Below are 288,358 nucleotides of genomic sequence, written 5' to 3'. Positions count from 1 at the left end.
TCTTTCACTAGTATCAGAGACGCAGTAGTCTTTTAGTTCAACAAGGAAGTTTGAGCACATGAATTTATCGCTACTTTGATCTAAAACAGGTGCCCCTGAACTGGTCACCTTTCTTGTAAATAAAGTTTTATTGTAACATAGTCACAGCATCACTTTTGCATAATGATAAGAGAATCTAATGATTCTCTTGCTGTTGTTTCTGATTTTTTTTCCTCTGAGTTTCATTTTGGATAGTTTCTATTAGTTCACTATTTTCTTGTTCATTGCTTAATGTGCCATTGGTCTCTGTCTTGACTTTTAAAAATTCATACCTAGTTTTCAGATTTTTTTCATTTTTGTAAGTTAGTGTTGGTTTTTTTTTTGTATCTTTCATATCTCTAGTTCACTTTTTCATCTGTCATTTCTGGGTCATTTTAGATCAATTGTTCTTTTTTCCTCATTATGAGTCATATTTTCTTGCTTCTTTGTATGCTTGGTAATTTTTAATTGCATGTCAGTTGTGAATTTGATACTGTCGTGAATTATATCTTATTGTATGATAGATATTTTGGTCTCCCTATAAATATTCATGGACTTTCTTTCAGGATGCTGTTAAATTATCTGAGGCTAGGGTAAGTGCCTTCCAAGAAATTTGTAAGAATCTGTATCTGGTGCCAAATACCCAGGACCAGAAAGAGTGGTTGTTTCTACTAGTCAGACTGGAAAATTCATAATTCATGGAGGAGTAGATAGCAGCACAGAGCACAATGCTAATTTTCCCCCACCATTTAGGCAAGACCCTCTTATGTACTATCCTGGACCCTCAGTGAGCTATGTGTTTTTCTAGCCTGACTGGTGAAAAGAAGCACTATCTCTGTGTTTGCCTGGGACTTTGCTACATTTAGTCTTTTCCTGGTAGTTTGATCCACATGCATCTGCTTCTCAGTCCTCTGCTGAACACTTGTGCATACACCTGCAGCTCTGGAGTGCTCTTTCTGTACACCTTTCAACTCGCTGGTGGTCTGTCTTGCAAACTCTTGCTGTTGTCTTCCCTGGACTCTGGACTCTGCTCCTCTGCTTCCTGGTTGCTCCCACCCTGTGACTTGGGCTAGAAGGAGAGCAAGCTGGGAAAGCATGGTCTTACTCCATTGACTTGGCAGCACTGTCATTTCTTGCCTTATGACTATCGTTTCTTAAATTTCATCTTTGCTGTTTTTAGTCAGGAAAGTAAATCCAGACACGGGTACTACCTCACAGATGGAAGCAGAATCATAGGTCTGGAGGATGATGACGAGGTTATGTGGGAAGAGCTTGGAAGTCATGCTGAGGAGCTAGAAATTGCTCAGACCTGGGCTTCCTACCTGGTAAACCAAATGTTGACAGTCACCTCTGGCCACAGCAAACTTGTCTCTCCCCCTGAGTGCCAGGCTGATACTGTTGTTATCTATGCACCATTGTCAGGGTTCCCGGGACCCCCAGCCTTGAGCACGGTCAAGATGGTGCCTGGCGCTGAGCCAAAAGTGGCCAGCTATACAGTAAACAACCAGCGAATTCCAATAATTGGCTAGTTAACGATGTGATTAGAGCATGCCCCCCTCGTGTACCTATTCTATGCCTGCAGCTGTCCGCGCGTGTACCTCGTGTGCTCTCCCCTGATTGGTTGAAGTGTATATAAGCTTGGTGGGTGGGGGAGTAAGGCGAGGAAGCTGGGAGTAAGAAGAAGCTGAGAGAAGAAGAAGCTGAGAGTAGGAGAAGAAGCGAGGAAGAAGAGTGCGAGCGAGGACGTGAGCCGAGCGGGAGAAGCGGAGCGGCCGAAGCAGGTGTGAGCCGAGCGGGAGGAGCGGAGCGACCGGAGCAGGCGAGAGTTAAGCAGAGGGAAAGAGAGCGAGAGAAAGAAAAGAGAGAAGGGGATAGAAAAGAGGGAAAGAAAGGAAGACTGTGCACAATAAACTTCCAAAGCTTCAGACGTTTGTCGTGTCTCTCTCTGCGGCCAGAGGGAACGCAATACACCATGAAGTTTAAAGTTTAGGTAAAAACTGTTCTTAGATATTGCATTGCCAAAGATGGAAACACAAGTGTCAGGAGCAGAGCACCTCTGGACTGAGGTGGAACAGGAATTTCATGGGAAAAAAGAAATGGAGTTAGAAAGAAAGGACGAAAGGTTTGTAAAATATCCAAGAGATCTTTTTCAGACTACTGGACAGATGATCCAGAAAGTAAAAACCTTAGGAATTTTTCATTGTTTAATTCTTTTAAAGAAGAGTCCCAACTACAGAATGTTTTGCTTTTGAAGTGTATAGAACCATCCCTCAATGAAGAGCTGATTTTATTTTGTCCATGAAGAAAACCAGCCAAAAATGGTTCATCAAACTAGACAAAAACCTGTGAATGAGCATCTCTAAGGAATTCTGCAACCTGCTAGCCCTTGGAGAACTAAATTCCCTTTTGAATATGAAAATCTTTAACAGTCATGCAAAGATCTGGCAAATTCATTATCACCTCTAATAGCTTCTAATTAAACTGTTTCAGTAAAGCTGTGGAATTGAAAAAAAATCACCCATGCACATTGACACCTGTTAAGTGTTTTCATATGTCATGCAGATACTGAAACGGTGCTCACCTGCTGTATGGCAAGCTGCCCCCTCTCCAGGGCAGGCACTAGTCACTCCCTCCTGGCAGGAGCCGCCCAGACAAGAGTCTGCTTGGGACCTAGGCAGCACCCCATTTCTGATGATACCCCAACAGGATATTAGAAAGTTTTTGATGCGTTTGTCAAAGTGTGTATATCAAAGAAACTCCTCTATTGTTCATCTTCTCTCTAGATTTTGGTGTTTCTGAGAATATGGGGCAGATAATTAGACATAATTTTTAAAATATCATTATATTCACCCAGTGCCTTGTAACTTAAAAGTTCATGTGATTATTTATGTTTTATCAGTAAGGTTCTGACTATGAAGCTTCTCACAACATGCTCAGTCCTGATGCAAAGATGAGGCCGTAGATCTCCCCCAGCTCAGAACCCAGGGGAGGGTAAAGTACTCCTGCAGAGGATGAGCTAAACTGGTCTACTTCCTTTGATTCTCTTACTCCTAGGCTTCTCGGGGGGGCAGGATGGGTGTTCTTGACATTTTCATTTTTTACTGGACAGCTTTGCTTTACAGTCTTGCCACAGCTCCAGTCTTTGGCCACCGTCATGGAGGTTACATGTAACCCGATATTGGATCTCGTTCTGCTTATTTGGGCTCTTCCCCTGGTTCTCTTTCCTCTCCAGCAAGCACATTTCAACACTCCCCATGATTATGAGGAGGAGAAACTACAACAGCCAGGCCCATTTCATGAGGAAGGCAGGACCTGGCATTTCTCACTGAGGGGACTTGAAAGCATGTCTATAATCATGTGCCTCACATGCTCTAAAGCTGTTGCCATCCAGACCAAAGAGCGGCATCAAATCTCTGACCCTAAGAAACCAGTCATTCACTATCATGAGGGAAGACTGCAGCCTGCTTTGCTAGCACCTCCAAGGTGCAAAGGCAATGAAAACAGTCAGGTGGGCCCTCCTGGGAGGCCTGGCCTGAGCCTCTGTGGCCCGAGAAAGGAGGACACTCTCATTCCTTTGGGGAAATTCCCTGCATCTAGAGAGGAACATCAAATATAAGGGATGCTATTTTTGTAAGATGAATTAGTCCTGGGGCAAAGCTGAAGTTTGCTGTTCTCCCTGGTTGTGTTTTCTTTTTCTTTTTTTTTTTTTTCTGGATGAAATTCAGGGGGAAATGAAGCAGAAATTCTTGGCCCTCAGGAATTGAACTCAGCATGAATCCTATCATAACCCAGATGGGGCTCAAAATAACATTTATTGAACCCTTTCATTATTCTCTGTTTAGTGCCAGTGTTTTCACATATCTTTGCTCGTACGTGTGTGTGTGTGTGTGTGTGTGTGTATGTATAGATGTGTGTATATCATTGTGCATGTGTGTCTTATCATTGTGTCTTATAACTTAAAACACAAGCCCATGTGATTCATTGTCAGTCAGTAAAAATTCTTGAGTTCCTGTGAGGCTCCTGACACTCTGCTTAGTCCTGGGATACAAAGGTGAAGTCATGTAAGTGTATGTGTGTGGAGATGTACCATGCCTACATGTATATGGTAGGAAAAACAGGAAGAGTGTAGATAATCATACACACACACATGCACACCTGCTTATCCACAGAGAGTGCATTCTAAGACCCTGAAACCATAGACAGCACTTAACCTCAACAAATATATATATAAATATATACATACTTATATTCCCATACATACAGACATATGATAGAGTTTAATTTATAAATTAGTCACAGAAAGAGATTATCCACAATAGTGCATAATAAAATAGAATGATTATAACAATATACCATTATAAAATTTATTTCGAGCTTGTGAATTGCTTGTTTCTGGGATTTTCCATGTATTGTTTTTGGACCATGGTTTACTGTGGGTAACTGAAATATGGAAAGCAAGAGGGTGGGAAGGGGGCAGTTGTATTGTTTATGTTCACCATGAGACAGAGCATCATAACAAACAGCATTAGGGGATCTCCTCTGGTGTGACGTTTTATGTTTTACAGAAGAGAAAAATAAAATGACTATATAATTATAACAACTGTATGGGGGTCTCTGAGTAGCATGCTTTGCTCTAAGGAGTTTCTCATACACTAACTCATTTCATCCTAAAAATCATACAAAGGAGCATAAAAACAAAACTCTGCAGTCGGTACTATTAAAATCATCCCCAATGTAAAACTGAGAAAATACAGACAGAGAGAGATTTAAAATGCTGTGAGCTGTTTGTGAGAGAACACGTCAGCTTGCCAATACTCTACAAAAATGTAAAATGCCTGTATTGTAGACCAGCGATTCTATTTCTGGGGACTTCTGCTGTAGAAATGGCTACATCTGCACATAACCAGAAAGCTAATTGCAGCATTCACTGTGCAGCAAACATGAACTTCCCCTTAGGGCTCGCTGGCAGTGAGCAAGGCCTCTTCCTCTGTCCTCTCCCCGTCTCTGACACTCTGCAGCCCTGGGAAACCCTGCTTCTTCCAGGCAGACCTTGACATTTTTCTCTTCCTCTTCCTGTATTTCCTTCTGTCTCTGTTCAGACATCACCTTCTCAGCCTCTATCTCACACTGTACTGTGCAAACCTAACTGTACTCTCTGTCCTCGCAGTCCTTACTTCCATCGGAGCGTCTGTGTGTCACTTGTTTCCGTGTCCATCATCGTCCACCTGCACAGACATGTGAGCTTCTGGAGGGGGCAGGGACGACGTTGCTAGGTTGGCTCTGCGGCGCCTGGACCAGTGCCCGCGCTCACTGGAACCCAGCATTTCTGGAGTGAGCAAATGAATGTCGGCAGGCAGAGAAAGAGAGGAAACGATGTCTGAGATAGGTTGCTAAATCAACAGAAGGGCAAACTGTGTGTGCAATTGAAATACTTTTTGAATATTATTTCATCATCCAATACATATCAGTATGACTATAAATACTTTCGCAACCACGTAGAAGACAATTAGAAACATACACACAATATTAGCTGTCATGTATTTGTGACTTTTGATATCTTCTTTATTTTTCTGAACTAAAATAAATAATAACCTTGTATCTTTTATGCAATCTTCAAATGCAAAAAGACATGTATAGAAAAAATTCAGTTTCTAATCCACGTCAAATATGAGTCACTATAGCATGTGACTATTCCTGATATAATTGAGAAGACTACAAATATATTCCCTCTCTCTCTCTCTTGCACACACACACGCACAAACACACCATACAAAATATCAGTGATGTTATCTGTAATAACTAAAAACTATAAACAACCCAAATACCTGTTAACAGGGGAATGGATAATCAACTGTAGAATATTCAGACAGTGGATACCAATAAAAGAGAAGCTACTAAGACCTGCAACAACATGGTGAATCAACAAGACATGTAGAGTGGAAGTGGACAGATGAGAAAGAATAACTCCCAAGTTATGCCTCTTGTATAAATTTGAAAACAAACGAGGTTAATCGGGGATGATGGGAATCAGAACAGTGATTACTTCCAGAAGAAGTATGTGGACAGGGGCAAGCAGGAACCTTCTGGAGCAGGAGGCTCTACATACTGACCAGGTGGTAGTTATGATGCTGTTAGGGTTTGGTAAAAAGTACTAAGCTGCACAATTAGGATTATGCATTTATTGCTGGTGAAGTATGCCATAATAAATTACTGTGTGCATTCATAAAAACTGCTGCAGAAAAAAAATTCAGTCTTCTTGATTTCCTCCTTTCAGAATCCTCTGAATAAAATAGTCAGAAATTTCAATTGCTCTTTCGCCTTGAAGTTCTTCTTCTGCATTCCGACAGCACTCCCTTTACACTGCACTGCTGTTCTTTTCGTTCATGAAGAACGACTGGTTTGTAATGACCCATGAGCAAATTCCTTCACACACATAAAACTTGCAGAAAGCCTCTGGAATTACAGAAGTTTGAACAGGAGTGTATTTTGGTCTAATGTATGCAATTCAATATAACACAATGCCTTATGTCTAGGGAATATATTAGCAAAAATAACTTTTTATTACAAAGCACCAGGCCTTCAAGAAATTCTTTATTGACTACTAAAATGGTAGCAAAATACAGAATATTTTGTTGTTGCTGCTGCACTTTTCAGAAACCACACACCTTATACTGAATGAATCTATAATTGTTGGGCAATTTCTTTTTCCAGCTGAACAGCACTTTTGAGACTATGTTTTTCTGAGAGGTCATGAAAAGAAAATTGGAAATATTACATATCTGCTGACATGACATAGAAGGGTCTTTTCATTTTGCATTTTCTTTTTTTCTCTGAATGAAAGCAAAAAGATGCTTTAAAGACAAAAATGCTTCCTCTGGGTTCTTCCTTCTGGATAAAAACCATTTATCCCATAAAATGAGGTTCCATGTCTTAAAAATAAAAACTGAAGTCACAGGTAGTTGTTGTATTATTTCGTGAACGTGTAGAATCCTTGTTCCTTGTATAAATCAAATGTGTGTCATGAGTAGCTGTGTTCTTTTACGTTCTCTCAACACACTATTCCTTCTCTTAAAGGAAACTGCTTCCTCCTTTTCCTCTCTTTCACCTCAAATAGCAGCATTTACTCTGAATATTTCCACTGAGTTTTTGGCCTACGTGTGGCCTACACTTTGTTCATGTGGTGTTTCTCAGTTTCAGGCAGAAGTGCATCATCATGCCACCATATCTGTGGGTTTAATGCTGGAGCTATTGTCAAATAATGGGCCAGCCCATGACCTTGCCCCTAAAGCCATCTCTTTTCATTCTCCATGTTTGGGAGCTTGGATTTGCTTGGACACAATGAATTAAGTGAAGGTCTGGTGAAGGTCAAAGTCTGGACACAAAAGCAGCTGTTCCATCTCGACTAGTTCCCAAGATGCCTTTCTTCATTTCAGGGAGGAACTCAGTTCCATTTAATGCACACCATGGCCCCACAACAACCCCATAGCCTGGGAGTCTTCCCAAAGTACCCATTAGTCCACATGATTTGGGGAATCCTGTTCCTTCTTCTCCTTTTCCAAATCACCCATATAGTGGGTGTCCTTGCTCTCTTCAATGCTTGTTTTCTCAAATAACCATTTATAAAAGTCTTTGCTTTCTGATGTTGATTTTTTATGATTCTATAATTATTTTATGAATAGATGTCTTGATCTATACAATCTATTTTAGTAAAATACTGAGAGGGGAGGAGTAAGCTTTTTACAAAAGAAATTAGGAAAAAAATGACAGAATATCCCAGAGGAAGGTAAAAAGCGATCAAGAAAAGCAATCTGATACAGCATATAAATCTCTAGAAAGGGATAAGTAAAACTGAGAATTGAGAGCATAAACATATGTGCAAATTATGTAGGAGTGAATTTGAATTTGCAGAGTAAGTCGATGTCATCTAGCAAAATAAAAACCACCAATATCAATTAAAAAAGAGGTACAAAGAATGTATTACCTTAAGTAAAAGAAATCATGTGCAAATCCCTTGCCATTCTCCTCTTAACTGTTAAATAGAAGAAAACTTCTGAAGTTTATGCCAATGTCCTAAATGGCATAAGGTAGCCTTTCAATTCACTTTATTTTGTTTCATATTTTTGTTGGTGTATTATAATTGTACATAACTGTGGGATTTGTTGTTACATTCTTGTGTATGTACACACTCTAACTACATAATTTGGCCAATTTCACGCCCCAGAACCTCCCTCCCAATTAATCTTAGAAACAAATCATAGACTTTTTAATCAAAATTTAAAAAACATACCACTATTTGATATCTATATAGATATCAAATTAAAAAAAAATAGCAAATGAAATACAAACATTTTTTCCTGAGAGTACTACACCATTATCAAGACTCCAGAATGGTTCAGGGTCAGGAAATCCATGTTAATAATTCATCATAACAGAAAAGATCAAAGCAAAAATGACAGACAATTAATACAGAAGCCCCATTGGTATGACTAGTCCACATTAAAGAGGATTAGAAGAAAGCCATTTTACATAGGAAAAACTACTTCTCAAGAACAAACAGTACATTAAATCAGGACCTGCTCAAAGTTACTTTTGTTAAAGTTGAGATTGAGGGAGGTGTTGGTGAATACACTGTTTGAGACATTGTAGCTAATACAAGGAGTAGATAAGAGACTAAACTGATCTTTATTTGGAGACTGTGTAATTGAAGACTTAGAAATGAAATAAAGAAGGAAGGAAGGAAGGAAGAAAGGAGGAAAGAGGCAAGAACCAATGCTCTAGGAAAATGAAATTAAATACAAGAATTAATAAAATGAGTGAATAAAGTTCCTGAATTCAACATATCTATATATTATTATAATGCAATAATATTATATATCATATATACGTGTATTATATTCATATAAATAAATGATTCTGACCTATACTAATAATATTCAGCTAAAAAATTTTTAAGTTCAAATGGCAATAGACAAACACATAAACACATAAGAATAAATTTAAAACGAAAACTACAAAAAGTACATAAAAACACTAAGCATTTTTAATTAGACATATAATTAATTCTGAAGCTATTTGTTCCTACATAGGAATAACTAACAGTATAGAAATGTTAATTGCTTCAAATATTAATGAGCATATATAATTCTAATTAGAATGCTGAACTTGAAAATGATGATTTTAAAAATAATACATAAAAAATATTTTAGAATGACATAAAAATTTGAAAAATTAAAAAACAAGAAAAACTGTAGTAGTGAGGGAAGCTACACATTCCAATTTCCTGGATATCAGCCCTTTCTATGAAGTCATGCAATTAAAGTCATTTATTTGGATAGCACTCAAGAAGTGATTGAATCCTTCAAAGGGAAGTAAAAAGTCCAGAAATTGGTGAAACTCCATATTTAATAAATGACACAAAAGAAAATATCCTAATGAAGGAAATTCAGGCTCATGGCATATGCCGATAATTCCAGCAGCTCAGGAGGCTGAGACAGGAGGATCACAAGTTCAAAGTCAGTCTCAGCAACTTAGTGAGACTCTAAGCAATTTAGTGTCACTCTGCCTCAAAATAAAAACATAAAAATGTCTGGGGATGTGTTACCATTGTAAAGTACCCCTAGGTTCAATTTATAAGACAAAACGTTTCAGAATCCATCCAAATTGGATTATAATGAATTTATTATATTTTAAAAAATCTAAAACTATTCATTGTAGACTGGAAATAATACTTGAAATATGTACGGTAGATACTGGGTTGGTATTCTCATCTGCAAATGACCAATTAGACCAGTAAGAAGGGCACATGTGGTCTCACAGAAACCCAGAGAAGATTTCTAAAGGGTAATTTTCAGAAGAGTTGATCAATATATGAAGAGCTCCCCCACCCTCTCAGTCACGGTTAGAGACATGTAGCCCAGGGCCTTGGTCATTTTTACTGTTGTAAGCCAGAACTGGCGAGGCTGTGAAGGAAGGGGCTGGGCTGCCCTCCATGTTTAGCCTGCACTGAATTGGATCCAAGCAAAAAGTAGACCTGAGAGAGTCTTCCTTTTAAACTAATCTGTTCTTACAGGCTGAGTTTCCTGCTCTGTGTGATGAAATAGAAGACGCCACCAGATGTCCAAACATCTGTTTGTTTCTTGTGTCTCTAAAAAAAAAAAAAAAAAAAAAAAAAAGCAAATAAATAATGATACTGGGTTCACAAGCATCTGAGACCTGGCCAGAATCAGGGTGACATCCATCAAGTCAGTCAGTGGTGTGGGCCGAGACACAAACTGAGGCAGGACTCAGAAGCAGAGTGTTGGGTCCTGACTCTCCTGAAGACTTCACTGTGTAGATACGGAAGTCCTTCTGGAAGGAGCACCAACGTCTGCTGTCAGAAGAACCAGAGCTGGTGACTCATGTCAGCTCTCTAAATGGGAAGTGATGATTTCTGTCCCACAGCAGTGTTTGAAATTCAAGTGGTGCCAATGTATTGAAGTAAAATACATCGGTCATGCATTTAGATATCAACGATTTCTGAATTATGTCTTTTAACACATAATCTAAGATGACTTAATTCTAAGGACTTTATGTAGAGTAACTTGTTTAATTTCTTACAGAAAGATTCTATGAGGTAGTAACTTTTATTACCTCTATTCTACAAACAAGGAAACTGAGGCACAGGGACATTAAATAACCTTTAAAAGGTCACATAGCCAACGAAGGCCAACGGTGGGATTTGGTGTTAGATTTGGTCTCTTAAACAGTATGCTGTATCGTTTCACTCATTAGACTTGCAAAGATAGGTATTTTAACTTATCTTTCCCCAAAATATATAAACTGCAAACTGCACCATCAGATTGAAGGCACTGGCTTCTGGCCTGCTCTGCCTATGCTTGCACGAGTGCCTTCTCCGTCACACTGCACTGAGAGGGCTCCATGGTACTGCTCCCTTAGACAGACAGGAACAGGAGGCTCCTGCAATTCCATCAAACAGCAGCAAGACTGCAGGAAGCAGGCAGTGAGAGCAGGAGGTACTTGTGTGTCAGTGGGGTTCTAAGTCAGCCCTCCACTTCACAGAAACAGGAGGTCGTTTCCAGAAATTTGATTTGCAAAGACTTCTGCAGCAACACATCATTTCAGAGCAGGAAGCAAAACTAGAGATACTCTGAAAAACTCGGGAAGCTAAAAAACAACTCTGATCATTGATGCTTTTTCCTTCCCGTCTCCCTCCTCCATTTGGCAAAGTTTCCACTCATTTGTCCTTTCCTCCCAAGGATGAGTAAGATCAGAAGGAAGATCAAGTTCAAATTGGCCAATTACACCCACTCGTCAGTAACGGAAACTCCAGGATGAAGGGCTGGTGGGCGCGGACTCCAAGACAACTGGAGGGATTAGCTGAGAATTTCAATTACTCTCACACTTCCGCTCTCCATTAGCATGAATAATTGAGAACCCGGAGGCTGGGGAACTGCAGGACTTACAAAGTGTACAAAGTGCTGGAGCTGATGGCACCTAAGGGTGGTCTTGCCCAATCTCTGCTATTTATAGATGCGAAAACTTAGGACATAAGGTAACAGCTTGCTAGTGGCAGATCTGTCAGTTCCCATATGCTCAGCTCCTGTGCCTTTCTTTTGGCTACAAGACAACAACAAACAATAATCCCATGCTTTTGTTTGTGTTTTTAAGAAAAAAGATTTATTTGGGCTCACAGTTTTGGAAATTCCAGTCTGTGCTTGATTGACCCAACTGCTCAAGGTCCATCACACAGAGGGACCTCATGGTGAAGCAAGGGCTCGCCAGTGGCCAGGAAGCAGAAAGAGCAAGGGATCTGAGCCCACACTCCCTTCCCAGGTATTCCATCGAAGACCTGCAGACCTCTCAGAAGGCTCCACCTCCAAAGTTACACCGACTTCCAGCCGCGCCACTGGAAGACCCTGCCTTTAACATGTAGACCTTTTGGGTACATTCAACTTCCAACTGCAGCAGTGGTAGACGCCAGACTAGAAATATGTCTTTGATATTCTATGAGAAATTCATGCCTTGGAATCTGCTTGCTAGGTGACTGTGTGTGCTAAGCAGATCTCCATCCACCAGTCACACGGAGGCCCTCAGAGCTTGAGTTACCAACTAAAGAAGGCATTGATAAACAGTTATGATTTCTAAATTATATGGCTTATTTCCTTGGTTCTTCATATTTGACTCCTCAGTAATCTTGTGTTAATAAGAGTACAAGTTTAATCTGTAATATTTCCAACACAGTGCTCCTTTCAGAAGGAGAAGGGTGTGAGAGAAAATTCCTAGGCATCAGAAGACTTAGAAATAATTACAGCTTAATGCTGCAGTGCTGTGTGACCTGAGACAAACATCCTAACTTCTCTAGGCTTCAGTTTCCTCACCTAGAGGAAAGGGATTTCCCCTTTCTTCTAGGGCGATTATCCCTGCCCTGACTATAGCACAGGGTTTTAGAGAGGGTCAGAGGATTTAAAAATTATATTCATGGTAATAACTAGGAAGTTTTTCTCCATCCCAGGCAGAGTCCTAAATATTCAACATGCTCATTTCCAAAACCATCAGAGAGCTTTTGTGACTCAGGTAATCTTGAAGACTTGGAAACTAAGGCCCAGAAAGGTTAAATAATTTATTCAAGATTATATGGGAAGTATTTTGTTTATAAAGTAGATTGTAATAAGGGAGAGAAACTCCCTCCTCTGTTGCTAAGGCAAACTGCCTTCACTACTGCAAGCTCAATGCTTGTTCTGGATTCTGACTGACTTGCAGAGAAGACAGCGTTTTAAGAAACTGTTGAAGATAAGATTTCTCCAGATGAGTGAGGAAAGACCATGGGAAATCGCTGAGGTTCTGCTGAAGTTTTAGACATTAGTCTGAGGAAACAGCTAGATCTGGAAGAATTTGGGGAAGTGGAATCATACTTGAGGAACAACTGAGGAAAGATCAGCCACTCTCTGAGTCTCAATGCATGGACACAGGGAGGGGGTATAGGCAAGTGAGATACTGCCTTTGAAAGCCTTGAACAACATTAGGATTCTTTGTGTGATTCTTTGGTTGACTTCAAGCACAATTTCAAATGAGTATTTGGAGATGGAGAAAAGGAAACTGGAATGGGTTTTTTTTCTTTGTCTAAACAAATATTCTTCAATAAGAGATGATTCACATGTCATAGAATGTCAAAACTGGGAAAGACTTTAGAAAATGAAGCTCTAGGACCTGAGGTGTTGCTCAGTGGTAAAGCACTTGCCTGGTATGTGCTAGGATCTGGGTTTGATCCAGCACAAGGGGAAAAAGCAAGAAAAATAGAGTAAATTCAAATAAAATAAAATAAAATAAAATGAAGCTTCATCATCAATTGTAGTTCTGAGATGGGATTTGAAATACTTCTCACTTTAACTAGACTTAAACCCAGAGCCCAGAAGCACTTTGTGAAAAGAACCCAGATTTGTAACAGGATTTACAATTCCTCACTTCTGGTCCTTATGCTAACTCATTTGGCGTTCATCTCGGGAGCATGCCCTGAGTGCCAGTTGATGGTAGGCACCGTGCCAGACGTGCAGACTAAAAGGTAAGCAGACTCTCTGCTTTCAAAGGGGCCGCCATCTAGTGCAGACTGACGTGAAAACAGGCCTTGCAGCCTCGTGCAGTGTGGTCCTCGGGGTATTCTATGGGGTGGAGGGTGGAAAGCTTCTCTTGCAAACCAAATCTTTCATGCAGCCTGTTTCTGTAGACACGGTGTCACTGGGACACAGCCATGCCTGTTTGCTTACATATTGTTTTTGACTGTTTTCAGGCTACAATGACAGAACCGAGTCCTTGTGACAGGGTATGACCCACATAGCTCTTCACAGGAAGAGTTTACAACCCCTGCTGTGTAGGACCGAGTATTTTTGCAGAATCAAGAAGGCAGGAAGGCTGTCCACAGCAGCAGCTCTCAAATCTGGCTGCACAGTAGAATCACCTAAGGAGTTTTACTTTTGTGGGGGGATTGCTTGTTTATTTGTACAGTACTGAAGATTGACCCCAGCACTTTGTACAAGTTCAGTAAGCACTCTACCACTGAGTTATGTCCCCAGAACTTATTTTAATTGTATTTTGAAACATGATCTGGCTATGTTACCCAGGCTGGCCTCGAACTTGAGATCTTCCTTTCTCAGCTTCCTGAGTAGCTGGGGTTAAAGGTGTGTGCCTGGCTACCCATGGAGTTTTGAAAACACCCAATGCTTGCCCTCCATTCCCACCTCCCTATTCCTAGAGATTATAATTCACTGCATTGATGGAAAGAGCAGGCATCTCCCAAGCGATGGGACCTACGGGTGCCAACATGCACACAGAGAAAAGAGACAGCTACAGAGATAGGAGTACCGAGTGGGACCTGGAAGAATATTAGCAGGTGCCAGGCACAGAGAAAGGGGAAGAGGATATTCTACATGTGCAAAAATCCAGAACAGAGAGGGTACAGCCTGTCTGAGAACTTCAGTTAGATCTATAATACAAGTGGAGTTGGAAGAGAAAGCTGGGATAGAATCATGACAGTCTGTTATAAACCCTGTTAAAAACGTCTCCCTCCCAGGAAGCAGTGTGGAAGATGTACAATTGAAGGCTTCTAAGCAGGGACGGCCACATGGTCAAATTTTCACTAGAATACTTACTGTTGGGGAGATAGACTGTGTGAGCTGAGAGGGGCAGGGGAGAGGCATGTGATCTTCAAGGAGCTGAAGGCAGAAGATGGAAGTCCCATCTCAGACCCCATTACAACCCTTTGCCATGTACCAGAGCCAAGAGTTGGCACCTGTGCAGTGGCACTCTTCCTAACAGTGATGTGCACCTGCCACCCGTCAGCAACTTGTCTCCTCCACTTTCCTTTGCCTCTTGAGAACGGTTTGAACAAGTCTCCCTTCTCTGCTCCATTAACTGCTTGAGGAGCAGCTCACGTTCCAGCCAGCGTGTTTCTTCTTTCTGCCTGCATCCAGGAGAACATTTTTGCATGGAGGAGGTGCCAGATCATAATGTTTAAACTGTGAACCTCTTTTGAGGGGAACAAAGTAACTAACACAACAGGCGTGGGCTCACCAGCAGCAGAACTAGTGGCAGTACCAATATGACCCCACTCAGGTATCAAAGGCATTACCACGTGTCCCAGGGAGCTGCTATCCTAGGGAATATTCGGGTCAGAACACCTCTGCCACTTTCCTGCTGCAGGACCTCTGCTTCCACGGCAAGAAGGCCTCCTGCGGGGATGGGGAGTCTATAGTGGACAGTGCTGGGCAGAGTGGGATCAGGCCAACTGGTGCTTCGTGAGGCTGACCATTCTCTGGGAACAAAAGGAACGATTCTCAGAAAGCTCACTTCATTCTTAACGCTGAAGCCAGAATTAAGGACAGGTAGTTAAAGTAGACATAGGGGATCTGGTCAAATGGAGGAAATGGAGGCCCTGAGAGCCATCTGCCTCTGGAAGTTGGAGACTGCCCCTGGGAGAATGGAATGTCAAGGATCTCTGGAGCCCATTGATTACCAAATTTACCTGCCTTTATCAAGGACTGCAAGGAAGGAGCTGCTAATTAATGCCCCCGGGCCCTTACCTGCCTGAATCACCTTGGCCCTCCCCCTGCCCATGGCTTCTCACTTAACGCAAAACCAGGCCTAGTCACTAGGCAGGAAGGAGAGTTAAGGGGGAGAGAACTGGAGAACAAAAGAGACTTTAACCTATAAAAGATGTAGGGTGCACTCACTTCTTGGGACTTTAGAACATCAGTCATGGCCCTCTTCTTCCTGCCGGGAGAAGTCTGTATTATTACCTTTAAATAAAACCTGCTTAATCTGCTTGCCTTGGCGTGCTTCTCTAGTGTTCAATCTTCAACATTAGAAGAAGCAGAACTCGTCACCAGTAAATGTCGGTATCAACGCCTTCCTCTTTCTCTGTTAGCTCTTACTGTCCTGTTCTGTCGTTCACTTTTGTTTCTTAACAGGAGCCAAGCCAAATGCTTTCTTGCCATGTTGAGGATTTTATAACCCTTCTATTGGCAATGAATCCAATGGAGAGCTTTTGAAGAAATAATTTTACTTATCTCTACGGTCTCTAACCTCCCTGTGTGAAAGAAGACTGATTTATGCTATTTTTAGTGAAGGCAGGTAGATGTCCTCTTTTCGTTCACGGGAGGGAGGTCTTAAAGCATGGGGAACCTGGGCTGGTTCTAGGGGCCCGGGCAGTCTTCTCCCTCCCGCCAGTGCACACAGCCACTGCTTAATTGAGAGTGATTCAGAAGGGGGGATAATGCAGAGTTCATGCTGTTCGGAGCATCACACTGCTTGGAGACATATGTAGTCACAGAAGGCTCAACAGATCACAGTAGCTCAAGGCACTGGAAGATGAAAGGGCCAGCCAGCATCGCTGATGGGGGCCCCAGAGACGGGCTGCTGCCTCACACACCCGGCAGCCTTCACTGCCGCAACCCTTCTTTATCTTTCTTGCATTTTTTAAAATCTCTATTTCTTTAGTAGAACTGATGATTTTAGGGCAGGAGAAGCACTGGGAGACAGGAACATGTGTTGATTCGAGCCTCACAGAGGTCCTCAAGGTTTTATAGCCATGCAGCGTGAAGCTAACAGAGCCTATACTTCTCCTTTATTTTAATATGCAATAAAATCATAAAAACAAAGTGCTCCTCTGAACCTGAGGCAGCCTGTGGCTTAATGGAAAGCATTAACTCCCCGCCTCCATCGCCAGGCACAAGGGCTGAATCTGGCCCTTCTGTAGCTCTGGGCATTGGACTGCTTTCTGCATCCCAATGGGTAATAATCCCTAACTTTTTGGATCATTGAAAGAGTAAATAACACACCAAAGATTAAATGCCAGTGTGGTCAGTGTACAGATGGTTACTAAAATGTCCACCTCAACCCTAACCTTCATTTAGAGTCGCTCAACCTCAGGGAAGTCACTGAAACACATTGAATCTCAACTTCAAAACAAGGCTGGCGACATGCGCACAAGATGTTCAGAGAGTTTAAGATAAAAAGAAGGAATTTGAGTCATTGAGTTAACGCACTTTGTCAGTCAGTATAATTTATGTCAACAAGTCACAGGAAAGTGACCTTGCAGGCTATGTGCTAGGTACTGTGTTAGGAACTTCAAAATCTATGGTCTCTAACTACTATACCTATCCTGTGCAGGATGTGAGATCTTTTCAAATGGACTGAGCAGAACTGGGTCAACAGCACATGGCAGCTAACATTTATTTGTGCTTGACCAAATGCCAGTGCCTATTCTAAGCGCTTTGGACATTTTACTTCATTGAACTTTTATATCAGACCTAATGCAGTTAAAACAGTTATCTTTGTATTACAGATGAAGAAACTGAGGCACAAGGAGTAGATCACTTGTCCAAGATCACATGACTAATAAGCCATAAAATAAGATTTGAGTAAAGGTAATCTGGGTCTAAAACCTAAATCTTAACCATAGTATTACATGGCAAAGTAATGACTTGGTTATAAGCATGTATTCTTTGAGTTCATAACTACTATCCTCATTTGAAATTATTAACTCATGAAAATATTTCATGAGACACAATGTCACTTCTGTTTACTGCATTGTTTCCAAAAGCAATGAATATTTTATTTATTCAAATAAGTACTGTTAAGGAAAATACTGTAAGCATTAGCAGAGATGACTAATCCACCACCATTCATAGATATGACTCTGAAACTAAACCTGTAACCAGCATTTGTATACTTATGCATCTATTTAAATATACATATGTTCTCCTAAATATGGGCTGCTATTTAATATTTCCTCTTTGCAGGCTGAAGCTATTAGGAGACTGACAGGTCCAATATCCAGTAGAAATTAGGGTATGATATTAAATCAATCCTGCCATGGTCTTGCGTTCACAATCTCCAAAGGTCTCTTCAACTCTAAAAAGTCAGGTGGTTGGAGATTTCCTCTTCCTAATCCTCTCTTGCTGTATTCCAGGGCACATTCTCTTCATGAGTCCCTGACAGTACAAATTTAACCCTGTCTTTGTATTCTCACCCTGCATAATGGCCAACAGAGTGACAGCTGCTTAGGAACCAGCACAGTAGAAATAAAACAAGACAAGAAATGGCAACGAGTAAAAACGAAAGGTGAGATGTAGCTTCGGGGTGTGTATGCACGTGTGTACACATGTGCATAACTTTACAGATACATACTTTATATGTACGTGTGATTTCTATGCAAATGCATAGACACATGCAATTTAGAATTAGGGTTACTTGCCAAATGGCATAAAAATGTACTTGTTGGTCACAAATGTGTAGTCATTTTTATGTGTAGTATTATGTGACCACAGTGAACTCCCCGTTTGTTGCAACCGCATTCACTTTTGCCCATTTTCTCCATCACATCTAAGTTGTCCACAAAGTAGAAAGCCCAGAGGATCATCTTGGCCTGTTTGCTGACAGGCAGACCTACAAAAGAAAACAAGCATTTCCCCAGTTTGACAGAAGCCTCTTTCCTCAGCGGCAGTGAATAGGGCGGCCGGCACTGTCTAATTGAGAAATCGCGTGTCAGCAAAGGATTACATAAAGCCAGTGGGACATATTTTATTCTGCTTTTCACTTTTTGCTACCTTTCTCCCTTTTCCTAGAACAGATTTTCCTCTGGCTTTGAAAGATGCTAATGGAGTGTTATTAGTCCAGGAAGAAAATTGCTCTGGAGAATCATAATGACTTCACTGCTGGGGTGACATCAAACCAGACCGTTTAAGAATAATGGGGTTTTAGTTCCTGTAGAGAGAGTTGGATTTGGGAGATAAATAGCAAGTGAAAGTCCCATGACATGTAAGACAGAGGAGGAGGACCAGAGCTGGCACTTCTTTGGTTGCTGAACTCCTGTGTGGGGCCACCCTCAACCTCTCCTGACATCTCAGTTCAAAGATGGAAATTAAATATTGAAGACTGGCTCCAGCTCTTTCCTCGGGCTACTTTTTCACTGGCTTTAGGAGCAAAAGATTCCTCAGCAAAGGAAAAAAAATAACACTCCTCTGTCAATCCACAGCTCTCATCCTTGTATTTACAACCAATTTTTCTATAAATCTTTAAGAACTGACACATACGTGTCTGGCTGGGCTTGATGCTGTAATAAAAGACAAATAAAAAGAAAGGAAGTTGGAGAAGGGTCGTTTGATGTCCAAAATGTGATTATTTATATACCCTTGGTAAACTGCTTGGAATTCCTAGGACTCTTTTCCTCCACCCTGTCAAACAGCCGGAGAGCAGTACCTGCAGTGTTGGTAGATAATGAGGGGTGTGTGTTGGTGCACAGTGATCATTTAGCCACACAAATTCTAAAATGGACAGGAGCCTTTGGCCAAGATTGCTGCCAATGCAGAAAGGAGCAAGATAAAGCCTTCAGATCCACCAGTGAGGTCTTGGAGAAAAGAAGAGAGCAAGACTGAGAGAATGAACAAATGACTTTGCAGTGAAACACATGTGACATTTTGGTTTATTTGCATTGCTATAATAAAATGTCTGAGACTGGGTAACTTATAAACACAGGACATGTATTTCTCCCTATTCAAAGCCCTGGAAAGTCCTATATGAAGGCTCCAGAGGAGTCTATGTCTGACGAAGGCAGGTTCTCAATAGATGGTGCCATGCAGGTATCCTCACACCGGCAGAAGAGCGGAATAGCAGAAGGGGGAGAGGCTACTTCCCCCCAGCCCTTTAGAAGGCATTCGCCCATTCACGAGGGCAGATCCCTCCTGACGCAGTCACTCCTCCAAGGCACCACTTCTCAATATCTTCTCATTGGGAATTGAATACATTTCAACCCAACATGGTTTTGGATTTTCAGTCCACAGAACCTGGATTTGAATTCACACACTACCTTTTCTGAAAGTATGGCTTGGAGTGTGGACTGGCTTCTTTACCGTGAGCCTGGTTGCTCCACAGACCATCATCCTTGGAATCCCTGACTGGTGATGTGCTAGCCATGTGATCTTGGTCCAGTTACAAAACATCTCTGCAGTGTCATTTTTAAACGTATGATCCTCAGAGAATTTGTTGGAGGATTAGAGAGGATAGTGTTTAATGTAGTGTCTGTCACATACTGATAAATATACAACCCAAGCACACAATTTTTTTTAGCAAATGAATATTATTCAATCTTTTAACCACATTCAACACCTCCCGTATATACACACATGAAGGTATGTAGGTTCAGAATTCAATACTGTATTTGTTGGCTTCCAAATTCAAGTTCTCATCATTTATAAATGTTCAATTTGCCCCCAGCCCCATAGTTTGCAAATATCTGAACATTTTTAATCAATTTGGTTATCTGTAAATTGGCATAATAAGAGCATAATTTCTCTTCCTTGAAGAGTGTTTGATAAACCTTTCTAATTTCATCTTCTCCATTTTTCTAAACCTTTATTACCTTCTCCTTACTGATAATAGAGTTCATCTTAAAATGACAAAAAGAATAATAATAAAATATTGAAAACATATAAAAAATTCTACAAAAATCCCCCACATGTTCTCATCACTCAAATTTACCATATTAAATTATTCCAAAACCATCAATTGTGGACCAAGCATTTGCCGACTGATGATACGGCCAGGAACCAAGGTCCCCTGTCCTTGTGGAATTTGCATTTGACTTACAAATATTAATTTAGCCAGATTTTCTTTGGGCATTTTCAAATAAATGATCTGTTACAGGTATAGCTTGGATTGTGTCTCAGAATTCCTTATTCTTCCTGCTGAGGTGGCTGTGTGTCCCTTGCTGATTTATCTCCAGTGACAGTGTGGAGTCAAGTCCAGTCCTAGGTCATTGAACTTGGTAACATTCATCCTTTCCTGTTGATTTTGGAAAACATGTCAACTGAGTCAGGGGTGCTCTAAATGAAGTTCTTAAGATTTTTGGGAACTATCTCAGGTATCCTGAGGTGCCTGACTGGGTTACTCCACTGGACAACTTAAGCATGAAAGAGAACTCATATGAGACATCTGACCCGCTAAAATATTCCACAGATGGTATATATCGCTATTGTATTGTTCTTAAGTGTTAGCTCAAATTAAATGGACCATACCTGTTTTCAGAGCCTCAGCTACTTGCTGTACACCAAGGTCACATTGAGACTGACTCTGGGAGGGCTCATAAGCAGTTCCTGACTTGAGGCCACAGCAGAGACTCTGACTCCTGCCTGCATCTGGTCTTGAGTCGACACATGTCTAACGTCCTGCCGGAGGTGTCAGATGATGTAATCCAGAAATGCTAATGAACCTCCGGGCTGAATTCTCTGAGAGCCAAACTTTACCAGAGTTGGAAAGTAGGAGAAGGGGACTGGCAGGTTCATTCCCATTCAGTCCCTGCTCCCCGTGCATCTGAGACCCAGGCCTCCTGCCCGCCTGTCCAATCGAGGGCACTGACTGTGTTTCTTCTTGCAGTAGCTCAGCTGGTCTTTGTTTCCCCTTCTTCTCTTTCTGGCTTTCTCTTATCTTCATTCTGGACACCCCGTGGTCACACCTACTACGTGAAGAGTCAGCATGAGAATCACCTAGGAAACATAAGCTAATGATTCTTTCTCTTCTTCATCCCCATTGTGCAAAACGCCTCCGAAATGGAAGAGTGATGATCTCAACGATGCCCAGATAAAATGACTAAGTTTTCCAAAGCTCCTCGCAGGCCTGGCGTGCTTCCATCACGCCAATGTGTAGAAAGCACAGTTAGTGTTCCCCCATTTGAGAGATGAGTAAACTGAGTCTTCAAAAGAGAATGACAAGGGAAGTCTGATAGAGAGGGACAAAAATAGCCTCCTCAGCCATAAAGAATGATAAAATTATGGCATTTGCAGGCAAATGGATGAAACTGGAGAATATCATGCTAAGTGAGATAAGCCAATCTCAAAAAACCAAAGGAAGAATGATATCGCTAATAAGTGGATGATGACACATAATGGGGGGTGGGAAGGGTTAGAATGGAGGAAGGAAGGACTGTATAGATGGGGGGAGGGGTGGGAGGGGAGGGGGGGAAGAGAAAAAATGGCAGAATGAATCAAACAACATTACCCTATATTACCCTATGTAAATTTATGATTACACAAATGGTATGCCTTTACGCCATGTACAGACAGAGAAACAACATGTATCCCATTTGTTTACAATAAAAAAAAAAATATATATATATATATATATATAAAAAAATAGCCTCCTCTTTCTGGCTTGTGCTTTCTGTAGAAGAAAGAATGTGTGACAAATGGGACTAGGAAAGGGAAGGACCCAAAACCTTTTGTTTTCACCATTGTAATATTTTTCTCTCTCTCACTAATGTGCTATTTCTGTCTCTGATCGTCTTCAGTGAACATCAGTAGGCACTGTCCCTCTCACTCTATCCCTCCTTCCCAACTGTGCACTGAAAGAGTCACTCTGCTGAAATAGGTCCTGCGTTTTCACAGTCCCCGTCCTGAATCTACTCTTCGATTGACGTGGAATGTATTTTCTCTTCTCCCTGTTCACTGCCATTACAGCTCACCATTCAGAATCTTTTTCATTCTCCATAGTTGATGCTGAACAATATCACCTCTAGAAGAGTTTCCTGCTGCCTTTTATTCAGTAAGAATTGATTGCTTCTTCCACTGATAGTTCTATAGAAAATTGCCATCACCTTTAATTAGCACTCATTTCTTTCTGTTCCACTTTATTCAAATCTGTACCTGCTGCAGCACCCAGGGCCGTGTCTAGCATCAGTAAGTGCCCATGCATTTACTCAGCAAATGCGACCGAATGTGATGTACCAGGCGTTGCTCCAAAAAGCAGAATCCACCCTCCCACGGGACTTTCACGAGCTAGTGGAGGCTGGTAGTCAAATAGTAAATAAGAAAATACGTGAATAAGTTAATTTGGGGCATGGATGAGAATTAAGGAAATATAAGAGAGTTTTGTGGTAGAAAGTGACTGATATGAGGAGAAAGAAGCTACCTCAAATCAGGAGGAATTCCTCATCCAGGGGCACAATGTCCAGGTGGACCTGGAAAGACAGGCAGCCAGCATGTGCAGGCATCTGAAAGAGCAGGAGAGGCAGAGGGAAGGGGAGCAGAGAAGGCCAGACGCAGCAGTCACCTCTGTGGTTTTGAGCCAGGCAGCCAGGGTGGTTCTGGCGCAGAGCGTGAGGGGAAATGGTATCAGGGAAATAATTGTTGGATGACATTTAATGGATAGTGATTTTTTGATTATGATCTTGGAGAGTTTCCTGGAGACCAAGAAAGAGCATGGAGAAATTTCAAATCGAGTCTGAAAAAAAGAAAGGACTTTAGAGTTGATTAGAGGACCCTGATCAGGATTTTCCCCATGTTGCCCACAAAGTTACTGTAAGGTATTTTTGGTATAACTCATTTTCTCTCCATTAGTCTCTGCCACTCACAGTCAACTAGTGTTGACTGAACTTCTGTCACAGACGTCATACTTCATCTGGCTTCACCTGCATGACTGCCTGAGATGTGTCTTCTCAAGCCGCATTGGTCAGGAAGGAGTTCCACCCTGTGGAACTGGTCCACTCCAAGACCTCATGCAGCAAAGCTCCTTGCTCCTCCTGCTCCTTCCTCTTGGAAGTGTGGGGAGGGCACTTCTGGGCTCCCACACCATCCATCCCACAGGAGAGAAGCAAGCACTGGGGAAGAGTGTTTGCTGGTGGCAGCCTCACTGTGGAAATGGTCCCACAGGTGAGGCCTTACCAAGAGCTAGGAAACTTCAAGGTGTGCCTTTGTCCGTGTGTGCTGCTTTAACAAAACACCTGGTACTGGAGAACTTGTAAACAACAGAAATGTATTTTTGACAGTTCTAGAGGCAGGGATCTAGGCAGGGCTAAGTTCAGCATCAGGGAGGGCCTGGTGTCTGCTTCTGAAATTTTGATTGAGCTCTGTTTCCTCCGAGGCAGGAAGAATGGAAAGGCAAAAAACAAACAAAAGTCCTAGGTAGTTCCCTCCAGCCGTTTATTCCTAACTAATAATCTTACTCAGGAGAGCTCAGCCCTCAGGACCTAATCACCACCGAACAGACCCATCTTTTAGCACATTGCCCATTAAGATTCCGTTTATGACTTGGAGGGACATGGAACAGATGCTCATCCGCTGGTGATGTATGTCCTGATAAACCCCTGAAAGTTGAAAATATGGTGTCAAAAATGCATGCAATAACTCTAACTTGCCGTGAGTCAGCATAATCTACCTTAAATATGCTCAGAAGAACACTAACATTTACCTACACTTTGGTAAAACCATCTAACACAAAACTTACCGTATAACCGAGTGAATATCTCATGTAACTTACTGAATGATACTAAAAGAGAAAAACAGAGGGTTGAATAGGTACCAGAGATACAGATGAGCATTTCACAGCCATGAAAGCAAGTGAAAATACAAAACATGATATCCAAAAACAGCTAGCAGCACAGTGCACGATAGAGCATCCGGCATGTACCCTGATGATCACTTGACTGGCTGCATGTGATCCCAGCCTGGCAAGAGACCATCATACACCTCACAATAAATACCATACCAGCAAGTCACTGGTACAAGAAAATACCAAAATTCATTTGTGTATCATTTCCACATAATTGTAAAACAGAAAAATCGTAAGTTGAACCATCATAGGACAGGGACTATCTGTGTGCATGTGTAAATAAATATGTGTGTATGTATGAATATGCATACTTTCAGGATATATTCATACATATTTAAGAGTTATAGTCAGTATCTATACTTGTCCTATTTACAAAGGGATTAGCATGCATTGAGAGATTTCTTAAAGAATGTTCTCCAAAACAGGAAAAATGAAACTTAAAATGTTAAAATGTTAAAAATGTTAAAATGTTGCTATGTTTACTTGTTGGGTTTTGGGGTGATTTTTATTTTTTCTTTCCTTTTTCAGTTATGTGTAATTTACTATATTGTTTTAGTTTTGTACAGCAAATATGTATAACACTTATAATAAGAAACACTTATAATAAGCTATTACATTAAAAGTTTAAGACTGAGGGTTCTCAGAAACTTCCCTGCCATGAGTCACCCCTGTTCTGTGCTACTGGCAGCTAAAGAGTCGTCACTAATTACTCTAAGAGTTGGGCTGCCATTTTGTCATTTTCTTTCCAGTTAGGAAAAAAATAAAAGGGTGCAGATTATTATCCACCCCTTCACTTCTCCTTATAAAATCATGAAGGTTTTCCATTCCCATTATTTGTTTTTCTTCACACAAATCATTGCCATTATATCATATTCTAACTCTTTGAGCATCAGCCTCTCTGCTGAAAGGCAAACTCCATGATAGTAGGATTCACCTTTTTCCTTTGCTATGACATTCTCTATGGCTAGAGACACTTCTGGCACACAACAGGGGCTCAGAAAATATTTTTGAATGGAAGAATGGAAGAAAGGGGAAATAAATGTTGCATCACTACTAAGTGTATGCTAGGTGGTCTGATATGTAGTTATGTGCCGTCTAACAATATTTTGCTCAGTGAAGAGTTGAGTAGACAATGGTGGTCCCAGTAGATAGTACTGGAGCTGAAGTGCTACGACCAAGTGAAGTCAGCACCATCATGATGTCATAGCACATTACTAGGCTATTGTGATGAAGTTGGTTGTAAACTCTACAGTGTCTCTCTTCTCTAAAGAGCACCACAAATAATTATGCACAGTGCATGATATTTATACTCTGACTTTCATGCAATGATAATTAATGACTATGTTATGGGACTATTTAGTTACTTTACTATACTTTTTATTGTTATTTTGGAGCTTACTCCTACTTTTAAAAAACAAAAAGTTTTCTGTGAAACCACACGCTGAGTTATATCAGCAGCAAACAGCTTCATGTGTCTTGTTTCTACTGCATGAAAGGCCCATGTGGAGTGATTGACCATCTAGACTTATGTTCTCATGAGCAAAACTGTCTAGCCATACATTTATCAGAACCTGTCCCCATAATTAAGCAACACACGATTGTACTACAAATTCGATCATTCCAATTACTCTATGAGAGAAGGTTTATCCACAATTTACAGACGAAGAAATTGAGGGTCAGAAAGCATAATTTGCATACCTGAGGCACAGTATCAAACTCTGTAATACTTCTGTCTGAGCAGGCCTGTATTTTGTTCTCTGTCCCTAAACCTTGTAATTATTAACCATGTCCACCACCTCAGACTCTTACACCTGACCCCTCACTTGTTTTAGCCATTCTCCCTCTCACGTGGATTGGAGTCCTGACCTAGACCTATTTCTTCAACTTTGACCCTGCCACCTGGCAACCTTGCAACCCAACCTCCCTGATACATTTTTCTCACAAAGTGCTCACCTCCTTCCTTCCACCCTCTTATCACATGACACCTCTTTTTGGTTCCCTGAGTCTACCCAATTTCTGTACCCTCCTGTCAATGTTGAAGACATCCATTCCATACCAACCCAGATCTGAAACCATTGTGCAATTCAAAGCAACAACTAAGGAGGGAAGTCTCACACATGTATGTATGTATGCATGAGATCACCATTTGATAACACATTAGTTTGCCAAATTGGGAGTTTAGCACTAAGGTCTTTTCTTTGCATGGGTTTTGTGAATGGTGCAGTGCTCATTCTTGCTTGAAAAAACATCACAGTGAATCATTTTCAACATCTAATTCCCATTTCTTTAGAATGGATTGATATACAAAATTGCAAGTCAATCTGTGGGCAGATCATGTTGATTTCCATTATCTCCTTCAACTGGTAAGTTAACCTGCTCACCCCACATTTCACAGGAATATTTTAGATCATTCTTTTTAACAAGTTTTTCATCTAAATTTTTAAAGAAACAGCAACTTTCTTTTTATATTCTCATGTCACTGGTTGAGATAATATTTTGTTAAACTATGTCATTAACTTAAGAAGTACAGTTGTCATAACACTTTAGGGAACACTCACAACTTTGAGAAGCACACAACTAGAGTGGTTGGAGCAAAGGAAAATGGTGCTTAGATGATCTCCTAATTTCTCTGAGCAATCACTGTATCATAGGTGTTGCACACTGTGCTTTGCAAAGCAGTCAGAACCAGGATTTAGAAGTTTCTCTGACACTGGGTTTTGCTTGCTTCCTTGTAAGTTCTCTAATTCCTGTTGATGAGCATTCTCCCCACTACCCCATGTGGCTACTCCTCTATTAAAACATCTCTTGTCAGGATCATTTCTGGGGTGGGGGTAATTCCTTTCAGATAAACCCAGATACCACATCACCGCAGTCTCGCTAGACTCTGACTGAATTTCTAATCTAGTCACGGAAGTTCTTTTCATTTTCCTCCCCGAATCCCATCTGAAATGCACAAAGGATGTTGTTGCACACAGACTCCATCAGAGTTGGGGACGCTGAACCTGGAGGAGAAAAAGCACATTTCATCCAAATAAAAGCCTAGCTCATTCTCCCGACCTCATCCAATCAGACAATTATAGCACCAGGCCAGAATTTTCTCCCACATTTTGTACATAAAACATAATTCTGCCACCAGCTGCTCACCAACATTTTGTTGTCTCCTCGACAGACAAAAAAATGACAAAACAGATCAGCAGAGGGTGATCTGCCAACAGAGCCAATGGGATGAAACCCCCTCCCACGCCCCTCATTAGGAAGCTGCTTTCTGGGTCTGAAATAAACCCTCTGGAATCATTGCCTCCCGCATCTGCGCTCCCGCATGGGCGAGGGAGAGGTTCTCTGAACACACAGGTGCTGAGCATCAGAGACAAAGGGAGGACTGTCACCAGTGGCAAAGAGCAGAGGAGCCGCTCGGGCTGAAATGGTGGAGGTTTCATGCCTGTCGCACTCAGTATTGGGAGTGCGTAGGTGGCTGCATTAGGAGAGTGTGGTGGTGTGATGGTGATCCCGTGGCCCGGGGACTTGCGATTCGTCACATCAGCCCGTACTTTTTTTTGACATTATTTGTTTTCTTTCTTTCCATTCATATCACCCTTTCTTCCCCTGACCCCTCCTAATTCTCTTTAAGAACCTGCTGCATTTAAATGTCCTAAGGGGGAAAGGAGAGCTAAGGGGAGGGATCCAAACCCATAGTAGCTGCTTCGGTCCTTCCCTAGGGGAAGGGACATCTGAGTAGAGACCTGACCCCTGAACTTCCCTTCCCTTGGCAGAGGCTGGTGCAGAGGGAAGGGAAGGGAAAGTGGAATGTCAGAGGGCCATGCTGTGAAGGAAAATATAGGGCAAGATGATGGCCCATCACAATGGCCCACATTCAGGAATTTGTATAAGCAAAGCACAGTGGAGGGCTACATAAGCGATATTGATTTATATTAATAGAAACAAAAATATCAACCAGAGGAAAACAATCAAAAGAAACCCAGAGGAATTGAGATTTTAGGAAACACCGCACTAAAGGGACAGTACCTGGAGTGGGGAAGCCAAGTGCCTTTAACTAATCGCCCTGGTGCTACTACAACAGTTCAACAAAACTGGCTGCTTACCTACGGCCATCGTTTAAATGTGTACCACAAAAATTCATGTTTGAAACTTAATCCTCAAATATATATGTTAATGATAGTTGGTGGGGGGGCTTTTGCGAGATAATTAGGGTTAGATGAAGTCATGAATGGGGTCTCCATTATGGCGTTACTGGCTTTATAAAAAAAGGAAGAAATGCCAGGTGTGGTGGCACATGCCTGCAATCCCAGTGACTCAGGAGTCTGAGGCAGAAGAATCACAACTCGAGGCCAGCCTCAGCAACCTAGCTGAGACCCTGTCCTGAGACAAAAAAAATTTAAAAACAAATGACAAAAGTGTTGGGATGTAACTCCGTGGTCATGCAGATCCTATCCCAAGTAGAGAAGGAAGAGAAAGAGGAAAAGAAAAAGAAAAAGAAAGACTGAGCAAGACTGGGACACCCATCAATCTTGTTGAGTAATAATATGAAGTAGGGATGACAAAGAAAAGGGATTGAAGATTAAACTGTGTGGATCCTGTCACCATGGGGACTGTTAGATCATGGTCTGGCATACCTCATTTAACAAGGATTCAGGAACAAAGTTGACTAGAAAAGCGTTTATATCACCACCCTCACTAGCTTCCTTGGAAGTGCCAGAATGATTGAATTGTACCATCTTGCCATGTGTGACACAGAGATCAAGATTTCGTTTGAATATTTGAGGACTGGACTCTTCAGCAGACACTGATAGCATTCACTAGTCCTCACAGCAGGTGCCGGCAGCCCCGGTTGACAGACAAGGAAGCCAAGACTTAAGAGAACTATGCTATGCGTTCAAGATCTCATAATTAAAAGCAAAGCTGTAAAGAAGTTAGCCATTTCTTTGTTTACCATTTCAATATTGGCTAAGAATATTTTTAAATATTTTCAAACCTTTTTTTACGTTCTTTACATTATATGAGTGTTGTTATACCACTAAACTAAATTCATTTTACAACTGAAAAAAAAAAAAAGATGGGCTAAGTGTGTCTTAAAACATTGCTAACTGCTAGTTTAGGCCATAATTTCAAACTATTTTTTTTGAGTGCCAAATTCTGCATACAGGTTTGAGAAAAGGGATACCTATTTTTCTATTCTGGTGGTTTGGGGTCCCTGTTGTACAAATAAGAGTATTTTAAGAGAAGTTATTTTTTGTTTGTTTGTTTTAAGGGATCAAGTAAAATGAACACTACTCTTAGAGGCTGGAAAAAACAAACAGGAGTCACCATGTAGCTGACCGTCTGAGAAGGAAGTCAAGACATCAGTGGGACACTCAGATCAGAGATGTGAGCTCTTCTGAGCTGTCATCAGTCTCCTATGGCTAGAGAGGCTATATGCTTACTTGCACAATTAGAGATATTTATAAGAAAGCAAAAATTTTCCACGACCTTGTTTTAAGGAGCAATGAGGAGCATTAGGGTCTTTATGACCTTATTCCATTATCCAAAAATGCTCTCAGGAAAGAAAGGATCCACACAGCTCAGATGGGCAGTGACAGGCTCAAGGAGCAAAGAAATAGTCAAACTTGGGAATGTTATCTCAGTGTGTGTCTGAGTGGTGGCCCTAGGGCTCAAGGGAGGAGCATACATGGCTTTCTGATATGACTATCAACCCTCTTTCCCCAGGTTTTTCATGAGTTAAAATGTATAGCAAAATTTATAACAATATGTCATCCTAAGCAGTGGCATGAGAATTTCCCTGGAAAACTACTGTGCTCCCCACTACAACTGCCAACTCTGCCCAGGTGCGTGGATCTTGAAGGAAATGTCCTTATTTAGAAAATGAGTTGGAGGTTGACCGTTTAGATGTGAATATTCATACTCAAGATTAGAACTGAAAGGAGCCTTTAGAACAAAAGAGAGCCGAATGGTAACACATAAGAAAAAGGAAAGGACTTGAAATATTGCTGGATTCCTGGAGGACAGAGGTACAGAAGGAGTCAGGCAGAGCAGGTGGGACTGGGATTCAGGGTTGGTAGACACACTCATCTCTGGCAATTCCTGGTGGTGGAGGCTCTGAGAGGATGCCCAGAGAGAGGCAGCCCTAAGTGTCCACTGTGATGCTGGCTTGTAAATCCCTCTCTATGGAAAGGTTTGCACTGCAGCTGGCTGCTCGCACAAAGGCCTTGTAAGAGTTACTTTAGTTGTTTTTGTTGCTCAATCCAGAAGATCTTCATCTCCCACCTAACAAAATGAACATGGAGCACAAAATGCCATTACAAGCAGGTGAAAAGACACAGGCAAGAAAGTCATTAGGAGGAGTGTAAGTTCAGAAGTGAACAGGAGCTTGAGAAATCAGCACACTGAGAATTCACAGGCATGGTGTTGATGGGGGCACTGGACTTTCTACATGCCCTGAAGTGAGGGCTTGAGGTCAAACCTGTGTTAGTTCCTAAGAGGCTGGATCACTACCTGATATTAGGATCACAAATATTTCACAGGAGATCTTACCATTTGACAGATAATTTTCCAAACATAAAATATATGTAATATTTTTTTAAATCCTAGGGGGAAAAAAGGGCATCAAAATAAACTGTAGCACACTAACAAGATGGAGAGCCATTAAACCTATAAGAGGAATCCTCTCTTCATTCCTTTACATTGCTCTTCTCAGCTCTGGCTGCTATAACAGAACATCAGAGACTAGGGAGATCAGAACACAAACAACCATTTCTCAAAGGTCTGGAAGCTGATGGTCTAAAATCAGGGTGTCAGCATGGTCAGGTTTGGGTGAGGACCCTCTTCCTGTTCATCTTCTCATATACTTAATTTTTAGTTTGTACATACAAGGAAAGAGGAGCATCATTTATCTTCCTCTTTTTATAGCAATGGTAATTTTTTAATATTGACAAAGCCTTATTTTTTTTAATTTAAAAGGTGTTTTATTGGTGCATTAAAATTTTACATAACATTGGTGTTCATTGTGTCATATTTGTGCATATGCATAACATAATTTCATGAGTCTCATTCCCCAATACCTTCTTTTTCCCTCCCTCCTCCCTCCTCTGATACACTTGCTCTGCTCTGCTCTACTTATCTCCTTTCTATTATTAGTATGATTATTTTATTATTTTTTATTTTTATTATTTTAATTAGTACATTTTATATAATATATAAATATATATATATGTGAGATGAAGTTCTGGGGAATGAAATCTATCAAATTATGCCCAGGTATAAAGATAGCACAGTGAACCTGTTCCTCTTTTTGAAAGCCATTAATCCCATCCTGGGGGACCTACCCTTGTGCCCTCATCTAAACTTAATTTCCTCGCCGAGGTTCCACCTCCAAATGCCATCATATTGGAGGTTAGGGTTTCTGCATATGGGTTTTGGTGTAGACACAGCATTCAGTCCGTACTGTTACCATAACTCATGACCCTCCTTGGAGATTGACCAGCAATGACAGGAGTTCATACTCAGTCTTGAATGGACAGTCCATATGGGCCCCTTGCCTTGCTGCACCAGGACATCTGTAACCTTGGCAAGAGCAAGCCACCTCTGCCAGGTGGGGAGGGCCCTGGACTAAGTGAACATGCAGATGCTGAGATGATCAGAGTTTATTGAGATCTTACTATATAGACTATATACGTGCATACTCAATAAAAATAATTTCTTTAAGCAGAGAGCTTAGGAAGGAGTTTTCTCTTATGGTTGCTTTATATTAGTCTTTCTATAATGATTACTAATTTCTGCATTTAAAAAAATATAATCATTATTTTTTGGTAGTTTTGGATTCCGAGGTATTACTGGGTGATGGACAGACACTGGAAAACTGGGAACAGTGTAAGTGGTCCAGCGATGCTGTGTAGGTGTCTGTGCTGCCTGTATGTCACCACGGACATTTGTTAAATGGAACCAAGTATCCAAACATTTCTTAAAACCCTATTATTCCAAGAAAAATAAATCAGGTGCCAGAAAATCACAGTTACATTTCCATTTCTGCAAAGAGAAAAGAAATGTTGAAATAGTCTGGCTGGGTGTACCAAAGAGAGTCCCATGAATGAATTATGAACCATTCCCCCCGGACACATACACCATGACGCCCTGGAATTTACAGACATCAGCAGTACTTATGAGTTATGTGGTCACTTTAACTCTCAGAAATAAATAGTTTCATTTCAATGTCTATATTGTCACACTCTCTCCTTCATATAGCTCACCAGCTTAACAATAAATTTGACAGTCAATGCATTCTAAGATTTTATGGATTTTCAACATTTACTTTGAACACAATTGTATCATTTTCTTCTTTCTCCCTCTTTCCCTTCTTTCCTTCCTTTCTCCTTCACTTTTCTTTTACATCTTCCAATAGAGTCAGAGAAAGTATCAAACTGCATGAAATGGGAACTAATATCAAAATAAACAAGTAACACTTCTTCAACCCATCCACTCATCTACACATCCAATCACCCATTCGGTTATTCATCCATTGCAAAAATGCATTTGACTATGATTTGCTTGTGATAAAACCTCCTCCATTTACTTATAATACAACCCAAAGCACTTTAAGTACACTACCTAAAACTATCACTCATATATCCATGTAATATATTGGGAGGAAAATCTGTACCACAGAATGTTGGAGAGATTAAAACTGAAATACTGAGTACTTCTGCTAAATACTTTTTATTATCCAGTTGGGGGCAGAGTTTTAGAAAACTCTAGTTTGGATGCCAAAATGCAAAATTTCTAGGGTGCTTCCATTGAATATTTGAGTCATATATTGGACGCCTGTGGGGACTTGGTAGTTGTCAAGTAATTTCAGAAGAGAACACTCGAAGCTTCAGAAAGGTCAGCAGTAAAACACCCTTATAGTTTATTTAGTTATACTGAACATACTCTGTACCTCCTCCTTATTTCAGAAGTTACACTGAATCATTTCAACAATCTACAAATCGTCCCACTCAAAGAGAGGTAAACCAGGTTTTTGACCTATGACTGGTGGATTCAATCCTTCACTCATTTGTGACTGGGTATTTGGAACTACTCAGGAATCCCACAAAATGTATTTATACTTGGGTTTTCCTTCAGATTGCACCCAACATTGTCAGATTATAAGTGACTTTAAAGGTGTCTCTATCTTGAAATGCTCTTAGGAGAAAGTTCTGCTTCCTGTTACCCAAAGAAAGTGAATCTCATCCACTGTTTTAGAATTTGGAGTACCCTTCTTTTTACCCCCTGGGTTCTGCTGTCATAATATTGTTGATTGACTGATTCCCACATTGCAAGGTAAATAAATACCAACTCTACTCTTGAATACTTGAGCCCAAGAGAATCCATTTATGGACTTTGTGATCAGTATTGGATTTCCATGAAAACCATCAGAAAAATTCTGAGACTGTGCTGGACCTTGAACTTTCCAATGGTGTGGTGATTCATTGATAAGCTGCCAAACCTGGAAATCCCATTCCCTTTGCCTGGACCCTCATGGAAAATTGTCTTGGTGGCTGCTCTGCATCCACAATAGGAGAAAAGAGTCCTCAGGCCATTGTTCACCCTTACTTTCCATTGCCTTTATTAGCAAAAGGAACCTTGTCTGTCAAGGTTACAAGTGGTTTTGTATTTGAGCCAAAAGATTAATTTTTTATATTTCTTTTAATTTCTTCTTATTAATTATACATTACAGTAGAATGTATTTTGACATATTATACATATATGGAAAATTCTTCTGGTTGTACATGATGTATTGGTCATGTAATCATATATGCTCATAGGAAAGTAATGTCCAATTCATTCTACTATCTTTCCTATTCCTATCCCCCCTCCCTTCCCTTCATTCTCCTTTGTCTAATCCAAAGTACTTCTATTCTTCCCTACTCAACCCTTATTGTGAGTTAGCATCTTCATATTAGAGAGAACATTCAGCCTTTGGTTCTGGGGAATTGGCTTATTTCACTTAGCATGAGAGTCTCCATTTCCATCCATTTACCAGTAAATGCCATAATTTCATTTATCTTTATGACTGAGTAGTATTTCATTGTGTACATATACCACATTTTCTTTATCCATTCATCTGTTGTAGGGCACTTAGTCTGGTTCCATAGCTTAGCTAATGTGAATCGAGCTGCCGTAAACTTTGATGTGGCTGCATCACTGTAGTATGCTGATTTTAAGTCCTTTGGATATAAACTGAGGAGTGGGATAGCTGGGTCAAATGGTGGTTCCATTCCAAGTTTTCTGAGGTATCTCCATACTGCCTTCCAGAGTGGTTACACCAATTTGCAGTTCCACCAGCAATGTATGAGTGTACCTTTTCCACCACATCCTTGTCAATATTTATTGTTACTTGCATTCTTGATAATTACCATTCTGATTGAAGTAAGATGAAATCTCAGTACAGTTTTAATTTTCATTTCTCTTACTTCTAGAGATATTGACACTTTTTCATATATTTTTTGACCAATTGTATTTTTTCTGTGAAAGGCCTATTCAGTTCCTTTGCCCATTTGTTAATTGGGTTTTTTTTTTTTTTTGGTGTTATGTTTTTTGAGCTCTTTATATACGCTGGAGATTAATCCTCTATCTGAGGTGCAGGTGGCAAGATTTCTCCTAGTCTGTAGGCTCTCTCTTCACATTCTTGATTGTTTCCTTTGCTGCAAAGAAGGTTTTCGTTTGATTCCATCCCATTTGTTGATATTTGTTATAGTTCCTAATCTGCTATCTTCCAGTCACTGCATTACGGCCTTGGACATATGACTGTGTCCTTACAGAAAGCTTATTCTGATGAACAGTAAGGCAAATGGACAAGCACCAGTTAGAAGCACATATTTACTGAGGTCTTCATACGTGTCCACTACTGTTTCCAAGCGTGTTATGTATGGTATCTCGTTTTGTCTTCATAATAACCCCATGGAGTATCTGCCATTATCATCTAATTTTACAACTGATGAAAACAAAACACAGAGAAGTTTGATAACCTTCCCCAGTTTTCCCAGCTAGGCGAATAGCCTGAGCAGTCTGTGCCTTAGTCTGCTCTGGCACCATAACAAAGCTCCATGCACTTGTGCTTAAATAATAGACATTTAGTTTTCACTGTTGTGGAGGCAGGAAGTCCGAGTGCAGGGTGCCAGCAAGGTCAGTTTCTTGGGAAGGACCCTCTCCTGGGCTCTCCTGAGCTGTCTTCTTTCTGTGTCCTCACAGGTGGAGAGAGTAAGATCTGCTCTCTGCCCCTCATGAGGCCCCCATCTTCATGAATCTTTTAAACTTATTTACTTCTCCAAATTCCCTTCCTTCACAAACCATCACATTGGAAGTCAGGACTACAATGTATGAACTTGGGGAAGAGCAAAGATTCAATGCATTAACATTCCTGCCTTCAGAATGAATACTCTTAATAACTATAATTTCACTAAAAACACAAGACAGAAGAACCCAACTGCTATGTATAACTCTAATGTATTAATTAAAAAACCATAAAAAGAAAGAAAAATAAGTAAATAAAACCATATACAACTCTTCCCTAAAAAAAAAAGAATAAAAAGAAATTTTTAAAAAGCATGCATGAGTATTGTTCTTCAAAAAAGGGTAAAAACTCACAAGTTTATATGTTCAGTCTGACTTAAAAAATTATTAGAGTTACTTTATATTAGGTAGAGAGGAGTGAAGGAGAGGAAGGGGTATGGGGAAAGGAATGATAATAGAGTGAAGCAGACATTATTACCTCGTGTACATGTATGACTGAATGACTGATGTGATCCTGCAATATGTATAATCAGAAAAATGAGAGATTATACTCTATTTATGTATGATCTATGAAAATGTATAAATCATCTATACTGTCATGTACAACTAATTAGAACAAATAAAATAAAAAAAAATTTTTAAAGTTTAGGAAAATATGGAAAAAGATATTAAAAAACAGAAGTCCAATTATTAGTAGAGTCAAGTTCTCATTTTCTTTTTTTTTTTTTTTTTGGTCTATAGTCAAGATTTCCTATAATGTTATATTATGTCCAATATATAAAAACAAATTTCATTATAATAATTTTATACTGTCTTGCACAGAGAGGTTCACATACAATACAAATTAATAATTATTGAGTGAATAAGTGGATGAAGAGCACACTGTACTGCCATGGGCCTTTTGTGCATTGATCATATGCTCTGATCCCCTTTGTATCCTTGGAAGTAGGAGGACTTGTAGCAGCCGCATCTGGTAAACCAGATGGCTGCTGCAGCCAGGAGTTTTGACTCAATTGAAGTCACATTCTGGAGATGGGAACAAACCACACACTCCTGGGGTCCTGATGTGTCAAGTGATAAAAGCTTTTTTCCTGTTTATTTATGCTCAAGGAGTCAGTGAAAGAGAGACCACAAGAGAAAAAAAGAGAGAACTATGAAGGGTTTGTCCCAATTATCACAGAAGAATTTGACACTCAAAGTCAGGTCTGAGATTTCCCAGGAACCGAGGGCTGAGAGTACTCAGGTGAGGCTGGAGGAGGGCACTCAGAAGAGACCCCAGGAAACCCTGCAGCAGCTCACCTCTCACTGTTACAGAGCTGGGGTTCTCTGAGAACCTGAGTCATCGCGAAGACTGGCCCCTCAAACCCGATTCTTGCACCAAGTCAGAAAATTTCAGCCATGTCGCTCAGAGAATGAGTTTGTTAAAGGGATAGGAAAAGGGAAAGGGGTTCTCTCAATGAGAGGATGGGTCCTTTCTGAGGGGAGAGGGACAATGTGCCCCTCCAGCACTCCAGTTTTATTGGGAATTCCAGAGAAATTTCCGAAGAGTTTTGCCCAGATCCATCTCTTGATTTTTGACTGACAGCGAGGTGACATCAGACATTCAAGCATTCATTGTCATGACAATTCTAGGTCCCTGTGTCCCATGCTGACTGGTTATAATTAGATTCTTAACCATACAGTTTTATATATTTTATTGTTAGGAGTAACTATCCTTATCTCCCTGAATTTCAGGATCTGGTCACCACAGTCTTTTGGATTTCTCCCATTGACATCATCTTGGGTCTGCATTTCTCATGCAGATAACTCGTAGTTTGCTGAGGAATGTGACATATCCTGTCTCCTTAGTCCAGGCAGGGCTGCAGGTAAATTTCTCCTTGGAAAAGAAAGCATGAGGGGGTCAGTACAGTGGGAATTATTCTCTTGACCTCATGTTCTCACTATCTCATCTGTCTGTCCTATCACACCACCATGAGGGGTGGACATGAGGTTCATGCCCATTTTGAGATTATAGCATCTGGAACTGGAGAACAGATTTGACTGTCCCAAGTTGAACAGGAAGGAAGGGGAGAAGAAGGAATTCATTATGAACTTAGTGTTGTGTTCCCAAAATCACATGCAGAAGTCCAGACTCCCAGTCTGGTGCTATTAGGAGAGGGCCTTTGGAAGGCAACTATGTTCAGATGAGGATGTGATTGATACACTTATAAGAAGAGTGCTCTCTCTGCTTCTGTCTCTCCCTCTCCCACCTCTTGGCCAAGAGGTCCCATGAGCACAAACTGAGAAGGTGGCCATCCACAACCCAAGAAGAGGCCTCCTCTACTTCTTCCACCGGCACCTTGATCTTAGACTTGCCAGCCTCCAGATCTTTGAGGAACACATGACTTTGTTAAGTCACAGGCTGCAGTTACAGCAGCCCAAGCTGACTAAGGCACACCTACCTTTGAACCCAGTTCTTGTTTTTTTTCCCTCTGTCCTTGCTGCACAGAAATGTTCTCCAGAAAGCAAGTCCCAGCACCTGAATTTTTAGACCAAGTCCAACACAAATTGGAAGAAGAAGAACTGAGCCAGAGACTTTGTCTCTGGATGCCAAAGGTTGTTGGATGGTCTCTATAATAATGTCCTCTTCATCAGAAAATATATGTGAGAATTAAATAGGATGATGTCTTGGGGCAAACAAAATAAAAGGTTTGAAAACAATCCTTCTCTTTTAAGGCATTAGAGAGGACTTCTGACCTAATTTATCCTCATTCAGTATCAAAATTTAATCTGAGCCTAAGGGGAGTAGATACGTAGCCCGTAGGGTTTGAATGCACTATGAATTTTCATGGCTTTCATGGCAGAAATGTTGGCCTGTTTGCTTTGTGGTGCTGCCCCAGGCCCTACTGGGAGAGCTGCATTATATTGAGTGTCTTAAAATCCAGAAAACTCCATCACAGTTGGCTCCTGAAGGTCAGATAAGGGATGGTGATTCTACAATGCATTTGTTGATATACCATTTCTTTGTCTTTCCTGGCCATGGGGACACAAGTGGTCACAGTATTCAGACTTTTCTCTTTGTTTTTGAAAAACCATTTTTACCTGTGACATTTCGCAGGGATTAAAAAGGATGTGTGACAGCGTGCAAAGAGCTCAGACAGATGGGGGTTCAAAACCTTGCCTTGCTCTATGTCCTTGGGTGACAGAATTCAGTATCTTTGAATTTGTTCCTCTCACTGTTAAACAGGGTGAGTAAAATATCTCTCATAAGGATCAAATAGAAAAGAAAGAGTTTGAGCGTGGCATCTGGCATTTTAACTACCTGCAGCAGTAGATACGGTTCTAATTAAATGCACATGCTGATATTCTGTTTCCTATGACAACTTGCTCCCACAAGCTGCTTGTTGCAATCATGACTCTGGCCCATGAAGTCCATTTCCACCTCTTGATCAGTATGTTACTGACAGTGGCTGGAAATTTGACAGCCTCGATTTTTTTGCTTCCCAGACGATAAGTTCAGAACTACTAGTCTATTTTGCAATATCTCATCAATACCAAACATCTCTGAAAAATCTTCCCCATAGTTCTGTGATCAGCAAGGAGTGGTCTGCTTCATTGCAATGATTCATACCTGCAGTGCCTGAGCTGGATGCTTGGGAAGGCAGTTCATCAAAAAAAAAAAAAAAAAATCATCATCTATAGTGTGATTCCTGAGCAAGGAAGTCACTTAACACCCACAGCTTAGAGGACCTGAGTTTCAGAGTCAGACTGTGTATGGGGGTTCTCCCTCCTACTTTTTAAATGGGCCCTTATTACACAAGCAGAAGGTCTATTAATCCAGGACTCAGAGCCTGCTACTATAAATTCACCATAAAATCCTGTTGACATTGGTTGACTCTCAAGGACATAAAACTGTCGGTGGCCATGTTTTCATTACAAAGGACAATTGCTCTGTGCCTGTCAGTGTATACACACCATAGCCATCATGTGGGAAGGAGCTCCTACTCACAGGTGTGCAGGAAGAGCAGTTAACTATCTTCACACAGTGGGCTGAGGGTTTGAAATGACCCAAGCAATAATCCAAACCATATGCATTGTTGGAACACATGCATGTAATCTGGACTTTGCTCTCCTGTACCATGACATGTGACAATGGATTGATATTTTACTTACTGAACTCCTCCACTAGCCACTTGAAGGCTGGAGCTAAGTCTATCACTTGCTTTAATATTAAAAATCTAGAGAAGCACCTTCCGCATAAATGATTCTCCTTAAATATATCAACCTCAGTCCCTGACACAAGAACTGACCTCAGTACCTGAGACCATTAAGACTGAGTGCACCTGTAGGCCTCCACCACCTTCTGTCTGTGGGAAACTTACCTGCAGATACTTTACATGGAAGCCACAAGCCTTCTCTCTGTGCCCAGACATATCATCAAACTTTGCTGAACCAGATGTCAATTTTTAAAAATGAGTCATTACCAACTCGCTTGGTCTTTTGACAAGACTCCCAAATATTCTCTGTCTGTCTGAATCCACTCCCTCAGGTGGTCAAATGTGTTCTGCTATAATTTTTTTTTTGTTGTTATTCTTGTTACCAGGAATTGAACCCAGGGTGCTCAACAACTGAGCCACATTTTCAGCCCTTTCTATTTTTATTTAGAGATTGGGTCTCCCTGAGTTGCTGAGGGCCTTGCTAAGTTGCCAAGTCTGGCTTTGACTGGAGATCCTCCTGCCTCAGTCTCCTAAGGTGCTGGGATTACAGGCGTGCACCACTGCACCCAGCTCCTATAATTTCTTAAGATCAAAGACTTCATCATCTTTTCATGAAAGTCAGGACACACGAGTATTTGTGACTTGCACAGTGGCCTCCGTGTACATGTCTGCATCCTGCCTACACTTACACTATAAGGTAGGAAAAGGAAGCATCTCTTCTTTCTCCATAGAGACCAGAAACAGGAGGAAGATGAGCAGAAAGCAAGTCAGAGATTTGCAGAGTGAAAAAGTCTTAAACTTCAAAGCTAGAAACAGTGAAATGTGTCTGTGAGTCGAAATTCCTCTTTTCTCAAGGCAAGAGCCACACTGAGAGCTGGACTGTCCCCATTGCTATTTTCTGCATCTCTTTGCAAAGCCCCTCCCCTTCTTGTTCGATCCAACTCTTGACCTGCATCCCCACTTCTATAGAGCCAGACTCTCTCAAAACTTTCCAGTATCTTCTTATGGCTGGGTTTAGCAGCATTAACTGTCAATCCTCAGTGATTTTGATTTTCATGGAAGACATCAAAAGATTCATGTCAAACCCCAAATGTCAGAGAATGTCATCTTTCATGGTGAGGTGATTGGAAATGGAAGAAGCTTAAAGGTGGAACGAAGGTGTTAGATGTCAGAGGCATGGTTAGGCTTCCCTGGCTAGCCAAAGAGAAGTACCCACTTTTCTCTCTTGTAAAAAGATCCTTGCCTTTACAGTTAAATTGACTACATTGATCAGTTCTTATGGCATTTACAGAATTGCCCATGCTGAGTTAAACATTTTGAGCATACATCTTCAGTATATGCATGCATTTTACATTTTTAAAACTGGTATTTGTGCTAAAATACTAATATGTTTTGTGTTATAAAAGTGGACACTAAAAGGATATCATAAAGATGATATAAATAATATGTTCTAGTGCCTTAGTAATTGTGATGGCATTATAGCTACCATATAAAACTTGAACTTACATATTTTGTCTATTCTTTAATACTAAAATGGGATTATAATTTTGCAGTCACTATGTAAGTTTATTTCATTAGGATTAGTATATGTTGCATGGGATATTGATAACCAATGAACACACAGAATTTTTTACATGTAATAATCCAGCATGGTGCGATAATTAATGATCATGTGTGAATCTATTACTAATCTTGCATTTTACATTTAATGTCTTCTACTGATGGGAGTGAATGGAATCTACATTTCAAATACCTTTCTAGACAATTTCAGGGTTTTGGTTGGTTGGTTGGTTTTTGTCTCACTGTCAGAACTGTTTGGATTGACGTTATTTTTATCCATGATTGTGGCTAAAGAAGACCTTGGAGCAGAACTGTCATTACTGTCATTTTCCTGTTCACTTGAGCCTTTGTTATTGGCATTATCTTCAGTTAGTTGTTTCTCTGTGGAGACCCTGCTAAACCACTTGTTTACTCTCCAAGCATTAGCATAGTTGATGTGAGATCACACAACCCATAAATATAATTAACCAGGAACACACAAACCATCGTGCCGTGCAAGGCATGTGGCAGAGACTGGGGCTGCCCCTCCAAGATCTGTGCCCTCCAACAAAAATGAGAAGTTTTATCTGAGTGGAAAGATTACATGCCTTGGCCTCCCTTGCAGCTAATTCAATCATTTGACTAGATTCTGCATAATGAGATGCGAGCAAATTGATAGCTACGACGTAAATAGAAGTGTGCCCTCCCCAACACCCTTTCTTCGTGTTCCGCAAAGGCTAAAGCTGCCGCCATCCTTGTTCACAATAGGGAAGCCTCGTGCTCAGAATAGCTGAGCAGCACTATTGTGAGTTCACTGAGGTTTCACCCGCGGCAAAGAAAAATAATCAGGTTTGCATTTTAGCACTAGCTGGAGAGGAAGCATGTGAGGGATAGAGTCTCCAAGCAGAGAAACAAGGGAATGGAGCAACGTGATCTCATGAGGGATCAGGAGAGCCAGGGCTGGCTGTCATCAGATGGCTCAGCTTGACCCCCACCTTGACCCTTTGTTCCTGGAGTGAACCTGGATGGCTCACTTAATCTAAATAAATTCCAATTTGGCATCTGCAAATAAACATAAGAGTGTGTGCCTGGCAGGTTATTGTGAAAATGAGGTAAAAAAAGGTATAGGGGGCAGGTTCACAATATTGTTCCTATGACAATTTGTTCTCTGAGTTGTATAGAGAAAACAAAAATTAAAAAAAAAATTGCTTAGTCTTTAACACGAACACTCAAATACTTGGTAGTAGGAAAAATGGCAACAGAAGTTGATTTTAATTCGCTTTGATTTTAGTTCGCTGTGATTTAAAGGGTTTGAGCTCATCCTCTGTTGCTACCGTAACAAACTGCCACAAGCTGAGTGGCTTGTAACCACGCAAACTTGTCCTCTTGCAGCCCAAAGGTCAGGCGTCCATTGCGGGTCTCACTCCACTGGTGCAGGACCATGTTGTTTCCGGAAGCTCTGAAGGAGATCTGCTTCCTGCACTCAGGTGGTGGCAGACTTCCGGGCCTCACAATTGTAGGACTGGCATCCCCGTGCCCCTGTTGGTGGTGTGCTAGGGCCATCACTGATTTCCAGAGTTGGCGACTCCGGGCTTACTCCTTCCCTCTTTGCTTCTTTCCTCCATTTTCAAAACCAACAACAGTGGATCCAATCCTGTTGATCTCCCTGATCCTCTTTCCACTGTCAAGTGTTCTCTGACCACAGGTTGCAAGTTCCTCACCACGTAAAGACTCATGAGATTAGACTGAGCCCACCCAGATAACCCAGGATGATCCCAGGCTCATCTCCCCCCACAGCAGAACCTTCCCAGCACTAAGATAACATGCTCACAGGCTCCAGGGACAAAGGTGGACACACACTCATGGTTCCTTACAAAATAAGGAGTCTTAGATGTCTTTTACCTACTTCCGGCTTCTCTCTCGGCAAAAGCAGTGTTCTGTGTGGAGTGTGGAAACAGTGGTTTGGGTGCTGAGGCTTGCAGCTGACAAGACTTTCCTCTCTGCCACCTCTTGTTGGGATTCCTTTATACTCTATCACTGATTTCTTTGAAAGGAAGAAACCTGACTTACTATAATGGCTCCTGTCTAATCCCTGGCTCTGGGAGTTCTTCAGACCTTGTTTGGGGTGCTACTCTTCTTGCTTGCGGGTTCTTCTGCATGTTAACCAGCCAAACCCCTCGACCACTACCATTCCTCTCTAGCCTGTATCATTAGAAACGTCCATAACTTCCACACTGCATAGGAGTCAAACAGATTCTGGGGAGCTGAACTCAGGTCTTGTCCCTTGCCTGGCTACCTCCCATCCACACGTGTATCCTTGTGTGTCTCCCCCTGTTTTCAGCAGTAGGAGTGCAGGCAGCCTCCTGGGCTCAAGGAAACAAGAAAGAACATTTTTTCTTCCCAAAATGTTTATCAAGAGCTGGTGATGGCACATGCCTGTAATTCTGTGGTTCAGGAAGTTGAGGCAGGAGGATTGCAAGCTCAAGACCAGCCTCAGCAACTTAGTAAGGCCCTAAACAACTTAGCTTAGCTTATTTTATTAATAAAAAAATAAAAAACTACTGGGGAGGTAGTTCAGTAGTTAAGTGCCCCTGGGTTCAATCCCTGGTGCCAGATCATTAAAAAAATCCAACAATAACAATGACGACAAGCAGTGCCATGTAGCTAATCCACCTTCAGAGCTTGAGAACCCAAAAGTGAAAGAGTATCTCCTACCTCTCTCTTAATAACCCCCAATGTCCAGTGAGATTTTCTTCCCCAAGCTTATGAAAGTTATTATTCACAATTCCCCTTGTGAAAATGATATAGGGGAGGAAGTGACCTCAATCACTTCTGGACTGTAGCAGGAAATACCCCTTCTCTCCTCTTACTGTGATTCTTGAGACCTCATGGGAATGTTGAAGCCATGAGAAGGAAACGTCTGGTTCACTGAGTTTCTGCAGACAAGACTGGAGCCTGGGAAGCCTCCAGATATTGAGACTGATATCAAACTTAAAGGGAGACATTTGGAGTTGTTGTTACTGTAGCAGGCCATTACACATCCTGACTATTGCTCATCTGTTTTTCTTTCACTTTTCTCAGAGCCAGAGTGGGTTTGAACCTTTCAGTAGTTCACTCTCTCCCAGAGATGTTCTATGGTATGAGGATTGAACATGTGCAGTCTCAACTGTGTGAGGATATTATACTCTCTTCTGCTCTTAGTTTCCTAAGTGGAAGTGGAAATGTTAGACTTTCTGTCAAGTGATTGTTACAGGAGTACAGAAAGTATATATGCAAAGTTCTTAAGAGTAGTGCTTGGTATATGAAAGACATTAACTCAACGTATGACTATATTCTTAATATCTATGTCATTAATTCAGTCCTCCAAACCTAACTTTCAAGTTTATTGTCCTGCTAAAGAGGTCAAGTCTCAGCTATCTCCTGTGCACAGAACATAAAAATTTAGAACCTGAGAGAATAAGGAAATTAAAATGCATTAGTTTGGGTATTTTTTAAATATTATCACTGTTACTTATATAAAGGTGTCTGGCATATAGATGTGGTAAATAAGTAAGTGCTATTATTAATTTGATTTTAGGTCCTGTCTGCTGTGAGTCTCAAGCTCCTCAGGTTTGGTGAGGAATGGCTGAGATATTGGCTAGAGCTGCAGCCCTAGGGATAAACATCTCTGGGAATGCTGCCAGTGAACCCTGAGGTAACTCAGATATTTCAGGAAATCTCTGTGATCCGCTGCCTGGAAGGAGGCTCTCCAGAAATGTCCCTCTCCTCTCAGTTCCCTTCCCACTACACAGAGCCAGGAACAGACTGGGGTGAGGCTAACATGATGCTCATCTAAGGCAAAAAAGTTAAGAGAATGCCAAAAAGACTCAGCAGACAACATAAATATTTAGTATATACTAAAGTGAAAGTTACACAAAAGCTTCCATGATGAACAAAATATCAAAAACTTCAATAAAGACTTGACAATACAGCAGCCTGAGGGAAGAGGAAAAAGCAATACTAACCTTGTCTTTATTTAATTTGCTCAAATTGACTTCATTGTGAATGGCTGGACTTGATTTTGATCTTTTCAAATATTGCATTAAAATATTATTTATATTGATGACTGAGATTTTGGTTGTCCCCTTGCATTTTGCACCCAAGACAAGTGCCTCACTCTTCTGCCTCTAGCCCTGGGTCTTCCACTGAATTCTCTTTCCACCATGGATATGTGGGCTTGTGTCTCTGAATAATCATGTTGAGTTCCAAACAAGACTCATAAGAAACCTGTTCCAGTCCTCCAACCCTGTGACTGGAGAGAAAAGTAGACAGGAAAGGAGAGACCACAGTCTTTCTCTGTCTCACCCTTACCTTGCCACACTCCAGGTGAGTTCTCAGTACAATGGTTCACTTCCTTCTGAGAGCTCTCAGGCACTTCTGCCAGCAGGGTGCCTCTATCAAAGAAAAAGAAGAAAATACACCTCATCTTGCATTTGGAGAAGTGCACTAAAAACATAACAGTCATGACTGATCTCTCCCCACATCCACTGTTGTGAACTGAATTGTGCAGCCTCATAAGCTGTGACCAAGATATAAATTAACTACTGGAGCCACCAGGAAGTTAGGTTCAGGGCTAGAGTCTTTGAGCTCTGCTGGAGTACTGGTTCTGCTTCTCAGGTCCAGTATGGGGAACCTGGAAAATGGGGAGAAAAGCTGAGCAAGGGGTGATTCCAGGCACCCTGGTTATTGAAATTACAGTGAGCAAGCCAGCCTTAAATACTGAGTAAGGCTGAAGCTACTCACACTGAGCAGATTGCCCCAGGATGCCTCTGAGAGGGGACACAGTGGACCCTCAGCTGGTTTGCTTATAGCCATGGGCCCAGGGGCACAGATCAGAATTAGTCATCCTCCTGGACCCAGAGAGAAAGGCAGAGAATGAAGGGGACTTAAGGGAGATCTTAGAGGAGTAAACTCCAAGTTGCTCTGGATCATCGTGTTGCACACATGTCCATGTTTGTTTATTCAGCACACACCTGCTGAGAGCCTTTCTTCCCCAGACCCTGAGCAAAGTACTGGACGGGTGATGCTCAACAAAGACCCACAAAAGCCTGGCCCCCAGTGCAGGTCTGGGGACGCAGCTCCGCTTGTCCTCTCCTGTGTCTTCTGGGCTAACCTCTTATGATGCAGTTTTGGATAGAGGGCACATTTAAATAGCAAGCATCACCTTTAATCTCTTTCAATATTCTTTTTTTGAGGAATGGTTGACCGTCTCACGTAATGCGTAGTATTTCCACACTGAAATACTTAGTTAATGAAGGTTTTGTCACATATGTACAGCAAATGTTGAGCAAATGGTTCATTTTCCAAGTTCAAAAGAGACAGGTTAGCACAGTCTGGTTTTGTAAAAAGTGTTAGCTCTGGGGACAGATATCCTTGGCCTTGATCTCTAGGTTTAACCTTCCTTCTCTCCATTCCATCTTCCTTCCTCCCTTCAATATAGGCTTATCAGCACCCTATTACAGGCCTGGTGCTGTCCTAGGCACTGGAGATAAAGCAGAAAACAATGGAGATGAGCATTCCTGCTTTCACGATCTAGTATTCCGATTCAAGGAGTCAGAAAACAAACACACTGTGTGCACAGTATGTGTCAATCAGAAGGCAGCAGAGACACATGACAACCTTACACAGGGGTGCTATGACTTTCTCGGTCTACAAATGAGGAAATATACAGTCCTCACACCTTATGACGTGGACGGGGCATTTTTTTTCCCTTAGAATGCCAAGGTGGCCCAAGAATGCCTGACAGAGAAGGTGACACTTCAGCAAGATCCTGATGAATGCCAGAGACAACCACAGAGCTGCTGGGGTAGAAGCAGAGCCACGTTAGGAAGAAGTAAGTAGAGGGGATTGAGCAGATAGGGTTCCAGAAAGCGCCAAAGGTCACTGTAGTTAAAGTTGTGACAACTGGAAAGAGCTGTAGATGCTGGGTTAGAGCATTAACAGGGGTGCTGCCCAGCGGAGAGTTGCTCAGTGGGCTTAAGTTATTCTTGTTTTGAAAAAGAAAAAGAAAGAGAAGAAAAGGAAAGGAAAGAAAAGAAATAACATCAACACCGTTTCATTATTCGCAGTATACTTCTGGTAGGTGATATGAGTTCATCTATTACATTTTTTGTTAATCACATTTTTAAATCCTTCACCCTGAAGTTTTGGGGGCCATTACACCTGGACACGTTATCAGGAATGGCAGCCTCATGCCCACTGGCCTCAAATACCAGAAGCAGGCAAGTCACACCCTGGTGCTCACTTGGTGTATTGCCACCCTGCCGCAGGACCACAGGTAAATCCTTGAGTCCCCAGGTAACTCAATTTCCATTTTTGACCATTTAGTTGACTAATCCGGAGGTAGAAAGAAAAGTGGTTTTTATTTGACCCAATACTGCCAAAAGACTGTAGGCATATCTATTTTATGACTAAATAAGAGTAAGGGAAACGTAAAAATTGATTTCTTATAGAATGCTGGTTTTCTTTCTTTTTTTTTTTTTAGAGTGGTGCTTTTTAAAATTTTTCTTTACTTTTACAGACTGCATTTTGATTCATTGTACACAAATGCGGTACATCTTTTTGTTTCGATGATTGGTCACAATGTAGATTCACACCATTCTCGTAATCATACATGTATATGGGGCAATGATGTCTCTCTTATTCCACCATCTTTTATACTCCCCCTTGGAATGGACCCACTTTTGACCCAGTTATCCCACTCCTCGGTTTATAGAATGCTGTTTTGAGGTCTGAATTTCAAAATGTGTTGTGTGCGTGTGTGCGCGCGCATGTGTTTGTGTGTGTGTGTGTGTGCGTGTGTGCGTGTGTGTGCGTGTGTGTTTGTGTGTGCACGTGTGTTTGAGTGTGCACATGTGCACATGTGCATGCTCATTTTGTGGCCTCATACATTTCTTTCAGTTTTAATAGAAACATGAATATGTATACATGTGAATCTGTAGCATACATAGATATCATGTGAATATAATCTTAGAATCTTAAACTAAGGGTGGATTTAAAACCCTCTAGTCCAATATTATTTGAGCAACATTTGCCTTCTCTTTTCAGTCTCTGGACTGAGAGGCATAAGACTCTGTCCCTCCCAATAAATCCGTTCCAACTCTGATCATTCACTCCTTTTAAAAACCGTTGAAACCTTTTGCCTTGCCATGTAAATGCACTGGTATTAATTTTGCATTTTGGGCCTTCACAGAGCAAACGTCTTTTCATATGATGATCTATCAGGTCTTTAAAAAAGTCTATTGTACTTTTTACTGTCTTCCTCAGTCTAGTCTAAATATTTCAAGTTTATGCAATCTAAATCTTGCCAAGAACAATCAATTAATGCCCATTAAGTGAAAGAGAAAATTTAATAGGGTCTGTTTAGTCACTCTGTGTCTTGTGACTGTGACTATTAAACCTAACAAGAACAACTTAGAGGAAGAAAAGTTAATTTGGGCTCATGGTTTCAGAGGTTCAGTCCATGGTCAACTGACTCCAAGTTCTGGGTCTCAGGGGACTCTGAACATCATGGTAGAAGGGCATGGCAGAGGAAAGCAGCTTAAGACTGGCAACCAGGAAGCAGAGACTGCTCCACTCACCAGGGTCAAAATATAAACCCAAAGGCATGCCCCCAGTGACCCACCTCCTCCCAAAATACTCTATCTGCCTACAGATACCAGTCAGTTAATCCATGCAAGTAGTCAACCCACTGATTAAGTTACAACTTTTACAATCTAGCCATTTTACCTCTTGACATTGTCTCGCACATGAGCTTTTAGGGAGACACCACATATCCAAACCATAACAGGACTTTTAAAATTATATAATAAGCATATTGCCCCTAGTCCAGAGAAAAGGGTTAAATTTCCACAGAAAGCTGCTCTTACTATGCTTTCACAATCCAACCTTCATACTAATGAGATGTCATTAATGATTTAAAAATATGTCTTTTGGACTATTTCTTTCATTAATTACAGTAATTAAATTAAATGTACTCATTAATGTCATTGAGACTGAGAATATTTGTATGGACCTTTGCATGAGTTTAGGATAAATGGAGGTAAGGGGCAACATCAATCCCCAACTCCCTAAATTGAGTGATAATTTATCTTGCAAATGATATGGCATCCAATATGTCAGCAAGTTAATTTAGGTCAGGTCTGTGATTCAGTCTTAGGTCGGGAAACTTCAGTTTGGAGGGGACAGAGGCAAACCAGAGCCCACTCAGAGAGAACCAGCTGGGAGATCAGAGGTCTCCGTGCAGAAGGTCTTTCATTATGGTTCATGTTGAGTCCTGTTTGTCTGGCATATTGTCCAAGACATAGGGTATGTAGTAGTAAAATCCATTGGATGGAAAGTACTCAAAGTCTCTATTTGGGAAAACTAAAATTGGTTGAGAGAATTATCTTTGGGAAGAGAAAACTGAGAGAGAACATGGTGATGACCTTCATATGTCCAAAGTGTTATCCTTTAGGTAGGGGTTATTTTCAGTTAAAATTTACTCAGGAAATACTTTAACAAGGGTTTTAAGATGACAAACTCATGTGACAAACACATACTGTTATGGCTTAGATATAAGGTGTCCCCCAAAAGTTAATGTGTGAGACAGTATAAGCACAATGAGAGGTAAAGTGCTCTGGTTTGCCTCTGCCCTCTCCAAACTGAAGTTTCCAAACCTAAGACTGAATCACAGACCTGGTCCTGAGCTGCTTTCTTTTGTCACACCTTTCTGCCTTGAAGTTCTGCTTCACCTTGGGCCCACAGCAACAGAGTTAACCATTCATGGACTGAGACCTCTGAAACTGTGAGTGCCAAATACATTTTCCCTCCTCTAAAATTGTTCCTGTCAGGTCTTTTGGTTGAAGCATGAAAAAAAAAATTGAATAAAACATTCACAAACATACCACAAACATGAATTAATATGAACATATGTCATACATCATATTCTTATTTATGTGAAAGCATAAAACAGGACACTCCATTTGATCTCAACTAGTGCATCCAAGACTAACAAGTGGGAGCTAGAGAAGATGAAGTGTTGACTTTTACAGTGAAGTCCTGACTTCATGAAAAGAACTTTATCTTTTCTTTTTACATCTCCTGTTTGCTCAGAATGCTCTTCACAGTCACCCCTTTTCAGGCATCAGCCTGTGGGAATCAACTTGTCTAAGAAGCTGGTACATCTTCTTCAAGGCTCAATTTAATGGTCCCCTCTTCCATGCAGCCTTCCTGGATCTTCCCAGAAGAATCCTGACAAAGACCCACTATACAGTATACACCTGTATATACCTGATTCCTTCAAATACACCATCTTATGCCACAGTCGCAACTCTGTCTTCTTTACCAGACACCAAGTCTGGGACACAGCCTTACTTTTGGAGACTGTTAAGAAGATGGGTAAACACAGTGCTCAGTAATTTAACTATGGTCAGAAGCAATACTTGAATGAATAATTGTTTGAATGAGATGGCGGTGGTATGCTAAAGGAGGATGTGGGGATGGGGCAGTGTTACTAGCAAAAATTACCAGGCTTCCTATGACTGAATCTCAGAAATCACACTTGGCCATGTTCACCTGCTGCAGGTTTTCTATTGATCAAAATCTACTCAGAGGTCAACCAGATACTAGGGAAGAAATGCACAAGCATCTGACTACAGGAAGCACAAATCACTGGCAGCTGTCTTTGGGAACTAGTTGCCAGGGTTTCCTCATCTGTATCTGAGCACATTGTTCCAGAAGATTTGACATTATTTTCCTAACTCCCAAAAGTGTCATGTTTAAATTATTTTGAAGATTAATAGACTTTCCCCACTATTTCTATCTTGATTTTGGTCTTACATATGTGGTCTGGAATTTTTTTTGTGTGTTTTTTTGGGGGTACCAGGGATTGAATTCAGGGGCATTCTACCACTCAGCCACATCCCCAGCCCTATTTTATATTTTATTTAGAGACAGGGTATCACTGAGTTGCTTAGTGCCTCGCTTTTGATGAGGCTGGCTTTGAACTCCCAATCCTCCTACCTTAGCCTCCTGAGCCAATGGGATTACAATATTCCTCTAGTATTTTTTTTTCTAATGTATCTTCCATAAGATTTGGAGAAAGAGCCAACCATTATCTAAATATGACCAAACAACAGGAACATGGCCAGCTCCAGCTACAATGGAGGCTGGTAATTCATCTGAATAGCCCTCTGCCCTAAATCTTCAGGGTATATACAAAACTTGCTTTTTTATGAAATGGGAGCACTCCATTCTATAAATCAACTTTAATGAAATACACACTTGTTTTCTTTGGGTTCTAATTTTGAAGAGGGCTTAGATCCTGGACCAGGAGGAAGACAGATTGGATCTGCCAGCAATACAAGGTCAGTGGGGCATCCATTCCAGTTGAGCTACCTCCTGGGGCTTGATGAGCTGGAGGATTTTGATGTTTCTCTTATCTTTCATGTTGCCTGATTAGGCCATGGGCTCTAGTTTGAATGACTGGTGGTTTTGTGAAGTCACAAATATTTTGGGACAGGATATCTTTGGGCACATAAAGAAATCCATGGTGTTTCCTAAATGATGGTCCTATAACCTAATTTACCTAATCCTTAAGATACGTTGTGTGACGTACACTTTTAATGTCGACTTAAGGGAATGGGTTGCTTGACTTCAGAAAGGTTGCATTATTGATATTTAGTAGCTCATTGTCACACTTACACCCAATGCAAATATTCATCTTTTCCATTTCTCTGGACGATCCTAGCTGTCTCTTTCAGCAGATCTTTTATGAAGCTTATATGTAAGAAGTCTTAGATGGTTCCACAAAGCATGTAGGACAACGAGGAAGAAAAAGTCGATGATTGACCTTAGGTTCAAGCACAGCACAGGAGTGATGGAACGGCAGGCCCTGGAGAGCTTATGCCCAGTGTGGAGGGGTGTGGGCATGCCCTGCACAGTCAAGTGCTGCTCCACCAGAAATTCTGTTTCTTCTTGGAGTGAAAGAGAAGCTGAGCCTCCCAATTTTAAAGTAAATGCTTCCAATGTTTGAATCAATATTAGGAAAAACACCTCCCGAGTGAAACATGACACTTTTGTAAGCCACACTTGTGCCATAGGCCACCAGCTTTTCACTTCGGTGGAAAAGTGTCTCACTTTTTTAATCTACTGCTGTTATCACCTCAGTTACCGTAGTGGAGATACTTCGGCAAAATATGTTTAATGCTTTGTCTTAAGTGGAGTCAGAATCTTAATTTCTGTTTCGGTTAGCATTTGCTGCATAACAAACCACCAGATATGGATGGCTTCATAGAACGACCAATTATTTTCTTACACTTCTGTGGGATGGCAGTTTAGGCATGCACCAGGGTCTAAATATGTTCCCTCAAAATTAGTGAATAGAAACCTGATGGTCAATGTGATAGCACTAAGAGACAGGAGGTGATTAAGCAATGGGGGTAGCGCCCTCATGAACATGGTTAGAGTCCTCATGAAAGGGCTCCAGTGAACGGCTTCACCACTGTATATTCATGTGCCATGTGAGGAAGTATTCCTCCCCTCTGGACAAAGAGTGTTCAGGGGGCATCTTGGAATCAGAGACCAGGGCTCTTATCAGACACTCAGTCTGCTGAGACATTGATCTGGAACTTCCCAACTTTCAAAATTCCAAGAAAATAAGTTTCTGGTCTTAATAAAATACTCAGTGTCAGGTATTTTATTTTAGCAGCATAAATGGGCTGAGATCACATAGTCTGACAGGAACAGTTTAAAGTCTGTGGTATTTTATGGAGTTGTTCGTGAAGTGTCTTCAGATGGCAGGTTTCCTGAAAGCTGGTTCTTCCTGGGTGCCCCACTCACATGACTGGGGCCACCAGCTGAGGAATTTCCATGTACCCTCTCCACTGCAATGAGACTTCTTTATATTGTGACTGAGTTTCTAAAAGGTAAGTCTCATACGCAAACAATTCTCTGTGGTCATAGTTACAGTTTTTTCATGGTACAAAGCAAGTTATAGGGTCGCACAGGAGCTCATTGCATGATCAGACTGTGAAGGTGAGTCAACGTGATCCATTGGAAATTATTAAAGAACCAATCCACTAAAGTGGCTAACAGGAATTTTTTTTAAAGAAAGCATATCACTGCAATTTAAATATAGTTTTTAAGGGATCAGGAGAGAATTTCTCCCTACGTAGAAAGATACATAACTTCAAGTGTCAGTTCTCTCACTTCCTGAGATGACCCAAATGTGACGGACAGAAAGCACTACTTGGTCTATGTGTTTCTCTTCTCCAAACAGTCTATCAACACTTGGCTTCCTACTTCAAGTTGTTGTATGACACCAAGCTTTGTTATGACTCTGGTGTCAGTGTTGCTTTTCATTTAATCTGGACATTGTCTTTTGTGCAAGGAAATAAGACCTCCAACTCATTTTACATAGGTCACTGAACAGCCATCAGGTGGTAATGACTTGGTATTGACCTCATCAAGGAGGATGTGAACTGGTGAACTGTGGGTGAAGGGCTCTCTATTTCATTAATCTAGGGGCATTTCTTTCCTCTTGCAGAATGCTTGAGGTCTAAAGAGTGTTTGTCACCTCCCATGAGTTACATTTTTATTCTTCTTAAGCAAAAAAAAAAAAAAAGAAAGAAAAAAAAAAGACTTTAAATGCTCCTTCTTTCTACTATATTGAAAAAACCTAGAGCTGAGATGACAAAGGAAAATGTTAGCCCAGGAGCAGTTAGGAGAGTTCAGGACAATAAGTGTCACATCCTATGTCTGACCATTTGTTCAACACTTGCTGATATGACCAAGTTGGGTGCTGATGATATACAGATGGGGACACGTGGTTGGCATCCTGAGCTGTGGGATTTGCACAAACACAAAGAGGCAATTTGTAGAGTGATGGTTAACTGGGAATCTGGGTCCTGGCTTCTGGTTTAATTAATTTTACTTTTTGAGAACACCTGTGTCTCTACCTGCAAAAGGGCACTTAATGAGTCACTGCCATACTTTTCTCCTATGTTCTAATTTGATGTTCATGATAGTCCTACAATAATGGAAATCTTATTTTTGCCTTGTAGATAAATAACTTGAGACTCCAGAATATTAAAATCTACAGAATAGCACTCAGCTAATAAGTAGCATTGCTAGATTCGAAGCTAGATTTGTTCCACCCTCCTGCCTGTCTATTGCTCATCATGCCATGTCTCTTTGCCCTCGACTGCAGAGCTTGCCAAGACATGACTATGTCTGACACAGTCTCTTTGATCCTGCAATTTGTGTGAGGGTCTCCTTCCCTATGCTAGCTCTGCTCTGTGATCATCCGTCCCCACTGTAAGTGACAGGATGAGAGATTTCTCATTTCATCTTAGTACCCAGTATAGTTGTAATAGGCTAGGCAATGCTGTGTAACATTAATACCCAAAACTTCACTGTCTTAACATGATAAAGTTGATCACATCATAGGAGCCATGTGTGTTGGAGATAGCTTCTCATTCAGTGCATTGTAAAAGCTCTGTCATCTTGTACCTGTCCCAAGCAGAATCCTTGGTTTTCTCAGTTAGAGGAAGAGAACATTATGTAAATACTTTGCTAGATCTCTGCTTAAAAGTGATGCAGGTCATTTCTGTTTTCACATTCTAACCTAGTGCAGAAATTAACATATTCAGGGTTTATGAAGGGAAAAGAAACCAATCCAGATGACTACCATTTATGACAACACACCAAAAATCAAAAGCATAATAAGAGCTAGGCATGGAGACACACATCTGTAATCCCAGGAACTCAGGAGACTGAGGTAGGAGGATTACAAGTTGAGACCAGTTGTTTTAGTCAGCTTTTTCTCTACTGTGACTAAAAGATCTGACCAGGACAACTGTAGAGGAGGAAAAGCTTATTTAAATTCTCATGGTTTCAGAGGTATGAATCCATAGATACCAGGCTTCATTCATTGGGGTGGAAGGTAAGGCAGAATATCATGGTGGAAGTGTGTGGCAGAGGGAAGCAGCTCACATGAAGATCAGGAAGTAGAGAGAGAGAGAGAGAGAGAGAGAGAGAGAGAGAGAGAGAGAGAGAAAGAGAGACTCCACTGACCAGGTACAAATATATACCTAAAGCCATGCTCCAATTCCCACCTCCTGCAGCCACACCCACCACTTCAGATACTACTCACTTAATCCCTATCAGGGGACTAATTAACTGATTGGGTTCAGACTCTTAGAACCAATCATTTCTCCTCTAAATCTTTTGGCATTGTCTTACACATGAGCTTTCTGGGGACACCACACCTAAACCATAACACCAGCCTCAGCAATTTAGCAAGAACTTGTCTTAAAATTAAAAATTATAAAAAGGGCTAAGCTCAGTGGTAAAGAGCCCTTGTGTTCAGAAATCTCTGATATCAAAGGAACAAAATCAAGAAAAAATAACTTTCTATTGCTATTTTTCTTTAAAGCTAAAACCATGGTATTTGATTGGATAGAGTTCTAATTTATTTGTTCATTTAAGACCCATTCTTTAAGAGAACTGAGCACTCAGTTGGGAACATTAAGCAACCTACTGTCTTTCTAATCTTAATTTCCCTCTTCTCTCAGGACGTAAGTCTTGGAAACACTGTTTCTGTGTATCCTTCTGGTCCAGTCAGACCTGCTTCTGCTCGCCATGCTTTCGGGTGGTGGGTGTGGTCTGATTGGCCCCTGGTCTGGAGTCCCAGTGTGGCATGTTGAGATGTGGAATCTTAAGAGTTGGAGCCTAATAGAAGGTGTAGGTCATGGGGTGCTGCCCGCAGAAGGGATGAACACTGGTCTCAAGAAGTTCTCATGAGTTGGGTTGTTATAAAGCAAGTCCTTCTCAGTGCGCACTCTCCCTCTTTCTCATTATCTATCTTGCTGTGTCTAGCCTGCTTGCTCACATCCCTGATGCCACCAATCATGCTGCGGTGTAGCCAGAAGACCCTCACCAAAGTCGATGCCCTTACACATTCTTAGACCTCTAAACTGAGAATTAAATAAAGCTCTTTTCTGTATAAAGCACTGAGCATTTCTGTTGTTAAAGCAACAGAAAACCGATTCGAGTACATGTCCTATTTGTCAGACTTGATTATTGGAAACACCACATATTCTTTGCACTCCACCTGCCAGCTGAAGACCTGAGACCTTGTGCTCCCTCTCAGTATCGCAAGAGGGTTTCCAGTTACTAGAAGCTTCCTTTTTGGTTGAAGATGACAGGTGATAAAGCTTACTTTTTTTTTAATGGAATTCATCAACCTTTGTAGTCAAGTAGTTGAAAGGCAGATGTGGCCTCCAGTGTGGCCACAGAAAGGGATTTGGGGGAAATATTCACTTATACATTGCTGATAGGACAGCAAATTGGTGTAACCACTCTGGAAAGCAGTACGGAGACCCCTCAGAAAACTTGCAATGAAACCACCATTTGACCCAGCTATCCCACTCTTCAGTTTATACCCAAAGGACTTAAAATCAGCATACTATAGTGATACAGCCACATCAAGGTTTATAGCAGCTTGATTCATAAAACCAAGCTATGGAACAAATTTAGGTGCCCTTCAACAGATGAAAGGATAAAGAAAATGTGATATATATACATGATGGAGTATTACTCAGCCATAAAGAAGAGTGAGATGATGTCAATTATCAGGAAACAGATGGAACTGGAGACTATCGTGCTAAGTGAAATAAGTCAGTCCCCCAAAACCAAAGGTCAAATGTTCCCTCTGATATGTGGATACTAACCCACAACAAGAGAGGGTAGGGAGGAACAGAAATTCATTGAATTAGACAAAGGGGAATGAAGGGAAGGGAGCCGGGGATGGGAATGGGAAAGACAATAGAATGAATCCAACATGACGTTCCTATGTTCACATATGAACACACGACCTGTGAAACTCCACATCAAGTACAACCACAAGAATGGGATCCTACTTAGAATAAGTTATACGCCATGTATGTATGAAATGTCAAAATACACTCTACTATCATGTTTATCTAAAAAGAACAAATAAAAATAAACAAATAAATAAACAAATAAATAAAATTTAAAAAAAAGGATTTTGATGTTGTAATTCTGCACTTGCCGCTTCCTCTCTGTTCCTTGGCTTCATTCCCTCTGTACTGATGGGCTCTTCTTTTGAGAGTGCAAAGCGACTGTCAGAAGCAGTAAGAGTCGTGTGCTCCCAAGCTCAGCCGCAGGGGGTTTGAACTGTAAAACTTCTCCTTAGGTTGCTTCTGTGAAGATCTTGAAATCGCTTCTCTTAAGGTGACATGCACTGTGCTCCCAGAAAGGACTGCCCATGCCCACATTCTCATTCTTCCTCTGGAGTAGAGGCTGCAAGACCCGATTCTTTATTCCCCGGACACATTGTCTATACAAAATCAGCACACAACCTTTGTTTTAACTTTTGTCTGTTATCTCTATTTGTGATTCCATGGGCTGAAAAAGCAAAAAGCAACATTTTTCTAGACTATCACAGCCAGGATTCCAAATGCAAATTACATAGAAGCTATTTTTCTGCCTCTCTAGGCTATTGTCTGACTCCCCCCATCCCTCAGTGTCCTTAGTTTCAGTACCTTGCCTTGGAACCATCCAGAATTTGAGATAAGGGACCATGGTCACGCTCCAGAATCTGCCGTCCCTTGCCCCACTTTCTGGATGTAGGAAGGTACCTGTAATGAGGGTTAGGTGGGGACTGGGTTTCAGGTCCTATTTTGCAGCTAGGGTAATATATACCATACTTTCAGTTCCTGTAGGTAAAGTTCTACCTGGAGTCAATATATACTCTGCTTACACACAAGTAGCAGCAAACAAATAAACCAAAAAGTGCCGATGCCAAAGAAGGACAGGTAGCCCAGCATGAGCACATAGGCTGAGTAATACAAATTCAAGTTCAAACCCAGGTCCACCATTAAGTCATACGAATGTAGACAGGTTACTGACATTTTAACTACTTTAATTTCCTTTTCTGAAAAATGAGTACAGTGCTATGTAGTTGGTAAGTCTTAGAAGAGATCAAATAAAAACTGTGTGTTTTACACCCACACACATCCTCTGTCCATGGAAAAGAAAAAGCCCGTTTGCCTCCTCTTGCCTGGCTTGCGTGGCGTGGTACACCTGTCCACACGCGGGCAGTTGTTACAGGTGCCCGTCTTTGACAACACGGCAGGACTTTCTCTTGGTGTTTTCTGTTTCCATGGCCTACTTGATTTTGCTTCTTTCCATTCTTAGCCTCAGCTTGCTGCGTTACGAGGTCTAGAGCCTCATTTTGTTGGTGGTGTTCTTGCAAATGCTTTATGAAATCGGAAATACCTTTCTCCTGTGTGGCATATTCAGAAACATAGTCACCAAGCGGTGTTCAACACATAATCTGGGTACTTTCATAATTTGGAGCTATTGCTGTCCTTCAGGGAATGGTGTGCTATTTTCAAAGTGGGTTCTTCTCAAAGAGAGAAACCTGCATAGCCCTGCGATTTCAGAGCATCAACCCGCTGTTTATGAGAATAATTCTTAACTGATCAGTTTATCTCAGTCTTTGGCTTTGGATGGGGTAATCCTCACTTTGGAGTCTATACATCTGGAAATTTCTTGCCATTTCAATTTATTTGAACTCATTTAAACAACTGTAGAAATAAAAACTCTTTTGTATAAATTTAATTGCAATTACTCTGCCTCCTTCACATCTTCTGGCTATAATTTGAAGTCTTTCCCAAATGTGGCATGTTTAAAAGGTGATAATTCACTTGGCAGCTGGAAAGACTGAGATCATTAAAGGGTAACATAATTAACATCATTTTTAATGCAACTTAGCTCTTCTCTGTGTTTTGAGATCATGAGCAGTGATCTCCAATGTTTTGCAACATCCCTTTCTTGCTGTATAGCAGAGAATTCAATCTATTTATCCACTTCGTCAATAGTTACTGAGCATCTGCTACTTTCCAGGCTCCGGGCTAAATCTTGGGAACAAAAATATAGTAAGTCTCACTTCACTCTTCTCTTTTCGTAACCAGGTTAGATGTTAAAAAGAGGGAGGAAGAACAAAAGGAGGAGAAAGACGAGTTATGCAGTTGGAAAAAGAAGAAAAGGAAGACAAGATAGCAAAAGAATAAGAGAGAAATCAACAGTGTTTGGAGAGGCAGAGGAGGAAAATAAAAATCAAATAAAAGAAGCGTAAGCAGAAAGAAGACATAAAATAAGGAAATGGGTTAGCATTGGAATTTATTCTCATATGCACGCCTGCAGTTTTCTCTACTTTTAGAATTCAAGTAACTTGGTAATAAGTTCTCTCTCCAGTTCCACTGGTGTCAGCAAAAAATTTTAATCTTGTTACTTTAAGGTTATCTGTCGCTTCCTGTTTAAATCATAGACTCTCGTCAGGTTAATTTAGACTCTTCATGATTTTTTCTACTTTCTTCCTCCTTCCCTTTCTTCCAGAGGATTAACTAGGATACTTATATGACCATATGGATGCAGTAACTAGTCCAAAAATGAATTCTGGACATTTTCTGGTTTTGCTGGTGATGAAAAGTGGTCTCTCCTCTTCTAATAATAGCCTTCCACATTGAAGTCCCCAACGATAGACAGAAAAATGGCCCCTCAAAGATTTTCATGTCCTACTCCCAAGAACTTGTTACCATAATATACTATACAGCATAATGGAATTAGGATGCAGATGGAATCAAGGCCTCTAATCAGTTGACCTTGGGACAGGGAGGTCTTTGTGGGTTATCTGGGTGAGACTAACATAATTGCAATAGCCCTTAAAAGTGGGAGAAGGAGGCAGAGCTGAGGGTCTGAGTGAGGTCTGATTAAGGGGAACAGCAAGAGTGATGCTGTCTTGCTGGCTTTGAAGATGGCAGAAGGTGCCCACCCACCAAGGAACGTCAGGGTGAAACTGGAAAGAACAAGAAAGCAGATACGCCCTTGAGAATGGGGTGCCATTCTGTCAATACCCGGATTTTAGCCAGAAGGCCACTGTCACCTCCATATCCACTCAATGGGGAACAGGGAATCTTGGGTCTTGAGAACATATGAGATAAACCATGGAAAACTGGGTGAGGAACCTTAACCTTGTTCTGTTCAAACAACCCATGGCACCCTTTCGACACTCCTGAAATTACTCTATAAAGCTCCAGGACCAGTGTTCTCCTGAGTATTCCACAAGGAAAGAGGGCAGAATCCTACTCTCCTTTCAGACTCTGTCTCCAAGTAAGACTTCCTGAAGTCTGTGCCCCACCCTGGACAAGGTTCAGAGTCCAGGCATGTGGGGCTCCTCGTGGGAAGTTGGGCTCTGAGACTCTAAATTTCCCACCCAGGCCCACAAGCCACGTCTATCCTTCCTGTGGAAAGGGAACTTACAGGAGGTCTTAGCTTCCATCCTTCCTATTCTGTGGCTTATGGAGAGACCCTCTGATCTTAATCAGCCAACTGTAGTCCTTGCAGCTTCAAATGAAGCTTTTGAATTTGAGAAAACTTAGTTCTCTCTAAAGAGTGTGGCTCTCACAAGCCTGCCTAGTGTTGGCTCCTGAGTGCATCGTGAGAGCCTATTTTTAAAAGCACACACAGTGTAAGTTGCCCTTTGTCTCCTCTTGGTTTCCCACCTCCCCTGGAGACAGAGCCACCTCACCTTCCATGGATGTGGGCTGAGGAACAATGAGGTTACTGAGACTAAAAGTCACAACCAGATTTTAAAACTTCTTCCTTCTATAGAGGAACAGCACAGGAAGGAAGAGGGAGAGCCACAGGTGAGGGTGAGGGAACAAAGGAAGAGAGGAAAGGGGAGGAGGCAGCCACACCTCTGCTCCTTTGGAAACCCTTGCTCATTGTCGATCTCCTGCAGCCTCCTTGCGGAACAGCACAGCTTTCCTCCAAGAGTGACAGAGTCCTAGCCCACCTCCAGACATCTCTATTTCCTCAAAACAGCCCTCCTGCCCCTACTGATTTTGTACTGTCTCCTCTCTTTTCTGGAAGATTCTCCTTCCCTTTTCACAGAGCTACTTGTTCCTTCTGACTCAGTTCTCTTCTTCCGTTGCCAGGGAAGACCTTTTGGTCTCTGACCATCCGGCCAGCTGGACCAGTAGCCCACCTGTGCTTTGGGCATCCTGTGCTTCAGGTGATCGCAGAGCCTTTCACTCGTTCTTTTGTTTCTACGAGCAGTTAATTAATTGCCTTTCTGAGACTTGAGGTTTCTGTCCACACAATGGGATCACGCTCAAGGTAAAATCCAGTCCTTGTGAGTAGGTCTGCAGTGATGAATGCTGCCACCTTTGTCTTCTCTGCTCATTTTGATACTGAGCAAGCATAAGCATTCCACAGATAAGAACCAGTGTCACCCTGCCACAAACGGGCTCCACACTCTCAGATCAAGCACCCTAGGAAAATGAACAAACCACAACCAGATGTCCAAGTGCCCCCGGGTGGTAGTACTCCAGGGTTCGTAGCGGCGTGAGTAACCAAGCCCTTTGGTTTCTGCTGCTGGATAGAACTGCGCAATACCATTCTTTCCTTCTGCTGTTGAGCTGGAATGAGTTCATGGTATTTCAGCAAGTGTGCATGTGCACACATACTCTCTCTCCAGTGTTCATTCCTGCTTCTGTATAAACACGCTCATATATCTCATGAATGTGCATTGATTCTCCAGCATTCTCTTACCTTTTGTTTGTTCTCTTGATAAGTTGCACAAAGAAATCTGCACATCTTTCTTTGTGCCTGTTTTCTAAAACCTTCCCTTTATCTCCTCTCCTTTTGTCTCCATCTCTTTTTGTTCTGAGTTTCTTTCTCCTTTGACCTGACTGGCTTTCGTGTTTGAGACTTGCTGTGAAGAGTAAGAGACATAGATGGTAATTCCATGCCGCAGGTGTAAATGATTGGAGGCAGACATTTTGAGACCTGCTGTCGTGAGGTCTGGACATTATCCTAGAGCTCCAGGTGTTGTGTAAATGGGAGTTACAGGAGGAAATTTCTGAGATTTGAGTTTTACAAAACCATTTGGACAGCTGGCAGGGTCATGAACTGGACTAGGGATGTTATTGAAACTGAGGAGACCAAGACAGAAATAAGAATGATAGAGACCTATCTCAAGTAGGGACAGTGGCTACAGAAAGGAGAGGCCAATTTGTGATTGAGGTGGAGGATACAGCAGGGATAATAATTTCTGCTCCACCACGGTGGCAAAACGAAACAAAGTAGGTGTATGTGGTATAGAAGTATAAATGTGAGAAACTCTTGTAAGTGCAAGTGTTTCTGGAACTTGAGTAACTGGTTTCCCAGGATAATGGGCAGCAAGGCTGAAAATCAGGCATGTGTATTCGACCAACCTATTAATGGGAAAGGAAAAGGACAGACTGTGAACTGAAGTTCACTGTGGCTGTGAAGAGATTTACTTTTCTTTCTCTTATGTCTGATCAAAGCTATTTATTTTTCTGAAGACGAAAAGTATTCCATAAGTGTGTTGCAGAGAATTGGTTCCCTGAGAGTTCCAGAACATTCTTGGACAAAGATTTTTACAATTAAATTTGAACAATAAGCCAGATGTGGTGTCTGATGCCTGTAACCCAGTGACTCAGGAGGCTGAGGCAGGTGGATCACAAGTTCAAAGCCAACCTCAGCAACTTAGTGAGGCCCTAAGCAACTTAGCAAAATCCTATCTCTAAATAAGATATAAAAAATGGCTGGGGATGCGACTCAGTTGTTATGCATAACTGGGTACAATTTTAAAATATATATATATATATATGCACACACACATGTGTACATATATGTATACATATATGTATATATATGTAGGCACACACATATGTGCACAATAATTTCAGGTGGTAGAGGAGCAAGGACACAGAAGAAGTTTCAGTCTTGTTATTGTTAATGACAGGTCATGGAAAGAATGGTTGACATGGCAATTCCCATCAGGCTAATAGGTGAAGTACCCTTTAACTCCAGATGAAATGGGTATTTTACTTCCTGAATAATAATGTATGAACTTCCCAATGCACTCTGCCTGGGGGATCACTTGTTTTGCACATGTCAAGAAGGGACTTTAGTGTCACAGTCAGTATCTGGGATAGGAAACATTTGGAGATTTCTACGTCCCAAACCTCCCTGTTTTGCACAGGTCTATGTAACAAAAATGATGGGTGCAAATTTAACAATAGATACTGAGTCATGCTTGTGTAATAAAGTTAGTAAGACTGTGCACTTTGAAGATGGAATTATGACATTGTAGACAAGGACAGCAAGAATTCTGATTATAGCATAACTTAGAAACTGTCCAAAGAAAACATGAAGACCTCAGGACAAATAACTCCCCCCAAGACACAAGACCAATGCCCTCCATACCCAGGTGAATATGAGTGAGGAGTTAACTGGAGCACTTCTGTTGTAGTCAGACATGTGCAGTGTAACTAGTGTACAACACGTGTGTATGTTATTTGAGAAAGGTGGACTTAAGGGAACCCTGACCTTCCTACCAACACATTGTCAATATCGACTTAAATAGTTGTGTCTTCGGTGGAATGTTAGGGCATGCACCTAAGCTGTATTAGATTATAGCCTTCTTGCTCTGGCTAGCGAGAGCCGATTGTACACATCTCTGACCAACTTCTTATTAGGTGAAGTCACATTGGTAGATTGAAATTGGCCATGGATGGAGTGTTTCACCTCTGACTTCTGCAAATACTACAAATCAGGACTTGTGTGTGTTCCAGTTTCTAACACTGGTCATCGATGCCAACTGACACTTCTCAAAATAAGTGTTAGTCTGAGTCCCTTTCATCTTGCATAAAGTCTGATGTGATATGTGCCTATCAGACAGAGGAGAGGAAAAGATTCTTGAAAGAACAAAGGAAAATTCTTCAGGAGAGTTTTAAGGAGCAAAATCTGATTTCAGAGGCATGTGTAAGAGAGGTATCACTGTGAAGAGAAGGTAAGAAGTCTTTCAGGGAGAAAGGAGACAGGCCAGTGAAGAATATAGAGAATTAGGAGAGCTGAGGATGACTTAGACACAGACAGGAAACTCATCAGGAGATGAGTACACAGGGTTCAATGACAGAGTGATCTAAAATGCATCACTGATAATCCCCAGCGTTAGTTGGTGTCTTGAATCAACAGAAGTAAACAGGCGGTAGACAATTGTTTCACTATGATGCTGTCAGACATGAGTCTGTTATTTTTCCAATCACTCCTCATAGTAAATTCAGAGTAAGTTATTTTTTTGAGAAAACTAGAAAAAGGCCAATTTAGAAGCCTTATATTTCAGCTTTAGTAACAACAAAGCAACCTCATGTGCTCAAGTCTTGGGAGTTATAAAGATCTAGTGAACAGTTTTCTTTATTTTCCACATTTTCCGGTGACCAACTCTGAGGTCCATGCCCAGAAACTAGCAACTGACCAGTTGCTGTTGCCGTGGAAACTTGGACTTTCCATTCTGTGTTTCATTCAAGAAGAACTATGGGTGCCATGTGCCAGCTTTTGCCGTGCTGTTTAAGAAATGGATACCCAGCACATTCCCCCAAGATATTATGGGTGATGGAATTTTCTAGACATGCTGAGGAGAAAAAAACATTCCCATTCAACACTGGTTGGACTTCTCATTCAACCCTCTTTCTACACAACAAAGTGAGTGAGTATCGGGTATTGACACGAGGTCCTCTGTGCTACCACCCCTCACACCCACAAGGGTGGTGCTGTCCTTTTCATCCGGAAGTGGGTGCGATGATATCAGTTGCCCAGTGATTAATATATGGCCTCTGGAGTCACAATTACCTGAGTACCACCTCCACATTCAAGTTGGGAAACAGCAGAAATTGTATGACCTCACTGAGCCTGAATCTCTTCACTTATAAAATGGGGGATAACAAGATCTACTCCACGGTGTCATTGTGAGCACTAGATGAGATCAGCGAGCAGAGTGCTTAATCCAGGGCATGTGATGAACACACCATGTATTCTAATTATTGGTCTTGTGGCTGCAATAGGATGGTACTGATGATGGTGATGGATCATGATTCTTGTATTTTAATGTAACCTTTGCATAATGATGTTTTAGCAGGTAAAACATTTTGACATTGGGCAAGCAATATATATATATATATATATATATACACTCACACACACACACACACATTTTATATATCTATATATATATACACACACACACAATTTTTAAGGTCACAAGAGATAACATCCTTTCAATGTATTTCATCTGATATTTGACAGTCTTGACACCAAGCCATTAATATCTCTCTGAGGAAATACTACAGTTTGATGAATAACTTATGATTTTTACCCACGTCCTCTCTGTCATGGGACCCAGGTGAAGTTTTATGGGAGGGGATGGCACAGAGGGTCACAATAAAATCTAACAAGTGTCTCCTGAGAATTGAAGATTAATTGCTTTGACCACCAAAGCAGTTGACCACCATGACAATGAAACATTAAGACTTAGCAATTCATGATTAAAAGCCAGGAGAGCCATAAAAATCAGTGTCTGTGAATGTTCACTTAGCTGGGTAATATGGATCTCCCCAAGGATTCTGGAGTTCAGTCGTTTGTCACCTTCCTCTCATGCACTGCAGAATGTGACCACCAGAAAGAACATGCAAAGCTCCAATGGTTCCAAAGACACCATCTGTGGTGACAACCTCCTGGTTTGGGGTTGCTGTTTACTACTAGTTAATGGGCTTCCTTGTTGCTGCCTTTGGTCATCTTCAATCCATTCTCCACACAGGGCCCAGAGTGGTCTTTCAAAAATGTGACTGGAGCTTGTTACTCACTTACTGGAAGCCATGCAGTCAACTTCCATGGTGCTTTGAAGTAAATCCAAAGCAATTATGTTGGTCTTCAAGGCCCAGCGTGATCTGTCTGCTCCCCTCTCCACCCTGGTCTCAGACCTCCTGCCCTTATCTCTGCCCTCCAGACATTGACCCTTCTCTCAGAGCCTCCCACACGACTCTCTTTCTGCCTTGGAAAGACACAGTCTTTGTTCTCCCTGCTCCCCAGTCCTGGATTGCTTTGCTCTTCTCTTTGTGTGTCTGGCTCCTGCTCCTTCTTCAGATCTCAGCTTAAATGTCACTCCCTTATTGAGCCTTAGTTGACTGTCCCTCTGAGCATTCTGCATCCCTATTTCCTTGCTTCACTGCAACACACACATTTTATAAAGACTTAAAAATGATCTGTTTACTTGGGTATTGCCAGTTTGATGGCCGTATGAGAAAGGGACCTGGTTCATTTTGCTTGCCACTCTATGCCCACAGTATTCCAGCATCTGGCATTTATTAGGTAATGCATAAATTAAAAATCATTAGTATTAATATTTATAGTGGAAATGTATCCAGAACTTCCAATGGGCCAGGTCCTGAACTGAGCACTGTACATGGATTCTCTCCTTTATTCCTCACACCAACCCTACAAAGACTGCTAATATCAGGCCGATGTATAGACAGGGAGACTGAAGCAGAGCATTTAATCTGAGGTCACCGGCTAGTGAAGGAAGAACAGCACTCATACTCAGGCAGTCTAGGGTCTTGCTCTTCACCTTGTGACCACATGAAGAGGTGAAGTGTTCTTTGAAACATCTCATTGGATGACTCTTGCAAGGTCTCTGAGACTGTTCAAGGAACAGCAAGCCTCAGTCTAAGATGATATCTCTGCTTCTGCACACATCACCCCGAATTTACTTCAAGTGGAGCATTTGTGACACTGTGATGGAATGGAGTGGTTGCTGTGTGCACTACACACCTCGAGTTTCTTTTGGTGATAGTACAGCAGATGCTCAGGTGGACAGTCTCTTTCACTTACTTTCTCCTCTGTTCTTCCTCACAACAAACAGTTAATTAGCACATACTTGATTCCAATGGTGCTGTATATACCAGGAATATCAAATGAACAAGAAAGACAAATGCTTAGCTTTATGGAGCTTCCAGTTCTTTGGGAATGGAAGCAGACACTAACCATTCAAATCCTTTAGGAAATATAAAATGATTTTAGGTAGTGAAAAATTTCATTTAAAAACAAAATAAGGGAATGGAATAGAGAGGGGTCAGAGGAGATGGATCTACAATAGACGGTGTGGTCAGGGATGGCCTTCTGTGGAAGTGATATCTGAGCCAGGACCCAGAGCTAAGAGCATCTGATGTGCTAGGCACAGCACACAGGGTAGAGGAGCCAAGCTAAGAATGATCTAGATCTGTGCCAAGGACAGAAGACAGGTAGACTTGGCCCAAACTCGCTGCTATGACTAAATGATCTGAACAGCACAATTACAGAGGAGAGAGGTTTATTTGAGGGCTCACGGTTTCAGAGGTCTTAGTCCACAAAAAGCCGGCTCCATTCCTTGGGGTTGGAGGTGAGGCAGAACATCATGGCAGAAGAGTGTGGCGGAGGGGAACAGCTCACAACATAAGGAAGCAGAGAGAGAGAGAAACTCCACTCTCTAGATACAAAATATATACCCCATAGCCACACCCCAACTACCACCTCCTCCAGTCATACCCTACCACTTCAATTAATCCCTTCTGGGATTAATTCACTGATTGCCTACCTCACACTCCAGCATTCTTCCTCGGTCACAAGGTCATGTGATTGTGAACCTGTACCACTAGGGCTGGTAGTACATCACATGCTGGGTCTCTCAGGAAAAAAATTCCTTTAAGTCAGTCAAGGAAAAACTTCAGTGGCTCTAGTACTGAAAACTGTCAGGCCCACAGAGACTCAGGTGATGAGCAGACCCCAGTTGATGGGCAGGGGTTTGGATCACATGATCCAGAAGTTAATGGGAGTCAGTGTACTGCAAGGATGATGTTGACCTACTAGAGACAGAGGACAGAAGGAAGTGAGCAGATAAATCATTCATAATTCCTTTTGTGACAAACTCTAAGACAGGCTTTGTCTTCCATAGGAGGTAACCTGGAGCCTGAACAAGAAGTGGGATTTGAGGTAGCACTGTGGTCAGCATGGTTTTGAATTGTCCTTCTCTTTTGCTACATCATATCCCAGGTCTTCCTTGCTCTCGCTTCCCTGGGACAGCACACTCAAAGCATCACCACAACGGTTCTGCCTCCGATGCTGTTTTCTGAGGAGTTGCAACCAAGATGAAATGTCAGAGCACATCAAATGAGAGGAGGCAGGAGATGAAGCTCAACAGGCGGGGGTTGGATTTTGGAGGCTGCCATAAGCCAGAGCTAGGGGTTTGGACTTTATTCTAACAGAAGTCCTTGGCAAGTGGGTAGTGTGATCTTATTTACAAATTTTTAAAAGGCCCCTTTAGTTACTCTATGGGAAATAATCTGTCACTAGCTGAGTCCCTGTTATGCATGAGGTAATGGTTATGTGTTTGTTGATAGATTTCATGAATGCATGTTCCCTATAACAGGTTTCATTTCCCAGTTAGTTGGGGTCAAACTATTTATTTCATGAATGGGCCCACCCACTAATAAATGTTTATGGCAGACTCAACAGCAAACACACTTTTTTATTTCACCTACTGGCTTTTCCTTTCGTCCTATAAACTTCCTTCTCTCTGATCCCCTCCCCATAGGCATCGGTTTTTATTGAGTTTGGGTTAAGAGCTTGCACTGTTAACTATGATTTAAGAGGTGATTTAGTAAGACTTAGCATTTCTGAAATTATTCTGTGGCTGAATAGAAAAGAGGAATGTTCCTTTTGTCAAAGTAATTAAACTGACTCTTTTGCAGGAGTCTCTTGCATTATCTCTACTCACAAGCACCGTGAGGTAGAATCGTGGCCACTTCCATGGAAGAGCTAAGAATTTAAGCCTTTCACACAAGACTTCAGGTCTTTTCCCCCATTGTGCATGCTGGAAATTGTTGATCTCAAAAAGGGTGTTATTAATCTTCTCTGAGAGCAGAGTTCGGCCTTGGGTTGGTGAGGGCAGTGCGGGGAGATTGACAAGTAGAAGGCAGGGTACTGTTCCTACCAGATGAAGCCTTCCCTGTTCTTAGTGAAGTCTCTTACACATTTTCACAGCTAAAGCAGAAAGAATGAATGATTTTGTCCATTTCATAGTATTATGTTCCTTAGCCTTACTCCTGAAGTTTTGCATAATTTTGATATATTGTACCCTATCTTTTTCTACACCCAAAATGCCCATCTATCTCTCTCTAATACTGGGAAATGAATTAGGTCAAACAAAGATAGTCCACTGCTAAGAACTGCAGCTAACGTGCTTCTTAATCTAAAGTCAAAACACGACAATTCTGAGTAGATTCCAAAAGTCAGCCACTGAAGAGACAAAGGCAAATTCCAAGACCAAAGGATTAAAAAGAGGAATGTGAATTCTAGAGAGAATTAACAGGCAGAATCTGAGGATGAAATCAATCCAAATTAGAGCAGGCAGAGTCGATGTGCAGTGAGTCAGCAAGACTATCTCAGACATCTTTGTGTCAGTCCCTGGACTCATGGTGTGTGCATGTGTTGACCCTAAGTCAACTGAAGGGTTAATCTGGGTACAGAAATCCTTCCATCACTCTTGTACCTATTGTTCCATCTCAACAAGGTTATTCCCTTTTTAAAAATCCCTACCATTGCATGCAACTTCTGTCTCTTTCTATCTCTATCCTCCTCTGAGCATAACCAGGGATCTTCCTGACAGTTCCAATATTTTCTCATCAGCATATACTTTTGTGTTAATCAACTTTGCATTGCTGGTGACCAAAATACCTGACAACTTTGAGGAGAAAAAGTTCATGTGGGGCTCACAGTTTTAGAGGTTTCAGTCCATGGTTGACCAACTCCTTTGACCTGCATCAAAGATGAGGCAGAACATCATGGCAGAAGGTCATGGTGGAGGAAAGGCGGAAGGCTGCTCTGCTCATGACAGTCATGATGCCAAGGGAGGGAGAGAGAGGGGGAAGAGGTCAAGAACTAGATGAACGCTTCCAGGGCACAGCACCAGTGACCTACTTCCTCCAGCTAAGTTCCATCTCCTGTAGTCCATTCAGTTATCAATAGATTAATTCACCAATTGAATTTATCTGTGCCCTGCTTCTGAACCTTGCATCATTACATACTGGGCTTTCAAAATATGATCCACTCAGGGGACATTTTGGATCCAAACCATAACAACTTTTCACTGAATATGCATTGAATTTTGTTGTATGAAATGAGATATAATATGTACATATGCATGTATTTGTATCTCATTCCTTCATCACAACAATTTAAATACTTTAAACTAAATATATTTTCTTTCTCCAAAATTTTTATCCCTGTACTCTACTCTCCTGACTTCGTTGGGATGAGGTTATGTTGATGACCACCCAAAATATATGACTGAACCTGAAAGTGGACTACTATTTTCAAGTTTTGTGGAATACACTCATCTAGCACCCCTTTCCACATTCAGTTGTTTAGGAGAATAAAAGAACTTATACAGTGTCAATCAATTAATATGCTCCTGGAGAGACCTGCAATTCAGCATGTGCAAATGCAAGTCTTTGCCTAGTCAAGCCCAATCTGACATTAGCGTCTTCTTCAGCTCTGTCATTCACCTCAATACCCAAAGGAGACCCTCCATGAATCAAGAAGTCTCTTTAATGCATCCTATTTGAAAAATAAGTGTGGGATATTTAAAAGGTGACAAGATGTATATAAGGGCTGAGATTAAGTCTTGGCTAGAACAGAGACCAGCATGCACAGGATTGTACCAGTTTATTGATGCTGCTCTTCCTCAGAGAAGTCTGCCTGTGCCTCTCTTCCACTCTCCCATATCACATCCTTGCCATTCTATTAGCAGCACCAAAATCAGAACCACGCTGGCAAGAAAACCTGGTGCTGTAGTTTTCAGTCTCTGTCATGATGGTACAAGAGAGAGTATAGAAGGAGAGGGTCAAGAGTGGTTCTGAGTTGTGAGCAGGAAATAGGGCATTGCTACAACACCATAACAGCACCATAATGCAGGCTTAAACTTTCTGGAGAATGACTTCCATCCTAATGGGCTAGAGAGACAAAGAAATTGAAGTAGCCCTAACTAAATCATCATACTCTCGTTAGCCAAATGTTTGCCATGAAAACTAGCAGAATTTTTAAGTAAATTTCACCACCCAACAAGGAATGAAAGCAAAACCTGCCTATGTGTGTGTGTGTGTGTTTGTGTGTGTGTGTGTGTGTGTGCAAATGAAAACAGCAGTGATCACAAATCCTGGCAGTAGAATCAAATTGCACAGCAGTAATACCTCAAGTTTTCTTCAAGATTCTTCTTCAAGCATCTCATTTAGTGGGTTTGCTTTATAAACCTGTTGTGTAGTTATTTCTACCACCTTCCCTTTATTATTAAGTGAAAATATCTGCAAAACTAATGGACGAGGAAGAAATCTGAAAAAATACACAACATGAGCGCTTTCAAAGAAATCACAGATGACATGAATGAAATAACTGTTGTTGTCAGTGAACATCATCCTGAAATAAACAGAGGCACCCTGTTAAAAATGCAATTTTAAGTTCGATATCATGTTATCATTAGCTGTATCACTATAAGCAAAGGCACAAAAATAGAAGATTACATTTAGTTTTTTTATTCTTTTCATTGGATATTGATTTGCAGGCATCTGCTGCCTGAATCACAAACTAAGGGACGAAAACACTTGTCAGGATATAGAAAAGCCTGAGGCATTTACTATTTTGCTTATTCTTCCCCAATGCTTCTCCCTCCACTTCAACATCATAGAGCAGTCATCATGTCCGCAGGCTCCACCTACCTCCTCTCAACCCTTTAGTCAATAGAATTTTAAATTGACAAGATCTATAATTGCATTTGTTGTTTTTATTCTGATAAGTGTTGGTTTCTTTCATCACATATCTACAACACCTTCACTGTCTGCTTTCTTTGTAGCCTGTGCTGATTGCCGTCAGGGAGAGTCCTGGCTGTAACTGATACGTACAGTACAAACCTTCACCACTCCTGGGTTCCTAAATGGATGGACGGACATCAGCAACATCAGCCAAGATTCTTCTCCCAATTTGACACAAATAAAACATAGGTTCATCTATCCCAAACTTTCCACCCAACAAAACTTTAGGAACACATAAAACTTGGATAATAAAAAGTGTTTTCAATGAAAAAAATGCTTATTGCCTATTTAGAGGGGGAATTATACATTTCAAAGAGTGGGACCAAACTACCTGAACTGAAGCCTGAAGGATCAATGGAGTTACAGAAGCAAAGAGGGAGGATGCTAGGCAAGAAAAGCACCATCCCCCAGGTAAATCAGCAGGGGCTAAGACTACAAGCAAGAGAAAATGTTTTGTGTTCTGAGCTCTGAGAAAGGATAAACACAGCTAGTCTGCAGAGTAGGAGAGGGAGAGTGATCAGAGGAGAGCACGGCAGGGGAGATGCATCAGAGCACCTTCTAGGCTATGCTGGAGGATTTGGGCCAAGACACACTCGGATAGATTTAAGTGGGAGAGCACTGTGGTCATATTGAAGTCTAGGAAGATGATTTTATGTGCTTTGTGGAGATTTAGATGGAAGGATATAATTGGCTAGGTGGGACGAATTGCTAGTAGCATTGCAGTAGCTTTTCCAAACCTTAATTTTTCTTAATATGAAAACCACACTACTTTTCTAAGATTGCCTCGTGATCAAAATCTTTCCATCTTTGTGCCATGCCAAGTTAAATGTTGTTTATTTTCATCCATTTTGTTTGTTTGTTTGTTTGTTTGTTTTTGAGGTGCTGGGAATCGAACCCAGGGCCTTGTGCTTGCAAGGCAAGCACTCTAACTACTGAGCTATCTCCCCAGCCCTCATCCATGTTTTATCAATGAGCTAAATCACTGACATGTCACCATACATACATATATGTATATGCATATATATATATGTATTCTTTGGTATAAACATAGATATTCTTTTCCTAGAGTTCTTTGTTTACCTGGCCTAAAATTATCCATGCTAACAACAGCCAATATATTGAGGAGTTACTATGTGCAAAGTATTACACTAAGTACTTCAAATGAAGTTTTTCATTTCATCCTCATAAAGCCCTTTGTATTTTTATGACTCCCTTTGTATCTTTCTATCAGGCTAAAACATAGAGAACGTATAGCACTTACTCAAGGATATGAGTCTAGTTTTTCAAGAAGCAGGACCTCAACCCATATTGCTGAACTCTATTCACCAATTGGCACAAGACAGTTCTGTGTTTCTATATGTCAAAAAATATGAGAATATTAGAAGAACAAGGGGGAAGAAACTATCAGAAGGAACACAGACTAGAGAAGAGATTCGGAAGACTGTCATGGGTTGCCCTAGTTTCTCCAACAATGACTCAGTTTTATTTTCTTCATGGTGCATCTTCACTATTCCCCTGATAATCCACCATTAACAGAAGAAGAAACTAAGGTCCAGAGAGCTGATTTAATTTGTTCAACATTGTTCAACCAGTCTGGGATAGTAGTGACTTTCAAGCTCACAAATACAACTCAAAAGCCAGGATTTCTCCTACTTTGTTTATTCATAGGTGGAGAAGTTCTTGTTTCAGGTCTTTATAACTGCTAAAACTCAGGGCCAGTGCACAGGTGGATCTCCAACTTCATGATCTTGCAGTCTTTCCACATTCACACAAGTTCCCCTTTCTGTTCTTCTGTTTGCTCATGTCCCTTCCCCTTGGTCTCTGCAGCAACCACGACTCTTGGCGACATTGGTAGTGGAAAGAATTCAAAGTCTTTGATAATCAATCCACATTATTCTATTTGGGGGCTGAATCATCCTCTGTGGAGGTAAATTGAAAATGTTTGGAAAGGACATTATTTTCATCAAACAACCAAGTAAATTCAAAGAAGAAAATTGCTGAGGTCTCCAAGAGAATACAGACTAAACAAGAATTTACTTTACACCTAGGCCAAGATGCGATGGTAATTTTCTAAGTATCCTGATGGGGTAGGGTTTTATGAAAAGCCCAAAGGACTTTTCATCAGATTGTCATGTTCCTTACCCTTGAATTTCTTTCTCTTATATTGTAGAAGAAATTAAGATCCTAAATTATGAGGAAAAAAATAAAAATAAAAGGACTATGTCTAATACTCTCTAACTCTGCATTTTTTTCATTCATTTATTATTTAACTTTCAGCCACTAATTTGTGCATCATTAGGTGGAGTTGTGGGTAATAACTATCGTTCTTAATATCTTAAGGGAGCCTGATATGACTTCTTAATTCCCTGTATCCCATATAGAATGATCTTTTATTGAGTATTTTAAGATCATATTATATTTAAAACAACTAGTAGTATTCTGGCACATATCTGTCATGTTTTTATATCCATACATTTAGAAGAAATATTCATACTAAATGAAACAGAATGAAAGGGTCATTATCAATAATCCAAGCTAATATTTTTTGAGTGTGTGCAAAAGACCAAGTGTTGGTATTCAAGACACTATTAGTTATTAAATGCCAAGTGCAGAATGCTGTATTTTTGTAGAAAATACAGAATATTTACACTTTCTCAATGCTTACAACAGAGATGATGCAGTGACAAATCTACCTTATGATATAAAGAGACATCAAGCTCAAAAGAATTTGTATGCAAATTAGCTTATTGAACATATTATCAAAATAAAAATAGCAATTATAAGAACTATTAATTTGTGTTTTCTTTGTCTAAAGCAATGACATGGTAACTGCACATGTATAATCACTAATCTCTTACTTATGCTATAAGGTCAATATTAAACTCACTTAGAATATAGTGACTCAAACTTCAGAAAAGTCAGGTCAGTTGCTTAATATCACTCATTAAGCAGGATGGCCCCAGATCTCTGTGACTTTAAAATTAACATTCTTTCAACACACTAGTGCTACTATAATAATGGATAGTTTTTCAGCCCAGTTGATAACTTCCCCCTCCCTGCAACTTATCTAGTGAGACTTTCTTATTTGATAGAGGAATAAAATGGAATACAGATGCTCCTTGACTTACAATAGAGTTACACATTGATAAACCCATCATTCCTTGAAAATATCATGAGTCAAAAAATGCCTTCAATATACCTTGCCTATTGAGCAGCCTCCTTTATCAACTGAGCAGCATCTGCTATTTCTGCTTGTGTTGGTCTGGCTGACTGGGAGCTGCAGTCAGTGAGTGGGGTTTGCACCACTTATCACCAGCCAGGGAAAAGATCAGAATTCAAAACTAACTATCTATTAAATAATTTCACTTTGTTCTATCATGAAGTTCAAAAATTCTAAGTCAAATCATTGCAAGTCAGGGTCTCTCTGTACTTAGAAAGGGAAAGAAGGTCTCATGGTTACTAATGGTAGTGCTCAAATTAGAATTTAATTGTCTAGACTTCCAGACGAGGACTCTTCCTTGCACACCTGCCTCTCTCCTATGACCTAAATAAATCCTATGATTTATATAACTTCCTGCAACTCTAACCTGTGGCTACTCTAATGTTTCCTTCAGTGGTTTACTTTTCTCCTTCTAAGAATCCTAAGAGTAAGGAGAGGAGACAGAAAGATTCTCATGCTGGTGAAGCAGAATTGGATAGAAAGTCCAAAGATTAAAGTTCTGTCTCCAGCCCTTCTGCCACCCAAACAACCCTGGACAGACCCCAGCCCCGCAGAGCAATTCATATCTTCCCCAGGAGGCAGGAAGGGAGATCATGCTTACCTACTAAGTAAGAAAGTGCTTTGCTAACCCTGAAGCTCTTACAGAACTGTAATGCTCCACATGCTCAGGAAACTGAAGATGGGATGTGGACACCCTAGGTGAGCTTACTGCACAAACCTCTGTTTTTATTCATAGGGTTTCCTTTAAGCTCCACAGGGCTTCCGAGCCCAGGAGCAGGTGCAGCTTGGGAGGATGGGTTGTTACAGTTCCTTCCTGGAATGGACAGAAGGGAAGGATGGATGTGCCAGCTTCCCATGCTTCAAAAGAAAATCAAAATATGGGACACATTCTGAAAGATTCCTCAGAGGATCCCTATGGAGATTTGCTCAGCTGCTTACATCAGAGACTAGCTCAACACACAGGTTTTACTTTTACTCTCTGTCTCTCTTCTCCTGTCCCATGCTTGTGATGGTTAATATCACATGTCAACTTGACTCAGTCATCTTGGGTTCAAATCTTTGGTTAAACTTGCTCTGGGCTGTGAGGATATTTCTAGAGCACAATAATAATTGAAATGAAAGACTGAATAAAGCAGATTCTCCTTTCCCATGTGAGGAAGTCTACTGAGGGACTAAATAGAATAGGAAGCTGAGTAAGAGTTCTCTCTCCGTGAGTCTGACACTGCACTTTAAACTGGAACTCCTATTTTGGCTCTCCTGGGTCTCAGCTCCTCTTCAGACTTGGGCTAGAGCTATGCCATCTGCTCTCCTGGGTCTCTGGCTTGAAGACTTCAGGTCTTGAACTTGTCAGCCTCCATAATCACATAAACTGAGCTGAGAACTAAGGCGTATGCATTGTCCTTAAAGCCATTTCTGAACAACTTTGATTCCTTTCACTTCAGTAGAAGTGTATAGAACTTCTCCCGTGCGCCAGGGATTACAGTGGGGATAGTGGAACATGACAGGCTCCTGCCTTTGAATGCTTTGCAGACTAGAGAGGGGACAGATGCAGAAACAGTTGGAAAGCAGTGCTGTGAGGATAATGGGGAAGGCAAACCTCCCTGCACCCTAGCCTCACCCCTCGGTCTCTTAGCAGCATCCATGTCTGACTGAAGCTCCACTGATTGAATTACTGATCACGTCTCTTCCTCACAGTCCCCCTGCCCTAGACGTGGCATGGATTCCCAGCCAAGATGTCTCCCCTAATGATATTTCTGGGTTTGTGCACTGACGCAATGACAGCTGTGAAGAATGCTCCATCCTAGAAAGGTCAGGGAACAGTGTAATCCACAGCCTAGCAGCCACATTGCACAAAGCCCATTGCTGAAACACAGATTTTAACCTTTCCAGTTTCGCTAAGGCAGGCTTCTGTTCCTGCACCCTGCCTGGGGCTGGCAGTGAAGGGGAGGAGGGGAGGTGGCCATTGTCATAGGAAAGCCCTGTACAGACTTCATATTCCTCTCTGCCAATCTCTGCAAATGCTGCACTGGATATTTTGGTTCTAGGTGTTTTGGAGAACAAGTAAGTGTCTGCTAAAAAGTGGTCAAGGGCAGCTCACATTATGGTCAATGCAAGAAGGGGAATCATGGATATGCCAACCAAGTCCCTACTTCATGCTATGGGACAAATGAAAAAAAAAATGACTTTTGACTTCTCTTAGGAGGCAAATCTCTTTTCTTTTAGTCCACAAAGAACGATTAAGTGTCAGCTCTGAGATGGACACTTTAACGGGCACTGAGGATCTGAAGGCAGTTAGGTCAAATCCATTATTCTGGGTCCTCCATGGTCTAGTGTGGAAATCAGAGGCCATCTGAGCTATCGTGCAGCATGGCCATTCTTGATGAGCAGTTTCTCAGAAATCAGTGGGTGGAATCGTGTAACTAAGGAGGCGTAGGGTCAGAAATGACCATCTTTGATTCCAGCTCTAACAGTTACTGTATTCATATCACGGACACATGACTTCATCTCTGAGCTTTCTATTCCTCACCTGAAGATGAAACAACAGTGTTTCTACACAGTATGTTTGTGTTTGTGGGGACAATTGGGAGGGGTGGGGTAGCCAACAGGGCATGTGTAGACACCACTGTTTCCCAACTCTGCCCTCCCTGCCTGTAGCATCCAGAGCCTCTCTCTGACCCACCTGTGCCTCACCATCACATCCCTGACTGTTATGGATTAGACATGAGGTGTCCCCCAAAAGCTCATGTGCAAGGCAGTACAAAAAACTCAGAAGTGAAAGAATTGGGTTATGAGAGTCTTAACATAATTAGTGCATTCATTTCCTTGAATGCATTAAATGGTGGGCACTGTAGGCAGGTAGGGTATGACTGAAGAAGGTGGGTAATTGTGGTATATATTTTGTCCCTGGTGAATGAAGCTCAGTCTCCTGGTTTCTTACTGCCATGTTCTGAGTTGCTTTCCTCCACCATGCCCTTCCACCTTGATGTTCTGACTCAATGTGGGCACAGAGCAATGGAATTGGCCTTCTATAGACTGAGACCTCTGAAACCATGAACCCCAAACAAACTCTTCCTTCACTACATTGTTCTTGTCAGGTATTTTGGTCACAGTGGAGTAAAAGCTGACTAAAACAGTGGCATTCTAGTTTTTTCTGGCCAAAAATAAAAATGCCTGGGGAAGTGGGGGATGTGGTTCAGTGGCTAAGTGCCCCTGGGTTCGATCCCTACTGTCAAAAAAAAAATAAGTCATAGTTTTGAATCAATACTTATGGATTGGGTGTCCCCCAGGGCTCATGCAATAAAAGCTTGGTCTGCAGCGTGGTAGTGTTGGAAGGTGGAAGAACCTGCAAAAGGCAGAGCCTGATGGGAGGTCCTTGGATGTTTGAAAGCGCTGCCCTCCAAAGGGATTCAAATAGTTTTTGTGCAATCACTTGGTGTCTGATGTCTTGGTTGTTATGAAAGGAACAAGACAGGCCCTTCCCTCTCTGTCTACTTCCTGGTTAAAGATGTGACCTCTTGCTTCTACACAGACTCCTGCAATGATGTAAGCCATCTACCATCCTTACCAGAACACCAGAGGCCAAAGCAGTGAGGCTGCCTGACTTTGAACTTTGAACTTCCAAAACTGTGAGCTATTGCTTTTCTTCCTAAAGAAGGAAAGTCTGCCTCTTGTATTTTGTTATAGTAATAAAAAACTGACTAATACACATGGCATAAAATGATGAAGAGCCCCTATTTCAGTGTGAGAAAAGACATTCACAGAGGCTTCCAGAAGGGGAGCTAAACAGTTCAGACAACTTTGGCTGCAAGAAATGAAAAACTTAACTCTAACTGATTTAACGACCAGAGGATGGGTACACAGTATCTCAAATTTGGGGTAGGTTGATTCAGTAAGCTGCCAGAGATGAGAGTGGCCCAGACTCTTTCAGTCTCTCCACTCTGCCATTTACAGTGCCAACTTGGTGACAAGAGGGTTCATGCATAACCATGACCTGGTGGCAGGAGCATTAATACTCACCTTAACTTGGTGTATCTCCTGGGGGAGACAGAGAAACCCCTCCCCTGTTGCTCTACCATACAAGTGAGAGGAAATGTGAAAGCCTCGAACAACTTCTCCTGGAGACGAGAAATTAGTCACATCCAAATTCATCACCAATAATGAACAGGTATGATGTAATCAACAGAGAAGTCTAGGCTACCCAGAACCCTCCTCCTCCCTAAGATCTAGAGTCAACAGTCACAGGTGCATAGTGTAGTTACACAATGCAGAAAGGGAGAGATGAATCTAGTGTGGTCCAACAAGGTATCCACAGGCTGCAGTCATATGTTCATTGTCTGCAGATTTAATGGTCTTGAGCTTTTTTGTTCTGTTGTTTAAAGTTCTGCCAATGCTTCTGCTAAGAATTTTTGTATGCAAAAGTACCTGGAAGGGATGGGAGACCAAAGAACCAAATGTAGATTTAGAAGAAATAAGATGTGTTGTTCTTTACATAGAAATAATAAGGGCTTGTGCAGTTTCCTACTGCAGTATCCACCATGGGTTGGACATAAACTGAGAGAATCAACCACTCAACTCTCCAGGCCACTGGACAGGGTCAGGAGCAGCTGAAGTCCCAGGAAAATAGACTCCTATTACAGGGAAACACCTTCCTTTTCCCCAGTGTGCCTCATGTCTGTTGTTTGATGTGCATGCCAAGGAAAAGATGGAGAGGTCCTTAGTAATTAAGAACAAGAGCATTAAAGCAAGGATACTTGGCTCAAGGTCCAGTCCCACTCACTGTGTAGCTCTCTGTAACTCAATTTCCTCATTTGTCAAATGTGAATTACAAGGTAGTGATCTTCTCACACGGTCATGGTTGTTTTAGAGGAGTCACTATGTGCCAAGTATTTTCCTTAAGTGCATGGCACATATAAACATCAAGTAAATCTTATTTAAACACATCTTCCCACCTTTTCTTCTAACTAGGAGATAAAGCAACACAAGACCTGTGATTTTAGAAATGCCTCTGATCTCAGTGGTTCATCTTCATGGGCTCAACAGCTATTTTCAGGACATATAAACAAAACTTACAAAGTAGTTCAACTTCATCTTTTCACTGATAAGAGACAGGCATTTGTGCTGGTGAGATATATAAAGTATTACATGGTTGAAGGCTAAACATGAGACCACAATCATTCTCTGCACATAACAAAATACACACAAAGGCACCCACGATGATCAACAAGGACAGCACAAAAAAGTCACATTCCAGCCTGAATTAAATAAAAAATATTGCATCAGCATTAATAACTGAATATTAGAAGCTGGCTGCAGGAATTCCACTTCTTTCTTCCTATCCTCGCCTCTGCACCAAAACTCAACCAGAGATATTCTCGGCAGCCAAGGGTCCTCTGATGTATGCTCAAGAGCAAACGTGCCCCATTCTTCCTCTTTCTATTCTGTGCCAGTTCTTCCCCTCATCAGTTTTTAATATTTCTTGAAAACTAATGAATTTCTATCACATTAGCTCCAAAACTGCAAAAATTTTGAGGATCAAATAGCATCACATTCCCTGGTGACTTTCACATAACACAGAAGTCCCCTCCTTCATTTTCTGCATTACTTTTCGTTATATGGACTCTGAATTGTCACAGTTAGTCTGAGTAGTACGAGTTCTGAAAGGTCCTTTCGTATACTTTCTGCAAGTCTTGTATCTATAAGGGAACAGACACCATTATGCATCTCTATGTCCTTCTCAAGGCTATTTCCCTTCACATGCACATGACTGCATGTGCACATGTGCGCCCACACACACACACACACACACACACACACACACACACACTCATAAATCTTTATTCATTCTTGAGAATAAAATAAGATAGTCTACGGGCTGAGGGAGAAGTGCAGATCCTTGAACAAATGTCCACACTCTCCCACCCCACCCTGCTCCACCTGTTTGGAGGAGTGCCTGCTACTGGGGTATGGATACCTGAATACCCTCACCATAAGGGGAAAAAGACAAAATGGTAGTTCCAGAGGAAATAAAAATGGCAGTTGCATCAAACAGAAAGAAAAGTAGTCACCAGAGAAAACATATTGTTTTCCTGCTAGGAGTGCTGAGGGTCTAGAGAATAAATTGGTAAGTGTTGACAGATTAATGATGGTGGCATCTGCCAAGAACAGGTGGTGGCTCATGGCAGCCATGAAGACGCTCCTGGAATTAAGAAGATGCACACATTTACACACAGTTTTGTGACCACACAGCTTCCTCTTCCTAATTGTCCCTTGCTTGTACCTATTTCCTGTCTTATCTTCAAACATGTGAGATAAGGATGTTGCACATAATCCTAAAAGAAATGAGCTGCCTGTGGTGTTGACCTTGACATGTGAGTCATGCATTGTCTCTTTTCCCGTCCTTGTGCTTTCTTGTGTTGTGAGTATCCCTGTAGGAGAAAGAAAAGATGAACATAGTGAAGAAAATACTGAATAATAAGATAGTTCCTGAAACTCTTAGCCTAGGAAACTCAGGCAAGCTCAAGAAGGTTCTACCCACTGCAAACAAGGACAGATATCCTGGACTTCAACAAATGGTCATGCTCTTGACTGAAATATTTTTTATACAGTACTGGTTGGAAATTCTTATTTTCTTTTCATTCTAAAAGCTTAACTTCTTAAAGGGCTCAAGTCTGAAGACTAGTATTCAGCCACAGATTCTGAGCTAATGCTTCCATTTTTAGACCAGAAGAAATGACCTGTCTGTTTATTGAGGTATTCAGAAAGACATACTACTCAAACATTTGGGTTCAACTGAGAACCAATGTTTGTTTATATGGGAGAATTTAATGTCACCTCCCAGGGTCCTCCCATAACATGCCACCTTGTATGTGTCCAGGGATAACCCCTCAGTTTTGTGTGGGGCTCAGAGCCATCTTACCATACTGCACTGTCCATTGCTACGTCCATCAGGATACCTCTGTCCTGGAGAGCTTCAGCAAATGGAGAACAAAGTTTTGGTAGGAGTGATATGGGGTTGAACTACAGAGAGAGGCCCTGGAATAAGTTGCATTTAAAATATTGATTCTCTAATCTGTCAGAGAAGGACCTTTCTTTTTTATTGATTTTTTTAAATTTGTTTGAATTAGTTATACATGACAGTAGAATGCATTTATGCATTTCGATAAATCATACAAAAACAATATAATTTCTCATTTTTCTGATTGTACATATTGTAGGATGACATCAGTCAGGTAGTCATGAAGGACCTTTCTTCATTTGAAAATTTTATACCATCTTTGTCCTTTTCACTGGTTCTTGGCCTTTCTGGTCAGTGCCACTTGGTTTCTTCCTGTCTCCTTTTCTGTCCTTTCCATACCTCTCCCTTCCTTTCCTACCCTCATCTATCTCCTGGGTAGCCAGTCCTGCAAGCCAAGTGTGTGACATACCTTGACTCCTATTTCATCTTCAGGGGGTCTTAAAGGGTACCTCAGACTGCTCCCTTCCCCTCTCCTACCCACTCCTCCAGAATGCTAGGGAGGATCCAGGGGCAGGCAAAAGGGACGCGGCCATGACGGGAAGACATGGATGCTGGGTTGCAGCTGGACTGCGATCATATTTGCTCCTGGAGATAGAGTGTGAGGATGCTCTTCGTCAGAGCCAGGGTGATCACACAGCGCACACCCAGCTGTGCTCAGAGCTGCGCCCTCAGATCCACAGCCGGCTTGGGTGGAGCAGGGGGCTGGTCTGGTGACTCCATCCCTGGTGCTCCTTTGAGGGACAGGCAGGATAGACCTGCTGTTGGGGTGGCCAAACTGGTACTGCCCATGGCACCACCACTGCTGTACATTTTTGAAGGAAGAGAAGTGTCACTCTGTGCTCAGGTGGTTGCCGACTTTTCATCCTGCCGTACAAGCTGAAGCGTGGCCTGGCTTTCGTCTTCCCATTTGGTATTCCTCCTTTACTCTCCTTTCTGTGCATCATTTATTAAAATAGTCGCTGTATAATTTATTTTCATAAACTGTAAAAAATGACTACATGGTTAAAGTAGACTTGCAGGCCAATCTTAATAGGGGCAGGAAGGTTTGAGGGTGGGATGGGGAGAGGAAAAGTTGTTTTAATGTAAACAAAATAAATGCACTCTGGGTTTATTTTGGTATTTTTCTGAGGATAGAGGGGGTGGGTGTTGGGAAGTCCCTATTGATTAGTTCCAGAATGGGGCGTCTGTATGTACTGTATTAAGAGGCATGTTTGACTCTTGTAAAGGCAGATTAGTAGCTGCTGCAGGTCCCTTTTGGAAACTCCATGTACAATTCCCAGTTTTTTTAAGTGTCAGCATGGGAGACATTTGACTCCTGTGTTTGTGTCTCCTTGTTTATGATTACTGTACTGACTCATGCCTTTTTGGGGAAGAAATGAAAAGAGATTTGAAATAAAAATGTTTAGAAATTTTAAAAAAATACCTCTATCCTGCTGAATGCAGCTCTTCTCTCTTGTTGATCTCTGCTTTGTCCTCTCTGACTTTGTGGGAGGGGATGAGATGCTAACATAACCACCCATGAAAAGGCATAGAAGTGACTTGACATTTCTAGGCCTTTGCCTGACTGAGTCCCTCAGAAATGTAGAAAATATCAATCGGCAAAACTTTTTTCTTTTGGGGGACAGGGTCTCACTCTGTTGCCCAGCCTGATCTTCAACTCATGAATTCAAGTAATCCTCCCATGTCAGCCTCCTGAGTAGCTAGGAAACCAGGCGTGGCCTTCATACCTGCTGAACACTCATCTAATGCACAAATTTTCCCAAGCATCTTGCCAATGTTACTGCCTTGAATCTTTCTTTTAGAACTCTGGTAAGATTAAGTATGGATGTATGTGCCCAGGACATTGTACAGAATGTGGTAAATGGTCTGTAAACGTTTTCTGCTATGACCATTACTATGTCTATACTTTTGTCCCCTCTGAGAATCATATGTTGGGAGGTGGGTCCTAATGAGAGGTTATTAGATCCTGGGGACTCTCAGGATGGGGCCCACCCCTTCTGCTCTTTTGCCAGGTAAGGAGCAGCATTAATCCACTCTGCAAGTAGCAGCTTTCAAGATGACATCTTGGAAGCAGATAACAGACCCTCCGCAGACCCCAAACCTGCCTGTGCCTCAATCTCGGATTTCCCAGTCTCTAGAGAATTAGAAAATAAATTTGTGTTATTTATAAATTACCCAGTCTCAGGTATTCTTTTATATAAGCACAATGAAGAACGATTATGGCAAGTCCTCTTCAGTTATTTCATTAGTTTTCCAGGACCATCATAACAACACACTACAGACTATGTGCTTGAAAATAGACATCTATTTTCGTACAGTTCTGGGGGAAGGAAGTCTAAGATCAAATGTTGGCAGGGTTGGTTTCTTTGGGAGACTCTCTTCTTGTATATGGCCACCTTCTCGAACCTGCCTTCAGCATTACTTTGACAAGGTTCAGATTTAAGTACAGAAAAGAATTTGACATGAGCTCTCCAGCTGACTGGGTTTAGCATCCTCAGGCCACCATGAGCAAGTTACGGAGAATCCAGTGTTCTTACAGCCCACTGCCTTTGGGTCCTTCATATCCCAGTAGTTGGTTCTAATACAAGAGCATGAGGTCCCCGAGAAGAGGAGAAGAAGGGCTTCCTCATGCTCTTCTGAGGAAAACCTGTCCAGGTCCCATCTCTTCACTCAGTACATACAGCTTCCCAGGATGAGGGGAAGAAGGAATGTCCATTTTCTTCCTGAAAGTTTTCATCCAACCTCATGGGTCTTGTTCTTTGGTGCTAACAAGGTCACCATAGCAAAATGTACAGGTTATTCTGAATTACTCCTTATTGAAAATAAATTGTCAGTATGAAACATACTCCTAAATTTGTTTTATATCCCATTCTTATCTTTCACATAGTCATTTATAGAATATTATGCTGCATTCTTTTTGGTAGGTTCTGTGTATGATTTTTTCTGAGCCTGACTTCCTATCCCTGGCTGTTTCCAGTCATGTTATTTAGTGTGGTTTTTTCCTTCTTAGCATTGCTTCAATGTTGTTTCAAATGCGACTGTCATCTCTGCGGTAGTTTTATTTTTCTCATCCATTTCTTTCCAATCTATTCTTATTTCATTTTTAAACTTCTTCTATTATGTTGTCAGTTTCCTTTCCCTTTGATATCTAAAATTCATACTTTGAGATTTTCTTTTTTCATGGAAACTGGATGTTCAGATAATTCCGGTGTCTGTGGTTTGGCTATTTTCTGGACTAATTGTGATAAACTCTAGCTGTTTTCCTTCTCTTGTACACTTTATTATTATTATCTTAATTTAGGAGACTGTGCATAACTTCTGAGTCACTTATTTTCTGTTTATATGAACCTGAAACTTGGAGAAGATGGTTATTTGCTCCCAGCGAGGGAGGAAGTTGGTCGAACGCAAAGGACAGAGGAAGTCAGCAGGCTACCCTTTGATGAATGGGTTCACCCACTTCTCAGCCAATGCCCTTGGCCTGAGGGCATCTGTTTCTCCAGTTTGGACATCCGAAGGGTTGCTGGGCTCACAGTGAAGTTCTGGAAGATGTGGTTTCTAGGTGTCATCTGCTTATCCTTTCTCCTTCCTATGGCTCTTGTGTAGTTACTTCAAGCAATGCCTTTGCTGAAGAAGTTGACCAATCTCACCTCTTTCTTCTGCCTCATCTCTAGCTTCACTGTGGTCTCCGAGGATGACATCTTCTTCTACTCCCTTGTACACCTTCATGTTGTGTGACAATTGAAGTATCATTGCATTGGCATTGATTTTAGAGAAATATACATCTGTCCATAAGTTTGAGGAGACTTCTGTCCTCTATTTTCATACACTCTATTTCATGCATTCTTTATGTTTCGTGATCTGTAATTGTGGCTATCCCCTTATGCTACCAGTGAGGGGATTATACTCTTATTTTGTTATCTCTGGAATTATTTTCATAGAGGAAAATGGATATAAATGGCTTTACTTCACCATATTTAATTAACACAACCACCATACATTCTTACAAATACTTTATTTAAAAGATCATGTTCCCTGAAGTATGATGTTTTTATATTATATGACATTTATCCCCACCCAAGCAATAAGCATATTAATAATTAATGAATTTGTAAATGATGATACTAGAGAGGGAAAACCCAGCCTAAGTAGATTTAGGAGGAATTAAGAAAAGGACATTATTTTCTTCCCTATCACCCTCGAAGGGTGAGATAGAAGTTTTATGAGAGCAGAACTTTATGTTATTACTTGTGTTAGCCCCTGTCCTTGCAGTAGGGCATGGAGCATAGCAATCCTCAGTGAAATCATGAGGAGCGATGAATGACATGGATGCAGGTCCTTGCGGACATCTTCATGATATCAGCTCTATAGCGACAGGAAAGAACTCCTCAAAGCCAAAGAACAAACAATGCACAAGAGAAATCACACATTTCATTAAATCCGAAATCAGAAATAAATATTCCTTCATATCCAAAGTCCAAGTTTTGCTAAAAAAAAAAAAAATGTATTCACTTTATATGACTAGTACAAATGCAGCCTGTGGTTCAAAGACAATCTGGTTAATCTGAACTCGGTTTCTCTTCCCTAACCCCTGGGAAGGGTGAAAACTTTCTAATTAAAATTCCCATTACCTTTTCTTTTTCCCCCAACTAAGAAATAGTTTGTTCCAAGATTCAACTTAATTTAGCTCTGGTTAGAGGATGGAACCTGCCTGCTACTTTTAGGTGGTATGTTGTTTGGCTTCTTTTCTCTTTTCTACAAGTTAAGGAAAGTAGAAGCATAAGCACTTTCCACGCATATTTCTAAAACAATGAGCTGACAGGTTGGAGCCAATGCAGGTGTTGAACGGAGGAAAGGTAAACACACTGTGTAAGCCATGCACCACGCAACAGGACAGCAGTTCAAACTGCAGACCAGCTGCACCCACAGAAACATGACCGCACCGTCCATAGGAATGCTGAGCAGAAGGGAAAGGTACAACATAAAGACTGCAGCAGGAGATCAGGGAGCAGAACTTAGATATGCACCACACAAACCCATGCTCTCCGAGAACACACACTTGTTGAAGGACAGAAGTCAAAAACACTCCAATCATTCTTTTTGGAAAAGAAGAGAAATGAGAACAGGGAATGGGGGTGTGTACAGTAAATAGATACAATTGCAGAGGCAACTTGCAGAAATCCATGATAGTCTGCAGACGTTAAAAATGTGAGGTTACAAATGCCCAGTTGGTAGGACACAACAACTCACTGGCCTGGGGACTTCGGGGAAAGAATCTAATGCATTATATAGAAAATGTGAAAGGGGATATGAAGGACAGATAATGAAGGGTAAAAATTACCTTGAAGGTTATACGTAAGAGATGCACAGAAAGAAACAACTTCCAAGGTCTTATTCCTCAGGGGCTTATTACCCCCTTAGAATGAGCCACAGGGAGGTGCATGCTGTTTTAAACAGATCTAGGACACTAGGACATCAGAGAAAGTTGTAAACAGGATGGGTATACTTACACCTGCCCAGGTCGTTATTTGTAACTTATAGTAGTGGGTTTGGGGGACTCGGCTTTATTTATCAGGAGGCCATATAGGACTATAGCCTCAAGAAAGAGGAGTAAGAATAAGGAGAAGGATATCCAGGAGACCTGCCACAGAAAATAAGGAAGAGGTAATCATAGGGGTAGGTAGTTTTTCATAACATATCTATACCCAGATGCTGGAAGGAAGTGGCACTTCTATTTTTCCAAATTTCTTTTTGAGAGATAAAATTATATTTAACTTAATGGATACTATTTTTATTTAAATCTTTTTTCAAAAATTATGTCTGTTTATTGTACGGCATTTTAAAAATAAAAGCAGGGAAAAAGAAAAAAATGCTCATAATTCAGTGAACCATCATTATCATTTCCTTGTATTTCCTTCTGGCCTTTTCTTTAGTATAAAACTGCTTTTTAACTTTGGCATACATAATTGTGATTATGCTTATACACTACCTTTTTCCTCATTTCACGTCATAATCTCAGCATTGTGTTTGTCAGTTTTTCATTGTTGTAATAAAAATACCTGACAAGAAAATTTAGAGGAGGTAAAGTTTATTTGGGCTCACAGCTTTAGAGGTTTAGTCCATGGTTAGCTGGCTCCATTGCTCTGGGTCTGAGGTGAGGAAGATTCTCATGGTAGAAGCCCAGAAACTCTGTTCAATTTACAGCTTCCAGGAAGCCACAGAGAGCCAGGTGCCAGGGACAACATATAAACCCCAAAGGTATGCCTCCAGCTACCTACCTCCTCCAGCAGCACCCCACCTGCCTACAGTTATCACCTAGTTAATCCATTCATATTATTAATCAAATGGATAAATCCACTGATTAGGTTAGAGATCTCATCTGATCACTTCACTTCTGAACCTTGCTATGGTGTTTGGTGAGTTTTGGGGGACATCTCATATTCAAACCATAACAAGCATTTTGTCAAATTACTGTACACTATGTGTAAACATCTACAGTGTCTGAATAACCTTACGTTGAAGTAGACAAAAAAATTTCCATAACTGTTTTCACCTTGATGTCTTTAGGATATATATTTGTTGTCTTATAAAATGAGAATATAGATAATAATATAATGTAATTATTATTCTCTATATTTAGTGCTTCATTGTTCTATATTTCATAATATTTCTTTAGGAGAGATTTTCAGAAGCAAAATTAATAGGAGTAAGGATTATAATATTTTAAGGATCCTTCACATGCAGTAAATTTACTTCCAATAAAGGCAGCACTGAAACAGACCAGGTACCCCCAAACACAAAGACTCTTGCCATAATTAAACTTTTCCAAAGACCCTCCCTATAATCATACTTCTTGTCACCAAGATTTTACAAAGAGTATCAGCAGGAATTCAGCAGAGAACTTTGTAGTCTGAAGCTTCTTCTGCCAGGTTTGCAGACAAAGGTGTGATAGACTGTGTCTCAAAGAGTTTGTTGTTATGCAAAAGATACTATCTCTGTTTTCCTAGTAAAAACTTGTAAAACCTTTATCTATCCTAAGAATATGGGACAAAGAGTCACTGATATGTACCTCCACACTGACATGTAACCACCTCACTGAGTATAAAATTTAAAGAACTTCCAGACTCAGGGTCCAGAGATTTTTAGGCATTAGCCCCTCCAGACTGCTGTAGCTAACTCCTTGGATGTCCAGCTTCATCCGTCCCACATTAGAACAATGGCATACCATCACCAACAAAGAATGCTAGTGCCACAGGCATATTTGACAGTCACCCTGCTTGATCAAATGTTGCTCAACTTTGCTGTTCATGAAAATCATCTGAGCTTCTTGGTGAACTCCAAGTTCCAGAGACAACTCAAACATTCTGATCCAGGGACCTGAAATGTTCATCTATAACATTATAATGCACAGTTAATTTTTCTTCTATGAGCCCACACCAGGCATCCCTGAATTTAATGCTCATGTAAAATAGAAATACTTCTTTGACTTTTACATACTGGCTCAACAAAAATACTAGTGAAGCCAGATTTTCAGAAGCCTAAATGTTTGGATAAAGACCATATATAAAGGAAAAAGAAGTGACTCTTGAGACATTTGGGTCCTCAACATGTTTTTCATCTGGGAATTATTTCTCTGCAAAAATGCTTCATAGACTCCTCTGGCCCTATTCGGTCCTGACACATTGAGGTTGTGGAAGTCGCATGTCCAGTGATCTCTGAGTTTTCCTTCTACACAGCAGAATGTTCTGTTCTGTTTCCTCAGATTCAGTTTATTGGTGCAGAGGCAGACAGAAGGTCCAACTTGGCTAATTAAGGTTTCCCAGTGATTTTTCATCTAAGATTCTGTCAAAATGGTTACCACTGGACAACAAAGCGCTCTGTGCTTGGGAGCTGTCTATGGTCCTGTCCGTAGTGAGATGGAATGAAGCTGGCATTGAGAGAATATGCAGAAGACTCAGGAAATGCAAACACTGATCTAACAATATTTAAGTCCCTGGTTGTAGGATTTTATCAGGATCCCTTGCTTTCTTCTCCTGTCAGCTCTTCTGAGGTTCCCCAATGCCCACGACTCCCCTTCATTCATTAGCTGATATTCTAATCTTCACCCACTAATTCCCCTCACCTGCAGACCACTCCTTCTTTCTTTGTGGCAGGTTCAAGTAGCATGAGGGTGATCTGTTGTGGCTAGTAAGTCAGATGACAGGGTAGAAAGTGCCAAGGTTTGGGTTCATACAAATATGGATAAAATCCTGATTATTCCATCTCTTGGATGTGTGGACTTCTGTGAGTTGTCTTTCTCTCAGCCTCCATTTCTTCCATGTAAAATTGAAATATTTTGTCTCACAAGTGACCACAGTGAGATTTCACATTTAAGTACTTAAAACAGAACTTTGTGCATAGCAAGTGACCCATAATTCCTAGCTCTAGGTCTTTCTTCACAAAGATCTGGAGATCTCTATTTCTTTTCATTCTGTAAATTTCGCTTCAACCAGCACTTCTGAAACCAAAAGTTCTTTATCTCTTCCTTTAATAAACAGGGCAGGATTTACTGGAATGAAGGATAGAGTAATCAAGCTTTTTAAATAACTTTAGAAAATTTTCACAGTATCATTTCCATTTTCCTTGGCGGTGATTCATAAGTTGAGTTCACTTACAAATGAAAAAGATCCCAGATAATCTTCAGAGAAATAATCTCTTGTTTTGTAACACATTTTAATTCTGCACAGTTTCCAATGCATTGTCTCAAGTTTTATAATATCCCTCCAAGATTGTTAATGCCAATTCATCATCCCATAAACTGAGTGTCTGCAATTCTTTAACTTAGTTAAAATTAAAATTGGTTCCATAGGCCAGGCACTATATTCAATATTGGGGATAGATGATAAAAATTAGGGTGAAGGATAAGCAAACTATTAGGACGTACTGTAAGGGAAATAGAGGATCCAGGGCACGAAGAGGACTCACACCACAGAGGGCTCACACTGCAGTTGAACATGAAAATCAGACCTGAAATAAGTGATCACTTAAGGAAAAAAACTGAAGTTAAAAATGAAAAGGAATAACTCTTTCTGATATTCAGTACTTGTATCATGGAAGGCAGATTACATATTATGTGTTCTGGTTAATCTAGTATTTCATGCAATTGTGCATACAAGAAAATAGGCTTAAGTTTTGAAAAAAAAAAAAGAAAAAGAAAAGAAAAATATCACAGAATTTATAAAGCCACTCTTGGTGCTGGCCTTTAGAGATTCTAATCAAAACATCAGTTTATATCACAATATATGTTAGAAAGTCAGTAGGTTATGGTGATTAAAAATGAGGACTGTGAAGTCATGCTGCCTGTTAAAATTCTGGCTCTGTCACTTATCAAGGATAATTACTCTGTGCCTCAGTTGCCTGATTGTAACAGAGTTCCTGCTGATACCTACGTCACAGGACTCTTGTGCACACAAGGAGGATGATCAGGTCACCGCGTTCGGAATAGTGCCTAGGACCTGAAAGACACTCAATGATTTTAGTGTTAGTGATGTTTTGGGTTAGGAAAGGAGTCTCCCTTGGGAGTACCAAGTGGCTCTGGACTGCCGAGTATGCTCCTTAGACCCTTTGGTGGTCTATCATTCCAGGGTGTGGAAGACAACAGCATTCCTGGGTTCTGCAGTAAAGCAGGAAGCAGTTCCTTCCATTCCTACCGTCTGCCTTCCAAAACTCTCTCCAGCTGTCACTGTAAGCATTTAGCCCTCAAGTCCTCCTGTGGGTGTTCCGCAGTCCAGCACTCTGACCCAGGTGTGGTTCCGGATGCTTTCTTTAAACCCTGTGTCTTTAGAGTTGAATAACCAGGTAACCCACCAAAAAGACTTTGGAAAACTTTATCAATATTTCTCTTGCTCATTTTTATGAGTAACTTAAAAGTCATATCATTTATATTAATAGTTCTATTATTAATTAGTAGGACTATTAAGGGGCAAGTTCAATGATTTAAAATGAGAAAATAAAAATTCATTTTTTTGAGTTACATGAACTTATACCCATCCCACTAAGTCTCACTTCTGTAAAAATCTTGTTGCTCACTGCAGATCACACTTATGGTCTGAGTACCTCAGGGCTGTTCACATCATTCAAACCTTCACGAAGGTTTAGGCTGCATTGCTCATGGAACTTTTTTGGCCATGCTTCTTGATGCTTATCTCTGAGTACTAAAGACATTGCAGATCTGCTTGAACCATCATGGTCAAAGCAATAGCAGTTAGGGATTCTTGAGAAAGTTTTTTGTCAGGTTTTAAATTTATATTTTAGAGGGAAAAACACATGCAACATTTATTTTCCAATTTAACTTTTCATGTTAAACACATTTGTAAGCACATTGTCCATGTTTTGAAAACTTGTTTTTGTTTGAAGATGTATAGCCTTCTTTTCACTAGAACACATATCAGAGAACATGGATTTTTACATCAAAATGATTTCTCTTGAAAATCATATTAAAGAATCACTTTTCCTTGATATTCATAGCTTTATCAGGAGTATAAGCTTGCATGTTTCCACTTTCTGATAAAATATTTATGAATGCAAGAAACACCCTTATCTATCAAATTATATACTCTAATTCAGCAAATGCTTTATCTTCTGGAACATGATTTTAATTGGCAAATTTGGGCTCGGGCAATTCTCACAAGATTAGTTCAGATTAAGATCTCTGAGGTTTTGCTTTATGCCAATCTCTGCAAAGAAAAAGTATCTGTTGTAACTTTCCCCAAAGTGTTTTGACTTTTTTGCACAGTATAGAACAATGGCTTTATTTAAATTGATGCAAATTTGAAAAGCCCTTGACATTTTCTCTTAACCAGACATTAAAAAAAAAAAAAAATCATCCAAGTAGCAGGTGTTGGCTTTTATGCAACCATCCATCAAATGAGCTTCTTATTTTTCTTTCCTAAGTTTCCAGCAAACTCTAAACCCACTTTACAGTCTGAAGAAATAGGCCATTGATCCACCCCGCACATAAAACCAACTGAGTTTCTGCCCTCAAGTAGAGTGTTTGGCAGATGTTTCTGTGGCGATTTGAGGAGCATCCTAAAACAGATCGTCAAGGACACTTTGGGACAAGGGCAATCGTAAATCAAATCCTTCCCTCTCTTTCCCTCTCCTGCCCAACTTCATCTATTAACTGTGAAATAATGACAGCTGAAACTCTTGGGCAAGCACCAAGAGGACTGCCAGGACTCACATTTACTGCACAGCCTGTAAAACTCCAATCTCCGGTTTAACAAGGTGGGAGGAGGAGAGGGGGAGAGGTCCCACCAAGTTTATAGAATTCATTACTGGAAAGTTTCACTGTGCAAAGTTTATAGATGTGATTTGACGCCTGATGGTTTTAAGCTCCTTGTGTCTTTTGTGATTGTTTTTGTTATTTTGCTTTGTTTGATAGTGTGATTTGAATATTTGTCCTCTCCATAACTCGGGTTGAGGCTTCACTGCTGTCCTAACAGTATGAAGAGGTGGGGCATTTCAGAAAGGATCAGGCTATGCTGGTTCTACCTGCAAGGGTGGCACTGTGGTCCTATACAGGGCAGGCCTCCCACTCCTGCCCTTTCCCCGCTTTACCTTCCACCATGCGATGCTGCAGCAGAAAAGTCCATCCTGGATTCCAGTGCTTTGTCTTGGACTGCTGAGTTCCTAGAACTGTGAGAAATGAATTTCTGTTCATTCTATATTTTCTGGTCTCTGGAATCCAGTTGCTAAAGCTCAAAATTGACAAAAGATATTTTGTTTTAGGGTTATTTGTTTGGGGGACGGTATAAAGATTTTAATTTACTTTCTGCCTTGCCTCACAATTGAAGGCCAAAAGCGTGACTGCTGCCTGAAGCCCAATATGATTTCCCCGAAAACTTCTAGTCTAGTCTTCCTTATTTCAGATAAAGTTCACCACAAGAAAAAGATGTAACACTCCCCAGCTGAGAAGCCCTCAGGAGGTCCACCCTATCAACACAATGGTGTCCTCTGGCCTCCTTGTGGGGGAAGACCTCTATTTCCTGGTCAATGGCCACCTCTCCAGACACCTTGCTTGCTGCAACTCTCACTCTTTAACAAGACTCTTCTGTTTTGAAAACTTAAATTCCTTTTCTTCCCTTTTCTGTATACTAATGCACATTTTATTTAGCTATTTCTATTGATTGCTATTTTAATTTATAAATCTGTGGGACACATAAATTGCCAATCCATGAATATAGAATGAATGATCTGATCAGGGTAGTTACCATCCATCTCCTTAACTTCTTAAAAAAAAAAAAAAAAAACAGGTACTCACTGTACATATTTATGGGGTACATTATATTTTAATACATGTATAACGATATGTACTGTTTCCATCACTTTATCATTGCTCTGTGTTTGGAGACTTTGAGTTCCCTTTTCCTAGTTATTTACAAAGTCTACAATAGATTCTGTGATCAGGATTTACCCACTGTTCTGTAGAACTTTAGAACTCATTACTTTTACACCATTGTGTTTGGACACCTGTTTTCTTACCTCCTTCTCCACCAGCCTCTGCAATCACTATCAGAAATTCTGATTGACTTTATTTTAATCTGCACAGATGGGAGAAAACCCATGAACTTTTTCTGTGTCCTCCTTATTTCTGCTAATATAATGTCCTTCAGTTCCCATCAATAGATGAATGGAAAGAAAATGTAACAGTCTTTTGATTGTTGACTTACTCCTCACTGACCCTCACTTTGTATGACAATAGGCTGATTTTAGTTCCCAGTTACAAACTCAATTTCTGACACCTACTTGGTTATTTGAAAATGAACAGTGCTTAAAAAAAGAATTCTCCTGTCTTTAGAAAGTCATTTTCTATAGATGGAATGACATTCTATCTTGTATCCCATAAAATAAGTGCTCATGTTTGAAACTAATTCTCCAACTTTATTGTCAAGCTGCCCTGACAATATTCAGAAGAAGTGCCTCATCCTCTCACTTTGTATTTCCTTTTTAATTGCATGCTGTGCTCTGGGTTCTTTGTGTTTATGTCCTTCTGTATCTTGCTCCTGCTGGGATGTGAGTTTCTGATGGGCAGCAGCACTACCAAACATGCTTTGTGATCTCCGCACCTCCAACAGGCTTGGCACATCAGAGATGCTCAGCTGGTGTGTTGATTCATTGCCCTGACTTCCAAATTGTGGCAAGTTTCCCATTTATCCAGCAAACCAATCTCCTGCAATTCCAGAGCACTGTAAATGTAATCCCATCATCTTTTAGACTCAAGCTCTTAGTGAGCAATTCATGAAAATGTGCTGATTAAGAAGTCACCAAACTGGAAGAGATTGCTCTTGCTAAAACCCTTGGTAGTGAGCAGATTTTATAGCCTGCTGGCCAAGAAGACATGTGCCTGGAATATCTCAGGAAGATTGGGAATCTTTGAAAGTGTGGATGGTAGAATGACAAGTCTTGGGATTGTGCTCAGGGTTGCTCTGAAATATATAAGCACACAAAAGAATTGGCTCTGAGCAGAATCCACCCTGTTTTCAGATGGTGGAAGCATGGTCTTGAGCCACAAAATTGTTCCACTAAAAAGGCAAGCATGGAAAATATCCTGGGATGGAAGAGGAGGGAACATCCTGAGGTAAGCTGTCATGTAGCGGAAAGAGCACTGATCTGGGAGTGATGCTGGTGATTTGCGGTGTGTTTACTGAGTTCTCATATATATACATATAAACTCATATATATATATATATATATATATATATATATATATATATATAAACTCCAATGTATCATATGGTTATCACATGGTTACAACTGGTGTTGCTCTAATTGATGCTGATATGGGATCTGGAAACCCTGACTGATTTGCCTCTGCTTTTCCAACCCCTTTCAGAAAGAACCCATGAAGCACCTCTAGGAAACTGAAGGGTACCTGAAAACACAGTTTGCAAACCAGCAGTCTAGCATTAGTCCACTGCACATGTGCATGTGACATTCTAAAATCTTGTGATTTTTATAATGTCATATTTCTGTAAGAGTAATTATATCAGCAATAAGTACACACATGGAGATTCACATGATCACATGTGTACACACACTTGCAAACACACATATAGAGTTCATCATCGTTTACAAAATTATTCACATTTACAACTTTGAGTTTCACTTTTGTTCAAGGGGGAAGTTACAGTAAGGATTTATAGTCTCAGTTCACCAAAGATAGAATAATAGGTTGAGGTTAAATAAGAAAGTGGCTATTGAGGATCTTGATGAGGCTCCTGATAGTTAAGTGAATGACGACTTTTAAGACTTGCATAATATTGAGCATCTAAAGTGTGTAGTGACTGCATGAGGCACTGGAGGTACTAAAGAGGAAATAAGCAATGTGAGATATTTATGGGGATACATACATGCAATTGAATTTCAGTGTAATACATCTTAAGGAACAGTTCTTCATCAAACTAGAAAAATATCCTAAAATTCTTATGAAAGAAGCAAAGACCCAGAATAGCCAATGCAACACTAAGCAATAAAAGCAATTCTGGAGGCATCACAATACATCATCTCAAATTATACTAGAGAGTGATAATAACTAAAACAGCATTGTGTTGTCATAAAAGACACACATTCATTGAATAGGAAACATAGAGACACATCTATTTAGACACAGTCAAGATCTTTGACAAAGGTACCAAACCATATGTTGGAGAAAAAAATAACTTTTTTCACAAATGATGTTGAGAAAACTGGATATCCATATATAGAAGAATTGAAACAGATCCCTCTCTTTCACTCTGCATACAAAATCAAAACAAAGTGGATCAATGACTTAGGAATTAGACCAGAAACATTGCCACTGCTAGAAGAAAGCATAGGGTCAATATTCAAATATGTTGGTGCAGGCTTAGGCTTCTTTAATAAGACTCCTAAAGTACAAGAAATAAAACCAAGAGTCAACAAGTAGGAAGGCATGAAATAAAAACCTTCTGCACAGCAAAGGAAACAATTAAGAACATGAAGGGAGACTACAGAATGGAAGAGATTTTTACCAGTTAGTCCTCCGACAGGGTATTAATATACAGAATATATAATGAACTCAAAAAATTTAACCCCAAACCAACATCAACAACAAAAACAAACAAACAAAACAAATAACCCAATTGGTAAATGGGCAAAAACTCAACAGATGTCTCTCAAAAGAAGAAACACAAATGGACAACAAATATAAGAGAAAATGCTCAATATCCCTAACAATCAAGAAAATGCAAACCAAAACTATACTTGGACTTCATCTCAGTCCAGTTAGAACGGTAATCATCAAAACCACAAATAATTGCTGACAATTATATGCAGGAAAATGTACACTCAGGAATGGTTAATGGGACTCCAATGTACAACCACTCTGGAAAGCAGTGTGGAGATTCCCTGAAAGACTAGGAATAGAACTTCCATATGACCCAGAAATTCTACTCCTTGGTATTTATCCAAAAGAACTAAAATCATACTATAGTGACATAGCCACACCAATGTTTATAACAGTGAAATTCACGATAGCCAAGTTATGGAACCAGCCCACATGCCTGTCAACAGGAGAATGGGTAAAAGAAAATGTGGACTATATACACAATGGTGTTTTACTCAGTCATGATGAAAAATGAAACTGTGTCACTTGCTGATAAGGTGATGGAACTGAAGAACATGATGCTAAGTGAAATAAGCCAGACTTAGCAAGTCAATAGTCAAATATTTTCTCTCATATGAGAAGATACAGATAAAGGCAGAACAGAGGAGTAGAGGAAGTGAATTTAGGGGAGGTGAGGAGAGATGGAAAATGGAAGGAACAGCAAAATAAAATTGATCAAATACGCAATGTGCATGTATGAATATATCACAATGAATTCTACTTTTATGTATAACTATAATGCATCAACTAAAAATCAATAATAAATAGAAGGAAGACCAATAGAGTAGTGGGAGAGGATCAGGAGAAGAAAGGAGAGGAGAAAAGGGAAAAAGACTGGAGCAAATTACGTTATGTGCAATTGTGACTATGTCAAAATAAAGCTCACAATTAAGTATAGCTAAGTGCACTCGTAAAAACAAAAAAGAATCAATTCTACCCAGAGTTCCACAAACAAAAAGTGGGCACTTAGCAAAGTGTGTACTTTAGGAAATGCTTCCCAGGAGAGATACTACCTGGCTTGGGCTAAGAGAATAAAGAGGATTTAACATAGAGGGAGCATCATGAGCAAAGTCCCCGTATCTTAAATAGCTTGGTAGCATAAGTATGTAAAGGAGAGATGAGGAGAAGCAGGGGAGATTCGAGTGGTAGGCAGAGACCAGGCATTAGGGCCCAGGATGCTCTGCTATGATTTTGCACTTAAAACTGATGGGGAGGATTATTAACTAAAGAATAAGAAGATCAGATCTTTGTTTGAAAAAGCTTACCTTGACTTTAATGTGCAGGAGAAAGTGTAGTTGAAGAAGATTGGATGCAAAGAGGGGAAATTAGAAAGTAGAGGCAATGATCCAGGAGTAAGATGGTAGGGATTGAATTTAGGGCAGTGAGAGTCACTTACAAACAAGGATCACCTCGTCCTCAAAGAAAGGGAGCCCGCGTCAACCACTTGCTCTTCTTTAATAATTGCTGAATTCTACCTTACACATAGGTTTCTAGCTCCTCCTCAGCCTCTTCTCCTGAGTCCCCACCCCATCTTCCTATGCCATACATATTGCATAAAAGTATTTAAACATAGAGGCAAGGACTTCATGATCTGCAGATGAAAGTGTCTTGAAAATCCTAAGGGAAATTGCAGAGAGAACTTGTGAGGGATTTGCACACAAGCATATTTTAAATGTCAACAATGCCATGTGCAAAATTAAAATGAAACAACCTCATAAAGTATTTCCCATAAAAGTACACAAAAATATCTTTAGTGTTCAAATGGCTCATACAAATCAATTAGAAAAGCACTTAAAGTCAAGAATATCAATGGCAAAAGGACTTGAACAGTGTGTACTTTAGGAAAATGTGTGTACTTTAGGAAAAGTGTATAGAAAAAAATAGCTAATAAACATAATAAGAATAATATTCAAAATTTCCTGTGCAACAAAAATAAATCTAAAGGAAAGATGAAATAATTTATTGCTGTTAAGTTCTCAAAGTAGTTTTAAAAATCACTGCTGCCTACTGGAGTTGGTGGAGAAGAGACCTGGAACAGGTCTACCATGAGCCCAGGGAGAGTTCGGGGACATGCTCTTAAAACTGCTCTTAAAAGTAATTTGACTGTCTATGTACATCTCTCTGTATGACTCTGTCTCTCTTTATCTCTGTCCAAACATCTCCATATCTTTCTAACAATCTAGCATTATATCTAAGTGTGTTATTAAAATAGTTATACCTTTTTAGATGTAAATTTTATTAGTAGGTCTCCATGCTAAGGAAAATACTAAAGATACAGTGAATATTTTTTCCAACAATATGAATTACAACACTACATACAGTGACCAAAATCTGAAGCATTTGTAATATCTGGCAATGGAGGTTTACATAGTGAGCAATGACTTAGTGACACAAAAGGCATTTTGCAGTTGGGATGTCAAAGGGGGAAATACAAAGTTGCATATATGTAGTGAATTCTAGCTATTGTACCTGTGTGTGTGCTTACACATGTGTACAAAGACATCATGTATTAATATATAAAGTTGCTTAAAAATACTTAGAACCATGGGTTTTGCAATGATTATTAAATCTGGCTGACATTTCTGATACATTATCACATAGTTTGTTGGTGTCAATTTATTGTGCAAAGAAGCAACTCTTGAAACAATGACTTTTATCTCTATGGGAAAAAAGTCATTATCCAATGAAATATAAAAATTCAAGGAAACAAACAGGTGACTCAATTTGTTAAGAGGAGAGCTCTGTAAAACATGTGTCTTTGCAGAAACACGATTGTGGGAAAATTTATTCATAAATTTGGGGATAACCAATTATTCATGCAAAATAAGTTGAAACAGAAGTACAATAATTAGAACAAAAAAATAAAATAAAATAAATTAAAAACAAATAAAATTTTAAAAACACCCAAATATTCACAGTTATGGTATATGGGTTCTGTGATGAAAGAGCAAATTTCTTTTTCTTTTATGATTCTGAATTTTATTGAGTATACACGGCCTTGAAAATCTAAAAAGGGATATTGTACTGAAGTTATAAAATTAAAGTCACACTCTACTAACCTGTTCACGCCTCTGGAACTTCTTACAAGAGACAAGGGAAAAGCAGGGACACGCAATTTTATTCACAACATCGTTTGGTTTTACTACTTCACTGCACCATTAGAAAACTTGGAAAAGATTCCACTTTCAAATTAAGAGAGCTCAGCAAGTTATTTTCTCTCCTATTAAAAATTTCCACTTCCTGCTGCCACTTCCCCAGTACCTCCCCAACCCTGAACAACCCCTTTCCAGGTCTCTGCGTGGGTGACCAGTGGGCCCAAGAATCCTCTACTTCCAGGAGCAGATCAACTCCAGCTGTCCTGAGCTCACTGCACAGCTCTCTAATTGAGCTGGCTTCTAGTATCTCTGTCTGCAGAAACTGATTATGTGGCACCTCATGAGTAATCCACATCAGGGTATCCTCCCTGCAGTCTCCCAGCCCCGCCTGTGATATTGCTTGATCCTTCCTCACAGCAAGTTTGCAAAAGTTTAGAATTAACAAGCAATAATCCTCCAGGCAGTGTGAACTAAGGACACTGCTGACTCTAGGGTGGCTGTAGAGAACAGAGAAATACCCTCCCCATTCAGATCAGAGAATACCTCCCCTGGAACAGAAAAATAATGCATAGAAAAATCATCCATGAATTGTATTTATTCAAAGTCTGCTACGCATCAGTTATTAATTAGTTTGACATCACTGAACAGAAATGATCATATACAATTCTTACAGCAGAGTGGAGCAGATGCAATTAGGCACCTGCTTTCTCATCTGGTATATCAAGGTGCAGAGTTTAGATAGCAAAGCTGAGTATCACACTCTTGATAAAAGGAACCCAAGTGAGATTGGGTGTCATATCTCCTCCATCGGGGCATTGTCCCAGAACCAAACTCACAAGGTACAGAAATGTTTGCTGATCCTTCCCCCATGGACTCGCTCCCATTTCCTTAAGTCTGTTTCTGACCTAATTCCCCATCCGTCTTTCCCTTGCTCAATGCACTTCCACCATGCCAGCTTTCCTGTTTACCCTCAACATGCTGGATGAATCTCCTGCTTCCTAGCCTTCTTTCTAGCAATCCACAGACAGCCAGGCATCTCCACAATGAGCTCTCTCTCTCTCTCTTCCTTTGGTTTTGAACGACTCCTCCCTTCTCAGTGAAGGCTTGCCTAGCCCTCCTCTGGCTCACCATTTCAACACCCCTTTCCAAAACTCTGGTTCTGGCACATCATAGATACTCAGTATGTATATGTGGAATTCAAAGCTAGGGGGAAATTTCAAGTTGCAGAGTTTACTGAAAGGTGCATTTCTACCTTCCTCATATCACTGAACTTCAGTTCAACTCACTGGAATGCAAGAAGGAGGCTGAAGACCCCAGACACATTCTCTATGGAGAAAAGCATAATACTTTACTTCCTCTTGCCACAGTTTCCCTTCAAAATTAAATGAGGTTTGTTCAAAGAAACTACTAGTAGGAACTAAGGATGTGTTTGAGGTTTTGCAAAAATGGCCCCATGGATCTCCCCTAGTCCTTGAATCTATATCCTTGCCATGAGATTTAGTAACTCGCAGCAAAAGGTGAAACCCATCCCCTAGCCCTCAAATCCTGGCTGCCTTTGTTATTCATTTAACTAATAGAATCTGTTGGAATGACATTGTGACAAATCTCAAAAGGCTTTGCATGCTTCCATTCTCAGATGTCATGTGAATCATCTCCAGCTAATCTGCTGCAGAATGAGGCATTAAGGTCAGAACTGAGTCAGTACAACTACCCCAGGGAGACATGTGGAAAGCCCCAGACAAGATCAGCAAAACCTTTGAGCACACCCATAACTGACCACAGGTGCATGAAAGAGCTTGACCAATACCAGAAGGGCTGCCTCATTGTCTCCATCCATTATTGTCCACCTGAAGAATTGTGAGTTAAATAAATACTCAAGTCACTCAAGATTGGGGTTCTTCATTATAAATCAATAGCCAACTGACAGGTATTTCTCAAAGAAAGTGATACTGATTTTTCACTTCTTGGTTGTTTTGACACAAGCAGGGCTAAAGAAACCATCCCCCAAGTAAGATTTTGCTGGTGGCAAAAAGTATAGGGAGCAGGTTCTTGGGCAAGTCTGATGCACCATCCAGGAGTTTGGGGACAAAATGAGGAAACTGTGTTCTACGAATGTAAACACACCAGACTAGGAGGAGTGGGAACTCTGTTGAAAAGGAATAGGAGATTAAGTCTCTCAAGATGAAGATGCCCTAGACCAACTTGAAGGTAATCTATGGATAACACAATGCTCTTGGTAACAGCACTGACAAAGGAAGGGCTTGGAGGAAATAAGAGTGTGTGATGGACAGCCCACAGGAGGGGCCAGTGTTGCACCAGGGAAAGCATCTCCATGCATGAGCTCGAGGGAGGGCAGTGAAGATGGAAAGACGGGTGATTGTACACTTAGGGACCTGTGAGGGGTAGGGAGGCAGAGGATACTCGGTGGTTTTAATGAAGGACAGATCATTTTATTTGGAATCGGGGGTTATTCACTGAGTCAAGACTCAAGAAAATGGTGATGATCTGGATAGGTGTCTGGGAACAGAGCCTGACCATGAAGAGGAGAGAGGACCCGGGTGCAGGTGGTGCAGCGGAGGTCCAAGCTGATGGAGGTGCCTCCATCATGCTCTCTGCTGCTCTTCATATTTCCTTCACTTGACCAAGCCTTAAGGAGAAGAAGCGGTGTAGGGAAAATGAAGACCTGGGATATTGCTGGGTGGGTGTAGCACACGACAGGGACGACATGAATTTGAGGTCATGGATTTTTAAAAGAGAAAGTTAAATTATCATAAATGAAGTCCAGCTCAGTCATGGAATCTGGGAGATTAAAAAGCCCTGATAGGTGAACAGAAGTAGGAAAGAAGGGCTGAAGAAGAGAAGTGGGGGATTGAGGAAAGCAAAAAATAAATTAATAATAGAAAATTAAGTTGTTAAGACCCAGCGATTGAGTCAAGAGTTTAAAATTAAAGTTCAGGGCTGGGGATGTAGCTCAGTTGGTAGAGAGCTTGCCTTGCAAGCACAAGGCCCTGGCTTCAATTCCCAGCACTGCAAAAAAACAGAACTGTAAAATTAAAGTTCAGTATTCAGAAGCTAAACAATCCTGGGTCTTGACTTAGCTTGAGGCGCCACCATAGGAGTGACTGTACGAAAGATGTGAGAGTTGGATTTATTTGAGGAGATTAGAAAAATGAGAAATTTGATGCCATTTATGTATGATTTATGAAAATGCATAAATGCATTCTACTGTCATGTATAACTAATTAGAACAAATTTTCAAAATTAATTTTAAAAATAAGAAAAATAAATATCCGGAAAGCATGAAGTGTTGGGATGAAGGTCCCATCAAGTGACCTGCAGACAAGAGAAGGAAGGGAGATTATAAGGTGAGATACTGTGACCCTGATAAACCTGCCCCTGGTAGATCGCAGGTGATGCAACTCAGTGGGACTGAACACAAAGAAGCCTGTCAATAAATACCTGCCAAGTGGCTGCAGGAGGTTTCTTTTCCTTGGTCCAGATGCTGAGTCACAACAGAACATAATGAAATAGGTGTTTGATAAATTTTGAGAAGGGGAGCAAAGGGGCTCTGTGGGTCCAGACACTCAAAGCACAACTCAGGATAACAAACAAGGGTCCTTGGGCAGGATAACACTCATGTATGGAAAAGCATAAAGATGTTCTTTCCTGTCTGTCTCAGCCTCTGACTATGTCATGTTCAATTGGTGGCTTAATCTTCTTCTTTAGACAGAAGAACACCAGGAGTCCATGGAGGTTTAGTGCAGCAATTTCCCTCTCCAACAGAATAAAAACCACGGAGGGCTCTGTGCAGGGCTCAGGCAGAATCTGTTTCTTTTTATATTAAAAGCATTTTAAATGTCCAGGTATAAATTATTTGACCTACATTCATTTTCAAGAAGGGAAAACTGAAACTCTACCTCTGTACTCTTGCAGGGAGTGAGTCCCAGCCCTGGCGGTGGCTAGGAGACCCTGGGCAAATTAGTTTATTTTTATAACTTCTGTTTCTTCATCTGCAAACTGAAATTAGAGTAGTCCCTCTTATTTGTAGGGGATTTTTTTCTAAGACCCCAGATGCATACCTAAAACCACAGATAATATCAAATGTTAGATAGACACTTTCCTGTGCATACATACCCATGAGAAAGTTCAATTTATAAATTAGGCATAGTAAGTGATTAACAGTAACCACTCATAAAATAGAACTCTTATAGCATAAGTAGAGTTGCTTAAAACTTATGAGTTTTTTATACCTGGGACTTCCCATTTAATAATTTCAAACTGTGGCTTATCACAGGTAACTGAAACAACAAGAAAGCAAAATCACAGATAAAGTAGGACTATTTGTTTTAGTCAGCTATTTCACTAGCAATGTCTCACATGTGAGCTTTTGATGGACACCTCACATCCAAACCATAGCACTATTGCAATGCTATCAAGCTCAAATGGGTGTGGAGGAGCAAATGAGATGAAGTGCAACTCAACCCAGAGTCAGGATTTAATAGTTACTAGTTATGTTAATGTTATATATCATTATTACTGCTATCATGATTTTCTATGCACAGACTACTAAATGCACTTCAAGGAATAGGATAGGAGAGGGACTCCATACATTCAAATGCTGACCCCCATCCTAATCCCTGAGGAGATGGAAGCCATTGCTTCTTGATTTTCAGTGACTGATTGCTCAATGTTACATACTTCGTCTCTGATAGGGCATAGAGGCAAAACAAACCCAAACTGATGTCCAGTTCTAAATTCATTCCTCCTTCCACATGTGAAAATAAAAATCAGTTGCTAAATGAATTGGTAATATTCTGTCAGTCCCTGACTGTGAAAGACCAGTAGGCTTATGCCATAGAATTTCATCTTCCCACACTGGGTTCAGGGTACCATCTTGCAATATATGGTGCCTCATTTGAGAAATGTTCCCAAGACATGAGATAAAGAAATAGCAGTGTCACCACCAGTGTGGGTCTTGATGAATGGGATTCTACTCAAGTCCCGTTACAGATGTGGTTATGATAGTGAAGCTATGCCGTGGCCATGTTCCTTTGTCAAAACAAGTGTACTCCTTTCTGGACCTTTCTGTTTATGATGTCACAATTTTTAGAGACTTGTTTAATGGATAATACCAATTGAACTTTTTGTGTTTTCCTTTGGGTTAGGAGTCTTCAGAAAAACATTGTATCATAACATAACCAATGATCATACTTTTTACATTGAGGGAACCTAGAAAGCAGAGGGAAGAAGGAGGTACCCTCTGTCAAAATAAGAACTTGGTTAGCCTATCTTCAGTAAGGTCATCATTTTGGCTTAGGGAAGGCATCACGACTTAGCTGTGGGGCTTGTTCTCAGTGGCAGTAAAATAGATTGTGCTTTGGCGAGAGGCAGCTGCCAGAAGAAACATGAGACTCGCTGCAGTCTCTGTACCTAACAGCCTAATGTCATGCTCCAGGTAATGGCTTACAATGCTGTAGCCACTGGAAAAGCCTGCATGACCTTGGTCAAGACTCTTAAAATCTCTGCATTTCAACTTCCTTATCTGTAAAATGAGGATTATAATACTGCTTTTGAAAGACCATAAGTATAAGCAATAATAAGTGACAGAACATATATAAAATTGTCCAGCAACAGGCCTGAAGTCTGATAGAAAATATTTAAAATGTTAGTTCCTTAGGGAGAAGTACAGAGAAACACACTCAGTAGTCTTTCTGCTTCTATAGAAACAGAGAGCCAGTTTGTACTGGTCCCCACAAGAGTGTAATACGTGGCCAACTTTCCCCAGCCATAATGTGAGATGAGAAGCTCTGGAGTTAACATGTGAGAACTTATGCATTAAGGATTGTTAGGCAACATGGACTAAATTTAATTTAGTCATATTATCCATTCACTTATTTTTCCAATAAATATCTTCGAGTTTCTGCTATGAGTTTAAGCACAAGGATGACGTCTGAGAGAACAAAATGGTAGCATGGTCTTGCACCTCATGGATGAAGGGTGTAGAAACTGAGTTGATCACATCAGCAAGCAGGATATTTTGAGTGGACCAAGTGCCATGAAACAGGCTATGGACTGTGAGATGCTGGCCTCATCCAGCGGGTCTACCCGCTTCTCAAGAAAGCAATGATCTGAACTCTGAAAGAGAAGATCTATGTAGAAAAACCAGAGGAGTTGAGAATGAACGGCACGAATGCTTCATGTTGAGGGCATCAAGGTAAGTAGGGAGATCGGAGAGAATGCCAGAGTTGTGGGTGGCTGCAGATGCAGCAGATGACTCTGAGGAGGTAGGCATGGCCTTCTGAGTGACACCAAGGAGCCCTGTCTTTATCTTCTGAGATAAATATCTAAAAATCTTTAACTGGCAAACCAGAGGGCCCAACAGATGTATGTTTTATAAAGGTCACTCTGGCTACAGCTGGAATGCAGAAGCAGATATATGGGGGTAAGCCATGTTGGCTGTTGGTAATAGGTGGTAGTTAAGTTGTCTAGTGGCATGATTTATGCCATATTAAGAGGAAAATTGGACAGTACTTGGTGATGGCTTTTCTATAACAGAGAGAAAAGGCTGTATCAGAATGTTACCTGGATTTCTGGCTTTCTTAACTCAATAGACAGTTCAGTCTTTTAGTATAACTGAGACCAAAGGATGGAAAGACTACTAAGGGAGTTTGGCTGAACAAGAGAGAGTGCCTAAAACTTCATATTGACAGGTGATTGGTAAAGCTGACAAAGAGAAAATAAGCAAGAAGGCAGAGAAGGGGAGAAAAAAATGGCAGTTCCTTAGAACCACCTAGAAGGAAGGGGCTGAGGGGCTGAGATGTCTTTCTGTAGAAGGTACAAGCAGCAGGGGTAAGTGAAGCTGAGAGGCAAAGTAAGAGGAGGAGGCTGAAGTGACACCATTTTATCTCTATAAAACAAAGTTATTATACATATTTGGGGAGACAAAACTGAGACCAGTAGAGATGTTATTAGACCACCTTCTGTATTAAAACCCACTTTCATCATCACATACAAAATGACCCTCCATTCATCAAACCTTGGTCACAGTTCCTGGCACGAGGGTCAGAAACCTGGGCTCAGGTGCCCCTTGCTGGGAGAAATGGAAAGTGGTTAGAGTTCAGTAGACACTTTTTCTCATTTTATCCTCCACCAAAATTATAGGCAAAAATGGTTTATTTTCTTCCACTGGCTTTATCTACCTTTTCCATTGTTTTTCACTAATCCTTCTAATAATTCCTAATTTGTTTGCCTTAATCTTGAAAACTCATTTGTACCTTTTGTGAGGTCTTATCATTGGCAGAAACCTTCTCAATACCAAATCTCATGGACGAAGAAGCTGATTTGAATTTGAATTCTTATCTCGCAAATATCACTAATTATAATGGAAATCTATTCCCCAAGGGAACCCCATATGAAATTTTCCCGTAATTAAAGTCTGTATTCCTGTGACTTTCACACTGCGATGTCACCACTGTGAGCCTAGCAGAACACTGTGCTTAGGGGAGGAGAAGAGGAAAACCCTGGTGGCTTTTCAGCCTCAGTTTTGAGTGTCAGAAAAAACTGGACTCTGAAGAAATGGTGAGAAGAAGAGCTAATCAAGAATAGTGAAAGAGATCCGTAGTAGATAAAACCGTGAGCGCAACACCCATTACGAAATTAAGTCTACCTTGGATACAGGCAGGAACAAAACTGGCATTGCATAATGTTGCATTAATCTTGTGCAGTAAAAACTGAAAATGGTCTCCCAGAACAGAAACATAAAGCAATAAAAATTATGCCAAAAAATTAGGAGTTTGGAGAAGAAATAATAGGAATGTGACCAAGAAAAAAAATATTATTGTAATGATGGAAGAAGCATTGACGTTGACAAGAAAATTACCTAGAAAAAGAACATTTGAAAATAGAAAGGGAAAAGATCAATATGTTCTAAGGAAATTCAATGAATGGACTAGTTTCTGGTCATATTAAAATAACAAAACATGCTATGGCCTTCCATGCAGATAAATGTAGGTTATTTTCAGAGAAATAGAATCAACATTTCAGACTTATCGTCTGCAACAGTAGAAAACAGAAACCAACACAACAACATCTGGTGGATTTGTAGGGAAAGTGGCAATCTTTCATCTTGACAAGTAGTCTTTTATGAAAGAAGCAGAGAAAATCAATCTTCTATAGGAAGGCATTAGAAGATGGCCCTTGGGCCCATTCTTGAGAGGAAAAAATCTTTTGAACTATACTCTCAACAACAGGAAACAAAATTACTAAGCCAAGGAAGAAAAAACAGTAAAAATTATTGGTGTATAGTTTCCACTATGAACATACAAAAACAGATGTTTATTTACATATTCATGTCAAAAAATGATTCCTTCACAAGAACATGGCAATAAAATTCATCTTATTAAAGAAAGTTACGCGAATAGAACTGAACAAGCATTAAATACAAATTTGGAGGAAATTCTAATGACAAGGCAAAACTCATGATCAAGCCTGGCCCCATGGCACATGCCTGTAGTCCCAGCTACTCTGGAGGCTGAGGCAGGAGGATCACAAGTTCAAAACCAGCTTCAGCAACTTAGCAAGGCCCTAACCAACTAAGTGAGACCTTGTTTCTAAATAAAATATAAAAAGGAGCTAGGGGTGTGTCTCACTAGTTAAGTACCCCTGAGTCTAATTCCCAAAATTCCCCCAAATTCATATTATCATATTACAACAAAATATGAATACACAGGACTAAAACATGTATAAGCAGCTTGAACTCAACTGTAGTAAGAAAAATTGACAGATCAGACAAAAAAAGATCTGTCTCTGTTATCAGTTGAGACACAGAGCAAGGACAGAGCAGATAGAAAATAGAAAGTGAGGAAGAAGGAGATACCAGATAGGAACAAGTTTAAGATTCTCCAGAGAAAAGAAGGCCAGGTCCAGTATTTGGTACAAAAAAAAAAAAAAAAAAAAATGGCAAGATTTTTTTAAAACTTTTATGCAAAGACAAGTCAAATTTTGAAATTTAAAAGTAGGTTTATGACCAAATGAAAAAGTTTAGGTAAGTCAAATTTTGAAATTTAAAAGTAGGTTTATGACCAAATGAAAAAGTTTAGGTTAGGGGTCAAAGGGACACAATCAGTTGAAAGACCAAGGAGAGAAAATGGATGAAAAGAATGGAAACGGTAAAGGTAGAATTAGAGAAAACACAAGTTATTTGGAAGACAGACTTGCTAAGACTTGGCAAATGAGAAAAAGTGAGACACCACTGATATTCTAGTGGACATTGGTGACTGCTGAAATCAGGAACACCCAAAGATGAATGAGTGGAGAGGAGGTGGAGTGTGGCTTGGAATGGCAGCAAATCCAGCACTGTTTTGGAGGGGGAGCCTAGACGGAGAGCTGGCAGGACTGACACAGAAGCAACTCAACCTGGCAGACACAGACCACAGCAGGGCCGGGCTTTGGGCTCCAGGGGTCCCATTCACCTCTGTTATATCATATCTTCCTCTCTCCTTCCACAGGCACCACAAAAAGTCTAGCAAAGGAATAGAGCAGTAAGAATAATGAGATTTGGGGAAATCAATGGAAAAGAAATTTCAAAGAATTTCTGGGAAATGGAAGGTCACTGGAGGGATGGAGGCTGATGAAATAGGGAAGCAAAGGCCAAGTGTTGGTTTCAGTATTTACTTAGGAGCTGCAGTGAATACGGGAACAAATATGGAGGATCTTACAGAATGCCGTGGTAGTTTGGGACCTGGAAATGAGAAGTCTAAAGAAGAACAAAAGTAAGAAAGAGTCTGGAAAAAAAATCTTCAAATCTGTGTATAGGACAGTGGCCTGACCTGTTAGCCTCATTCCCTGGTGCAGAACACCCAGAAACCTAGCCAAACAAGCAAACTGACACAACAGATAAAATTAGAGATTTCTCTTAAAAATCTGAGTAAGTGCTCTGTGGAGAATCATAGCACCTGAAGAGCAAACCGGAATCTCACAGTGCCTAGGAATGACAGGAAGACTTCTGAAAATGGGAACTTCTACTGTACAGGGCCACACCCCTTTCACAGAGCTCCAAGTCATCTTTTCTCTACTGCTCACTGTTCAGTATAGTCAGGACAGGAACCACAGACCAGAAACCCCACAGCACTGTGGTGGAGAGGGTCCAAGATGGCCTCCAGGAGGACCTTCATCTTGTGAGCTCATACTAATCCTTCATTCAAGAAGTGGAGACTACGTTAGCCCACCTCTAACATGGGCTGGTCTTAGTGACTTGTTTGACCAGTAGAGTGCTACAGAAGCAGCATCCTGGTACTTGTAAGGCTGGTTGCAAAGAATTCTCTAAGTTTCTGGTTGGAACTCCTGACTGACTCACTTTGGGGTCAGTCATTTGCCACATACGAACAGTTATTCTAAGAGTCTACCCTACCTGAGAGAACTCAGGTAGCCACGTGAAGAGTCTACGTGGAGATAAATTCCTGGTGATCGCCAATGGTTCCTGCCATCTTAGCTGAGGAATGACATCTGAATGAAGATGTTCTACTGGACTTCAAAACATGCAAAGACTTTATCTGACCCAGAAGTTACATAATTGCAACAGTATGAGAGTCGCCAAGCAAAATCTGACCAACTGAACCCAATAAATGCACAGAAACTTGAGAGATAATAAGTTGTTGTAAACCGCTAAGTTCTGGGTCAGTTTGTTGAGGAACAATAGGTAATTGAAATAAGCACAGAATATGAAAATCAAGATAAACAAGCAAAAGAGTATAATCCTAAGGAAAAATAGATAACGGTTGGTAACAGAACTTAAAAACAAGTCTGATGAGTATCCTCAAGAACATTAGGATATATTTTGCACCTATAAAGCAGAAAAAAATCAAAAGATATAGATAAAAGGACAATTTGAAAGTCAGGAAAAATTCAATATCAAAATTATGATTGTGAGAATAAAAAAAATCAGTAAATAATTAAAAATTAGAAAGAGTAAGTTTCCCCTTAAAGCACCACAGTGAGCCTCAACGACATATATATCCACAAGACTGGGATCCTAATTAGAATAAGATACATTCCATGCTTGTATAAGTATATCAAAATAGATTCTACTGTCATGTATAACTAAAAAGAACAAAATTTTAAAAAGTAATTATGAAGGAAAATCAGGAAAAATCCTCACTTGGAGTATCACTTTGAAATTTACAAAGACCAAAAATAAAACATCACCTAAAAAAGTAACAAGAATGACACCAATTTCTTATAGCAAGAGTACATAAATAAATACTTTTAAAAAGTCATGCCTCCAAAATTCTCTTGAATTCTACTGTAGATTCTACCTATTTCTTTGAATATAATACTCCACTGACTTTAAGAAGCTTTCCCATTTTTAATATCACTTCAAAATGCAAAATAAAATACTGAAAGGTAAAATTATAAAATGCCTTTGTTTTATAATTCTCATGTTGATTTCAGATATATAGTTACAAAAACATGCAACTTTAAACAAATATAATTTGTTAATCAAGTATTATCTCTAAAAACTCCTTAAGTTGGCTTTTAATGAGCACAACAAATTTGCATATGTACCATGCAGGGTAATTATTATGCCCATAAAGTTTAAGAAACCAAAAGCAAGAATAAATAAAAGGAATAGAACTTAACTTTATAGGAAGATGTTTGGACTTCAAAAATATTCATCTTTTAATGTGATTAGGGAAAAGAGATGAAGAATTCGGAAGTTCTCCTGCTTTCCCCCAAGATAAATCCTCCTGTACTTTTAACAGAAAGCAGGCTTAACCTGTGGGACATTAATGTTTGCTGCTGACAGGTCTGAGCAGTGGCGCCCCAGAAGACTGTGGGTACGAGGGTCTGCACATACATGAAATGCAGAATTGAGGTGGCAGCTCAGTACCTGACCAAACTATTGTTTGCTTTTGAAAGAAGCAGCAGCAGCATTTTTCATTCATGAAAGGACTCTAGAATTTCCTGTATTTAAAAAATATTTTGATAAAATACCTGAAAATATACCTGAACAAAATCAAGAAAGAAGAACCTAAAGTTGAGGATGATATATCCAACTCAGTAGAGTAGCAAAGACAATCTTAAGTGTACTGCCCGGGTACAGGACTTAGATAAAAATGGAGACTCAGGATAAAAGGAAGTCTCAGAAGAAATAAGATATAATGAAGATTTAATTAACAAAAATTAGAGCCTAATAAAGATGAATGGCTTAAGGAAAGACAAACAAACTATGACCAAGGCAAGTTAAGATGTAATAATCAAGAAAGGATGCAATTTATTGATTCTGTATTTATATTAGAATTATGTAAGCCGATCATTGTTTTTTTTTTTTTTTTTTTTTTTATTGTAAACAAATGGGATACATGTTGTTTCTCTATTTGTACATGGCGTAAAGGCATACCATTTGTGTAATCATAAATTTACATAGGGTAATGTTGTGGGATGAGGAGCCGATCATTGTTGACATTTAGAATCCACATACAGTCAAAGCAAGGAAGGTAGTTACAGACTAGGGTGCAGCAGCGCCGACTTTGAAAAACATGAAACTAAAGATGAAATTTGGAAGGCAGAAGCAGGAAGCGGGCTGGAGGAAAGGAAGGTGGTATTAGCATTCTTATCATAAAGGCAGAGAGTCAAGGGACACATTTATATTTGATGAATCAGAAATGAAGTTGCAGATGTGTTCATGAAGTGACAAAGAATATCAATAGACAAACTGAGAACTAGAAGGAGTGGGAGAAGTGTAGAGGGGGTTAAAGGAGCCAGACCAACCTCAGTCACAGCAGGATGCATCTAACATTGACAAAGCCAGCAAGAGCAATACAAAATCACTAAGGAGCTGTGCACTTCCGAGGGCTGGGCATAGATACAGGAAGGAGAAAGATAGGGTATTTTTACGTTTTTACTATGATTACTATTTTACTGCTTTGTCTTTATTTTAAGCCAAGTGAATAAAAAATTAAAATCAGCAGGTTGAGATCATTCAGTTTCATGGATAAAGGTAGACTCAGGATCAGGGGCAATTTGGAGGGTCTGAGCAGCTGCCCAGTGCTACTGTCTGAAGCTCAGGGAAGAGGGTGAGCAGGATTTCTGATCCCAACAGGTCTGTTGAGCTGGCAAGAGCCTGAAGGACACAGAAAGGCCCCAGAACAATAGATGGTGAAAGAGATTTGTATCTTGAATCAGGGACATGGGAGAACTTTCACTCCTGGAACATCCTTTCTTTGAAAACACCCCCTGGGGCCTGTCATCCATGAGTAATGGAAAGAGCTATTTCAGCAGCTTCCAGGGAGCTCTAGAGCGAGACATTCTCAAGGCACTTGCTGTTTGGGGCATGGACTGTCAATCCACCATGTCAATCTAAGCACTCCCCATATTCCCAGTGTCCCAGACTCTGAGGAGTTGAGGACAGACGTGAGCCAGGTTCTGTACTGAGCCACCCCAGAGGTAGGTTCCAGCAGGTCACAGTGATGCCTATTTGCATGGGGAAAGTCAACTTTTCCTCTCAGCTGTACAAAAATTGGTTCACAACTGTTTTCAATGCCTCTTTAGCGTCTCTGATACTTCTTAGGGAAGATTAAGGTGCCCCACTGTCCAGTTTTCTGGGGATTATTATAGCCCTAGCTCTGAAAGTCCTATGTCCAGGGAAAGTCCTCAGTTCCAGAGAAATGAGAACTCATTACATGTGAAATAAAGTCACATGATGAAAATTTATGTCTTAGAAAATGCCTCTTGTACCTTGTGATTGTATTTGACCTTCACAAGCCTGTGCAGTTGCAACAGCATGGTTTATGTTCATCCCCATTTTATATTGTATCAATTGAGGACAGAGAGATGAATCATCTGGGAATAATCACAGAGCCACAAATTAGTGGACAGAGCACACTTGACTCCAGATTCTGTGCTCTGGAGTTGCTCTGCAAGTGGTTGTGTTGAGATATTTTCACCTAATATATAATGGCAATAATAATGCTCCATCAACTATCCTTTCTTCTGCAGACGACATTATTAGCATCGTGTTTTAGAGGAGGAAATTGAGGTGGAGAGAAATTAAGCAGCTTACCTGAGACCACATAGTTGCTGAGTGAGGATTCAAACTCGCATTCCTCTGACACTGTACCCTAGAACCTGAGCAAAAATAGTGTGTGGTTCTTCTAATCTTCAGGAATTCCTAAGAGGGCTCTCCAAGAACTCCAAACTACTTTTACAATTGTGTTCCCCACTAGATTTTTTCTCATGGGTTTTTCATATCAGCCATGTTGAACTGTGATCTGATTCTTAAAAACATCTACTACTTTCCTGTCTCAGGCCTGCGCCCCGACCTTTCTCATGCCTACAGTTTATTCATTAGGACACTCAGTGTAAAGGAAAAGAAAACAGCCTCTGAAATCAGGCCTGGGTTTAATTCATGAAAGTGCTGGCCAGTACCAGGGGTGATTTTTATCGAGTATTCCAAACCCCTCTGAGTCTGCATTTCCTCATCCGGTAAGTTGAAGACAATCGTTTCAAATCACACTGGACACACTGAAAGTTAAAGAATACGTGCTTCTCAATCATTGATACTCTGCACGGCTTCCAGTTAATGCACTCCATTCCCAGCCACAGATACAACAGAGAAGGCTCTACAGTTCTTCCCAATATGCGTTTTAAGAATGGTTATTTCAAGAAAACCCGCATTCTATGCATTTTGTATAAAGATGTGTACTTGGTGGATATTATGCATGTTTTTTGCTGAGCAGCTTTGCATTTCTTAGATAGTTATGTATGAAGCTTTGTGAGCCCATAAGTACAGTTCTGTGTTGCTGGCTGTGAATTAAGTAGAGAGAGCCACATTCTGTGTGCGGTGCACTTGAATAGACCTGAATGTTTTGCGTGGCAGAGGGACTGATGCAGAGTCACATGTAACATGGACTGCAGTGCACTTGATAGACAGTTACACATTTTGTGTACTGCTCTGTTTTGAACCCATTCTTTGATATGAGCCTTAATGTCCATATGATTCATAAATACATCTTCAATGCCCTATTGATTATGAATTTGTCTTCTAAACTTAGTTTTCTTTCTCAGGTTAAGGTTAGAGTCACCATATTTAAGTTTGAACTTGAACTGGGAAGTCCACTAAATTTCTTGCACTAGCACATTTTGGTTTGTCCTGAGCATGATACATACCAATGTGTGTATATGCATGTGTGTATACCAATGTGTGTGTGAGCACGTAGATCACCTTTTCTCAGGAAACAGAGATTAAGGTGATAAAAAGTCCATTTCCAGAATCTTTTTCAGTTTGATTTATCTTCCTCTGTTCCTTGCCAATTCCCTTTCAGCATAAATGCCACTGTTTGGAAAGGAGAAAAAATACAGCAAAAACAACTGAATCATAAGATCCAAATTAATATCTTTTAAATAGTCAAGTCTCTTCAAATTTTAGAGGGCAATAATTGTGACATCTTTTTTATTCCTTAGTGTACAGCTAGACTACATTCGTTGCTAACAACTGACTATGACCATGTGGCAGGGTTCCAGCCCAGAACAGGATGCACATTGAGTCAAGCACCCTAGACACATTAGCCCAGTTGATCTTAAAGATGCACTGAAAGATGCATATCAGCCCCACTTTGAAAATGAAGAATATAAGCCCCCCAAAGTTTAAATACTTACAAATGTCCCCAAACACATGCCTAGGACATCAAGGAATTTATCTTGGCTTCAAAAGGTTATTAGACTAAGGACATAAAAAATCCAAAGGTATTTACAGAGAATCTCCTAAATAAAATTAGAGAGTTCACAATGTTGCTGTAAATCATGTCTCTGTACGGCAGGATAACCAGAGAAAACACATTATTTTCAACAGCAACACATATTATAAAACACCAAGTGTGCCTCCCCCTCACTTCAGACACTCTTCCTCAGAAAATTAGTTTATTGCTTTTCTAAATTTTGGCCACCCAACCTGCAAAAAGTTCCCCTTGCTGGCTGTGGCCTCTATTATGAATGTCTGTTCCAGCTCAGCTCTCCTGTGGCTATGCTACTACCCTGATTCATGCAGAAAGATTCTTCCATTTTGCAGACAGAACTTGTGCACTAGACCCAGGCCTTAGCTGCAGAGGCATTTCTGAGGTCTGTTGGACAAAAGGTGAGCTCCTCGGGTCCCAGAGCATTTGGGGTAAAAGGCATCTAGTATAGGCATCCAGGGATACCAGGCACCATTTAACATGACTCTTTTGCTGGGAACCCTATGCATGTTCTGCTCCAGTCACAGGGACATGCTTCCTTCTAGAAAGACAAACTCCACTCATGATCTCTTTGGGACATTTCCTGATTTCCAGAAACAAAATGCATGTGGACGACTCTGAAGGCAGAAAACCTGGGTTCACCCCTAGATGTGCCCCTCACTGCCTGGAAGACAAGGGAGGCTGGTTGATTCCTGCAGCCTCAATAAGTTTTCAAAAGGAAATCATTGATCTTATCTGCAGGGCCCATAGTCAGAAAGCATGAGATACTCTGTATAGAAGGACCATGTCACACAACGTGGCTGTAATATTTACACTATTTGCTCAGGTTTGGGGGCATTTAATTCTGGATTCTTCACCATGCCATTCAACTCTCTTTCTTAATTTAGTCCTCCAAAGAAGCAGGATTAATATCATCTGCTTCATATTGGTAAATGTGAAAATCAATTCAAATTACACTATATAAACTGTAAAGGGGAGGGACTTTCAGAAAGTTGAGTCAAAACATGCCAGGAGGGTGGCACAGTCCAAGTCCCTGAGGACAGAAATTCCTGTGCTCAGGACCCTTCCAGAACTTCTTCTATGTATGTATTCATCTGGTTGCTTATTTTTATCTTTTAGAATATCCCTTGTAATAAACCAGGAATTGTGAACACACACACACACACACACACACATACTCACATACACACACACACCAAAAAAAAAAAAAAAAAAATATCAAGGATAAGACCAAACATCACTGTCAAGGGCATTTGATTACAGGTTTATTTTTCAGATTTCTTCCCAGATAACCTAGCCATCTTCTGGGGTCCATGTAAAGCAGTTTCCAAGAAGTAAAATTTCCTTTTCCTGAGGTTTTGGGGTGGGTAGAAAAGAAATTGAAGCCTTAAGTTTCCGTCAAAACTTTTCAAAGGAAAATCCGGTATTTTCCACTTTTCTTAGATGAGATAAAGCATGTTATCCTTTAAAAAATTAAAAATTTTCCTCTGACTTCTTCACAATTGGGAAAGTATAATGAAGCCTGACTCAATTGCTTTTCTTTTAATTGGTAAGGTAATATATCAGTGAAAATACAGTCCTCTGTATTTCAGGAGGATTCTGTAGGATCTAAAAATAAATCATTTCATGAAGCATGATTTGGTCTGTTTATTGGCATTCTTCTTTTTTCACAAATTTGTAAAGATAAAAAGCTTAATGATGAAGAAAAATATGAAGTCATATTTGGCCCCACCATAGAGATTTGCCCTTTGGATCAGGTGAGAAAATCCCCACACTTTAATTCAACCCAGGACTGAATCTCTTCAGAAATATACCAGGAAGACTATCACATGATCTGATGGCATTTTGGTGATAGTATGTGCCTCACAGGGGCAGTAAAATACAAGGAATAGGTTTGGTCTGTGCCACACAGATTAAGTGACACAAAACCAATGATGGCAAAATGATATCACGATAATTCTCAATCTTCATATGGCACAGTCTGTGTTACAGATTGCCCCCTCTCCATATCTAATCCAATTCTTCCAACTACCCTGGAAGGTAGGCAGAAAAAAATCATCTCCATACCCTTTTTACTCCATTCCCTCTGGAAACGGAGGCACAGACGTTGTTTTGGATTTACCCAAGACATTGGCAACTGTGTCAGGAAATTGACAAAATTGAGATTGGAATTAAGCCCTGACTCCAAAGCCCAAGGGGAAAACTCATATCAAAGTGAATTGACTATTTCTGAACGTAGTGTGGTATTGGAGAGCTTAAAGACCCACTGAGAAGTAAGACCATTATAAAGGGTCAAGATTCAGGGTAAAAGATCAAAGAAGAACCAACGTAGTCAATAAGGCACAGGTTTTACCAGATGACTTCTGCAAAGACTGGTTCAGGCATCCACCACACATGGTTTGAGCACAGTTCTTAACTTCTCCATGGTAAGATAAGAATAAAGATTCCTACTTCATCTGTAAAATGAGGAGACCAATTTCTACCTTGTGGAGCTGAGACTTTTATGGGGAATATGGAGAATCTTCTGGAAGGGTGAGTTGACACTATATGATAGAGATCTTGGCGTCAGAATTAGGAACTCAGGTACTCCACAGCCATGGTGAGCCACAGAAAGTGTAAGTTTAGCTTTAGAAAATCCATCAGAGAGTCACAATTAGAAGTAGAGGGACCTTCAAGAAGCCAACCATGAAGACTTATGATATCACTCAAATGGACAACTAGTGTCCAAGCCATGCATGACTGGACACACCTCAAAGCTGACTCACCATTAAAATTTTGTTTATTTCTTAAAACTCTGATTTGGCCTATAAGACAGAGTGTTTTGCACAGCCACCTACTTCACCTGAGTTGGTGGTTGCTTCTGAACATTAACTGTCAATGTTTTCTCTTTTTCTTTGTACCCATCCCAAGGTCTGGTTTTCTTGGGACTCAGGCATCAATAGCTTACCAAGGTCACTTTCTATGGCATCACTGGCTCTTTCAATGACCTGGTCTTCTTTTTTGAGCCTGAAATGCTCTCATAATGAACTCAAATCTTCCCTGACCCTTGTACTCTCTGCATTTTATCTGCAATCCATGTCCTTATCCATTTTTTCTACTTTTTTTTAAAAGTCAGGATCTGTTTTTATTTTTATTTTTTGTACACTATTTGGCATTCTCACTGCTTCTTGATTTCTTTTCATTTCTGTTTTTTGACAATGTCCTTGTGTGTGTGTGTGTGTGTGTGTGTGTGTGTGTGTATGTTCATAATGACCTTGTGTGTGTGTGTGTGTGTGTGTGTGAGACTCATGTATTTATTGCTTGATGGCATTCATCACCTCAGGGTGGAGAAAAATTTATCTACTCTGCCTCCTTTCATCCTAGTTGAAGTTCACTCAATGTTACCTTTATTTCCCTCTGATTCTACTCAGTTGCAATATGATTTTTCATTATTATTCTTATCAGCAGTGTGTTATTTATAGAGTGGAGAAATAAGATAAGCTCTTTCTAATATAGATGAGACACAGGCAGTGTAGCTGGGAATAAGAAATGCAAAAGGGAAGGCAGAACTCCACAGAGCAGAGCTGGAAGGGCATCTCTGAGCACTGGGTAAAAGCCAATCGCAAAACTGATTTGGGACAGAAAGAGAGATTGCAGCTAGGTGGTTATATTCCAGGAGAGGGTGGGGAAAGAGAGCAATGGTTGCTCCTCTGCTTTGCTCAGTACTGGGTTAAGCCCTGTGAAAGCACCTCTCCTTTAATCTCTAATCTAGATATAAGGTGGTAATAACCCTACCTCACAGTGAAGAGAGATCGTTAGTTTTCAGGATTATGCAGACAGTTGAGAGCAGAGCTCGCCTGCACTCCCATAGTGTAAAGATGTAAAACATTCATAGATGGTTACTTGGTGGTATCAATCAAGGGCTAAGAACTCATATCATTTAATCTAGAATCCTGAGGTCTGGTACCTCCAACATAAAGAAATACTCTGATCCAGGCAAGATTGAGGCCCAGACTTCTCAGGGTCTTGTCATTTGTATGATAGAAAGTGCTTTCACCAGACACATGTCTAAGAATAGGGAAATGGTAAACAATGACAGGTCCGCGTGGAAAAAATTCATGGAACTACTTCAACTTGTACCTTGGTGTCTCTGACAAAAATTGGCAAATTCTTGGTAAAAATATTTTAAGTATAAAAATAAACATGCAAATATCATTTGTAATTGAAAAATATAAAATACACATATTACACATCAGTATTTTTAATTTTATGTTTTCTTTGTTAAGATATAATTAAAACTCCCCATTTTAAAGAGATACATAATCATCTTGAGAACTTGGAAAAAACTTCAAGGTTAAAAAGGTGAAGAACAATAATGAGCTTTCTCCTCTTTGGCTTCCTCTAACCTTGATAACATGGTACAGACAAATGTTTATGTATGTATTTTTCTGATTCCCAGTTTGAATATTTTGAACAACATGCACAGAAGAGAAAGGAAAGAAGCGAAACTTTCTAATAATTTCACTACCCAGATGACTACCATTAACTTTTTAAAGTTATCTTATACTTTTCATTAAATTATTTTAAATGGTTTAAATCAGGTTCCATATACTGATATTTTGACAACAGGGAATAAAACCTACAAGAGATTAATTGTAGGAGACAGATTCTCTAAAAACAAATGTGACTACCCCCAATGTTCTATTACAATTGCTAGTATATTTATATACTCCACTAGATTATTAAGTTTCTCCTACAGTTACATCTATTTTATTCAAAGTCTTAAAATCTAGAATAACAGCTGGCATATGTAGACACTCAAAACATACAGTGAAATAGCACATCACAACAGAGTTTTACCCCGTATGGTTTATTTATTTTCAGAGTTTTCAAAATGACTCTGTTAATTCAACTGTTTTTCATAATTGTAGAAAAATATTTTTACATGTCCTCAATTATGAAAAGTGCTATATGCAGCTCAATATTACCTGCTTTAGTGAGAAAAAAACCCAGACATAAGCGATGGTTTATTTGACATTATTATTATTATTTTTTGGCACAGAATCCTAAACATTTGGTCATAGTTAAATGATGGAAAGAAATAGTATTGCTAATTGGTTTAAACTGTATGAAACCCATCAAGAGTAAACCTGCTCCATAAGAAAAAATGGTATTGAAATGGCCAAAAGAAAAGCAAAGGGTTAAGTTTTCTCAGAGACAAAATTATTGTAGACGGTGGCAAGGGAAGACCTACAGGTCCTTTAAACAAAATATTCCCTTACACATTTTTCCAATTTTGATTTCTCTCTCCAGCTGAAGCAAGATATGAGTTTTCAGGTAATTTTTACCATTTATTTTGTGCAGAATATTTGTATATTTTTTGAAATTTTTTCTATTGTTTTCAAGTCTGAATGTCAACTTGCCTGATATAACATTCTTTGGCTTTTTTATATTCCTGACAAATTTTGAATTCTTATTCATTTGGCTACTAATATTTAGAGATACAAAGAAATAGAAATATCTGACAATAACTCGATTCTTTCTAGCAGTAGCTCTTCATTAATAGTTTTCTTAATAGTTTTAGTTTTTATAGTTGTCGATTTTTGTTATGCCTTTACCTCACATATCTTCCAAGCATATGATCAAATGTGAACCTTTAATATGATGTGAGACTTTTGTTTATTTATTTATTGAGCATCTTTGTGCTCAGAATCTTACTTCTCAAACTTAGTTTCCTGGGGAAAACTTTGTCATTGATTTTCTTCTCTTTTAAATATTCTTAAATTTTGCCTATGAATGGCACAATTTTTAGGTTTTTCCCAATATCTATTTTCCAAACTTCTAAACTTCTCTTTTATTGTTTTTTATTAACATAAAATTAGAATAAAGTCATTTCCTATTCCACATCTTTTAAATTTTCTTGTATTACCATTTTCTTTCTTATTATTTGAAGTTCTTCTTTTACAGAATGTCCTCTGGTAGAAATGTGCCTGACTGAGCATTATAGCTAATAATTAAAAGCATCAAATATGGTTCCATTTACAAATGAGTTGCAGAGGCAAATTATCCACAAGTCTTGATGAAAGTATTCATTTTGCCTTATTCTTCAGCATATTTGAATGAGCCTCAAATCATTGCTCAATTATTTTACATTTCATGTTTTATCACAATTGCCTATTTATTTAGAATTTTACTTAGTACTCATTTTTAAAGTGTGATATCTATCCAGAGCAAGCATTGGCCAAATGAAAAATAAGTAGTTTCTTCAAGACCTAGAGTACCCGGCTACCCAGCTATACCCAAGGTGTATCTTGCACTGACTTCCAACTTTTGCCTGTTTTGGAGTCAATCATATTCCATTCCCAAATCAAAAGGAGGCTATATTCTCATATCCTAGTCTAGTGAACAGCAACTGAAGGCTCTTCACTCTGGAGGCTTTCTTGGTTAAAATTCAATCTTTTCCTTCCCTACTACTCTTCTCAAGAAATACACTACACTGCTGCCTGCCACATGCAAATCTACACCCCTGTCCCAAGTAGTAAATCTCTTGTTTCTGATTTTGCATTTTGGAAATCAAGAGACGTCAGTGAACATGATAAGAAACCAAATAAAGGAGTTGTTTCTTATAAAACCAACTGTGTCAGAATAGTGACAAAAGGTATTTTAAGGGACCTGTTAAAAAGCAATATTTTTTTTCTGCCCAATTAATGAACAAATAAAAGGGGGATGGGACCTAGGCCTATTGAAACTACCACTCACTTCTTTAATAAGGAAGTTAGTGAAGAATTTGGATTGAGGACTATAGCCAAGTGAAATTGCTGTTGTTTTAACCTGAATTAGATGGACCTATTTCAAAGAAAGAACAAGGAAAGCTCAGGCTTTCCCTGTTGGTGTTGCCTCTATAAGGCCTAACTGGATGGAAGAAGAGAGCAAGTGTTTCCCAAAGAAAAGAGTGAATAAAGGTGTTTTGGTATAGGTCTAAGGCACCCCAAATGCTCATGTGTGAAGCAAAGCAAGAATTTTCAGAGGTGAAATGATTCTGTTATGAGAGGTGTAGTCTAATCAGAGGATCAACCCACTGTTAGAGATTAACTGGGCTCTAACTCTAGGCAGTTAGGGTGTGGCTGGCGGAGACGGTTCACTAGAAGTGTGCCTTTGGGTTTATATTTTGTCCCTTTTGAGCAGAGCTGTCTCTACTTCCTCGCTGCCACATCCTGAGCTGCTTTCCTCTTCTGTGCCCTTCCTCCATGATGTACTGACCCACCTGGGGTCCAGAGAAGTGGAGTTGGCCATCTCTGGACTCAGACCCCTGAAAGAGTGAGCCCAAAATAAACCTTAATTCCTGTACATTGTTCTCACCAAGGCTTTGGTCACAGCCATGCAAAGCTGGCTAAAGCAAGGGGCTCTGACAAGGTGACTAGAGGAGTTACCCTCAGAGGCAAGAAGAGAGGGCATAAATGCTCCTTCCTGCCTGACTGGGGGATCTTCCCCCTCTTTGCAATCATTACAGTCAGAGTGGATAGACCACTAATTGCACATTGAGGTTCCTTTCAGTGGAATGAAAAATTAGTGGAATTTTCTCTCACATTCTTAGATTGGGTTATAAGCTTTCAAAACTGCATGTGATATTTTCCTGTGTCTCGGAGATTTTAATAGCAAATTAGGCCCAGTTTTTCTTTTTTTTATAGCTCTATTCCAGATTTTCTACAAGGAACATATTGGTTAGATTCAGAAAACAGTAACATTGAATAAACCACTAATAAACAAATCTTGACTTAAGAATACTGTTTATTCTTTAAGAAGTTCGATATGCATCTCTGCTTTTAGGATTCTATTATGCATGTATTAGTCTACCAGGCCGCTATAAACAAACAAACAAAAAATAAACAATAACAAAATCACAGACTGGGATGGTTGAAACAAGAGACATTATTTTCTCACAGTTCTGCCTAGTAGTGGAAGTCCACGATCAAGGAGCCAGCAGGTTTGATTTTTGTAAGGACTCTCTCCTTGTCTTGTAGACAGTTGCCTTCTTACTGTGTTCTCACTGACCTTTCTGCTGTGCTCATGTGGAGAGAGATCTCTGGTGTCTCTTCCTCTTCATATAAGATCATTGATGTTTAGGTTCCACCTTTATGACCTCATTTAACCTTCATTACCTCTCTAGAGGTAATTATATAATTATATAGGTCTGTACGCCCTATTACCCAAATATAATCACTTTGAGGGCTAAGATTTCAAAATTTGGATTTTATAGCAACACAGTTGGGTCCTTTACATTGCAATGCTAACTTACTAACTTACTTTTAAGTCATTATGAAAAAAAAAAGTTTGATCAAGTAAGCATTCTGCTCAGTCTTGTGGAAATAAACACAAATTTCCCCAAACATAATTTGAATTGTTTTTCTTGAATACATAGATACCATGACAGAAAAACGATTTAAGAGTCAGATACATGATAGAACAAATCCTATGATCTTTGACACCTCTCTTGTTCAGAGTTAATGTGTTAGGTTGTTTATCCCACAAGTTACTGATGAACATCACTATCAAATATCTTGCAAACTTCCAATTAGGTTTGAAAAGTATCTTTTTTTTAGCTACAGGCATCTATTTGTTACAAAGGATATATAGACAGACAAAGGATATGCCTATCCTAAAAATTTGATATTCTTGATATATAACGTTGTGGAGACACATCACATTAATATAAATAACTTTAACAATGGCAACTATTATTACATATGATAATATAACAAGAAATGCAAAAAGTTTTTGGATGGTCCAAGCAATGATGATTGATTGAACATCTAGTACAATTAATGAAACAGCTAATCACTTGATATTCGTGGACTGAACAAACAAGGAATGAGAAAGTTGATGGTTAGTACACTGCCATTTTTATGGACACAGTCTTGGGTTTAAAAACTGTAAATAGCATGTCTTCCAAGAGAGTTGGACTCCTGCAGTCTGCGTGTATCCTGTGTACACACAGGTAAAGAAAAGCCCTCTTCCTCATTCCCTGACCATGGTGGACTCAACACAATGGTTGGAGATTTCTTAGCTCTGTGACATAATGTCCCCTTGAAGGGGTAAGCTCCAGTAAAGAAGAAATGACGGATCTTACATCAGAGACTGCTGAGTGATCCAACCGAGGCAATGCGAATGTGGTTGGACAAGCAGGCCTACAGAGAGGGACAATTTTAGATTGAGAATCCTGGTTTTACTTATATAGCAGTAATAATAAACACATTGAGGGTAGATGATATGAGAAAATGAGAGAGTAAAGGAGGGGGCAGAGAGAGGGAGGGAGAAGATAGAATGATGAACAAAGGAAGAAGTCACATTGACAGAAATGGAGAAGGAATAACTTCAAACGTATAAAGAGGTTCAAGTAGGAACAATATCATGAGTGTTCAAGAAAGCAATAGTTTCAGAAGGAGAATGTCAAACTGAGAAATCTCTGACCTAGGCAATGGATAAAACAAAAAACCATCTGAGAAAGCATTTCTATACAATGGCAAAGAGATTCCATGTAAAATTTCAGAAATGTGTGGGAAACTGAAGCCAGAAGTTTAAATTGCTCTTCTAAGAGGTTACTGAAGGAAAGGAGGAAGAGGGGGACAATCCACATACACACTAACCCAGAGAAGCCTGTCCCATGGTGTTGAAGCCTGGGCGTCTCGTCAAATAGACATTTTTTACCTTATTCTCTAAATGTGAATTTTCTGATGATCCTGTGGATATTTGGGAACATTATCTCAAGAGTGTAATGAAGGGCAAGCTATGAACCAGTGAAGATGATGAAAGAGTCGACACTGTATTTGTGGACTGTATGACTCAGTGGATTGGTACTCATCAACACAATTACATGCCAGGAATTTGACAAGCACAGAAAAGACTCATTTCTCACAGAGGTAAGTCCTTTCCTATTTTTAATAAATCATTTTCTATTTCACTTCCAACATGTTCTGTTGAGGTCCATTCAGAAGAGTTGGTCTCTTGTGTGACACAGCGTGATTTCTCTTTGTCTCTCATTGAATCAAATATCTCTGAGCCAAGGAGACTAGGATAGCCCTATATCCATTGTGTTTTAGGGATGAAGACATAAAATAATTTTTTCTGATAGAGGGTAAAAAAATAAGACAAACAGAAAATGCCACACTAAGGGTATTGGTCTCCCTGTAAGTGAGTCTTAGTGGATATTGCATGGTAATGGGAATGAAGAGTCTGAAGTGGAATTTGGAACTCAGATAACAGCTTTGTGTCTGTGTGTGTGTGTGTGTGTGTGTGTGTGTGTGTGGTGCTAGGGATTAAAACCAGGGCCTTGTTGCAAGGCAGGCACTCTACCAGCTGAGCTATATCCCTAGCCCTAGATAACAGCTTTAATCTACGTGTCCAACCCCATTCTCATTGCCTTCGGTTGGATCACTCAGCAGGCTCTGGCACAAGATTCTTCATTTTTTCTTCCCTGGAGCTTTTACCTTCAAGGGGATGTTATATCACAGATCTAAGTTTATTGAGCATTCACTTTCTTCATGTGATGTTCAATGTCAAGTCAGATACATGTGCACCTCTTCTTCCCCGATGTACAGATAACATTCGGGTAAAACTCTCAAGGACTCTAAGGTAGTAAGTAGAAAAATTAGAATGTGGAGTTAGCTGTGTTCAAAAACAAATGACTACTTGTTATATCTTGCTTTTCCTCCAAAAAGCACATGTTTTGTAAAGGATCTATGGATCACTTAAGCAATTTCCAATACATCCATGGACAAAATATTTTGTGTCAATTTTTCCTGGATATTTTTATGAGGAGTGATGGGAAGTAGTATTAAATTAAGAGAATTGATTATAATTTTTTTTTTTTTTTTTTTTTTTTGGTGCTGGGGATCAGCGCCTTATGCTTACAAGGCAAGCACTCTACTGACTGAGCTATCTCCCCAGCCCCTATAATTTAAAACATATCTTCAAACCATTGGAGAAATGGTTCTTAGACCCTTAGTAACCATATAATCTTTTTCAAGTGAATGTACTATCTTTCTATTATTTGTATTTGTTTTATCTTATGATTGCCAAAGTCTACAATGTCGTATACTTAGAAAATAAAATTTCTCCAAAGGTTATAGTTAATACAATATTCTCTTATCACTAGTTTCAAAAATGAGCAGTGATCTCTTTGATGGTGGTTTCCACATGTTGGCCGTCTTGGTGAAAATGTGGACTTGATTGGGAATGAAAAAGAATCCCTCAGCACTTCATTCCTATGGTGATATTTTTTCCTGCATTGATAGTCTGCTGACATGTTTAAACAAGCAACATCTCTTGCCCTTGTAGAAATGTCTATAGTTACTCATAATGCCATCTGAATCACAATTCTAGCCCCTCAACAGCAATTGTGCATCATGCCTGACAGAGTGACCAGGACACATACAACAGACAGCCAATAAATGTTCCCTGAATTGAATGGAATTAAAGCAATATAATGCAAAAAAGACAACAACATACATAACAATATGAGAGTGCACTTGTTATGGGGTGCAACTTAAGAACAGACCGATCACCACTGAGAAGTCCAAATTTGGGAGTCTTTATTAAGCTGGCCAGCTGACTGTCTCACACAATGCCCCAAAAAATGGCTATTGGGAGAACAGCCCCAACCACAGGGTTGTAGGGGTTCTTATACCAAAAATCACATCAATCATAAGTGTCTGTTGCTATGATTCGAAATTACACATTAACGTCATGAGATCATCAACAGAGGGGGAAGTGGGTCAAACTGACCCTTACCTAGGTACAAACTAAAGAATGGTTACTAACATCCCCACAATCACTGTTTACATGGTACATTGTTTAGGAGCAATAGGATTCAAAAGAGAGCAATTCTTTACTACATAGGAGTTGCCATTGTATATTATTAAACATGTCACACAAAGTAACTGATGATGGGCACAGAGGCAGGGTGTTCCCATGGGAGAAGCTTATTTCCTACATAACATGGAGTCTCAGAGCAAAATGGAGTCTGTTTAGTCATTTCCCTTAGAGTCTGGCCTATAACATTCTCATGGAGTCAGATCTGTCAGCCCATCACACACTCAATAGGTAGGTGGATTGAGATTAATTTGGGGTCCACTTGCTACAATTCTATGTTTTACACTTAATTCTATGGTTTTTCTGTTTTCTCCTTGTCAGTTTTCTTTACTTCTTATTTTTTTATTATTCTTTTTTCATTTTTTTCTTTATTACCACTTTTCATTTTATCCTTCAATAATGTAACATCTTCCATCTTTTATTAAACACCCATTTTATTAATTTTAACTAATTTCTATTACACTTTTGAAATATGAGCATTTTCTACCTGTGGCAATAAGAGTGACTTACTAAAACAGTTAAGCAGCTTACTTAAGATCACATAGCTCATTAGTGGCAGAGTCATTCAAAGTCATGTTTCTATGGATATGAAAGAATATAAAAGTGGCTCCCTCCTTATGAGCTAGCTGAATGGTGATCTTTGCCAGTGTGGGTTCTGGGAGTATCTCTGTGCCTTCGGGCCATGCTTTCTTTTTCTGTTTAGTTGAGTCTCACTGCTCAGCCACAAAGACTAAAATTTTCCCTCTGGCTCATTAGGTATGAAGAAGTTTAAGAAGAGATCATGGATGTTTCTTTTCCCCTTGGCAAAAATACATCAATGCAAACATACTCCCATAGAAATACTAAGGACAAGTGGTAAAATAACCATGAGAAATATTGTTTTGCCCTTATCTCATCGTCATTTTCCTTCTATCAGACATTCCTTAGAGGGAACTGAGATAATTCTGCAGGCCATTTAGCGGATATCCTGACCTCCATGACCCATTAATCCAATAATTATTTATTATGTGTCATACAAATCGGCCTTTCGTTTTCAGTGCCACTAATATTCACCAAGTAATATGAAGAAGCATATATAAAACTCCTAAATCCCAACCACCCCACCTATTTCAATGTTTTTTTTTAACCCTCATTAAATATTATCTTGTTCAAAATTCCTAAAGGAGTTTGTATTGTCCTGATCAAATTCTGATTGAAATAGTGTCAGGCACAGGAAGTTACTGAAGAAAATACATCTCTCGAGGCTGTGTCGTAAAGAGTTGCAGAGAAATGTCTGCTATAGGCTAAAAAAATGGTGAACATGTCACACTGTGAGAAAATGACTTGTAGCTCTAGGATGAGAAATGATCAAACAGAACACTGGTTACATGTGTTGATAGTTACTGACTGCACTAACATATGTAAGAGAGACAATAATACACGAAAGAATTAACAAGTTTGTAAGCATAAATTAAAAAGGAGAGTTTAGAAAGTTGAGACCCTGAATTGGAAAACAAACAAACAAACAATAAAAAACTTCTTCCAGACTTAAAGCCACAGGGAATAAGATTGAGAAAATCTTTGCAAAACAAAGGCCCATTGGAATCCAACATTGCAATAAGGAGCAGAGTAAGGGTGAAAACTTTTTACTCAATTCTGACAGTTTAAAGTCAGAGGAGAAAAGGAGAAAGAAAGAGATGGGTGAAGTAGGGTTGTAAATAAAGAAAAAAAATAGTTAAAAGAAAGTTTGAAAACTATGGATAAGGTAAGGACTGAGGTGTGTATCCAGATACAATACATGGAATGAACTGGAAGCAAACATACCAAAGGCCTACTAAGTTACTGAAGGAAAGTCTCTGAAGATACACATCATGATTAATTGAGACCAAAAGAAATCTTTAGACCTGGGTTTATGCCCCAAGAAAACGCATGCTTGCACCCCATGTGTCCAAGGGAGTGCCTGAGTAGGCAGAATCAGGGCGACAGAGCATGATGTCCCGGCAATTCTCATCCCTATCTAGAGTTGAGAATCAGTGCCCTGCAAGTAGCTTTCCCATCCTCAAAACAGGTGATGGTCACAATGTTCACCTAGCAAGACCCCATACCTACTGGTGGCTCTTGACTCTTGCAGACCTCTTGGTCTTCTGCACTTTGAAGGAAATATTTATTATGGTTATCCTAGATTTACTTTAATCTTGCATTTTTGTGGCATAAGTGTTGGGGTGGAGGTACAAAGTAATATATATTTCTAGTTCATGGGTTGCTGAATGCAAAGCAGACATGCCCAGATCTGATAATAAGGACTACACTTAATCCAGAAATCCTGAAATCTCATCTAAATATAGTGCCTGACAGCAACATTTGAATTCTTCATTGGAGAAGAGTTGAGTGTGATTGCAAGAAATTCGGTTTGGTGGTCTCCTTGGTCCTTATGCCCTGTGATTCACACCGTTGTACAATCTTCCATGGAATGTGGTTAGGTAGAACCTGAGACCTGCTTCTAAGCAGTAGCTCAGTAGGGATCACCAGTCCTCAGTAGCAAAGGTAATGAAATGTCACCCCAATGATTATGTTACATGACTTTTCTTTATAGAAATCTTGCTTACAGGCACACTCTGTGTTTTCTCTCCATCCCTCCTCTTTCTTTCTCCATTTCTGATTTGGAAGAAGCTATTTTCTATAAATCTTATAGCTGTAGGAAATGAATCACTCTGATGCCCTGTGAGAATGAGTTGAGCCTTCAGATGACAATGTAACCCTGACCCACACTTTGTAGCCTTGGGAGACACTAAGCGAAGAAGAGAGCTAGGCCACACTTGGACTGTTGACCTACAGAAACATTAGATAGTGGATTTATAGTTCCATGAGTGTTATGATTTATTATGTAGTAATAGCAGTCTAATATAGTTATTCTTGGATATTTGGTGACCAGAAGGATAGACAGTGAAAGAGATGGCTTCCTGATCACCAAGCACTAACTGTCTTTTCTCATTGCTTAGAGTTATTGGGAAGAGATTCCGTCCAGAACAATATTCCTTTCCTTGTTTTCAAGGCATGGCTATGTGAGCAGTTCTGGCCAAGGCGGTACTACAAGAAGTGGTGTGCAGCACTCCTGGGCTGTGGTTTCTCTGGAACTGGGTGTCCTGCACATGGTCTCTTCCTGATGGGTCAAATTCACCCAGGATGGTGGAGTTCTGAGAAGGAAGGAGCTCATATCCCTAAAAACCTACATGGCAAAGAAACCTTTCCCCACCCACTTTTTCACTCAACATGGAGATAATAAATTGAGAGAAAAATCAGCTTGTGTCATGTTAGCCCACTGACAGGGCTTTTCTTTACATAAATTGGCCTACTCTGACTAACATCAGCCTTAAGAAATGATTTTTCTTGTCATTTTGGTTTTTTCAAAGACAATTTGGTCATTAATTTCATATTTAAGGGGCAAACATTATGTGTATATCTGAGTGCATTTCATCTTTGAATCTAAGCAAAAATGAAAAACAAAACTAGTACTCAAGTCCATTCGAGTTCGTGAATATGTCAATGGAACAAAGGAATGAACTAGTGAGACCCTGCCACGTCAGTTTTGTGAACCTATCTACATATAGTCCAAGGCAAAAGCAATATAGCCATTGAAAATAATAAGTCTTTGGCATCTAACAGATTTAAAGTTAAAGCTTTGTTCCAAAAAGTAAGAGGCATTTGACCTTGACAAGGTTATTTAACCTGTTTCTCATTCTAGCCATCTGGTAAATGTGCAGAGTATTTACAGTGCAGAGCTGTTCAGGGAAGGTAATGATCTATAAACTACTGAGCAAGCATGGTTCTTGTCACTTAGCAGAAAGCCGAGGGCTTGCTCACCTTTTCCCTCCCTGCTTTGTCTTTGGGTGTCATGGAGTATGGATGCCATCCATTAGCTATGACTGGTCCAGAGTATCAGCAATGGGAATCACACATCAGAACATAACTACTATGGTTTTTGCAACTATTTGCTAAAACTGTCCCGACTTTACTTTTTAAGATGGTGACTTCTGAGACATCTAACATAGATTGTGTTTACTTTGAAATTTGTGCAGCACTTTGATTATAAAAGTGAACTGACAAAACTGCATTCAGTAGGATTACATCTTTTTAAAATCTTCCAAAACCCGTATAAAGTAAAAATTCTGTGAACTTCAGTGATAGCTGTATCTCTCTGCATGTGAACACATGTGTAATATACTTGAAAATAAACAATTCAAGAGCTCAAAAAAGACAGAAAATGAGTTTGTAGTGTGGCAACTTTGGAATTTATTAGCAAGATTTTTCTTCTTCCAACTTTCCCCCATACACTCTAGGCCCGCCAGCCTTTGTTCCTTTAATTTCATGGTTTCCTCCTTTCCTGTCTCATGTCTTTCCTCTAATCTCACCTTATTCTACCCATCCTTCGAACCCCAGCTCAAGTCTCCCCTGAGATGACAGGCTCCCCTTAGGGCTTCTTCCTCTGATCTCTGCATGTGACCCTACTGGTGACTGCAATGGAGGCCAAAGCTGACCTGGATATGTGGCATTTGGATTCTATAATTCCAAGTCCATAGAAAACAAGGTCCCACCACACAGGGGACACTGGTGGGGAGAGGTATAAACCAACTAAAAATGGTAAAAGAAAGGAAACCTACAATACTCTTATGTTTTTAATATGAAGTATCCCCTGAAAGCACATGTGTGAGACAATGCAAGACAGTTTGGAGGTGAAATGATTGGGCTATGAAAGCCTTAACCTAATCAGTGCATTCATTCCTGATAGGAATTACCTGTGTCGTAACTGCAGGCAGGTAGGGTGAGGCTAGAGGAGGTGGGTTCTTGGGGTTATGCTTTTGGGGTATATATATTTTTTTCCTGGTTGAATGGAGCACTCTCTACTTTCTAATCACCTCCTGAGCTGCTTTCCTCCCCCACACTCTTCTGTCATGATGTCCTACCTCACCTTAAGTCCCAAGAAATAAAACCAGTCTTTTATGAACTGAATCCTCTGAAACTGTGAGCCCTCTAATTGTTCTTCTCAGGTCTTTTGGCTACAGCAGTAAAAAAGTTGACAAAAATACCAAGGGAAGTATCTGTGCATGCTAATTCCAAAGGGTTCTAGTGTGAGTTTGAAGTTGGGGTCCCAAGAAATGATACATTACTAAATGGAGAAAGATACAGATAATCATTTCATAGGGCCAGAGGATGAAAAGTTCCTGAGGGGGTGCAAATTTCCTTACACAGCTCGGCAGAGACTGTCTTATCTTGTATTGATAAGACTTCAATGAGTCTATTCACAGAACCTGAAGAATCATGCCTTGGCAGCGGAAGAGAGTTCTAGATCCAGATTCACCATGTTTGATTGTGTTATCTACATCATGCTCCTGAACTCCTTCCAAGCTTCAGTTTACTAAGAGAACAAGAGATCAAATCATGCTCATCTCACAAAGGAAGGGCAATTCAGTGACAGACTGCAGGCAAATGTTTGCAAAGTCAAAAATTCTGATCAAATGCTAGAGAATATTATTGTCTGTGCTATAGAATTGAGTACATTTGAATGCAGTTTTCTAACTCTCCTGTGGATATGAAATGCTAGTTTTTCAACCTATAGCAACAGCTTTTGGATGGGAGGAATCCATGCAGTATATCGAAATGCCACTCTTTATGGGAGAAGTCTCTGGGTATGTCAGATATTCAACACATAAATTTGTTTGATGTTCAACAAATGATTACTCTTCTGTCTGCATCGCACTTACAAATCTTCTGGTTTCTCTTTTATCTCTTAAAAGAAACAAACCTTCATAAATGATCATTACTCAGAATGATGCTAGGTTGACAAAGTAAATGACGTCATTCATCACTGCAAGAAATTCCAGAATTCAGACACTGGACTTGCCATTCGTGAAGTTTATGAATAAGTCGCCTGGCTTCTCTGTATCTCCATTGCTTCACCTGCAGAATGGAGATAAGAATAGTTTGCTTGGAGGCTTTTTAAAAGGCCAGTGACTTAAGATGTGTTACATACATAACACAGTGCTTTTCTTAGCACAGAATAATTGACCTTTTTCCCCTTTGCCACCATCGCCTCTTCCCTTGGAGGAATGCACACAGATGGTCTCCTTTTCCTGTGGTTACTGATGTTCTGCCTACTTCTGTGTCCATCTCTGATTTTAAGGATTACAGACATAGAGCAGGTGCTTCACAGAGAGTAGCCAGAAAGGAGGGTTTTCTTTTGATTTAAGTTAACATATTTCTCAAGAACAATAGCCGTGGATGTCCCTGCTTGATAATCCCCACACCATCAGCCTACCTCCAGATGAAAGGGCTTTCTCTATTTCATAACAAGAGCAAGGCTGTTTGATGTCATTTTGAAAAGTTTTGAAAAAGATGGAAGGAAACCTAGAAGTAAAATAACAGAGGCAGCTTCAGGGGAGAACAATACTTCATTTCTGTTCATAGGAAACTTCACCATTCAAATCCATTCGCTTTTCACAAGGCACCTCCTCAGTTTCAGCCCAAACATTGAAAACTGAGCCCATTAAATCTGAACAAAAACACTTTTGAAAAACATCTTTGGAAAAATACAATTTTGGCACAAAGCGATAAGGATCAAGAAGGATGAAAAAAATGAAATTCAGTTGTAGGGAAGCAAGTTCTCAGGTGGTTTGAGGTGGTTTGTTATTTGTGAAACTTGCAAAGTAGCAATCAAAGGGGAAGGCTATTCCCACCAGCACATATTGTTCCAAAATATCCCTGATTTACTCTTTCAAACATTTAAAAAGCCCAGCAATTATAGGGGCCAAGGATCCTATTTTATGGGCTAGGGATGACATAGACTTGACTGCGTTTAAGGTATTTATCAGAAGTCTTTCTTCATACCTCTCTGCTCTTTCAAATCCTCCCGTTTCTTTGTGGCTTCTTTCTTTCCACACCCCACTGCCTCTGTAAAGCATTCCCTGACCACTGTGCCTGCCTGTGCTTCCCCCCTCTTTCACAGGCTGGAGGAGATATTTTCTGCACTGTTTCAGGCTGTTACTGGTTAGACCACTGGCTCTGGAAGCCAAACTGCCTGGACTAGACCCGGTTCTGAACCTAGCTGAGTATAAATTTATGGGCAAGGTTACTTAAATTCTGGGTGAGAGAAGAATGGAGGAACTTTAGATTATGTAGAGGGAAATGAGAGGGAGGAAGGGATGGGGGTATGAATGATGGTGAAATGAGACAGACATCATCACCCTATGCACATGAATGATTGCACGAATGGTATGAATCCACATCGTGCACAGAAATGAAAAGATGTACTCCATTTGTGTACAATGAATGAAATGCAGTCTGTAAAAATAAAAACAAATAATAAAAAATTCTTTGTGCACATGTAGAATGGGAACATTTGATGAGACCTATAGAATGGGAATATTATTAGTATAATATTATCGAAACAATAAGGATTAAATGAATTAAGAATTGCAACATACTTCAAACAGTACCAGAAGTTTGATAAACACAGCACACTGAAATAGTTATGATTAATTAATATGGCCATTCCCCAATTGTTGGTTCCAAACCAACACCTGTGCAATCTTTCTAAAAGCAAATTTGTCTTAACCATGTTGTGTCCAAACTCAGTGATCCTATCTACTTTTGGAAAAAGTCATAATTTTTTAACATGATGTGATCCAGAACAGTGCACACACCCCCACATGAACATGTACCCAAATATTCACTTAGTAACACTGCAAACAATAAACATGTTACTTTACATGACAACAACGACCTTAGCATCATCTCTGGATTATCCAATCTCAGCAACTGCAACCTTTCCTTGACAGGGAGACTGAAAGAGAGATTAATGATGATTAGCCTCAGAGATGTAAGGCTGCAGTCTTTGAAGGTGGAGGAAATGGGGTCAGAAACCAGAGTATAGGCAGCATCTGGAAGCAAGGAAAGGTCATGAGGGACTCTGGAGAGGAAAGCAGGCCTCTGAAACCAGGCCAAACTTTGGACTAAATACCTGTGAGAAAGAATATTTGTATTAAACCTCTAAGTTATGGCAACACGCTATGATCATTGCCATACATGGGAATTGCCTTCTTCTCTGCCTACCTTCAGGGTCCTAAAGATCAAGGTGGGAAGGATGGTCAAAGGTCAAGGGCCAACCATTTTTGTGTATAGGAAGAATTTACATGGGTTTATTTCTAGGAAAGAGACAAAGCAATTACAAGGATAATGGATGGATATTTGACAGAATGAAGGGGATGTGAAGGGGTGGGGGTAGGAAGCAGAAATTTAAGATGGCCTCTGATATTCCCTTTATACATATACCCTTATAGTCTCCAGAGCTGCAAAGATGATGGAATATCACTCCCATGGTAATAATTCCTTATATGGCAAAAGGAATTTTTTTCAGATGTAATTACTCTCTCAGATCATTTCACTCTATCTAGGGAGATTATCTTTGTGGGATTTAATTTATCACATGAGTCATTGGAATATAGATCCCGGGTCAGAAAAAAAGTAAGTCAAGTAAACTTCATAAGGAGGTTTAAAAATGTGATCACTGGTTTTGAAGATGGAGGGGTCATGTAGTAAGAACTGTGGGTGTCCTCTAGACATGAAAAGTGGCCCTCAGCTATTCACCTCCAAGGAAATGGGGATATCAGTTCTACAGTCACCACAAATAATCCTATCAATGACCTGAATGAGCTCAGAAGCAGATACTTCTTCAGAGCCTCCAGAAAGGAACTCAGCCCTAGCAAACTCAGTCTCAGCCCTGTGATACCCTGAATAGAGCACTTAGCTGTGCTAGACTAGACTTCTACTCAGAGAACTCTGGTTTAACAAATAGTTGTCACATTAACCAACTAAATGTGAGGAGAATGTTACACAGCAATAGAAAACTAATACATAGGACAAATTGATGCTACGACAGCAATTTCACCTGGTTGCCCCTGAGTACAGTGCAGTGGGCACCATACAGGGGTTAATGCTGGTTGAGACTAATGTGTGGCTATCTAAGGTTTTGGATTTGAGAGCCAAGAACTCTGTGTCAATTATAGACTTCATTCCTGACCACCTGTGTAAACTTGGCAAAAGGACTTGGCTTCCCCAAGTCTCTGTCTTCCCACATGGTTGTGTGGAGGACTAAAGGAGATGAAGAGTGTAGCAGATAGGGCATGATTCCTGGTACCTGCTAGGAGCTCATCCAGAGGGGGTTATAGACAATCTTCTTCCTCTTCTTCTTCTCCTAATGCTTTTGCTTTCCTCTTCCTTTCTGCTGGAATTTTTTTATATAGTTGGAAAAGAGAATAAATTAGTTTACCTGGGAAGATGAGGCAGTGCCAGATTTCAGAGGGTCTTGAATCTAAAGCTTAAAAATTGTACTTTGTACAACTGACAATGGGAAAATCAGTCAATGACTAGTGGAAAATTACTTTAAGGTTCTCTTATATATACTGCTACAGTTACACAATCTTTTCATGCTTCTGTTTCCTCAATGATAACACCAGAAATATATCAGGACCCGCCTTGCAATAGTAAATAAATTGATACCTGTAAAGTGCACAAAAATGTCTTAAAGATTCAATGAGTGGTAATTGTATCCAGTCGTTCATTTATTCATTGTCCAATATTTTTCAAGAATCTACTTTTGCCTAGGAGTTGAGGATACATGGGGTGGGGAAGGCACAAAATTTGTAAAGTTGACATTATAATGGCATTCAGACAATAAATTATATTTTAAATGTCTCTCTGTGTGTGTGCGCACGCGCGTGTGTGTGTAGCATGTTACATGATGCTTTGGAGAAAAAAAATAGGAAAAGAAACTGGAATGGGGAATTAAGAATGTTATGGAAGAGGTACAGAAAAGATCTTAATTATAAATGGATGATCCTGGAATGCCTCATAGGGAAGGCAACATCTGACCACGGCTGCATGAAAGACAGAATATGCAAGTTACGAGACTTTCAAGAGGAAGAGCGCTGAAGGCAGAGAGAAGAGTTAGAACTAATATCCCAACCTGAGATGCCTAGTGAGGAAGAGAAAAGGGAGCAGTAGCTAAGGAGCAGAAGGCTGCCAAAGGAGATAGGATCAGCAAAATAGGAGGAGCCAGACTTTATATGGTCATTGTTAGAAATTGAGCTCCTATTCTGTTGGAATTATGAGCTACTAATTGTTGTTCAGCAGAGGAGTGACATAGTCTAACATATATTTTAACAGCCTCAATCTGGATGCTGTGCTACCTATGGATGTACGAGAAGATCAGACCCACTGAACTAAGGAAGGAGAACAGGGTGGTATTTTCAAATAGTACTATGAAAGTTAGAACTTCTACCAGAGGTTGTAAATAAAATATTTGTTTTGGAAATCAAAATCTGATTTCCCCACTGAATAATTTAATCCATTTTGTATAACTGAATTAAAGGGTTTTTATTTCCTCTCCTGAAATAATGCAGGTATAATAGATCTTTCTTCTTTAAAGCTCTTTGTAAATCATCTGAAATGCAGCCAGAATTTAAAGCCGGATTAAAATGCTGGCTGCTCAGTCCTCTGTTAACATTTGCTTTGTTCAAAACGTGACTCCTGATAGATGAAGGATAGGGAGGATTGGGGAAGGAAATGTATCGCATTTGAAAGGGACTTGGATGATAAATTACTGAGCAGTCCTGAAATGCCAGCACCATGTCTCTGAGCTCCTTGCCTTGACTAGGACAGCATTTAGGGTTAAGTATTTACCCTTTAGGTATCTGGGTGACAGTCTCAAGGACAGAAATGTCCGAGACACCTCTGCCTCTTGAGAATGCCCTTCAACTGCAAATTTCAGAAAGGAAAAATATGGAACATCGTTATCTTTACCCTCTCCACCATTAATGGCCATGCCAAAGAGAGAAAATACTTTTTATTTTTTTCATTTGAATTAGACATCCAACCATTAAGCATTACTGAGAATCTGTTAAATGTCAGGCCCCAAGCTGGGCACTGTGGTAAAGTGAGTTTGAGTCTTCTGTGTTTAATAGCTGTGAACATAGCTGTGAGCAGGACAGTTTTCATCCTGTCTGCCCTGTTTTCTTACTTTTAAAGTCAGTGAAGGAAACCTCTGGCCACACAGTAGAGCAACTTGCAACGAACTCCCCTGCTTTGATCCTACAATGAATTTTATAAAAATTCTGGTGAAATATAAATGTTTTTAAAATGTTAAAACCAGCTTTTAGATTAAAACAGTTTAGGTATAAAATAGCTTTCTATAGAAATATATGTTTATATTTGAGTTCAAAAGGAAGAAAGCAAAATATACATGTGAAAGAAATGTAAAGAGAACTCAGTCAGTATAATAATGACCATCTAATATGTAGACAAATATAAAAGAATTTGTTACCATTAAAACCCTGAATACCCAGAGGATTGAGGTTCTAAAGTTTTCATGGGGTAAAACAAAATGTCTCTAGACCATGGAAGATGAAGAACTGGTACCTAGACCCTAAATGTTAACCACCCTCCCAATACAAATATTGACAAAACGCTTCTACAAGATTATGGATGGAGTGAAAACTCTTGCCAATGTTCTAGGTCTTAAGTGCCTTTTCAGTGACCTGCTCTATAGAGTCACTCATAGGATTCCCATGGAATGTAAAATAAGTCCACAGAAGATGAGTTCATAATAAATTATACCTATGAAAGACCATAGTGGAAAAGGGAGAGTCAGGAGACCCAATAGACTCAGTGGTCTAAGAATTAAAATATCATAAGTAAATTTGAATGTTTCCAAGGATTAAGAAGAAAAATACAAATGTCAAGTAAATTGCAAGAATGAATTAATCCAAGTTGCACAAGAAATAAAAAAAAATTACATAGCAATAAATTCCACTAGTATGTGTAATTATAATGCACCAATTAAAAATTTTAAAAAGAAATAATGACATTTTCCTCATTTATATGCAATATAGATAAAATAAATAATACCCAAAGAAGATACAGTCCAATATTTTTTTTCAAAGTACTTGAATATCTTAGACCATTTATTAAAGAATAAGCAGGTTCAAGGAGAGCAGTAAGAATGAAGGAAAGAAGGACTGTGTAGAGGGAAAAGAGGGGTGGGAGGGGTGGGAGGGGTGGGGGGGAGGGGGAAAAATATAATAAACATCATTACCCTATGTAAACGTAAAAATAAATAAATAAATAAATAAAAAAAGAAAAAAAAAAAAAAAAAAAGGAATAAGCAGGTTGTCAAAGAGTTGTTTCCCAGTTCCTGAAATCAGTGTCATTAGACAGTTTTACAGGAATTCTGCAAATCTCAGTAATGTGTAGGCTATTCTACATCATAAACAAGCTTCAGAACAAACTTTATGAAGTCAACTAAAATGGATGCACAGGCTTAACAGATTGTCTTTTTTGACTTATGTTTGAATTTAATTGAAATATTACATGTTAAAAATTTAAAGATAACAATTAAAATATTAAAAAGAACCACAATTAATAAGCAAATGTAGAAAAGAGAAAAACTTTTAAGGTTATCTGCAATGAGAGATTCTCAGGTTGAATCTATGAACAATAAAATCCACTTTATATTATGTACAAAAGATTTCTGCAAGATAATAAAGCAGCAAGTGTTAAAGCAAAGGAAGAAAAAGAATATGTCAAAATAGTAACCAAAATGAATTTGATAAAATGTTATTTATATCTGATAAGGTATATTTAAGATAAAAATTTCTACTAAGTGCTTCAGTAGTACTATTTTATGACTAAAACTCTATTTATTCCCAGAGAGAAAAATAACTGCAGGAAATTTTTGAAAAAAAAAATAGTAATTTTTAAAAAACATACCTGCCTCAGAATTTCAGTAAACATTAAAGAGCAACAGTGATGTCATATATTTGAAAGGAGTCATACCAAGAGAAAACTGATGGAGTCACTAAAAACACTGTTGATCTTTAGAGTCACAAAGTACTCATAAGAGATACTAAAGAATTTATAATGTATAGTCTACATTTTCTGAATATGATGCAATAATATTAGAAATATATACTCAATGTAATATTCTTAAAATATATATATATATATATATATATATATATATATATATTCTGAACTTAAATCAGTAATTTTTTTGGCTTGTTTGTGCTCATTTTCTTATTTTAAAAGATGTGCAGTCAACCGGGGCCATACTGGAGGAGACAGAGAGGAGATTCAGGAGCACAGGTTTCATTGCCGTCGCAGGTTCTAGGGACAGGAGGCACAGCATGCCAGCAAGGGCTTCATGGGAAGACCCACGGGAGAGCAGGAGCAGATGGTAGAAGCAAGGAAAGGCACCAGAAAGAGCCCTGACTGGGGCTTCGAGAGGCTATGGTTTGGGTGTCCGTGCTGGCATTAGATGGTGGGGCCTCAGAGAAGTCATTAGATCATGAGGGTGGAGCCCTCCCTCCAGACCAGAGCTCTCTTTCCATCATGTGAGGACACAGGTGGAAGACATCACCCAAACAACCAGAAACCAAGACCCCAGAGAGAGCGAACCTGAGGCTACCTTACTGTTGGACATCCAGCTGCCATACCCTGAGGGAAATAAATGTCTCTCGTTGATAAATGACTTGGTTTATGCTATTTTTGTAGCAGTAGCTCCAATGAACTTAGATGCAGATGGAACTGCAGTGCCTGGGGTTAGCAAGTTTGAGCGCTTCTCTCTGGCTCTGGGCTCTCTGGTCTCTGGTTGCTTGGTAGTTGGCCCTGAGATAACCAAGGCTGAGAAATAGTGCCTCTCAGGGTGTAAGGAGTCAGTCTGCATGAAGGAGGAATGCTCCTGCCTAGACTCTGTGCCATCTCTAAGCATTGGCTAGTACAGGGAGCATAGCCTCCCCCGAGGAGAGGCTTCTTTTGAGCCATTGGCATCTCCCTGGAAAGAGCTTCTTTTTAGATGCAAAACATCATAATATACAGAAAAATCTAAACTGATACACACACACAAAATACATAATAACAGCAAAAGCAAAGTATTTCAGAATAATTCTTACATCAAAAATGAAATTAAAAAATTGCAAAGTATTTAGGAACAAATAACAAAGGAAAAGCCATATATAAAATTGAGGGATGTGATGAAACTTACTCTTGTGGGTAACCATTCTGGATAGACAAGAATTGTAACCACACATATTCACACAAGAAAAGATGAAAGGTTAAAATTATAAATGGGTTCTTCAACTAGAGAACTTAGAAGAAAAACAAAGGAAAGCAAGCTAAAACCAACAAAGCAACAACAGCAAAACAGTGTAAACCTAAAGAAGGAAAAGGAAAATAAAGATAAGAGGAGAAATAAATGAGTAAGCAAAGACACCATAAAAAAGATCAATGAAAATCCAAGAATGGCAGACACTCAATAAGTACAATAAGGGGTGACATCTGCGTGCACTGTCACTAGTGCCTGCCTCTGACTGTCTGATTGACTGGAACTAGCATATCAAGGTTTCAGCTGGATATTGTCTCAGAAAGTGCAAAGCTGCAAAGTGTGTCATTTCACAAACTCACCAAGTAAGAAAGGCAGAGAGAGAAGTAGGCTCTGCTGAGGTGTTTTACTTCCTTATCTCATTTAATCTTCCTGCGTCATGCAACTTCAGCTACAATACTGCTGTGTAACAGGCAGCAGCAACATCCAAAGTGTGTAATGAGCCTTCACTTAGCTTTCTTATCTAGGTCTTCTGGGGGTTGGCTGGCCTACCTGGTGCAGCTGTCGACCTCCGTCTGATTGTCTCTCATTCTGCTATGAGGAGCAGCAGGGGTCTGGTTGTGCTCTTTCCAGGGAGATGCCAATGGCTCAAAAGAGGAAGCCCTGCCATCATAGTGTTTATGAAGGCCAAAACAAGACCTGTGTCTGAACCCAAAATTAAGGGAGGGAAAAGTTATTCTGACTTTTTAAAAAGAGAAACTACAAAGTCATGTGGAAAAGTGGTTAGGTACAGGCAGTCATGAAAAAACTGGATCATTAAAACAATCTACACAATCCAACATGGTAGATATTGTTGATAGATAGACACCTGAGTGAATTCCTGAGATGAATAGGAAGGAAAGAAAGCTTAGATTGTTGTAGAACTGCCATGCCAGTCAGTTTCTCACACTGTGAATTAAATACCCAACAAGAGTAACTTGGAAAGGAAGAGTCACTTTGAGTTCACAGTCTCAGAAGTTCAGTCCATAGTCAGTTGACTACATTGCTTTGTGCCCAAGGTGAAGCACAGCACCAGGGTAAAAGTGCATGGTGGAGGAAAGTTGCTCACCTTGTGGCAACCAAGAAGCAGATGGGGAGCAAGCAAGGCTCTAGGGAAATATGAACTCCAGGGCAGACCCCCATGACCTCGCTTCCTCCAGCCATGCCCTTCCTGCCTAGAGCTAGCACTCAGTTAGTCCACTCAAATTATTAATCTATAAAATGAATGAGTCCACTGACTGGCTCACATCTCTCATAATCTTGTAATTTCACCTCTGAACATTTCAACAGTAACAGAAAATTTGGAGAGATTCCTTGCATCAAAACATAACAACTAGACGCCTAAAAATAGATTTTCAGAGTGTACTGGGGAAACAAGCACTCCATCCTAAAAATGAGGAAGTTTTAGTAGTTCAGAAATTCAATACAATATTCTCCATATGCAAGGAACTAAGTTAGGCACCGGACATATAGTGAGTAGAAGTTGACATGGGTCCTGTCCTCATGCTGCTGCCAGTAATTCCCAGAAAACCCACAATGATTAGTGCACAGTGCCTTGCTGTGACAAATGGTGTGAAGGAAAGTATGTGTTGCTAAGAGCATGCGTGGGGCGATGTGACCCCATCTGAGGGTCAGCAGGTTCCTGAGGAGAACACAATCACACTGAGACATGGAGAGCCAAAGGCTTAGGAGGGAAGAGCTTTATAGACAGAAGCGAAATTGTGCAGCAAAACACTGTGGAGGAGGGATTAGGGCAGGTGGGTGGTCCCGTGAAGAGTGAGGAGTGAAATGAGGTTGGAGAGGGGACGAGAGCTGGACCTTGGTAAGAGAACATTGGAGAACTTGGGTCTTCATCCTAAGAAAAAGGGGAAGCCATTGGAAAGCTTCCACAGGTGACTGGCATGATCAGATTTCCCTGTTGGAAATACTATGGTTTTGATGTGGAGGAAGATGGGCATGAAGTAGGAGTGAACCCGAGGGGCAAGGCACCTGTGTTGGCTACACCTGCTGAGAGAAGGGAAGCAGAGGAGGATGAAGCTGCATACAGGGAAGAGGAAAGGCCAGAATGTCAGGTTACAACACTGAGGGTCAATGATCTTTTTTTTTAAGAGAAAGAACATGTGGTGAACAGCATCCTCTGAGAGACCAGGTACTGCTGGAGGCCCGTGGTCATGGTGGCGTGAACTGCTCCAACTGCGGGTAGGTTGGGGACACTAAGACCTGGCTGGAGTGGGCTGAAGAATGAGTGGGGTGAGGAGAAAAGGGAAGAGAGGAATCACTTTTCCTAAGTTCACTGTTGAAGGCCAGTGGCAGAGAGCAGGAGTTGGGGGCAGATGTGGTTTTGGAGGTTAATTGTTGCTTTGATCGTGTTGAAAAGGACTCAAGACAGTTTAAATGCTGACAAAGAGCTCCAGTTGAGGAGAGTCCTAAAATATTTAGGAAAGAGGGCTAATCAATAATTTAAACAGTAAGGAAATGTTTAAGCAAAAATAAAATGCAGAGGTCATAAGGCAAAGTCTAGCCATTCTAATAGACCAAATCATCAGACCAAAATAGCATGAGCCATAAAACAGGAAGTAGAAACCTGTCCAGCACAGAGGTATTCCTTTAGCCACACTTGGTGTTTAGAAAATGGTGTGACTGATGTGACCCTTCTCTATAGTATTTACATATGTGTTTATTAGTGTTTACAGGAAAGAATTAAGGGTTCTCATTACAGCTTGTGGACTCAGTCATTTCTACCAGTAGCAGTCTTGAGGCAAATAACCTTCTGGGCATTATTATAAATAGTTGGCTTCTTTGGATGGATACTAGAGAAAAACTTCAGATGCCCAACATGCATATGACCCAGTAAAGCCCCCCTAGTGTCTTTTCTAATCATAAAATGAACACAGCCTGAGAATGCTGCTCTTCTCAAATGAGTGACAGATGAAAAATGTAGAATTAGAACATTGCACTGAATGAATTCCTAATGCAGAGAGAGCGTGCGTATTTGTTTTTATATCTTGGGATTATATAATGTAGCTCAGATGGGCGGTCCTTCTGCCTCCCACTTTGTTGACTCCCCCAACTGATTTGAGCAAACGCTCCTGACAGTCGTTCATCCCCCTCAACTTGACAGTAAGTGTCAGTCTCAGATGTCAGTACATTAGGCATGTATTGACTTTTTAAATTTTCATTTTGACATCCTAATGATCTCTCCACAGATTTACGCTGAGATCATGTTGCCATTTCCTTGGCAGTTTAGAGCAAGCATTTTCCACTTTGGATTGCTCTTAGAGGTTTTAGAATAATATTGTAATATTTTTATTATCTCTCTCTATATTATATATATTTATATATATATGCATACAAATGTAGATTTCAGCCCCAAGGTTTTTTCTATGGGCCAGATAAATTCAAACTAAAACTGAAACAGATCATTTTATTTTCAGATTGACTGAAATTTAAAAAAAAAAAAAGAAGAAGAAGAAAGTAAAAGAAAACAAGTCTGTCCTGGAGAACTCCTAATCTGATAAACTGGGGTTCACAAAGAATGCTAATTGTAATGATCATGATTGCAAACTTTTAGAAAATGATGAGATGATACATATTGTAATTAGAATACATAGATTTTCTGACCCAGTCATTAACCTGTGTGAAGCTTTATTTTTTCCTATAAATGTCTATATATCCATCAATTCATCAACAATTGTCTATGATCTACCTATCAACATTATTATGACAAAAACACATTATACTTCAACACAAAAGTAAACGAAGAAAGTGTCATATGGCCACACTATGTCATGTTATGCAGATCTTAAAATCAATGAGCTAGGCCCTCATGCAAAGGGATATCCACAAAACGTGATATACATTAAATCAAGAGAATGACATTTAAATACAGACTAACACACTTAAGGAAGTCAATTTTTGATAAAATGAACAATTACAGAATTCTTTTTTTGTCCTGGGTGCTGTGTGGCACACATGTATTTGCACAGGTTCACAATTCTATGACAAGTTGTAATGTCATAGATGGAGAGATCCACACTGTGTATTTTAGAGAACCGGGGAGGGAAATATTGAGGAGAAGATTATTAATCGTTTACCTAATTTACCAGTGTTTACCAGATCCTTTTCTTTTTGCCATTATCATGTAATTATTTCTGGAGGAAAAAAAAAAGAAAAAAGGCTGTGAGTTAGAACTGATTTCCTGGAGATAAGTATAGAGAAGGGGGAAAAAAAGAAAAAATAGGTCCACCTCCAAGCCCCAAGGCAGTGCAGCATTCTAAATAGATTGTAAACAAAGGAAAAATAAAAGATAGGCTTCTGGCAATGGCTGTCTAGGTTGTTTAGATACAACCATCCATCTGAGAACAACTAGGAAAACTGTTTAAAACAGAGGAGAACATCTGTTTGAAGGCATGGAGCACTCTGAAGACTGCAGGAAATTGCACCACCAGCCCTGGAGGGGGAAGGAGTCAGCAGAGGTAGACTCCGCTTGCTGAGCTTCCCTGAGATGCTGGCCCTCTCCTGAAGCAGGAGGGTGACATCTGAGCATACATGGGCCTGCATCACACACCTGGGGGCCGAGGCCGAGGTTCAGGACCCACCAGAGAGGAGAGTCCCTGGGAATGCACCCATTCTGTAAGAACACCTTGGAGGCCTGGATCTGAGAAGTAGGGAGAACATGAAATCAGCTGCCCTCACTAGAAATGACCCCTGGCTTCAGTCACCTTAGTCCTTGGTTGAAATCTCTGCCTTAGAAATTAAAATGAGCAAATTCGAGAAAAAGGATATGGTCCAGGTAGAAAAAGAGAAAAGAAGGACCAGGTTCTCCAACCCCCACGAGAGACAGTGAGCCACAGGAAGTCCTGACAGGAAAGGGTAGAAGGGGTGCCTTCGAGTACAGATTGAAATGATTCACATTTTCAGCTGAATGTTTTGAGTTAACATCATCTGCCAACTGATTTGAGATAAGGCTTCCTGTTAACTAAAATTGATCAGAAAAGTCATGGGACCTTAAAACGCCACTGAGTTCAATTCCCAATACCAAAAAGAAAAAAAAAAAAAAAGTTATGGGATTTGCTCAAGTTTTATCCAGGAGTAGGAGAAAGATTTGCTCCAGGGAAGAGAAATAAAATGACAGTAGGGGAAAAAATATAGTTGCTTTTTTAGTAATTTTTTTAAAAATCTGCCTATATAAGATATCATATATGTACAGATAGTTACAAAAAGATTTGGCCAAACTCCAAGATAGAAGAACAACCAGTAGAGATCCTGATTCTGAAGATTTTAGACATGTATTTTATAATAATTCTTATCCCATGTTATTGAAATTGAAATAAGAAATAGAGTGACTAAAGAATTGAAAACCATTTAAAAAAAGAACAAGAAATTCTAGGATATAAAAGTTCAAAAATTAAAATTTTGAAATAACAGATAAGTTTGGAGTTTCTCAACAAAGACAATCATGCCCCCATCCCAAAAGATATTTGGCAATGTTTAGAGACATTTTGGTTGTGCATCTGGAAGGTGGACCTGGCCTTTTTTGGTTAGAGGCTGAAGATGCTGTTGAACATACTGCAATGCACAGGAGAGCCCTCTCCACCACCCAACAAAGAACTATCCAGCCCAAGCTGTGAGTGGTGTAATAGTTGAAAATCCTTGAACAGTAGATCAGCCTACCTAGTGAAAGGAGTGGGAAAACATATAGACTTAAAGGGGCAAGGGGTCACAAAGGGAGGAATTGCCAAAGGACCCGGGGAATACTGACTGTAGTGGTAGTGATATATACTGGAATGTGTATGTCAAGTCATGCACTTTAAAATTGTGCAGCTTATCAAGAACCAATGATAATGATCAATAATGCTATTAAAACATGCAAAAGCAAAAAAAAGTGTCAGAGAAGATATTTGTAAGATACATCACTAACCAAAGTCTAGCATCTCAAGTACATAAAACTCAAAATAAATTGACAAGAAAGAGATGCCTCAACTAAAAATGAACAAAAGATACTTCAGAACAGATATTCAAATTCCAATAAATGTATGAAAACACACTTGGTCTCAGAAATCATCAGAAAAATGAAAAAAAAAAAGCCATCGTGAGATAATACACACCCACTAGTAGAAGCACAGACACTGAAGAACTCTATTGAGAAATAAGGAGTTCCTGGTATAAATGAAAAACTAGAATTCATCATTAAAAGGAATATAAAAATACCATGCTACAGCACTTTTCCTATTAGGTATTTGCTGAATCATACTCAGTAATGCACATTAGTACAGATTGAAGAGAAAGAGCACAGCACAGGCACACAATGGAATTCTACGCAGCAATTCTCCTGAGCTAATTCATACCACAGGTGCCAATGTGGATAAGTCTTACAAATGTAATGTAGAGCAAAAGAAGCCAGTTCATAGAAATATATGCTCCTGGCTTCATTTATCTCAAGTTCAACACAGGCAAACACAATTTGTGGTGCTAGAAGTCAAAATGGTAGCAAGTCAGAAGGAATATTTATTGGGCACAGTAGAAGGAAAGAATCTTATTATAGGTTTTGACTGATCCTGATGGTTACATGAGTTTACCCATGTATTAATGCCTGATCAAGCTGCACACTTACCAGATATGCATAAATACTATGTTCTAGGAATCAGACTTATTGAAGAAAAAAATATGGCTTCTCTGCTATTTGTTTTGTAAATTTGAAATTTTTTCAATACCTGCTCATTAAGAGTATACTATGGACTTGGTTTGTAATATTATTATGGGTTGAAATTCTAATCAGTAGATTCCCAGAATGTGACTGCATTTGGAAATAAGGTCTTTAAAGAGGTAATTAAGATTTGATGATACTTAATGGGAATTGGTGGGGGAGGGTGAAGAAGAATGGAGGAACTTTAGATTACATGGGAAATGAGAGGGAGGGGGTATGAAAGATGGTGGAATGAGACAGACGTCATTGCCCTATATACATGTATGATCACACAAATGGTTCAAATCTACATTATGTACAACCAAAGAAATGAAAAGTTGTACCCCATTTATGTACAATGAATCAAAATGCAGGCTGTATAAATAAAAAATAAATAAATAAAAGAATTAACAACAAAAAAAAGATTAAATGAGGGCTTTGGGATGGGTCCCAATGCACTGTATCAGGAGTCCACATAAGAATAGGATGATATTAAGACACAGACTCTAAGACACTTTCACGGTGGGAAGACGGAGGGAATAGATGCCATCTATAAGGTAGGAGAGAGGCTTCAGGAGAATTCAATGCTGCCAACACCTTGAGCTCAGACTTCCAGGCTCCAGAATTGTGGGGAAGTGCGTTTCTGCTGTTCAAGCCCCTCATTCTGTGAGACTTTGTTCTTGAAGCCCCAGCAAACTAATATAAAGATATACTGGGACAGTTAGAAAATACACAGCCATGGCTTTAAGGAATTTCTAGGCTAACAGGGAAGCAATCCCATGCATATTGTGCCTTGGAACTACAAACATTAGTAGAGAAAAATCTAGAAACCATCACAGCCTGGTTAAAGACTTCCTGTGTAGTAATGACCTCCATATAGGTAGAAAATGAAAAGATTCACAGAGAACTTGCAGGATGAGATGATTTTGACACACCATGTCATTGTGATTCTCCTCAATTAATCTTCCAAGTCCTGAATGATGAAATTCAGTTAAAATAGAAAATCTTGAGCAGAGACTTTACCCAACTCACCTGGCCAATAAGAGCACTGAAACAGGGGTTCACCTGGACTTACTAGGGGCTAACTCCAGACTACCTAGGTGAAGTCCAGAACTAGCATTATTGATAAAATGAATGACAGTCAGATTTCAATAAAATAAGGCCAAAGTTTCAGTGAATGGTGTACTTTTAAAAAAAATGTTTTATCTGTTCTAATTAGTTATACATGATAGTAGAATACATTTATTCACTTTGATACATTATACATAAATGGGGTACAATTTTCTCCTTTTTCTGATTGTACATGTTGTAAAATCACATTGATCATGAATTCATATATGTACATAAGAAAATAATGTCCGTTTCACTCTATCCTTCCTCACCCCGTATCCCACCCCCTCCCATCGCTCCCCTCTACCTAATCTAAAGTAACCCTGTTCTTCCCTAGTGCCCACCCCTATTGTGAATTAGCACATGCATATCAAATGGTGTACTTTTCTAAAGAAAAATTTGCCCCATTTCAATATTTACCACAAGAAAAAGTACTCAAACTACCAAAACCAATATTGAAGTTCTATTGTTATTGTATAAAAATTATGTTGAAATATTTAAAACACCACTGAAAAAAGTAATTGTTCTCAATTATAATGAACAAATTTCTTGTTTAGGAGATTATAATACAGGACAAATTTGGATGTTAAAATGTTATAATACACACTTAGGAAAGAAAATATTTTAAAATGTTTATATTCAGAACCAACAGCCTTCTGAAAAAAAAATGTGGGACTTCAGTTCTACTAAACTTCCTGTAGCATCACTTTCCTCACTCACGAAAGACAATAATACTTACCTTGTAGATAAGATATCTAATGGCCTCATATACGTATAAGCATTTTGAAATTCTAAAAAGTCACTAGCATATGCAATTGATTATCCCTGCACTGATGGGCCATTTTGGAGTGGTTTTATGGATCAACACCCCAGTAAGAATTTTTCAGATCTTATCGCTGACCTTTTCTTCTTCCAAGAAAGTCATTGCTGAATTTCCCTCTGGAGATAGTGCATAATTTTGAAGTACTCACACACAATTTGGATCCATCTTAAATGCTTCTAATTTCTTGACCCTTTATGACTTTTAAGAATAGCCTATATCACTTTATTGTCTAGGACTGTGGTTCTCCTTTTAACTATTTATTGTTTCATTAATACTACCTAATGAATCATTTTAGACATTATTTCTCTAATTGATCCTCATGGGATTCCAATACCACAGATGTACTAAGTTTATATATTGTGTATATATCTATGCTTTACAAACAAAAATAGTAACATTCACTGTACCTTCCACAAATAACCAATTTTCACCCCTGTGGGGACCATACCCCTGCTCCCATTGAGAATACATGGCTTAGAGAAATTACACTTTATATTTATTTTTTTCCATTCACATTGCACAAGCCAATATTTAGAAAGTTCTTAGAATTGTGTGTACTTAGTTCTGTATAGGTATTTACTATTAATTACATAAAATGTGCAGTTAGTTCAGACAGAAACACACTATTAATACTAATTATGGCTAAAAACTATGCTTTCTGAGATTTCTTGTTCACACATCCATCAGGAAAAAAATTTCCAAACATGTTCCACATATACATTTTTAATCTGTACACGTATATTTAGATTTCACAAATGTATTTTCTAATCTCTCTCTCTACATAGGTGCAATTTAATTTATATAGACTATGCAATGTAAACTAAAAATAAAAGCAGTAACTACAGAAGTATGAAATAAAAACTTAAACAGAAAGAGAGATGATAGTATTTTCCTCCAGCACCCTGACCGGGTCTACCTCCTTGAGTGGACTCTGACTTCAACACAGCATGCTGTTGTGTTTCAGCATGGTGCATGAGAGGCTAGAGGCAGAGCCATTGCCTGATGCCACACACACCTCTTTGCCCCTCTGTGCTCACAGCTTCCTTCTCAACCTCCCCAGTGAAAAGGACAGGGTCATGATTTCTCTCAAATACAATGATCTATAGAATTTACTCTGTAGGTAAATTTATCTCAAAACTTCTGTTCCTGGATTCATTCATTCATTGTCCATTCAACATGTCCTAAGTGATGTTGACTTATGGGTCAGAAAAAATCTTAGAGCCTGAGAATGCACTACTAAATAACGAAAACGAAGTCCCCATCTGGCAGAGAGAGGCAGACAATAAACAAAAATACGAACCTATATACATAGCAGATGCTCTAGACTGAAGGTGTCCCTTGAATTTCAGTGCTGAAATTCTGATCCCCATGGTGATGGCATTAGGAGTTGGAGGCTTAAGGAGATTAATTGGTTGTGAGGACTGAGCTTACATGAAGGGGTCTTGTGCCCTTATAAGTGGCTGAGGACATCAGAGTGCTCTCTTTCTACCATGTGAAGGCAGAGCAAGGAGCAGCCCTTTGTGAAACCCAAAGCAGACTCTTGCTGGATACCAATTGTGCTGGCATCTTGATTTTGTACTCTCCTGTCCAAAACTATGGAGGGTGACTTTCCTTGTTTACAAGCCATTCATTCAGTGTGTCTTTTTATAACATCTCAAACAAGCTAATAATACCATGTGCAGATACACAGGTGTGTGTGTGTGTGTGTGTGTACGTGTGTATAAACCAAGGCACGTGGAAAGTATTGTAACAGATCCCTGGATGACATGGATTTTCAAAGGAAGAACACTCTGACCGGAGAGAAGCAAGTCTGAGCAGGAATGTGCTTGCTGTCTTCCAGGAATGCAAAGAGACCAGGGTGGCCTGGTCATTGGGGCAGAGCCTCTAATGCTGAACGTTCTGGAGGAGGACAGGGAGAGTGCAGGGAATGAGCATGCAACCTGCATGCGTGTCCCCTGCACCACTCAGTATATCCTTACAACCTGTGAGGTAGGATTTTAAATAATAAGAGATGTTAGGAATCTTCCTACAGTTTCTTATTTAAGCAGTTTCAGAGTCACAATTTATGTGCATGCCACGTCAAGATCCCCAAGGCCTCCCTATGACTCCTGACTGCACCCACATCCTCCTTCTCTTTGCCCAAGAGAAGCACGTATGGGAACCATAGCCTAATGTGTCAACTTTACCTTCTTCCTGAGATGTTTATCAGTTCTTGGTTATACCCAATGACACAAGGATCACTTCTGTGGACTTATTTATTTATTTATTTATTTATTTTAACTCTTAAACCAATCGTTTGTTACTATGGAAACATGACCCAAGTCACATTTCATCAGGTGCTTATTAATTAGTGGAATCCAACTTTATTGAGGTACAATGGGCCACAGCTCCCCAGAGAGGGAAGCATGCTATGTGGGGTAGTTGCAGTCATTCATGAATGAGCTGACAATTCAGAGAAAAACAGAATTTGGCTCTAAAATTATGGATGATCCAAGTAACAAAGCTCACTAATACTTCCTGTGAGGAGACCTCCAGTCACCCATTTCTATATTTTTTTTTCTATTTTTTTCTCCATTACGATGGCTTCTAACCAGCTCAGCTCTCAGTTTTGCTACCTGGTAGCTTGCACAATGATCAACTGCTTCCAATGTCCCACTGGTTTCCCAGGATATGGGACTTACAGAGCTAAGACAGGAAAACTCAGGGAGAGCAAGATCCAGTCACCAGAATGAGAGGACAGAACCGAAAAAACATGACAACTCTAAGCACAGCCATCTGGGGTCATTCAGACAGGGCACACAGACTTTCATACTGACATCCAGGAAACACCAGAAACTACAGTAGTTTCACAACTGTAGGATTTCAGTGAACAAAGTGAAGAGACATTAAACTTACTTAGAAAGTTTCCATCAAAGAATAAAATTATGACATTTGCAGGCAAATGGATGAAGTTGGAGAATATCATGCTAAGTGAGATAAGCCAATCCCCAAAACCCAAAGGACAAATGATCTTGCTGATAAGCAGATGATGATATACAATGGGGGGTTGGAGGGAGGCAAGAATGGAAGAAGGAGGGACTTTATAGAGGGAAAAGAGGGGTTGGAGGGGTGGGGGGAAGGAAAAATAACACAATGAATCAAACATCATTACCCTATGTAAATGTATGATTACACAAATGGTATGCTTCTACTTCATGTACAACCAGAGAAACAAGTTGTACCCCCTTTGTTTACAATTAAAAAAAAAAAAACAAAAAAAAAATTAACCAAGCTCAATTGAAAGGATGGCTTTCAGTAGTTTGCAAAATCACCTCTTCTCAAACAGTACTCTTCCAGTGGTGCGACTCTAATAGGCTAAAGGTCACCTGTGCCCAACGGCTGCTCCATGGTTGAGGAAGTGGTCATCTTTTCAGGCTTCCACTAACTTGAATACTGGAGGGTTGATTTGTTAATTAAAGTCCTTGCCCTTGTGGTAGGAAAATGAAAAAAAATATTCTGTTCCCTCAAGAGAGTCCTATTGACATATCGGGTATCATTTACTCAGCAGCAAAACCTGTCCCTGTGTGGGACTTCACAGTAAGAATTGGTCACTGAATCTGGAAGGAAAAATGGTGCTCACATTGTTGATGAGAACATGTATTTTATGGCTCTAAAATGGTATGAGGAGTCTAATTTCAAGCAACTTTTATTTCCCATTTTTAAAAGAAATCCGTTTTTGTCTGAATACATTTTTCAGCACACCATAAAGTAGGTCTTTAAAATATTTGGAATAGAATATTTTCATCCATGTTAATAATTTCAGTTTTAATGATGGCATACATCAATATCAATTTATTATTTAAAAGGTATTTCAGATATATTGTTTCAACTCCTATCATGCTATAATAGACATATCAACTCCATTTTATAAATGCAGAAAATTTCTCTTAGATAAATTATTTGGTGTCAGCTGCATTTCACAAGACATTATTTTATTTAATCCTTCTAATAACCCTATGTGGCAGGAATTACAGATGAGGAACTTGATACTTAAGGAAATTTGATTCTTATTCTTTCAAAATCCAAAACCCAAATTTCTCCTATTTCTCTTCTAAATAACTTGTCAAAAAGCACTTGGCAAATGAATTGACTTCAAACACAGATTTAGCACTAAATCCAGATTTATTTTCTGACCAATTAATAAAATTAACTTAACTTTGTGTGTGTGTGTGTGATAATTGACATGTGTTGACTTCCAACTATAAAGCAAAACATACCAAAAGACCTTACACTTGGTCCTACACAGTGAAATTTATAGCTAAAATAAACTGATTTTGGTAAATTGCTATGTAACAAAGAGCATTTACCAAAATAATCCAGTTTCTCAAATATAGCACCTTAAATTTATAAAAAATGGCCATTAAAGTTTTATTTTATCTTGCAACAATGACATTATTTATTGAACTCCTTTAACAAATATTTATTGAGTTACAAGTCAGGCTTTTCCTAGAATTGAGACTTGAAAGTGAGAAGATACAGTCCAGGACCCCAAACTCCCACAACCTACCTCAGTGCAGTTCCAAGGACCTGGTTCCTTCTGTTTATGTTAGGAATCCTTGAGCTTGAACACTTACCACATAAGCAACCCTGCTACCTGCAGGTGACAGTCCTTCGTCGGGTGGCAGCGCTGTCATTTGGAGACATCCAAGACAGGTTTTAGCTAGAGTCAGCATTTTATGGGACAACGAAAGCAACACAAGAGATGGCTACACGATCATTCCGTTGGGCACTTTATGCCTCATTTCATGGCCACAAGCCTGTGGAAGACATGTCATTCCTACCATGCTATAAGAGACAGAGATTACGTATCAGGTCCGTGATAGAGACAAGTTTTAGAATGACAGACATTACAATAGATGATTAGAATGCGGTGGGATTAATTTTGTGAGTTTAAATACATTTTGTGGGAGTCCAGAATGTAAGAGATATGATAACTTCCACAGAAGGTCTTCTTATAACCACCTTATAATAACTACAGTAGGGACAAAATTTTGTCTATGTAGAAATGAGTCAGTGTGAAATGTGTATAGCAATTGTTAATAGTTATATTGCTGATTCATAGAACCATCTGTTAAAAGACAAAATTAACTGAAGTTCAAATTGATAAATAATTTAAATCTGAGTTTAATACTAACGGCCAAACCAGAAGCATATCAGACAATAATTATGCAAATCTTCAGGCCTGGAGAAATGTACTTAAATGACCCTGGTCAACATCAAAGATTTATTTTCTGTTAAAGCAAGAACTAATAGTTTTATTAGTTTGGAAAACTTCTGAATGATACTTTGAATCTAGGAAATGCCATTCTAGCCATCCAGACATTAGACCAGCTAATGGAATTTGGGCTATACCAAGAAAACCTAAATTAAGAATTTAATCCCACTTATTTGGAGAACTGTTTTCTTAAAATTTCTATCCCATTCAATGTCATTGCATTGTGGGGGCCTCAATGTTACATTTGGGCAAATGAAAAACCATTGTTGCTCTCACTACTATGCTAAATTCTCCCAGGACCTTGAAACTTTGTTGAAGTATTTATGATTCACCAAGTGTTTTCCAGATCATAAAGCATATAAACCCGTAAAGATAGGGGCTTGTATGCTTCATGAGCCTTTTTATTGCCAACCTAGAACATAGATGGTCCTGGGCATATATTTAATTGTATGGATGGATGAAGGACTCTTGCACATACATCTCCTTTGGATTCCTCCATACTTTTGTGAAGGTGACTGGAAAAGATTCTTTTTCTTTTTCTTACAAATGTAAAAAGTTAAAGACAATAGAATGTACACATTTGCCCCAAATCTTGTAGAAAGTGAATGTAAATCCTGTCTTTTCCCAAGACATGACAAGCATCCTTGAACCAGAGGCAATTCATCATCTGTTTCCACCTTCAGGACGTGTTGCTGCACCATGCACATAATAGATGCCCGGTAAGTGTTTGCTAAATGAATTGCCATATGTTTCTTGGCATGCAATTCCTTCAACTTATAAATCTAGGCCAGCTGGAATTTTTTTCTTGCTTTTTAAAAATGTCCCTCTCTTTACTAATTCTGGCAACAATGCAGGCAGAGAACTGTGTAAATGTTCGTCTCATAAATTCAGCTCAAAGACTCAAACTTCTTTCAGATTATTTTCATCAGCATCGTTTTATCTTTAATATAACTATTTTGCTTTTACAATTTAAATGACATTTCCATTTTATGGGATATATGAGATCGATCAGACTTCCTACAAGGAATGGGAATAAAAGATTTTCTTGAACTAGAACAGATCACATTACCTGTGTGAACTGAATGAATTTCTCATTCACAACACAACAGTAGGTGTTTTAGAATCATTTTTATATAAGAAAAATGTGAGATTCAATGTCTTACTCCAAGCAGTTGGTGAAATTGGTGGAAAAGTTTTCTGACTCAGTTTGGCTTAAAGGCCTCTGTCCTTCACATCATGCTCCCTTTCACTCTACAAATGGAATTGTGTTTAGAAAGTGGGAAAAATTGAAGGTGGGACAAATAGAATTTGCATTGACCTGAGCACTTGCTTATGTTGGATACTAGGTGTTGGCGATAAGTCAGTGAATAAACTGGAAAAGAAAAATTAAAATCTGAAGCAGGAGATAGGAGATATTTATACAAATGGGCAAATAACATACCATTAATGTTGGGTCAGTCATTATTAAGAAAATGACCAGAAGGCAAATATAGAAAACAACAGTGGGGGCCTACTTACTGCCCATTGTCATTGTTACATGCATAACTCCAAGCAAACAAAATTGAAAAATTGTCAAGATTCTTTTAGACTCAGTTTCCACCTCGTGAATAGTATTAATCTTTGATAGGACTTTCGGGGGCTCCATGGTTTACTTGTGATGATGACAGAACTGTGAACTCATGTTAGACCTTCATTATAAACTATTAAAGTGTTTACACATGCACTCAACTGATAAATATTTGTCAAATACTTACTGGGTCCAGAAATTAGGTGAAGGGCACATAATACATACTTAGAAGAAAAGTTTGAAGTCTTTTGGTGAATAAGGAGAACAGAGATTGGAAAACAAAATAAATGTATAAGTGGAAAATATTATTACATTGTGACAAGTGAAATATAGAGAAGCACAAAAAGAAGAACATCTAACCCAACACTCCTTCCTGGAGAATTCTCCAGAGTAGCATAAATTCCTGGTTGAAGAAATAGCACAGACAAAAAATATGGAGGTGGGACAGAGCCTGGGATCTGGAAGAGGAGGCATGGGCCAGTGCTGCGACTTGGACCAAGTGAAAGGTGAAGGATGCAGGATGCCTGTGTGTGACACACTATGATCTCATGTCACCTGTCACAGGTGATCTCTGACCGCAAAAGGTGATAGAATTGGCATATTATCACAGTCATTTCACAAATTAGAAAGATTTTAAATGACTGAAAAAAAAAAGTGCCCCAGATTCTAAGAAGATAAGCTTCACTACTTCACATTACAGGGTAAACAATTGGGGGTCAGGGACTGAAGACTTATGTCAGTGGTAGAGTGCTTGCCTACCATGCATGAGGCCCCAGTTTCAATCCCCCACACTGCAAAATAGTAATAATACTTATTATTATCATTATTATTATTATTATAGGGGTTAAGGTTAAGGATGAGAAAACAGAAACACAAAATTTTGAAGAGATGATCACATCCTATGGAAGAAGAGAGACTGGGCTGATGGCTGAAGAGATAAAGAACAGAGAGAAGGGTTCCATTTTATTGTATTTACTTTTTACTTTCCTAAGAGATTATGGATGCCAAAATTGCTAGACATTTAGAAAACCAGAAATAAGTAAATTACAACATGGAGAAACAACAGTCAATAGAAGCAAAGAAATGAAAGAAAAATGAAATTAATAGTAAAGATGTTAAAATGTATAATGAGACACTATGCCATATTATTTAAATAAGGAAAGAGAAATAAATAGAAGAGATAAAATAATCAACTGGAATGCTAGAAATGAAAATATGTTTCACATGAAATGAATAGTGGAATAAAAAGTGGGAAGGGACTAATGTGAGATCATAGATGGCTAAAAACAATCAGTTAAACTGAAAAAAGCAATAGAAGTTATGCAAAAGTTTCACAGAATAAAAGTCTTAAAAAAAAAAAAAAAACTCAACAAGGCACCAGTTAGTTACAAGGAAAAAAAAATCACACTCTAATGTACAATACAATTGAAGTACAAAAAGAAAGTATTGTGGACTGGAAAACATTAAAATAATAGACATTTTTCTAATTAGAATTTATAAGTCTACACTTTTTTGTTGATGTTGTTTTGGGGACTGGAGATTGAATACAGGGGTGCTTAACCACTGAGTCACATCCCTGTTCCTTTTAATTTTATTTTTTTAATTTGAGGCAGGATTTTGTTAAGTTGCTTAAGCCCTCACTAAGTTGTTGAGTCTGGCCTTGAGCTTGAGATCCTCTTGCCTCAGGCTCCTGAGCCACTGGGATTACAGACTTGCTGCCACCAGGCTATAAATCTATGCTTTCAAGAAACTCAATGAACCTCAAGTTAGACAAGCAAAAAAAAGATAAAATAACACCAAACATCATAATCAAATCTTAGAAAATAAGTCATAGCAATAAATCTTACAAGAAGTCAGATACATAATCTATATTTAAACCAAAACACAATCATAAAATAGTAGGCGAATCAGAAGAAAATAAAAAGTTATCTTCAAATTGCTGTATCAAACTCTGAACTTAGAATTCTGCATCTAATATGTGTTTTGAAAATTTAAAAAAAAGCACACATTGTTGGGGAAAACATTGAAGACTGAAATCAGGAAGAGAAATAGAAGTTGTAGAAGTAACTATACACATATACATATGCATACATGTAGTGAGATTATTTTTGACACAAATACCAAGAACAAAAACCAAGTAAGAATGTGAGTCTTTTCAATCTTTGGTGCCAAAACAACCTAATACCCATTTTATATGAAGAAACAAAAAAATCCAATAAACCTAATATGTAAAGAAACCTCAATAAATGCTACTCCTCTTCCTCAATCTCCCTGGCACACACAGTGGGTGTGATGATATGAGTTCAATCTAACATACGTGGCAGGACGTGGGGAAGTAGAATCACCCTGAATTCCAGCGTGGGTCAGTGAGGAAGGGGAGATGGCAATGTGTGATAGGAAGATGCAACGTCATTGTCCTGCTAATTACATTTTTAATTTAGAAAGAAGAAACATGAATCTTCTTCTAGTTGAGAATGCATGAAAGAAATACGTTTTTCCAATCAAAATGATTTCAATGTGCCCCTCACTGTGTTGGAGTGAGCGTAGAACACTCTGGGCCAGCAGATGAAGTGCAGAAGACACACACAGGCAGGATGAGCCTTTGGATCAGAGACTGCTTTAGGGACACACCCATTTTGAATTAAAATAACCAAAATAGCAAACCACAACCTACTGGACTATGAGAATAAGACAGAATCTTTCCCAGGTTAAGTATCCAGGCCTTAGAAATTCATTTCAAGGAAATGCATAAGAAATAAATGAAATTTTCACTTGATGACTAAAATGCATATATGAATGTGTATATAGAATGTTTTGGCCACTAGGGGGAAAAGACATCATAAAATAACCTAAAGGTCAATCTGAAAAGGTAAGAATGTTTTTCTGTATTATCTGAAGCATCAGTTTTTCAAACTTTTTTTTTAACATGAATGATATATAAATATTAGAGTCTGTATGAGCCTCAATTTCCTTCTTAGTAAAAAATTTTTAAGAACTTTTAAAAACCCTGGAGTAAAGGGTCTCTACCTTATTCCAGCTTTAACAGTCTTTAAGGAATCTCCATTCATAAAGAATGTCCATCTTTTCTGGAAACCATAACCTAATCTTTTGACATTTAAAGAAATGTTACGTTAGGCCCTATCACCTAAAAAAAAAAATTGTTTAGCAATGGAAAAATGTTTACAACCTGTTGAGTGAGGATCAGGAGAGAAAAATTTTACAGTCTCCCTCACATAGCTCTTAAGAGCTCCTGTAATCATGTATTTAAAGTCCCCTTCACAAAGGCACTCGCCAGATGTTTCACGTGACACCGCTTTCCTAAGAAAAGAGAGGCCTTGTGAGTCAGATGCCAACCCCATTTAATTTGTTGAGACATAAATCAATGGCAATAAGGATATTAGGTGAGAGGAAAGAGTGTTTTTATAGACTGTAGAGAAGTAGTAGTGGAGGAAATAACTTGAAATGGACTGAGGATTATTGGTGCTCCTGGGAGACTTGGAATTGAAATACGAGCACCTTGAAACCCCTCTTAGGTCTTTAGTCTTCTTTAAAGTGTTCCTTGGTTCACTGGAAACCCCACTCTTTTTTTCCATAACTATTAATAACACTACCTTGCTTGGTTTCAGAGCTTTTAGACATGTACATAAACATCTGTTACTATTGTTTAGGTGGGAAAACTAAAGGCCTCAGACATGATTGAAATTGGTTCTTCCCTGGTTGGCAATGAGCACTTGTTGATCCAAAAAGACCCCAACTGCTTTCTGAGCTGTGTGTACTTGTCAGTATCTATGAACCATCCTCTAAAGCAAACTGCCCTGCTTAGACGGAGCAGAGCTCCAAGTCAGTGAGATTTCCCACATCCCCTTCAATTTCTCCTATACTGGTTTGGTTTCCTCTGCCTTCAAAACTGATCAGATCTCCCCACTTTCTGAAGGTGTGATGATATGATCTCATTAACATAATTACCCTGCCGACTGTTCTTTTCTCAGGGAAAATTATGCTATCCCAACTTCTCTCTGATTTTGTGTTTTAAGATCAGGATAACACAGACCATCTTAGTTCTGTTTTGTTTTGTTTTATTTTATTTTAATTTTTTGTCACTGTGACCAAAAGACCTGACAAGAACAACTAGAGAAAGGTAAGTTTATTTGGGGCTCACAGTTTCAGAGGTCTCAGTCCATAGATGACTAACTCCATTGCTCTGGTCCTGAGATAAGGCAGAAGATGATGGCGGAAGTGCGTAGAAGGGAGAGCAGCTCAGAACATGGCAACCAGGAAGCAGAGAGACAGAGTGAGCTTTGCTCACCAGGGACAAAATATAAACCCCAATAGCATGTCCCCACAGAGCTTCAACTCCTCCATCCACTCCCCACCTGCCTACAGTTACCAACCAGTTAAACCCTATCAGTGGATTGATGTACTGACTAAGTTAATGTCCTCATAACCCAACTGTTTCACCTCTAAACTTCCTTGCATTGTCTATATATGAGCTTTAGGAGGACACCTCATAAATAAATCATAGCATAGACTATTTGTAATTAGTCTTAAAAGACAAAGAGGTCAAAGAGGGACATGTTGAAGAGAAATACAGTTGGGGGAGAGAGAGTTCCTTTCCATTCTCCGTTTTTCTGATGACCTGAAATTGAATGTGCATTCAAGTGATGAGTTCCAAATGGAGAGTAAATAAGAGGAAGTTCAGTGGTTGCTGTTCCAAATGGGTTGTAGTCAGACATCAACATCTAGAAATTGGTCACAGATAAGCATTGAAGCCAAGTCAATTTCTAGGTGTTAAGGCATAAGCCACAGAGAATCTAGTTGAGAAGATAGCAGAATCAGAGTCTTGGATGAGAGTCAGGGTTTAAATCTGGCAATTAAAAAAAAAAAAGAGAGAGAGAGAGAGTTCTGGAGCACTCAGTTACCAGGTTAGCAAGAAGGAGATGGAAAGTGGTCCACCATCATTCAGGAGAATGTTGGTGTTGGCAGCCGTCATGGTGTGGATATAATAAAGCTCCCACTAATGCAGGAAAGTTCAGAGATGAAATGAGCGGATCGTAAGTGCTTTAACCCATCAGTCCATCCCAATTTGAATAGACTGACCCGGTGAGTCAGGTGGGGCATGGTTGGAGGTGGTAGTTCACTAGGGACTTGCCCTGGAAGGGGGCATCTGGCCTGTGGCCCCTTCTCCTTCCTCTCTGCTTCCTGGCTGCCATGAATGGAGCAGGACTCCTCATCAAGTACCTTGAGGCCAGAGCCATGGACTTGGCCAAGCATGAACTGAACCTCTGGAGCCATAAGCCAAAATAAAGTTTTCCTCTTCTATGTTGGTGTTGTTGGGTATTTTGGTCAAAGTGACGCAAAGCTAACTAACTGCGCAAGGGATTTATGTAAAGGACCAGGTACCCAGTTTCACAGAGGATCAGCAGTCCATCTCCTGGTGAGCTTTCAGTCTTGACTTCCCCTCCAGGGCAGCTTTACTAACTCAGGACCCGGCTGCCAACAACTTGTCCTAAGTACCTATTTTGCAAAGCAAGCAGACACTACTACAGAGCTGCCACTTCATGGTTGGGTAAAATTACATCTGCAAATGGTCCAACAGTTCACATGTCAGTGCTATGGAAATGTACCTGGCCCAGAGATTTAAAACAAACAGAAAAACAGCAGCAGCACAACTACCTTTCCTCCCTGAAGAAATGCTGGTAATGCGGACACCTTCACTTCTTGTCACTGCGGCAGAATGCCTTCTAGTGGGGCTGCGGTCTTCCTTCATCTCAGTCTGCGCTGTGGCCCCCTAAAGCACTGTGTCATTACAGGACACAGTCAATGGTCTCCCCTAGAGCAGTCAGTCTCTTGGGCCCCTCTTTTCTCAGACTGTAAAGTGAAAGACTATGCATCCTCTACCTAGTACTAAAAGAGATTTTAGTGAGCTTGGTCTTTGCTTCTTGCCACTTTTTATTCCCAGACCAGTCTCTAGAATGTGAGAATGGTATGGAGTAGAGAAGGGAAAGAGTAGGGAGAATCCTGGGAGTCTCCTATCCTTCTTCATTCATTCACCTCCTGGGGTTAGACCGTGCTTTCTCATTCCAGGGCCTTCCTATACAAACCTCAGAAGTCTCCTTCACGCAGACTCTTAAGACCCACCACTGGACCGCCGCCATGGAGCTCTGTGGCAAGGCAGCAGAGCCCCGTGGTAACAGAGGCACTGGTGTCCTGGACAGTTGGCATAAACATGTGATGCGCACACTCTTTGATGCTAGGACAGGTGGAAGCACCAAGACTTTTACTCTCAGAATGTACCTAGAGTCTTTAGATGGCAGTCTCTCTATTCAGAGTCAGCGGAAGGGTCCCTCGAGGGTTTCTGGAACACAGGTGTTGCTAAGCTGCTTGCTTCCCTCTCCATAAACCAGGGAGCCCTTTAACAGCTCCCTTAACTCTGGCATGACATTTTCCCGGAAAACCATCAAGAAATGTCAAGCATCACCTTATTTATTCCATGAAGTCTTTGTCCTCATCTTCCTCTTGTTAGATTTTTCAATTTTCATGGATCTATCATTTATTTGGTTGTGAAACTGAGAAATAAATCCCAGCACCAGTACTGCAGCTGGAGAGACACAGAGCTGCCAGGGAGGAACTGAGCTCCTGCCGCACGCAGGCATTCACTGATTGTCATCTGTTTCTGAGACAGATGTTATTATCTTCACTTTGGCCTAAGAAACAGAGAAGCTCAGGAAAGTTAAGCAACTGTTCAAGGCCACACGGTTATTAAGAGACAGGAAGATTTTGAACCCAGGTTCCTCTTCAAAGTTAGCACCTTTCCTATTTTACTTATTTGAATGGCCACTCACCTCTTCAAGCCTTCATTTCCCTTTGCTTGGGTGCAATAACACTAATCTCATGGGGTGGCTTAAATTAAATTAAATGTGGATTAACTACAAAATGCAATATGCTTGACACAAACCTTAGGCACAAAAGGGGCCCCAGAGATCATTTGCATTTAAATCCAATCACATTGGTTTTGGAATCACCACCACCCCTCACCCCTGCCTTCCTTCTTTCTTTCTTTCTTTCTTTCTTTCTTTCTTTCTTTCTTTCTTTCTTTCTTTCTTTCTTTCTTTCTTTCTTTTCTTTCTTTCTTTCTTTCTTTCTTTCTTTCTTTCTTTCTTTCTTTCTTTCTTTCTTTCTTTCTTTCTTTCTTTCTTTCTTTCTTTCTTTCTTTCTTTCTTTCTTTCTTTCTTTCTTTCTTTCTTTCTTTCTTTCTTTCTTTCTTTCCTTTCTTTTTTTTTTTAGTGGAGAACACTCTTGGAACCAGCAGGGAACCAGTCCTTTAGAGGTACTTAACATACAATGGAGAGGAGAAAGGAGATCCTTTCCTCTAGACCTCCCAGGGAGATGCAGAAGGTGACAAGACCAGGAGACAGGATTCTGAAGGAAGGATTAAGGAGAAGAAAAATTTGTGAATGAGACTGAAAACTACCGACCAAGTCAGGAGGAAACCAGGAGATAAAATTTTAAAAAACCAAGAAAAAAGACCTTATGTCATTTCAAAGTATTATGTCATACGTCATTGTAAGAGCTAAGCCTCTATGACTATTTTATGTGCTACCACTATGGTGTATTATGTACATTACCACACTGCTCACAACAGCACTATAAAATGGATACTGTTGTTATTCCCATTTTATGGAACAGTGAGCTAAGGCGTAAAATGGTTGGGATCCAAGGTCAGTGCATTAGTTTTTTATGTTTTTTAGTGTGACAAGTGTTACTACAAACTTAGCAGGTCAAACAAAACACAAGCTTATCACCTCACTTTTATTCTGGTTTGGAGTTCAGCTACCGCGTCGCTGGGTCTTTTGCTCAGAGTTTTACAAGGCCACAGTCTGGGTTTTGGCAGGCTGTGTTCCCATGTGGAGGCTCCGATGAGGAAGGCCACTTCCAAGCTCAGTCCTAGATGAGAGTCACGGCAGGGTGCCCACCGCTCCAGGTTGTAGTTGTAGACGTGTGGTCTTCCTCAGTGACTATTTACCTCATGGTAGCTGCTAGGAGAATCTCTAGCATGCAGCTACAAGCAAGACATAATCCCATATGATGTGCAGTCACCACAGAAGTGACACTTCATAACATTGGCCCTGTTTCACTGATTTTCAGGGAATCACAGGTTCTACCCACAGGAAGATATTGCAGAAGGACATGGATACCAGAAGGCAGGAGTCACTGGGAGTTACCTTAGAATCTGCCCACTACCATCACCCCACCCCATGGTAAGGCAGAGTTTGACTCTAGGGACTCCTCTTAAGCATTTTGCCATCTGCTCCAGCAACATGGGTGTCAATGGAGAACTGAGTTAGAGCAGAAAATATAACCTCTTAATAATTTTTAGTACGAAATACCATGTTGTTAACTATAGGCACTATACTGTACCACTGATTGCTAAAATTTATTCATCTCCCATATTAAATCGTATATTCATAGAACAAATTCTTATTTCTTCCCCTTGACAACCACTGTTCGACTCTCTGCTTCTATGGGTTTGATTATGCTAGATACCGCATAAAGTGGAATTAGGCCCTATTTGTCCTTCCAAGACTGATGGGTTTCACTTGGTAGAATGTACTCTGGGTTCGTCCATGTTGTTGGAAATGGCAGAGTTTACATTTTCAATGTGATTTACATTGTATGCATACATCACATTATCTAACTGTCAGTGGAGACAGGTAATAGTCCTATTGTGAATAATGCTGCAGAGATGTTGGTAAGGGCAATAGTTCTTCAAGATCCTGATTTCAGTTCCTTTGGATACATATGAAGGAGTAGGGTTCCTGAATCATAATGTAGTTCATTTAAAAATGTTTAAGCAAACTTCGTGTCTTTCATACTTGCTATAACTTGTTAAACATTCCCAGCAACATAATATAAGTCTTCCAATTTCTCCTTCTTCTCACTGATACTTATTAAATATATATATCAGACATCCTAACAGATTTGAGGTGGTATTTCAGTGTGTTTTTTTAATTTCATTTCTTTGATGATTAATGATTTTTTTTATTGTAAACAAATGGGATACATGTTGTTTCTCTGTTTGTACATGGAGTAAAGGCATACCATTTGTGTAATCATAAATTTACATAGGATAATGTTTGATTCATTCTGTTATTTTTTCCCTTCCTCCCACCCCTCCCACCCCTCTTTTCCCTCTATACAGTCCTTCCTTCCTCTGTGCTTGCCACCCTCTCTAATCCTCACCCTAAACCTAACCCTAATCCTAACACTAACCCCTCCCACCCCCCATTATGTGTCATAATCCGCTTATCAGCGAGATCATTCATCCTTTGGTTTTTTGAGATTGGCTTATCTCACTTAGCATGAAATTCTCCAATTTCATCCATTTGCCTGCAAATGCCATAATTTTATCATTCTTTATGGCAGAGTGATATTCCATTGTATATATATACCACAGTTTCTTTATCCATTCATCAATTGAAGGACATCTAGGTTGGTTCCACAATCTGGCTATTGTGAATTGAGCAGCTATGAACATTGATGTGGCTGTATCTCTGTAGTACGCTGATTTTAAGTCCTTTGGGTATAGGCCAAGGAGTGGGATAGCTGGATCAAATGTTGGTTCCATTCCAAGTTGTCTGAGGAATCTCCATACTGCTTTCCAGAGTGGCTGCACTAATTTGTAACCGCACCGGCAAGGTATGAGTGTACCTTTTGCCCCACATTCTCACCAACACCTATTGTTGCTTGTGTTCTTGATAATCGCCATTCTAATTGGGGTGAGATGGAATCTTAGGGTAGTTTTGATTTGCATTTCTCTTATTACTAGAGATGTTGAACATTTTTTCATATATCTGTTGATTGCTTGTACATCTTCTTCTGTGAAGTGTCTCTTCATTTCCTTAGCCCATTTGTTGATTGGATTATTTTTATTCTTGGTGTAGAGTTTTTTGAGTTCTTTATGGATTCTGCAAATTAGCACTCTATCTGATGTATGAGTGGCAAAGATTTTTTCTCACTCTGTAGGCTCTCTCTTCACATTACTGAGAGTTTCCTTTGCTGAGAGAAAGCGTTTTAGTTTGAATCTATCCCAGTTGTTGATTCTTGCTTTTATTTCTTGTGCTATGGGAGTCCTGTTAAGGAAGTATGATCCTAAGCTGACATGTTGAAGATTTGGACCTACTTTTCGTTCTATAAGATGCAGGGTCTCTGGTCTGATTCCAAGGTCCTTGATCCATTTTGAGTTGAGTTTTGTGCAGGGTGAGAGAAAGGGGTTTAATTTCATTCTGTTGCATATGGATTTCCAGTTTTCCCAGCACCATTTGTTGAAGAGGCTATCTTTTCTCCATTGCATATTTTTGGCACCTTTGTCTAATATGAGAAAATTGTATTTATTTGAGTTTCTGTCCATGTCCTCTATTCTGTACCACTGATCCACCTTTCTATTTTGGTACCAATACCATGCTGTTTTTGTTACTATTGCTTTGTTGTATAGTTGAAGATCTGGTATTACGATACCCCCCGTTTCATTCTTTCTGCTAAGGATTGCTTTAGCTATTCTGGGTTTCTTATTCTTCCAGATGAATTTCATAATTGCTTGCTCTATTTCTGTAACATACATCATTTGGATTTTAATTGGAATTGCATTGAATCTGTATAGTACTTTAGGTAGTATGATCATTTTGATAATATTAATTCTGCCTATCCAAGAACATGGGAGATCTTTCCATCTTCTAAGGTTTTCTTTAATTTCTTTCTTTAGTGTTCTGTAGTTCTCATTGTAGAGGTCTTTCACCTCTTTTGTGAGATTGATTCCCAAGTATTTTATTTTTTTCGAGGCTATTGTGAATGGGGTAGTTTTCCTAACTTCTCTTTCTGAAGATTCATCACTTATGTATAAAAATGTATTGGATTTAAGAGCATTGATCTTGTAACCTGCTACTTTACTGAATTCATTTATGAGTTCTAAAAGTTTTCTGGTGGAACTTCCGGGTTCCTCTAAATATATAATCATGTCATCAGCGAACAAGGATAGTTCAAGTTCTTCTTTTCCTATATGTATCCTTTTAATTTCTTGGGTTTGTCTAATTTCTCTGGCTAGATTTCAAGGATGATGTTGAACAGAAGTGGTGAAAGAGGGCATCCCTGCCTTGTTCTAGTTTTTATGGGGAATGCTTCCAGTTTTTCACCATTTAGAATGATATTGGCCATGGGTTTAGTGTAGATGGCCTTTACAATGTTAAGGAATGTTCCCACTAACCCAATTTTTTGTAGTGTTTTGAGCATGAAGGGATGCTGTATTTTATCGAATGCTTTTTCTGCATCTATCGAAATAATCATGTGATTCTTAACTTTAAGTCTGTTGATATGGTGAATGATATTTATTGATTTCTGGATGTTGAACCAACCTTGCATCCCTGGGATAAAACCCACTTGATCGTGGTGCACTATCTTTTTAATATATTTTTGTATGCAATTTGCTAAAATTTTGTTGAGAATTTTTGCGTCAATGTTCATTAAGGATATTGGTCTGAAATTTTCTTTCCTTGATGTGTCTCTGTCTGGTTTAGGTATCAGGGTGCTACTGGCTTTCTACAATGAGTTTGGGAGGGTTCCCTCCTCTTCTATTTCATGGAATACTTTGAGGAGTATTGGAATGAGCTCTTCTTTAAAGGTTTTGTAGAACTCGGCTGAGAACCCATCTGGTCCCAGACTTTTCTTTGTTGGTAGGCTTTTGATGACCTCTTCTATTTCATTGCTTGAAATTGATTTAAGTTTGTTATGTCCTCCTGGTTCAGTTTAGGTAATTCATATGTCTCTAGAAACTTGTTGATGTCTTCGAGGTTTTATGTTTTGTTGGAATATAGATTTCAAAATAGCTTCTAATTATGTTTTGTATTTCACTCGTGTCTGTTGTGATGTTTCCTTGTTCATTCCGAATTTTAGTAATTTGAGTTTTCTCCCTCTTTCTCTTTGTTAGTGTGGCTAAAGGTTTATCAATTTTGTTTATTTTTTCAAAGAACCAGCTATTTATTTTGTTAATTTTTTCGATCATTTCTTTTGTTTCAATTTCATTGATTTCAGCTCTGATTTTAACTATTTCCTGTGTTCTACTACTTTTGGTGTTGGTCTGCTCCTCTTTTTCTAGGGCTTTGAGCTGTAGTGTTAAGTCGTTTATTTGTTGATTTTTACTTCTTTGTTGAATGTGCCCCATGAAATAAATCTTCATCTAAGTACTGCTTTCATAGTGTTCCAGAGATTTTGATATGATGTTTCTTTGTTCTCGTTTACTTCTAAGAATTTTTTTATTTCCCTCCTGATGTCTTCTGTTATCCATTCATCATATGATAGCATATTATTTAATCTCCAGGTATTGGAGAAGTTTGTTTTCTATTCTGTCATTTATTTCTAATTTCAACCCATTATGATCTGATAGAATACAAGGTAGTATCTCTATCTTCTTGTATTTGCTAACATTAGCTTTGTGGCATAGAATATGGTCTATTTTAGAGAAGGATCCATGTGCTGCTGAGAAGAAAGTGTATTTGTTCTTTGTTGGATGGTATATTCTGTATGTGTCCGTTAAGTCTAAATTGTTGATTGTGTTATAGAGATCTATGGTTTCTTTATTCAATTTTTTGTTTGGAAGATCTATCCAGGGGTGAGAGAGGTGTGTTAAAATCGCCTAGTATTATTGTGTTGTGGTCTATTTGATTTCTGGAATTGAGAAGGATTTGTTTGACGTACATGGATGAGCCAATGTTTGGGGCATAAATATTTATATTGTTATGTCTTGCTGATTTATGCTTCCCTTAAGCAATATGTAATGTCCTTCTTTATCCCTTCTAACTAGTTTTGGCTTGAAGTCCACATTATCTGAAATGAGGATGGATACTCCAGCTTTTTTGCTGTGTCCATGTGCATGGTATGTTTTTTCCCATCCTTTCACCTTTAGTCTGTGGGTGTCTCTTTCTATGAGATGAATTTCTTACAGGCAGCAAATTGTTGGATCTTTCTTTTTAATCCAATCTGCCAGTCTATGTCTTTTGATTGATGAATTCAGGCCATTAACATTCAGGGTCATTATCGTGATATGATTTGTATTCCCAGTCATTTGACTCATTTTTGGTTTTTGACATGGTTTGGTTTCTCCTTTTTTTGGCTATTCCTTTAGGCTAGTTCCTCCCGTTACTGATTCGCATCGTTGTTTTTCATCTCTTCCTCATGGAATATTTTGCTGAGAATTTCTGTAATGCTGACTTTCTTTTTGTAAATTCTTTTAGCTTTTGTTTATCATGGAAGGATTTCATTTCATCATCAAATCTGAAAGTAAGTTTTGCTGGGTATAAGATTTTGGGTTGGCATCTGTTTTCTTTTAGGGCTTGGTAAATGTTGTTTCAGGCCCTTCTAGCTTTTAGGGTCTGGATTGAAAAATCTGCTGATATTCTTATTGGTTTCCCTCTAATGTAATTTGATTCTTTTCTCTTGCAGCCTTTAGAATTCTGTCTTTATTTTGTATGTTAGGTATTTTCATGATAATGTGCCTTGGTGTGGGTCTGTTGTAGTTTTGTATATTTGGAGTCCTATAAGCCTCTTGTACCTGGTTTTCCATTTCATTCTTCAGATTTGGGAAATTTTCTGATATTATTTCATTGAATAGATTGTTCAATCCTTTGAACAATAGATTGTTTCTCTAATCCTTCCTCAATCCCAATAATTCTTAAATTTGCCCTTTTCATGGTAGCCATAATTCTTGTAGATTCTGTTCATGATTTCTTACCATCTTCTCTGTTTGGTTAACTTTGTTTTAAAGATTAAATATTTTGTCTTCAATGTCTGAGGTTCTGTCTTCCAGGTGTTCTATCCTATTGGTTATGCTTTCTATGGAGTTTTTAACTTGGTTTATTGTTTCCTTCATTTCAAGGATTTCTGTTTGTTTGTTTGTTTGTTTTTCAGTATCTCTAACTCTTTATTGAAATGATCTTTTGCTTCCCGTATTTGCTCTTTTAACTGTTGATTGGTGAGATCATTTAATGCCTGCATTTGCTCTTTCATCTCATCCTTCAATGCCTGCATTTGCTCTTTCATCTCCTCATTTGCTTCCCTGATTGTTTTAATTATGTACATTCCGAACTCCCTTTCTGACCTTTCTTCTGCTGTGCTGTCATTGGGTTTTATTGATATAGTATCTAGGTTTGTTTGGGACATTTTATTCCCTTGTTTTCTCATATTGGTCAGATATCAGTGGGACTCTGAGATATTGCAGATTTCTTCTATTGGCTTATAGTGTCCCTGTAGATTTCCAGTATATCACCTCCCAGCCTTCAGTAGCCTGAAGTCTTGGAGGAACTTGATAATGCAGTGCTTCTGAAGAAAGCTGCCCCTAGCCCGATACTGGGTTCAGTGCTGGGGGCTCATTCTGTGTGGAAATCATCTCACTGGGCAGTCCTGCTCCTAGAAGCTGGCTATAGACAGGGCCTGCCCCCACCTGAGGGAGCCAGGCTGCTTGGGGAAAGCCTCTTCCTGTCCTGCCTTGATCCCAGAAGCCGCCTGCTGGCCGGGGCCTGCTGCTCGGTTCAGGGCTTGGGGTTGGTTCTGTGCGGAAAAGTTCTCACTGGGCGGCCTGCTCCAAGAAGCTGGCTGTGGATGGAGCCTGCCACTGGAGGGAGTAGGGCTGCTTGGGGAATTCTCTGGCTACCCTGCCCTGGTCCCAGAAACTACCTACGGGCCAGGGCTCGAGCTGGGTTCAGGGCTTGGGGTTGGTTCTGTGCGGAAAAGCTCTCACTCGCAGGCCTCCTCCTAGAAGCTGGCTGTGGCTTGAGGCTGCTGCCGGAGAAAGCAGCGCTGCTTGAGGAAGACTCTTGCTGCCCTGCCCTGCTCAGAGAAGCTGCCGCTGTCCGGGCCTGCCGCCCGGGCCAAGCTTCACCCGTTGGGAGAGACTCACCCTGCAGCTCTATGTTGGTCTGAGTCTCTCAATATCTCCCCTTCTTGAATCCTGGGTTCTGGAGTGAGGGGAGATGCAGTCACCCTCTAGTCCACCATCTTGGATCTCTTGATGATTAATGATTTTAAGAATCTTTTCAAAAGCCTGTGAGACTGTGTGTGTTTTGGAGAAATGTTTCTTAGTCTCTCATGGTCCAACAGAATCACTCTGATATTCTGCAACTCAATATCCATTACCCTAATTTAGTAGGTCCTTTTAAATCCTTTGTTTATCTTAAATTCGGTTTCCTTTTGCTATTGGTTTGTAGATGTTCTTTTTGTATTTTGTATATTAAGCCTGTATGACATACATAGACTGAAAATAGCTTCTGCTACTCTGTAGGTTATCTATTCATTCATTTGGTTGTTTCCTTTACTGTGCAGAACTCTCAGTTCTTTACCATAAATTCTTACAGAAATCCCTTGACATGTAGTTATATTAAACAGAAAACACTACACATATTAAACAAAAGCAATACCTATTTTTTAATAGATACAGTAACTTGTACATATTGCTGTTGATTCCTCCCTTATTTATATCAACAGCTTTCCAGTATTTTAAATATTCTTTCTTTTGATCACAATGGTTATAGATGCAGGGTCATTTTCTTATCCCATAAGACATTACACTTTTTGGCACATAACAACAAGAAACTCACTTATTCAACAGTAATGAGTACCTGCCAGGTCACTGGCATACTTACAAGCACCAACAGTACTGAAACTGACATATAGTCTTCTGACATCATGGAAAGTTTAGTAGAATGCAGGAGGCAGATAATGAGCAAGGATCTGCTAAATAATTATTTGGTTTACAATTGTGCCATTGCTGCAGAATATACAATGTTCACAGAGAGTGTATAAAAGCGGGTTGAACAAAATCTGGCTCAGGGAAGGATTGATCTGAGAGCTGACCAGCAACAGAATCAGTGGGGATTAGGCCACGCAGATGCAGTGGTCAGACACCACAGCTCCTTGCAGGCTGTGGCATGACCCACTGGTGGGACACTACCCACAAAGACTGTGGCTCCTCTCCTTGGGAATCTCCACCCTCACATGTCGCTGCCAGTACTGAAATGTACAAAATAGCAAAAATATTCATTATAGCCTCAGCTCTAATCTTGAGACTTTCTAACAATGCTTTAGCTGCTAGAGTGAGCAATGCAGTTGCTTAGGGGTATAGAGGAGAATTTCAGTTAACCTGCTACATAGAGGGTTACCTACACTTGTTTTATTTTACTCCTTAAATTGTATCATGGCTTCAGGTCTTTCTCCCAGCGTAGGCCTAGAATTCACTAAGGACAACTTTATATCTCCCATACCTGTTTAAAGGGCAAAGCAAACTTCAAAACTGAACATAAGTATGACACAACATTTGAAATGCTTAAAATATTTTGAGTATAGGAAGCCAAAACATCTATCCCTGGGAAAGCAAGCTGATAAAGCATGGTGCCCAGGCAGAGCCTGTGGGCTACTCTCATGTTGAAGGGCTTTATTCACTGAGGAGTCACTGGGAAGTCACAAGGGCTTTGAAAACAGTGTGGCCAAATTTTATTTGGAAGAAATGACTCTAGAGAAAAATGATTGTGATCCCACAGAGTTCATTTAAATGGTTAATCCAGATGAAAAAATATGGCAGAAGAGGTAGGGATTCATTCCAAAGGACTTTGTGGCTTCAAATCAGTGTATTGTTGTTTAATTACACTGCCTAACCTAACTAATGATGAAACAATTGCCTTCCTTTAGCATATGGTCTTATGCAGCAGATGAACAGAATGGAGCTAATACCACTGTACAAAATGTCTGGTCTTTTCCTAGGTTTGGGTGGTGTGTGGTACACAGACACAGGGGAACAGGGCTGGGTCAGCGGTCACTTGGTTGGCCTCTGGTCCATGCCTCCTAATATTGTGAACTAAATGGATGGTTGCACATGTGAAAATGTGGGTGGATGGCTAGATAGTGGGTAATAGGTCCACCCACCACACACATGAATTTCAGGGAGTTTGAAGTCACTTGACATCAAATGGCATGCATGTGGTTGTTCTTAAAGCAAAGTCAGACACTCATGGGTGGTGGGATATTTCCCACAGGACTCCATTCTCATTCTGTAGTTTCTACTTTGAGATTGGTGTTTTATTCAGTCCTTGGCTTTTGAACGTGGCTTCCCTTGCTTAGGACACCTTGGGCCATTCACATTCCACTCTCATAAATTTCTTGTGAAGCTCACTGGCCAGTGTTCTACCCTATCTGGTCATCCCCCAGGAATGGGAAATCAGACCAGAGGAAAAGAGGGGTGGATGGATGGATATGTTAGCAACTGGAACTTATGAATTATCAGATTGGAGATTAGCAGATCCAGAAGTATATCCCTTGCTTCCCAACAGGTTTTATTTTTGCTTTCACTTTCTACAGCTTGTCTTGGCAGAGTAATTTTTAACAAATTTATTCTAGTAGACTGTCTTGTTTATTTTAAGGCAATATCATATCCAGGTCCAGAGCAAAAATTACATAATGTTTCCCTAAGGTTACTGGGAATTCAGCAATTATTGGCAGAAGCATCATGTCTCAGTGGTTTTCACTTTTTATAGGGTCTCCTGCTTGTGTGATGCTGATTTTTGAACCCTTTTCCGGAGATAACAGATTTCATACTTCAGTGTGTCTCTACCCCCTGGATAAATTCATCTGCCTTTTCTCTCGCTATGGCAGATGCTGTTGTTTTACTTGGATTCAAACTGTTTTTTCTTTTAGGGTTTGGGTTGGTTTGGTTTACACACCCATCACATGAGCCTTTTGTTCTTTCCCTACTTTTTTTTTTTTTTTTTTTGAGGAATGTCCACATTTTTCTCCAGTTCTATCATAGAACCAACTGCTTGAGGGTAGAAATCAGCATGAACCAAGGGAAGGTTCCGGAAAGCACCAAACACCCCTCTGGAAGACTCTTTTGCATCCCAAACTCAATTGAGTTTAGCTACTTTATAGGTAACTTTACATCTTCAAAAGATGTATGATGAAATAGAGCTTTGATATGGTGTAGTAGAAAGTCTATCAGCAGCTTCATTGTGAAAGATGTAGGAGTTATGGATGAATCCTCAATTTGTTTATTTTAATATCTTCCTTCCTCCCTCCCTCCCTTCCTTCCTCCCTTCCTTCCTTTGTTTCTTCTCTTCTTTTCTCCTTATTTTCTTCTTTTTTTCCTTTCCTTCCATTTTCCTTTCTTCCCTTAAACACATATTCACTCTGTTCCCACTATGTGCATGTCCTTTGTTTGTATCAAGAGGAAAACTACAGAGTCACCATCATGGATGCTCTACACATAGGAATGAGATATTAATCCCTCAGAGTCACTGCTACCCAGAAATATCAGGTATGTTTTCCTGTGAGAGAGGGATGTACTGAATAAGCACAAGTTACAGTTGAACTGAGAGGAAGGAGATCACAGTAGAGGGATCAGAAAACTCAGGGGCCCTGCAAAAAGAACAAGCAAGGGGAGCTGGGATTCAGAGAGTAGTCCTGGAAGGTTGGGCAGCCACAGATCAAGAGGGACTATGCCATTCTAAAGACAGAGAGAAGTATATTTGCAATGACTAGACTTATGTGCTGGCAACACTCTTGAGGCTATAGAGCAAGTAGCGGGTTGGAGAGGGGTGTTGTAATGGTTAATTTGAATTGTCAACTTGATTGGATTAAGAGATGCCAATGATTAAGAGGATTCTGGGTGTGTCCATTAGAGTGGGTCTAGGAATGATTGGAATGTGGGATAGTGAACTAAGTGGAGCCCCTCCCTCATCGTAGGCAGCACGACCCAATAGGATAGAACAAAGGCTGGAAGAACAAGGAAGCAGATGCAGATGCAAACTCTACTCTTCTTGAACAGGTTCTTGATTGCTGCTTCCATCATCTGAGGCCATCAGACTCTCACTTCTTCATTCTTCCAAAGTGGACTCTGCCAGTGATTCTCCAGGTAGTTTCCAGAAGCCTTGGTTTCAGACTAAGATAGCACTGTTGATTTTTCTTGTTCAGGGGCTTCTGCATCTTGGACTGCACAACTGCTGGTTCTTCCAGCTCTCCAGCTGCAGACAGCCATTGTGGACTATCCAGCTTCTGGTTATGTAAGCCAATCTAATGTATCCCCTTTTTATAATCATACTTCCTATTGATTCTTTTCCTCTAGAGAACCCTGACAATTACAGGCGATGAGTTAAATGAGTAGGTTCAGTTAGAAGAATGTGGCACCAGGTCTGGGATGAATCAGTGAGGGTTCCTACCTGCATGGAGGGCATGGATGAAAATAAACAGCTGTAAAATTTGAGAGAAAAGTCCTTCTTGAAACTTGTCCAAACTAACTTCCATTCTTTTGGAAAGCATCTCCTTTTTGTTGAGATGAACAGAGTGTATTTTTTACAGTCAGATCACTTTGCTCCCTTTATGACTAGGCTGAGATTTATAAAGTTTTCCATTTATCTTTAACAAGGTAACAAGTGAACAGTGCTAAATAGAGCCATTGAATTTGTTCTTTATGTGTCTCGTGGTACACCAACATTGAAGAAATTCTACCACTATTGAAGAAATTCTACCATCACCGAAGAAATTATCCATGAAGTGAACTTCATGTTGGCACCTGGGAAATTCAGAAATAAATAGGTCACTATCCTTATTTGCAGTCAAGGAATTTCTGTATTATTGTAGAAGAGCATGCAAATAGATCATCAGAACAGAACCATATGGTATGAGTAATGGTTGCAAGAATGCATTAGATGCAGAAGAGAATCTCAAAAGGAATTGGCTAATTCTGATAATAAAAAAGAGGAGCCACAAGTCTTACAATATTTGAATTACAGCAGTACTCTCCATACTAAATCTAAGCACAATATTACCAGACTGAGCTTAGGGGTGAGCTGAATGTCACAGGACAAATCTGAAGTACCCAAGAGGCACATTGCTTTGGGTCATCCTGATTAATGGAATCATACCATCAAGGACTCATAATGTGGGAAGAACAAGAAAAGGGAAAAAATTCTCCAGATGGTGATAGAGCTTCAGCCTTGTGGTAACTCAAAGCAGCCTGATGACTCATCAGAATTTAGATCCACTAGGGTCTCCCCACACATCCCATATTCCAACATTCAGAGTCATGTCCCTTCTCAATCCATAACCTTGCTTTAAGAGTAGACACTTGTGAGGCTGTGTGTTCAGCTTGCATTGTAAATCAGTCAGTCATACGGAGTAAGGGATTCAGGGCTCAATTTTCAGCAATCTCAGCCTTTGGCCGCAGGAGAAAAGAATATACTCCAGAGCATAAATAGAAGATTGCAGGTCGCTTACATGGCACATGGAATGGGAATTTTAATCCCTAAGGTCAGACCTTTCTTTCTTCACTTTGCCTGGTAACATTGGGAACAATTAGCCAGTGGTATTATCCATCTTAGTTGGATGAAAATATTCAAAAGGATCATATTATCAGTCATTCTTATCCTTGCTTCTTATCACCACTTCCAGGTCATACTGTGAACTCTCAGTGTTCTACAAACTGCTGAAAATGGTCTTTAATGTCTTCTCTAATCATATTAGAGAGCCAATTCTAGAAATCCCAGAAACAATTCAGAAGACACACCCTTAAAATTCTGTTTCTCTAGTACCACTCTTGCTACCAAAAGCTCTACTGGAGTTTTCCAGAGAAAGAATGAATAGGATGTGTATATTTATACAAAGAGATTTATTGTAAAGAATGGGTTCATGTGATTGTGAAGGCCAGCAATTTCCAAGATCTGCAGCATGAGTTGGCAAGCTGCACATCCTGGAAAGTTGATAGTTGAGCTTCAGGTCAAGTTTAAAGGATTGAGAATCAGGAGAGTTGCTGGTGTTGTTGCAGTTAGGACCTGAAAACCCAGGACCTAGGAGAGCCTATGGTGTAGCTCCACGCAGAAGGCCTTCAGGCTGGAGACCCAGAGAGAGCTGAGGTTCAAATCCAAAGGCAGGAGCAAATATATCAGGGAAGAGTAATTCTCTCTGACTGAAGAAAGGGTTAGCTTATTTTTTTTCCTAGTCAGGCTTTCAACCAATTGGATGAAGCTCATCCACATCATGGAGAATTATCTGCTTTACTGAGTCAATTCAAAACTACCTCATGGACACAATCAGAAGAGTGTGTGACCAAATACCTAGGCATCTTGTAACCCAGTCAAATTGGTACATAAAATTATTAATTACATTTAGGATAACTTGCTCTGTAGCCTAGGTAGGATGGTGGGGACAGCTGACCTGGAATATCTGTTTTACATTAGTTCATGTATATTTCTCTTTGTGTAGGGGAATTGATGCTTTAATAAATCTATAACTCTCAATCTCCTGATAATTTGCCTACAATTTTGTGTCCAACCTACTATTCACAGTCCATGGATCAGACCATCATCTCCCTCCCATGTAAAGCCAATTATTCCTCAATTATTATAAGGGTGATTTTTAAGAATACACAACATTTAAAAAAATTTTTTTAGGTTTTTTTTTTTTTTAATTACAAGCTTGGATGCTTCTGATATGTGCATCAAACTTAAGGGAAAAAGAAATTAGGATTGAAGGGAGGGGAGGAGGCATGGGGATAGGAAGAATAGTAGAATGAATCAGACCTTATTACCCTATACACTTATATGACTATATGACCGGTGGGATTCTACATCATGTTTAACTAGAAGAATGTATATGATGTGTCAATGTGCATTCTACTGTCATGTATAACTAATTAAAGCAAATAAAAAAATTTTAAAAAGAAAGAAATTGGAATGTGTCACACTGACCACAAATGCATTAGCCAGTCCCATAGAGGAGGCAGGCAGGTGACTCTGGAGATGAAGTGAGTCTACAACATTTTCCAGAACTTCAATATCATGAAAGGGTCTTTGTAACTTCTCACTGAACCTGTCAGTAGATAAATGATGCACTGGTGTTATGGTTTGGGTATGAGATGCCCCCAAAAAGCCCATGTGTGAGATGCTAGAAGACTTTCAGAGGTGAAACTATTAGATTATGAGAGTTATGATCTAACCAGTGGATTAATCCACTGACAGGGATTAACTGAGTGGTAACCATAGGCAGGTAGGGTGTGGCTGGTGTGGCGGGAGGAAGTAGGTCACTGGAAGTGTGTGCCTTTCTCTCTCTCTGTTTCCTGTTGTCATGTCCTGAGGTGCTGTCCTCCACCATCTAGCCTTTCTGCCATGTAGTTCTGTCTCACCTTGGGCCCATTGCTAGAGAGTCTGGGACTGAACCTCTGAAACTATGAGCCAAAATATACTTTCCCTCCTGTGAGTTGTTCTTGTTGGGTCTTTTGGTCACAGAGGAAAAGCTGATTAAAACAACTGAGAAGGAGTTTTGATCTTAAGTGATGTGGATTATTTCAGACAAGATGGCCAAGAGCCTTTCTGGGAGAAGTGATCAAAGCTGTGAGAATCCTCAATATCCCTGCAATTTGGGGCAGGTAATTTTTCAGCCTGGACTGAGAATGGGGGATCTAGTGGCATGGGCTCACTCACAGTTCTTTGCCAGTGATTACAGGATGTGACTGAAATCCAGATGTGTGGTTCTGCTCATAATTTTGCATCAGGTGATCTGGTTAAAGTACCATCCTAGAGAGTAATTCCACAGCATCAGCTAGGATAGCTCTGGAACTATGGTGAAGGACACCTCCAGGTGTTTGATTGGAGGTTGTAGGAGTAAAAGGAGGCTTCCCCCAGCTTCCAACTTCCTGGATCTGTTGCTCTGTTGCCTCCACTTGAAAAAATGGGTGGTTAAATATCTGAAGCAGAGTTTGGTGAAGGGCAGGATGAGGCTTAGCATGGAGAAGAGGCTTAACTCCTTAAGCCATGTAAGGATTCAAATTCCTTCCATCTTGTGTCTCCATTCAAGATTCTCAGAGCTCTCCTTGTCTACAAGTGGAGAGAAACAAGTGATTTTAGAAGCCCTGCCTGGACATGGTTCTTACTGCTTCTGCTCAGTAGTACCAAGTAAATCCTTTGGACTCACCAGAGTAAGACAGCTTGGGAAGTGTATTTAGCTATTTAGTCAGGGAAGAAAGCAGACCACCAATGTTTGCGCTTACTAGTGCTCTTTGCCAGGCAATGGAAATTCCAGTTGTGGGTTCAAACTCCAGTTGTGCCCTCCCTGGCTGTGCATCTCAGGGTCAGTTGCCTAAACTTCCAGGGATCTTTATTCTCATGTGTAAAATCTTTCTCAGTGCCTTACTGAAACAATTAAATGGGGTAAAATTGATTTTGCACAGTGTATAATGTTTTTCCTTTCTCACATCTTATTTGGCTCTGAGTAATATGGTCTTCCTAGTGTTCAGTGTTGAGCAACAAGGGCCCAAAGCTGGGGGTTTCTCTCAATGTTAGGTCCTGGGGAAACATCCCTGCCACATATAGGAGACAGACCTCATTGACCCCCTTAATCCTGCAGGAACCTCTGAAGTATCCCGTAGGCCCACACCAGCTGGAGTCAGAGGAGGCTGGGCATCTGCATTGGAGCCAAAAGGTGGCCATGGTCAGCAAGCACAGCTTTCCTCTTCTGGAACAGTCTTCTCTGCAGAGTGTCCACATCCACGGAGCTTTCAGACTTGACTTTTCATTTCTCCTGCTGCAGAAGCGTGTTTGCCTTGGCCTTTTCATCTCGGCATTTAACTGAGAAGAATTTCAATTGTTTGCAGTCAATTCCATAGTGCTTGTGCAATTTACCTTTGTTTTCTTTGGGATTTTCAGAAAACCTCATGTGCCCTGTGTAATTCAGTTGTGATTCCAGAAGAGCCCAGCACCTCAAAGTCACAGATGATTTTTTTAAAAGATTTCAACACCTCTGTGTGAGAAGCAGCACTGAAATAGGAAGTGAGAGGTCAGTGGACACTGTTGGTTCTATAGTTAATTAGCTGTGTGACCTTCAAGAATTATTTATTTATTTATGGCCTTTCTGAGCCTGTTTTTCAACCAGACAGGGAGGGAGGGGCTGGGTCTGTGGTTTCTATACTGTGCATTTAGAACCCAGGGCTCCTTTAAGATACATCCAGATATTTCCAGGGTTGTGGGTATTCTTAGGGATGACAAAGGGGAGTCTTTGTCCTTTACAGCTCTGCTTTCGCTTATTTTTATAAATTGGGCATTCTAATAATGTCTTATGGGCAAAAATGTTTTATTACTAATATTTTTAAATACTAAATTCTAGTTATCTGTTGGGGTCAGCCATGGTTCCACTTTCTTTAACACTGTAATTTGATCAATGAGTATAAATTGCTCCAAATGTGGTATGAAATGAGGAACTAGGAAAACCCACAATATTAGAGGAATTCAGTCTCACTAAAGGGTGCAGGAGCCACATCAAATAGAAGCTGTACTGCATTGGTTAGAATATTTAACATCTCTCTCTTGAAGTAATTCATTGTAAAAGGGGAAAGAGTTTGCCTTGTGGGTGACATAGATTCAGACCACAATGGGGCTGCATAACTTCACGTCCCGAGATGGTGAAAGTCAGCACTTAACGCAGTTTCCTATTCCTCAGTTGAAGAGGACTTTGTCATCTGATTCATACCTGGCTTTCTTCTTAGCCCAGGTGTGGCTCCAGAGTCCTTCCCTACCAGCTCCCAGCAATCACTAGCCACAAAAAAGGGTCAGCATTTGGGATGAAGCACAGTTGAAATCCTGTTGCACTCCTGATTTTCCATTTGCAAAATGGGAATCGCTGTGTACTGAATCATGTTCCCTCAAAATTCATATGTAGAAGCCAAATCCTTCAATGTGAATATTAGGAAATAAAGCTTTCTTGGAAGTAACTAAGGTTAAATGAGGTCATAAGGGTGAGAACTTTGATCCAAAATGAATAGTACTATATAAGACACACCAGGGAGCTCACAGGCTCTGTATGTGAGGACACAGAAAGAAGGCAGCAGGCCAAGTGCAAGACAGAACAAGGGACTCATCAGAACCCAGCCATGCCAGGACCCTAGTCTTAGACCCATGGCCTATAGATCTGGGAAAGCCAGGTTTCTATTGTTTGTGTCCTCCCCCACTTAGACCCTTAGACCAGCCAAGTTGGATAAGCCAGAATGCCACTAACCTCCTCACATATTTATTATGACATATAAAGGAAGCACCACTCACCCACCATCATGGAATATTTGGAATATAGGGTACTCTGTGACAGGTGCAGAGCATATAAGATATACGTGACAGGCATCCCTCCCAAGGAAGCAACTATCTTAAGGAAGGTGCTAAACAGACTATTGATGTATGAAAGGACCTAGAAAGTCCAACTTGTAGATACTAACATGCAATGTCTTTTAAATGTGATTGTTATTTATTATGTTATTAATATGTGAATGTGAATTAGTTGCATCTATTACTTAGTTGTAACTAATAGTCACTGAAGCATTTGCATGTCAGTGCAATTTAGAAAAAAATTTTAGTATATATTCTACTCTGAGCTCTGTAAATTCAGATTCTGGATCTTCACTTTCCCTTCACCATCAGCCACAGTGACCAGCATAAAGGAAGAGATTGTAGATGTCTGTGGAATAGACATGTGAATCAAGGTTAACATGCAACATATTATACATAATATACATAACATGGCTTCACATGTATGAGTGGATAATGAAAAAGACACATTAAATTGTTAGCAGACTACCTCCATTGTACATGAACATGACTTTGTATATAATAAAAACAAGCCTTAATATGTCTTATATGGTCATCAAAGAAATCATACCATCAATGCTGACCAGGAAGGCACAGGCAGGGAGAACAGTGAGGTAGCTGTCCCAATGGTCCAGGTGAGACATCACGGTGGCATAGCATCCAGAAGGGTATTCCCAGAGTCTGAGAGCAATTGGACATTCTGAGGGACTGGTTTTGGAGTCTGAGATAAAGACAAAAGAATGTTTATGATTTGGATCTCTAATGTCCTTCGAAAAGCTCATCTGTTAGTCAATGTGGCAATGGTTAGAGGTAAAAATGTTGGATTCTGAAAGCTGTAAACTCCTCAGTGGATTAATCCATTTAATGGACTAATAATTTGAAAGGACTACTGGGTGAGAACTGTAAGCAGGTGAACAAGTGTGAAGGAGGTAGGTCCCTGGAGGGTGTGCCCTTGAGGACTATATCTTGTCCCTGTTTTCAATCTCTCTCTCTCTCTCTCTCTCTCTCTCTCTCTCTCTCTCTCTCTCTCTCTCTCTCTCTCTCTCTCTCTCTCTCTCTCTCTTTCTCCATCCTGGTAGCCATGAGCTGAGCAGCTTTTGTCTGACACACCCTCCCACCATGATGCTCTGCTTCACCTCAGGCCCAGAGCAATAGAGTCAGCCAAACATTGACCAAACAACCTCTGAAACTGTGAATCCAAAGTAACCTTTTCCTCTCTGAGTTGTTCTTCCCAGGTCTTTTGGTCACAACAATGAAAAACTGACTAACATAGGACAACTCCCATTTTCATGGAGCAACATACAGCATTGTGGTTAAAAGCCAGAGCTTCAGAGGCAGACTGCCTTGCTATGAAGCAGAAATGAATTATCTGTAAGTGAGCTGATGAAAATACCCACCTCATAGGGTTAATAGTGTGGGTCAATCCATGGAAAGTGCCTAAAACCATGGCTGGTCATGGTAAGAGCTCAATAAATGTCAGTTCTGGAAAAACTGGAGAAGAGCACATTTGGGAAAACAAAAAAATATCAAGGTCCTTTTTCTAGTAATGTCCCTGTTGGTCATGTCTATTTCTTCTATTTCTTATACCTCATCGGTATGGAAGTACAGGTCCTGCTTTTGTACCTGCAAAGTAAACTCAGTTACTTATCTGTGATTTTTTACTTAGGAATCATTGTGCATCTGGATCCACCTAATCTCCTTGAGGTATTCACACACACACACACACACACACACACACACACACACACACACAGAGTAACACATGCATTTAGTGAAATTCCCAGATCATCATCAGCATGTCAGTTTCCTATTTGCTGCAAAACAAAGAACCACACGCTTAATTGTTTTGAACAGTACCCATTTATTTTCTCACGGTTGCCTTGGTTCTTCGTCTAGGATCTCATGGGGCTGGAATGAATTGTCATGTGCCCTGGGCTCTATTCTGGAGGCTCTGGGGAAGAATCCACCTGGACTCCTGGAGTCATTAGAAGAGGCATCCCTGCAGCTGTAGGGCTGAGGTCACCACATCCTTGCTGGCTGTGAGCCTGGGCCTCTGTCATCTGTCAGAGGTCCCCTGCAACCCTGTCATGTGACATTCTCTCTCTTCTAGTCAGCAAGGCACATTGGGTTTTTCTCATGCTTCAAAGTTCTTGGACCTCTCTTTCTATAACCAAGGGAAAGATGGCAGGGAGAAAGTACACAGGGGCTTATTTGGAAATTCTGCCCACCATGCTAAGTGTACAATTTCATGAGTTTTGTCACTGTTTTAAGCCCATATCATAGCACTCCAATTGAGTATCAGAACTTTTCCATCAGCAACTTGCCTTATGTCCATTCTGGTCAATCCCCACCCTGTGGTCAAACATTGTTCTTACTCATATTACCATAGATAAGGTTCTGTGCAATGGAATCATCCAGTTTCTGTTACACTCTCACATCTGGCTTCATTCTCTGGCATGTTTTTGACATTCATTCATGATGTTGCATGCATCAATGTCATTCTATTTTGTTAAAGAATAATATTCCCTTGCATAACTTTATCACAATTTGGTTATTGATTAAAATGTTGAACATTCTACTTGTGGCTATCATGAGTGAAGAACAAACGTATTCTCAAAAATTTTGTGTGTGGATATTTTAGTTCTCTGGGGTAAATAACTAAAACTAACTGGAAATTTCTAGGTGTTTCAGTTGACACATATTCAACTACCACATACTGTTCCACAGTGATTGTGTTATTTTACACCTCCTCCCACTCCAAGTGTCACATGAGAATTCCGGTTGCTGCTCTGCCACACCAGTGCTCCTCTCAGGATTTGTAATTTGAGCAATTCTGAAGAATGGGTACTGATGTCTCTTGTGGCTGTGATTTGTATTCCTCTGATGGCTAATGATCCTAAGCGCCTATTAAAATGCTCACTGATCATTTATGCATCTTCTCTTACAAAATGTCTGTACAAATCATTTGCCCAGTTTCAACTGGATAATTACTCTTGTTATTGATTTTATAAAAGTTGTTTCATATTCTGAACAAAGCCCTCCATCAGATATAAATTATATATTGTGTATCCACAATAAATAGTATATATAATTGAACTTGCAAAAATGAACATTCAAGAGCAGAGGATTCAGGATATTACTCTTGTTAAGGTCTCTGGAATGCACAAGCAGCGGGCAGCTCTGGGCCCTCAGCTTCTTAGGATTTCCTACAGATTCACAGAACTGAGAGAGTCTGTGCCAGAGTGACCACCATGTGGGTCTTTAAGTCACACTACACAGATGGAATCTCAGCTCTGCCATGACAAGTCATCCTCCTCCAACCATGGCAGAAACTGTACTCTCCCTTGAAAGTGGTAGTTCCTTCCCATTTGGAACTTTTGCACTTTTTCTATTTGCTTAAAATGCTCTTTTCCCAGCCTGTTCCCATCTTGCAGGTCTCAGCTAAGATTTGTCCTCTTCACAGAGGGTGTCCCGGCTCAGCTTCCCACAAGAATGTCAGTCCCCCTGTGGTTCTGTATCTGGCCCTGAAGCCAGGCTCATGGGAACCCAGGCCCTGGTGCTCTGCCTCCATGACATTGGCCATGTGAGTAGTCTCTCTGCACTGCCATTTTCTCTCTGGACCTTACCATGATGCCACCTTCACCCATTGTTTTGAGCACCCACTTAGTCAAAGCAGGTGAACTACTTACCACAGTGCTTTGCATATAGGTACTATTATTTTAAGAAAGGATAACATTCGTTTTTCCCTTTAAAGGTATGTCTAAAACATTCAGTGTTGTTCAGAATAAAAAAGATCTCAAATAATTGGAACAGGTTTGCCATACCCACTGGGAAAATGAAATTATCCTTTTTTAAGATGGTCACAGTAGAGGAAGGAATAGTGGCTAATAGGCCTCTGAAGGAACTAGGAATGAGCCTTCCTGGTGTCTTTTAATAGTACTGTTATTTAACTTTTATGGGAGTGCCACAGAGAAGAGATGGATTTCTGCTTGGTGAGCTTACAAACAAAATAAAATAAACAGACAAGGGAAGCAGTGGGCCATTTGATGGACCTCCCCAGAAGACTCACAGCGATCTGAGAATCAAAATTAACCGGCTGTGTTTATTCACTTTTAACTTCTTCCAGGGTGCAGCTTTCATCTCTGCCTGAGCACACACGGTCGCTCACTGTTTATGATGGACTTTTCCCTGAAGAAACACCAGGCTCAGCCTCCCCGCTCCCCCACCACTTCCCTTTCCTGCTCACTCACCTTGAACCCAGGGTCCCAGAAAATGAAGGGTACATGCCAGGCAGCACAGCCCCGTGGCTAAGAAAAAACTGCCATTAGGCAATTCTACTTCTATCACTTCATGACTCTTTGACCCAGAGAAATGTGTTTAATACATTAAGCCTCGATTCTAAACTGAGGAAAGTAACATCACTCAGGTCACAGCATTATGGAAAGGTTTAAATAGCATGATTCATGGCAAGTCCTTGAAACTTGCCCGTGTGGAATAAACAATGGTCAACAGACTGCTTTCCTCTTCCCCAGGATCATTATTATTCCCATTCTCATAATGAGAAGAATCACTCTGGGGGCTTCTCCTCTTGGGGAGTCTTTTGGCTGAGATTTTAGTCTCTGACTCTAATACTTGGAAGGCCATCTTTCATGAAAGACATCCAAGGAGATAATGGACAACTTTCAAGAGGGGTTGAGAATAGAGGATGGACCACGGATGTCTGAAGTCCTCCTTCTCTGCAACACAGATGAATACAAAGGCACCTGCTGTTTGAGAGTCTGCTTCACGTCTTGACTTGTTTTATGCACACTCTGAACTGCTCCTAACTAAATGACTCCAGGACAGTGAGAAAAGCCCTATCACGGTGTTTTCCTATCACAAAGGGAGTGAGGAAAGGCAAACTAGGTTATCCATAAAGTTTGTCAGAGCACCAAATAGCCATGATCCTCATTCCCTTCTTACAAAAAAAAAAAAAAAAAAAAAAAAAAAAAACCAGTAACAAGATAATATGTTGGGATACCCCTTTCACTCTTTTTGCTAACTCAGCTCCCAAACTGTGATGAACCACATTCTGGTTCCTCAAATCCATCATTTTCTTATGACTTCCAGGAAGGCAGAGTCCCTGCATTGCTCTGTCATGGCAGAGTGAATGGAACAGGCCTCCTTGCGGGCCCGTCACTATGCTTATCCAGTGCCCCGTGAAGGTGCAAAGGTCTTTGGGCGATGACTGTTGCACGCACATGGAGCCAGGACAAGACTCCAACCTCATATCAGCAATGAAGGCTCTTGTCACTGGATGAGTATTCCAAGAAGAGCTGGGTTAGAAAAAAATCTAACTACATGAACTCTTTCCTGATTAGCCCTGGATAAATACGGAGACCATTACTTAGATACCACATGCCGGGAAGCAAATGTGATAATTACATCTGTCAATCTGCAGAACCCCCTGGACTCAGCTCCAGTAAAATGCTACCATTTCAATCTAATCTGTGAGCAAGGCGAATGGAGAGGGGACAATGACGATGGAGAAAGCTGAAAGCACCCCAGCTGTCAGCGCGCGTGGGAGGCAGCTGATGGATCGGGTGTCATCACATTCGCAATCTTTTCATTGAAAAGGAAGTCTGGCTGCTTTGTGCCTTGAAAAGGAGCAGCAGTTGAAAGCATTAAAATTAGATGCCATTTTACTGAAGATCATGATTATTTAAAATGTCAGTTGCTTTCCCTAAAACTATCATTTATGATGGAACATAGCAAAGAATATCTACACAGTGAGAGACGGAGCCTCTTCTGCAAGTCACTCAGCGAAGGAAGATGCACCATTTGAGGTGGCACTGAAGGCTCACAGGGGGTGTTGGTATGTGATGCTGGGACTTTACCACTGCTGCTGGGAACATCTGTCTCCTCTCGGGAGGCATAGCCTTTGGACAAGAACCCTGGCTGGGTAACCCAGCCATGGCCTTTCCATGGGTAGAAAGGAAAGAGTTTCAGAACAACAGGGAAACACCAACTGCATTCCCAAAAATAGGGTCCCAAAGGAATACCATGAACCCGTGCAATAATAGTGATGATGATGATGGTGATAATTCCAATAGCAGATTTTTATATCCTGGTGAGTGTAGTTCCAATTTTATTTAAGCGAATTCTTTGAACATATCTAATAGCCTTATAAATTTGAAAATAATTTGGATCACAGGGAGGTAAAATAACTAGTTCAAAATCAAGTGATGATAGGAACTTTGGGAACTGGTTCCACTTCTAAATTGTATGCTTTCTCAAAGTCATACATTGGATAATTTGGGATGAGCTTGGAGAAGCAGTTGGCTCATAAGGGAATGGTCAGGTCACACACTGGTGGAACATGGGAGCAAAGATGTCAAAAGCGTGTCAAAAGCCTGGTAGACTCTAAGAATATTAAACTCCAGAGGCATTGTGGCTCTACTGTGTATGTGGTGCTGAGAAGCCACTACTGAGCAGGCCCAGAGTGTGTGTGTGTGTGTGTGTGTGTGTGTGTGTGTGTGTGTGAGAGAGAGAGAGATAGAGAGAGAGAGAGAGAGAGAGAGAGAATTGAGCCTCAGGATACATTAATTTGTCCAGAATATCTTCTTCTTTTCTCATTTCTTCAGTGTCCTATGTTTCTTTCTGCCATAAGCCCGTTGACCATGCTATCCTTTCCTTCTAGAATATACTCTCCCAGAGAGGCTTTCCCTGACCATTCAAATTAAATAGATTCACACAGACCCAGAATCCCTTTCCCTCTTTATAGCACTCAATACCATATGAGAGTCTTTCATTTCTACTGAATTGCTTTTCTCACCCTCTTACAGTAAAATGTAAGCTCCTTGAGGGCACATGTTGTCTCTTTTATTAAATATCATATCTCCAAATCCTAGCACAGGCAAATAGGATTATCGACTAATGATGGTATGGGGAATTTTTTATTATAATAGATTTTATTTTGATTTTTTTATATGTAACCTATTTAAAATTCTCCCAGTAGCTCTGTAGGATAGGTATTTTACTATTTATCAGAAGAGGAAACTGAATCACAGGAATTTCAGTCCTATTGATATAAAGGGTACAGCTGAGATCTACATGCAGGCAGTTGGGCTCCAAAGTCTACTGTTATTACACTCAATGCCTATCTCTTCTCAAGCCCTTGGGTATGGTTTGTTACACGGAGAGGTGAATGGATGAATGAATGGCTTGACAACATGCCCTGATAATGCCTTGTGAAATCCAATGGCTAAGATCCAACCAAGCCTGGGAGAAAAGTCCAAGAAATTCTAAAAGCAGTAACTGCTGATAGAGAAATGAGGCAGGGTCTGCTTCTTAGGTAGATAGGACTGGATGTTGGAAGAGTCTGTGGGAAATCTGAGGGTAACCGAGACAGAGACCACAGCTCACACAGAGTTGGGGACATTTACAGTGCATCTTCTGTTTTGCCACATTACATTCTCCAGATGTTTTCAGCCTCAACTCCTAAGGAGCCAGGGAAGATCCTGCACTCAAGTGATACCTGTATGTAGCTCTATCTATTAGATTAAGCCACACTATGATCATCCTGATTAATCCAACCATCAATCAATCACTTAAAAGTTCCATTAGCATCAAGTCCTCCATGAAGCAGATGTGAAGATAGGATTGGCTGGAAAAAATATATTTTGGGGGTAAGAAATCTCTCCACAAGAACCTCTGGGAAGGATAATGGAGTTAGTGAGAAGAGCCTCCATATCATGGTGTAGGTCTTGCACCTATGAAGAGACAGATGGAAGGAAAGGAGGTGCTTAAAGAGACTCAACTACACTGGAACTCTGAGGGGCTCAACCAGGTCAGGAGAGTCCATGAACAAAGGGTGGTCACTAGAGAAGATCGGAACCCCTTGTGCTCCAACCTTGAGGGGAATAGCTGGCAGAATCATGGCCTCAGGTTAGAGCTCCGCAGGATTCCAAAACAAGGTGTGGCAACCGAGGCGTCATTCCAAAGTGCTTCCTGTGGCAGGTTCTGTTGAAGGGAGCTCTGAATGGTCCACCTCCACAGCCTCTATGCCACCAGTTCCTCACAGCCTCGTTCTTCATGCCATCTCCTCATGGAAGCTCTCCCTACTCACTTCACCTGGCGGTGACTTTGCCTCTAAAATTCCTGAGGAAAAAATGTATTTTTGTTTTGTATTTTCCCTTTTCTTATATCACTTTGAATCTCAGTTTAAGTGCATACAGTAAGGTCCGTGCTGGGGAGTTTGACCTGCATGCTCATATCGAAACTCTGAATGACATCTGGATACCCGCAGCTTTTGCATAGAAAATGTGATGGATACATTTATAAAGGCATGAGGGGTGCTGCCTTAGTGAGTTTTCCTGAGTAGGCAAATGGACTGCAGGTTTCTGAGTAAAGGTGAAAGCTGTTCATCTTTGCACAGTATTCAATACTCATAGGAAGGGCATTTTTAGGTGATAGGTGGGTGTTACCATTTAATGTCCCTTGTAATTATTTGTTAACCTGTTATTCCTTAGGATAGGGTGTTACACTGGAAAGGCAGCTTTACTTTTGGGGTCTATATCCTCAGGGAATTAAGCTTTGCCCATCATCAGCTACAACATTCATCTTGCTACCCCCAAAGAAGGTCTTTACAGGGCAATCTAATTCTTAAAACTTCTGAAATGCTGCAAACTGACTCCTGTGCACCAGGCTCCAGCCTCTGGCCCTTATGCCCATATCATGGCCTCTTTTATCTTGAATCATGATTGGAACTGAGACACCATTGCTGTCTTTTCACAACAAGCTGATGTGGGGAAGTCATCGCTAACTCTGGGCTTGGCCGTTCCCCTGTTGTGCATTCACTTGTCAGGATTTTAATTATTGTTGTAATTATAAGCTGTGCTTCCCCTACTTCAATGGCTTTATGAAGTCTTGCAGTCTTGTTCATTACTGTAGCCCAGCCATTGGCATAGGTCAAGGCCCATAATAAAGAAGCAATTAATATTTCTTCCACAAATGAATGGATAAATTAACAAGGAGCTATCAAGTGAGAGGGAGCTCCCCCTTTAGCATAAAAGATCTCCGCTTCTACATAGGTTGTGAAATCAAACTGCGAATCACAAATTCCACAGGATGTACCGTGCGCCCTGGTAACCTCTGGGTGTTTCTCTGTTAAAAAGTTTTAGCTGGACATGTCTTAATCCCAGCATCTGAGAAGGCTGAGGTAGGAGGAACTCAAGTTCAAGGCCAGCTTCAGCCATTTAGTGCAGTCCTAAACAACTTAGTAACACCCTACCTCAAGATAAAAAATGAAAAGAACTGGGGATGTGGTTCAGTGATTAAGCACCCTTGGTTTCAATCCCTGGTACCAAAAAGAAAAATGGAATAGTTTTAAAAATAACCAGGTTGTGGCATCTATCACCCCAATAAAGGCTACAGATTATTTAGTTTACTGAACTTGTTTCTTGCAGAGCCTGTGTGTGTATGTGTGTGTGTATGTGTGTGTGTGAGAGAAAGAGAGAGAGAGCTTCTTTCCTGTCCAACAAATAGCTCATGGGTTTGGAAGCAGTTTCTACAATAGGAGCTCTAAATTAGTTAAAAAGTTGTCTTTGTAGTAGAACAGAAGTTTGCCACATTTATGACTTTGTCCCCCCTGGTTCCTTTTCCGAGCAGCATGTTGAATTTGACCCCCACTCTGTGTTGAAATGACTACTTCTTTAGGCTAGAATTATGCATTTCCTCCAGATTCAGACTTCAAAGACTGAAGCTCTGCTTCTTCCATCACACTGCTGCTGCTCCGGTAATGGAAACGATGCTACAGATCTCTGCGGAGCTGGTCTGCTCCTTTAGCCTTTTAGTCTTTGTTATGGAAACAGAACTATTTTAGCTACGTTCTTATATTTTAAAAAAAAATTAAATGTTGAATTAATTTTAGATTCACACAAAAGTTCCAAAAATAGTAGCAAATGTGCCTGTGTCTCCTCATCGGCTTTCCTCCAGTGATAATGTTTCCCACAACCATGGAAACCATTGTTACTGTACTAATAACTAAATGGCCAACCATTTCCAGAACGCACCAGTTTTCACATACACACCTGGGTGTGTCTCTAGTTCTGACATTTCAGCACCTGTGTAGATTTGTATAATAGCCAATCCAATCAAGTGACCACCCTGTTCTGTCACCACTGAGGAAAACCCCGATGGCCTCTCTGAATGATTATGCCCTCCTCCAGCTCCGGACGATCTCATCTTTTTTCCATCTCAAGAACTGCGTCATGTTGATAATATTAAAACTTGCAATGCACAATGTTTTAAGATTACCTTTTTAAAAACTTACTGCCTTGAAGAATCAGCCAAGCTGTTTTATGTATCAGTAATTTTTTTTTATTGATGAGTAATATTCCCTTGTATGAATGTATGCGTTTTTTTAACCATGGATATTTGGAAGGACATTTATGGTAGTTCAAGGTTTGAGATGCAAATTAAGGTGTTATTTCTACTTTTTATGAATGAAGATGAACATTTGTGTCAAGGTTTATGGGCAAAAATTTTCATTTTTTACATGGTTAATACCCAGGAGTTGAATTGCTAAGTCATATAAAAATGGATTTTTAACTTTATAAAACACTGACAAATTCGTTTCCTGATAACTATGCCCTTTTACATTCTCATCATCCATGTCCTAGAGATCAAGTAGCTTCATATTTTTAATAGCAGTAAAGCTATTGTTAGTGGTTTTTTTTTTTTTTTTTAAGTAACCATTCTGGCAGCTTGTGCAACCCCTTTTAATACAGCCACTGTGTTCGTCACATCTTCACTGCTTTTACCAAAATACCTAAAATAAACAACTGAGAGGAGGAAACATTTATTTTGACTCATGGTTTTAGAGATTTAAGTCTGTGGTCAGCTGGCTCCGTTGCCTTGGGCCTGAGGTGAGGCAGACCATCCTATCAGAAGGGCATGTGGAGGAGGGCTCTTCAACTCATGGCAGGTGGGAAAGAGAGAGAGAGAAAGGGAGGAAAGGGCCAAGGACAAGATAAAGTGGCATGTCCTCAAGAACCCACTCCTCCTTCGACCAGGTGCCACCACCTACAGTGCCTGCCAGTTCTCAGTAGTCTGTCCGTCTTTCAATAAATGAGTTCACTGTGAGGTCAGAGCCCCCACAGCACAATTATTTTCCAAAAGCCCAACTCTAAACATGACTGACTGGGACCAGTCTTGTAGTACATGAGCCCTTGGGGGACGTTCCTGATCCAAAGGAATGTCTAAAGACACAGCCGTCACTGTCTTTAGAAAATCTGAGATACAGTGAATTGTGGGGTAGTGAGCACTTCCAGTATGACTCTAGTAAGCCACTCCTCAAAGACAGGGACAGAGCAAGTTGATATTTTCTCACCAAATGTCATAAGAATATTGAGCACTCTAACTTACAAAACATTCCGTCAGTTAAGGAGTTTAAGGGGTCCATGAAACTCTCAGCATTGATAGAAAAGAAGAGATAGCTGCATATTCATGGCAGCCCTATTCACAGGAGCCAAGATGTGAATCAGCCTAGGTACACATCAACAGATGAATATATAAAAATGTATTATAAAAGTTCTTTAGGCTTAATTTCAGGATCTTGCATCAGAACCCTTAATTACATATATATGGAGTTCTATTCAACTCTAAAGAAGAATGTAATTATGCCATATGCAAGAAAATTGATGGAACTCAAGGTTGACAAGTTTAGCAAAATTAGCCAGATACAGAGAGATAAGTGTTGCATATTTTCTCTCATATGTGGAAACAAAAGAGACAGACAGACAGAAAGAGAGAGATGATCTGAAAATAGAAGATGGACTATCAGGGACCAGGGTCAGGGGAGAGGAGAGGATAAGTAAGGGCAGAGACGGTAGCTAGAATCAAAGCAGAATATACGCCTGTATGAGAACGCCACAAATAAACCCATTAATTTGCATAATTAATATGATTGAATGATTATAATAAAAACATTCAGGAAGAAATTAGAAGATGCTAGAGAAATTAGAAGCCCATGAATGGCAGAGATGAGATACTTAGTTAATTCTGTAGAAACTGAGAAGTCATCAAGAAGGTAAAAATAGCAAAGCTAATCTTTTGGAAGATCCATACGGCTTCATTTCAGTAAACAGATAGAATATAGGATGATGGATTAGAGATTGTATAAGTAGTATTGAAGAAACTATGTAAAAATGCATACAAGGACCATGTTAGAATAAATGGAAAAGAGGAAAAACAGAGTACATGGTGGAAGACGAACTTGTACAATCAGGGAGGTGACCTCAGGGTATCAAGACAGAAATAAGAAGGTCAGAATTAAAAGCTGTGCAAATTAAGTGTAGTAAAGAAGATCTACCAACACCTGGTTGTGCTAAGTGCTCCATTTAGATCCCGAAGTCCTCGCAACAGCTCTTCAACACAGGGAGAGTCAGCTCCAAGAGAGGAAATGGGCTCACAGAATCCAGAAACTTGCCTGAGAGCAAACAATGAGTGTGACTCTCTCCCAACTGTGGAAGGGAACAGGACAGTATCAATGTGACTATTGAAAAATGTAAGCAAGGTCACAGGCTCATAGGGATCACATAAGTGTTATCTAGAATTGTTTCGCCGATATTACTCTAAAAGATTGAATTTGCCAAAATAAAATAGATACAATTGTCCTTTAAACAATGTTCATATCCAAAAAATAAAAGTTCTTTAGATTTAATTCCATGATCTTGCATCAGAACCCTTAATTTAAAAAAATGAATTTGACAGAGAGCTCAGAATTCTTTTAATTTTCCATCAATTATGCATGAATATAAATATGTATACAAGCAAGTATTGAAGGACCAAAATAACATTTTATCCCTATTTTTCTAAAGAACATCAAGAATGATAAATTTGGATATTTGTGGTAAACACTCAGCAAAATGTCAGAAACATTACTTCCACAAGACACGATCTCTTTGTCAGCTCTTTGTAATCAGTCTAATTTTTATTGAGGAAAAGCAACAATCACAAATCAGCCTTCTCGTGTCCTTTGAATTCTTATGGCTGCAAATTAGGCTTCCAGCGGCTTCAATTTTATTTTGCAAAGGCACTACGTTGAATCATTAATTACCTAAGAAGGTACCGCATCCTCATCTCCTTCTGGTCGAAAAAAATATATAAATCAGATTGGAACCTGGGATTGTGAAGTCATTTTTTCTGAAAACACCATCTGCTGGGTTCCACTTCAGGACATCTGAAATCATGAAAGGTGAAGGAGGGAGGTGTGTGAGCAGAGGAAGAATCCGACAGCGCGTCTCGTCGCTGCCACCCCCTCCCCAGCCCTCGCCAGCCCCCAGCTCCCAGTCCCAGATTACAGAGCAACCTCCTAACTCGTTTCCCTGTCACCAGCCCTATCAACCCATCAGTCTTGGTGGCAAGAACAACCACTCTGTAGAGCCCATCTGACATGGGTCTTCCCTGCTCGAAATCCCTCAGAGGCTTCCCCTGCCTGTGACAGTGTCAGAAGTTTCTGCAAGGCCATCAAGGGGCTTCCAACCCAGTCTCATTGGTATCGTCTCCGTCTGATAAGCTGTGCTCTCATTTAATTATGAAGTCTCCTGGACCTAGTCTTATTGCTTGGTAACCTCAACTGAGCAAAGTCCAGGCTCAGTCCACGTTTTGCCTCTCCTGAGTCCTCCATCACCGTCTTTCTGACCGTCAATCAGCATCGCTCATCCACCTCAGATATGGCACCTGCTACTGGGTTTTGAAACCCTCCACCTTAACACGCTATCACACTTGTCTTCTATGGTCTGAATGTTTGTGTCCCTCTCCCCAAATTCATATGTTGAAATCTAGTCCTCGATGTGTTAGTATTCAGAGGTGGGAAGTTTACTGGGTGATTAGGTCACCAGGGTCTGCAGAGCATTTATGAATGGAATTTTTGCCCTTATAGAAGAGACTTGAGGGAGCTTATTTGCCTCTTCTGCACTGTGAGGACACATGAGAAGTCAACCGTCAACATGCAAAAAACCTCAGCAGAACCCATACCTAACCTTAGACTTCCAACCTCCAGAACGCTGAGAAATAAACTTCCGTTGTTTATAAGCTACCAAGTTTATGGTAATCTGTTATAGTAGCCAAAATGGACTAAGACTTTGTCTTTTGTCTTTTTTCCATCTTCTAGTAGACTATGAGATGCTCACATTTAATGAAAGCAAAGATCATGTTGTATTTTCTAGTGTAAGTATAACTCCAACACTACAGATGTAGCAGTGATGAAAGGCATGTCATCTATGAGGATATGTGAAAGGAAAGAAAGAGGGAAGGAGAAGGAAGAGAAGGAGGGAGGCAAGGAGGGAGGAAGAAAGGAAGTGAGGGGGTCATAAAGCATATGTGAGAAATGCACCTGACTGCATCTCTACCCCGGTCCTGATTCTTCTTTCAAAACAAGTTCAGAATCCTAAGCAATTTTCATACTACCTGAACCTACATTTCTGCATCTTTAAATCATTTCTAAGGACATTCTAGGATCCATTTTAACTTTTAAATTCTATGTCTTAGAGTGATTTTGGCAGGAGGACAAGGCAGTTCTGGTGACGATGGACACTCCTATTCTAACCTGGGAGCAAGAAACTGCCTCAATACACAGCCTTAATTTAGAGATACACAGGCACACAAATCTTAACAAAATCAAATAACAACAATGACAAGAACATAAAGTCAAAGCCAATAAAAAAATTCTGCAAGCTAATGCTGGCATTCTATATGCTCCACATTCATGATGATTTGTCAATGCAAAAACCATTTCCAGCACTTTCCAAACCATTTGAGCAACTGAGACCACATCTGGAGAAGGCCAGTACTCGCTAGAGCTTGGTGCTTTTCCACATGTATCCTCAAAACAAATACTGATTAAGAATTTCTATGACTAGTACTGTCCTAGGAACTAGTGGGGTAATTAAGCTTGTGAAGCTTTCAATCTTTCAGAAAGACAACATTAAACAAGTGTATCTACCTTAACTTTTGTAGCGTGACAGAAAACTCAGCTTCAGATAAGCCGAAGAAGTGTATTGGCACTGAGTCTGTCAGTGGGTCTGATTTAGCAGTAGGTTGACCCAGATACTCTAATGATGATCGCAGAGAAGGGAAACATCAGACACACACACACCCCTCACGTCCTCGGAAGACACAAACACAAGCCCGGCTGCCTCTTCACAAGATGGCTACTCCCACTTCAGTGGCTACATCTTTCCTGACTTACAGCTACAGGAAAGAGGAAGAAACTTCCCCCATAACTCTTTTATTCCCCCAAACTGGGATTTGTTAGGCTCTAGGGTCCTGATTAGAGTCAGGGATCCATTCTAGAGTCAGTCACTGTGAGCAGAGCAGGGCATTCAATGACCCTTGCAGTCCCAATCATGTGGGCCTGTAGCCACGGCATGAAGTCAGCTTCCCCCGGGGCTCAGGGGCTCTCAAAGGCAATCACAGTTCTCTCGCTCCAAGAAGTAGGAGGGGTTTGGGCAGCAAAGTAAGTGATACAAAGGGAAAATAATTCAAGGGCAGACAGTTGGAGCAGATGCTTGAGAACCTGGCCTGGCAACTTCTCCCAGAAGTGATCATTTGGCAAGAGGGTGTCATTCTAAGGAAATGGACGCACAAGGATCCATGGGTACAGTGTTCCAGGGAAAGGAGAGATCACAAATGACCGAGTCTGCGAGCAGATTGTCCTCTTCAGACTCTGTGGGATCAGGGAGGCTGTACTGTGGCGGGTGAGGTAAACAAGGCTTCCTGCTCTTTAACTATACCTTGAACATCACAGCAAGCAACCAATGAACTCACTCTTCTTACTCCTCCATTTTGCTAAGCTAGTTATTCACATTTTATGCTGTATTTATTTAATAAATAAATGCATTGTATTTAGCAAATACATGCATTGAAGATGCTGAGAAGTAGGCTTGCTCCTGATTTTCCAGGAGCTCCCACTAAGAAGTACAAGAAAAGGCCACCACACCACTGAAAAATGAGAAGAGAAGCAGCCATATGTAAGCATCTGCTAAAACTGCCTGAAATTGGGCAAGATATGCTATTGGCATTCTCACCAATCCTTACGAACAGTATGTATGAGAACTATCATGTCTCAGCCAGAGTACTCAGGCATCAATGTGAAGGTGTTTGCCTGAAGACTTGGCCAGAGATGAAGACATAGAGACAGGTTTGAATTCAGCTCTAAATGACTCCTAATTTTACTTTGAGTACCCACTTAAATGTAATAATAAAGCAGTTATTTACCTGTAGTTTCTGATGATCCTCACAATGCTTCCATGGTGGACAGTACCTTCTCTTTAATGATAAAAGCAATGGGATCACATTTAAGGAATATCAGAGAGCAAATCCACAGCCTAGCAGGATAACAAAACCACGGACATCTGGGTAGCCAGTGTTCTCTCTCCTGCCGTGTTATTTTTAAGATCCTTAAATATGAAACGCATTCCTGGTTCAAAAAAAGGAGAAGAGAATGCAAGTCCAGCTAAAGGACTCAGGGCTTCTTGCTTGATTGTCAACTCGCTGCTGTGGGCCTTGAATGAACCTGTGCCCTTGGACCAGGGGAGACCACAGTGAGGAACCCCAGCAGGTTCCATCATCTCTGTCCTCCCAATTAAAGGTTTCTTGGTGGTTCCAGAAGGAGAGAGAGTAAATGCACATCCCCTAGGTAAGCCTTCCAGGAGAGTCCCAGGTTGACTGGGATCCCAGCCCTGTCGCCAGCCTCCTCACCCTCTCTGCTGACCTTGGGGGAAAATGAGATCCTAACAGAGGGAAGTTTCAACTTTTGCACAATCTGAAGGCTAATCCAGTTCTCACAGTTCACTGCTCTGCTGTCCCACTGGCTGACATTGCTGAAGTCACAGACATGGTGTCAAAGGGGAAAAGAAGCTGGTGCAAAGACTCAGAAGGACGTATAGGACCTCTCCAGGTTCATCCTCCATAGATTCTCCTCCTAGTCTTGCTTCTCCATAGCATATGTTAAACTAACTTGCTTTTATCATCTGGTGTGGTCCAAGCACTGGGATGGGTCCTCTCAGCAAATAAAAGGCTAGTTCTTGCCTAACTTCATATGACTCATGACCAACAGGGATAAGGGAACAACAGAGTTTCAATGCAAGTCACCTTGTTATTTTTCTGTATTAGGGGGGTGTATTTGGGCCTCAGTGGTCCCTGCAGTTGTCTGCTGGGTTTGAGGGCCTCACCCTACATGACCGGACTGAACACTTGAGTTTTACACTTCCATTCAAAACTCATGGGATACATGCCTCCCTTTTGGTCTATTGAGAGCGCAGAAATACAGATCTTTCCAGCAAGGATGTACTACCTTGGATTCAGAAACTATCTGATTAAAGGAGGAATATTAATGGATTGTGAATTATGGGGACCAGACAGAGCTGGTGCCTGTCACCACCAAGCCCCTGTCTTGGCAGTCTCTCTCATGCCCACGGGAAATCGTTCCAACTGCTCAGTCTGGCTGCATGCCCTTCTGTCCTCAGTGCTGGTCTGCATTTCCAGTACCGCTGGCCACCTCTTTGTGTGCTCAGCTATGTCACCAGGGTTTCCTGAGCTCCCTCACCCCCTTGTGTGTTGCCCACCCACCACTGTCTTATCTTATGGTCTCAAATGGATTTCATAATGACCCAGCTAAAATAGAACCCCCTATGCAAACTGTGCCCCAAATTCTCCAGGCCAAATGGAGAGTCCTGCTGTTGTACTCCTGTCCCTGGCTCTTTAGGCAGCTAATGTGACAGTCATCACACGCCAAGCCCTATTGGTGTGCATGTGTCCTCATTGTCTGTGAGCCTCTGCTCCTGAACAGAGCGCAGTGTCGGCCTCACCTGCGGTGGGAGTGCAGCTCATGACTGCAATCCTAATCATGAGGTTGGCTGTGGGTTCCACAGGGTAAGCTGCAGAACGGGCCTCCCGAACAGTACGGAAGCACAAAGGGGAGAAGAATGAAAGGGAATTGGCTAGAATACTTGCTACCTAAATATTGTTTTGTTGGAGGATCTCTATAGGAAGCCTCCCAGGTCTTGATTTTCCATCTACACCACGGCTGGATGTCAATTTCTTGTTTCTTAGGCAAACAACATTAAAATAAAAAAATAAAAAAATAAACATACAGACAGGCATAAAAATTGAACCATGTGGTTTGGGTACTAATAACATTTTTATCACAGATGTGATACGTGCTCTTTATAAAAATTTTAGAAAATATGGAAAACAAAGAGGAGAAACCAGCACTATCCTTATGAGAGAGAAGCAACGTTAATTATTTAGTATATGCTTTCATGGTTTTGTTTGTATTCTGTTACACATAAAATACATATATTTTGGCATTTGAAATATATCAACTCTTCCTCCTTGCTCCCTCTCTTTTTTCTGTGCCTCCCTTCCTCTTGCCTTTCTTCTTTTCCTCCCTCCTAGTACTTCTTAGCTCTTGTATCTGTTAATATGGGCAGTTTTCAAGGTATAAGATGCCAACTTTGTTCTCAAAGTTTCTGTTTTACTGTAAGGACAGGGAGAATGAGAGGATGCGTTTAATTTTGCTATGTTTGCAACAAGGATTTAGAAGAACACACAAGAGAATTTGTGGGTTGAAGGAAACTGGGGCAAACTGGCAGGACAACAGGAAAAAGGAGGAAAGAATTCTTACTTGCCACTGAGGATCACTTTGCAGTGCTTTGATGTAGGTGAATGCAGCACCCTTGCCTAAACCTGATAATCCTGGAGGTCACACAGGCTCTTTCCGATGTGCCCTTGCCGCACGTCATCCAGGAGCCAGCCTGCGTCTGTGTCCTCTTGAGAGCAGGCGCCCACCCAACTGCTTGCTCAATAGTGTGATATACGTGGTGCCAGCCCTGGATGCCCTGAATTGGCCTAGGTGTGTCCACTCTCGGCTCTGCAAAGTTCCCTGTCACATGAGAAGAGGCACCAGCTGTGGCCCTCCCTCCTCTGAGAGGGCAAGTTTTCCGAAGTACAGGTACCTTGGCAAAGACCACGAAGCCCTGAGGCACCAGATGCATAGTAAAAATGCCACTGGACCTCCAGCTCAGAGGTTACGGCCTTGGCCATATCTCACTGCAACTGCACCTTGTGTGACTCCAAGCAAGACCCACCTAGTCACCCCGCAGAAACCCAGAAGCACAGAAATGCATTTTAGTTTAAGAAATTGCATTTCAGGATGGCTCCGCATGCAATCAGAGAGAACCTGAGCTGAAATAGTGAAATGTTAGTCAATGAATATTTTCTGTGTGCTTGCTCTGCAGAATAGGATTTAAAAATCTGTTTTTAGGCTTAGGCAGTATGCAAACCCAAGCTCCAACCCTATTATCTCTGTAACTCTAGGCAGATTTACACAAGTACCTGTGCCTTCATTTTCTATAAATCATGCAAAGACAATAGCACCTACCTCAAAAAGGTGTATAACTTCCATTGTACGTGCTCATTTATTTTTTAGTTAATAATATTATTATGCACTGTTTTCGTCAGTTTTTTAGCTACTGTGGTCAAGACCTGACAAGAACAATTAAAGGAGAAAAGCTTATTTGGAGGTTTATGGTTGGTTCCCGAGGTCTGAGTCTATAGAAGGCTGGCTCTATTCCTTGGAGCTTGAGGTGAGTCAGAACATCATGGTGGAACAGTGTGGTGGAGGGAAGCAGCTCAAGACATCACACCAGGAAGCAGAGAGAGGGAGAGACTCCCCTCACCACGGACCAAATATACACCCCAAAGTCACATCCCAAATGACCCTCCTTGCCCAGCCACGTACCACCTGCCTTCAGTTACCACTCAGTTAATCCCATCGGTGGACTAATGTGCTGATTAGGTTAATCATAACCCAAGCAGTCTCCTCTGAACCTCTTCACATTGTCTCACCCTCTCATATCTAAATCATAACATATACCAAGATTGTGAAAAGTTGTCAATTTATTTATTATATTCCTCAAGTAAATAGTGGATATTATTTCTAAAAATACTGCAATAGATTTTCCTGTGATTTAAAACATTTTTGAGCCTCTATGTTCAAATTGGAGTATTTGGTTGGAATGGAGTATTGTTTTCTACATTACCTTTTGCAAGTTTGGAAGATCATATTTGTCCCATAAAATGCTGTGATTTGGAATAATTTAGTAACCTATGATTTATCTGTTCTTTGAGAAGTTGAAAATCAGCTATGAAAATGCCTGGGAATTTTTATTTCAGATTTATCATTTTGAAATCATGCAGCGTGTTAGTAGTTCATTGTATAATGTTGATAAAAGCAATCAGCAGTGCTTTACAAGGTGGTACCATGCCTGGATCATCATACTGGTCTTTGGCCATGCAGGACCCTGGGAAAAGAACTCAGGTGGCAGTGTAGAGATGGCCCCTTCCTGTTTCCCATGTGAATGTCCTCAGACTCCATCTGAGCATTCAGGTCATGAGCCTCCTGGCGTCAATTTGGTGGGAGAGACTTTCTGAGTTAAGCATCAATTATTCAGCTTTATTGTATTATTTCTTTCATTTCTCATCTTATTCTCCATATTGCTTATTTTTTCCCTGACAGTTTTCTATTGTTTTCCTTGAGTAACGGTTATTATATATATGAACCAAATTCTCAAATGCTGATGTATTTACTTTTCCTACAGAAACCAATCTGTCCACTGTCTCCCATCACTATTACTTTTTTCTTTAATTCTGAAGTTCCATCCTTCAGTACTCTAAGAATTTGTGTCTTTAAATCATTCCACTTAGTAAAAATCACCTTAGGTTTTCCAATTTGATATCCTCTTAAATCTTGTTGAGAATACATATGAATATATTCCCAATATTTCTCTGAGTTATTTATATTCTGTTTTCTTTCTTGTCCCTAGTTTTTCTTTCTTTCTTTCTTTCTTTCTTTCTTTCTTTCTTTCTTTCTTTCTTTCTTTCTTTCTTTCTTTCTTTCTTTCTTTCCTTTCCCTTCCTTCCTTCCTTCCTTCCTTCCTTTCTCTCTCTTTTTCTTTCTTTCTTTTTTTCTTTCTTTTCTTCCTTCCTTCTTTTATCCTCTCTTCATTATTGAAGGTATCAGAAGGTCAGTCCATTTAACACTGGGAGGTGACAGCACTTCTATCAAAGATGGTATATACACACAGTGTTCTGGTGCTGACGCTTGAGGTGAGAGCGGGCAAGGGAGAATGTTCTGGCTGGGAGGTCAGAGGTGACGTAGACCTGCCCTGTGGGAGTCATTTGCCTTCTTTGAGCCTCAGGTTCCTCTTCTAGCTCAGAGGATTTGGCTAGCTTCCCACCTGCCCTTTTTTCCTTCCTTCTAGACTGATCTGTGAGATGGATCAATTTGGTTTGCTTTCATTTTTTATTTATAAACCTGAAATACTGCATGAAACAGATACAGGAGAAAATGAGTAGGTGTTACTCAGGTAAGAAATATTCTTCTTGCTCTTTGAAATGAACTCCCTTGTTTATGACACTGGTGTGAAATTCAACTCCGGGCCGGTATCAGGAGCAGCCCCATGGCTGAGCTGTGTTCTCTGCCCATGTGTGTCCCAGAAAGGCAAGCATAGTGTTGACCAACAGAGAACCCACTTGCCACATGTAGCTATCGAAATTTAAATTAATGAAAATTAAAGACCTTTGAAAGTACAGTTCCTTGGTCACCCCAGCCACATTTGATGCAGATGGCTGCCTTGTTGGGGAGTGGATTAGAATCCTTCCACCATCTTGGAGAACTCTGTCATGGTGTTGAGCTACAGGATAGTTCTGATCTCCTGTTACCTCCTTGCCCTCAGCTGACCAGTGCTCCTGATCCTGCTCTTATATCCTGAGGGGATGAGCAGGCTGATAGTGGGCACACTTTCCACCTCTCTCCAGGTAAACTTGTCAAAATTCCTGGAAACTGTGTCAAGTGGATGGTCCTGTAGCCTTGCTCCCTTACCTCATAAAATATATTCCTTCTTCATGATATCTAAAGTAGGTCATGACCCACTGAGTAAGAAGTGGAATTGACTGGTTCAAAGGACTTGTGTGTGCACATACTCCCCTCTGAGGGTCTCCTGGAAACTTCTCACTGCTCTTGAGTGTGCTATAGGCCCCAGGGCCTTTGGAAAGAGAAGGAAGAATGGGGTGGTCTGGGAGGGGCTGTTCCTCAAAATTCTGCCTTGTACATCCTCATGAGAAGTTCCTGAGGTCCCTGGTGGTCACTCTCAGTCCCACGAATCATTCTACATGGCAGAGGTAGAGATATCAGGGTATCCAACCAAGTCTTCTGGCTCAGCTAGACCAGAAACCTGGAGCTCAACAAAGGGGAGTAGGAGACACAGCACGAGTCATGAATCAGGTTCCCCATGCAGGGATGATGACATAGATTGGGTCATGGGATCAAAAGCTCAGGTGTCCACATCTGATTTAAGTGACAGGAGCAATCAGTTATCATACTGATGATATCAATTAAGTGTGACACTTTTCTTGGCAAAGCACTTTCAGATCTGTTGTGTCAATTAACCCTTAATACAACCTGGTAAGGCAGGAAAGGCAGGTAAGAATGCTCCAATTTACAGATGAGAAACTGAGTCTCAGAGAGGGATGCAAACTCTTCAAGATGAGATGAGATTTAGAAGTTATGAAGAAGGGGTGCAGACCCAACGCAGGATACTCAACTCTTCCACGCAGTAGTCAAAGGCAGCATTGTGCCTTGACAGAGAGGAAAGAGGAAAGGAGAGTGAGAAGCAAAGGACTCAGGAAGGGGCAAGAAAAGGGAGTAAAGGAGCCTCGACAGCAAGGACTTGAGGAGAATTAGAGAAACTTTCCACTTGAAACTGGAGGAAGTTAATTCAGAAACTGAAGGACAGGTAAGTAGACGAATAAAAACAGCCTCAAGAGTGGAAGAGACGGCGTCCTCTCACCGAGCTAGGTGGGCCTGTGGCTTCGTGCCTCTCCACTTGCACATGGAGGCAGATTCAGAGCTGAGAAGCAACTAGAACTGGGTCCAAGAAAAAGTCCACTTCCAGGAGCCTCCATCCTGGGATTTCATAGGGTTTTCCTAGAGTCTGGGGAGAAGGAATGAAGACATTTCTTGACCCCAGAGGTTTTTAAGTGAAGGAGATTTACCCTCAAGACAAACATCTGGAGACATTTTTGATGGTTTTTGTAACTTGGGGAAGGAGTTGATGTTATGTAAAGGGTAGAGGCCAAGTGGCTCGCCAAGCACCCTACAATGACCCTACAATGCAGAAGGTGTCCCCTTGCAACAGTCAAATCCCCCACCCCTCAGATGTCAGCGCTGCCAAGTTTGAGAAAGGGTCCTACCCTGACAAAACCACGTCACAGCTGGAGCACTGCCCTGGAGCCCCGGGGCTGTCCAGCCTCCCAGGGTCAGCCTCTTCAGGAAGGAGACGGGAAGGACTGACCCCCTCCCTAGCAATCTGGCTGTTGCATTCCCTGCGGATTTGTGCCCCTGAGGAATCAGCCATGACAGGAAGAACGTGACCTTCCAACCCAGACTGTGACTGGGAGTCCCAGGGCCTGGGAGTGAGGAGTGATTCTAATAAATAGGGAACATCCGAGAGAAAAAACAGCATCTGTGAGGACTGAAGGGACGGGACTCCATTTTCAGAGACGCCCTGGTTTGGAGACCAAATTGTCACCTCCTAGCTCTGTCCCTGATGACCTGGCTGCTGGCTTTAGACCATCAGCACCAGTTCTGGGGGCAGAAAGACTTGGTATCAAACTCTGCTTTTATGATTATCTTTGTGAACTCAAACAACTCTCCTACCTCCTCGTGGTTTTCTTTCCTGTATAAGTTAAAAATAATAATGGCATGAGCATTTTCGGAGGGGCATCAGATGTAAATCCAAGACACCCAGCAGAAGCCTGAAATTGGGGCAGCACTACATCCTATATATACTGTTTTCTCCTATGCGCACCTGTGATAAAGTGTAATTTATAAATCAAGCGCAGTAAGAGATTGATAACATAACTAATAATAAAATAAGACAATTACAATATACTAAAAGTTATGTGAATGTAATTCCCCCTTACAGTATCCTGTTGTGATTACTAATACCTTCTGGTTGACTGCAAGTACCTGAAATCACCAATAATTCTCAGTGCTTATAATGATCCTAATTGCCAGTCCCTCCTCATCATCTCTTTTCACAAGCATCAGGTTCCATAATGACAATAAAGGTGCTGAAATCATTTCTTTCCATGGTCCCTTCCAGTCTGAAAAATACTTAGCACACCATCATTCAAGAACCCAAAGTCCCTCTAACCTTGGGGAACAGATTTTTCTATCTGCCTTAGATTTTAGCCTATTACAATTTTGAGCCCTTTGATATCATCTGCCCCACATCTGGGGGGAGCATAACTCTTGTTTCTTGCTGTAACCACTACCATCATAGATTTCCAGCTGAGTACGTGGAATATATCTGAAAAAGGTTTTCTACAAGAAAAAAGGATGATTTATTATATAGCAATAACTGATGGAATTACATTTTCACTTTCACATTTAGCACATGTAATTATTTTTATTATAGAAAATGCACATAAGTAAAAAGAAGAAAATGAAACTGTCCTTAATTCTTCCATCCAGAGCTCCCTACTATAATATTTAAGTATAATTCATTTCGAATGATAGATAGGTCATGCTCTAGGGTTCTGCAACCTGCCCGTTCTCTTAGCAAAATATCATGAACATTTCTATTTTAATTAATGTAGTAGTAGTAGTAGCCCTACTATCATCTTTTCACTGAATGCCTGGTGTGCCTTCTGAGGTGTGCAATAATTGATATCTAATAATAATTAATATCTAACCCATATTGGTGTTGTTTCAATTCTAATGTTTTTAGCTATCATCAAGTACATGAAATAAATACACACATTCACCTATGTAATTTACCCAGTTATTTACTTAGGATAAATTCCTATGAAAATGGAAACTCCACAATAAAGGGAGTTTATTTTTAACTAACATACAATAATTGTGCATATTACAGGGTATGGTGTTATGTTTCAATATACATATATATTACCTAACCATGGAATCAGAATGTTTAGTGTGTATATCACCTCAAACATTTATCATTTCTTTGTGGTAAGAACCTGAAAAATCCTCTGTTGTAACTATGTTGAATAAACAATGTAACACTGTTGGCTACAGATTCCCTACTAGGTAACAGACTCCGCCGGAATGCGTCCTCCTGCCCACCGCTAACTTCATACCCATTGACCCATCTCCCCCTATCTCCTACACTCACCTAATTCCAGCCTCTGCCAAACACTCTTTTACTCTCTGAGATCAACTTTCCTTAGATTTCACTTATGAATGAGGTCATGCATCTTTTGTGGCTTATTTCACTTAGTAGAATTTCTTCCTGGTTCATCCATGTTGCTGAAAATGACAGTATGTCATTATTTTATGAATCAATCATATTATATTTATCAATCAATCTTATTCCTTTATATACATAATTACATATATACATATATAAATGTGATATATACATTCATATATACATAAATAAATGTGACATGTAGAGAGAGATTGATGAAGTATATGGTAGTTCTGTTTTTAAATTTTTGAGAAAAATCTTGCTGTTTTTCTTGATGGGTGTGATAATTTATGTTCCCATTAACACATGTAATTATTATGTTAATTTTGTGTCCCTAACATGTAATTGTAACACTTGGAGTGTTGTGACAAAAATCTCAATATATTTGTTGATTAATAAAAGTTTTTGAAGTGTGATTGTTGGTTCAGAATGTGTATGTATATATGTATATATATATATTATATTTTGACATTACACTATTATCTATAACACTGCTGATGATACCTGGGGTGCCTATTTTTAATTGCTTTTGCTAGTTTCATTAATATTTCAGCCTTTGCTAAAATTATAACTAAATAATTATCTCATTTTATTGATTTCTTATATTCCTTGTGATATTAAATTTCTTTGCTTATTTGTTAGGTATATATTTCTTATTTGCTCATGTTCCTCGCCCATTTTAAGTGTTTTGTATTTTTCAAATTGATTTGTAAGTGTTTATTAGTGCTTAGTCTGTTATTCAAATTAAAGACATTTGACTAAGTTCTATCTATCTTTTAACACTATATTATTTCTTCTTGTACTAAAATGTTTCATTCTTTTCCTTTTGGTAAATGGGCAGGCCATGCAAACTTAAGTACCTTCAGGAAACAGGCAGGCATCAGAAATGTATAAAATAAAATGTTGTAACTGTGTTATGGTTTGGATGTGAGGTGTCCCCCAAAAACTCATGTGTGAGACAATGTAAGAAGGTTCAGAGGAGAAACAATTGGGTTTTGAGAGTCTTAACCTAATCAGTGAATTAATCCCTATTGGCATTAACCGAGTGATAACTGGAGGCAGGTAGGGTGTGGCTGGAAGAGGTGGGGATTGGGGTATATATATATTTGTGTCTGGCCAGGGGTGTCTCTCTCTGCTTCCTGATCACCCTGATGTGAGCTGCTTCTCTCTCCTGCCATGATGTTCAGCCTCACCTCTGAGGAATGGAGCCCTGAGGAATGGAGCCGGCCTTCTATGGACTAAGACCTCTGAAACCACGAGCCCTCAAATAAATTTATCCTCCTCTACAGTTGTGCAGGTGAGGTCATTTAGCCACAGCAACCAAAAAGTTAAGACAGACTGTGACCAGCCAATAAAAGGGTATGGTTTGAGGGCTTCTAATTCAGTTCTTTACTTCTTTTTCTTTTTTCCCCTTCCTTCCTTCTTTCCTGCCTACCTCTCTTTTTTTTTCTTTCTTTTTTCTTTCATTTCCTCCTTCATTTTTGCTCCTCCTCCTTTCTCTCTCTCCCTCTCTTTCTCTCTGCACCCCACCACTAGCCAACCTCCGTGCCTCTTTGCATCTTTGGGCAGTATCTGATCTGGGCACTATCAATTGATGATCTCTGCTTTCATGACTCCTTGGATTTAGGTTCTGCTTTGAAAATTCTTATGTAACTTATTTTTAAAAACAATTAACATGTTAGATACCGACTCTTGCATACCTAGAAATGTGTTAAGTAAATCTATTAAGCTTCATTGCATTCACTTGAGTAAAATTTTGTCGTACTCCTCACCAAAGTCATATATCTTTCTTTGTAATTGATAAATAAGCATTTTGGGTTGATTTTTTATTTCAAAATGGGATATGTATTTAATACAAGTGAAACACATTGCTATAGACACATGTACATATGTGTGCATATATATATGTGTGTATATATATATATATATATATATATATACCCATATATATTATTTGCAACATTTATTCAAGACATGCAATGCAAATGCAACACACATATGCCACATGTAAACTTTTCAAAATTTTGAATATTAATGTTGATACTAGGCACCTTTGACTTGTATGGGATTTTTGTTGCAGCGCTTTGAGTATTCATAAAGAAATGTTTCATGCTTATAAATCATACTTTTGAGGCAGACTGACTGAACTCAAATGCCAGCTGAATTCAGATGTTTCATAATGTATGATTTTGGCATAGTTGCACAATCTCTTTGTTTCTCAGTTTTCTTATCTATAAAAGTAGAAAGCAACGCTACCTTCTTAGAGTGGCTTAAACAGTAAATAAGTAAAATATTTAGAAATAGAATAGTCCCTGGCATATAGAAACTGGCAAGTGCCAACAGTTATTATTAAGCATGATACTTACTATTGACTTTTGATACATAATCTCTCATGCTGTGGAAATTCTTTTCATTTCTTCCCATGATTACTTTACTAAAATATCTTTTAAACCAAGAATAAATATTTAATTGCATGGATAATTTCTAGAAACCTATCAGAGATTTCTAATCTAATTTTTTCTTTTCTGTTGCAATAACTGTCATTAATAATTTCTTATAGTTGAACTCTCCTTGAGTCCCTGGGTTCAATCCTGCTTGGACATAGTATATAATTCTTTCAATATACCAATAATTTCAATTTGCTGCTGTCTTTCTTAGTTATTACACCATCTAAACATTCTACTTCTTTGTGATTTAATTTTGTCATACACACTTTCCTAACAAACTATTCATTATTTTGAGTTATTCAAAGTAGTCAACATAAATTGTAAATATAAGTCTCTTTAATTTATAAACTTTCTGTCAGCGTATACTATTTCTGATTTTTAATTTCTAGTGCCATATATTTCTATGTCTTGTCTTGAGTGAACTCTCAAAACACATGTCTCTTATGGGATTATTTATCACACAGTCTATAGGAATGAATATTTGATAGTGAGAAAAAGTACATATATACTATATATTATATGTATGTGTGTGTGTGTGTAGAAAACCATAAGATAAAGGCAGTGAGCTCAATTACCTCTAATATCTCCACAATATATACACCATTTAGGAATTGCTGCACAACAAAACCACCCCACAGCTCAATGACTTAATATAATGTCTTTATTATTATTCTACTGCCTGAATCAGCTGAGCCACTTGTCTGATCTGGATTGTGCTGGGCCAATTGGGGGATCTACTGCTGGCATAACTGGGGGATGACTGGATGTAGATAATCTGAGCTAGGTTGTTCACAGGGATCACAGAGGTCCAACAAAGAAATCAGAAATATTCAAGATTTCTTGAGCCTTAGACTTGGTACTAGTGTAATCTCACTACTGGCACATTTTCTATGGGTCAGATCATACCACAAATCCAGCCAAATTCAAAAGAAGACAAATAATAGTTTCCCCCACATGAACTAAAAAGCTGAAAAGTCGCATTACACACAAAGGTAAAGAATTTGGGGTGTTTGGGAAGTCCGTCTGTTTCACTCACACACACATTCAACCTTGTGCTGACCTCAGCAGCTGAGTTTATCTACGAGTATCCTGGCTGCTGTTGTCCTCACTGCATAGTGTCTTCCATGCCGGAAGTCCACTTGCTGCTTCTCAGTCTTACGTGTGGCCGATCTGTTTCTCAAAGACACATATTCAGGAAACATATTCAGGAATCCATGCTTCTGGAAAAATGGAGAGAGTACAGTTGTCTCTGTTCATCCTGCTAACATCCAAAAATAAAAGATTTGCAGATAAATCTAAGCACAACATGTAAATAACTTGTATACTGAAAATAATAAAATTTGCTGATGAAAGAAATTCAAGAAGTTCTAAATAAGAGAAAAGGCACACTGTGCTCGGAATTGAAAGACAATGTAGTAAGAATGCTGGTTCTCCCCAAATTGATTCTCCAGTTTAACACAATTCTTAACAAAATATCAGTAGGATGGTATAGACACATACAAGATGATTATAAAATTTATATAGAAAGAGAAAGGCTCTACAATAGCTAAAGAAGTTTGAAAAATAGGAGAAATCATTATTCAATTACAAGACTCACATGGCTACAATAATAAAGGCTGAAGTATTTATGGAGGGACAGATAGATAGATCAATAGGACAGAATAAAGAACTTGGAAATAGACTCCCACAAGTACAGACTATATGACAGACTGAGTATTAATATCCTCAGCATATGAGGATATTTACAAATGCAAGATGCAAAATTCAATAGATGAAGGTGAGTCCAAAAAATGAAAACACTGGATATTCATAAGAAAAGAACAAACAAAATAAAAAAGAATATTTGGTTAAAATCCCATACCCTTTTAAAAACTTAACTGAAAATTATGTGGATTTACATGTTAAAAAAAAAAATAGAAAAGAACACAGGAGAAAACCTGAGACCCTGATTTTGGTGAAGAGTTTTACATCTGACACCCAAAGCTGAGTCCATTTAAAAACTTGATAAATTAGATTTCATCAAAGTGAAAAATGTTTACTCTGTGAAATTTCCTATTAAGAGAATAAGAGGCAAACTAGAGACAAGACAAAATATTTTCCATTGGGTATCTGACCAAGAATCTCATACCAAGAGTAAATTAGTTATTCTCAAAACCCAACAGTAAGCAAGAAATCTGTCCAATTAAAAAGTGGGCGAAAGACTTGAAGAACATTTAAACAAAGAAGACATACATGGAAAAAAAGCAGGTGAAGTTAGTCAACATCACTGATGATTAGGAAAATGCAAATTGGGACCATAATAAGATATTACTACACATCTATTAGAGTAGCTAAAATAAAAAAGTGACATTGCACAATGCTGGTGATCATGTGGGAAATTAAACTTTTCATGAGTTTTTGGTGTGAATATAAAATGACACAGCCACATTTGTAGTTTGCAATGTCTAAAAGAAACTTGATATATTCTAGGCATATATTCTAGCAATTGACCTCCTGGACACTTACCTTAGAGAAATGAAGACACCCCAATAAAAACCTGTACACAATTACTTGTAGCAACTGTACTTTAATAGTACCGACCTATAACAACCAACATTTTCCTCAATTGGCAAATAGTTAAGTGCAGTGTGGTACCTATACACCATGGAATTCCACTCAGCATCAGGAAAGAAGGAATTATTGACACATGCAACATCTGGTATGGATCTCAAGGGCATTATGTTGAAGGAAAACAAAAACCAATTGCAAAAGATCACACACTGTGAAATTTCCTTTATATAATATCCTTGATATCACAAATGTATATAAATGGAAAACAGAACAATGGTGGTCAAGGGTTGTAGATCATAGGAAAGAGAAGAGATTGGATGGGATCAACCAAAGGCACCGTGATAGAGGCCTATCACGTTGATGGAATAGTCCTGTATCTATTACACTTACACACACGTGCTACTACCCATAGGACTATACAAACACACACAGTACCAGTGTTAAATTTTTCATCTTGACATTGTCCTGCAATTATGCATGATGTAACCAATGGCAGAACCGAGCGAGTGAGAGGCACCCAGGTCCTTTCTGTAGCACCTTTGCAACTTCCGGTACATCTATGATTACCTTAAAACAAAGAGGTTTTAAAAATGGAATCTTTGCATCCTGACTTGTTGAACTGTCCACGACTTGGAATTCTGGGAATGTACGACTGCAGCCCTTCCTGCCTCCAGAGACCTGCTGTGCATCAGCACTGCTCTCTTTCAGTAACCACAGTCTTTTACCACTAAAGTCACTCTGCAGTCCTCTATTTGGACTCTAAACCGATACCAAGTGCTCCATTTTCTCAGTGGATACATTGTTCTATATCACACCATTGAAGAATCTCTTTGGAAGTAACAGCATGGTGTACTGCTGCATGATTTCATTAGCTCTGTGTGTACGTTGCACTATGCTTTCCTGCCAACTCTCAACGTTTCTTTCTTCTTGAAGTCTGGCGTGCTGTAGTTACCTTATAAAATTATGAAAATAAGTAACAGAGACACCACAGTTTGTAGGAAAGAACATTAGACTAGGAACAGTAACCCTTTTACAATATTTGCATATATAATTGAAAGCAGGAAATCGACTTGTCCAGAGGTTTTGAAAGATGACTCTGGACATCATTTGGAGAAGAGATTGGAGTGGAAGAAACAAGATGGTGAGTAATTGAAATAGTCCAAAAAATAAAATGGGAGTTTGTTTTGCCTGTACTAGTGCTGAACCTTGTGCTTAGAAATAACTATTCCGTCTCAACATAATTTATGTTTTTTTTATTTTTTATTTTATAAATTTTTAAAAAAATTTTGACTCATTGTACACAAATGGAGTACAACTATCTTTTCTCTGGTTGTACATGAAGTACAGTCATACCATTTGCGTAATCATACACGTACATATGGTAATGATATTTGTCTCATTCTATTGTCTTTCCTTCCCCTGCCCCCTCCACACCCCTCATTTCCATCTACACAATCCATCCTTCTTCTGTTCTTCCCTTACCTTCCCCCCTACCATTATGTATCATCAATCACTTATCAGAGAACTCATTCAACATTTGTTTTTGGGGGAATTGGCTTATTTCACTTAGCATGATATTCTCCAACTTCATCCATTTACCTGCAAATGCATAATTTTATTCTTTTTTATGGCTGAGTAATATTCCATTGTGTATATATACCACAGTTTCTTTATCCATTCATATGTTGAAGGGCATCTAGGTTGGTTCCACAATCTAGCTATTGTGAACTGAGCTCCTATTGATGTGGCTGTGTCACTGTAGTATGCTGATTTTAAGTCTTTTGGGTATAGACTAAGGAGTGGGATAGCTCAATTTAATTTGATATAGACATTGACCAGTGGGTCAGGTTCTGTTTACTGTCCACTCCAGAAGGATACCTGAAAAATTGTTTCACAATTTTCCCACATGGCTCTGAGACAAAAATTCACTTACTTTACTTACACATGGCAATCCTTTTCCTATTAACAAGGATTGGTTTGAGGGAAGCCTATGGATCATCAATTTCTACCAATGAATCATAAAGGATTTGCTGTAGGGTCTTTCACTTATGTTCCATAACCTACAAGAAGAGTAGGAAGAAAAAGTACCACTTCTGACACTGAATGTGACCATAGGAGGATTCTATAAGGACAAAGTAAAATTAGGGATAATGGTAAGACCGAAGGATAAAATGAACTGAGTATCTGGGGAAATTGCTGACACACTGGATGCCCACCCCTAGGAACCCCCTGTCCATCAACAGGAGCTATGACAGCGTGTCCCTTATTACTTCAGCCAATTAAATTGCCTTCTGTTAGTTGCAGCCCAAATGATTGTAACTGATGTTAAAAACTACTATGGACCAGACACAGGGTTACAGGTTAGAAATCAAAGTGAAATCATCATAGACTCTGCCTTCTGTACGTTTATCATCTTTTAGAAGAGTTACCAGTATGGATGCTAAGTGTCAGAAACAATCTCATCCTTCTAGGCTGTATCCTTTCCCTCGGCGTCTCCAATGGCCCTTCCAGACCCATTTCATTTTTTCATAGTTTTCCAGTGCCTCTTTTATAGTACTTATCCTAATTTTTCTTGGCTTACCATTAAATAACACTACACACACACACACACACACACACACACACACACACAATGGAAGAAGAATGAAGCCATCTAGGAGTTGTATAGAACTTTTATTTTATATTCGATCATGAGATTAGAATTCATACAGCCTGATCACATGGAGCCTACACATAATTGTAGCCCAAATTGTAACTCTGATCAGAAGATTTAATCTTCTGGCCCTGACCACAGGTCTACAAATATCACAGGTAAATATTTAATAGAGTAAAGGCCAACTACTCAGTAAACAATTGACATTTTGGCTCTTGTTTTATTTCCTCTGAAGTCAATACCTCAAGGTCATCTTCAAACCACTCACTTTATCCCTCTGCATGTTCATGTGACCCCTGTTCTGTGGTGAATAGAAATGGGTTTTGTGTAGCCTAATGGCAGAAACATACATCTTTTTCTCTTGAGGTTCTTAAAGAAAGGGCACACACACAATCTCTGCTTCCTTTCACGTTTATTCCCTCACACACAAATTGACATATCTGAGTTTAGGGAAAGTCTATAGGCATGTAAATACTGAGTGTAATCACGCCCTCTGTCTGCATACAAATTCCCTGAGTCTGGATCTCATAATGAACTTTGGATTACCTAACTATCAATTAAAATGAAAAGCTTCTTTGTTTTTCAGATGCAAGGACAATTGCCACACCTTAAGTTGGGAACAGATTACCTAAATAAAATAAAATAAAATGCTAGTGGGGAGAACTATTCAAATACTTTCCACAGTTAATGACAGTGTGAACTTATACCACTTGGGGAAATATTAGAGTTGAAATTTTGTATTGTACAATGAACTTGCTCACTGTGAAGGGAAATGCTTAAATGTGGAGGATCTGGTTGATTTTCCTAACACTCTATCCCCCTTCATTTCTGCACTGCTGATAATCGTACACACCCTATTCCTGCAAGTCGTTTGATTATTTTTCTCTCATGATGGCTCCAGACTTTCAGCTTGAGAATATACACAATGAGAATATACATTTTTACAAAACATTTTACATCATTTCAAAGGTACAGCTTCTAATCAGGAAATGTAGTTTTAGCATCTCTGCAAAGTGTGTTAAGTCTGTCCACAGTCCACAACCTTACAGAGTCTCTATGACATCTCCTGCAGCTGAGCTGGAACTGAGGCCACAGGGGATCAGTGATCAAAGCCCCTGCATCTGGAGGTGCCAGGATTTCCTCTACATGGGGTGCAAGGCCATGTCCTCCAAGTTAATTGGATTTTCCCATCTCCCCCTCTGTCTGTGGTAGGAAGGAAAATTGATAGAGTGGTGGTAAGAAGCAAAGAATTAAGAAGCATTCAGTCCCTAGCTTGTTTTCTTTTCTTCCAGCTAGACTCTTCCATCCTTTGAGCTTAGTGTATGATCTCAGTCTCCTAAGTTTCCTCCCTGGGCACTCTAAAAACAGGACAGATTTCTCTTTGGATGCTCCCATTCTTATCTGCCTCAAATATGACAGACTATATTCACCAAACATGGCTGGGTCTCTCCAGGTGGGACATTTAAATGGAAGGAGAATTTGTAAAAGACGAACAAGCAATATGATGAAAAATTACCAAGAAGAGAGTTAAGGAGTCTTCATGTTGACCACATATAAGGTGAGCTCCATGGGAGTTGATTGGTCAGGCAAATTATATGCACAAGCATTAGTAGAGATCTGGATAGCCAAAATCAGAAGAAGCAGCAACTCATCTTGCTACATTCTTCTTAAACTCACTTTTCTCCTGATACTAGACTTCTGTTATGGTACTTTCAGTCACAAGCTAAGTTGAACCTTCAAGTGACATTTAGAATATTTTTATTGTTTTGTAGCCAGGTGATGACACTTTAATTCTTGGAGTGAACGAACATGAGGAGCAGACCAGGAAGGGTTGGTGATCTTCAGGTTACACAGAGTTTGTGCTTCATTCCTGAGAGCCAGGACTGGATCATAAATACTATCTAAGGCAACCAGGAGTAAAATCAAATGAGGAGTGAGTTGGAGAAAAAGTCTTTATGTCAGGAGAATTTTCAAGAATACAGTCCAATGAACACCATGGTTTGCTGCATAACAACCCACCACACATTCAGTGGCTTAGAACAACGGCATTCCCTTTTTTTTTTTTTTTTTCATGAATCAGAAATTTTCACAGGACTCATGCAGGAGAGTGGGAGCTAGAGACTCCACTTTCAAGACAGAACATCCACATGGCTGGAAAGATACTGCCAGAGATTTGAGTTGAACTTCAACAGATGAACAAAAATTCAGATGCTGAAGTCCTACCTCCAGTGCCTCAGAAAGTTGCCATCTTTGAGTAGAAGATCTTTAAGGAGGTAATCAAGTAAAAATGACCTAATCCAAAGTGGCTAGTGTTCTTTTTAAAATGGGAGATTCAAACAAAGATGCTCAAAGGAAAGATTACATGAAGGCACAGCGATGACCAGTTAGAAACCGAGGTCAGAAGCCTGGATCGGATGCTTCCCTCACAGCCCTCACAAGGAGTCCACCCTTGGAACTCAACCCTCTTACCTCTAGAACTGTGAGGCAAATTCATGTTGTTTCAGTCACTAAGTTTGTGGCATTTTTCTATGGCAGTTCTAACAAACTAAGACAGCTACTAGTTTCTCTGCACTTGGGCTTCTCCCCAGGGTGACTTGAGCTTCCTCATAGCATGGTGGCCATGTTCCAAGAATGAGCATTCAAAAAAAATTTTAAAGTGGAAACTGCAGGTTTTATCTGACTTCAGCCTTGAAACTGTCATGGTGTCCTTTCCTTTGCATTCCATTTATCCAACACCAAGAGGTCAGATTCAGAGACAGGGAACATAAATCCCACATTTTTATGTTTTTCCCCACATTTTTTATTAGTGCATTATGGTTGTACAGACTCATAGGATGTGTTGTTACATATTTATACATGCACACAATTTAACAGAATAATTTGGCCAATATCACTCCCCAGCACTTCTCCCCATCCTCCCCACCTCACACACTCTGCTGATATCCCTTTGCTTTTCATGAGGTCTTCTCTCATGTTTCCTTTTCCTTTTCCTCTCTAGCTCCTGCATGTGCAAGAAAACCTGTGACCCTTAAACTTTGGAGTTAAATTTATTTCACTTAACATAATGGTCTCCAGTTTTACCTGTTATTCTGCAAATGCCATAATTTCATTTTTCTTTATGACTTGATGAAGTTCCATTGTGTATATACCACAGTTTCATTATCCATTCATCTCTTGATGGACACTGAGGGTAGTTTCATAGTTTGGCTATTGTGAATTGCTGCTATAAAGATGGGTGTGCATGTAACACTGTAGTATGATGACTCTAATTCTTCAGGATAAATACTGAGTAGTGGTATTGCTGGGTCATATGGTGGTTCCATGCCTAGTCTTTTGAGGAAATTCCATACTGATTTCCATAGTGGTTGTACTAACTTACAGTCCTACCAACAGTGTAAAACTGTTCCTTTTTCTCTACATCCTCTCCAGCATTTATTATTATTTGTATTCATGATGACTGCCTTTCTGACTTGGATGAGATGAAATCTCAGTGTAGTTTTGACTTGAATTTCCCTACATTGCTAATGATGTTGAACATTTTTTGATATATTTGTCGGTAATTTGTATTCCTTCTTTTGAGAAGTGTCTTCATTTCATTTGCCCATTTATTAATTATAAATCCCATTTTTTTAATGAAAGGAGAATCAAGTAATTTTGTGACCATGAGCAAAAATCTCAAGTATTGATTGGGAGACAGTAAAGAATAGAACAATTCAGATATGACTTGAAAAGGTAGCAGCTAGCACTTTTGAGTTCTTACCATGTTCTGGGTACTGTACAAAATACTTAAGTCCATACTCTCACCATAATAGATGCTGCTAATATTTTCAGTCTGAAATAGAAAGAGTAAGTAACTTGTCCAAGCCACACAGTTAAATAATTATCAGAAATATCATTTAAACCCAATGTCTGACACATATGCCTACCCTCTAAGCCAATGTGCTGCTGGTATAGGTAATACAGACGTTTCCATGTTGGAGATAACTCCAAACTAAGGCATTCAAACACGCATCTCCTGTCTTCCAGGTTTCCTCTCCAAAATATGCTGCCCGATTCTCCAGTTTAAGGGAAAAATGCAGCCAAGTTCCCCACTTCTTAATTTTCCATAAAGGATAATAATTAAATCTATCAAGTTTTATAGAAGGGCCATAGATTTAAAGAGGACAAGTATAGTCAAGATGAAAAAGTTTGTTACTCTGAGAATAAACCCAAGTGCATTGAGTTTATAGGCACTGGCAGAAGAATAAATCAATTTAACTCTGTATACCATCATTCTTTACAGGTTTGTAACAAGGTGTACTTTGTTAGATTTTAATCTGCCTACATTTGAGACAGCAAAGTTCTCCACAATCATCTTTTAATGGCATCGCAATTTATAGACAGTAACTAATTTCAAACTTCATAGCACTTGGCTTTTATGATTATTTCAAATCATTTAAATGCAAATGAATTTCCAGAGAGAGAAAACATCAAATGCCCTTGAGTGGCAACATGTAATAGAACCGTGTATGGAAGCCACCATAGGAATCCGAAGTGGTCAGATAGGGTTGGACGGTAAGGCTGTATGAAAGCGTTTGCCTAAATCCAATCTACATTTCATTCCATGTTATACTCTGTTTACCCATTTTGTCATTTTAATATGACTTATTTACTTAATCCTCCTCTGAAATCCCATCCATTCTTCATTACAAATCTAAGACTCAAATTAGGGAAAGGAGAAATATGGAACGCAACATTCCAAAACAGAAGCCAAAGACTCCCAAATATCTATCATTTCTCCCCTCCTTTTGCAGTTAGTGATGTCATTGTAAGATGCAGCCCCAAATATCCAGGCATAAATTAAAGGATGCTCATCTTTCAAACTGAGCTTGTGTTTGCCTAATGATCAGGTAATATTTCCAGCTCAGCATTGCTAAGCCACCCCATGTATACAATGCTGAAACACAGAAGGCGGGCCCCTGTATGAAGGATTTCTAGCTTGATAGTTCACAAAAGCATTGGAACTGTCTTGGCAGAGTCCATTCAGAGAGGAGCTGTGGATGGCTTGTGTTTTCCGTGGAGGAGGACAGATGATGCTCCACTCCCTCACTCTAATACACACCCACCTCTGCACTGGGCACTGAGTGTGCAGGGAAGACCAAAACATCACCACCGGCCTGCGTGACTTCAAACACAGTCGAGAGGAAGATGCACTTAAACAGCTGCATATGGAGATCTGTACAGGGTTGGAGGGCAGAGGCTAGGCCGGAATCTGGAGGAATGTGAGGGAAAGGCAGAAGGGGGACGTGGCAGATGTTCCAGAGAACGGCACGACTGTACCCGCTGTGTGCACTCCTAGTGTTAAGGGCTCTGCCTTTGCTGTGCTTATCATATAGAATTTTAAATTAATTTTTATTAGGGGTCCCTATTTAGGAGGGCAGATCCATTCAGATAAGGATTATACATGTCTTGCAAACCCAGTATCTTGCAGAGTGACACAGGTCCCACACATAACAAGAGTTTCATAAATATTGGTTGAATAAATAAATCACAGTGTGGATGTTCATTTCAAAAATTTTAAACTCCACCCCCAATGTGAGTTTTTGTGGTGGTCACATGCGCTACTGTCCCTTCCATTCCTACTGGTGCTCAGTCCCAACTCTCCAGTCTGCTTGTGTAAGTCCTCCTGTTTGAACCACATTCCTACTCTTCTCTGTGGTTCATCATAAGGCTAGGGAAGAACACTGGCTATCTCATAAGAACTGACCTGATAATTCCACTGTGACAATCTCTCTTCTTCTGCCTTTGTACAACATGTTACCATTTTTCATAGAATTCAACATCAAATGAGTTAACTGTCCTTGGTTTCATGAAGTGTTTCATTGTGTGTCTGCAAATATGTGTATTTATGTGTGTTCAGCATGGCATTCTTTATACAACTCTTTAAAAGTAAAGATTGAATCACAAAGGAAGGCCTTTCTGATGGTCTCAGTAGAGGTCATTTTCTCTATTTTCCAGAGAAGTGAAATGAAAGTCAAAGGGATAAAGGACTCAGCCTCACACCAGATAGCAGGGAGGCAGTGGAGGCCCCAGACTCCATTTCCCCTTTCACCTGTACTTATATTCCTGCTTCCATGTTGCCACTCCAAGATATTTCATGAAGTACTTGAACCACTCCAAATCCATAGCTCATTTCTAGTTCTTCTAGAACAGTGTCTTCCCTTATCTGGGCCATCATCTCATTGCCTCCAAAATGAAGTCTAGATTAGGGGTTTTCTTAATCCCCTTGTCACCCAGAAGTTCCAGTGTCGATTTCCTAAGCCAATGGTTTTGGCTGCCTAAGAAAAAGAGTAAAGGATCCCATATTTTGAAATTGAACATGGTAATATATAACATAATAAACTTCAAATCCTCATATTACAATAGAATTACCTTTTTACATTAATTCATGCCAAAATAAAAATGAGCTAGGTGAGGAATATAGCATGTAATCATCACTCTGATCATTTCTAGAGAGTTTAGAAATCAACTTGATTAGACTGACAAGTGAGGCCAAAATTACCTTGTGGAAATGAGTCATTTGTTGAAGGAACATGAAGCCCAGAGGCAGCCAGGTTCATTGAGTGCACCGTGGTTATGAGCACAAATTACATCTCCCAATTTCACAAGAATCTCAGAAGAGACTTTCTAGAATAATGTTGGGACAAGATTATGAAATGAGAAGACCTGGGTATCAAAAGTGATCCATTTGGGGCCACAGGACATGAAGGGCCCTATAAAATGATGGTTAAATACACAGACTTTGGAGTCATTCAGGTGGAGCTTAATTCTGGACTCTACAACTTCAATGTGTAACCTGGATCAAATTATTTATCATCTGTTAACCTCCATACAGTCATCTTCAGGCAATGGCATATAAAAGTATTTCCCTCAAGTGCTTCATGTGTGATTTTGGTGATATAATTTACTCAGCTGTAGGGATATAGCACATGCTCAATAAAGTTAGCAAGAGATCAATGCATATTATATTGAATTCAACAGTTTTAGAAAGGTGTATTGCCAAGAAAATTGCTTTAAATCCTTTCTGTAAATCAAAAATTGCAAATAAAAAGACTGAAGATGGAATTGAGCAAGTAAAGAAAGTTAGATAGCAATCATCACTAGTATCTGAAGGTGCTTACCAAACTCTCGTGCTAATCTCATTGGATTCTCTCATCAGACTGTGAAGTGAGCAGAGCATGGCTTGTGATTCTCTCTTTAGAGTGAATAGATAGGTGGGTTCTTCACAGTCATGTGTCCACAGACAAGCACAGCTTCTCATACCCAAGAATTCTGAGCCCCATCCATTTCAAAGCAAACAGTCTTGAAGTTTGTATCAGCAGGCTTTATACTAGAAAGCAAGGACTGAATCTCAATGAGAAGTCAATGAGGATTACATGGAAGACCTAAAAGATGAGGGATGAGGAGTTATAAGGAAGTGGTAAGTATGGGACTAGTTGCCACAAAGAGTGGACCTAGATGAAAGATTAGAAGAGAAGAGCAAAGAAAGAAGACTTAAGGAAGCTCATTCCTTGGAAAGAAAGTCTTGGTCATGGTTTCACTGTGTGCACTAGGAGATTTCATTCTTGTTCCACAGTGCACCTCCACAGATGTCAGCCCTTGCTTAGTGCATGCTCAGGAAAACGGTTTTGATGCTGACTTGGGAGTGAGGAAGGGCATCCTCCATTCTCTGTGTTCACCTCCAAATGCATTCCACCACACATGTAGAACATGGTACAGGAACCACAGGCACAGAAATGAAAGGTTGACTTAATAAGACTTATCAGGCCCTAGTAGAGGAAAAGTTATTCTACCAGCATGACAAAAGATAATAACCTCACAAAGCACAAAGTCCCCTGAGATGAGAGTGGAAGGGTCTGGACTGGGCAGAAAACAATCACTCATCAAGATGAGAAGACCAAGTCTCAAAACCCTATAAACAAGATCAGCAGGGAGGAAACTTAAAGAAGTTATCAAAAGAAAGAGTGTTCCAGGTTCCAGACACACCACACAGAAAGAGCACGAGCATTGGGGAGGGTTTATCAGTGTTCCTGAGTTGCATCAGGAATGCCACCTAGCTAGAGATATCACAATCCCTACTTCACTACTTCCTGCTTAAGATGCTTTCTCTATTCACGTTCAAGAATATTCCCTGCATTGTTTTTTTTTAGTGCATGCTAATTGTACAAAACAATGGCTTTCTTTGTGAACTCCTGAATTTTGTACCACATGGTTTGACCTGATCTAGAAACAACTGTATAAACCAAGACATAACCTGGCCCCTGGGAAGATTAGCAGTGACATGTAAAGTGGACCTACGGCCGAGAGTGAAAACATGGTCCCATCAGATTCTGTGTCAGTCAGGATTCTCCAGATGAGCAGATCAATAGGAGATATGGAGATGGATGGATGGATAGATGGATGGATGGATGAATAAATGGATGGATGGATGGATGGATGGATGGATGGATGGATGGATACATGCACACATACATGGGTGGATACATTGACACCTAGATACCTAGACACACAGATATTAGGAAGATTAACTCATATTATTATGGAAAGTGGGGAGTCCCACCATCTGCTTTCTGCAAGCTGGGAGTCCGGGTGAACTCTGTGACTCCAGTTGAACTCCTAGGAACAAGAGAAGTCAATTTGTAAATCCTAGATCAGGTCTAAAGCCTGAGAACCAGGAGAAGGGCAGATCAAACAAGATGTCCCTGTCCCCACTCAAAAAGTGCACATTCGCCCTTCCCCCACCTTGGTGTTTCATCTGAGCCCTCCCTGAGTTGGGTGATGTCCATTATGGTTGGTGAGAGTTCTTTACACAAGTCTACCCATTCAGGTGCTAACCTCTTCCAGAAACACCCAAGAAATATTCTATCAGTTATGCAGGCCTTCCTTTGCCCAGTCAAGCTGGCATGTGTAACTGACCATGAAAGATGCCTCACTTTTTAATTTAAAATGGGAAAGCTGATATACACAAACACAGATCACAATCTGAACAAAAGCCAGAAGAACATACCTGAGATTATCAGTAGAATGAGTCAGAAGTAGTGAGGGAGGACTAGAAGACAAAACCACAGGTGAGACAAAGTTAGCAGGGATGGGGAGCAGCCACAATCCACACCCAGTCAGCAAAGAGGTAAGAGTTCAAGCACTTACCAGGAGAGACCGCCATGAGAGAGAGAAAAGGGATCTGTTCCTTCTCAGTCCCCAGGGGTGGTTTTTTGCAATGCATGCTATTGAAGAGACAATAAAACAAACTGAAAATAACCTCAAAAAATTCTGGGTCATTAGTCTTGGTAGCATTCTCATCTGGACTCATATTTTGTATGTAAATAAGCATAAACATTGATAGATAATTTTCTCCTGAGCTTCTGGGCAGCCAGAGCACAAGAGAAACATGATACACTGGGTAGTTTCATTATCACAGTAAGAAACGTTCAGTGGCTCAGAGGTGTCTTAACAGAAGAGGAAAATCTTGCTTCCTACGTCAAAGTGGATTTCCACACGGCTGTTCTACTGGACTACTCCGGGGTGCAGCTGACACCATCCACCAGGATCGCTTCAAAGCAAATGCAGAAATGGTTTTGGAAAGGTTCATACTTTGAAGTGTAGCTAATTGGATGAAGTCTTGTGAAGGTCTCGATCACCTTGCTCTGTAACCACCTGTGAGTGGAGCTGGAATTCAGTGCACCGTGAACTGCAGGCAGACTCACCTCACCTCTCAAACTCTTTGTCTTGAATCCAGAGGACTGTGGGCAGTGGAAGGTGACCTTCCAGTGCTCAAGGAATTCCATCTGTTTTAACCGCTGAATGGCCATTTCCTAGAACAGAGCCTGCTGTCAGAACTGAGTAAATGCATGTTTCATTAATGTCAAAGGACTCACTAAGGCATCAACCTATAAGCTATGATAGAATTCCTTGGCTGAATATCCTGCCCAGTGTTTTCCAGTCACTGTTGAAACCACACCCTTAACGTTGATCTTTCTGAAAGACCGTAAGCTTTGAGGGCAAGGCGACTCCCTGCTGTATGCCAGGCAAGGTGCAGAACCACGCGTTCAGAAGGCGTTTGACACATAAATAAAGAATGATTGATGGTCAGAATGAGGGACCCCTCAGTCATGGTGTCTTGTGATGCAGGCTCTATCTGCAATGTTGTTAGGGAATTTAGGATATAAGGATTACATATTACTGACAATAATGAGGGGTAGCAACACAGTAAACGATGAAAGCGGAAGAGGGTAGCAAGTTCAGGTAAAAGAGACCAAGGTAAAAGAAGTTCAGGTAAAAGAAGAACCAAGACACTGCTCTGAGGATGAGAAGGGGAATAAACACATTCTGATCATCTCATTTGATTTTTAACCCTGTGAACTGTGGATGTAGCTCATCCTGCAGACAAAGAGACGAATAGCCAAAGGGTTCAAGTACGATAAGCTCAGGGCACCCAGTTGAAGACGTGAAGCTGTGGGCTAGCTAGTTCCCCACCCATTTACAGACAGAAATCTCTTGAGTTATCCGTTTGCCCAAATGGCTGTTCTTTTTATACTTATTAATGGGATTCACTGTGATGTTAGCAGATGTGCTTGCACAGGTCATTGACCACATAACATCCACCTACCCTTCCCCCACCCGCCACACCCCAGAGCCCTTCCCCGTCCCTAGTAATTACTGTTCCATTTTCAGGTCGACTTTTTTGTTGTTATTATTTTCACATATGAAAGAGGACACATGATAGTCATCTTTCTCTGTCTGACTTATTTCTATTAACATAATGTGCTCCAGTTCCACCCATTTCATTGCAAATGACAGAATTTAATTTTTCTTTATGACTCAATACTATTCCACTGTGTATATGTACATAATTTTCTTTATCCACTCTTCTGTTGATGGACAACTGGACTGATCCACATCTTTGTTATTGTGAATAGTGCTGCCAAAGACTTAGGTTTGCAGATATCTCTTTTTCATGCCAACTTCATTTCCTTCAGATATAAACCCAGGAGTGGCACGGCTGGATCATATGGTGTTCTATTTTTAGCTATTTGAGGCCCCTCCATACTGTTTTCCTTACATTCCCATTAACAGGGTCTAAGAGTTCCTTTTCCTCCACATCCTCACCAGCGTCTGTTATATTTTCTTCTTTGTTATAAACATTCTAATTGGGGTGAGATGACACCTCATTGCAGTTTTGATCTGCATTTTCCTGATGGCCAATGATATTGAGGATTTTTTCAAGTTTCTCCATAGTTATTTAGTGTTGCAAGCATCTTCTGTAACCAAGGGCAGCAAAGAGAGGTCCTCGACTTCTCAGATGAGATCCTGTGGGAGGCTGAGGGATGGATGGCTAGGGCTGAGGAGGCTGAGTGGAGAGTTGAAGGGGTTGCCGTTTCCGCCTGCTGCACTTCCTCTTCCGAGTGGGAAGCACGCTGCAGCCAAGGGCCTAGCGAGTGTCATCAGCCCCTCCCTCTGCTAATTAACCCTGAAACTGACCCAAGAAAAGGCCCAAGGAAGGCCAAAGGTCGGATCAGTCAATGACAGACAATGAGGCTGCCCTTTAAAAGGGCATTCAGACTGCACGGTGATTTGTGAGAGGGTGAGCCGTCTCCCGAAGGTCAGCCCCCTGTGCTGAGTGGAAATGGCACTCCAAGCACTAAGGCTGCCTGAGGTTGCAGCAACCCCCAGGGGTGGGTTCCCTTGACAGTGTGAGCCAGGCGGCCATCCCACACCAACACCCTACTGCAGCCGCACATAGGCATCAAAGAGAACAGATCTCCACTCCCTGAAGGAACTCAGACACCTTCTCGAGGCCATTGCGTGGATTCAAGAAGACCAACACAAAAGTGCTGGACCTGGGAACACCAGCAGCCCCCTTTTAAATGCAATCATTCTACCCCACAGCACATGACTCTCCCTGCCAAACATGGAGATCAGCGGTTTTTGGCATTCTGGGTACAGTGAAACTTGTTTTTCAAGAAAAAGCTTATTGCAGACACCAATACATCTAACAAAATCTGAGAGCCGCTGACTAGAACGAGGTGGGACCGGAACACTTCCTTTACATTCCCCTATTCCCAGAGCTGCGTCAGAGACTCCAGACTTGGTCTTGGAAACTACCTGTGTCATGAACATAATTCAGTAGTATGTTTGCTGTGCTTATTTACTGAAGGTCTATCTGCTCCAGGGCAGGATAACCTCTCCAAGGACACGAGTCACGTATGATTTTTCTCAACATGGCCCGACCAGTGCCCACGACAGTGCTGACCACAGTTCCTGAGCTGACGTGCGGGGAAAGTGCTTTGTAAATTCTGAAAAACCAACCGGCCAAGGCCCAGAGGGAGTCGTTTCCATTCACTCATCAGCATCTATTTTCAGGAAGCAATTATGTTCAGTGGAGTTGAAAGCGCTCACTCGGTAAGTTCACTTGCTCTCCACAAACAGAGAACGACTGTTTGACGGATGCCTGACAGACACTTGAAGTGACTCCCGAGACCGTTGTTGCTTGTCATCATTCGGGAACTCCCCGTCCCTCTCCCGGCGCCTCCTGGTACTCCGCCGCTCACCGTCGGCCAGGTACCCGATGTCCCCCAGCCCTGCATCTCACACACCTGCAAGAACTCCTTCCAGGCTGCCCCACAGCAGCAGAATATAATTGCACTTTCATCTTCCTTAGGTATCATGTCTAAAGAAAAATCTGCAGCAGGCCTATTCTTCTGATTAGATGGGCACACGGGCAAAAAAATAAATTGAACCTCTGTCTTTCTGTGAAATCCAATATTTCACAATAGACCATTTGACAGAGCTCAGATTGCCTGGATCTGAAAGGGAGCATTGTAGCACTCCAGAGAACCTTCCCCGGGTACTCTCTTACACGGATAAAAAGCGGTTTAAAACCCCAAGGCACGAACAATGTGTGCAGCCTCTATTGCTGGTCTTTTGACCTACCAGGCATTAATTATATCCTCAGAAAATGTTTTGCTTGGTCCATGAACTGAAGTTACCTACTGATGACAGCCCACGATGCACGTGGCATGAGGTGTGAATCGCGGCAGCCACCAGACAGAGCTCCCCGCCTGGCCGAGAGGCACCCCGTGAATTTGGCCCATGATTGCTCTTTCCAAAGAGGCACTTTCTGCCTCAAGATTGCAAGGGAGGATCCACATGGGAGAAAACCTTGGAGGGAGCATCAAAGGCCGTCGACTTTGCCTGATGGTTACCCAGGACAAGGCACCAGAATGTGCAGCCAAGTCCTCTCACCACCTCTCAAATCTCTGCTTTTTCCATTTCTCCAAAAGAAGCACACAGGTGGAGCTCTTTAACAGGATCTGCCCCCACGCAAAAGCCAGGCGCCATAGGTTGAACTCAGTAGTGCTGCTCCTCCAATCCAGCACTGCTTTGGGTGCATAGGCAGCATGGAATCCAGCAAACCCCCAGATATTTCTCTGAACAACTGCTGGTCAGGCTGTTTGCATCTATCGAATAAATTTGTAACCTTTTCTCATAAACAATTTCCCCTTAACTGTTGCTGTTTGGGGCCAGCCTCCGAGTCTCTGGAGATTATTTTGATCTCCTCTCTTTGGTTGATCACATGAGCTGCCGAGCCTCCCTTCTCATCTCCTGTCGGCAGCCTTCATGAGCATCTTCCTGCATCTCTCTGCACATCCTTTACAAAACCGCCATCCAAGATGAGCTTGGGAGGGCCCCGCAGTGCTCCGGGAGGGGCCCACGTGGATCGCACAGACTTGCTTATTAGCAGTCTCTGCACAAGACGGAGTCCCCTGGTTCATGGCAGCCTCCATGATGCCTCTGTAGCCTCTTGGTCTTTGCCAGCACAGCACAGAACAGGGAGAAGCAGTCGTGGAAAGGAGACAAGCTCTGCTGAAAGTCTAACCCTGGCACCCTCGGGGTGGGTAATGCAAAGCATCCTCTGAACCCCAGGACACTTGCCCATGCAGGTTTCCTGACCTCTAAAATGGGAATAGCAATGCCATCTTCTGAGAAAGAGTTTAAAAATGTGACGACATACGTTTGTGAGTCAATGTTCATGCCGAAGCTGATAACAGCCTTGCTGGAAAGGAAACTGTGGCTTCTTGTTTCCAAGTGTTGAATAACTAAGAATATTTTCTTGAATTAGGTGTTTAATCTCACTGGGACATTTTCTCAGTGACTCCTTTCAAAACATCTTCCATCTTCCAGTAATGGTTCAATTCGCTGTAGAATAATGAAGGCTAATAAGACGGTTTGCACCAATTCTTTCATCAGAAACAACTTGATTCTCCTTAGAAGTTTTTGTTTGTTTGTTTTGTTCCAGAGTTCAGGGAAGCAGTGTGTGCAGATTGCTCACAGTGCTCTTGCTACTTTGCATGTCCAGGAATTAAAGGTGTGGCTGGGACAGAGGTAGCCTCTGGTAAGGAAATTACAAAAAGACTTTTAAAAAAACAGAGATTCCAGCCCAATTTTCTTTCTGAACTGCTGTGCAACCTCAGACAAGTAACTCCACCTCTCTGAACTTTCTTTTCTTTATCTGGAAAGTGGGCACAATATTATCACTTTTCTTTCATGGTTAAGAGGAAAACATGAGATAATAAGAATAGTACACTTAAGAGAGAATAGTTTGCTTTTAATAGAATGGTTTCTGAACAAATGTCTCTCCCAGAGTCTTCTGTCTAGTTAGAGAAACTCTTTTCTAACATGTGAATTAATAAATTACACTATTGTTTATTGATAATTTGCTTGTGCAAGTATCACACAAGACAGTGTAAGGAAAATGAAACAGAAATCATGCCCTTAAGGAACACCTGTTCTCTTTGTGAGCTGATACCCAGCAGATGTAAATACCCTCCAGCCAATGCCATTACCTGGAGATTTCCAGGAACATGGGAAGCTGAAGCCCCAAGAGGTCAGAAGCTGGAGGAGAAGGCTTCTCGCTACATGAGACCAGGAAGTTTCCCTGTAGAGAAAGGTTTGAATATGGCTTTGATTGGCAGTCAAGTTTGAACTGGAGGCAAAGGAACTTAAGGTAGTTTTGCTAAAGTTCTTTGGTTGCAGGCACTAGGAAGTGAAGCAAAATAAAGAAATGAATAAATAAGTAAGAGGACGGTACTCTTGAGATGCACGAAGGTCTTGCTGGGGAGATGCATCAAGAAGGGACTGAAGCCCAGGTCCTGTGGAAGGCCAAGAGTCAGCCCTGCCGGAGGCGTCAGCAACAGAAGCACGGAACTGTCCTCCGGAGGGAACGGCCAGGAAGTGCACCAGGTGGCACGTCTGCTCCTGTGTTCCAGTTGTCAGGAGAAAGAGGGGCAAATGCCGAAGCAGTCATCATCAGGAATAGCCAGCGTGGAAGGGCGGAGTCAGTAGAAAGAGCTTTGTGAGCAGGATGACCCCTCATTTGCGTTGGATATAGGACAGGATGAGGGTAGGGGATGCGTTCTGGGGGAGCCAGGTGGAGGTGAAAATGCTCAGAGTGCAGAGGATGGTGTGAAGCCTGGCCAAGTGTGGACACAGAGTGTGTCCAGGCCAACATGCCTTCAGGATCCCACAGGGAGGGAGGGAGCAGGAGGTAAGTTCAGAAATGAGCAATGGCGAGTGCTTTCAGCCAGCTTATTGAGAAGACCTTGTTCTTGAAGGGATCTGCTGGGGTTATTTCTGAGCCCAGGGACAAAACTTAACTAGAGAGCTCTATAAGGCAAGCACTCTATAGACTGAGCTATCTCCCCAGCCCAAGCTAAGGCTTCTTATGCCAGTGTTGGCAAAAATAATCACTTCCTCAGCCTTCATTTGTAGCCCAAGTAGCACGAGGGCCCTTTTCTATCTAATGATCCCAAAGTTAAGAGTGGCACTGATGTCCCTTTCCACCCAAGGCTTCAACACAGAGGTGAGACCAAACAGGAGACAGCGAGAAGACCCAAGAAGCTACTCTGGTCTTCAGGAACTCAGATCCCTAGGTGCACCTTCATCATGGAGGTGAAGGCCTAATGAAGACAGTAATGCAGTGACAGAAAGCCCAGGTCACTCGGGGGCAGCAGAGGAGGTCAACAGCCTCAATCTTACCTTTGGGAATTGTGAGAGATACATCTGCAAATCAGAGGCCAAATGAAACCAATGAGCGAGAACCAAAATGATCTCCTAGAGAACAAAACTAGGAAAAGGAAGGAAGAAAGAAAGGAAGGAAGGAAGGAAGGAAGGGGAAGGAAAAGAAAAGAAAGAAGGAAAGGAAGGAGGAAGAAAGAAGTTGATTATTGGATGGTTACATCTCAAGAGCATTGAGCTAGATTTAAAAGAAAAAACAATCTCAAGAGGTTGCCTATTTTATGATCACACTTCTATAACATCTTCAAAATGACAAACTTAGAGAATAGATCAGTCAGGGTCATGATTTGGAGGAAGGAAATATAAAAGCTAATATAAGGGGAATTTTCATGCTGGGAATAAATAGCCCTTATCTTGATTATGGTGGTGGAAACACAAATCCATACAGAGGCTGAAATATCTTGGGACCTATACCTTTAAATCATAGCCCAAACAATGACTGCATGTATAAACTGGTGAAATCTGAATAATTGCATTATGCCAATGTCAATTTTATCATTTTAATAATGTCCAATATTTAGTTATATAAGATGTTGCTATCAAGAGAAGCCAAGTAATGGGAACATTGGCCCTCACTGCACTCTTCTAAAACTTCTTGTGAGTCTCTAATTATTTCAAAACTCAAAACTGGTAGTGGACATAAAGGGAATTGCCCTATATGTATATTCTCCAACTCTTTTCCTCTCAATAGTGTTTATAAGTTTAATTCAGGAGATTATTCACGGCTCTTATTTACCCATTTCCAATGCTATATGTATTTTAGATATGACAACTTTATCACTCATTATTTATCCTCCCAATGAAGGGATTTTCAATATACCTTTTCATTGTTATTTTGCTATTAACCTCAGAAATGCTATTGAAAATCTTGTGCACCTGTAGAATATTTCTCTTGAAAACAGACTTAAGAAGAAAATTACTAGATCATATAGAATGGGCATTTTGAAATTTACTGGTAAGTTTATTGCTTGACAAAGTAGATATACCAATTTGTAGCACAACGAGAAGTTATGAGCAATCCCATCTTCCACCTGTGATATTTGCCAGGCTCTTAGATTTCCGATGGTGGGAATTGGTACCTCACTGATGCTTTCATTTGCATTGTTCTCACAATAAAATTATTGCCTCTGACTTCCTGCTTGATATCATTCCCTATCACTCAAGACCTTTAATAATTATGCCCTAGTGACCCTGGCCTTCTTTCATTTTCTAATTGTGACCTGGAGGATTTCTGCCTTAGGGTTTTTGTACTTGTGTACCCTTCTACTCAACCCCTCTCTTTGGAATAGTTTAGGTGTTGGTCAGCTCTTTAATACTGTGACAAATTACCTGAGATTATCAACTTAAAAGGAGGAAAGGTTTGTTTTGGCTCATGGTTTCAATACATGGTCACTTGATCCCATCACTTTGGGCCTGTGGTGAGGCAGCATATTATGACAGAAAATGTGTGATGTGGCAAAGCTACTCATACCATGGTGACTGGGAAACAAAAAGAGAGAGGAAGGGAATACCAGTATTCAGAGACACACCCCAGTCACCTAATTTCCTTTCATGAAGCTCTGTCTCCTAAAAGTTTCACCAGCACCTCCCAATAGCAACACAGGCTGGGCCTGATGAGTCTTCTTCCTCTGAGGCTTTGATGGACCATGATAGTCTACTCTCAGAAAATCATAAGAATTACTACTTCTTTTCCTTTGGGGATAACTTCAAGTCCTCAGGCATTTTCTGACTAACTTTGTATTACCTTTTCAAATTTTAAAAACAATTTTTATTAATTTCTGAAACAATTTTGATCATTTTATGTCAAATACCTGGTTATCACTCTTCCTTCTCGAATATAGAAATCTCCATGGCAGGAGTGACTTGTCTTTGTCACAGTGTCCCCTATAACTAGAGCAGTGAAGAGGTAACAGGACATTGTGGGAGAATTCTGAGGACTGGGCTATCTTAACCTGTTGAGAGGATGGCGCATGTAAGATCTCATGGGCCATGTTAAAGAGAATGACTTTATTTCTGAATATAACAACAGCACTATGGGACATAGGAAGGGCACACACTTATGTTAATAATGTTTATGTAAATCTGCTGCACAAGCCATAGCACTAGATTTCTCCTTATGGGTCCATGGTCTGGTTCTGTTGGCTTCTAGAGATGTTGTCCCTTGGGCTTTCTGAGGTTTTTCCATTGCTCCAAAGCTAATTGGAGATCTTTGTCTGAGATTTCACATAATCTTCTTTGTTTTATTTCTTATTTTCCTGGCATCTGTTTTCAAGCAATTTCTAATAATATGTAAATAAAATAACAGACTCCAAACCTCTTCCACACATATTCTGCTCTAATTTGATAGTTTAGCCAGGTATCATATAAGAAAAAATTGTTTTGAATAGGAAGTTAAAGTAAAATGTGTAGAATTTTGAATCGAATAAAAATATAACTATTAAATTGTTCATGGGTCTCAATGCATTTATTAGAAAACAGGGAAGAGTGTGGTATAACTATTCAATTCAATATACTAGGAGAACAAGAGAATAAATAGCAAAAGTGTAAGCAAAAGAATAAAACAACTAAAAAGTAAGAAAACATGAATAAATGGCAACCAAAAAGAAGTTAGGACATGTAATATCTGAGTTGATTTTCTTTTTGTAAAGTCATTACTGAAGTGGGATGGAAAGCTCTGATCATATAAAGAACAGAGAAAACATCAAATAAGGCATACTTAGGGAGAGTTTTCTAAGTGCCAACAAAATATTTTCAAACTTCTTTAATGACAACATTATGCAGCTCAAGTTTAAAAGTTGAGTAAGTTTTAACATCTACATCTGAATGTATATTTTCTAAAAGACTGTATCATAATCATAAAACTCATTTATTAAGCTACAATGAAAATTTAAATAAATTTACATGGGAAGGAATTATACAGACTATATTTTAATGACTATGTTATAAACTTTATATATATGTATATATGCATATGTATAAAACTTATATGTAGTTACATATGTACATATTGTATATATGTATAACTTACACGGGGCCTTGCCCATGTATGTGTGTGTGTGTGTGTGTGTGTGTGTGTGTGTGTGCATATATATATATATATATATATATATAGAGAGAGAGAGAGAGAGAGAGAGAGAGAGAGAGATGTGTATATATCCACATGTGTCTGTATATACATACAGTTATATATACACTTAGAAATTTTAAAACATTTTCTAAATAATTTGCCTAAAACCACACAAAAATTTTACCATTCAATTTGAAATATAGATGCATAATCAATTTTCCTAAAAATAAAATAAAAATTTCTAAATATCCTTAGAAGGATCTAACTTCAAAACTCCTTAGAAGAAACTGAGCTCAGACCAATAGATAGTATCAAAGCATTAAATATCTTGTTGTCACAGACCCAAATCTGCAGAGTTTGGCATCTTTATGTTCAGATAAAAAGGAAGTGCCATTGTGAATTTAGGAATGACCCCTTTAAGGATTCAGCTTATAAAAATCTAATCCTTTCATCTTTCTTAGCCAAAGATAAACATGTCCCAACTCCTAGACTTCTTCATGTTAGGGAGAGAACTTCTCCACTTCTGATATTTCCCTTTTTGCCTACTGAGCAGGGAATTCTGTATAATGTGAAGCTCAGTGTTATGAACCCCATTTTTCCACAGACATGAGTCACTATCTCCAATATCACCTTTGTCAGTAATTAATTAATGTTTTGGTTCCCTTCTCCCTTACTTTGCTTACTTTTCTTGTTTTATTTTGAATTGGTTCATAACTTGAGTAGGAAAGAGAGATATTGTTTAATGAGTCTCAAATCCTCAACACCTACTCTAGCCACAAAAGCACTAAAGGAAAACTGTCCATCCCCCTCTAGCTTAAGAACGAAGGTGCATCTTGAAGACCCTCAGGTTGGAACAGGCTGGTTCACCAAGCTTCTGAACATGTGCCAACCACCTAAGAGTGAAGAAGGCAGAAGAAAAAATAGATAAACTGTAACGTAAGAGAGATTAGTTTTCTGTATGCTTACACCACTGAACTTTTGGGGCTAAATATATCAGAAATGATATCTCAGTCCAAATAAATATGCTCCATGAATAAATTATTTTCCAGTGAGAGTTATAACCTGATGGAAGTATAAAGAATTCTCAGAACACCTTGTAGAAACACAGGAAGCAGTCAAGTCAATTTCTTTATGATAGGTGTGTGAAAATGTATTTTATTGGTTTTTAAATGAATGTGAAAATTAAAACAAAAATGTGTGAAAAAAAAGGGGGGCAATTTTCAAGAAAGATGGTCCAGCACATAGGGTACTATGCCCTCTCTGGAGAAAATTAAAAAGTACTTTAGCAATTGAAAGGTTCCATTTCTGAAATTAATTAGCATTTCTCAATGTTCAAGTTGCCCATATTATGAATAGTTTTATTATTAATATACAGAGAGATAATATGAAAAGCACATTCTTATGTTAATGATCTAATTAACTAACACAGGCACAATTAAGTCACTAAATTCAGAGTATTAATTTTTCTTCAGTTAGTTTCATAGATATTAAATTTCTCTTAAGTTAACATTTTTGTGAACTTTCCACCATTTTGATGTATGTTACAGATCGGTGGACTTCTTGACATGCATGAACTCAGAAATAATCAAGAGTATTCTTTCCAATTTTAGCTGAGGAGCTTCATAAACAATAACATCATGTAACAGCAAGTAATATTTTTAAGTAAAACTACGTAGCCTTTTTCTTCCTTTCTTTTTTTTTTTTTTAAGTTCTTGCTGCTTTAATGAAGAAACTGATCAATTCCTTTACAGTAGGGAAAGAAACATGGACATTGGTGTTGTTATAAATTAAAATTCAGAATTGTTCAGTCTCAAAGCAACTTTTCATGGCTTTAGAAATTAAAATTGACTCATCATTCTATTAATCTCTGAATGCCCAAGCCATGCAAAATCTACTTGTATTAAATATTTGGGGATGCAAATAATACAGAAAAAAATTTCTGGTGAATGTGAAAATGTCATCAGAATTAACTTTCACAATAGGAAAATGCTGTTAATTCTTTCAAAAAGATACAGTAGTGGTGCAACACAGACAGTGCCCAATTCTGATTTTTTTAAAGTAGCATTTCAATTGACATTTTCCTTTCTCTACAGATAAACAGACACACACTGTAATATAGACTCATTCAAGGTCTAACAATGGTACAATATTAAAATAATTTTTAACTATAAAGGGACATCTTCACATTCCAGGATACATCATTGATATCTTTAAAGGACAATTCTTCTATGCCTTATATTCTTGCTTTTTGTTTATACTTTCAGCAAGACATTACAATTACCTTTTAAAAGACTATATAAAATTGAGTTGCCACAGAAAGTTGGATATGAACCCTAGATAATTGTGACAAAGCAATGACAAAATTTAAGGAAACATCGATTTATAATTAAAAAGTACTAAAATTGAGATCAGCTCCTTAAAAATTAAACTGCTTATAACACTTCCCATTTCTTCCAGGGAAATAAACAAATTAGCAACACTTTCCCCACCATCATTAATCTGCTCTAAAACTACATTTTTACAATGCATTTCTTTTGTTTCTTTAAAATCCCCTGCCTCTACTCTCTCCCAAACTAGATCAATATCAACATTTTACAATGCTTAGAAAGTTTCTGGCTCCTCTATTACCACTTTAAACTTTAAAGAACTCCAAAATTTAAGGGGCAATGTACTGTAGTAGGATGGCAAACATGCTTTCTAAAAACCCAGGTTACAAAACAGTGAAATGATGTTGAAAACATTTTTTCATATGTGCAAAACTCCCCAAAACATATCCACTCGTCTCCCAAAGTAAGTGTGGTTGTGTAATTACACTGATAAAACATCTCTCATACAACAATTGTGGCAAAACTGTGAAAATAATGGTGAGAAAACAGACAGGCTTTAGAGCATGGACTCGAAAACAGCATTCTTTAAAGGCTTTTGTAGCACTGGTATCTGTCAGTTTCCAACAACAGTCTAGCAGTCCTAGTATTCCGTAAGATGCCTTTTGCCTTTGTATGGTTTCATGTCTTGTTAGTGGTGGTCAACACTTGGTGTTAATAAACAATTTAGGGGGAAAAACATATATATACTGCTTGGTGTTCTAGCTCAAAGGTTTACCAGTATTCATAGTGATATGCTGAAGTGGCAGCAATTAACTTGGCAGTTGTCAGTTGAAAATGAAAGTAGCATGTTTGAAAATAGTCAGATGCTTTATTAAAACCATGTAGATGACTTTAAAACTATTGCATGAAAATACATCCAGGTTAATAAGCTGTTATCATACAGTAGATGCATGGTTTCAGTCCTTTGATGACATATCTAGTCAATCATTGCTTTCCTGCCAGGAAAAATGAGAAAACAATCTATTTTCTAGGTGAGGAAGGTGGGGTATGAGACATCAGAGATTGATTTTAAGGAAGTTTTGTACCTGTCATTTTGTAATTGTGCACAAGTTTCATCTGCCAACTTAGGCTGTATTCAGTTTTCTTAATATGAAAATTATTTGACTCCGATACATTCACTATATTTAACTATATCCCATAGACGACTTCTTGCCTGTGATCAGATTGAATAAGAATCCACCCAGCTTTCAAGGTATCTCTTCCAAAGAATCTCCTAGTCAGATTGGTATGCATAAACAATTGGTAGGAATTAAGTTGGCTGATGCCCAGCACTGAGGTGCCTGTGCCCTTTGGTTGAGTTGGTGCACTCCTTGTTTCTTGTAAGAGCTTTTCTTTCTTAAAATACAACTAGTTGGATGTATCTGGTAACATGTAAACCTGACTATACATTTTACATCATTTCCTTTCTTTTTTTAACCTATTAATTGTGCAACACAGTGAAAGAAAGGAGCAGGGGGAAGAATGTGGTGAGGGGATGGAAATATGAGGCAACACTGCCAAGGAATTTATAAATTTGAAAGAAAGTGACACAGATGCCTCCTTTTCCTCCCTGGATCCACTGAAGTGGCAGCACCACCCATGATTCCACTCCACCCTGGCAAGATGGCGGACACAGGATCATCCCCTGACTGGACACAAGAATTACTGTCCTTTCCTGGGTGTGTCCAGAAGCACAGAGGAGATGTGAATAGTTTTCATGGGCTGTTTCAGGAATGAAGATGTCTAAGCATGGAAGTTGATAGGCATGTTGAAGAATCATCAAAGAAACCAAGGCAGAGACGTCCAGGGGATGCACTAGGTAGTAGAGGCAGCTTAATCTCAGCGTAGCAAGAGCTCCAGGTATGTGAAAGGTGAGGGTGGAGGCATCAGAGGATACTAGATAGCATCATGATGACCTGGAGAGGGACTGCACTCTAATGGACATATATCTGAGTTGATTTAATATAATATAATATAATTAATTAATTAATAATTAATAATGTCTGAGATGACCTTTCCCATTGGTCATCTGCCCTACGGCACTTCATGATCCATTACTCTCATAGTGGGCAATGAACTATGAAGTTTCTTGGGAAATTTTACTCAGAACTAAGTTTTAAACTGCAAGTGATTGGCTTAGAGACTCACACTGACTCAGAGAATAAATGCATTGGTCTGACAGTTTTCCAGAATTGGTGAGGTTCAATTGGCTGCTGATAAAGTAAGAGAGTTGGTGTATATTGTTTTTGATGTCTCATATCCCTTGAGCTGAGATGAAATTGATTCCACTACTCCATACAAGAAGTGTCAGTGAAATTTTACAACTTTTGCAGGTAGGGACTCTTGGGTGTAAATTCATTCTCTGCCTCTAGACTGGGTGGTGCACACTGCAAACTTTGTTCTTCTCTAAGACTTGCTGGCTTTCATCTGTGTCAGGCAGGGAGTAATCAAATACTGGAAGTGTTGGTATGAGGAAGGGCACCTGACTATGTCTTAGATACCAGGTTGCCCCGATGTTATTTGAATAACTTAATCTTTCATTCCACATCCTGCAGGAAATCCTTCACAAAACTTACAGCAATTCCTGAGATTTCACCAATCTCCCAATCACTGTTGGCTTCAATTTCTATCTTCCGTTAAAATGTAGATCTTTACCATGTTTCCTGGCTTGTTATCTATGCCCCAGGGTAAACTCAAATTTAAACACATGTCCTTCTTTTTCATTCCTCAGTCAGCCTCCTCAACTAGATTGTTGTTATTCCTTTAGGGGCTTCACATTGCAGTAACAGAATGAATATATTTATATTAAATATTTTTAAATCCTGATATTTCAAATGCCCTTCACTATTTCTAGCAAGTCAGTCTTTGCTGCCTTTCCTCTGTTTCTCAGCTCAGTCTCTCTCTCCCCCACTTGCTCTATCTTCCCCACTCTGATTGCTCTTCTGAGATCTCCCCACACACATTTCCCTTTTTTGCCCTATGTATATATGTGTGTATATGGATATATACATAAGGAGATATATATATTACATTATATATACTATATTAAATATGCTATATTTAATGTAAGATCTGGAAGTGAAAGAAGCAATCACCCTAACATCTCACTATCTAGAAACTTTAATGTTAGTCATAGAAACAACGATGTTAGAATCCTGGCTTTCCCAATTAATACCTATGCTATCTTGGGTGATTCTCACAATCCCACTGTGCTTCCACTCCTTCATCTCTGCAGTGGTGATGGTCACAATGGCAGTGGTTTCTTAGACTGGTTTTAAATGAAATGTCACATAAATAGTGCTCAGGAAAATTGCTGTACTGAGTAAACACTCAGTAAGATGTGCTGGTTGTTTTACTTCTGCTACACACCACAATCCCAGCTATCAATTTATATACCATGAGAGGGTAGAGAGAAGCAAATTGAAATGATTTCAAACAAAGAGAATCATTTCGATAGATGTTATTTATTAATTGTTGAATTTTCCCACTACTAAATTTTTATAAACAAAATGTTAAATATCTAGTAAAAATTCTCTCACAAAAAAAAATAATACTTTTATTAAAAATATTCTTCTATGGTAGTTGTGGACTGAGGGGAACCTCCAGGAGGGGAATTGACCAGCGACACCTCCCCACTGGGTGAGTCTTCCCCGCCGGGTGAGGTTTTCCCACAAGGACGGTAAAACCAGAGACACAGGAACAAACAGGCCTTGCCTCAGCCCACAGCCTAGTTTCCCTTTGGTTGACCATTGGTCAACAAGTGGAAGCACCTCTGCTCACTAGCAGGGAATATACCCCACCTGAAGGCCACCAACCCTAGAGAGGCAGCTTCCTTGGGGAGCACCACATTATCAACTTCCTCCAAGACTTCAGGCTACTGAAGGATAAGAGGGGATATACTAGCAATCTTCAGGGACATTATAAGTCAAGAGAGGAAATCTGCAACACCTCAGCAGTCCACTGATACCTGAACGACATGAGAAAACAAGGGAAGAAAATGCCTCAAACAAATCTAGATGTTATATCAATAAAATCCAATGACAGCATGGCAGAAGAAATGTCAGAAAGGGAGTTCAGAATGTACATAATTAACATGATAAGGGAAGCAAACGATGAAATGAAGGAGCAAATGCAGGCATTGAATGATCGCACCAATAGACAGTTAAAAGAGCAAATACAGGAAGCAAAAGATCATTTCAATAAAGAGTTAGAAATATTGAAGAAAAAACAAACAGAAATCCTTGAAATAAGGAAACAATAAACCAAATTAAGAACTCCATAGAAAGCACAACCAATAGGATAGAACACCTGGAAGACAGAACCTCAGATATTGAAGACAAAATATTTAACCTTGAAAACAAAGTTGAACAAACAAAGAAGACGGTAAGAAATCATGAACAGAATCTCCAAGAACTATGGGATATCATGAAAAGGCCAAATTTAAGAATTATTGGGATTGAGGAAGGCTTAGAGAAACAAACAAAAGGAATGAACAATCTATTCAATGAAATAATTTCAGAAAATTTCCCAAATCTGAAGAATGAAATGGAAAAGCAAGTTCAAGAGGCTTATAGGATTCCAAATACACAAAATTACAACAGACCCACACCAAGACACATTATAATGAAAATACCTAACATACAAAATAAAGACAGATTTTAAAGGCTGTGAGAGAAAAGAATCGAATTACATTCAGGGGGAAAACAGTATGGATATCAGCAGATTTTTCAATCCAGACCTTAAAAGCTAGAAGGGCCTGGAACGACATTTTTCAAGCCCTGAAAGAAAATGGATGCCAACCAAGAATCTTATACCCAGCAAAACTTACCTTCAGATTTGATGATGAAATAAAATCCTTCCATGATAAACAAAAGCTAAAAGAATATACAAAAAGAAAGCCAGCATTACAGAACATTCTCAGCAAAATATTCCGTGAGGAAGAGATGAAAAACAAAGAGCAAATCAGCAAAGGGAGGAGCTATCCTAAAGGAACTCTCAAATAAAGAGGAACCAAGTCATGTCAAAAATAAACAAACAAATAAATAAAATGAGTCAAATGACCGGGAATACAAATCATATCTCAATAATAACCCTGAATATTAATGGCCTGAATTCATCAATCAAAAGACATAGACTGGTAGATTGGATCAAAAAGAAAGATCCAACAATATGTTGCCTACAAGAGACTCACCTCATAGAAAGAGATACCCACAGACTAAAGGTGAAAGGATGGGAAAAAACATACCATGCACATGGGCTCAGCAAAAAAGCTGGAGTATCCATCTTCATTTCAGATAAAGTGGACTTCAAGCCAAAGTTAGTCAGAAGGGATAAAGAAGGACATTTCATACTGCTTAAGGGAACCATAAATCAAGAAGATATAACAATCATAAACATCTATGCCCCAAACAGTGGCTCATCCATGTATGTCAAACAAATCCTTCTCAATCTCAGAAACCAAATAGACCATAATACAATAATACTAGGTGATTTTAATACGCCTCTCTCACCACTGGATAGATCTTCCAAACCAAAATTGAACAAAGAAACCATAGAACTCAATAACAAAAAATTGACAAAATAAATAGTTGGTTCTTCGAAAAAATAAACAAAATTGATAAACCCTTGGCCAAACTAACAAAGAGAAGATGAGAGAAAACCCAAATCACCAAAATTCGGAAATAACAAAGAAATATCACAACAGGCACGATTAAAATACAAAACATAATTAGAAGCTATTTTGAAAATCTATACTCCAACAAAATAGAAATTTCAAAGATATCAACAAGTTTCTAGAGACATATATATTGCCTAAACTAAACGAGGAGGACATACACAATTTAAATAGACCAATTTCAAATAATGAAATAGAAGAAGTCATCAAAAGCCTACCAACAAGAAAAGTCCAGGACCTGATGGGTTCTCAGCAGAGTTCTACAAAACTTTTAAAGAAGTGCTCATTCCAATACTTCTCAAAGTATTCCATGAAATAGAAGAGGAGGGAACTCTCCCAAACTCATTCTATGAAGCCAATATCACCCTGATACCTAAACTAGACAGAGACACATCGAGGAAAGAAAATTTTAGACCAATATCCTTAATGAACATCGACGCAAAAATTCTCAACAAAATTTTAGCAAATCGCATACAAAAACAAACTAAAAAGATAGTGCACCATGATCAAGTGGGTTTCATCCCAGGGATGCAAGGTTGGTTCAACATCAGGAAATCAATAAATGTAATTCACCATATCAATAGACTTAAAGTCAAGAATCACATGATTATTTCAATAGATGCAGAAAAACATTTGATAAAATACAGCACCCCTTCATGCTCAAAACACTAGAAAAAATAGGGATAGTGGGAACATTCCTTAACATTGTAAAGGTCATCTACGCTAAGCCCATGGCTAATATCATTCTAAATGGTGAAAAACTGAAAGCATTCCCCCTAAAATCTGGAACAAGACAGGGATGCCCTCTTTCACCACTCCTATTCAATATCGTCCTTGAAACTCTAGCCAGAGCAATTAGACAGACCAAAGAAATTGAAGGGATACGAATAGGCAAAGAAGAACTCAAACTATCCCTATTTGCTGATGATATGATTATATACTTAGAGGAACCAGGAAATTCCACCAGAGAACTTTTAGAACTCATAAGTGAATTCAGTAAAGTAGCAGGATATAAGATCAATGCTCATAAATGTAATGCATTTTTATACATAAGTGATGAATCCTCAGAAAGAGAAGTTAGGAAAACTACCCCATTCACAATAGCATCAAAAGAAATAAAATACTGGGGAATCAATCTCACAAAAGAGGTGAAAGATTCTACAATGAGAACTACAGAACACTAAAGAAAGAAATTAAAGAACACCTTAGAAGATGGAAAGATCTCCCATGTTCTTGGATAGGCAGAATTAATATTGTCAAAATGGCCATACTACCAAAAGTGCTATACAGATTCAATGCAATTCCAATTAAAATCCCAATGACATACCTTACAGAAATAGAACAAGCAATCATGAAATTCATCTGGAAGAATAAGAAACCCAGAATAGCCAAAGCAATCCTTCGCAGGAAAAATGAAGCTGGAGGTATCACAATACCAGAACTTCAACTATACTACAAAGCAATAGTAACAAAAACGGCATGGTATTGGTACCAAAATAGACAGGTAGATCAATGGTACAGAATAGAGGACACGGACACAAACCCAAATAAATACAATTTTCTCATACTAGACAAAGGGGCCAAAAATATGCAATGGAGAAAAGATAGACTCTTCAACAAATGGTGCTGGGAGAATTGGAAATCCATATGCAACAGAATGAAACTAAACCCATATCTCTCACCATGCACGAAACTAAACTCAAAATGGATTAAGGACCTCGAAATCAGACCAGAGACCTTGCATCTTATAGAAGAAAAAGTAGGTCCAGAGCTTCAACATGTCAGCTTAGGACCAGAGTTCCTCAACAGAACTCCCATAGCACAAGAAATAAAAGCAAGAATCAATAACTGGGATAGATTCAAACTAAAAAGCTTTCTCTCAGCAAAGAAAACTATCAGCAATGCGAAGAGAGAGCCTACAGAGTGGGAGAAAATCTTTGCCAATCATACTTCAGATAGAGCACTAATCTCCAGAATATATAAAGAACTCAAAAAAACTCTACACCAAGAATGCAAATAATCCAATCGACAAATGGGCTAAGGAAATGAATAGACACTTCAAAGAAGAAGATCTACAAGCAATCAACAAACATATGGAAAAATGTTCAACATCTCTAGTAATAAGAGAAATGAAAATCAAAACCACCCTAAGATTCCATCTCTACCCCAATTAGAATGGCGATTATCAAGAATACAAGCAACAACAGGTGTTGGCGAGGATGTGGGGAGAAAGGTACACTCATACATTGCTGGTGGGGCTGCAAACTAGTGCAGCCACTCTGGAAAACAGTGTGGAGACTCCTTAGAAAACTTGGAATGGAACCACCATTTGACCCAGCTATCCCACTCCTTGGCCTATACCCAAAGGACTTAAAATCAGCATATTACAGAGATACAGCCACATCAATGTTCATAGCTGCTCAGTTCACAATAACCAGATTGTGGAACCAACCTAGATGTCCTCCAATTGATGAATGGATAAAGAAACTGTGGTATATATATACAATGGAATATTACTCAGCCATAAAGAATGATAAAATTATGGCATTTGCAGGCAAATGGATGAAATTGGAGAATATCATGCTAAGTGAGATAAGCCAATCTCAAAAAACCAAAGGACAAATGATATGGCTAATAAGTGGATGATGACAGATAATGGGGGGTGGGAGGGGTTAGTGTTAGGATTAGAGTTAGGGTTAGGGAGGTGGGCAAGAATGGAGGAAGGAAGGACTGTAAAGAGGGAAAGGAGGGGTGGGAGGGGTGGGGGGGAAGGGAAAAAATAACAGAATGAATCAAACAACATTACCCTATGTAAATTTATGATTACACAAATGGTATGCCTTTACGCCATGTACAAACAGAGAAACAACATGTATCCCATTTGTATACAATAAAAAAAAATAAAAATTAAAAAAATATATTCTTCTATAGTTAAAAAAAAAAGACTGTGAGGAAATCATTATAGCATTGGACTCTTGAGTTCTTTTAATTACCTGGTTCAATTACAGAATATTTCAATTTAATCTTTACTATGAAAAATATGAAATTAGAGGGTAAAACTACTCTGTTTCAATTCCCCCACCACTTCCTTTCCCATTTATAACTTTTTAAAGCCATATTGTTGTTTGTACATTATCAAGTTTTATGACTTTCACATTCTTTTTTACATCTAGGATTACTTAAATCTTAGTTACATATTAGATTCAATATTCTTCTCAGACCTCTAACACATTCTGCACTTATAGATTTTGTATTTTATCCCTAACTAGGTCATTTTGCATTTTAAAAAAAAATTAATAAAAAAGAAAGCTCAGAGGTGAAATAATGATAAGATTATGAGAGTTGTGACCTAATCAGTGGATTAATCCACCAATATGGATTAACTTGGTTGTAACTGTAGGCAGATAGGATGTTGCTGGAGGAGGTGGTCACTGGGGTGTGCCTGTAGGGCTTATATTTTGCCTCTGGCAAAATAAAAATTAAAGGTATCTGCTTCCTCATTGCCACTTTCTGAGATGTTTCCCTCTGCCGTGCCCTTCTGCCATGATGTTCTGCCTCACCTTGGGCCCAGAGGTATGGAGTCAGCCATAACTCTCTGAAACCGTGAGCCAAAATAAACTTTTTATCCTGTGTTATTTTTTTCAGATTTTTTGTTACAGCAATGAAAAACCTGACTAACCCAGCGGGCAATTCACAAAGAAAAGAAGTTTTGTTAACTGATGGTTCTAGAAGTTTAGAAGACCAAAAGCAAGTTTCCAGCATCTCCATCTGTACAGGTGAGGGCCTCATGATGTGTCAAAACACTGTGAAAAGGAGGAAGGAGACATGAGCACATGCAAGAGAAATAAAACACAAGGATGACATAACTTGATAGTAACCTGCAGTCCTGGCAATTGATCACTCTGTGAGAATTATCCTCAGCTGTGAGAGTAGTGTCCATCCTTTATGACCCAAATATTTTTTAAAGGTCCTACCACTCTTCCAAACCATTACTTGGAAATTAAATCAGCATGAGTTTTGGAGGGGGCAAACCATATTTAGACCAAGGCCCTACCCTTAAAGGATCCCAGGGATCTTAGGCTAAGACACTAACTCTTTAATGTGACTTATAAGATTCTCTACAGCCTGGGCTTTACCTCTCCCTCTGGACCCATCTACTGCTTTCCTTCCCAAATTTTTCACTACAGGAAAAATAAATTCTATTCTGTTTCCAAATATTCTGAGTTCTTGCACTTCAGTCTTTTTCCCCAATTCCCTGTTCCTGTTTCTCTGCTTTGAGTAAATCCCATGCATATTTTTAATTTTGTAATCTTTTCCATACAGCTTCCCCTGGCCCTATTTAGGTGTCATTCCGAATAGTCCTCAAACATAAAGATTTGACAACCATAATTTATTGAAATTACTTATTTAATACACAATTTTGTTTAATTCAGTTTTGTCACCACTTAACCCTGAATCTGTAAACTAGTAAGCTTGAAGCTAATGTTGATTTGCTGATGTATAAATATCACTGGAATGTTTGAACTTAAAAGGTACCCTAAACCGAGGAGCTCTCTGTAGAATAACTTTTGTGTGTGTGCCTTGTGATTATGGGTATTATTTATATGAGGGACCATTTTTCTCACCTAACTTGTAGATTCTTCGAAGAGTAGGACTTCATATCACCCTAATCATGTACCCAGTGAGTGAAAATATGCTTTACTATGAAACTGATAACAAATTTGTGTTTTCTTAATTAAACCAGTGTGCACTCACCACCCATTGAGGATCAGCCACGTAATCACAATCCGCCATATTCTGTCACTCTTTTCTCCAGGAAGACGCACACTGATTTTCCTGTGGCACATCCACTGCTCCCAGTGAAGCTTGCCTCCATGTCCCTGTTGTAGGACAATTGGGTCATTTTCTGTTTTCAAGGCAGTTGAGTTTCAACCATCTTTAAATGGCAACATTCTTATTATGGTTTGACATGTTCTTTGAATAAAGTTCTACCCAATGGAAGCAGTGATTAGGGTTCATTCCATTTCCAACAGAACATGACTTATAAAACCCATGGTACCATTAACAATGTGGAAACACCTCTGGGAGGAATCTCTGTATCTCAGCTTCTTAGCAAAAGCACTGGAAAGGCAACCAGCTCATGTTCTTTATGCAGGAGCCTCTCAGAGAGAGAGAGGACAACAGACCTGGAAGCTGAAGTCTCAAAACCCAGCCACCCAGACAGCCCACAGAGATGATGAATGAGCTGTCAAGGAAATGAATAAACAACAACTCTGCCATCACATTCAATACTCTAGTTTGATCAAATAAATGTCATTATAGAGATACATCATTTGAGAATCATTGAGTTGGAAAGGACCTAAGAAATGTTATTAATAAGAGTTGCTAAGATTCATTCAACATTGTCCAGGGGCTTGATAATTTATATGGACTATCACATGCAGTCCTAACCACAACCTTATAAATAATTAAATTGGTCTCATTGTTTCAGATGAGATTACTGATGCATAGAGAGAAGAGGTAACTTATCCAGAGTATCCTTACTATAAGATATCAGAGTAGGATCAGAACCTAGACTGTCCAGTTAACCTCTTTCTCATGGAGATGAAGACAAAAGTGGAAACATGGCCACAATTTGTTGAATTTTAGTAGGGATATTTTTCTGTAGAAATAGCAGACATTCATTGTTTACTTCTCAAAATAATACGACAAAGCTGAACTTACTGTTCCTATTTTTCTAAAGAAGGGGAACTTAAAAAAATCAATGACATCTAAAGTTATACCAAAAGGAGATGGAAAAACCATGATTCAAACTAACGTCTGAGGATATCAGAATTTAATCCTGATGATCCATTAATTCTGGAAGGTCACACAAGTAATCAGTGCAAATGCCAGGTAAAATGCTAGAGTGCCAGAAAGGTGAGTGGGGTGCAAGACACCCAGGTTCCAATCCTAAAACCACCTCTTAGTTGATTATCTTATAAAAGTTACTGAACTCCTCTGAGTTTCATTTTTCTCAAGTATAAAATTGAATAGATGTTATCTTAATGCAACATCACTATCAAAATTAAATAAAGTGATGTATGTAGAGGGTCTGGCACATGATTAAATATTTTTAAATGTTAGGATTCACCAATTAAACATGGTAGCAGATGTGTGCATTTAACTATGCCCCTTTCTGTGAACTAGTGAAATATAAGTAAATAAATATAAACTCTCTCACACACAAAAAGGAAAGTGAATGGCAGTTAATGACAGAGTTCAATGAATTTTTGGAGGATGGAAAGCCAGCAGAGGGAGTTGAAACCTAAGTACTTGGGAGGGAAATAATAATGAGAAGCAAGTCAGATAAATTTATCAAATATCAGATGTTCAAAAATGTCAGTACTATGAACTATGGAAAATTTGAATGGGGCCTGAAATTCTCAATCATTGAAGAATCAGTTACTTACTGAGACTAGAATCTATTCCATGGAGAAATGAAAGCAAAAATCTCCTTTATTTAGGCTCATCATGTCTCGGGGAGGTTGAGGTGGACAGAGGGAACATGTGCATTACATGGAAGCCCACATAGTGAATGGCGCCAACCCAAGTTTCACCTTTAATTTAAAATATCAGCAGAATGAAGCTCCCAATGTGGCTTCAGTCTCGTACCTGCTACCTTCCCTGGTTGGTTTGAAACTGCACTTACCTAGGCCCTTCCCTTTCTCCATGTATTTTCAGGGTCACAATATCTGCCTAAGAGTGGATTCAGAGTTCCAAAAACTTAAGGCAGAAGAGTGTGGTTTTCTTAAATGCTAATCTCAGTCTGATAAACTATCATTTGTTCATTGCTTCATTGGTCAGAAAAGTCATGGGCCAGTTCTGGTTCAAGAGGAGAGAAATAGATCCTTGTCTCAAAGGGAAGAGTGTCATGGAATCTTTATTTCTCCAGTCCACCCTCTGACCACATCATTTGCATTTCCTCAAATCCAAAATACACTCGCTGTCTCACAAGACAGCCTAAGTAGCATCCCATGCCATTACCGCCTTAGATTAAAAGGCCAAGATTGTGCCATTAAAACCTTTAATGAGGAGTGGCAAAGGCTCTTCAGATGTGATGCCTTGAGTATAGTTCCTCCCAGTCTACAGACTTGGGATGAAGATATGCTTCTGTGGCCCCTGCACACCCAATATACAATGCTTGCATTGAGGCCAGGGGACCATTCATACATCCTCCTGTTTAAGATCAATTAAGAGGCATGTTGTAGTTACTAGTCTGGAGAAATTCTGAATTCCAGCCATGTGTGCCCTGCCAGTCTTTTCATCCTGGTCCTTCTTCCTGGGAAAATTCTCTGTGGCCCTTATCTTACCTCTGCCCTCTGGGTTTTGGGTTCTACCATGAATCACCTTTTTTTTTTTTTTTTTTTTAAATAAGAAATAGACTATTACCTATGTTTCAGCCCAATTTATGCTGAGAATTTGGAGCTCCTAAGGGTTCTTTGTATTTTGACCTCTCCTTATTCCTTTTTACTTAAATTTGGTGTTATATATACCGATCAACTTATTTTTAAAACTTCATCACTTTCATTTGAATTTCTTTGACGTTCACTACATAGATACTATTTTCACTCACATATTTTTCTGACAAAGGCTCTCTTATCTGGGTCTATGAGGTTGCTACAAGTCAACACCTGTAAAATTCTTCCAAGTTCTCTTGCATATCAGGGAGTTCCCAAGACAATCCTGTAAATCTTCCAGAGATGGTTAAGGGTCCTGTGTTTTCTCTCATATGCAGAAGCTAAGAGGAAAAAGGGAAACCAAGGTGGGGTGGGTCTCCTAAAAATCAAAGGGAGGTGATTAGAGAAAAGGGACCAAGGGGTTGGAAACAGGGAGGTGAGGGGGAAACTGGGGAAGGGATGTTGTCTAAATTATATGATGGCCTGTATAAATATGTAACAACAAATCCCACCAATAGGTAACAACAAATCCCATTAATAAATAAAATATGAACCAATAAAAAAAATGCAGAAAAATTTTTCTAAGATGGTAACAAAGGCCTTCCTGGTCACATCTTACTTTGTGCCCAGACACTGTGTATCACTGCCACTAAATTGATCTTTACCCTATACTATTCCTTACTTTGAGTATCTTTTGCTTGCTGGACAGGCCTACATGGAATAGGCTTTTGTTAAAATAAGTTATCAGATTCTATTTCAGTTTTTATTATTATGAACTTTGCAAATGACAAACATTTTATAAGAGCTCATGATTTAGTGGTTTAGAAATTCAGGCAGGAATGGGCTACAGGGCTCCTCTGACATGGTATTTCTTGGTATCATTTCTCTCGTGTGAACAGTGCCGTGGGTCGGGGTGGTTGGAAGGCTAGAGGCAGCTGCCTACATGTAGTCTCAAGGTCTCCTCACGTGGTTTTGTCCACAGAGGAGCTGGACTTCATAAATGGTGGCTTTAGACTCCAAGATCATCCAGGCCCAAGCTGCCAGTCCTCCCAACGATGAGACCCAGAGCGGACACTGCGTCCTTTCTGCCACTCTCCTGTCATCAAAGCAGTCCCCGGCTAGCCCGTATTCAAGGGCAGGCATGTTACCGAGTTTAAAAACGATTTAAAGCTGAAAGTAGGAACTTCTTGAGGGGGAAGTTTTGAGTAGAAGGACATAAACAAACTCCCTCCTATATTTTGCTTTTGATTTTTTTTTACCACGCTCTTGAATTTCTTGACAAAAATTAAAACTATTTTCAATTATTTTTCTAGAATAATTGTATCCCAGTATCCTAATATGCAACTGGATGAATCTGGCAATGCTATTATTCTGAAATAAGTAACAAAAGAATCCACTAGGAATCTTCTGGGTCTCTGACAAAGGATACTTTCAGTAAATCCCTTCTCCCTGAAAATTGGGAAGAGTAAATACCATAGTTTCTAGAAGGAAAATGACTAAGACAAAAAGTTCATATACTGGTTTTTTTGTAATCTAGTATTTGCCACATTTCAAAATGTTGTTAAGCTGGGCCTGGTGGTGTGCAACTATGATCCCAGATGTGCTGGAGGCTGAGTTAGGAGGGTCACAAGGTCAAGGTCAAACTTGGAAAATTGGTAAAGTCCTGCCTCAAAATAAAATAAAAAGGGTGAGAATTTGGGATATAGTTCAGTGGTAGAGCACTTGCTTAGCATGCATGTTAGATCTCCAGCACACACACCCATACATACACACACATACACACACACATATACACAGTAAAAAGAATACCAAATTTATCGTTGAACACCAAGATGACACCTCTGGTAAGATTTGTGTGATAGTATGCCTTTGATAGAGATTTTCCATACATAGTTTTATTTTGTCTTCACAACATCTGCCTGGTTTCATTGTACAAGCATTGCTATTAACTACATTTTCCAATGAAAGAACATGGTGTTCCAATGAATGAAGTACATCGCTCAAGGTTATGTGATTAGTAAGCTCAGAGCTGATTTTCCTGTTCCAAACCCTGAGCTCTTTCTTTGCACTTGGTGCTCATCTGCCAAACCTCTCAAAGACCACATCCAGAGTGCGGAAAAGAAATGGCACTGCAAAGATCAATCTGAATCTGAAGAAACAGCATTATATTTGGACATTCTACAAGAATGAGCACAATCCTGATATGTCCAGTAGCAGCAATGCTTATCAACTACTTCTGCATCAGGAAGCAGTGTCTTTCTTGCAACAAACAATGGACAAAAAAAAAGAACTCCAATTCAGTAATATCTCAATGAGAGTGCTGCGAATCTTCTTCTATGAGGACGAGAACATTATCCAGGCAGTGCTGAGGTGTAGGTAATCTGAATTTTGCCAAATCATAAACTGCTGGCTATTCAAAGTCTATCATGAGTTTTTAATAGGAAGAAAACTGAGATCAGTAGAGAGGTTACGTAGTCATATTTTACAATACCGGAGACCCTGCTGCCCCTCTGTATAGACTGATAAGACAATGCTCTTACCCTGAATAGATTCCATGCATGGACCTGCTCCTTTGGCTTCCAGGGATATGGCTTAGATAACTGGGTGAGTCACTGGGATGAATCAAGTGAGTTCTGATTTTGGTCCAAAGTTATTTGTGGGGCCAAGAACACATAATGCCTCTGGGGATCAGCATACTGTTTTGAGTGTTGAATAAATGGCATTTTCCAAAGTGTGGTGCCCATTCCACTTTTGGCACTTAAGCCAATAATAATGGAGACGAATCTAAAAGTTTAAAGTGGTAATAGCCAATTCATTTATTTTAATGTAGATTAGAATAAAAACAATGTGTCTTATCTGCTTTGGGATTTCACTAATATTATGGGATAAAACCAAAGTATGTAATTAAATTGTTTCAAGTTATTCAATTTAAAGGAAAGCAAAAACAATAATAAGAGGAGCGTATATACCTGTGCAATTCTTAAAGGTGGGAAACAGCTAGTGGGTACTGGGCCAAAAGACTCCTTTCTGTTTGAAAAATGTTATAATTACTTTTTCTTTAAAAGATAAGAAAACCAATAAAGAAACGTGTAAACAATTTTACATTAATAATAAACTAATAATAATAGCTACTATTAATAACAATGGTGCAAGTAAGGAAATATTTTCTCTATCTAATAAAGAAACAACCATTCAGAGAAACAGACTAAATTGCCAAGAACCACACAATAATATGCAGCACCAGGATTCAAAGCCAAGTTCTCTGTAATAGCAAATACCATGCAATTCCAGAGACTGTAGAACGTGATGGGTGAGGTCTGAGGTCTGGGAGTGGTTGCTCTGGAGTCAGGCTGCTCTTACTAGCTACTTGGCCCCATCGTTTTCTAGTTGTGAGACTCTGAGCATGTTGCTGGTCCTTCCTCTGCCTTGGTTTTCCCATCTGTAAATAAGGATTAAGAATGACTGTAATAGTATCAGGTTCATAGGGGTCAACTAAAGACTCAACAAGACATCCTCAGCAAGCATGAGGCACAAGGAGCTCTCACGAATGCCCGGACTGCTGCCGCTCTTGCTTCCGCCTAGACTACCGTGGCACACTCTCTGTACAGTTGCACCTTGGGATCACACCATTGTGGCCTTCGTGCTGTGCTGTTCCCTGTGTAAATTATTTCCCCACCTATGTCTTTCTTTGGGGAGAAGCCTTCTCCTGCCTTTTAACTATCTAGGTTTATGTACCTCATTTCCTGTTGGATGGAGGTGCAACTCCTTGGTCTTTGGATCTTCAAAATGCTTTTGAATCATCAAATGTCATCTTCCTTAGGCCTGCTGTTTCCATCTTGTCTTCCTTTTTCTCCATGTGTGACAGAGTCTGGAAGATGACACCATGAATGGTAGCAGCTGCCATGTATGTGGGCTGCTGGCACCCATGCCTATGTGCACCATCTCAAACGACCCTTGGAGTTACATTTGGCGTGGTCACCTGCATCAGCACCTAGAGATGAGGAAGTTGTGGTGTAGGGAGGTGAAGTAACTTAACCACTCCTGACAGGGGGAAAGGGGTGACAGAGTCAGAATTCATACCTACTTCCAGGTGGCTCCACAATGCACAGCCTCAAATGGCCCAGTACATTGCCCACTTAGGATTCACTATGGTTTGAATTCTGGTGATCTTAGGCTTTCCAAGGATTCATTCAGGATCTGTCCAGTTTACTAGGGATGATACTCACACTACCTCTGTTCTTCTATTGAGGACACTTCTAGTTTGGGTTTCCAGAAATAGCATTTCCATCTTTAAATATAATCTGGCAGAGAATTCTCCCAGGACATCTTCTGGGCAGAATAAAATATATGTTTGTTTTGTTTAAAAGTGGTGTCATTGTCCAGATGAACACAGATTCCCTTTAACCGGATTAATCCATTTTCTAATTCAGTCTTGAAGTTTGGAATGTGTTGGGTGGTCATCAGATCACAAACTGTCAGGAAGTGTCCCCCAGACTCTCAGAGTCATGATCCACAAGGCTCATTTCAAACAAACCCTCAAGCTTTGGAAGAGAATTCACTCCATAGAAGCCAAGATTCCCCAAACTCCTTGTAGTTTTAAGGCTTTCACAGAAACCTTGTATGTTGAGGTAGCATCAATCCCTCCAGCAAAATATCTGATCTGATATAGTATTTTTATGCTTTTATGATTTAACTCAGTGGAGAAAATTTCCACGAAAAGGAGAATTCTGAGTTATATGTCTGCTTCTATTATGGTTTGGCTGGCAATTAAGTTTTCTCAGCTTGCCAATGACATGGATGTCCATTTTAAGCAAGCCTTTGTTCCTCAGGAGTCTTGGCCTTAAAACATCAATTGTTATTACAAATAACACATGTGAGCTATTCATGTTGCATCTTATCATCATATCGGAGAACAGCCACCACTAAATCAGCATCACCCGGGGAGCCTAGTGCCCTTCCTTCCTCTCTTTCTCTTTGGGTCTTCTGCTTTGATGAATTTCTCTCCGGTGCCTCAATTATGTGTGACTGCCCTGTGATATTTGCAGTGTGGGGGATGGGGATAACAAAACTGAAGTTTAAAAGTAGAATAGGAGAAGAGAGGAGACAGGGAGGGATGTTTTGGGGATTTATTGCAATGTGTCTGACATTACTTTGACTCCTGTGTGATTCACTGTGCAACATCATTTACCAAGTACACTAATTTCATTTCTACTCACTCCATCTGTATCTCACTCTCCATGAAGCCCTTCACCCTCCTGCCTGTGCACAAGCTCAGAGTGAAATCTGAGATAAGGTTTTCTTCCTGGTTGTGCGTATTTGGATGATTTTGTTCTTTTCTCTTTGTACATTTTGTGCTGCACAAATGTCTTCAATTGAAAAAATGCATTGTTGTGAGAATATGCCACAATGGAACCCATTATTCAGTATAATTAATATGCACAAATAAAAATACACTGTTTTTCAAGTCCCTATAATTCAAAATAATAGTAATGATCTGAAGAGCTGTGTTACACTTGAGGTCTCCAGAAGCAGATGCTGAGAGAGCGTATGTGCACAGGGTGCCCCAGGGAACAGCTGAGAGGGAGGTAGGTGGGGAGGGCTGAACTGGAGGGGGTGAGCAGGAACACCGTGACTCAGTCCAGAGAGCCTCCGTGGACCCAGGAGAATGCCTGGAGCTGGAACAGTCACCAAAGTTGTCACACATGGGGCTACAATGTCTAGTCTCTTTTTATCCTTGCTGACCAGTTGGATGTGGCCCACCCTGCAAATTGTGAGACCTCTAGCAAGAGGACTCCACTTGGCTAAGGCTATTTTGTCGGGACCAGCAGCTGAAGGCTGAATGCTGGCAGCACTCCTGGAAGCTGAGGCAAAAGCAGCCCCTTCAAGGGGATCTGGGTGGCACCAAGGCCTGCTGTGTGTTCTCTGCCATCACACAGGGCCCTGTGCTTAGAGGAGCTCATCTTGGCATCAATACCCCACTATTGCTGTCCTGAAATTCATAATAATTACAAAGTAGGAGTCTGTGTTTTGGTTTTGCACTGGACCCTATAAACTAGTCATTGGTCCTAGGGAGGGTGCATCTCTGTGTCCTTCCTAGTTCCTAATCCCTGAAATTCTGATGTATCCTTCTAGGGTGGTCCAGTCATGGAAGACGTACTTCTAGAGTGAAACAGGGTAAGTTCATGCTTCCCTACAGCTGTGCTGATGCAGGATAAAAACCTAGAGAGCCTCTGAAACAGAATTTAAACATCCATATAATTTAGCTAGTTAGGTCTAAGTACATGTAATTAGAAGTTCCTAAGTGAAATTAGACAATTGAGTCAAAATAAAGTGGAATGGATTTTTTTTCTCTTTTGTTGCAACTTTTTTTGTTATGTTTTATTATAGTAGTGAATATGAAACAGATTCTGGACTAATTTTTTTTTGTCTCACTCTTTTCTCTCTCCGTTTCTCTTAGCTTGTTGAGAACAGAAGCAGAAATGGAGGAGATTACTAGAATTGGAGCTCTCCAAGTCCTGCATTTTGAAAATGAAGTCAATGAGGCCCTGCAAGGATATTACCCAAGATCACACAGAAGCTTGTGGCTAATCCATGACCTAGAAATAAGTTATCTTCATTTCAACTAAGGTAGTTTTTCACTATGTTTGAGATGATGTTTTTCAATATGCAATATCATTGATGATCCTCACATTGATCCTCTGATGGAAGGTATTTTAGTCCATGCTGAATTTCACAGTAGTTCAGAGATTTTCTAATAAATCAAGTCTAAATTAAAACATGTATACCCAAACTAGGACCGCAGATTCGTAAGGTGATTCCCCAAGCTTCAGATACTATCATTTACTCCACTGAGCTGGGGTTTTCAGTTGCTGCACCTAGCAGCTTTGTGACTACAATGGTCACAGTGAATTCACTTCAAGATATTACCTGTTTCTCTTTGCATGAGTAAAGAATTGTCAGAACAGAAAGTCTGATTATAAGGTCACAGAACCAGCCTGAGGCTGTATTTGCAATCCAGTAACTTTGAATATAACATCTCCCAAAATGAAAATCTTTATGAAAATTTAGAAGGCAGAAACTGTGATTTTGCTTTCATAGACAAAATGTGTTGATGGAAGGGTAACAGTTTGAAATAAAGCCAAGAAGCAAAGTGATGTCAAATATTGCTATTGGAGTTGGTTGAAAAATGATATATCCAGACCAATGATTCTTTCCAAGAAGCTAAAATAAATCTGGAACAATGGAATATGATCTTGGATTCATGCCAGAAATGGCCACAGTAGCCAATAAAATGTCAAAGTAAACTCTGTCTCTAGCATTTCAAATCACCAACAACCTCAGGTGACATTGGTATGTTGTTTTTCTAGTGTTTAAAAACTGAGTCTCACCTATGCATTTTGATTTGACTCCTATAGCTATTCTTATCTGCCTCCATCTTAAACTGGAAAGAAAAAAGAAAAAGAAAACTACTTTCTGCCTATGATCAAGATGCCAGTAAAATAAGAAAGAAGGTTAATTAGATCAATGAAACAGAATGGGTGATTCTTAGTTACCTTCCCTGTGTCCTTTTCTTGCTTTTACTTTTGGAAATTATTACCTACCCAGTTTCGACCACTGCAGGGTAGATTACACCTACATCCAGGGGTGATACTCTATTGGCCAGAAATAATCAGCATATCCATGCTTCTGGTCATAGCAATGGAGTCAGACATGGGTTCATAACCAGGTTAGAGTCTGTGGCATGCTGTGTTTCTGCAAGAAGGCAGCTATCTCCTCTCTCCCATCCCAAGGAGAGAGGATACCAGCCTCAGTGTAATCTTGCCACCGGGAGATGACCCAGGCTTTGAGGAAGGTAACGGAAGAGAAGGCAGATATGATAAAATAAGCATTGATGACATAATCTGAGTTCTCTAGATCAAATTGAACTTCTGCTTCACTTAGTTATACAGGCAGGACCTCAGAGAATCAGGACTGGGACTCAGGACTTCATCCCCTTTCTAGATATATCCCCCCATTTTCCCCACACAGTCAGTCCTTCCATACCGTTGGACTCAGCACATTCCGTTCTCAACAAGTATGGACTGTGGGGTTCCATACTTATCCAGAAGCCCCGGTTGTGGCAATCCATTTGGGCTTACTTCTCCAGGATAACACCAAACAATCCCTCTTGGATATAAGGTCAGTGCATGGTCTTTGAAGTCACATCGTGTGTCTGGGAGCATAAGGTACCTACCATTTTTGCTTCTCCTTAAGTGATGTGGAAAGATGGACTACCTTTGGTTTTCAGTCTCTCTAAACAAAGGATAATTAGATTATAGGCAGATGGGTCCCAGTGGTCAAGGGTCAGTTCTGCAAAGGACATGGTAAAAATGACATGGTGAAAAAGGACATGGAAAAAAGAAAATGAGGAACAAGGGGAGAAATGGGACCTGCCTGGAAGCTCACCTTAGAAATACTTCCATGGGTTTACAATTTCACCACATTTCCCAAAATAGAGAGGTCCTCAGTTTAGGAATCTTGACTACCATAATGTTAATGTATTCAAAACCTTTGGTGCTCTGAGTTATTAGGGGTGAAATGTACAGGCCTCAGTTCTCTTTAACTCCTTTCTGAAATAAAAAACTTAGCAAGCAGCCTAGCAAATAGGAAATAAGCTTTCATCTGCTCATTCTGGTAACTTATGAATAGCCCCTTCTTTAGAGTGGGGAAGGACTGGCAGAACTCCACCTTTGCAAATGATTAAACTGAAGCTAAGGTGCCTCCTTACACTCATCTGAGAGTAAGCTGAGTGGAGTGTCAGGATGACCTTCACCTGGTGTTCTTACCCTGTAAACACACAGTCATTCACTATACAATAATCACCCATTTGGCAAAATCTGGTTGAATACTTTTTGTATGTTGTAACCTGTGCTAGTCAGGAAGTCAATTTTATAACTTGGGAATATTGACTTGTTTCACTTTCACTAGAAATATCAAGAGAGCTCAATATATTCCAGGCTGAAGTTTTGCAATTCTATACTTTTTCTAGGCAGAGATCCAGTATTAAGGCTTTCAGAGGATCCTGATTCACAGCTGAGGGAGGTCCAGGACTGTCTTTTAATTCCTCCATGCTGAACAAATTATAATGACCTAACTACTATCATATATATCTTCATAGATGGATATATTAATAATAAAAAAAAACCTGTCTTTTTTTTCCCTCTTCTGGTGATTTAGAAGCAACCAAGGGCATACAATTTATGGTCCAAACTTCTCAAGACCTTTCTTTAATAGATTCCATCCTGGAATTTTGGTTTATCAAACTGGACTTTCACTTTGGTTGATGACTTTGGCTCTCTTTAAATGCTAGTGATTCCCAAATCCAAGAGCCTATTCCAAGCTCTAAATCTCTATGTCCAAACATATCCCAGATTCTTCCAGCTAGGTATCATACAGAGACAGCTCAGTAGCTCTAAATTAGAATGTTTATTTTTTATGTGAAGTTTGCTTCTCTCTTGCCTAGGTGTTTAGTGATCCTAATTGCCTAAGCTAGAATAACAAACTCTTTCCATTCTCCCAACACCCTGCCCCTAAATCCAATTGATTATTAAGGTTTATTAATGTTTTTTAATTGTAACACTAATTTACTTCCTTGTTTCAAGTCTCCCAGTCCTACGTGTGACCTTTATTACTGTCTCATTGCACTTCTATTGGACCATCCTCCAATTAATTCATCCACAAATTCACCACCATAATTTTTCTTCCAAATTAATCATGTTACTTCTCTCCCTAAAAAATATTTCAACACTTGACTATTGCTTTCTGAGTTCAGATTCCTAAGTCTGATATTGTAGATTCTCTACAAGCAGATTCTAACTTATAACTCTAACTCGATGACTGCCCCTTCTCTTAAAATGCAGTATTATCTTACCAAAACAAACAACTAGTTAATTCTGTAAGGTGGCTTAGGCCTTCATGGGTTTTGCTCACCATCACAATTTTATATATCAATGTCCATGAATGTCCAAAATTAAATAGCTAATCTTTCCCCATCATCATTCCCAATGGAGCTAAACCCAGTCTCTTTGAGTCAATCACCCCTTCTTCATGCCTACTCTAGAGCATTCCTCACATTAGAATGTCATTAAACTTTTTCTTCCAGTGTACATTTTAATTAAGAAGATGAATAGGCATGCAACAATCATCTCTTTAATTAAAATGTGCATTCTAAGAAGGATGGAGTCATGACTTTTATCCTCTTTGGTAACCCAAATGTCCTACATAGAGAAGGCAACTCAATACCTATTACATAAAAGAATATAAAAACAAACTCATGAATTTTGAAAGGGAAGATTTTTAATTAGAAACCGGAATGTTAGGTCTACATATGTCTAGTGCAAATCTCTCCTTTGAAGTTAAGGAAATAGAGGTTCAAAATGGTGATGCCTAAAGAGAAAAGAGGTTTCCACAGTCAGCGGGAAGCAGAGAAGACACGATTGGAGTGTGTGCGCTCTAGATCCTGGTATAACACTTCATACTGGTGTTTCCCTATAGCTCTGAGTCCCTCAAAATTACTTAATAGACTTTCAAAACTAATACTGATTTTTGTCAGTGTAAGATAGGCAAATTCAGTATTTTAAACCTTGCTGGGATTCAGTACAATTAAATCCTAATGCTGGATTCCAGGCCTAGGAGATATCAATGACCTTGTGTGGTTCAAAAAAGTGCACTAGAAGTTGAGAAGTATCCTTTGCTGGTCCATGTCTCATGATCGTGGGAGCCTCATAAGGGCAGAGGTTTCTGTGTTATTCATCTCTGCATTTCCAATGCCTAAAATAATGTCCAGGTGAACTGTAAGCCCTCAAGAAAACGTTTAGTGAATGCAAGAAAAATAAATACTTTGGGACTGGGGTTGTAACTCAGTAGTAGAGTATCTGCCTCATATATGTGAGGCACCAGGTTTGAGCCTCAGCACCACATAAAAATAAATAAGTGAATAAAATATCTTTTTTTTTTAAAAAAAAGGAATAAATAAATTGATTTTTAAATGCCAGGAATTGATTTTGAAACATTTTGTGCACTACCTCCTTTGTATTTTATAATCATTGTGTAGAATAGATTTCATCAGTGCTATTTTGTAGATGAGGATACCAAGGTCCAGAGGGTGAAGAAGTTGCTGGGGCACTCAGAATTAATTGGTGTGAGAGAAGGTGCTAGCACCCAGGCGTGTTAATCTTCCTATTCTTTTCCCATTTGTGAAATCAGGAGGTGGTGAAAGTTTAAAGGCAAAATAAAATTTATATTTGTACACACACACATGCATACACACCTACATATATATATACATGCATACCTATAGTAAGAAATGCATCCATGTTTTCCTGATCAAAAGATAAACTGTTTTTCTAGAACTTTAAAATAACATTATGCATTATTTAGTTTGCTTATAAAATTGTCATGACTGACATTTTCATGGCTAAGAAAAGTAATAGAAAATTTCTGAAAGGAATGTTGGGTTACTTTTAAAAGATTTTTTGTTCCTTTCCCTTCCTCCAGAAATAACCAAAAAGCCCTTAAGGAATATTTCCAAAATAACACAAAATTTATTATTTTTCCTTCTGGGCTTTTACACCTCCAGGACTAGATAGCCACCAAGGTCTAATCAAGCAATAAAAAATTTATGGTTGTAATAAAGTGCAGAATAGAATATCAAGAGCCAAAAAATGTGTGTTCCAGAGCCCACATATGAAGAAGAGTCAGGAAGGAAAAAGATAATTATTGCCTGAAGTGACAGAAGCAGGCTTCCTGGAGGACAGGGGACAGGAGCTGTGGCATTGTGGTAGATATCTGAGGAAGGGCCCTTTTGGTTTTGCCTGTTCAGTACCCATTTCCCATTTTTCTTTAGACATTTTGTGGCCTAACCCATCCCACTATCTCCACCTTATACTCTCAATCCATGGGATTTGGCCAATCAGAATTGTATAGGTTTATTTAAGGCATACATCAAATTCAGGTCAATAGAAGAAAACATGAGACGTTTTTTAATCACTCCTCTACAGGAGGAACTAAGTTGGTAGGATGCAATCTAGAACTGTGTGTGTATGACATTCTGACAATTCAGGGAGAGGAACTAAGGGAAGGTGATCAAAACACCAATTCCTAACGTGGTTTAATGATCCATCCATGGCTGAGGGAACTGAGCATTCTCATGGTCTTCTTCATTTGCATCAATCACAAATTCCTTTTACAATCCAAGCCATTTTGAGAGATTTCTGTTTCTTAAGACCAAAAGAGTCCTGACTAATACTAATATGAGAATTGGATTAGGATGGGTAGGGAAAACATTGAAGACATTCCCAATGAACTGCTGTCTTTCATGAGCAAGAGCCAGAGTCAGATGTAGGAACAGGTGGTACAATGGGAAAAGAATGTAGATAATACATTGGGGAAGAGTGTGATGTAAATGTTTGCATTGGTCAGATGGGGCCAGCAGATGGAAGGCTTTAAAACACACTGATGGAAAACCTTATGCCAATGGTGTCCAAGAGTCACTAGAGTCTCCAGCAGTAGCCATAGCAAAAAGATTAACTTATATCTATATAGTATTTCTTAGCTTTCAGGGTGATTACTGAAGCATTATCTGATTTGATCATCTATAAAGACATTATTATTTTTACACCTACTTTACAGATGTGGGAGCTAGGTTTAGAGAGGTGATATAAAATACATCTGTTCACATTTCTCCTGCTTAGCCTCTTTCATGATCTTCTCATTGTTCTTAGAATAAATTCAAACTCCTTACCAAAGACTGCAAGTCCCCACATGGTCTAACCACTCATTTCCTCTAGTTTTATCTCATTACATCCCCCACCTTGTTCACTGTGCTCCCAGATGCTGGGTTGTCTTCCGTTGCTCCAAAAGCACCACTCCTTTCTGGACTCGGCATCTTAAGGCATGCCGTTTCCTGCCCTGGAACCATCTCTCCAACTCTCTTCATCCACTTGTACTGCAGGCCATGGTCTGAATGTTCATGTGTTGGAACCTTAATTCCCAAAACAGTGGTGTTGGGGAGCAAGTCCTAATGGGAGAATTCCACCCTTATGAATGCAAAAGACCATTCTAGCAGAAGAGGGTTAGTTCTCATGATAGTGGCTTTGCAATAAAAAAAAAAATCTCTCCATACATGCTCACTTATCCTTCCTCTTTTCTATCATGAGATAATAACACAGCATGAAAGTCCTTTGCAGACATTGTCAATGTCCTTGAACTACTCAGTCTCCACAATCATGAGCCAAATAACTTTTTTACTTCATAAACTATCCCAGTCTGTATACTTCATTATAGCCACAGAGAGTGAACTAAAACAATATACATACTTAGGTTCTCAGCTTTCCTTGATCAGTCCTCATTACCATCTAAAGTAGGAACCACTACTGTACTTTCTAGTAAAACCAAGAATATTTCCCTCAAAGTATAGTAATTTGCAATTGTATGTTAACTACTATAATTACTGTTTAATGTGGTCTATTCCATTAGTCTGCAGTTCCTTTTTGGTTCTAACTCTGTGTCTAGAACTGAGGACATTGGTCCACAGTGGCCCTGAACCAAAGTTGTTGAATGCATTAAAGAATATACCAATGAATAGGCCTTTCACTTTCTGAATCATTAAAGGTAAATACATCAAGTTAAAGTATTTAGTCTTATCTGGTAGAATCGTTTTAAAGATCAAATCAGATAATGTTTACCTCAAGTGAGTGATATTAGCAGTGTATGGTAGCGCATGCCTATAATCCCATCGGGTAGGGAGGCCGAGGCAAAAGGATCGAGAGTTCAAAGCCAGCCTCAGCAACAGCGAGGTGCTAAACAACTCAGTGAGACCCTGTCTCTAAATAAAATACAAAATAGGGCTGGGGATGTGGCTCAGTGGTCGAGTGCCCCTGAGTTAAATTCCTGGTACCCATCCCCCCAAAAATAGTGAGTAATATTTTTCCAAAGACAGAACTCAAACATCTGTCTGTCCTCCTTTAAATTATGTTTTCACTGCAGTCTGCAGACAGAAAGTTTGTTGAATTTCTTTCCCTTTTCCTTCTTTCAGGAAAACCATAGGATCTCCCACAATACAGAGAAGACACCTTTCCTATTTAAAGAATACAGATCAGGAGAGTTACCCTTCCACAGTAGGAAAGCAATGTCAAGATTATCAATATCATTGCCATTGTTATCTTTGGCACTTTCTTAGCACTTACCACATGCCAGACACTGTTCCACCACTATAAAAGGAGTTGCTATTATCGTCCAGATTGTCACATAGAGGGGTTAACACACAGTCAGAAGTAGAGTTAGAACCAATCTGAGAAGACCAGTTTCTGGAGCTGTCTCTGAACCCCCTCCCTACAGCACCTGCTCTAACACAGCTACACTGGCACAGGAAGCCAGACAGACTTGGCATGTGTCCAGGTGAGCCGGGCACACATGCCTCAAGTTACCAGGCAGGAAAGAGTAGTCACACAGGGATTCTAGGCATAGTTTCCCTGAGCTTCCTTTATTCCCTGAAGGACCCATGTGTCAAGGAAAATGCCGATGGCTCTCAGGGCACCTGCCAAGACCAGGACGGTGACCTATCAATAGAGCTGGAGAATGGACTAGGAGGCCAACAAGCTGTATGGGACTGTTGTGGGAAGTTGGGGTTTGCAGCCAAACCAAGTTGGGTACCAAAACAAGGCTGAGGAAACCAGAAATATCCCCAGAGTTCAGAGCATGCAGAGATCAGATCAAGACTTAGAGGACTAACAAGTTACAGCTGCTATGGGGATCTCTATGGGAACCATTAAATTGCTTTTGTCTTCCTTGAGTTTTGAGCCAACCTGTAAATATGGAAAACGAGTAAGCAATGAAAAAGTAGATTTTAGCTTCTGAATCATACATAACACAACACACACACACACTCAAGCAGTGACATTGATATGAACAACATATATTAATCCAGATATTCAAAATGTTATCACTTTGGCATGCAATCAATATAAAAATTATTAAATAGATTTATGTTCCTTTTCTCACACAAAGCCATTGAAATCTGATACATATTTTATATTTATAGCATATGTCAATTTAGATTACTTATTTTGAATAATGACATACTTTTTTAACTTGAAAATTTTATCTCATATTAATCTCTAGAAGGAACTCAATGGTTTGTTTGAAGGTTTATATAAAATGTGAATTAAAAACAGGTTTTGACAATTCCAGGTGAGAAAGGTATGAACCAAAATGTTCAAATTTTTCTCTGAGCTCCATATTCTAACAGATTTGTGGGAAGGACAATATACATTTGTGAAGAAAACGCAAGCTGTGAATTTTAGGGCTGGATGAATTCCACAGTTATTTATCAGCATCTACCAAACTGCAATACATTATCCAAAGACCGGAATGGAGAATGCAAATACACCCAAAAAATGCATAAAGGTGTCCTCAAAAACCTCACAACTCTCCTCTAGAAATTGAAATGATAGATTATCAAAAAGCATAGTGACCCCAGACACTGTAAGTAGCTGGAGACTATAAAACAAATCATTGTTCATATATTAAAGTGGATATAAACACCAAATTTGCAAATTCCTTTAGTTTTGTTCTGATAAATATAATTGCAATTTCAGATAATTTTCTGAGGGGCACATAATCATCAGTTGATGGCAGAAACACATTTGCTACTTTCCTAACTTCTCACACAATAAATATTTCAATATTATTTCAATATTTACTTAAAATTTCAGCCTGTATTGTTAATAATCTACAACTTGACTAGATAATCTGATAAGACCAGATCCAAATTTTAAGTTCTCCCATAGAAACATGTGGCTAGTGGCTACTGTATAGATAGCACAGGTTAAAGATGCTATGGACTAAATTTAGACTGGACTTACTGTTACTTTTCTAGACACCAATGCATGAAACTTAGGAGGGAGATTGGAGCAGGCATACAGCAAATAAAGAAACTGCATTTTGTCGGCATGTCTGAGTTACCTTGTGGGTTAGTTTCAGATCCATTAACCTGCTCATATTTATAAAGCACTTAACATAGCAAGTATCTAGTACAAAATAAGAACCCAAGGAGAGTATCTATTTTTATTATCATTATAATTAATAGCAGGGACCGAATGGAGGACCAGGTCTCCTGACTTCTAACCAAATGCCCTTTCCACAATCCCAGGAGGTCTCTCATGTTTGCAATACATTTATACTAAGAATACAATGTCATGGGTGGCTGCCAGCATTATTAAAACTTGCACACTGGATTCCTGGTGCTGTAAGATCTGAGACGTTTCAAATCACCTGCTTGCAAAACAAAGTACTGAAAAACAAAACAATTTCATTTCCCTGGACTGACCTTTAAATCCACGGATGCTGCTTCTACTATGCAGACCTGGCTGCTAAGCACCCTGTTGTTCTTATTAAAGATGCAAGATCCCCTTTGCTAGCAGGAAGCTCTGGATGCCTGTCATGGATGAAAGTCGGTGTTGGGAGCCTGCGTTTTTATGTGAATGTACTTCCATCAATGAAAAGATTTAATGAAGCCACGCTTGAGTTACATTCCCACTAATGAATCAGCTGAGAAAATAAAAGCTAAAAATATTTCCTAACTATCTTTTAGTAACATCTTCAGAACTGACAACTGGAAAATGCATTTTCTTGAGATGACATTATCTTGGGAACAACATAGTATTCAAATCAAGGTCATATGATTACGTGGAGGGAGGGGGAATAGTAAATCATACAAGTACCTAATTAAGCCTCTTTTCTACCCAGGACATACTTGCTGTCCCTCCTCACTAAACATTTTTTAAAGGTCTCTCAGGAAACCTGTCCTTGTGCTAATAATTCATTAAATGACAGGAACAGGTAAAAATGCTTAATAGAGATGTGACAGAATCACAGGTAGTCAGAATATGGTGCATACCCCTCCACAGGCAATGTGCAAACTCATACCTACCTACTCCAGGCAGCAAGCACGCAGGGGTGGGTGTGGACTGCATCAGTTTGCAACAGCAACATGAAACAAAAACCATATTTCATTTAACCACTTATCACTTTGCAGTTGGTTTTCTACCACAGGCCAGGTACTATGCCAGATACTGAGGGCAGAAAACAAATGAGCTCAGCCTTCATTGAGGTTATGCTCTTGTGGAGGAAAAGGAAAGCATCCACCAAAGACTTGCATAGAAACTAACTTAGCAATTTAAACAGACTGACATTTTATGCCAGAACCTGTAATCAGTACGGAACATACATTATCTCAAAGAAATTTGCCCTGGGAAATAAACATCTAATTTCTACTAAGGTAACTGCTATGAAGGAGAGGAACATGGATTTAGGATACCACATGAGGAAGCCTTAACCTACTCGAGATGTCAGGAAGTGAGGAATGAGCAGGGACACTCTGGTGAAGGTTTAACCATGGGTTCTACAGAGGAAACATGTGATGTGTGTTGGTTAGGTTCACATCACGACAGTGAACTATCTGATGCAATTAACTTATAAAGAGAAAAGGTTTATTTTGTTCACACTTCTGGAACTTTCCTTCGAGATCGGGGAGCCTCGTTGCTTTGGCTTTCTGGTGAGGAAAACAGATGGCAATGATGGAGAGCGTATGTCAGAGCAAACTGCTCACATCACAAGCCAGGAAGCAGAGAAAGACTGGGAGACTAGGGACCCACAATCCCTTTCAAGTGTTCTCTTAAGGACTACTCCTTTGGCCCTGTTTTCAAGTTTCCAGCACCTACCAATAGCACCTCCCTATAACACACAGAACTATGGAGGACTATCACAGCAGTGCTATTTGCTCAATTCCATGGTGTAAATGCTCCTACCATGCCTGATTTGGGGGCTACTTAATTCACTGAAGGTGCATTTGGAAAGAGATGTGCATAGTCAGACCTCCTCATGGACAGATGCAGTCTAGCCTCCAGGCAGCACAGCAGTCAGTCAATAGCTGACTAATGAAGACAGGCAGCAAGTGGAGGGAAACTGTCTGCTAATGCAGTCACAGCAAAATAGCACTGTCTCAGTGATGGCTCTAGACATTTATTTTCTCATAGTTCTGGAGAATGGAATACCAAGATCACAGTGTCAGCAGGGTAGGTTTCTGGCAAGGACACTCTTCCTGGTTTGTAGACAGCCAGCTTCTCCCCTAACATGACCAATCTTCTCCCTGCCCCTGCTTTTGTGGAGGGGGAGAGATTTCTGGTGTCCCTTCCTCTTTTATAAAGACATCAATTGTTAACTTGAAGAAGACCCCCATCATCACAATATTATGCAATCTTAATTACCTCCCTAAATGACCTATTTCCGAATGCCATCATGTTGGGGTTTAGGTCTGCAACTTATTTCATAAAAACATAATTCAGACCACAACACAGGCTACACTTTCCATTTGTCCAGTGAGGGTATGAACCAGTCTTCTGACCCAGGGGTTTCCTAGCTGCAGACTACAAGTGGGGATAGAAATGTCCTTAGAGTCATTAACAGAAATCCAGCCAGGCATAAATGCACCTCCAGAATCTACCTGAAGAATGATACCTTGCCTGTGTTAATAGAAAATAATACAATAATATACTAATAAGTTCATTGTAGCTTTTGTTCACAAATTACTTTATCAATAATAAAATGTAAGTAATCCAAATCTCAGAAATAAAACATCAAGTTTTGCTGCCCATGGATACCAGTAAGAAAGCATCATGAAAGTCTCTCTGCCTACTGCTGTTATGGCTAAATTCGAGTCGCCTAAAGGGCCCAAAGAGCTTCAGAAGCTCTTCACAAGAGTTGAGCTTTGAAACAACTGATGAGAGTCTGAGAAGCCCTCTGAGCAATGGGGAACACTCACACAGTGTGGTCATGAGACCCAAACACCAAGCACTCCAGGGGTTTCCCATCTATGTCACTGTGGAGGAAGTGGATGCAGCCATGAATGCGAGACCACACGAGGTGGATGGAAGAGCTGTGGAACCAAAGAGCTGTCTCAAGAGAAGACTCTCAAAGACCAGGGGTCCACTGAACTGTGAAAAAGATCTTTGTGGCATCAAAAAAGACACTGAAGAACATCACCTACAAGATTATTTTGAGCATTACAGGAAAGTTGAAGTTACTGGAATCATGACTGACTGAGAAGCAGTGGACAGCAGAACAGCTTTGCTTTTGTAACATTTGACGACCACGACTCTGTGGATAAGATTGTCATCCAGAAACACCATATTGTGAATGAAGTGAGGAAAGCCCTGTCAAAGCAAGAGATGGCCAGTGCTTCATCTAGCCAAAGCAGTCTCCTCAGCAGTTCTAGAAACTCTGGTGGTGGTTGTGGAGGTGGTTTTGGTGAGAATGGCAATTGTGGTCATGGAAGAAACTTCTGTGGTCATGGTGGCTTGGTGGCAGCAGTGGTGGTGATGGATGTGGTGGCAGCAGGGAGGGCTACAATGGATTTGGTAATGACGGTAATAATGGAGGAGTCCGCCCTGTTACTCTGGAATGGTGGACAGGGTTATGGAAACCAGGGCAGTGGCTATGGCGGGAGTGGTGTCTACAACAGCTGTAAAGGCAGAATAGGTGGAGGTTTCTTTGGTTGCTAGTGGAAGCAATTTGGAGGTGGTGGAAGCAACAATGATTTTGGACACTACAACAATCAGACATCAAATTTTAGACCCATGAAGGATGGAAGCTTTGAAGACAGAAGCTCTGGACCTCATGGTGGTAGAGGACAATACTTGGCCAAACCATGAAACCCAGGTGGCTACAGCAGTTTCAGCAATGGCAGTAACTATGACATGACAGAAGGTTTTAATACTGCCAGGAAGCAAAGCTCATCAGGAGAGGAGAACCAGAGAAGTGACAGGGAACCTAAAGGTTGCAACCGATTTCTGAACTCAGCCAAGCACAGTGGTGGCAGAGCCCAGCTGCTACAAAGTCATGGTTTAGACAATACTCATGTGTATGGGGGAAAAAAGCTCAAGGACTGTATTTACAACTAATTATATGACAGGTTATTTTAGTTTCTGTTCTGTGGAAAGCGTGAAGCATTCCAACATAGAGTAGACCTTTTTCTTTGGATTTATGTTGTTGATTGCTAAATGTAGTAGTCTTATCATGATGCCGAATAAATGTGTCTTTAAAAAAAGAAAAAGAAAACATTGAAGCTGTGTCTTGAAAATGAGTGAGTTTTCCTGATTCTGAAGAGAAGAGAAGGTGTCCTAGAAGAAGATCCAATATACGGAAGACTCAGATGGATGGGAGCTGTACAGGCAGATCACAATCTTCTTGAAATAGACATTGGGTTGAGAGTATTGGCCCAGGGCTAGGTGTGAAAGGTCCAGTGTCCTGTACTGGGTTGTGTATGTGTCCCCCTGGTTAAACCAGGCTTTTCACCACCATCTGCAACCTGGAACGTTATTTGAGACGAGCTGCCTTTTGGAACCATCTATTGTAATGTGAAAGATGGAATTTAGCAACCAAAGTCCAGGAGCATTATGGTTTATCAAGCTGTGCTGTATTCTGAAATATGATTAGGCCCTAGCAGTGGAGATGCAAAATGTAGGTCAGAATTGGTGTGATTCCTTCCACACATTTCTCTACACACAGGTGGACATGGGTCTTTTCTCTCCAGACTAGCCAATATAAAGGTAATGAATATTGAAAAGACACACTAACTTTAACAACCATTAAAAATTAGTTAAATAAATAATGAGTCAATTTCTCTTTTCTGCTTTGGGATCCCTGTACATGAACACACCTGTATAATTAAGATCTTCCTTTATCATTTTTACCAAACAGCCTTTGGAGGAATCTGCATTCTGTTTTGTTTATTTATGCCACACAGCTCAAACTTAGGGCCTTTGGTTTAGAGAAGAACAGGGGTGGGAGAAATCTTATTTGAAAGTGAAGTGTTTGGAACAGATAGATGTGACTTCAAGCTAACCAATGATTGGTTTCCTTATTTTTAGAAGTTCAGAATTAGTTTGTCTTCACATTTGGAATTTAAATCTGTGTGTGACAATAAAAAATAATGTCAAGAGTGGAGCAAATTCTAACAGTTAAAGTGCCAAACAATTTCTGTATTGGTTTTTGCATAATTTTCAGTACATGTACACAAAGTCAAGCCTTGTGAAGAGAATTCTTAAAGGTTGTTCTGACCAGGTACTGTGCCTCGCTTGCCTTCTTAAACCCCCATCTTTAACTGGAAGCATGATGGACATGGTGGGAGGGTTGTATGAGGGTGATCAAGTCCACAAGCTGGAAAGAAGCCTTGTGTTCAGCTCCACGGCACAACATAAAAACAGCGTAGGAGCACTTACATGCCTTCACTATGACATTCTCATATCAGCCCTATGAGGTAATGCTGTCTTTACAGATGAAAGACCTGAAGCATTACTTTCCTAAGACAGAGAAGCCAGAGGTGGTACTGGAAGGATGTGGAATTTTCTGTCTGACTCCAGACAGATGTGAACTTGAACCAGGCTGCCTCATCTCTTTTCTTCTTCCTTGTTCCCATGTCCACTCATATCTCAGGTCCTCTAGTCTATCTCTTGGGTTCCTCTGGAGTGTGAGCTCATGTCCCACCCCTCACTCATGGCCCTCCAGTTGTCACGGGGCTGTAGCAACCACTTCTACCCCACCCTCCACCAAGCCAGACTTTCCAAATACTTACCTCACCAGGCCTTGGCCCAGGACTTAAATCCTTCAACAGCACTTCACTGCCTCGTGATACAACTCAAACATCTCCATATTTGCTTTAGGAGACTTTGCCCCTCCTGATTCTACAGCCCCAACAGGTCACAACATAAGTTTGGATACACACACTCCTGGCATCCAGTCATCTAACAGATATGCAAGACTCCTTTTCACCTCGCCCACCTGGCAAATGGTATTTTCCTACAACCCCTAGAAAACTGGAAGGAACATTAGGCATTGCCCAAATCTTCAAACCAAAATAATATTTGCAAAACATTCATCTTGAGATGCATTTGCATAAAAGAAGGAACAATAAGACACCCATTCTTCTGTGAAGAAGACGAGTTCTCTTGATTTCCATCATTTGACCCAGCCCTCCGGAGTGATGTAGAAGGAATCTAATTGTTTCTATATAACTTTATATCACCAAATATTCAAAGTAAAATTTCACATGCTTCATTGTAATATTTATATTTAGGCATAACTTTGTGTCTGGGTGTGCTCTTTGAATAAGAGGCAGCATAAGACACAAAAAATAGAGGTGAGAATCTTACACTGTTTGGGTTGTGTCTTCTAAAACAATGGTTCTCAAACTTCTTATATTATCACCCCACTAAAAAGTGCATTTTCCATGATGGCCCAGTATTTATACAACACATATACTTACACACATGTGCATACATATGTTCTATGCACAAATGTGTATGTATACATGTATACAGAAATACTACACACCTGCATATTTATAGCATGTTTTCTTTTCTATTTTTTTTAAAATTTATTCTAGATGCCAGTTATGACTCACAAATTTCTTTTAGAACCTGCTAGTGGCCACAACCATGTACTTTGGAAACACTGTTTCACATGAACTCATTTCAATCATGTTCCCCTTAACACAAGACTCATGAACTAAGCCAAAGATTCCCATCACACTGCATCTGTGATAGAAAAATACTTTTAATCAGCTAGTCCCATGTGGTCAAGCATTACATGGCCAAATTCTAAAGCACAATGAGGTGCTAAAGTACCCTAATTATCAGAATAAGGACCAGGTGAGGGCTGAAGGGAACAAAATAAACAGATTGACCAGTAAGGGCTTCAACGCGGAACGGACAGAACAGGTAAACTTCCGCTTGTGGCCTGAACTCAAGCAAAGGTTTTAGTTTCTCAGAAATGTGACATCTTAAACCACAGGGAAGCTTAAGACACCTTGATCCGATAGTGTCTACACCACACCCCAAGGCACCCATGAGGGGTTCTATTCATCGAGCAGGCTTGTAACAAGCAACTACTACACACTGGACACTGGTGTAGTGCTCAGTGAGCAACACAGACGCAGTATCCATGCTGCCTGTGAAGAGAAGGCATGTTTCTGGTGCTCTGATTCTAACGTTCCTGCTGTCAGACTTGCTTCATGAGCCATTGGTCTGTTGTAAGATTTGTTTTAAAGAAAGTTTTGATAAAAACAAATCAATACTATCTAACAAATAACTGGTCACGTTAGGATCTTACAGTCCACAGAGAGACAGCAAATTGCCCTATGCCACCAGTGGGGCAGGACCTCAACCTAGCACGGCAGTTCCCGGGATGGGGATCTCCCACCAACCATGCTGCCTTCGGCTCTGTTCCCCCTTGGAAATCAGGGCGAAAGTGGAAGCTCACAGATTTGGAATAAGAAGGTTAGAATGTGAACCCCAGATACATCAATTATTTTCTCCAGCATAGTTGTGGATACAAGTAGTCAAATCAGCACATGAATTTGGTACACCATCTGTGAACTGTAAAATACTATACAGATGTCAACAATTGTAGTCTGAGTCCCTTCTGAGGTACTCCTCAAGGCAAAATAATTAAAAGATGGATTAAGAATAATGAAAGGAAAATGAGATGTGTCAATCGACCAACTTGAGTAAAATCAATAACAACGTCACCTGTCATGACATGACACCATATGACGTAAGGTCCATTTGTACCCTGGCCTTGCTGTTTCCTGTGGGGTGTGGATTTAGAGGAGTCCTATGTGCAAGCAGTTAAAGCTGGATCTCAGCAGCAGTCCACCCTCTCTGAGACGTACGTCAGCTCTTCAACTGTGACATGCAGACAATAGTAGTAGAGCCTATTTTGTGGGGCTATTCTTTGGGATGCTGCTTTTAAAACATTTAACACAATGTCTGGGATTCCATTGGTGCTCAGTGATGAACGCCTATTACTTTCCATTCTAAGATATTGACAATACCATCCATCTCAGAGGATATACATGAAGATTAAGTGAACTAAGGTAAATTGCACATCCAATAATTGCCTGATGTCTTAGAGACATTAGAAATGTGATTGTTCCTTCCCTCTTCTCTCCTACACGTATGAAACTGACGGTAAAACTATCCTCTTGGAGAATAACAGTCTAAGGGGTGTGCCACAGGCAATTTCTCTAAGTTGGTGGTTCCAAATATTTAGCACAAGTGGTCATTTGCTGGAGAATTGTTCAAAATAAATAAATAAATAAATAAATAAAAATTTAGAAAACCAGACAGCTGTATCTGGGCCCCTTCTTTTATGGAAAGGGAACCACCAGAAATCTGATGGTTAAAGAGTAATCTCTGTACAAATAACACAAACCATAGATAAAAACTTCCTGAATGGTCTAAGCCCTTGTTACTCAAAGTGTGGTCCTTATTGTGGCAACGATAGCATCCCCCTGGAATTTGCTAGAAAGACAAAAAGCCAGCCCCCACCCTGACTTGCCAAATCAGAATCATCATCTTAACAAGGTCCCTAGTCACTTCTTGCAGGTGCTACAGTGGACAGTGTTAGGCCAGACTGCTCTGGAGAGTTAGGTAACTGGGTGTGCACGGAGATCACTAGTTAGCTGCTTCTCCTCTGGGAAAACATTCGTTACATTTTGCCATAATGTCTGCTTTTTGAAAGATCAGAAGAAATATATGATTAATGTATATTAGATGCGATACAATAGTTTATATATATAAATTTTTTGTGGGGGTTGGTTACTCAGGGGCACTCGACAACTGAGCCACATCCCCAGTCCTATTGTGTATTTTTTATTTAAAGACAGGGTCTCACTGAGTTGCTTAGTGCCTCCTTTTTGCTGAGGCTGGCTTTGAACTGGAGATCCTCCTGCCTCAGCCTCCTGAGCTGCTGTGATCACGGGAATGCGCCACCATGCCCAGCTTATTCCAACATTTTTATTGCATTAGTGCCAGAGGTTTTCTTCATTACATGGTTCAATGTCTTTTATTTTCAAAAACTACATGAAAATTGATATCTAGAAGAAAAAAACTCTCCTAAATCCATCTCTCTCCTGATGATTTGTTATTTTAAAAATTGGGACAACAAATTACTAGGAATATTTTCATTGGCAATACCTCAAAATTAAATTGAGAATCAATTATATGACACTATTAGTCTAGAGTTTGTATATGTTTATCTCTGTGCCTTTTGGTATAATTTTAGCTGTTCCACTGTTCCTTTAAAAATCTTTTAAAATATGGATATCATTATATGCTGTGAAGTACACAGCCCAACAGATGTTTTCATACACCTACCCATATAATCACCACCCAGAACAAGACACAGTTTTTTACATATCACCATAAGCTTTACTGGTGCCTCGCTTGCAGTCAATAGCTCCCAACCCACACTCTCACTTCTAACACCATGGATTGTTTCTGAGCATTCTTGAATGCCATATCAATTGAAACATAGAGTATAGAATCCTCCTTCTTTTATTTAATGTCTTTGACATGCTTCCATGTTTTAATGTACCATTTGTTTTTGTCACTGTTGTTTGTTTAAACCAGTAGTTTATCATTTCATTGCTGTATAGTATATACAGCAATATACTGTTGTGCATATATATCGCCATCTTCCCCTCCATGCTTGTGTGGATAGGCCCATGGATTGTATCTGTTTGGGGAGTATTAAGGGTGTAACCGAGGTGAACATTTGTGCACAATCATCTTGATGGACATGCACACTTCGGTTGACATATGCCAAGGAATGTGTTGCCCTTTTGATAGTTTTCAGGGTACCTGAATAAATCCTTTCCAGAAATAGGTTGTTTATACATTAGGATTGGTTGAAAGGAAGAATGTGTAACAGGGATAGGAGGGAAGAAGAGAAAGTGGATAGAGGGAAAACTTACAAGAGTGTTTCAAGATCAGAGGTGGGTATTGCAGAGGCTACTCAGGAACCGGATCCCTGAAATGCTTGTACTCGGCAGAGTCCTTTCCTCTTCCTGAAAGGTTACTATTCATCTAAAAGAAGTGCTGGAATACTGGAGGTCCTCACTGATTCTTTCCAGCTTGATAGCCTGGGAATTTTTTGAAAGGGAAGTAGTTGGCTGTTTGCAAAGGGAATGAACAGGTTGCTGGGGAGACTTCTCCAGCTTTTTCCTCAAATGTGAGCAATGATTTCTCACCCCAGGCCTACCTCTCTCCAGCTGTTCTTCCTGAAGCCCTCCCTCAGGGGCGGGTCTTGTTAGGCTGACGGATCAGAGTCCATGCATCCAAAGGCCACATCTACAGGAGGGCGGGTGGCTGTGGCCTGTAGGAGGATCTCCATGGGCCATCTCTTCTTTAGCAACTGTCCCACAGGAACTGAGCGCTAGGGCAGGCTTGTCCGGTCATTCTCCCTCTTCCCACTGCACCTGTTTGGCTGGGTGAATATTCTTAGCATCCTTCCTTTTCATGCATGCTTCAGTCCATGAGTCCCAGTGTTTAAATATGGGGGAGACAAGGTCCGCCTGCTTCACCTCCACTTTACCAGATTTAACTCAGAACTGTCCTCAATCTGTGTACGGGTGCATACTGGATTCCTGACTGACTTGAACGAGGCGGGCTAATTTCTCCCCACGTGTGTAGTGCTTCCCTTCAGGAAAAGCCCCAGAAGGGGAAACCAGGGAGGTGTGATAGCATTACTAGGGCTCCCCCGAGACCTGAGGCCTCAGAGGATGGACAGGAGAGAGCACAGAAACCCCGTAGCCCCTGGGAAGAGTGACTGTTCACACGGAGTCCCAGAAGAACGCAGACGCACTGTGGCGGCCAGGGGCCACGTGTCACAAACACAGCCACAGATCCCGAGGGCTGCTTGGATTGGGATGCCAGTGGGAATAAAGGCCCTCAGGAGAGGGAGGCGGGAGCTCCAGGAACAGCCTCACCTGCAGGACCCAAGCTTGTCACGGGAGCTGGCCTGGGAGCCTACCAAGTGCCCCTGAGACTTTCCCCTATATAACCCAGTCCCTGCCTGCAACAGTTTCAGTTATCAGAAGGTTTTATTTGCCCACTTTCAATGTGGAAAAAAGAAACAGATACGCCCTGCCCAGCACACACAGTACGTGGTGCTTGATCTTGGACCTGGCATGACCACACAGCCCACACCCTTTCCCCACGCTCAACTGCCTCTGTCTTTCATTCTCCAAACACAGAAATGGTAGTCCAAGGAGCCAAGCTGGAAGCAGGCCCCCCTGGCCCCCCTGGATCAGCCCAAGCCCTGCTGCTCTGTATGTGATACCAGCGTAGAGCAAAGCCCTGTGGCTCTCAAAGCATTTTCTAAAATATCAGGAAGAAATTCTCTTTTCATCTCAGTTCCAAGACACAGGTAGTGGGTGTGCCTGGCCTTGAAGTCTATTTCTGCTCTTCCTAGTTTCACATTGGCAAGTTCCTGAGCGTTTCTGTGCTCTAGGGTCCTCATCTCTAAGATGGATGGTAACATAACGGTGCCTTCCTCAGGAGTTATGAAGACCGACATAGCCTACATAGCTAGTTTACTTACTATCGTTTGGAACAAATGATAACCTCGCCACGAATCTCATCATTATAAATTCCGTCCTATTTTAAACTCATCCCCAGGAAAAGTGACTCCATTGTGATTCCTCCCAGAGAAAGCACCTGCCTGGTGCGCACACCTCAACAGCAAGAGAGGCTTCTCCCCCAGAGCTGAAGACCCAAGAGGCCAGAGACATGTTTCTTGAGGATTGTAAGTGAGGAGTCCAAAGGATGCCTCACTCTTATCAGGCAAAGTGACCACATTTGCTGTGGGGGGGGCAAGCAAAGAGGGATGGGAGGGAAGTTTTTAACTCCTGGATGAACAAAAGGCAAAATCATGGAAGTGGCAGAAGCACCCCTTGCCATACACATTTTTCTTTTTTTTGGTGGGCAAAGGCAGGGCAGAGAGAAGCTAGTGTGGATGCATAATGGAGCACAGGGCTCCTGTGATGGGACATGGCCAACGTGAGCCTGCAGAGGTAGACAGGGAGCAGACTATGCCTTGCTAACAAATTTGGGATTTAATCCCAGGAACCAGGGTTATCTAGAGATTTGATAAGCTAGGCAGTGTTGAGACCAGGTCTGAGGCTGGTAGGTAAGTGTTCATGCAGACTCTCAATTGTGGTGGATGGCACAAAAAGCCACCTGCCCTTCCCATTCCTACCTGCACACCCTTTGTCACGTGTCTTTGCAGTTCCTTCCTTCAAGAATAGAGGACAGTCTTCCCGCTGGCTTCTCTTCAACCTGGACTTCGACACTAACAAACACAATACAGAGTAGAAAAGTATTTGTGTATTAAGGTTTTCTCTGTCTTGCTGATCTCGGACTCCTGAGACTACTGTGGAAATCAGCTTGAAGGAGCTTGCTAGGGGAGAAGTCGTGCACAGGAGACTGAGACCCTGACATCAGCAGCCTACCAAGTGAGAACGCATGTGATCAAACTCGATGGTGCAGCTTCCGGTCAGCACACCAGCTGAACACAGGGGCATGGACGAGCGCACAGAGACGAGCTGCCCAGCCCCAGCTCCACAGGAAAACAAAGCACTGCCATTTGAAGCCACTAAGCAGTGATAGGTAACCTGTGCAGAGGGTAACCTCAGCGTCAGCTCCTCTGAGCACCTACCAACATGATTCAATAGCAGGAAAATAGAGTAAATGAATAATCCGGAAATCAACCCCAGTTTTTGTTTTAAAAGTAATATACAGCAAGATCTGGGAATGTAGTTCAGTGGTAGAGCACTTGCCTACCATGTGGGAGGCCCTAGGTTTAATCTTTAGTGTCACCAAAAACCACAACAGAAAGTTAATATATAGCAAAGATGGCATTTGAAGACAGTGGAAAATTGATGGGTTATTTAATAACTAGTCCTAGTATAACTGGTTATCCTTCCAAAGAAAATAGATTTGACTTCCTATTCCATATTACTTATTTTAAAGTAAATGGACAAGCTATTTAATATAAAAAAAGAGAAAATCAAGGGAATGCATATGCACATATGTGGTAGAGAGACCCCAACAAACACGGAAAATCCAGAAGCGATAAAAAGAATACAATGTAATTAACCACTGTGATGGTTAATATTGCCAACTTAACTAGACTGCAGGGATGGATACTTGGTCAAAGAGCATTCTGGGTATGTGTATGATGATGTATTTGAATGAAGTTAATATTTATATCAGAAGACTGAGTGAAACTGATTTCCCTTCTAATGGGGGTGGGCCTCGTCCACTCAGTTGAAGATCTGACAAGATAAATAAAAAGTCTCCTACTTCTGAGAGGAAGAGGGAACTCCTGCCTGAAAGCTTAAGCTAAGACACCAGTCTTCCCTTGTTTTTAGACTCAAACTGAAGCTCTGTTCTTGGGTTCTGAGCCTGCTGGCTTACAACTGGAGCTTCTCTAACTTACAAACAGACCTTGGGATTCTCAGACTCCACAATCATATGAGCCAATGTATTACAATAGATAGTTAAAAAGACAGAGAGATAGAGAGAAAGACAGTCACACAAACACATCCCACTGGTTCTGTTTCTCTGGAGAACTCCGATTAATAAAACTATTAACATAAAATATAAATGTATCCCAAAAGATGCCATAAAGTCAATAAATAAATGAGTGAGAAGATTGGAAGTAAATAAGAATTCAGGTGACAAATAAAAGAATAGTAAAAGAATTGAACATTACCAAAAATAAAACACTAACATGTATGAATGTGTAAACTACAGAAGAGAAAGTTCCAGTGGACAGAAAGTACATAAAAAGATGCTCAAGTTCACTCATAAACAGGGAACAGCAAGGCATATATATATATATCCATCCATCTGCAGGCAAGAGCACAAATACCCAATAACACGGGTTGCTGGTGATGATGGGGGAATGTACCCACATATATTACTTAGAACTGTTACCTATTAAGCCATTTTGTAAAGAAAATGATAACATCTATTGAAATTAAAAGTCTACTAAGTCTACTTTCTATCCAGGAATCCCTCTCAACCAAGGAATCTCACTCTCAGGAACTGATCCTAAGAAATAAAAGGAACCATATGTAAGGGTATATGGTGCAGTATTACCAAAAAAGGAAACAAAAGACACAACATACCCGTCAGTGAAAGGTGATTGAATGAATTTTACTGCATCTACATGTAAAAGACTGAGTAGGCAATAAAAGTAAAAATAAATTTGGGCAAAAACAGTTACCTTGATGGAATTTCTATCAGGTAATGATAAATCTGAAAATGTGGAGATTGCAGGTAGGAGGATACCTACAGGTGAATATAATGCAGTGCTATTTTCCCAAAGCCAACAATGAACTCCCTGCCATGATGGGGTAGGCGCAGAATCATGAAAGGTTCTATTATACTTTATACTTATGACAATTATTCTATATAATCAGTATTATTATCATAAATTGGTAAGTACTATGGAGAAAAACAAGTCTTGAAAGGGGTTGCAGAATGCCACGGTGCAGAGAGCAGTGCAATTTCAACAGGATGGCTTGAAAGGTGTTCCTTGCAAAGCTGATCGAGAAAGGCTTGAGTGAAGGGGGAGGTCAGGAGGAGGCTGTAGAAATGATGCAGGGAGAGGTGGCAGTGACCTCAAGCAGATGGAGGTAATGAAGGAGGTCCAAAGGGGTCGAATTCCAAATATATTCTGAAGAAAGAGCAAAAGGATTTGCTGAAGGGTTCAGAGGAGCGTGGCAGAGGAAGAGGGTTCACAGGTAGCTACCAGAGTTTTGGAAGTTGAAACAAAGGAATGATAGGATTTTTATAAATGAAGATCGGGCAGCATTCAAGTACAATGGTTTGCAGGCACAGGAGAGGTGGGAGCAGTCAAAGTTCCATGTTGAACATGTTGAACAGGTTGACTTTCAAGAATCAGTGATACAGAGAGGGTGGCAGTAAGTAGGCTGTTGGATATAGGAATTTGGAATTCAGGCAACTGTCCAATCTGGAGGTATAAATTTGAGAGTCAGCAGCCCAAAGAGTTTTCAATCCTGGAATTGAATATTACAACCAAGGGAAGAGTGTACTAGGGGAAAGAAAAGACCCAAGGACTAAACTATGAAAGATGACAGCCACATGCTCCAAATTCATGACACTTGCCTGGGATGAAATGAAAAAGAGCAAATTCCAAACTAGTGAGTATATATGATTGTTCGGTTAAAAAGAAACCTGAGCCCTTACATTATTTCCCATGTTTATATGTATGTAACCAGGAGAGAACAGAAGGGTCCACTTAAACTTAACAATGACTATTTAGGGCAGTGGAAATGGAGCTGGCACTGGGGAGAGAGTCATTAACTATGCTTTTGTGTATCATTGTATTTTTTTCTTTATTTTTACATGTTTCAGCAGGTAATTATTATAATTTGTAAAACATTAAATAAAGAATAAAGAGTTTGCTTTCCCCTTCAAAATAGAGATTTCTGACTTACCTCTAGGTGAGAGGATTAATAACACAAATTCTCTACAAAGTATTATACGAACACTAAGGCCAAATTGGCAGGGCAGAAAGACATCTTTGCTGCTCTGCAGATACACAGCATATCAGCCACAGAGTCCAAGGGAAGAGACTGGCACTAAAACATTGCTGTGGGCAAGAGCTCAACCCCAGGGAAAGATTCAGCCAATCATCCTTGACTGAGGTTGAGCTTGAGAAGAGATGCATCCATTCTGGAATGAAAATTGGGAAAAGTGATTCCATCGAAGCAGGAAATTTCAAGTAGGAAACAAAAAGGAGCCTAAGCAAAGGAAGGGCCCACTTGCTGGACTGGAGGAAGAGCCTACCCTGGTTGCAGGAGCAAGCTCTGGCCGGGGGACGGATGTCAGGCATACAGTATATTGGTTCAGAACATTAGCTCTGGATCCCTCCTGACCATTTTAGGTCCAGCTCTGCCATTCATCTTCTCAGCAGGGCAAAGTATTGTACCTCTTGGTATCTCCATCTCCTCATATGGAAATAAATAATGATGATGGTTGCGATGATGGTGATGATGATGATGGTGGTGGTGGTGATGATGATGGTGATGATGATAGTACTTGCTTCATACAAGTGTTTTGACCAAATAAGGCAATTCTTAAAAGAACCTAATTCAATGCCCAGTACAGGGTGAACATATACTAAATACTTTCCATTATTACATTATTGAAATAATCTTCATAAAACCAATTTGGTTCATGTTGTGTGTTGAATTGTGTCTGCCAAAAGGTATGTTGAAACCTTAATTCCCAGCATCTGTGAACAATGACCTTATTTGGAAACAGAATTTTTGCAGATGTAATTAAGACAAGGTCATACTGGATTAGGGGAGCCTTGGCTAATGACTAATGTCCTTAAAAGAAGAGGAAAATTTGGACACAGACACACAGGGAAAATATCATGAAAACAGATAGATTTAAGAATGAAGCAGCCATAAGCTATAGAAAACTAAGGATTGTCAGTAACCACCTGGAGCTTGGAGAGCAATGGGGAATGAATGTCCCCACCCTGCCACTGGGCCTCCAAAGCAGCCAACCCAGTTCTTTTGACTTCAGTCTTCTAGTCTCCAGAACTTTTAGATAAGAAATTTCTCTTGCTTTAAGCCACCAGATTTGTAGTATTTTTTGATGGCAGCCATGGGAAGCCATTGGTATACCTTGCTAGTACAGCCTCACTACCACAGAAAACATTTTGGTTTAAGGATTCATGTCTCATGAATTTGGACAAGCTACCTGAAGTGAAATATACTGCTTCACCCTTTCTATTCATTGGAACCTTCGTGTAGTGGATTACTTAGCAATTCAGAGAAGACGGAGATAGCCACAGTCCTTGAAAAACAAATTCATCGGATGCAGTGAGCATTAAATAATCATCCCTGTAACCCAATGGACTGAACCGAATACCAAACTAGAACAGGATTTTTATTGAAGTCCCTGAATGACCATAAATGATCATCATATTAAAGCTTATGGGCCATTTTCACATGAGAGATAACAAAAATTATAAATATTGATTCTTATATCTACTACCTGCCATTCACTATTTTAAACATTTTTCATTTACTAACCTATTTAATTCACATTATGACTTTTCAGTAGGAAGAAAGAGCTGTTGATACTAATTTTTTTTTATTTCTTTTCAAATGGCAATACCTAACAACACTTGGAAAGTGCCCCCATCACAATTTCAAACTTCCAATGATGCGTGATTCCTTACCAAGGTATGGTTTTCCCTGGGAAGAAGTTGCCACAGCAGGTGTTCTATTTCCCAACCCTCTCCCATTGAATCTAGGTGGGGTCTTGTTAGTAGTGTTTGGCTATTGAGATATGAACAGGTGATTTTTATAAAGTCCTGGATGAGGGCTTTAAGTATATTGCAATCCTTCACTTTGTTCTCTTTCTATTTAGGAGCTGAGCGTGTGTGAAAGGCACCTCAGCTCTAGGCAGGAGTTCACTCTGGGTTCTTTGGTATACATTTATCCTATTTGGATTGTCGTTATTTTTTTCCATCATTATAATAATTATCAAAGAACATTCATCTTTTAGAAAAAAGAATGGACGCTTGTAATTCCCCTCTTACACTGAAGTCATCCCTACCAAAGAAATTTTGCAGCCTGAAAACTCACTTCAGAGAACAAGCTCCAAGTCCCAGAGCCAGCGCGGCATGCTCTGGCCCGCAAGCGACTTCAGGGACCAGGACAGGGCAGCCAGAGACTTCCCCAAGCAGCCCGGCCCCCTGCGGTGGGAGGCGCCTTTCAGGGCTAGCTTCTCGGAGCAGACCGCCCAGTGAGAGCCTTTCTACACAGAGCCAGCCACAAGTCCCCGAGCCAACGGAGAGCTCTGATCTGCAAGCAGCCTCTGGGATCAGGGCAGGGCAGCCAGAGACTTCTCCAGGCGGCTCTGCCCACTCCAGCCACAGACTCTTTCCACGGGGCGATCCAAGATGGCGGCCTAGAGGGTGACTGCATCTCCAGTCGCTCCAGAACCCAGGACTCAAGAAGGGGAGGCATTGAGAGACTTGGACAAAAATAGAGTCACGGGGTGAGTCTCCCCCACTGGGCGAAACTTGGCCTGGGCGGCAGGCACAGATAGGGGTGGCTTATTAGAGCAGGGCAGGGCAGCTAGAGTGTTCCCCAGGTAGCCTTCCACACTCCGGCGGTGGGCTCCTCCCACACAGCCAGCTGCCCGGTGCAGGCCCCCAGTGAGAGCCTTTCCGCACAGAGCCAGCTCCAAGCCCTGGAACCAGTAGGGGGCTAGGGGCAGCTTTCTTCAGAAACACTGCATTATCAAGTTCCTCTGAGACTTCAGGCTACTGAAGGCTGGGAGGTGATACACTGGAAATCTACCGGGACACTATAAGCCAATAGCGGAAATCTGCAATATCTTAGGGTCCCACTGACAGCTGACCAATATGAGAAAACAAGGGAAGAAAATGTCCCAAACAAACCTAGATACTACATCAATAAAACCCAATGACAGCACAGCAGAAGAAATGTCAGAAAGGGAGTTCAGAATGTACATAATTAAAACAATCAGGGAAGCAAATGAGGAGATGAAAGAGCAAATGCAGGCATTGAAGGAGGAGATGAAAGAGCAAATGCAGGCATTAAATGATCGCACCATTCAACAGTTAAAAGACCAAATACGGGAAGCAAGAGATCATTTCAATAAAGAGTTAGAGACACTGAAAAAAAAGCAAACTGAAATCCTTGAAATGAAGGAAACAATAAACCAAGTTAAAAACTCCATAGAAAGCATAACCAATAGGATAGAACACCTGGAAGGCAGAACCTCAGACATTGAAGACAAAATATTTAATCTTGAAAATAAAGTTGGCCAAACAGAGAAGATGGTAAGAAATCATGAACAGAATCTACAAGAATTATGGGATATCATGAAAAGGCCAAATTTAAGAATTATTGGGATTGAGGAAGACTTAGAGAAACAAACCAAAGGAATGAACAATCTATTCAATGAAATAATGTCAGAAAATTTCCCAAATCTGAAGAATGAAATGGAAAACCAAGTACAAGAGGCTTATAGGACTCAAAATATACAAAATAACAACAGACCCACACCAAGGCACATTATTATGAAAATATCTAACATACAAAATAAAGACAGAATTTTAAAGGCTGCGAGAGAAAAGAATCAAATTGCATTCAGAGGGAAACCAATAAGAATATCAGCAGATTTTTCAATCCAGACCCTAAAAGCTAGAAGGGCCTGGAACAACATTTACCAAGCCCTGAAAGAAAACAGATGCCAACCAAGAATCTTATACCCAGCAAAACTTACCTTCAAATTTGACGATGAAATAAGATCCTTCCATGATAAACAAAAGCTAAAGGAATTTACAAAAAGAAAGCCAGCATTACAGAACATTCTCAGCAAAATATTCCATGAGGAAGAGATGAAAAACAATGATGCAAATCAGCAACAGGAGGTGCTAGCCTAAAGGAATAGCCAAATAAAGCAGAAACCAAATCATGTCAAAAAACAAATATGAGTCAAATGACTGGGAATACAAATCATATCACAATAATAACCCTGAATGTTAATGGCCTGAACTCTATACGAAGAATACAAATAATCCAATCAACAAATGGGCTAAGGAAATGAACAGACACTTCACAGAAGAAGATGTACAAGCAATCAACAGATATATGAAAAAATGTTCAACATCTCTAGTAATAAGGGAAATGCAAATCAAAACTACCCTAAGATTTCATCTCACCCCAATTAGAATGGCGATTATCAAGAACACAAGCAACAATAGGTGTTGGCGAAGATGTGGTGAAAATTAGTGGGGTTGCAAATTAGTGCAGCCACTCTGGAAAGCAGTATGGAGATTCCTCAGACAGCTTGGAATGGAACCACCATTTGACCCAGCTATCCCACTCCTTGGTCTATACCCAAAGTACTTAAAATCAGCATACTACAGAGATACAGCCACATCAATGTTCATTGCTGCTCAATTCACCATAGCCAGATTGTGGAACCAACCTAGATGCCCTTCAGTTGATGAATGGATAAAGAAACTGTGGCATATATATACAATGGAATATTACTCCGCAATGAAGAATAATAAAATTATGGCATTTGCAGGTAAATGGATGAAATTGGAGAATATCATGCTAAGTGAGATAAGCCAATCTCAAAAAACTAAAGGATGAATGATCTCGCTGATAAGCGGATGAGGACATATAATGGGGGGTGGGAGCGATTAGCATTAGTGTTAGGGTTAAGTTTAGGGTTAGGGATAAGGAGTGTGGTAAGAATGAAGGAAAGAAGGACTGTATGGAGGGAAAAGAGGGGTGGGAGGGGTGGGGGGGGAAGGGAAATAAAAATAATGAATCAAACATCATTGCCCTATGTAAATGTATGATTACACAAATGGTATACCTTGACTCCATGTACAAATAGAGAAACAACATGTATCCCATTTGTATACAATAATAATAAAAAAAAAAAAGTTAACCATTGGGGGAAAAAAAGAACTCACTTCAATGCATGCAATGTTTGAAGTTTGGGTCAAGAGGAGAACCTTTCTTAATCATTTGTTCATTTTCTTGCCAAGTCCATTCCAAGTAAGGATCCTATTTTCCCTGAAGAGTTTGAAAATGACACTTTAGTTTGAGAGTTGCTGGGCCTCAGATTGTGACTCCAGCTGTGAATAGAGATGAAGATGTTGGCAGGACCTGGCCGGTCAAGCTCACCCAGCCCTTTATATCTGCGCAATTATTGTGTCATCAATAATTTGGGACCATGTCTACATCTCTTAGTAGCTAAGCAGATGCAAAGCTCATTCTCCTCAGATGGCAATGTAAGTTTACAACTGCAGGGTCGTCTGGAAAGAGAGAAATGGAAAGATGAGTGTTCACATTATTGGATGCTACTTTGAAGCTGGTCCTTAAAAGCCAATCTTCTTTCCTAATTATAACTGATTGAAACAAATCCATGATGAACATTTAATGACTCCATTTTCCCCAGTGTAATAATATTGGAGGTTATTTAAATTTTGGGGAAGGAGGTGGTTTGTTTCGTCTTTGTTTTCCTGAGTCTGTTTATCATTTACAGACTAAAGATTCGACTCCGCATCAGGGTTAGAGGAGCGAAGTGTCACGCAACCCACTGAAAGTGCTCTCTGGCCATCATTTCCTTCCCCTTAGCACCTGCCTTCCGATGTCCTTTACCTCTACCATTGGAGCAGGAGAGCAGCCCAGGCGATTTGTGAACAAGTAGGAATGGTTCTGCTGCAATAAAACTTTATGTTCAAGACGAACATTTCAAACGGCATTTCAAAGATAGAGGAAATCCAGGTAACAAGCTTAGGGGGGTCACAGAGAACTCAAGGGAAAGAAAGTTCAGCTGACCTGAAAGTAGAGACCAGGAGAGAGAGGAGAAGAGCTTCAGATGGGGTCCAAAGGTAGCAGGGACCAGAGCGGGCAGCACAGGACAGACACCCATTTGAGTGTTCAGTCTATGTGCTCTTGATGGATTATTTATACAGTGAGGGAAAGAAATCAAGGCAGATTATGACTAAATATTTTATTTTAGAAACAAGGTCACACAAGATGCAAGATTAGAAATCACAAGTTCCTTTTGGACAACACGTGATTTGCAAGTCATTTTCCTATAAAATGCTGAATCAGGGAAATCTTCCTAAGTCTCTGTTACCACATCTTGAAAATAAGTTTAGTGTTTCCCAGCTCACAGAGTTGTTTTGAAGAAAAATGC

Source organism: Sciurus carolinensis, chromosome 10, assembly GCF_902686445.1.
Source record: "Sciurus carolinensis chromosome 10, mSciCar1.2, whole genome shotgun sequence".
Taxonomy (NCBI): Eukaryota; Metazoa; Chordata; class Mammalia; order Rodentia; family Sciuridae; genus Sciurus; species Sciurus carolinensis.
This window is presented reverse-complemented; position numbering follows the sequence as displayed.